The sequence below is a fragment of the Aethalodelphis obliquidens genome, unplaced genomic scaffold (assembly GCF_003676395.1).
Source record: "Aethalodelphis obliquidens isolate GAN/ISIS:26980383/991018 unplaced genomic scaffold, ASM367639v1 scaffold3, whole genome shotgun sequence".
Classification (NCBI taxonomy): Eukaryota; Metazoa; Chordata; class Mammalia; order Artiodactyla; family Delphinidae; genus Aethalodelphis; species Aethalodelphis obliquidens.
Genome location: NW_020837947.1, coordinates 36,238,864 through 36,527,221, shown reverse-complemented (window position 1 = coordinate 36,527,221; position 288,358 = coordinate 36,238,864). Strand labels below are relative to the sequence as shown.

Here is a 288,358-nt window from a genome sequence, read left to right as displayed (position 1 = left end):
ATATTTATTCAAAAAGCACTTTCCTCTTACTTGGTAATTTTGAAATCCCACTATTATTAACTTTATTAAATCATAGTTATTAAACTGACATGGCACTTTACTAATTTAAAATCATTGGGCATCTCTGTGCCTCTGTTGGTAAGTAGACAAAAACACACCCATATTGCAGATAGGAAAACTAAGCCAAAGAGAAAACGCTGTAACATCTGAAAAGAAAATAACATTCCTGAGTTGTTTTCAGATGACCAAAAGCAAATCACTACAATGAGGTAAAGATTAAACAAGTACAAATTTTATTTTATTTTGTCACCTACCCAGTCATGTACCTCTGTTTAGGATGCTATGAACTGGCCAGAAAGAAAGCAATGTTTTCCCTAGCAGTTATCAACATTTGCAACATAGCATTCATCAGTGGATTGCCCTCTCAGCCCAGTCATTCTGATGCTAAAGCATGTCCTAGCCTCTTTCCTTCTACTCCCCTAGATCAAAGAGACTAGGGCGGTGCCTTCTTCCCATTGGTGTCCAAAAGATTTCTTTTATCTCACAGGACCCAAGCAATCACTGACATTCTAGATCTTCTATAAAAGGTCCTCTCTTTATTATCATTCAAGACCTTACGAAGGAAAGGGTAAATGCACTCAGTCAAATTTCACTTAGAAATTTTACCAGCATCTTCCATGCTTAAATCAATTGTCTTTTAAAAAAAAAAAACAACAACAACAACAGCCTAAAGAGTTTATTCAGTAAATATGGCTTCCATGAGCCAGACACTGCTCTGGGGGCTACTGTAGTAAATAGTAAATCTCATGCAGCTTAAATTATAGTGATAGGATCAACAACAGAAAGCAGAGTCACAATATGGCAGGTGGAGATAGTTTTCAATAAAGCACAATAAAGCTGAATGAGTAAAAAGAAATTAACCTCTAAAATCCCAGCAAGTCCCTAATCTGCCTTGCACCAATTACAGTTACATTTCCCTTTTCCCAAGTGTTTCCTGGTCCTTGGTGCTTGTACGTGCCACATATAACTTACATACTACATTTCCTAATGAAGCCAAGCACCAACTCCCTCCTCTCATTCTTTTTGTTCCATTAAAGGCTGCAACATCCTCCTAGACAACAAATTTGAGCTAGGAGCCAAACATCTAGATGCCATCACAATTACTTGGAGAAGTACCTGCTAGCTGTTTCATGACTCCTATTGCTTAGGAAAGTTTTACAATATTCAGTAGCCTCTTTAGAGCCTAAATGAATGTAATTATATAAAAGAAACAGAAAACAGACCAAAGTGGTATTGAGGGTATTCTAAAAATGTAAGCTAACCCCAGTAATTCAATTTTAAGAAAGAAAAACATAATTTTGTCTACTATGCTCTCCACCCACATGGCACCCCAAAGAGTTCCAAATTATGGGTGAAACACCATTCTGTAAAAGATACAGAGAACCATGTCTACCTACACTGACCACCACACTCTTAACTCTAGTGGTCAGTTGGATCCAGCTTATTAATATTCCTCTCCTTCAGGTCTTTAGGAAGACATCCAAACAATTACTGAGAATGAGTACATGTGGAAACTGACCTTACATAAATTCTTTGGCTGTGAACACAGACAGGTATATAAAATACACTACAGAAAATATATCCTTTGATTCTGATTTAAATTTGAATGCCCCCTCACAAGTGAGATGGTAAAAATGCATCCTGGTTACATTCAGATCCTCTTCTTTTCTCATCTTGGTTCTGAGTCATCTGCTGTTGCATCCTTTTCCATGACCCCAGATGACCTGAATGATCAGAACAATCGCAATCCTTCTGTCAAAGCTTTAGCACTATCCTCTCCAGTTGGGTAGTTGTAAATCAGCTCTACCATCCCACACATCAGATAGATGGCTAATAAGAGCAAGACCCAGACAACTCAACCTCCATTCGCAACAGTACTCAGACACATCTCATTTCCCTTCTGGCCTTTTCTCATGTCTCCAGAAGGTCTACACTGCTCCTGACTCAAGCTTTGTTTCCCAGTTTTGGTCCCAATTCTATCCTTTGGACTTGAAGATTCATCTTGGTTTCTTCCAGTTATCCCTTGGCTCACTGCACAGTCTCTGACTTATAAATTACCATCTGTTTTTTTCTGCCATCCATCTCACACCTCTGGAATCAAGCTAAGGAAATATTTCAAAACATCAATAAAAACACTAATAAGCCTGAGATTGACTTGGATCTCGGTTTCAGTGGAGGAGACCTTACTGTTTACATCTGCCCACTCTCTTCTCCAGCACCAGGGTGGGGCCATCTTACTAACAGGGAACCTCAGAACAAGGAAACTTTAATGCTTGAATGCCTCTCAGAAAACTAGTCCTTAAGTCTTAATGTTGATAAGAGTGAACCCAGGGCTTCCCTGGTGGCGCAGTGGTTGAGAGACCGCCTGCCGATGCAGGGGACACAGGTTCGTGCCCCAGTCCGGAAGGATCCCACGTGCCGCGGAGTGGCTGGGCCTGTGGGCCATGGCCACTGAGCCTGCGCGTCCGGAGCCTATGCTCTGCAACGGGAGAGGCCACAGCAGTGAGAGGCCCACGTACCAAAAACAAGAGTGAACCCAAATGAACAGGAATTTAGGCACTATCTGCAATGAATCCCCAATCGTAGAAAATAATTTCTCAAAATACAAACTTTAAATATAGTTGCCATTCAATTATTGTACAGCTCTTCTGGTACCATTTATATTAGCTAATGTGCAAACGTGGGCAATTCAGAAAACAAAAGAGGTTTGCTCTCTTTTAATTCATCTTCTATAAAATATTTGATATAGTTCTACAGTTGTTCCAAATTAAAACACTTTCTTTCTCCTAAACTGCATGGTTTAGAAGAATTATAAAGAAAATCCTGAATTTTTAAGGGCTTTTAATTTTCTTCTTCCACACCGCATGTCTCACCCAGGGCTCTACATTCCTTATTTTATCCTCACACTAATAGTATTAAGTATTATAATTCTTATGTAAGAGAAGTTAAGTGATTTGTCTAAGGTCACACAGCTGGCAAGTGGTCAAAGCAGTATTTGAACCCTGATCCTTCTAACATCAGGATCTCTGTCCTTTTCATTACACTGTAGTCCTCCTTATCTGTAGTTTCACTTTCCATGGTTTCAATTACCTGCCGTCAACTGCAGTCTGAAAAGATTAAACGGAATAAACAATTCATAAGTTTTAAATCGTGAGCCATTCTGAGTAGTGGTGATGAAATCTCACACCATCCTGCTCTGTCCCTCCAGTAACATAAATCATCCCTTTGTCCAGCATATTCATGCTGTGTATGCTACCCATCCGTTAGTATAGGGGAAAAAATAGTATTGTGTATATATAGGGTTCAGTACTATTCATGGTTCAAGCATCCACTAAGGGTCTTGGACTGTATCCCCGCAGATAAGGGGGACTGCTGTACTATTCCACTTCTGACCAGAAGAGAAATTCTGCCTCAATAAAAGGGTTTTCATGATAAAAAGAGATATTAAATCATAAGAAGACATGGAGGCACCTTGAAAGCATATTAATAAGTGAAAGAAGCCAATCAGAGAAGGCTAGATACTATAGGAGTCCAACTCTATGACATTCTGGAAAAGGCAAAACTATGGAGACAGTAAAAAGATCAGTGGTTGCTAGAGATTAGGGGAGAGGGAGGGATAAAAAGGCAGAACACAGGACTTTTAGGGCAGTGAAACTATTCTATATGATACTAACATCGTGGATACATGTCATTACATCACTTCACCAGAAGTGAACCATAATACAAACTCTGGACTTTAGGTGGTAACAATATGTCAGTACGGGTTTACCAGCCATAACAAATGCACCACTCTGGTTGGGATGTTGACAGTAGGGGAGGTTGTGCACGTGCTGGGTGGGGTGGGGGAGGAGGGGGTATATAGCAACTCTTGGTATTTTCTTCTCAATTTTGCTGTGAACCTAAAACTGCTCTAAAAAATAAAATCTATTTTAAAAAAATGAAAAGATTTCCCCACTAAACAGACATCATGGACTTTATGTTACTTGCTCCAATTTCTACCTGTAACACTTAGGATATTAAAAAGAACAAAAACTAGTCAAAGCTAAGCCAATAGAAAAAGATATTAGAAAAAGTAAAGATATCCTCTAGCACCCTAATTCAGTTTCTAGTTTCCTCTCTTTCTTCTTCCAGTCATCTATCTTGTCAGCTTTTTGTTGTTTTGCCTCTTTTTGCCCCACCACATGACCTCCACATCCAGGAATGGGAAAGAAAAAACAAAACCAAAACATTTTCACAGCACTCTTAGTATTTACTGTCCCAGTTACTACCCCTTCCAAAATGTAGTGGTATAAAACAACCATTATTATGCTCATGGATCTGTGGGTTAAAAATCCAGACAGGGCACAGTGAGGATAGCTTGTTTCTGATCCCGGATGTCAGGGCCCTCAGCTGGGAGACTCCAAGATTGGGTTGACTCAACAGCTTGGGGCTGGAATCATTTGGAGGCAATTTTTCTCACATGTCTGGGTGTTGATGGTGACTATCAGCTGGGACCTTAGCTAGCCTGTCAGCCAAAATCATATCCGAGGGTCCTCCATTGATCTCTCCAGGTGCGCTAGTTTGGGATTCCTAGTTTGGGCATGATGGCTGTGTTCCAAAAGAGAGCATCCCTAAAGAGCAAAGTGCATGACATTTTTTTGATCTAGCCTTGGAAGTCACAAAATGTCACTTCTACCATACTCTATTGGTCAAAGTGGCCACAAAGTTCTACCCAGGTTCAAGAGGAAGGGACAAAGACCCAAACCTCAGGATGGGGTGAGTGTCAAGGTCACACTGTAGGCAGATATGGAATAGGAGATATTGTTGCAGCTATTTTGGATAATATAATCTACCACGGTAACTCTTGTTACATCTCATTGTACCTTAAATACCTAGGTATGTATTGCATTTGAATGTTTGGTTAGAGTTTGCTGCACATCTTTATTTCTGATTGTCTATTTGAGATTATGAACCACATAGTGGCAGAGACAGCCATTTTGAGCTAATTTACATGACCTCCACCATTGCACCTTGTACTTGACAATCATAGGATATAACACTATTACTAGTGCCGCAATTGCTGATAGGTACATGCACTTGAGCGATCATTATTTTTTACATTTGTAATGTGTTGCAGAAAATCTCCATGCTAACCAAAAAGACGTATAGCATCTTAATTGTGCAAGTGAATTTTATTGCTCCAATTAGGTCTTGGTTGCTTCAAAGGAGTATATAAATTTCTTCTCCCAAGTGAATAGATTCTTGTAAAGCAATAATTGAATCTCACAGTTGAGGGGGGAAAAAAATCACTGCCTTGAAGGAACTATCTTTTTTCCTCCACAATTAGCTAGTTCTGGTTTAATAGATTATTAAAAGGTTTATATTAGTAATCTGTGTGAGACCTTGATCATGAACGTTTATCTCTTCTGAAAAGTTAACTAATTAAGGCGATTGTCCCTTTCAGTTGATTTCATAGGTGGCTTTGACTCTTATGGCTATCAGGGGCCTCAGAAGACATCTCATTTACAGCTACAGCCTATGTACATGTAAGTACTTTAATTTGGAGGTATTCTTCTGGGATACTAAAAGATGATTAAGAAAATGTTATTGTGGCACAAAATAGATGGCATGCAGCTTTCCTTCAGTCATTTACTTTCAGTATTTTCTCCTCTATTAATATTGTTCTGACTGAGATAATTCTAATAAATTTTTTTAAATTATGAATAAAATTTAACTTATCAGGAAAGCTATCTCTAAAGTTACTTTTAAAAGTAGTCTTACATAAGTATCAACTACATGGCTAAAAATCCAATATAATATACAACTTCTTTGAATTACCCAAAATTTGTATATTTTGAAAATGATATAACATTGTAGGTAGTTATATGTAACTATATATAAGCCATATATCCTGGTTTTCCCAGTATAGTCTTAGTTTACATGGGTTGTCCTGATATAAGTATTACCAGCACACCCTATTAGTCTTAAAAGTGTTCTCATTTGGATGATAAATGATAGGTTATCACCTTAATTATGTGTAGTGTTAGAAAATAATAATACTCTTTCATTTTTCTGGTGTGAAAAGTGAAAATGAAACCAGAATATTAACACTGAAACTTATCAGACCCTTAACTCTAGCACTCAAGAGAGCAGACATACAATCAGAGCCTGATTTTTATATCTGTGTTTAGGCAAATTCCCTTGGATAACAACTGATAACAAATTCTATATATCAGCATCAAGTGATATGCTGAATTGCAAGCGAAGATCAAAATAGAAAGTAAGATTCCAATTCATTTCGAAATGTGAGCTTCTCTCTTTGAAGATATGTGTTTGTCGTCGTTGTCCTCCACCATTGAATCATTTTACCTTTTAATATTGTTAGTGTGTAGGATAATAAATACGTTTTTTGGATTATTTCTCCTCCAGAGAGATTAAAGTAATCCTTATACATCCCCTTTTAAGCTTTTCTTTACAAAGGGAATGATCTATGCATCATGCCTGCATTTTGTGTGTGTGTCTCTTGTAGTTTCCCAAAAGCATTTGGTAACACCACTCATAAAAAAACTTTATCGAATTCAGAAATCAGCCAATACTGTATGTCATTCAAAGCATCCCTTCTGTAAACAGGACATCACACATCCCCTCTTTTACATTCCCAAAACCACTGCCCTAATTCAGGCAATCATTAACTGAAGTTTTCCAGGCTCTTTCTTATTTTAGAACTCCTATCCCACCTTCCATGTGACTGCCAAATTAATCTTCTTAAAGTACCACTCTGATTATGTTAGGCCCCTGCCCAAAACCTATCAATGACTCCTTATTGCCTACTGAACAAAGTTGAAACTCCTTATCAGACTTTGCAAATCTACTCTGATCTGGCCCCAGTGTTCTATTGAAATATTATCTCTCCTCTTCAACCTTTAATAGTCTCAACCATATGCAGACAATGCTGGGAGCCCCCAGGAAAATGTAATGATAAATAAGAGCTGGCCTCTGCTTCCTGAAGCTTATCATCTATTGAGGGCACACATAGTCTGATATCTCCCCTTATCCTTTTTCTTTCTTTTTTTTTTTTTTTTACAGTCAAACTAAAACTCTTACCATCTGCAAATATGACATGTATTTTTCCAATTGTCCATGCTGTTCTCTTGACACCAAATGTTGTTTGTTTTCCCCCAAATTCCACTCTTTCAAATCCCACTCTCCTTCAAATTGTATCTTAAAATATACTTCCTTTATGAAACATTTCTTAACCTTTTTCCTTTGATATCTTTTTGTTTTGCCCCATACTATAGTTGTCTCTCTATTTATACCATAACATTCCTATCCTCCCAGAAAGATTTGATAGCTTAAGCAAAAAATAAAATGATAAATCCTTTACATTCTTTACCATTCTTCTCAATATTGTAACATAGCCTTGTGTAAAGTGTTCTATTAAAAAATAAAGTCAAAGCAGTAAGGAGCAGTGGTAAGGAGTAGTGGTTAAGACGAGCTACTGAAGCCAGACTGCATGAGATAAAATTCTTTATGACCTTGGACCTATAACTTTATTTGAATAACTTTATTCTCACCAAGCCTAAGTTTCCTCACCTGCAAAATAGAGACAATAGCATATGCACTTCATATAGTTGTTCTGAATTTCCATAAAACAATGTTTGTAGAGCATGTACAACATAGGACATGTCACATACTACATGTTTAATAAACATAATTTATTAGATGTAGTAATAATGCTTATGTTAACCAATATTACTCACGAAAAGATTTTATCAACTCAGAAATCACCATACACTGTATTTCATTCCCAAAAGGTTTCCTCTGTAAACAATATATCACATATGTCAGCCCAAGTAACATGTAACAATATGTTTGTGCTCAAGAGTAGACCAGAACATCTACAAGTCCTGCAATTTCTTGCTTCTGACAATATCACACAACATTCTTATCATATAATATTACATTGTGTTGGTCAATATGAATGATCAATAAATATGATCAAAATATAATAAATTAGATGTAACCACTCTGTAAGGATCAGCTCTGATAATAACACGAGAATGCCGATTATATATAATCAAGACTATAGTATCAAACCAGGCATTCATAATTCCAATGTTGTCTTTAAATAGAGGACTCTTCAAATTTAATGTCTGGAACAAAATTCCTTGAAGACAAAACTTCTCGTGATTTTATTAAGTACTTTAAATGCTGAACCAAAAGTAATAAAAATATTATTTTCCTCCTCACTGCCTAAGAATAGTAAAATTATATAAGAGCTTTCAAGTCTCACTGCTCATGAAATAAGTTAAATGTTTAATAAATCACCAGTCAAAATACTACTACCATACCTTCTACAAAGAATCCTCTAGCAGACCTCAAGTACTAGAACACTAAGATTTTATTTTACAGGTGAGGAAACTAGATGAAAGAAAAGAAACACAAAGGTCACACAACTTGTTCCTTACACAGCCCCAATTATCAACTGGTTTTCCTGACTGCTTAGTTTTTTCCAAATTCTTATGTGGACTGTTGAGTTTGCTCTGACATTTCATTCCCTGATTTTAAATTTACTTATCTTTACTTCCTCACACTAACTTTGCTGCCATAGTTCCATACATGCCTGCACCCTTCCCTTTTCCTGCGTTTCCTTTATTCCCTTTTGATTTCACATTATATGTGGTGTTGAATGAAGCACTTTTTCAACTGTGTAGCCCTCAAATACAATCACTGGAGAGTCACTGCCTATTAAAATCCCATGAAAAACCAAAAATGATTTAAGCATAAACTTCATCCCCTGCTGGGAGGCAGAGACCTGAGCATCTCCTGTATCTTTGTCCTGTGGGGTAGACCTTCTCCTGTCAACCTGCCATAAGTAAGTCTCATAAAATAAGAGTAATTTAACATCATGGGCCAGTTCAAGCACCCCAATGATATTATATAGCAACTGGAAATAAAAGCCATTCCTTAGAAGGAAAACAGATGCTTAAAAGCAATGCGCAGTTTTAGCTGTGGGGTTTCCATTATACCCAGCAAATCTTCTGTGGCTCAGAGCCTGGACAAGGCTTTGAAAACACTGTCCTAACTGACCTCCATTCACAGTTTGTTTCAGTTCCTGTAGTCAATGAATAGACAGTCCTCTTTTTTTAAAGTTAACTTGGGTGAATGTTCTTGGCCTGTAATTCTTCAGATTATCTATAATCCATCTAAAAGGGAAAAGTTTTCATTAATTTTTCTCTTACAGTTTGGAGAATTCTTTGAAACAAATAATGGCTATGAAGTTGCTGCGCAAAAACATTCCCACGCCCACAGGTTGATTTTCTAACAAAGTAACTGCTTTGACTACCACTGACCTAAGTGCCGAAGCAGGTTGAGATCTGTTTGGGCTCCCTGCAGTATAAATGCGAAAATACTCCATGCTATATCAGACCACATTTGAAAACATTGCATTCTTTTTGGCGGCCTAATTGTACAGCAATACATATTCATTTGCCCCCAGAAAATGGATTTTAAATTACCATAAATGGCCTCTCTATCCAAAAGGTTGCACTGCGGAAAAAGTTGAGGAGAGGAAAATTGTCTATTTAAAGCACAATTTGGGCTTTGGATCTCTTTTATTTTTTTTTTATTTTTTTTTTTTTTGGTTTACTCTTGTGCTTGGAGAGGTGAGAAAAGGTGCTGGGCTCTCACCCTTGATTAAAAACATCTTTTTTCTCTCTCTCTCAGGTCGAAATAATACAAATGGCTTCAGTATATCAGCTCCTGGACCGTTCAAAGAACTTGTTTCGCAGTGGCCTCCTGCATTTTTTGAAGAGCAAGAAGCAACTAAGTTTAAATATATATACATACTAACAAAACATAAAGCCTCCATGTACACTGGGACCACACACACACACACACACACGGGCACACACACACACACACGGGCACACATGGGCACACAACCAATTCTACTTGGCCTCCTCTTTCTAACTGAAACAGACAGATATGCAGGATACGCCCATCGTGGATTTCCTGAAAGCAGGCTGCTTTCTCCCAGGCCTTTGGAAAGTTCATAAGGAGACGTGCTGGTGCCCTCTGCTGGCCGTCACTAACTGCTCTGCAGCCCAGCCAGTCAGCTTCTGCCAGCTGCGAAGTCATCCAGGGCACATTAGCTAGAGAGCCCTGTCTTCTGCACTCCGTATGTCTTGATAGCACCACAGCTATGTAGGCAATGTAATTGCAAAAAACAAACAAACGAAACACGGCATGATGACCCTGTAACTGAAGTCTGAAATGGCAGGTTGTTTGCCCTAAAGGCTGTACCGTACATACTTGCCTTAACCCACCTAAGTTGTGCGCCTGAGAATCTCAGTGCAGACACCCCCAAGTCACTTCCTTTAGGCTAACACACTGCTATTAATTCCGAATGAGTTCAACTCTATGTGTGTCATGTCAAGAAACAAGACTGCATAGCTCAGCAACTGCAGTGTGTCTGTGTACAAAAACTGCCAGCTGTCAGCAAAGTGCTTTTACCATTGAGCCTCCATGGTGGCCAGAAAAAGACAAGTAATAATAACAAAGTAATAATCATCATCTTTATAATTCCTCAATAAGGTCTTCTGAGGGGGTTGGGTGGGACAAAGAGAAACGTATCAATCTACTAAACTCATTAATCTACTGGAAGCAGAGAACAGAAATGGCTTAACTCACTGATTTTATTTATTGCACTCTAGGTGCTTTTATAAGTATCTACCAATGTCTTTTACTAACACAGAAACAGCTGTGGATTTCTATCAACAGAGGCCAACTGAATATGTATTAGCTATGTTTACTCTTTTATATCTAATTCAAATGGAAGCCCCTACGTAGGTGAACTTTTTTTCCTAACTTCAGCGTACGAGATTATTTTTTGGGTGGGTGGGGGGAGCAATAGTTACCTTGGTGAAATATTTGAGATCTCTTTGTGGTATTTGGGGGATCTGTTGTGTGTTAGGGTGTATTTTAATCCTCCTGTATTATTGTGGCAGAAAAACTGTGCTGTTGACGTAGTTGGCAACAAGATGCCTTTGGAAACTTAATAGTAGGTCAATGTGTTTAAGGAATATTCTGAATTCCTAGGAAATTTTGTTCTATATATTCAAACATTATTTGGTTTTCATTAGTGAAAAACATAATTAGCTCAGGCTTGTCAGGAACTCAGATGAGTCATTTTTTTTGGATCCACCTGAGACACTAAAATCAATTTTTTTCTTTTTTAGAACTAATACACCACCCTTAAATGCAGTGAAATTCAGACTTGAAAAATTATAAATTGGCATGGAGCAACTTTTTCTCCTTGTTTCTAAGAAGTTTCAGTTATTGGGTTAACCTACTTTGAACGTTAGCCCATCCAAATCTACATAAACCAGTCCCATTACTGTGTCTGCATGGATGTCTGTGATCTACACATATACGCATTTGAAAACAAAGGAACAACGGTTACAATTAGAATATAAACTACAGAAAAAAGTTCAAGCACTTGTGCTTGAATTTTCTCAGTGGTTTGTATATGTTTGTCCATATATACATGCATAAAATTATACAATCACAAACATGTCAGTGAAACCTCATACGATGATTTTATAGTGACATGCATGTTTAATGTATGAGAAAAACACTTACCAATGTATCATCCTTTGATTCTTAAAATATAAATACTATACATGCCAGAAATTATTCTAATGTGAGAATTAATGTGACTATTAAAAATGAGGTTTCACTGTACATTCATGCTGTGATGAGATTCCACCTTATAAGACATGTATATGGATAGAAATTTAAATGCACAGAGACTAAACCCTCATATTCCTGCTTTAAGTTGCAGCCAAGTTACCATCTAATCACTACTATCATCACCACCAAAATTTTTAAAAACAGTTGTTGACTACTAAAAAGGAATCAGTGGACAAGGAGCACAGTAGTGTGATTCTATCTGGAAAAACATCTAAGTTGTACAGCTGTATCCTCCTCAAAATCCGGTGAAGAATGCTATTTTTCTAGGCTGAGCTTTTGTTATAAACCTAATATTCAGAAGGCAAGAGTTACAATCCTGTGTCTTTTTTTTTTTTTTTGGCATTTGTTAATTCTGAATGTATTTTTAACAGAGTGATTTTTTTGACTTACTAGTGTAATTTGCATTTTAAAAATAAATGGAAAAACAATCAAGTTTCTGAGCCATCCCTGAAAGCCCTTGTTCCTTCTCAAAGTGTATTTAATTATGTCATTGACAGGGACACCCTATTCCATTGACGTGGAGGCAATGCTGATATTCTATACCATACAGGGATGTGTCAGCAGTAAAAAGGAATTGCCAGGCCTTGGCACCATTTTAGCTCAGTCATAGGTAACACATACTTTCATTATCTCTAAGGGTTCTTTTACAAGACTGCCTGGAATAGACCTGCTGTCATTTGGAGAACTTTTTTCCCTCCTCTATCTGGAATTTAGAGTTAGCATCCGGCTAATAGCTGGATTATATGGCATTATATTTAAAAACTTTGATTAACATAAGTAGGGTTTTTCATTTTTTGTATGTCAAATTAACATAAAATAATTTAAAATACTCATTTATTGCCCCTTTGATGATATAGACTTTTTTTTTTTTGCAGTACGCAGGCCTCTCACTGTTGTGGCCTCTCCCGTTGCGGAGCACAGGCTCCGGACGCACAGGCTCAGCGGCCATGGCTCACGGGCCCAGCCGCTTCCGCGGCATGTGGGATCTTCCTGGACCGGGGCACGAACCCATGTCCCCTGCATCAGTAGGCGGACTCTCAACCGCTGCGCCACCAGAGAAGCCCAACATAGACTTTTGATGACAATTATAGTGAGCATTTTGAAACAGGATAGGCAAGTTGAAAAGACTAACCCCCGGCACTTGTGATAGTATAGCCACAATATCAGCTGAGGTTTACCATATGTACTCAAGGGATAGAGGGCTTGGTCTGCTCCAGGCTGCTGGGGTTATGTCCTTCCTCTCACAGCACACAGATGCACACCAGCCCCCAGAAGCCGAAATGCCAAAATTGACTGAAAATAAGGGAGGCTTTGAGGAAGCATTACAAGACGCTGAATATCAACTTGTAGTATTTCACTTCTAGGCCACATGGTGAGAGCCTTGTAAATGATCAAGCTTGTTTTCACTTATGTTCCCTGTGTGAAAAGTATGCTGATGCGGGTTCACTGAAGGAGCGAAGAATGACTGTCAGGATGTTGCTTCCCACTGTGAGGGCAAGTGCACACAAGACCTCAGTTGCATAAAAAGAGACAAAAGTTAATAGGTCAAACCTAAGAAAAGATCATATATTTACACGTGATCTAAAGAAAAGATTCCTTAGCCTGCAGTTCTCCACTAAATAAGATGTGCATTTGGTAAATAACAGGTGGTACCAAGATCTTCATCTGGTAGCTACTAAAAAACATAATCTCTGAAACAATAAAGCAAATATCCAACATTCCACTGTACTATATAACAAGTGGACAATTTGAACTCAGAAATAAATATTTTAAATAGATCACATTGTAGAACAAACTTGAGATATAAACTCATTCATTATAGAAACAGTAAACTAAGGCCAACAGAGGTTAAGAGATTACACAAGATTGCCATTTATCCTGAAAATGCAAATACCTCACCATTCTACAACAAATTCTACTATGTGTACTCTGGTTAGAATAGAATACACTACACCCCAGACAACTGGGATTTGTCAAGTGGCTCTGCACTGTGTAAATCACAATGAACGCTGATAAGGAAGACTCTAAGACAGTGTAAGACCAGAAAATGCTTCTGAATTATTGTGTATTAAGTTTATTAAGTTCTGTATAGTTTCAATGTTAAATATGCATTTTTATGTTTGTCTACTGGGGAAAATGCACAACCTAAAAGTTGAGAATTATGTTTTATCTGGCAGACAAAACTGAGGACTTGAGCCCGGAAGACAGCCTCTCAGATAGCTCTGAGGGACTGCTCCAAAGAGGTAATGGAGGAGCTGGGATATACAAAACATCAAAAGATTACTATTAATTAAAGAAAACCAGACCTCTCAAGTTAATGAATTTAGCACTTTTCTGTGTATGGGAAGATGCAAGAGTCTGGGCTTTCTGAAATCCTTCCTTCATCATGAGGTGATGTGCACCTCAGCTCTCTGGGGCCAGTGTCCTGCTTCTCTCCATCCTGAATCCCCTCAGTGTGCACAGTCAGGGGCGGCTGCAGTGCCTGCTGGCTTGATGGCTGCAACATCCTTTGTTTACTGAAGTGGCAGGCAACACTTTGCACCCACATGTTAGAGTTCTCTTAAATATCAATAACATGTACCCATATGTTAACATGTATATATGATATGTTCTTATATATTAGTCAACCAAGTATGTTCAGCTTCAGGGTTAGAAGTCCTTCTACTTCTTTCATAATACATTTATGAATAGCTAATGTTAGAGAGATTAAGATTACTCAAGCTGTTCCATCTTGAATATTTCCTATGATTTTCAAGAAAAATCATCCTTCAGAGATTTTATCAGTCTTAGGTAAAATTATGGCAATCAACGCTTATACTCAGGAAACTTTGATATCAAAATCCTTACATTATAAAAAATCAAGCCCAAATTATTCTCCTCACATGTGAATCTTTGCTTAGGATCCATGCTCAATCCTCTTTTCATTGTATTGCATCTACCTTCCACCCACTCCCAAGAAAGGAAAGAACAAAATCTGTGAATGGTATATTATGTCCAATTTAAAACATGCTAGTGTCTTAAAACAATCATTTTTAATAGGTATGAGAGCAAAATCTCCACGACATGTATATACTCTATTCCTTTTAACTCAACAAAAGCTCGAACTAGAGAATACACTCAAGGGTCTCATTAACCACTGAAATCTGCACAAGGATCACAAGCTATGGCTGCCAGTGACCACAAAGAAAATGAAGGTGAGTTCCTCCTAAAAGGGATAATGATAGATACTTCTATATTCCCCAGAATTATAAAGAAGATCATTTTTCAAAAATTCTTAAACATTATAGAGTTTAGAAGCAAATGAGCTTAAAATTTTGATGGGTATTAAAAGCTGATTTCTGTAAGATAAATTCAAAGAGGAAAAATCCTTGTATAAGCCACATGTTGATGTTCCGACATTTTAAACCATTATTAAAATAAATGTAAGCTGTTTCTATAATGAGAGCACAGAACTGTGGTACCCTAATAATAAAACAGGTGTATTTTTTAACCTCTCACTCTACCCTCATATGAATTTAAGTGGTAACAGCAATGGAATAAAACAACTCCCAGAAAAGATTGCAAATTGATGCTGTCATCCCAAGGATGATGGATTGATTCAATTAATCAGTAAGTCCTTTCTAAGAGTCCTTCAGGGAGTTATTTACCAGAGGCATACCCTGTTTGTTCCCCTTCCATGCGCCTGTCATTTTTCTTCATTATTCTTCTAGTTTTACTCATTATATCCTTTGGGGATATGTTGATCTCCACGTGCAGAGAGGTTTTTGCACACAGCTGTCTAGACATAAATCTTTCCAGCCTCACAGTGGAAGCCACCAGAACACCTGAACTTCTTGTCACTGTTATGTCAGGCTGACCAAGACTCTTAGGATGAAGTCAAACAAATGGGCACTGAGTTATGACTGGTAAGTCAATGGGGAAGTATCAAATTGAGCGAAAACTATGAAAAATCCTCCATCAGTAAGGATATAACAACCCTGTGCTCCACGCACCATGGAACTAGCCTTCCCATCTCCAAAAGCAGGTAGGTAGGCAAAAACCAAAGGGCTGAGAGGCTGAGGCCGAGGCTTATAATTCATGGAAAAACAGAGCATATTCAGTGAATGTGTTGTTTTGAGTGCTAAAAGGCAAATATTCTTAAACATGAAACATTGCTATTTCTAATGGGCAAAAGCATCTGTCAGTTCAAGTTGTAAAGAATAAGAACTCAAGGAGAAGATGTCTGGAGGGGAGCATCAGTGCTAAATCTTGCTATCAGGGTGGACTACACAGTTTGTGGGGCCCAGAGCAAAATGAAAATGCAGGGCCCCTTTTTCAAGGAGTAAGAAGAAAGTGCTGCTAAAAAAGATTTTCCCTTAAAATATTTTATTACTTACAAAACATGATCAGGGTAATAGTAACATAAATAACCATATAAAATATAAATTATAAAACATAATATTTTGGTGTTCTAATTATAAATACAGTAGCCTATTAAGTGGGATATTTTGATTGATCGTAAGATTTGACTCACTTTTCTACAATTAAGTCATCAAAATCTATGCTTTGGGGCTTCCCTGATAGCGCAGTGGTTGAGAGTCCGCCTGCCGATGCAGGGGACACGGGTTCGTGCCCCGATCGGGGAAGATCCCACATGCCACGGAGCGGCTGGGCCCGTGAGCCGTGGTCGCTGAGCCTGCGCGTCCGGAGCCTGTGCTCCGCAACGGGAAAGGCCACAACAGTGAGAGGCCCGCGTACCGCAAAAAAAAAAAAAAAATTATATGCTTTTAGCCAATTCATTTGCAATCAATATAAATATGACATCAATCATCTCGGCAAATGCATCAATGGTTTTTTATAATTTTTAATTTTGAGAAGAATCTTTCTGCTGATACACCTATTACTGGAGCTGTGAAGAATATTTTATAAAAAAGTGACAATATTGGGTGTATTTCTGATAAATTATTTTTTTTTTTTTTTTTTTTTTTTTGCGGTACGCGGGCCTCTCACTGTTGTGGCCTCTCCCGTTGCGGAGCACAGGCTTCGGACGCGCAGGCTCAGCGGCCATAGCTCACGGGCCCAGCCGCTCCGCGGCATGTGGGATCTTCCCGGACCGGGGCTCGAACCCGTGTCCCCTGCATCGGCAGGCAGACTCTCAACCACTGCGCCACCAGGGAAGCCCTGATAAATTATTTTGAAATATAAATTTTAGTCATTTGAACTAATGGTTCACAGAACAATTTTTCTAAAAAGATTTAGCTCTTCATAAAAATCAGTTTCGTGTAATCTGAATTTTAAAAATTATAGTGGCATTTTAATATTTCCTCTGATATTTCCTATAACTTGAAGTTGTTTAAGAAGCTGAAAATGGCTTCATTTCTACATCATTGAAAACACCTACTTATGTGTTCTGCTGCTGTTATCTTCAATAACAAGAAAAATAATTTTAAAATTGTCTTCCTAGTTAGTAATTTGTTCATTTGAAGTTCACAGGAAAAGGGCTCTTTTCTGTCTGCTGCTAGCTACAGACTAATTTCTATGTGTAAGTGGATATTTGTTTACAATGTTGCAGCAGTTTTCATAACCAGAGACTCTAAACTCTTTGAATAATTCTAACAACTCTGATATGCTTTGTTGCAATATCCATGTGTATGCTTTTATCTTCTAATAATTTATTGACAAAGTTTACTGCCTGAGCACTAGCAGTTCCTGTTCCAGCACTAAATCATAGTTAATATTTGTGCAGGAGCTGCAGGGACCGGTTCTCTTCGTGAATTAACGGGCAAGCCGGCCTCCCACAGTTCCCAGGGCTGCCTGGGCCCTCTGCTTTCCCCAGGGGTACAGCAGTCACTTCCTCTGCTGCTTTCACTGTCACCGCTGCCAATCTGGTCCCAGGTCCTTTCCCGGTCACCCAGTCAGCCCAGTGGCTCCTTGGATTGCCCTGGGGCTGGCCAGAACAATTGCTCTGCATGCTGTGCCCAGGGGACTGAGTCAGAGCCATCAGGCACTGCTGCTAGATCACAAACACTGGCAGGGCTGTCCCCCCAGGGTATCTCCTCTGCTCACCACATGCTCAAAAATAGTATATTAAGAATTTCCTGAAGAGGACAGTAGAGCATTAAACCAAGCATCAGACTCCTCTGAGCATGGGGGTCATATGTGATACACACCCCATGCCCAAAAAGCTAGCCCTGCTTGCTAGATAAGCCAAGAGTAAAAATTCCTCTGCCTCTACCCACACTTCAAAGTTATCCCCATTTTGTTACTGGAATAGACATAATTAGGATATATTTCATTTATTATTAAAAATATTCCTGGGATTATTTTTTGAGTAAAAAATAATTATGGTTCAAAAAAGAATTTAAAAAATAGATTGGATACGTTGGCTACCAAGGCTGGTGAGTATTTTCAGAACTTCCAATGAATTGGATCAAATACTGGTTATATGTACGATTAGTCAGGTTTTTATTACACTTTTATTAAAGAAAGATTTTGTATGGATAACTGAAATCTATTGCAGTGCATGGGCACTAACATTTCACGGCTGTAATTCAATCTAGTAACAATTTTAAGAATAAATTTCAAGAATAACAACAAGGGTTGTTTCTCAATACCTCCCACTAAAATTCTAAAATAAGAATTATTGAGGTTAGTGAGAGTATATATCCAATCCTTTTTTTTTTTTTTTTCCTGGCATCAAAGCAGACAAGAAAGCCTAGGTTTACAAGAATAGGAAGGAGCAAGGCTACAACTGAGTTCACGTGGTTCCCAGCATCAAGGAACAGAAGCCAGCTGACTGGGTGGACCTGGGACTACATCTTTTCTCCACCAGTTACGAGTTATGTTGCTTTGAAAAAGACCCAACCGACAACACATTTCCTAAGATGGGGATGATGTGTCCTGTAGGAGAGAATAGGACAAGTATGGATGCATGTCACCATGCAACACTGGAACTGGGATCAGGGTCATTTCCTCTTGGTGACATGAATGCTGACAAGAGAACTGTTGCGACTGATAAGGGGTGTTGAATCCCTGCCAGGTTAAGGAAAAAGGTGACTGGGTTCAATTAAGTTTGTTTCACCACATGCTGAGTCTTAGAAGAGTGACATTTAAACTTGCACGAAAACCCAAGTTCTGCAGCTCATAACTTGCTGACGGCCTGGTATCCACATAGCACTTCGATGACAGGAGGCAGCATGTCCTGTGCTTCGTAAGTTATGGAAACATGGTCCTAAGGGGCTTCTACTTGTCAGCTATGCCAATAATAACCTCTTGCTACTTCTCGGCTCTCTCGTTCCACGAATATTCAGTCTGATCTAATTATTAAAGGGATCTAATAGAGAACAGACTTGTGGATGCCAAGGGAGGTGGGGAAGGGATGGTTTGGGAGTTTGGGACCATCAGGTGCAAACTATTAAATAGAAAATAGATAAACAACAAGGTCCCACTGTATAGCACAGGGAACCGCACTCAGTATCCTGTGATAAACCATAATGGAAGAGAATATGAAGAATATATATCCTACAGGACTAGGAGCTGTAACGGAACATTCTGCTTTAATTAAATGCTTTTGAGTTGTTCTAAACCACTTAGATTTACAAACTACCTTAGACATCTCTCAACTCTGCCTGTTTAAGGACAGGAAGCCTTTCCTGTTACAATTCAAACTGTTTTAATGTTTGGTAGAAAAGGCTAGTAGTTTTGTGAGATTTGTTGAATGTGTATTTCTGTGTATTAGTTGTGAACAAACTCACCAATTGTGTTCAGAACATTTTTTAAAGAAGTTTGATTATCTCCTATTTGAGGCATTAAGTGTCAGGTGTTTAGTGTTAGGGTTCGGTCTACATGAAAGATGATAGGAGTTTCCAAAGGTGAAGATCCTACAAACAGAATGTAAATGGTTAGAGTTAGGAATTTGGAATTTTAACTATGCAATGGTTGTAGGTTTCTTTATTTCATTTGTCCTCGGGACTGGGAAATCCAGTGAGTTCAATGAATTAAATGGTTTTTGTTTCATTGCCAGCTTTGATGTTAAAGCAAAGCACCTTGAAACTATTTCACTTGCATAGTTTTACTTTAATTAATGTGTTGATGATTTTAGCAAACACATTTTAAACTTTATGTGTATATATAAAGACACTTATTATATTGTCTGTAGTTTAAATAAAAATATTTCAGTATAAATAGTGTGAGGTGTTTGAATACCTTTAGTCTATATCCTAGGGGCCTTTAGTTAACTTTGAAGTAACTTAAATGAGATTCTATATCTAGAGAAGACTACCAAGCACCTTAAATACCTTCCTCTACTTCTAAGGAACATCAGAAATAATTTCTCTTTGGCACAATGAGCAATGGCCAAGCCATGTGGCTGCCTTGAAAACTGCACAGATGCCACCACCCTTGGGCAGACAGGGTCTAGGGACCGAGCAGCCCATTAACCCAGCACCTTCCCCTGTACCCTATACTGTGAGCAACTTGTGGGGCTGGGTTCTCCCTCCTCAGCCGCCCTGGCTTCACAGATATACCTGTGAAGAGATGAAAGGTTTGACCAGTTCTGTCTGGTGGGTATCAGTGCATTTGCCCCAGAGTGAAAATTTTCACCCTATTTTAGGAATGCTTGGGGACAAAGTGTAGGGAACTCTCTGAACTTAGAGTATGTGACTGCTTGGTGCTTGATTGCTAATGAACGTTTGTATGTTCATCAGAATGGGCTCTAAGCCTCATCTTGGTTGTGATACACTCTGGTTATAGGGTTGTGGAGAGGGGATACACCTCCCACCTGCCTCTACTGCCCAATAGACTGATTATCAACCACAAAAACAACAAATAGCTGACAGCTGTGGAATTGTCAAATTGCACTAAGTCATTTGGCAATAGCATTTTTAAAGTCCTACCCACTCTTCGCCCCCCATACACACACACTTGGGTGACTTGGCTTTACCCATTTGCAAAGGAGACATTTTCTGCAAATGCTTCTTTATGCCCTGTTCTTGGGGTGACTTAATGCCTGTGTCCACAGCATGAACAAACAGGGTCAGATTAGGGTATCTCCGTTCTGTAAACACATATTCCACGCATGTGTTGAGCACCTCTTACGTCCTGGGAAAAAATATCATGATTGTGAACACTGGTAAATACAATAAACACAGGTCTCTGTGTTCGTGGAACTTGAGTTTTAGTGGGAGGAGGTAGATAGTAAGCAATGATGTAGTTCTTACTTGTCAGGTGGAGACAATGCTGCAGAAATCAACATGCCAAGTAGATTGGTGGGAGGGGGGAGGGGAGCGCAATTTAAAATCAGGTGAAAAGGTAGAATTAAGCAAAGGCTGAAGGAGGTAAAGGACTGAGTCCTGTACCTGTTTAGGGGAGACTCGTTTAATTGGGAGATCTATTTGTGCAAAGGCCCTCAGGTTGGACTGTGCCTGGTTTGTTCCAGAAACAACCCTGCAGCCAGGGTTGTTTAAATGGTTAGAGTTAGGAATTTGGAATTTTAACTATGCAATGGTTGTAGGTTTCTTTATTTCATTTGTCCTGGGGACTGGGAAATCCAGTGAGTTCAATGAATTAAATGGTTTTTGTTTCATTGCCAGCTTTGATGTTAAAGCAAAACACCTTGAAACTATTTCACTCGCATAGTTTTACTTTAATTAATGTGTTGATGGTTGTAGGTTTATTTCATTTTTCCTCAGGACTGGGAAATCCAGTGAGTTCAATGAATTAAATGGTTTTTGTTTCATTGCCAGCTTTGATGTTAAAGCAAAGCACACTGAAACTATTTCACTTGCAGAGTTTCTCAACAATGGTGAAGGGATTCGGGAATGAGGCAAGGGAGGTAACTGCCAGGGCACCTGGCCCCCTGAAAGCTTTGTCAGGACTTTGGCTTTTCCTGTACGGAAAAGCCCTAAATGGTTTGGAAGAACAAACTGACTTATATTCTTAAAGTATGTACATACTGTAAGAGTGGTTTTCAACACGTGTGCAGACCCTGGATCAGCAGAATCAGCTGAACCTGGGAGTTTATTAGGAGCGCACATTCACAGCCCCCACCCCAGACCTAGTGAATCAGTAATAGCAGCAAACTGTGTTTCCTTTGTTTCTTTTTTTTAAATAGTTGATTTACAATGTTGTGTCAGTTTCAGGTGTACAGCAAGGTGATTCACTACATATATATATATATATATATATATATATATATATATATATTCTTTTTCAGATTCTTCTTCCATACAGGTCACCAAAGAACACTGAGTAGAGTTCCCTGTGCTATACAGTAAGTCCCTGCCAACCATCCACTCCACACATTGTAGTGTGCATTGCTAATCCCAAACTCTCAATTCATCCGTCCCCCTCAACTTTCCCCTTCGGCAAACACAAGTTTGTTTTCTGAGTCTGTTTCTGTTTTGTAAATAAGTTCATTTGTATCATTTTTTTAGAGTCCACATATAAGTGATATCATATGATATTTGTCTGTCTTTGATTTACTTCACTTAGTATGATAATCTCTAGGTCCATCCATGTTGCTGCAAATGACATTATTTCATTCATTCTTATGGCTGAATAATATTCCATTGTATTTATGTACCACATCTTTATCCACTCATCTGTCGATGGACATTTAGGTTGCTTCCATGTCTTGGCTATTGTAAATAGTGTTGCGATGAACCTTGGGGTCATGTATCTTTTCAAATTATGGTTTTCCCTGGATATATGCCTAGGAATGGAAATGCTGGATCATATGGTAACTCTATTTTTAGTTTTTTAAGGAATCTCCATACTGTTTTCCATAGTGGCTGTACCAATTTATTCCCACTGACAGTATAGGAGGGTTCCCTTTTATCCACACCCTCTCCAGCATCTATGGTTAATAGACATTTTTGGTGATGGCCATTCTAACCTGTATGAGGTGAGACCTCATTGTAGTTTTGATTTGCATTTCTCTAATACTTAGAGATGCTGAGCATCTTTTCACATGCTTTTTGGCCATCTGTATATCTTCTTTGAAGAAATGTCTACTTAGGTCTTCCAAACATTTTTTGATTGGGTTGTTTTTTGATATTGAGCTGCATGAGCTGTTTGTATATTTTGGAAATTAATCCCTTGTCGGTCGCATCATTTGCTAATATTTTCTCCCATCCTGTGGGCTGTCTTTTTGAGTTGTTTATGGTTTCCTTTGCCATGCAAACGCTTTTACGTTTAATTAGGTCCCATTTGTTTCTTTTTGTTTTTATTTTCATTACTCTAGGAGACAAGTCACAAAAGATATTGCTGCTATTTATATCAAAGAGTGTTCTTCCTATGTTTTCCTCTAAGAGTTTTTTATACTATCTGGTCTTGCACTTAGGTCTTTAATCCATTTTGAGCTTATTTTTGTGTATGGTGTTAGAGAATGTTCTAATTTCACCCTTTTATATACAGCTGTCCAGTTTTCCCAACACCACTTATTGAAGGGACTGTCTTTTCTCCATTGTATATTCTTGCCTCCTTTGTTGTAGATTAATTGGCCATAGGTGCATGGGTTTATTTCTGGGCCTTCTACCCTGTTCCATTAATCTATATTTCTGTTTTTGTGCCAGTATCATACTGTTTTGATTACGGTAGCTTTATAGTATAGTCTGAAGTCAGGAAACCTGATTCCTGCAGCTCCATTTTTCTTTCTCAAGATTGCTTTGGCTATTCAAGGTCTTTTGTGTTTCCATACTTAAGGTTTTTTGTTCTAGATCTGCAAACATTGCCATTGGTAATCCAATAGGGATTGCACTGAATCCCAAGAATGCCTTGGGTATTATAGACACTTTGACATTATTGATTCTTTCAATCTAAGAACATGGTGTATCTTTCCATTTGTTTGTGTCACCTTTGATTTCTTTCATCAGTGTCTTACAGTTTTCAGAGTACAGGTCTTTTACCTCCTTAGGCAGGTTTGTTCTTTTTGATGTGATGGTAAATGGGATTGTTTCCTTAATTTCTCTTTCTGATCTTTTGTTGTTAGTGTTGAGAAATGCAACAGATTTCTGTGTATTAACTGTGTATCCCGCAACTTTACCAAATTCATTGATGAACTCTAGTAGTTTTCTGGTAGTATCTTTAGAATTTTCTATGTATAGTATCATGTCATCTGCAAACAGTAACAGTTTTACTTCTTTTCCAATTTGGATTCCTTTTCTTTTTCTCTTCTGATTGCTGTGGCTAGGACTTCCAAAACTATGTTGAATAAAAGTGGTGAGAGTGGACATCCTTGTCTTGTTCCTGATCTTAAAGGCTTTCAGCTTTTCACCATTGAGAACAATGTTGGCTGTGGGTTTGTCATATACGGTCTTTATTATGTTGAGGTATGTTCCCTCTATGCCCACTTTCTGGAGAGTTTTTATCATAAATGGGAGTTGAGTTTTGTCAAAAGTTCTTTCTGCATCTATTGAGATGATCATACGGTTTTTATTCTTCAATATGTTAATGTGGTGTATCACACTGATTGATTTGCGGATACTGAAAAACTTGCATCCCTTGTAAATATCCCACTTGATCATGGTACATGATCCTTTTAATGTATTGTTGGATTTGGCTTGCCATTATTTTGTTGCAAATTTTTGTGTCTATGTTCATCGGTGATACTGGCCTGTAATTTTCTTTTATTGTGATATCTTTGGCTGGTTTTGGTATCAGGGTGTTGGTGGCCTCATAGAATGAGTTTGGGAGTGTTCCTCCCTCTGCTATATTTTGGAAGAGTTTGACAAGGATAGGTGTTAGTTCTCTAAATGTTGGATAGAATTTGCCTGTGAAGTCATGTGGTCCTGGACTTTTGTTTGTTGGGGGTTTTTTAAATCACAGTCTCAATTTCAGTAATTGTGACTGGTCTATTCATATTTTCTCTTTCTTCCTGGTCCAGTCTTGGGAGATTGTACCTTTCTAAGAATTTGTCCATTTCTTGCAGGTTGTCCATTTTATTGGCACACAGTTGCTTGTAGTAGTCTCTTATGATCCTTTGTATTTCTGTGATGTCTGTTGTAACCTCTCCTTTTCATTTCTAATTTTATTGATTTGAGCCCTCTCCCTTTTTTTCTTTGATGAGTCTGGCTACAGGTTTATCAATTTTGTTTATCTTTTCAAAGAACCAGCTTTAAGTTTAATTGATCTTTGCTATTGTTTTCTTCATCTCTATTTCATTTATTTCTGCTCTGATCTTTATGACTTCTTTCCTTCTACTAACTTTGGGTTTTGTTTGTTCTTCTTTCTCTAGTTGCTTTAGGTGTAAGGTTAAGTTGTTTATTTGAGATTTTTCATGTTTCCTAAGGTAAGATTGTATTGCTATAAACTTCCCTCTTAGAACTGCTTTTGCTGCGTCCCATGGGTTTTGGATCATAGTGTTTTCGTTTTCAGTTGTCTCTAGGTATTTTTTGATCTCCTCTTTGATTTCTTCAGTGATCCATTGGTTGTTTAGTAGCATATTGTTTAGCCTCCACGTGCTTATGTTTTTTACAGTTTTTTTCTTGTAGTTGATTTCTAATCTCATAATGTTATTATTGGAAAAGATGCTTGATGTGATTTCAATTTTCTTAAATTTACCAAGGCTTGCTTTGTGGCCCAGCATGTGATCTATCCTGGAGAATGTTCCACATGCACTTGAAAAGAATGTATATTCTGCTGCTTTTGGATGGAATACTCTATAAATACCAATTAAGTTCATCCAATCTAATGTGTCATTTAAGGCCTCTGTTTCCTTATTGATTTTCTTTCTGGATGATCTGTCCGTTGATGTAAGTGGGGTGTTAAAGTTACTGGGTTACTGTCGATTTCTCTTTTTATGGCTGTTAGCATTTGCCTTATATACTGAGGTGCTCCTATGTTGGGTGCATATGTATTTACAATTGTTATATCTTCTTCTTGGATTGATCCCTTGATCATTATGTAGTGTCCGTCTTTGTCTCCTGTAAGAGTCTTTATTTTAAAGTCCATTTTGTCTGATATGAGTATTGCTACTCTAACTTTCTTTTGATTTCATTTGCATGGAATACCTTTTTTCACTTTCAGTCTGTATGTGTCCCTAGATCTGAACTGGGTCTGTTGTAGACAGCATATATATGGGTCTTGTTTTTGTATCCATTCAGACAGTATGTGTCTTTTGGTTGAAGTGTTTAATCCGTTTACATTTAAGGTAATTATAGATATGTATGTTCTTATTGCCATTTTGTGAACTGTTTTGGATTTGTTTTTGTAGGTCTTTTTCCTTCCCTTCTTCTTTTGCTCTCTTCTCTTGTGATTTGAGAACTATCTTTAGTGTTGTGTTTGTATTCCTTTTTCTTTTTTGTGTGTGTATCTACTGTAGATTTTTAGTTTGCAGTTACCATGAGGTTTTTATATAGCAATCTACATATATATATATATATATATATATATATATACACAAGATTGTTTTAAGTTTCTGGTCTCTTAATTTCAAATGCATTTCCAATCTCCTGCATTTGTACTCTCTTAGTCTCATAATTGCTTATTTTGATATCATATTTGTTTGTGGATGATTTCCTGCCTTTACTGTATGTAGCTTTCCCATTCATAATTTTCTTGTTTCTAGTTGTGGCCTTTCCTTTTCACCTAGAGGAGTTTCTTTAGCATTTGTTGTAAATGCTGAATTTGGTGTGCTGAATTCTCTTAGCTTTTGCTTGTCTGTAAAGCTTTTGATTTTTCCATCAAATCTGAATGAGAGTCTTGCTGGGTAGAGTATTCCTGGTTGTAGGTTTTCCCTTTCATCACTTTAAATATATCATGCCACTCCCTTCTGGCCTGCAGAATCTCTGCTGAAAAATCAGCTGATAAGTTTATGGGGATTCCCTTCTATGTTATTTGTTGCTTTTCCCTTATCACTTTTAATATTTTCTCTTTGTCTTTAATTTTTGTCAATTTGACTAATATGTGTCTAGCATGTTCCTCCTTGGGTTTATCCTGTATGGGACTCTGCACTTCCTGGACTTGGGTGACTGTTTCCTTTCCCATGTTAGGGAAGACTTCAGATATTATCTCTTCAAATATTTTCTTCAAATATCCAATAAATTTAAAATAAGATGGATTTCTTGCTAAAATGATTTTAGAAATGGAAAATATTCCTAATTATAATGAATCATGAATCAAGACACAGTGTCAAACGAGTAAATTGAGATAATATATTTTATGTAATTGATCGAGAGATATTATATTTTCTTCCTTCTATGTGTTTCTTCTCTATGTGGGCATATATCTGAAGCATTAGAATAGCAAAGTTACCTCTCTTACTCTTTTTTCTATTATAAACAGTCTGCAATGTAAGATAATATTAAGGATATGATAAGTGCCACACAATATTCTGTACTGCCACAGCATCCAAGTGACAAATCCAAATTTCAAACATAGAGTCTGTCCACAGAGCCCACATTTCTAATTTCTAACAAAGTCTCCAGAGAGCAGATGTAAGTAGCTTGCTATGTTTTTCTGTAACATCAAAGAAGATCTGTCTCTCTGATTATAGCTGATTCTTATTCATTCACTCACAGAATTTGTAGTTCTGACCCTATTCAGGGAATTCACTTCTTTCCACCCACCCCTCCTCCCCAGACACATTTCACTGAGACAAGAAAAAAAATGGGATTTCTTAATAATGACAGCCATCAGGCAGAGGGTGGACTTCAGCAGAAAACCCTGGAATTAGCCTTCCCTAAGGGTCTCCATGGCTTAAAAGTAGACTTATCATGACCACAGGACCTCTCTCATCAACATTCTTTCACTGTCTGTATAGGGAGGAAAAACAAAGCACAGTGAGAAAAAAAAAAGCACAGTGAATCTTGGTAAATGTGGTCAATTCTGAAGGAAAACAAGACACTTGTAATATATTATGTTTATAAATTCCCTTCTCCATAAGTCCCACTTGGATTGTGCTTGACATTTGAAATTGAAACTAACAGAGAAGTGCTGAGCTAGAGAAAATGGGATGTAGATGGACAGTGAACCAGGACTTGTTAAGTATTTGTTGCCAGTGTTAATCATTCTTACAGGCAGGATTTACTACGACTACAAAAAGTCACATCTTCCTAAAGGATTATTTACATAGGAAGGCTAGGAAAAAACTGAAACAGTTCCCTACAGTTTTCTACCATCCATGCCAAGCATAATGGTATTCCCTCATTCTTATTCTCATCAAATAGCTATTGGCAACTTATCCTTCTGAAACAGTGTTAACAATTAAAAGCCAAGCAAGTTCCTTAAAAAACTTACCTATTGATTTATCTTTTCTTATATTTTGTTTATAAAAGTCAACAGCATTTTATGTGTATTATCAATTGTTAGTGAATGATCACAAATTTTCTTCAGTCTTGCTTTGGTTGACAATTTCTGTTTGTATTAAAGGAGATGGAAACACATACAACAACTGATATGACCCTCAAATTTTAATTCTAGATATAAATCACTGTATTAGTTTCCTATTGCTGCTATAACAAATTACCACAACTTAGTGATTTAAAACAACATAAACTTATTAAGCTATTAAGATATGATTCTGGGGCTTCCCTGGTGGCGCAGTGGTTGAGAGTCCGCCTGCCGATGCAGGGGACACAGGTTCGCGCCCCGGTCCAGGAAGATCCCACATGCCGCGGAGGGGCTAGGCCCGTGAGCCATGGCCGCTGAGCCTGTGCATCCGGGGCCTGTGCTCCGCAACAGGAGAGGCCACAGCAGTGAGAGGCCCACGTACCGCAAAAAAAAAAAAAAAAAAGATATGATTCTGGAGATCAGAAGTCCAAAATGGGTTTCACTGGGCTCAAATCAAGGTGTCAGCAGGATTTTGTTCCTTCTGGAGGTCCAAGAGAAGAATCTGTTTCTTTGCCTTTTCCAGCTTCTGGAGACTTCCTGCTTTCCTTGGTTATAGGTCCTTTCTTCTGTCTTCAAAGTCAGAAGTATAGCATCCTCAAATCTCTCTGACTCTGTGACCTCTGATGTCATCTTCACCTCTTCCCCACTGACACTGACCCTCCTGCCTCCCTCTTACAAAGATCCCTGTGATTATGATATTCCAGAATAATTTTCCCATCTCAAAGTCCTTAATCATATCTGCAAAAGGGACTACAAAAATCCCTTTGTTATGTAAGGTAACACGTACATAGGTTTCAGGGGTTAAAGCATGGCCATCTTTGGAGGGTCATTATTATACCAACCATAATCGCCAAGTCTACCTAGGTACTACCCCCCACACACTGGTATAAGAGCCAGCATTCCTAACTGCTGATATATAATATCACGTAGGATATTAAAAATCTTTGAATCACAGAATTACTTAAATCAGCATTGAATCCTCTGCTTTCTAGCAATAAGAATTAGAATCCTGGAATTCTAAGGGGGACAGAATCTTAAACTAGTCATCTCTTTCTCTGAACACAGAAGATTGCTGTGTCTTAGGTTGAAAGGGCCCAAGTGGAAGTCTCAGTGAGACTCTCAGGCTACTATTTCCACTGCATCATACTGTTGCTAATAATTTGGAAAATCCAATCATTTTTTTAATCCAATCATTTTTAATAAATCACTCCTAAAGACTGTGACTAAAAAGAAAAGAAAAAGAAAGTGTCTAGAATAGATTGGCTGCTATCTATCTCCTTGTGAAATTTTTACAGGAGTTTTCTATATTATATAATTCATCCACTTGGATTCACATCAATTTAGGAAAATATGGAATATGACACTAAAAATTTTTCACAGAGGCATAACAAAAATTAACTATTAGGTGTTCATTAAATAAAAATAACACACACACATATTAAAAATACTCAGAAATTTATGACAAATAAAATCATCCTCCCCATACATTCACCCTCTATTCTCTCCCCATGGCTAATCTCTATTCATCATTCCATGTGTGTCCTTCCAGAAAAGAACACCCGCACATAGAATAGTGTATGTATATAATGCTCTTTGAGTGACCTTTAAAAATGTACAGAAATGAAACTTTGCACATACTGCACTTTGCTTTTGTTCACTTACTACGTTCTCTATGCCTATCTACCTCATTCTTTTTAACAGATGCAGAGTTTATTCCATTAGATGGAGTACCATCTAACCACTTCCCTATTGGTCAACATCAGATGAATTCAGGGTGTTTTTCGTTGTTGTTGTTTAGTAACAAAGAGCTTTTAGAATTTTATTATTTTTATTTATTTCAGAATAGGCAATATATTCACTAGATTCAAAATCAAAAAGCTCTCTCTCACACCCGATTTCTAACGTCATACTGCCGTTTTGAAGGCAGCCATAGTTATACACGCTGTGTGGGCACCTTGCTTTTACACACTTAACAAAATTCCTTGAAGATCTTTCCATAGCAGCACTCATAGTCTTCAGTGGAATCTATTCCATATGCCTTCAACTATTATTAGCTCTGGGAAGAACTGATGCCTTAAAGAAGGACATTTTGGTGGGAAGTTTTGGTTTTGTTTATTTCCAAAATATGAGAAATGTACATTTGTCTATAATTCAGATCTTATTAAGACACCCAAGATTTATTAATAAAAATCTATTCTGAAGTGACCTGCCTCCTATGTCACCCATTCAAGGGCCTAACAACACTCGCTACAGAGAAACTCTTCCTTGTGTCTATTCTTAGTGCACTTTCCAGCAATTTAAGCATATTGACAATTACTTTGTCCTTAATGAAGACAGAATAGCTTCTTATTGCTCCCAAAATGGTGATAAATGTCTTTAAAAAATCTCTGCCAGATGGATTTTCATTTGCTTCTTAATATTTCAAAATAGCCCCAATCTTTGATATAACAAACCAGAAAGAGAAACATTTGTACCCAGAAATGAAGCAAAGAAAATCGTATGTGGGTACTTTCCAGGATGGGGCACACAGAAGACGAAGACTGTTCCTGACAGACGTGGCATATGTATAAGGTGTGGTCAGCAAGGGAGGCAAAAGCTGCCCTGTCTTCATCACAAAGAAGGGATTTATAACCGAGGGCCCCCTGAGAGTATCTATGTATGCAAACGGCAATAAAGATTCCCGAAAGGATTTAGAGTGTCTTTTTCTCTAACTTTGGAAAATGCTTATAAGTGCAAATCTTATAAAGACAAGCTTTGAAATATATCACCATTCTTTTGTAAATTTCTCATTGCATAAAGAATTGCCCACTTTTCCTAAATGATTTTTGTTAGAATATTCTCATAGTATCCACCAGACATTTCACTTATCAACGTTCATCCATGTGCAGTTGTACAGACCTCGAATTTCCCAACTGGAATCACCAACGAATTTGAACCTATCCTCTTTCACAGCTGTATAAATCAACTCATATGTACTGAGGATTTACGATGTACCATAAATCTAATGGAATACAAAGGAATATTAAGACTGAGATATCTGCCTTAGTGAACATAAAGAATTAATAATGCATGGTAAATATGCAGCGAGTGCTACAGATATGCGTGCTGATCAGAACCATTTATGGCTAAAAATAGTCTAAATTTCAGTGGTTTATGTCTTTCGCATGTTTCTGAGATTTCACTACGCAAATAAGAGTGAATGGTCTTAGTGAGGAAAAACAAAATACCCCTGATGATGATAGGCACTTATATTATGAAAAAACTTACAAACTGTTCATAATCTGGTATCATTAAGCAGTAGAAAGAACAATGCTGTCAAATGCAGAAAATGTAAAATTCATTTTGCTCCTATTTTTTTCTTCTATCCCCTCTTGTATCTTTCCTCTAAGCCTACGGGGGGGTGTGGTGGGGGAGGAAGGGGAAGGAAGGGGGCACAGTCCAAAATAACTTGCAGCTAATTATGCAAATGACTTTATCTTTTCGTATTGTATTGTCTTTTCAAAATAGTTGAAGAATCAGAAACCCCTATCCTGGTGTTAGTTGGATCATGCCAGAGGGCTTGACCCAAGCATGTATTAACTAGTCCTAGAGGATTTAGACCAAAGGGGGCTCAAAAGTAAAATGTTCTCTATTTCAAGTATTAGGAAAAATACATTCATTTTCATGTTAGACACACTTGAAAGGTGAGACTCTGAGAAGCTAAACTGTGTGTTCTTCTTCAGGTAATAAAAGCAGTAACTTCGGGGCTTCCCTGGTGGCGCAGTGGTTGAGAGTCCGCCTGCCGATGCAGGGGACACGGGTTCATGCCTCGGTCCGGGAAGATCCCACATGCCACGGGGCGGCTGGGCCCGTGAGCCATGGCTGCTGAGCCTGCGCGTCCGCTCGCAACAGTGAGAGGCCCGCATACCGCAAAAAAAAAAAAAAAGCAGTAACTTCAATTTTGGTGCTACTGTGATTAGACCTGGGTGAGAACTACTGGATTTACAATTATGACTGGATCTTGAATAAAGTGCATTCTTCACAGTTAAGTGCAATTTTATTCTCAGTTCAATTATTTCAGACACATCACCTCTGACAGTTACTGAGATTCTTCCTAAGTACCTCAGGTCCAAGTCCACTCTCCCAGAGCCATCAGAGTCCAGATGCTAACTATCTGATGCTTATTTACCCAATCTCAAATCCCATTCCTCCGTACTCTCCTAACCTCCCCAGCGTGAGCTTTGGAAGCCGCAGGTCTATCATAAGTAATCTCTCCTACATGCTTATACACTATTTAAACCTGCTCCTCACGCACTCTCTTGCTCTATCTAAATCACGATTCTCAATTGCTCGTGTCATAAGCATCACCTGGAGTACTACAGAAGCTGCAGCAGCCTCTTCTCCCACCACCTTTTGCCTCTGGATTTCTCAGGGGGCAGCAACCTCTTGATCAGGAGCTCAACCGACTACCATGGTCTCCACGTCAGGCCAGCAGTTCGCAGGTGGCAGCACCAAGGCACCAGAGGTGGCGTCAGAGGACATGGCCCAGATAGCAGAGCCGCAGCTGCAGCACCATGCCAGCACCTGTAAGTGGGTCCCAGCGGGAGCACAGGTCGTGCTTGCCGTTTGTGACTGCCAGCCCCAAGGTCGTGCTGCACTTTGTGCCCCAGAGTAAACTGCACAGGGAGGGCTTCCGGAGCCTGAAGGATGGTGAGGCAATGGAGTTCACCTCTGAGAAGTCCTCTTAGGGACTGGAATCTCTGTGTCACCAGCCCTGGTGGGTGCTCGGTATTGGGAGTGTGAGGTGGCCAAAAGAGAAATACATGCAGAAGGAAGATGAAAGTGAGACAGATGAGACAACTGTGGAGGTCTAGACCATCAGGGCAAGGAATGCAAGGAGCCACCCCAGGCCCAGACATGCCACATCTGCCACGTGGCAGCCTCCGGTACACTGAAAGTCCCCAGCTCACAAGGAAGGCCAGCATACTTTGGGGAGGAAGAGGAGATCCAGGGCCCTGCCCTGCTTTAGAGGCTAAGGACTGAGCCTCAGTGTGGGGGCCATCCTTTTGCCATCAGGAAGTTTCCAGGAGCGGGCATCAATCTGCAGAGTGGCACAGTGGGGACAGGGTGGGTAGGGGCAGCTGGCACTACCATGTATCTCTGACTGGGTCCACACCATCGCCCCCTCTTCCCACTTGGGTCAGGGTAGTGGTGAGACAAAGGAACTCCAACCATACTCTGTTCAAATGCACAGGAGGGCTTTGGAGGAAATCCCTCTAGAGCCTGTATGCTTTATCCAAGTCTCCACCCCCCGAATTCCAGCTTTTGAAAGTGGCCTGAGTAGAGAAGTTGTTTTCCTTTTAAAGAAGGGTATGTAACAATAATATTTGCCATGCCAGAGTGCAAAGATTAGGCATGAGACCACCTCGTGCCTAACCTTGAAGGGTTCAACCCACAAGCCACTATATTCCATAGGAGGGAATCTCTCAGGGGTAAGGCTGGATTTTTCCACATCTTGTCTCCTCATAACCACTCTTGAGATAGGGTGCCAGGAACTGTCCCAGGAAATGGGTTGTGATGACAGGCAAAAGGGGTGCTTGGGGAGACAGCTGCAGACTTGCTGCTCAGCTGCCCACTCCCTCCCATATGGTATTCTAAGCCAAGACGCTTATGTTTATTTGCTCCCTTCAATAACTGCACCTTGGGTCCCGCTGTCTCAGGATGCCAACTGAACTAGTTGTGTGCAAATGGTATATCTTGAGTTAACTTTTTTCTTAATATAAATATTCTGGTTTTGTGTTTTCATCTAAGGCCCTTATTCCTGCACAGTGGTCTCAGGGTCTGCACAGCAGAGACACCTTTTGTTCTCTCACCTTTTGTTCTCTCACCACGGAGAATGACGATTTGGAGTGCACAACCTATTGAACTACCTCATTTTTGCCAATTAGAGCTGGCTTTTCTGCTATAGTATCCTCTGGCAACCTCTCTACCGTCAATGTTTCATGGGAGACTAGGTTTTAACTGGGTTGCCCCATGACTTGATCTCCTTCTCCTGGAAGACTGGAAATTGGTATGAACAGGAAAAGGCGAGGCAGAGCGGTTAGGAGAGGCTGAGCCAGGTTAGGTGGGCCAGGTGAAAGGCACCGAGCAAAAGCCAAGAATGGATGTGGGTCGCCTATGGGATAAAGGTCTCCCGTTCCAGAGCTCTAATCTCTGGACATGGCACTCACTCTGCATACCAGATCCATCCTTCACTGGATTGGGCCAGGCCTACCATGCACAACAGGGAGTGTGTGTGTGTGTGTGTGTGTGCGTGTGCGTGTGTGTGTGTGTGTGTGTGTGTGTTTTAATGTGAGCTGAGAAGGACAGGTTTTAAGAACGATACCTTTGTATACATCCTGTGCTGCCCAGGAATGGATATATGAAGCAAGGACTAAAATCCTTAACCTTTAAAAATTCTGAGCTTTTCCTCCTTGGCTTCCAGAAAGACCACAGCAATGACTTCTTCGTGGTGCAAGGAGCCCATGTCCTGCCGTGTTGCAGCAGTGATTAATAGTGTTGTGGAAGCTCGAGGAGAAAAGGGGATTTCCCTTACATGCTGTAAGATCACCACAGACGTACCTCACTGTGTTGAGATCAGCGAACGCAATGGAGAGCACTGGGTGCTGTGTGTCTGATCCTGGATTCTTGCCTCCCCCAAATGCACCCCTCCCCCACCAGTTACTGTATTTGTCTGGGCCCTGTAGGACTTTACAAGTTACTGATTTGGTGACTGCTAATTGGCCTACTCTGTGGAAATACAATGTGTTGGTCTTTCTCCATGTTCTTTTGGGGATTTTTGTTTACAAACTTCTATGGAGTAGTTCCTACTACCCAATGGGGTGTACGTGCTCCAAGAGAACACTAACCTCTCAAACACTCTGAAAAAGTGATAGCTCCAAAACTCAAATTTTAGTAGTTCTCTTATTCCCAAGTCATTTTTTAAAAGAAAAGATTTGCATTCTCCTATCCAGTCATCTGGCTAACTACGAATAAGATTTATATCAGAGGTCAGCAGAATTTTCTTATTAAAGGACCAGGGGACTTTGAGCTTCAAGATGGCAGAGGAGTAAGATGTGGAGATCACCTTCCTCCCCACAAATACATCAAAAATACATCTACATGAGGAACAACTCCTACAGAACACCTACTGAATGCTGGCAGAAGACCTCAGACTTCCCAAAAGGCAAGAAACTCCCCACGTACCTGGCTAGGGCAAAAGAAAAAAGAAAAAACAGAGACAAAAGAATAGGGACAGGACCTACACCTCTGGGAGGGAGCTGTAAAGGAGGAAAGGTTTTCACACACTAGGAAGCACCTTCACGGGCAGAGACTGCGGGTGGCGGAGGGGGGGAGCTTCGGGGCCACAGAGGAGAGCGCAGCAACAGGGGTGCAGAGGGCAAAGCAGAGAGATTCCCGCACAGAGGATTGGTGCCGACCTGCACTCACCAGCCCGAGAGGCTTGTCTGCTCACCTGCCGGGGCGGGTGGGGGCTAGGAGCTGAGGCTCAGGCTTCAGAGGTCGGATCCCAGGGAGAGGACTGGGGTTGGCGGCGTGAACACAGCCTGAAGGGGGCTAGTGCACCACCCCTAGCCAGGAGGAAGTCCAGGAGAAAGTCTGGACCTGCCTAAGAGGCAAGAGACCATTGTTTCCGGGTGCACGAGGAGAGGGGATTCGGAGCACTGCCTAAATGAGCTCCAGAGATAGGCACGAGCTGCAGCTATCAGCACCAATACCAGAGACTGACATGAAATGCTAAGGCTGCTACTGCAGCCACCAAGAAGCCTATGTGCGAGCCCAGGTCACTATCCACCCTCGCGGGAGCCTGTGCAGCCCTCCAATGCCAGAGTCCTGTGATCCAGGGACAACTTCCCCGGGAGAACGCGTGGCGCGCCTCAGGCTGGTGCAACGTCACGCCGGCCTCTGCCGCCACAGGCTCACCCCGAATCCATACCCCTCCCTCCCCCCGGCCTGAGTGAGCCAGAGCCCCCAAATCAGCTGCTCCTTTAACCCTGTCCTGTCTGAGTGAAGATCAGACGGCCTCAGGCGACCTACATGCAGAGGCAGGTCCAAATCCAAAGCTGAACCCCAGGAACTGTGAGAACAAAGAAGAAAAAGGGAAATCTCTCCCAGCAGCCTCAGGAGCAGCGGATTAAATCTCTACAATCAAATTGATGTACCCTGCAGCTGTGGCATACCTGAAGAGACACAAATCATCCCAAAATTGAGGCAGTGGACTTTGGGAGCAACTGTAGACTTGGGGTTTGCTTTCTGCATCTAATTTGCTTCTCGTTTTATCTTTATCTTAGTTTAGTATTTAGAGTTTATTATCATTGGTAGATTTGTTTATTGATTTGCTTGCTCTCTTCCTTTTTTTTTATATATATATTCTTCTTTTTGTGAGTGTGTATATGTATACTTCTTTGTGTAATTTTGTCTGTACAGCTTTCCTTTTACCATTTGCCCTAGGGTTCTGTCTGTCCGGTTTGTTTGGTTTTTTTAGTATAGTTTTTAGCACTTGTTATCATTGGTGGATTTGTTTTCTGGTTTGGTTTCTCTTCTTTCTTTCTTTTTTTTATTACTTTTTAATTTTTTTATTTTTAATAATATATTTTTTATTTTAATAACTTTTATTTTATTTTGTTTTGTTTTATTTTATTTTTCTTTCCTTCTTTCTTTTTCTCCCTTTTCTTCTGAGCCGTGTGGCTGACAGGGTCTTGGTGCTCTGGCTGGGTGTCAGGCCTGAGCCTCTGAGGTGGGATATCTGAGTTCAGGACATTGGTCCACCAGAGACCTCCCAGCCCCATGTAATATCAAACATCAAAAGCTCTCTCAGAGATCTCCGCTCAACGCAAAGACCCAGCTCCACTCAATGAGCAGCAAGCTCCAGTGCTGGAAACCCCATGCCAAACAACTAGCAAGACAGGAACACAACCCCACCCATTAGCAGAGAGGCTGCCTAAAATAATACGTTTACAGACACCCCAAAACACACCACCAGACGTGGCCCTGCCCACCAGAAACATAACATCCAGCCTCATCCACCAGAACACAGGCACCAGTCCCCTCCACCAGAAAGCCTACACAACCCACTGAACCAACCACTGGGGGCAGACACCAAAAACAAAGGGAACTACGAACCTGCAGCCTGCAAAAAGGAGACCCCAAACACAGTAAGTTAAGCAAAAGAGAGACAGAGAAATACACAGATGAAGGAAGCAAGGTAAAAACCCACCAGAAGAAACAAATGAAGAGGAAATAGGCAGTCTACCTGAAAAAGAATTCAGAGTAATTATAGTAAAGATGATCCAAAATCTTGGAAATAGAATGGAGAAAATACAATAAACATTTAACAAGGACCTAGAAGAACTAAAGAGCAAACAAACAATGATGAACAACACAATAAATGAAATTTAAAATTCTCTAGAAGGAATCAATAGCAGAAAAACTGAGGCAGAAAAACGGATGAGTGACCTGGAAGATAAAATAGTGGAAATAACTACCACAGAGCAGAATAAAGAAAAAAGAATGAAAAGAATTGAGGACAGTCTCAGAAACCTCTGGGACAACATAAAATGCACCAACATTCAAATTATAGAAAAAGAAGAAGAAAAAATGAAAGGGACTGAGAAAATATTTGAAGAGATTATAGTTGAAAACTTCCAAACATGGGAAAGGAAATAGTCAGTCAAGTTCAGGAAGCACAGAGAGTCCCATACAGGTTAAATCCAAGGAGAAACATGTCAAGACACATATTAATCAAATGATCAAAAATTAAATATAAAGAAAAATATTAAAAGCAGCAAGGGAAAAGCAACAAATAACATACAAGGGAATCTCCATAAGATTAACAGATGATCTATCAGCAGAAACTCTGCAAGCCAGAAGGGACTGGCAGGACATATTTAAAGTGATGAAAGAGAAAAACCTACAACCAAGATTACTCTACCCAGCAAGGATCTCATTCAGATTCGACAGAGAAATTAAAACCTTTAATGACAAGCAAAAGCCAAGAGAATTCACCACCACCAAACCAGCTTTACAACAAATGCTAAAGGAACTTCTCTAGGCAGGAAACAAAGGGAAGGAAAACACCTGAAATAACAAATCTGAAACAATTAAGAAAATGATAATACGAACACACATATCGATAACTACCTTAAATGTAAATGGATTAAATGCTCCAACTAAAAGACACAGACTGGCTAAATGGATACAAAAAGAAGACCTATATATATACTGTCTACAAGAGACCTACTTCAGACCTAGGGACACATACAGACTGAAAGTGAGGGGATGGAAAAAGATATTCCATGCAAATGGAAATCAAAAGAAAGCTGCAGTAGCATTTCTCATATCTCACAAAACAGACTTTAAAATAAAGACTATTACAAGAGACAAAGAAGGACGCTACATAATGATCAAGGGACCGACCCAAGAAGATGATATAACAATTGTAAATATTTATGTACCCAACACAGCAGCACCTCAATACATAAGGCAAATGCTAACGGCCATAAAGGGGAAATCGACAGTAACACAATCTTAGTAGGGGACTTTAACACCCCACTTTCAACAATGGACAGATCATCCAAAATATAAATGAATAAGGAAACACAAGCTTTAAATGATACATTAAACAAGATGGACTTAGTTGATATTTATAGGACATTCCATCCAAAAACAACAGAATACACTTTCTTCTCAAGTGCTCATGGAACATTCTCCAGGATAGATCATATCTTGCGTCACAAATCAAGCCTTGGTAAATTTAAGAAAATTGAAATCGTACCAAGTATCTTTTCTGACCACAACGCTCTAAGACTAGATATCAATTACAGGGAAAAAAATCTGTGAAAAATACAAACATATGGAGGCTAAACAATACACTACTAAATACCCAAAAGATCACTGAAGAAATCAAAGAAGAAATCAAAAAATACCTAGAAACAAATGACAATGAAAACATGATGACCTAAAACCTATGGGATGCAGCAAAAGCAGTTCTAAGAGGGAAGTTTATAGCAATACAATCCTACCACAAGAAACAAGAAACATCTAAAATAAACAACCTAACTTTACATCTAAAGCAGTTAGAGAAAGAAAAACAAAAAACCCCTGAAGTTAGCAGAAGGAAAGAAATCATAAAGATCAGATCAGAAATAAATGAAATACAGATGAAGAAAACAATAGCAAATATGAATAAAACTAAAAGTTGGTTCTTTGAGAAGATAAAGAAAATTGATAAACCTGTAGCCAGACTCATCAAGAAAAAAAGGGAGACTCAAATCAATAGAATTAGAAATGAAAAAGAAGTAACAACTGAGACTGCAGAAATACAAAGGATCATGAGAGATTACTACAAGCAACTATATGCCAATAAAATGGACAACCTGGAAGAAATGGACAAATTCTTAGAAAAGCACAACCTCCCGAAACTGAACCAGGAAGAAACAGAAAATATAAACAGACAAATCACTAGCACTGAAATTGAAACTGTGATTAAAAATCTTCCAACAAACAAAATCCCAGGACCAGATGGATTCAGAGATGAATTCTATCAAACATTTAGAGAAGAGCTAACACCTATCCTTCTCAAACTCTTCCAAAATATTGCAGAGGGAGGAACACTCCCAAATTCATTCTACAAGGCCACCATTACCCTGATACCGAAACCAGACAAAGATGTCACAAAAAACAAAACTACAGACCAATATCACTGATGAATATAGATGCAAAAATCCTCAACAAAATACTAGCAAACAGAATCCAACAGCACATTAAAAGGATCATATACCATGATCAAGTGGGGTTTATCCCAGGAATTCAAGGATTCTTCAATATATGCAAATCAATCAACGTGATAAACCATATTAACAAACTGAAGGAGAAAAAACATATGATCATCTCAGTAGATGCAGAAAAAGCTTTTGACAAAATTCAATACCAATTTTTGATAAAAACTCTCCAGAAAGTAGGCATAGAGGGAACTTACCTCAACATAATAAAGGCCATATATGACAAACCCACAGCCAACATTGTTCTCAATGGTGAAAAACTGAAACCATTTCCACTAAGATCAGGAACAAGACAAGGTTACCCACACTCACCACATATTATTCAACATAGTTTTGGAAGTTTTAGTCATAGCCATCAGAGAAAAAAAAGAAATAAAAGGAATCCAAATCAGAAAAGAAGAAGTAAAACTGTCACTGTTCGCAGATGACATGATAGAGAACCCCAAAGATGCTACCAGAAAACTACTAGAGCTAAGCAATGAATTTGCTAAAGCAGCAGGATATAAAATTAATGCACAGAAATCTCTTGCAGTCCTACACACTAATGATGAAAAATCTGAAAGAGAAATTAAGGAAACACTCCCATTTACCACTGCAACAAAAAGAATAAAATACCTAGGAATAAACCTACCTAAGGAGACAAAAGACCTGTGTGCAGAAAACTATAAGACACTGATGAAAGAAATTAAAGATGATACAAACAGATGGAGAGATATACCATGTTCTTGGATTGGAAGAATCAACATTGTGAAAATGAGTATAGTACCTAAAGCAATCTACAGATTCAATGCAATCCCTATCAAATGACCAATGGCACTTTTCATAGAACTAGAACAAAAAATTTCACAATCTGTATGGAAACACAAAAGACCCCGAATAGCCAAAGCAATCTTGAGAAAGAAAAACTGAGCTGGAGGAATCAGGCTCACAGACTTCAGACTATGCTACAAAGCTACAGTAATCAAGACAGTATGGTACTGGCACAAAAACAGAAATATAGATCAATGGAACAGGATAGAAAGCCCAGAAATAAACCCACACACATATGGTCACCTTATCTTTGATAAGGGGGGCAAGAATATACAATGGAGAAAAGACAGCCTCTTCAAGAAGTGGTGCTGAGAAAACTGGACAACTACGTGTGAAAGAATGAAATTAGAACACTCCCTAACACCATACACAAAAATGAACTCAAAATGGATTAAAGACCCAAATGTAAGGCCAGGCACTATAAAATTCTTAGAGGAAAACTTAGGCAGAACACTCTATGACATATATCATGGCAAGATCCTTTTTGACCCACCTCCTAGAGAAATGGAAATAAAAACAAAAATAAACAAATGGGGCCTAATGAAACTTCAAAGCTTTTGCACAGCAAAGGAAACCATTAACAAGACCAAAAGACAACCCTCAGAATGGAAGAAAATATTTGCAAACGAATCAACCAACAAAGGATTAATCTCCAAAATATATAAACAGCTCATGCAGCTCAATATCAAAAAAACAAACAACCCAATCCAAAAATGGCAGAAGACCTAAATAGACATTTCTCCAATGAAGATATATAGATTTCCAACAAACACATGAAAGGATGCTCAACATCACTAATCATTAGAGAAATGCCAATCAAAACTACAATGAGGTATCACCTCACACCAGTCAGAATGGCCATCATCAAAAAATCTACAAACAATAAATGCTGGAGAGGGTGTGGAGTAAAGGGAACCCTCTTGCACTGTTGGTGGGAATGTAAATTGATACAGCCACTATGGAGAACATTATGAAGTTTCCTTTAAAAACTAAAAATAGAACTACTATACGACCCAGCAATCCCACTACTGGGCATATACCTTGAGAAAACCATAATTCAAAAAGAGTCATGTACCACAATGTTCATTGCAGTTCTATTTACAATAGCCAGCACATGGAAGCAACCTAAGTGTCCATCAACAGATGAATGGATAAAGAAGATGTGGCACATTTATACAATGGAATATTACTCAGCCATAAAAATAAACAAAATTGAGTTATTTGTAGTGAGGTGGATGGACCCAGAGTCTTCATACAGAGTGAAGTAAGTCAGAATTAGGAAAACAAATACCATATGCTAACATATATATATGGACTGTAAAAAAAAAAAAAGAAAGAAAGAAAAATGGTTCTGAAGAACCTAAGGGCAGGACAAGAATAAAAACGTAGCCATAGAGAATGGACCTGAGGACACGGGGAAGAGGAAGGCTAAGCTGGGTCACAGTGATAGAGTGGCATGGACATATATACACTGCCAAATGTAAAACAGATAGCTAGTGGGAAGCAGCCACATAGCACAGGGAGATCAGCTCGGTGCTTTGTGTCCACCTAGAGGGGTGGGATAGGGAGGGTGGGAGGGAGATGCAAGAGGGAGGAAATATGGGGATATATGTTTATGTATAGCTGGTTCACTTTGTTATACAGCAGAAACTAACATACCATTGTAAAGCAACTATAACTCCAATAAAGATGTTAAAAAATAAATAAAGCACCAGATGGTAAAGATTTTAGGCTTTGCTCACTATAACAGTCTCTGTCGAAACTACTCAACTTTGCTTTTGTGGCTTGAAAACAACCACAGACATGATAAAAATGAATAAGCTGTGTTTCAATAAAACTTTACTTACAAAAACAGGCAGCTGGCTGGATTTAGCCCATGGCTATAGTTTGATGCCTTCTGATGTAGACTAAATATATGCTGGAAGAGGAATCTATGGTACTGTAATGTTGCCTATATCGAGATAGGACCATGATTTCTTGTAAATGTAGAATACGCTCCTTTATTTTCTCCAAGAGTCTGGTTGATGCATATTGTATTTTAAATATAAGCATATACCTAAGACCAAAATATTCAGAGTTCAATAAACAGGCAGAGAAGAACATATGCTGTGACCCTCAGATCAAACAATTTTCATGCCCTCATTAATTTATTTTACACATATTTGTGGGTTGCCTATAATATATAAATTACTGTGCTAGGTACTACATGGGATGCAAATATGGGTAAGATTGAGACTCTTTCATCAGGAAGTTAAGACCCCAATAGGGGAAAATAACACATTCATAAATATATATAATACAAGATATACAAAGAAATGGGTCACAAAAGAAATAGAAATACATTTTTCTAGATGAGGGAGAAATTACTCTTGACTGACTTGAAGTGCAGAGTTTTGGGAAAGAGATCAGAGCCCTTTTCATGAAGGAAATATGATATATGTACCAGGTCTTGTAGACCTAGGCAAGTAGAAATTAGAAAGGCAATACTGAGAGAAAGGGCATAAAAAAACAAAGAAAACAACATAAACAAAAGTCCAATAGTGAAAAAAAGAAGCATAGACTGTATGGAATAAAAATGAATAATTTGTGCAATTTGAAGCTTATACAGTTTTTTGAGCCCAATTTAAGAAAAAGAATACAAAATTACATACAAAAATGAATATGTATTTGTCATGAGAAAAGAAGTCACAACAAATGAGAAACTTTTAAAAGCAGCAAATACCACAAATATCACAAGATCCAGACACTATGGAACACTTGAATTATGTTACTATCTAACACACCTCTCTCCAGGGACTGGCTATACTCTTCTATCCTGTCTCCTTAGGACAAGGAAGATAACTCAGGCTTTCCTCTAGCACAGCTGATCATAATGTGTTTACTAGCAATAGTATATAAAAGTTTCTTTCAACTTCACAAAATATCTATTAATAATGGGTAAAATTTTAGGACTACTGTAAAATTGAGGAAACCCTTTAAATTGTGTGACATTGCGGGTGATTTCAAAGCATTCTGTGCACTAATTGTAAATATTCCTTGAAATGACAACAAATCAATCCTGAATCACTGATGTCCTCATGTAGTGGCGTATCATTAGTTTTATGTTATCTTTGTTGGAGGAAGTATCACGGGTCAAGAATTTAAATCTTTTATCAATGTGTTCATACGTCACACCTCATCATTAATCAGATTATCAAACAGTTCATGAACCTATTCATTATGTCCATTTGCAAAGTATTTCTTCCTCTTAGTGAATTTAGAGGAGAGGAACCTTATATGATGAGAAAGCCTGCATAAGGCAATATCTGTGGGCCACCAAAATAACACTTTGAATAATTTTAATTACAAATTCTGTATTTCTACAGTTTGGTGATTTTATTACCTATTTCAATAATCAATTACACTAGCAGCACTTAAGTTGTTTTAAATGTTTAAAAAATATAAACAAAGAATGCACCAACTAACGAGGTCATAAAATTAATATAACCTCTTGATGAATAACAAAATTTATCATGATATATTTTTAGCGCCATCTAGTGTTTAAAAGACTTCATAGAGTAAATAAATATGCAAACAATTTAGTTTTAAAATTTTTTTCAACATATATTCTTTGATTCTACATCCCAGTCATACCATCTAAGGTTTTGCATTAAATACTGACAATAAAATAATTGATTGTAAGGTTATGTGGGCTTCTAGAAATTAAATTATTATGAAATAAAAGGAATTAAGTCATCCCTTCACTATTTTACAGGAGATGTCAGTCAGGACCTCAGCTACCATAAAACAAAGGGACTAGTTCTCATTGAAATGCCCAATCAGATAAATATTTTCATAGAGTCTTCGGTCTATGAGGATATGTTTGATTCAAACCAAGTTGAATTTAAACTGTTATGTGATATCTTTTTATATAAAAATTCATTTTATGACTCACTTTATAGCTCTATTAAAAGCTTTCTAAAGTTTTACTTAGCTGTCCGCCGCTGTCCCAGCTGACTCCGTGCCGCTCGTTGCGATGGAGGTCGCCACCGAGTTTGTGGTCCAGAGTCCAACATGGTCTACAGTCCAAGGCCAGCGAGGTGCAGTAAGTACCGGATGACGTGCATCAGCCGCGAAGCCGCCATCCTCAAGAGGCACGCCAGGTCCACGGGCTTCACCTTCCGGACCGCCCGGCAGGTGCCCGGGCTCGCGGTCGTGCTTGTGGGCTGGGGCGCGAACAAAGGCTCCAGACTGCTGCAGTGCTGGCCCACCGACTGCGCCTGTCCTGGCCCACGCGCACCTGCCAGAAGGAGACCAACTACAAAGTCTCGCTGACGCAGGCGGCCCCGTTAACCTGGGCCTGGTCAAAGAAAGCCAGGACGTATTCGTGCCCTTCAGCTCGCTGCTGCCCATGGTGGCGCCCGACGACCTCGCATTCGACGTCTGGGCCATAATCGTCTCTGAACCTGACGGAAGCGATGCAGTGCACACAGGAGCCACAGGAAAAACCGTGGCCGCACCTGGAGGCTCTGCTTCTGCGGCCCTCCGTCTACCTCCCAGAGTTCCTCGCGGCTAAATAACCGGAGCGCGCGGGCCGACTACGTCATCCTGGGCACGCGCGCCTAGCAGCTGGAGCTGATTTGTACCGACTACTGCAGCTTCCAGTCCGGCGCCGGGCTGGCTGAAGTCATCGTGCGGAAGACAGCGAATACGGAGCACTTTTCCGAAGTGATCCCGGGCCTCAATGACACCGCTGAAAACCTGCTGAGCACCATCCAGCTGGGCCTGGAAGTGTCGCCCTCCATGCTGTTTGTGGTGGCCAGCATCTTGAAGGGCTGCTCCTTACTCGGTGGGTCCCCACTGACCATGCTGGTGCCTGGTGCCCTCGAGTTCAAGTGGCAGTGCAGCCTCTTTGTGGGTGGAGACGACTTAAGGTCGGGCCAGACCAAGGTCAAGTCCGTGCTCGTGGGTTTGCTTATCTGCTCTGGCCACGAGACCACGTCCATCGTGAGGTACAACCACTTGGGCAACAATGACCGGCAGAACCTGTCGACCCCGCCACAGTTCTGCTCCAAGGAGATGTCCAAGAGCAGCGTGGTGGACGACACGGTGCACAGCAACCCAGCGCTCTACTAGCCGTTTGTGGAGCCCGGTCACTGTGTCATCATCAAGTATGTGCCATACGTGGGCGACAGCAAGCGTGCCCTGGATGAGCAATCAGAGCTGATGCTGGGCGGTACCAACACGCTGGTGCTGCTCAACACGTGCGAGGACTCGCTCCTGGCCGGGCCCATCATGCTGGACCTGGCGCTGCTGACAGAACTGTGCCAGCGTGTGAGCTTCTGCACCGACGTCGACCCACAGCCGCAGAGCTTCCACCCCGTGCTGTTGCTGCTCAACTTGGCATCCTCTTCCAGGTGCCGCTTGCGCCGCCAGGCAGCCAGGTGGTCAACGTGTCTTTCTGCCCCCGCAGCTGCACGGAGAATATCCTCACAGCCTGCGTGGGACTCTGGCCGCAGAACCACAAGCTTCTGGAGCGCAAGATGGTGTGCCCTGGCCTCAAGGGAGTTGGGCTTGTGGCTGTCACCTGTGCCTTGCAAGAAAGGACCAGTGCCCACCGCCCCCAGTGGCTATACTGGTGACGCCAATGGGCACTTGTAGGCCGAGTCACCCCAGATGCCCACCACCTAAAGGCCATGGCCATACAGCTCCACCATAACTCCTGTCCCCATTGCTCCTCAGAACCCAACCTTTCCAGACCCCCAAAGATAATAAAGCTAGTGCCACTATCAAAAAAAAAAAGTTTTATACAGCAAATCAGTAGATTTACAATCACCATCACCAAAACCAAGCTAAGTTCTTTAATCAAAACAACACAGCTTTCTTGGTTTTACTATTTTTATCCTATAACAAACAATACTGGGTTAACAAAACAGAAGTTTATTTAAACTATGTTATTGTTATGTGTGAAACATAAAACTAAAAAAAACAAAATTTTGCGGTCACCGTGAGAAACAAGGGATAGGCAACAGATTCGTTCTTTCTCCTCTTTTACTATTAATTCACTGACCATCTAAAACAGCTGAATTTACATGCTATTAAATTCATATTGCTCTTAGAACCAAAGGATTAGACTGAGAAAGTCAAAACAAGTTACAAATTATTAAAAGTGATACATACTACAAATGCCACAAGATCCAGAAAATATCATCATAATTTTACCCTAGGCTAATTTTTTTAAAAATTCAGAGTAGCAAGCTGCACTCCCTTAGGCTCATAAAGGCATTTGTAAGGAGGCAGCAATGCCACCCAGCGACAACTCTCACTGGACAGCAGTTGGTGCTTTTAAGCGGAAGTGAATACTTCCTCTTTAGTCATAGGAGACTCAGACACAGAGTCACCCACGTCTCGGTTTGCCTGTATCTGCAGAGGCAGCCACCCCCAGAATGCACAGTCTAGTCCAAGCCTGCACAGGCCAGGAACCACTATACCAGGTATTATAGGACTAAATCTTTACGGTCCCCCAGGAAGTTATGGAAATGGAGGTTATTTCAAGAAGTTATCAATCAACAGTGTGACATACTGAAGACCAGTCAATCAGAAGGGAGGAGAGAGAACAGGAGGTGAAAGGCAAGTGAGTAGTGCCTGGCTGGAAATTCCCTTGGTTAAAGTTGAATTTTGGAGAGCAGCAGTAGCAGTAGTTGCATATGGGTGTATGTGAGAATCTGTGTGTATTAAGTGACAAGCAACACAGATAAGCCGCTTTGGCTAGTAGCCCAATAGAGTACATTTTGCTGTGAATTCATCTCTGATCCAAAAGCATATATCTTTTCTCTCATGTGGGAGGCTCTCAACTAACTTGCTATACCTTCTGTGTACTCAAAAAATATAATCTGAATGATTTCTCCCTTTAAAAATTCCTAGTGCAAATGAGAACATTTTTTTGTAGGTATAGAGGAAGAAATTTTTACCTCATTAGTTTCTGCCTAATCCAGGTGCTATTAAATTCCATCTGCTGATTAGAGTTGCAATGTGAAAAGAGCTCCACCAAAATATTTCTTGAATTATTCATCCTTAACCCTAATATGTTTTCTGGTTTAAGTGAATGGTTGAATCTGTTCTGGCACGTCTAACAATCAATTAGAGCACTAGTCGTCAAACTGACTGTAGAGACAAAAACAAGAAAAAGAGATCATAAATTTGACTTGCTGTTGTGTTTTGCCCATAATTTATCATTTTTTTCCTTTAAATATCCCATTTAAAATTGCTTCAAATGAGATGCAATGCATTATATAACCAAAAGTTTTATCGTTAAAACATTTTAAAACTACACGTTATTTTTAAAATTTTTTCCAAAAATATATTTATTGGAAAGTCACATATTAAGTGTATATTTTATTTGTAAAAATTATTTTTATTTAACTCATCTATTCTATCTTCTTTTCCACGTAGAATTGCAAGTAGTCTCACGCAGAAGAAAACAAGTTATTTTAAAGAATCATCTAAGAAGTCCCAGCCATAACTACCTTCATTAATTCTTCCCAATATTTCACAATTGTCTTTGTACAGAAATTCTTCCTAATAAGTACATATTCTATTCTTGGATATATATGATATATACTCAAGGTCATACAGGTGCTAATTATCACTACTATGGCAATCACATTATAATATTTAAATGTGTCAAATTAACATGTTGTACACTTTAAATTTACACAGTGTTATATGTCAAATATATTTCAGTTTGAAAAAAATACCCAAGATCATTTTCTGAGGTCCTATATTTAAAGAAATTCAATATTTGTTCATCATTCCCTTTCATACACATGAAAATAAGCTTTAAGATGCCTCATGAAGCTTTCCTCTGTAAGGTAAATAATTGTTTCTTTTTTCTAGGTCTTCATTTTAAGCTGAGACAAAGTATTTTATTTACTTAAATATTCATTCATTTGTTCATTTAATATTGGACTCCTTTCTTGATTCCAAAAAAGCTTGAGGCATTTTACAGATTTAAAAGACAATTTTCAGGATAAAGCACAAAGGAAGGCAAAGGCAAGTAAATATTTAAGTATTAAATAAATGAGTGTCATTACAAAAGGAAGAACAAATGCCTTCGGATATAAGACAGTGAATCTTATTGTACAATTCACCATAAGCTGGTTTCACTTTTTAAAGTTCTAAGATTCCTACAATGGTGAAAATCATTAACTGATGTACCAGAGCTTAAAGATAACCGTACCACACAGATTCTCAATGTTCTGTTGCCCACACTACCTCAGGGACTCTTGGGGAATGGGCTGTCATTAGGTAGTGCCTCAACACAACATATCCAGTACTGCCTGGATAGCAGAGGGATGGGGTCAACAGCATCCTTTTGCTTAAGAGATCAAGAAGCATCATGGGGGAAAAAAAAAATCACTCGAGAAACAGAGAGACAAGGCACACATGCTGGGACCAAGCACGGTGAGTCACGTCAGAGAGGCAGGAAGCATGTTCTCTCCCCTTTGGTGAGGCAACACATGATATGATAGGAGAGGGCATTTTATGGACCAGGTGAGCTATAGGAGCACAGTAGCCTGGGAAGTGAATCAAACCAGCTCATTCCAGGTGGTGAATGTGGCAGGGTGGATGGAAACCGCAATGCTATAAGATGACCTGGAAGAGAGGAGGTTTCTTGTAGGCTTCACCTTCAATCTCTATCCCAAATCTGATTGTTCTCAGTATCTCTGCCTCCATCGGCCTGATCTAAGCACTGTTTTCTCTTTCTGGATCTCTGCAATAACCTCCTTCCTAGCTTCCTTGCTCCCACTCTTAACCCCTCCTGCTTGTTTTCACACAGCAGCCTGACAGATCCATTTAAAATATATTTAGGATCATGTCATTCTTCTACCTGAAATTGTTGATAGCTTCCTATTGTATTTAAAATAAAGTCAACCTTCCTTACCATGACTAAGTGGCCCTCCATGAGCTGCTCCCTGGATACATCAGCAACCTCATCTACCACTTTCTCTCCAGTCAAACTGGCTACCTTGTTCTTTCTCAGATATATCAGGAGCACACCTAACTTGGGCTTTTACAACTGCCTCTCCCTTTGCTTCAAACATTCTTCCCACTGGTACTTGCATGCGGGCACTCCATTTCAATCAAGTCATCAGACATTTGGAGTATGTGCTTGGCTGAGGAACCAATAGGATGAAGCTCTTGTCTATGGAGTCATGACTGAACACTTCCAAGTCAGAATCCTGCTCAGGTGGATCAATATAGCAGCTCAGTTGGTCAAAGATAGCCTTTCCCCCACCATCCCCACCAGCAGGCTGCTATTAAATATCATTTTATTAAAGGTATCTTCCCTTTAAAGTCTAAAATGACTGCCACCTGTCACTCTCTAGTACCATATATGCCTTGTCTTTTCTCCTCATAGCACTTACAGTTATTTATACAGTCAGCTTTCCTTATCTATAGGCTCTGCATCCAAGGATTCAACCAATGTGGATCAAAAATATTCCGAAAAGGGCTTCCCTGGAGGCGCAATCGTTGAGAGTCTGCCTGCTGATGCAGGGGACATGGGTTCGTGTCCCAGTCTGGGAAGATCCCACATGCCACGGAGCGGCTGGGCCCGTGAGCCATGGCAGCTGAGCCTGTGTGTCCAGAGCCTGTGCTCTGCAACGGGAGAAAAAAAAATATTCTGAAAAGATTATAGAACATTCCAAAAAGCAAAACTTGAATTTGTAGCATGGTGACAACTGTTTACATAGCATTTACATTGTATTGGGTATTATAAATAATCTAGAGATGATTTAAAGTATATGGAAGGATGTGCATAAGTTATATACAAATACTATACCATCTTATGTAAGGGACTTGAGCACCTGAGGATATTAGTATCTCAGGGGGGTCCTGGAACAAATCCCCTGCAGATACCAAGCGATGACTATAGTTATCTCTCTGTGAGTTGACCGCCTATGGGTTGAACTTATATCACTGGAATATAAATTCCATGTGGACAGGAACTCTGATTTCTTCCCAACAGTATCACTTGTACTTCGAACAGTAATTGGTACTTATGGTGCTCAATATTTACTTATTGGTTAAAGGAAGGACTAAATGAGAAACTTTTGATATGCCAGAGTAATTTAAGGAAGGTTGGAGTTTTCAGCTTATAAGTGGAGACTGAACCATGGGAAAATCTATTTGATATAGTCTGATGAATACTTTGAGTTCCTAGCCCTGTGAACTGACATTTGAATTTGAGTGTTTAAAATCATCTCAAAGCAAAACTCTACACTTGATCTTCCATCAGAACTGGTGTTTCCTGTCTCATTAAATAGTACCACTCCTCTCTCCAGGTGTGAAAGTCCTCTGTGGTCCTCTTTCCTTCTGTTAGAATGCTCTTCCTCTTCGTCCTATCTCACACCCACTCCTTAGCTCAGTTAATTTCTACTCATTCTTCAGATCTGTGATACGTTAGCCTTCACCAAAAATGGTCTTAACAATACTTCCTGTCCCCTGTGAGCTTTTCCAGAATCTTGCCTTTCTCCATAAAGAGGAAGAGTCTATTTCCCCTTCCCTTGAACCTGGGCTGGCTTTTGTGGCTGCCTTGAGAACAGAATGTAGTAGAAACAACGCCATCATATAGCTTCTGTCTAGCTCTCTCTTTCTCAGGAAGCTTGGAACTAGAACCCAGCCATTATGTGTGGGGAAGTCCAGGCTTTATGGAGAGACCACGTGTGGGTGCTCTGGTCAAAAGTCCCAAAAGAAGTCCCAAGCTACAGCCAGCTGGGTGACTGAGCACTTAGAAGGCTCTGATTCCCAGCCTTAGAATCCACCTCCCACCCTCCCCCACCCCCGACCCCCCCACTAACACACACACTGGGCCTTTGGATATTCCATTTAAGCTTCCAGACACCATGGAGCAGAAACAAAAAAATATATCTGCTATGTCCTGACCAAATTCATCATCCCCAGAACTTATGAGCAAGATAAATGGTTGTTTCACGCCACCAAATTGGGCCAATTTTTTACCTAACAGTGGATAACTGAAAGAGATCTCACTCAAAGTTCCTTCGAGCTACCTCAAAGGAAGCCTCCTCTAGCTGGGGCAGAACCTTCTTGTGAACTCTATATACCTCTCTCTCAAAGGAAAATTTTATGTTTATTTTTGTGATTATTTTAGATTCTTAAGTATGGTGAGTCTATCTTTTGCCCACTAGTTTCCATCTTTTGATTTGATTCCTTAAATCAAATATAATCACAAAGCAAGATGTTGAGTTTTTTTATTATTTAAATGTGAGTGACAATCCCAGGTGACCTATTGCCCAAGATCTATGACTTTCTTTGGGTGAAAGTCTACCAAACATTTACCATTTCTCTATCTTAGTTATCATATTTGCAATATACTTTTATCTCACTGAGTGACTCTATGTAAAATTTTAATGCTACTAAACATATTAGTATACAGTTTTATTAACTAATATCTGGTTATTAATATTTTAATACCTTCAACTACCTGATAAAGATTAAACTGTTTAATGTTCTCTTATTTCTTATGCATATCCAAAATTTTGTTTTTATAATTGCTCTGATTATGTTAGAAAATACAAGGTCTGATTATAACTGTTCCAGGCATTATGAAAATTCATTTTAGGGTTTCCTAATAACCTCTTTTAAGATATGATAGTAAGAACATGGACCTTGGAGACAGAAATTCCTAGATTTAAATCCTGTTTGAGCCATTCAACATCTGTGTGATCTTGGGAAAGAAACTTACTTTTTCTAAGGCATATTATCTTCATAAGGTATAAATCTAGAAGTTAATAATGTCCACCCAGTTCATAAGGTAGTTATGAAAAAATACCCAGTAAAAAGTAGTTGCTGAACAAGTGATAAGTAACACCTTATCTTGAGTCACATATACAGATATGCTTTTAAATTTCATTGTGTCACCAAAAAATTTATAAAAGAATTGTACAGATTTACCATCTGCAACTACAAATGATAATAATTAGTATTAAGACAACGAAAGTCAAATTGTTTTTGTGCAAAAATCCTTCCCAAAAAATAGATTATTTAGCCATACATTTTGAAAGATACATGCTTAAACTTAAATATGCTAATGGGAGCTATCCTTCAAGTTCATCTTCTGATGGATCCTAATGTTAATGTCATTTCTGCAAACACTTTTCTGCTCATTTGCTTTCTGGAAGAATTCAAGGACTTGGAAGTAGGTCATTAACTGGGGAGTTGTTCCAAGGAAGTAGGAAAAAAAAAAAAGAAAAGAAAAAAATGGCTATAGAGACTTTGTTATCACTGATACTCTGAGACGGGTAGAAAATGCCTCCCTGGAATTACTACTCAGAGAACTGGAATCTGGAGCATTCATCTACTGGTTCCCATCATCACCTTTTGGATGAGAGCTGTCCCTGGGGGCACTCTAACTCCCCCTGCACTTCTGAGCTACCCTTACCCAAGGGCCAAGTAGGATGCCATGGCATTAGAGAAGACCCTGAAAGTGCAAACGTATACAGTATACTCTTAAGATGGAACAGCTGCCAGCACAAGTTGAACATGAGCTCATACAAAACTACCCACCTGGGCAATGGCTGAGATTGGAGGTAGACCAAGGAGACAAGGCGGGGGCCAATAAAGGCGTCTGCTGTAATACTCCTTGCACCTCTCAGATCTGCTCATACCTCACACTGAGCCCCACTCTGTCACAGATTTCTTGAGAGGTAGCTGAGAAATACTAACTGGTAATCAGGCTGTAATTAGTATTCATCATCTCCTTATTCTCTAGTCTGTTCTAGATTTCCCTCACTTCTGCCTCATCTTCAGCTGGCCTAGGGTGCTTATCTGGTGGGATGACCCAGACCTTCACCACTGAGGAGTCTATGCCCTTGGTTCTTTGTTCTTTGCCAGGCATTGGTTTTTGCAATTGTCCATCAAGTTATTACCATGCCTGACAGTACCAAGAAACACTCCAGTGAATCCGAGTTCTAGACATAATTTTCCCTGTTTCCATATGTAACAACAATTCCATTGCCTCTTGAAAGAGGACAGATCAATTTTCCCTGCCAATTGTAGTACTCCTTTCTATGCCTCCTGGTCCCTTAGCATGAGAACCCCTAAGTGACCAGGCGGCAGTTTACAGTTTCAGGATCAATGGGTCATTTACTGTATCTTTTGTAGGGAACCCTCCTCACACTCCATCCCCCAGGAACCAGGATCTCCAGCCTATCAGAGCCCACAGGAATGAGAAACATGAAGTCTGCAAATGATTCACTGGAAGTGGTGGGAGAACATCACTTGGCAAGTCAAGAATCCTGAAAAACAAAAAACAAAAAACATTTCTTAGCTTATCTTGACCTGCAAGAGTCCTAGAATTCTTATTTTGAATTAAAAAGGACTGTTCAGTAACAAAAAGATAAATCATCATATAATTCCACTTATATGTGGTACCTCAAATTCTTAGAGACAAAAAGTAGAATGGTGGTTGCCAGAATGGGGGAAGGGGGACAATGGGGAGTTACTATTTAATGGGTGCAGCATTTCAGTTTTGGAAGATGAAAAGGGTTCTAGAGATGGATGATGATAATGGTTGCACAAGAATATCAATGTACTTAATACCACTGAACTGTACAATTGAAAATGGTTAAGAGGCAAATTTTATGTTATGTATATATATATATATATATATATATATATATATTTTTTTTTTTTTTTGTTTTTTTTTTTTGTGGTACGCGTGCCTCTCACTGTTGTGGCCTCTCCCATTGCGAAGCACAGGCTCCGGACGTGCAGGCTCAGCGGCCATGGCTCACGGGCCTAGCCGCTCCGCGGCATGTGGGATCTTCCAGGACCGGGGCATGAACCCGTGTCCCCTGCATTGGCAGGCGGACTCTCAACCACTGCGCCACCAGGGAAGCCCTATGTTATGTATATTTTACAACAATTTTTTTAAATGGGGGAGGAAAAAGAACTGTATACTAGTCTTCTCCAATTACCTTTGTGGAGAAGGTAGGGATTAGAAAGCATTAATGTGAATCTCATCTTCACCACTTCTTAATAAATGACCTTTGGAGTGCTGTAACTATTTGAGACTTTGCTTCTTTTAATATGTAATGTGGAAATAATAATGATATCTACCTCACAGTGCTCCTGTGAGAAGGTTTTGTAAGAGAGAATTTTTAAAATAAATTCTAAAACTCCCCACAACCACGAAGTATTTTTAATATCATAATTAATGATGATGATAAAAAGTTCAGTTCCAGGAAATTCTTGACTTTATTCTAAGCTGTACATTCTCACATTATACATTGATATCTTCTGATCACCTTCCATATGTCAAGTGTAAACTTTCATTACCCCAAAGTGATCACTTTCAGCCTGGGAGTCTACTTTCCTCTATGACCAGCTTAGACTTTATGGTGCAAAATTATGCTTGCTATTTTGCAAATATCCTCTATTCCCAAGATGTTCATCTGGAAAAAACTCTACTCATTTAAACCTGAGATGCTGAATATGCTGAAGAGAGCACCCAACCAAGACAGACTGGTTTCTAGGGAGGCCCTAACGTAGAGACCTCCACTAAGGTCGTACAGGATGTGGTTTAACTTTCCAGATCCATTTCACTTCCCACTTAAACACATCACAACCTTCTATCATCAACTGTTTTTATCTAAGGGATGCATTTGGCTTGGGAGGATGTCATCTATTATATGATGCTATAGTGGAGCTGGGCACTTCACATGTTGAATATCAACCCATTAAGAGGAGGAAATCTTGATGGTAAGACAGACATTGGGCACTAATGACTCTGACCTTGATGAGGATGTTCATAGATTTCTATCCTTCTTACAAACTCATGATTGCTACTTTCTCAATCACCTCCACTATGTTTTACAAAAATAAACAAGTACTACATTAGAAATAAGCCTATTCCTAAGACACTTTCACCTTTTTCTTTCTTTGTTTTAATTCATGAAATTTGCTTTAACCTAAGAACAGGGTACGGGGGTGGGGAGGGTTATGTAAAGAAACAGTGAAATGTTTCTTCCCCCATGCCCTAAATAATCTTGGTCATACTTCCGGCCACTACAGCATATCTATCACTTTGAACCTGCTGGGGGAAGAGGAGATGAGGATGAACAAGACAAGGGGAGAGAGAGAGCAGCATTCTTTTTCTCTTACTCCTTCTGATTGCAAGTACAGTATGTAATAACAACAAATTGCCAATAATGGAGGAAGAGAGCAATGTTAATTGGAAGATGGGGGCAGTGCGGAAAGAGGAAGAAAAGGAAAGACATGCATTGCTCATTCCTTAGTGCCTGTATTAGTTTTCTATTGATGCCATAACAAATTACCATAAATCTAGCTGCTTAAAACAACACAGATTGATTATCTTAGAGTTCTGGGAGTCAGATAGCTTCTCTGGGTCCCACAGTGCTGAAATCAAAGCATTAGCAGGGCTGTATTCCTTTCTGGAAGCTCTGGAAAGAAGTCTGTTTCCAAGCTCACTTGGTTGTTATTGGAATTCAGCTCCACACAGTTGTAGGACTGGAGTAACTGTCTCCATGGTAGCTGTTGTCCAGGGGCAGCTTCTGGAGGCTGCCACATTCCTTGGCTCATAAATGTTGGACTGAATTTTTCTTACATTTCAGGTATCTCTGACTTCTTCTGTCACAGCCCTCTAACTGATGTAACTGATATTTCTACCTTTCTCTTCTGCTTCTCAGGGTCCATCCAGGTAACCCAAGACAATTTATTTTAGGGTCAGCTGATTAGTAACCTTAATTACATTTGTAGAGTCTCTCCTAGATTGCTCTATAGAGCAATGTCTAGTTTAGTCTTTGGTTGAATAACCAGGGAATGGGAGTCTTAAGGGGCAGCTTCAGGAATCTGCCTGCTTGTTAAAAGCCGTGCTGAATGCTTGACATATATTATAGTATTTAATTATACTAAAATAATATAACCAGGGAGTAGGTATTGTTATCACTAACAACAACTGCAACAACAAAAATCCTCATTTTCTTTGTTTCCAGATTAGCCAACAATAACTATCAGGCTTCTTTAATGTATCTATAACAGGATTTTTTTTTTTATGAAAAATAAACTCTTTAAAGGAAGTATCTGTTGCATAAGAAAGGTATGAGTATAACTGATGTTATTTTGGATCCTTTTAAAGAAAATCTCAACTTGTCTTCTCTCTATGCTTATTTCCACAGTGTGGCCCAAAATCCTCATGCTCAATCAGTGCTCATGGCATCTCCATGGCAACACACCAGGGTACCTCCAGTATAAGGCCGTCTTCACTTAACAGCAGCATAAACAACTCACCTGATTATGGGCTATTAAGAGGCTAGACACAAGGATATGTGAGTAGAAAAAGAAAGGGAGGCTTCTTTTAACGTACTTTGTAATACATTTTGGCAATCCCTAATAAGCCAAGATGAGAAAGAAGATGCTGATAAAATGGTAAATAATTCTTCCAGGTGGACTTTGCAAAAATTCGAGAGCTTCTCAGCTTGCTGACTTTGTAGAAGTGCTTTTGCAAAATCCAGGATGGTTTTTCTCGGTACAAAGTGTAGATTTTGAAACATTTCTCTCTCCTTCTCCCTCATTATGCACCAAATATTCCTTTTCTCCCCACATAAAACACAAAAGTGTTTCTCACACAAATGTGAGAACGTTTATGATAACACTTGTATTATGTATATGTTATTTTAAGCAGAGAGAGAGAGAGAGAAAAAAATATAGTATATAATTGGGAATTTTATGTCAAGAACAGAGCCCAGAAAGGGAGCAGCTTTTTAAAATCGTCATTCATAATATTTCTTTAAGTCCTGAGAGACACCCCACCAACTGCCAGGTAAAATAGCATTCACCTCTGCATTGAGACTTTGCAGGCAGACCCCTCATGGAAGGGTGTCTAGGCTGTCAACCTATGTTGAAATTTCTGTCTATATTCTCATTTTTTAAATATCTGGGAGAAAGAAAAGAAAACAAAATACTCCTGGGAGAAGAAATGTGTTAAGTCACATTAAAGTTAATGAGTTGTATCAAGCATAATATTTTACTATCTGGCTGTTCAGTTCCCCCACCCTCAACTACCTTTAAGCAAAAGGGGGTAAAACCACTTCCCTTTAGGTACACACCTCCGATACAGCCCCGAAGCTGACTTTTTGTACGTTTTTCCCCCAAGGGCGTTCTTGCTGTGCTTCACATTTTGGCTTCAACTTACTCCCTACCCTCCACCCCTCACCCTATATTCATACAGCATGTTTCACCCGTGGACAGCTTTCCTGAGGATAAATTTCAAGGATCTGGTTTACTTGACATTTGACCCCAGCATTGATAGTTTTAATTCAAATGATCCTCTCTTCTCTAATAATGACACAATTTTACCAGGAACTCATTAGCAAAATTATTACTCAACAAGGTTAACACTTTGATCTGATAGAGCACTAGAGAAAGGGCAGAATATTAAATAAAGATAATACAGTCTTTCAATACCACAAGAAGCTTCTGATATGACCTAGTTAAGCACTGTATGGGGATGGCTTTACAAAGCAACTGGAGGAAGCAGTTTAAAAAGGCTGTTAGCATCCATGAGTGGTCCTATCAGCAAGATCTGTTTTTCCTTTTGAAGATGAAATTATATTTTATGTGGAAAGTTTAATGGCAGTTAGGACTTATCCTATAAAGCCTACAAGATAAGCAGTAAATCATATGCCTCAATAGGCAAGAGAGAGTCAAAAAGGCTATGAAGAAATTCGGAAGATGTTGTGACAGACACAACCTTGGCACAGTAAGAAGAGTATGGGTTTTAGGGTCAGGCAGAGTTTTCTCCCAGTCCTTACGTGGCAACTTACAAACTGACCACCTTGGCCAAGTTGCTTAACTTCTCTGGGTCTTGGTTTCTACAAGTACAGAACAGAGATAATTAGAAGGACATATAGTACGTTGTCCAAATTGGGATATTTTTAAGAGTGAAAGGAGGCGCTAGTAATAGTTATCTCAGGACAACAAGAGTAAACCAGGACTATCTAGCAAGCCAGGATATGTGGTTATCTTATCAGGATAATTAAAAATCAATGCCTCACACCACGGGGTTGTTGAGACAATTAATAAAAACAAAATACATAAAACACTTACAGGTAGTCAGCACTAGGTAAAAATTAGCCTCTTTCTATCCTGTCTCTTTCCTTCCCTTTCCTCTGGGGGATAAGAAAAACACAATTTGTGTGTGTGTGTTAAAATGAAGAATTAGAAGAATGCAATTTGTTCTTACTTGCTCTTACTTGTTAGTTTGTGTTATTACTATGTAATGAAGAGATTATCTGACATCTGACACTATTTATAGCTCAATCTAACTGCCCACTAAAATATTGTAAATTAGAGTATGTTTAAATTATTTTAACAATATATACACCACAATCCACAAATTGAATCGTGCTCATTAAATGCGTAATTGAATAAATAAATCACTAACTCTTCTCTGCCATAGGTCACTCTTTTTCTGCTTCTCTACCTTTTATTATGTATTAGTGAAGAGAGGACAGGATTTGGAGTCAACAAAGCATCATATGCCTGGCTCTACCAGTTATGTGATACTGAGAAAGTCACTTAAGCTCTTTGAACCTCAATTTCCTTTTTTGTCAAATCAGCAACCACTGATCTCCCAGATTTCCCAGATGGCTGGGAAATACCTAGTACTTCATTTGACATATAGCAACTACTGAATTACCTCCATTTTCTTCCTTCTTTCTTCTTCCCTTATGGTGTTCCCATTTGACCCCTGAGATTCAAAGCATCTTGACTCCCAAAAGGAAGCTTCTTAGAAGTTCCTGGTGCATACAGATGGGTTCCTGATCATCACACACTGTACTTCAGGTAAACTGGTCAGTCGTCAACTATCAAATGTGGTGATTTACAGTCACGTTTCAGAAATTTAATTATAAAAATACAGAAATAGAAATGTTGACACAAATCTTGGAATCCATTGAGAAAATTCAGAATCTTTTATACTTATCAGTAACCAGGAGAGGGCGGACTAAGATTGGAATATAAACTCCGGCCTTCACAAAGCTAAAACTATCAAATTTTCAATATAAGCAAACGCTAAACCCAAAATACCTAAATTATATAATAAATCCAGAAAAAGTTAAAAAAAAATCTGGATCTCAATCCAAATATTTAAATATGGAATAATTTATGTTTTTCAAATGCAATGCAAACTCTAATTTTATTAACATGAAATTCTTTCTTTCTATGCATGTTTATAAAACAGCATGTCCACTCATATACTTGAATATACAAGTATTTAAAAGGTTTACCAATGTATTATTATATGTCATTTTTTGATGTTAAACTATGTTTGAGAATTGTGGAGGGTGGAGTCATTTTCCCCTCTGTTACATCCTCCTGCTGGTTTAACTTCTCCTAGCTGCTAAGGTTTAAGGGCACATTCCTAAGACTTTACAAATGCCCAAGTTTCTAGATTCTCATCAGAATTAGTCTTTTACCCATTTGTGGTCAAGCCAGACTGGCCCTTGTTTTTCCTAGTAGCTATATCTGTCTATCTATCTATCATCTACCTATCTATCCATCTATCTATCTATCCATCTAACTATGCTCTTATCAGTCAGACCTTGTAACCTATATATTGGTAGTTTATCAGAGATCAACCAGAAACTACGAAAACAATCATTGTTTCATGACTTATTTCCAGCATAGTTACATACACAACAGCAGGAATAAAAGATTACATCATGACCGGCTTCAAGCAGTTAACTTAGTGGAAGCAACAAAATGAGGAAAAGTTAATCTCCATTCAATCAATATTATAGCTTAATCATATTTCCTACAAGAAAGTAAAAATAGGGACTTGAGGGGATTTGAATGTGATTCTGCCACTAAGTATCTGTGTGGCTCTTGAAACAGGATTTCTCTTATCTCAATTCTGAAATGAAAAGAATATTACTGTCCTATGGGACTCTTGTGCACATAAAGTGAAATAATATATGTGAAATATGAAATAATATATGAGACAAAATACGTGAAATTTCTTTACACAGTCCTGTAACACAGCAGCTCAATATAAATGGCTTTCTTATTTTCTAATTTTATAAGAACCTCATCATTAAAGTTTGCATTTTCGTAACAACCACATACAGAAAACTCTATTAATCAGATTTCCATATCAAAGCTGTCTCGTAAGTAGAATTGATAGTTGCCTATATCATGACAGCACTGAGGCAATGACAAATTCTATTAAAACCTAACACTATTTTGAGCAGTTTATCAGGAATTGTGCATCTCAAGCTGGAGTTAATTCAATCAGCAGAATTTTTTGAGATAAAGTCCTCCTACTGCCACCCATGAAGGCATGAAAAGGCTACTTTAATTGACTCAAAACCGCACAACTAGTGATCAACAGAGCAGATGTGTTTGACCACAAAAGCCGGAATTCTTTAACCATTGCCCTTTACTGCTCAAGTATATTATGAAACAGAAAGTTTGCTTAAACATTATTGGCAGTAGAGTTCCAGCTCTCAGTACATTTTAACAAATTGGTAAACAAATTGATTTTATATACATGCCACCTCTGTTAATTTCACTATGGTAAGCATCACGATTTCCAACTCTATTATTTCAGACAGAGGTTTCTATATTATCATTACAATGTCCTAGAAAATAGAAGATCTAGTAAATAAGTAAACTAATAGTAAATTTGTAAACTTATTGACACTGACACAATATATTCATGTATAAATAAGTGAGGGCATCCCCTTCATTCATTACTGGTTAAAATTCAGTAGAATTATTTGCAAAAATAGCCCATTTTGTTTGAATAATACTGAAAAGGAAAATATGTTGAGCAGTGAATGCTTCCCTGCCATCAACCATTATTAACTCTAGTAATGTGCTCTGCTCTATCAAGAATAAGTTAGTAGCTACCCAAAAGCAACTAACTTATTTCACTTATTCTCTAAAAATAATTTCTCTTTAATGAGCTACTTGTCAGGATAAAATACTCACTTGTTGCAGTGTGATCAAGAGCTTTTACGTGACCGAACCATCATGCCACACCTTATCATATGATCCTGTAGGAGTTTGGGCAAAAACAAATGCTTTGAATTCTTAATATTGGTCTTCATCTATTCCACACTAAGCTCAAATTAGCTGGCAATCAATCCTTCTGACATGTAGATCAAAATTTCTGCTTTTCCACTTTTGGAAAATTTCTACCACATTTATGGGCTTTAGTGTCTTCCTCTGTAAAACAAGGTCCTTCCAGCATGTTGCTTGCTCCTGAGGCCCTGGCTCTTACCCATAACTGAAAGCTGGGCATCCGACTTAAATATTCTGCAGGTAGTTCCAATTTCCACTGTCTTCCAAGATAGAGATCTCAGACGCGTCTTCAATACTAACCCCCTCTCTCACTTCCCACGTACCTTTTATAATCGAATCCTGCAGAGTCTGTTTTTTGAGCCTACTTTCTTTATGTTCCTTAATTTCAGCCTTCATCATCTCAGAACTGTTCTTTTCTATTTTCCTCAGATCTCTCTTCTGGTTCATTAAATTCCTCTTCAGTTATGTCTAACCTTCTATTTAGCTTATTCACAGAGTTATTTTACTAAATATACTTTTATGTCTGTACTGGCCATTTGGTTTTATTTTTCAATCCTCCTGAATTTTTTCCAGAATATCATTCGGTCTGTTTTCTTTTTAAGTCTTTATTGAATTTGTTACAATATTGCTTCTGTTTTTTTATGTTTTGGTTTTTTGGCCGCGAGGTGTGTGGGATCTTAACTCCCCAACCAGGGATCAAACCTGCACCCCCTACATTGGAAGGTGAAGTCTTAACCACTGGACCACCAGGGAAGCCCCCTTGTCATTCTGTTCTTTTCTTTTTTCTTATATATTTATTTATTTTGTTTATTTATTTTTGGTGCTTTGGGTCTTCATTGCTGCACACCGGCTTTTCTCTAGTTGCAGCGAGCAGGGGCTACTCTTCGTAGCAGTGCATGGGCTTCTCATTGCAGTGGCTCCTCTTGTTGCAGAGCACGGGCTCTAGGTGCACGGGCTTTAGTAGTTGCAGCACACGGGCTCAGTAGTTGTGGCTCACAGGCCCTAGAGTGCAGGCTTAGTAGTTGTGGCACAAGGGCTTAGTTGCTCTGTGGCATGCGGAATCTTCCCTGACCAGGGCTCGAACCCGTGTCCCCTGCATTGGCAGGCGGATTCTTAACCACTGCACCACCAGGGAAGCCCTATCATTCTGTTCTTGATTCATAGTTTTTTCTTCCCTTCCAAGATTTCCTAGAAAATTTTGAACAAGCTAATTTTAAACTTTTTTTAAACTTTTTTTAAACTTTTTTTTCCAGGTTGTTCTGTCTCAAATTGTTAGATGTGAATCTTACATTTATTACATCTGCTGACCTTTTCATTTTCTCATGTGATTGGAATTTTCTGACTGTAAGCTTCTCTTCAACAGTGCTGTTTTCATGAACCAAGAGTCTCAACGGGCCTACTTTGTGGAAACATTTCTATGGAATCACAACTCTCTTTTCTCTGCCAAGGCCCTTGTGGCTTCACCATTTCAGGACTGGTTTTTGGAGATCGTTATACATATACATTCACATGCAGTTGTAAGAAATAATACTGAGAGATCTCATGCACCGTTTACTCAGTTTCTCTTAAAGGTAACAACTTGCAGAATGATAATAGAGTATCACAACCAAAATATTGACATTGATACAATTCACCAAGTTTATTGAGATTTCCCCTAGTTGCTGTACTCAGCTATGTGCTTGGTATATTATTTACATATACATGCATATATAAAATATGTACTTAGTTTTACGGTTTCATCATTTATATTTATATTGGTTTTGAGTTACATTTTATATGTTTGAGGTGTAGGTAGAGGTTCATTTCTGTGCTTATTGATGTTCAAATGCTCCAGCACCATTTTTTGAAAAGGCTATCCTTTCTCCCGTGAATTGTTTTTCACCTTTGTCAAAAATCAGTTGAGCATATTTGAGTGAGTCGGTTTCTGGTTTCTCTATTTTGTCATATAGATCTGTGTCTGTCCCTCTGCCAACCATACTGTCTTGATTACTATGGTGAGCCTTATCATTAGGTTGAGTCATTCCTCTCATGTCATTCTTCTTTGTAATCACTGCTTTAGCTATTCTAAGTCCTATATCTTCCCACATAATTTTAAACATAAACTGGTCTATGTCTAATGAATAATACTATTAGGATTTTGATTGAAATTCTATTGAATCAATACATCAATCTGAGGAGAATTTATATCTTTACCATGTTGAGCTTTTCAATCCAACTAGGATATGTCCACTTATTTAGGTCTTCTTTGATTTCTTTCATCAGCATTTAAAGATTTTCAACATACAGAGACTGTACCTGTTTTAAGTATATATCTAAGTATTTAATTTTCTTTTGAATGTTTATAAATGTTATTATGTCTTTAATTTATGCTTCTACATCTTCATTGTTAGGATATAGAAATACCATTAATTTTTCTGTGTTATTCCTATATTGTACAACCTTACTGAACTTGCTTATTAGTTACAGGAGGGGTTTTGGTGTGTGGGGTTTCCTTGGCATTTTCTACATAGACAATAATTTTATCTTCAAATAGGGACAGTTTTATTTCTTCATTTCTAACCCGTATGTATTTTATTTCTTTTTCTTGCATTATTGCTCTCAGTACTATATTGTACTTTCAGTACTATCTTGAATTCAGAGTGGTGAGAGCAGACATCCCTGCCTTATTTCCTATCTTGCTCAGTTTTTCAAACCACGTATAAAATTAGGTGTGGATTGTTTTTTTATTTGTTCTTTAACAAGTTAGGTAATTTCCATCTATTCCTAATGAGTTAAGTTTTTGTTTGTTTGTTTGCTTTTACTTATCATGAATGGGTGTTAGACTTTGTCAAATGCTTTTTCTGTGTCAAGTGATGTGATCATATGAGTTTTCTTCTCTAACATGTTAATATGGTAGGTTACATGGATTGATTTTCAAATGTTAAACTAGCCTTGCACACCTGGAACAAATCCCACTCGGTCACAGTTTATTATTTTTTAATACATTGTTAGATTTCATTTGCTAATATTTTACTGAAGTTTTTGCATCTAGGTTCAAAAGAGAAATTGTAGCTTTTTTTTTTGTACTATATTTGACTGGTTTTGGTATCAGAGTAATATTAGCCTCATAAAATGAATTATAAAGTTTTCCCCTCTTCTACTTTCTGAGAGAGATTATGTAAAATTGGCGTTAATTCTTCTTTAGACATTTGGTAGAATTCACCAGTGAAACCATCTGGGCCTAGAGATCTTTTTTAAAGAGCTTTTTAATTATGAATTTCACTTCTTTACTGGTTATATGACTGTTCAGATTAACTATCTCTTTATGGCTGAGTTGTACTACTTTGAGTTTTTCAAAGAATGAGTCAGTTTCTTCCAAACTGTCAAATTTATGAGCATAATATTGTCTGTATTATTCTCTTATTATCCTTTTAAAGGGCTGCTGCATAAGGAGTGATGTCATCTAACTCATTCTTGATATTGTTGATCACTATTTTTCACTTTCTATTTTTATCAGTCTTACTAGAGTTTTATCAGTTTTATTGGTTTTTTTTTGAACAACAAGCTTTTTGGTTCATTAATTTTCTCTATTGTTTTCCTGTTTTCAATTTTATTGATTTCTGATCCGTATTATTTCTTATGCTGCTTTGGATTTATTTTGCTCTTTTTCTAGTTTCTTGATGTAGAAACTTAAATTACTAATTTTAAAACTCTCTTCATTTCTCACATAAGCATTTAATGCTATAAATTTCTTTTCGGAACAGCTTTAACAACATCTCATATAGCATTTTGATATGCTGCATTTTCATTTTCATTCTGTTCTTTTTTGTTTTTGTTTCTGTCTAAACTTGCTCTTTGGCCCATGAATTTTTAGAAGTGTGTTCTTTAATTCACATGTGTTTGAAGATATTCCTATTGTCTTTCTATTGTTGTTCTCTAGTTTGATTTTATTATGATCAGAAAATATACTCTATATGATTTCAATTTGTCGTCTTATATGGTCTATCTTGGCTACTCTTCCATGGAAGCTTTCAAAATCTAAATATTCTGCAACATCCCTGGTCAGGCAGTGGTTAAGAATCCACCTGCCAATGCAGGGGACATGGGTTTTGAGCCCTGGTCCAGGAAGATCCCACATGCCATGGAGTAACTAAGCCCATGCGCTGCAACTACTGAGCCCACATGCCACAACTACTGAAGCCCACGCACCTAGAGCCCGTGCTCCGCAACAAGAGAAGCCACTGCAATGAGAAGCCTGCACACCACAACAAAGAATAGCCCCTGCTCACCACAACTAGAGAAAGCCCATGAACAGCAACAAAGGCCCAACACAGCCAAAAATAAATAAATAAATAAATATTTTAAAAATAATAAATAAATATATATTCTGCTGTTGTTGAGTTAAATGCTCTATATATGTCATTTAGAGCTTCTGGTTGATTGTATTGTTCAGATCATCTATATCCTAGATAACTATAATTTTGGATTCGTCTACTTTCCTTTTCAGCTCTATTTATTTTTGCTTCATGATTTTTTTCTTCATGTATGTTGTTTGGTATGTATACAGTTAGGTTTGTTATGTCTTCCTGGTGAATTAGTCCTTTTATCATTATGTAATGTCACTCCTATTCTCTAGCAATTTTTATTGTTCTGAAGTCTACTTTATCAGATATGAAAAGAGCCACTCCTTTTTAAACAATGAATATTGGCATGGTATATCTTTTTCTATCTTTTTATTTTCAGCCTACCCGTGGAGTTGAATTTGAAGTGTGTTTCCTATATAGCACATAGTTGGGTTGTTCATGAACACTTTTTATGTTCATTTCATCAGTGTAAAATCTCCATAACTTGTAGGCAATATTCATTAGGACCCCACATTGCTTTGCATACCTATTTGTTTTGCACATGACACTTTTTCCATCTATGGAACTGAATACGTAGAATAAAAATGTCCTTCTCACATCTCCCAGGCCAAGAGATAGATTTTCTGGCCCCATTTTCATAGCTTGATCGGCTCTTCAATGTTTCTAGCTTTACACCGATAGCTTAATTTCAGCTCTCTGTGTGCTTATGCCCAGAAACTTGCCCTTTCCGCCTCTTGCTGGTCCCAGTCCCCAGCAATAGGACTAGATCTGGTTTACATACTACTATGTGTTTTTGTGCATTTGCCCCCAATCACTGATAGTTCAAGCTCACCTATGTTTCAAGAAATATTGTCATTTTATTCAGATTTCTCTGTGTTTTGAACCAGACAAATTTCTTTCTGCATTATGCAGTCCACTAAAATGATTGTCTAAGTCTGAGACCTGATCCTCACTTGTCTCCCATCTGCGTTTTGCCTCCATGCTATCCACTTTCTATTTTATATGGTTATTTAACCAACACTTATTTATAACACTTATTATGTGCCAGGCACTATTCTAATCAGAGGTTAACTCACTTAAACTTCACAATAACTTTGTGAAGTATGTATTTTTAGTATCCCCATTTTACAGCTGGGAAAACTGAGGCACAGAGTTGAATTACTTGCCCTAAAGTCATAGGGCAAGCTCTAGGCTCCATCCTTTTAACCACTATTCTCTCATACACATTACCTCTTGAGTTAATTTTCCAAAACATAGATCTAATTACAGAAAATTAAATTTAATTCCTTGGCTTACCATACAAATTCCTTCACATTTGTCTTCAATAAACTTTACCCGCTTCTTCATCCACCTCTCTCCCACCTCCACTTTGGCTGAACCGTCACTGAAGGTTCTGGTCACTATGAACTTCTATTTCATGAATAACCACTGCCTAAAATGACCCTCTTAATTTTCTTTGACTGGTACATTTATACCCATTCTTCAAGTCTGAAATCAAAATTCCATTCTCTAGGAAGTCTTCATGGAGTATCCTTGGATGAAGTTAATCACCATGTTCTTAAGCACTTCATTCATTTATTGTTATCACCCAGTTGCATTATGATCTGTTTATTTACGTGCTGGGACTGTTGCTACTTGAGAGTAAAGTCAATGTATTATTCCTTTATAGTGTCTCTGTCATAATCCCATACAATACTAATAATCGGCAACTTTGAGCAGAGTACTTACAACGTGAAGAAATTTTCAGGGTTTTTATATGGGCTCTTTTGAATATTACTAACTCTTCAGAAGGTAAATATTATCCCTATTTTCTACATGAGAAAGCTGAGGGTCAGAAAAAGACACACAACAATTAAGCTGGAGAGACAAAATAAATATACAGATGGGGAAAAAGTTATTAATGTCCATGCAAAAGAGTTCAGTGATAAGGAACTTCTGGGAATTCTCTAAGCATCCGTACTTAGCAAAAAGTAATGAAAAATCTATTTATAATCTGGAAATATTATTGAAACTGTCTTTTACAATATGCTTTTGAAATTTAATAATTCAGTTCAACAATAATACTAATAGAACACCAAGTAGGTATAAGGAATTAGAGCAGAAGGAAACTCCAAATAAAAATTATGATGCAAACCACAAAGTTCCTGTTTTCTGAATCTTGGGATGAGCATACAAGAATATTTACTGGGGAATAATGGTATATCTCTGACATTACAAGGACTGAGGACCTGAAGCTAGCTGTTTTACCAGAATCAGTAGCTGTTATGAAAGTGGCTTGAGGGCAGAGGCCTTATCTTAACCCCTCTGCACATGCAATATACATTGACATTAATAAAGGTGAGGAAAAAAGAAATCGCTGGAAGAGTTTGCCCAGTGTTCTTTTTTCTTCCCAGAATAACATCAAAAGCTCCTCTTGAAAGTCTGCAATTTATTCATTCATTCATGCTTTCCTTTGATAAATATTATATAGTCCCTACTTCATGCCAGACACTGTTCTATATGCCAGAGACACAGGGAAAATGAGGCAAACAGCATCCTTGCTTATGCGACAGGCCCATGTCCTCTTCTTTAGAGGTAAAACCTCCTGTAGTGGAAGTTCATCACAATCGCATTAGAACTTTAATTTCTCCTACTTGTGCCTTTGCTTAATGAAAATCCTTAATGATCAAAGAATTCAACTAAGTTCCGAAAAAATCAAATAACATTTAAGTTGAGAATCAAGATAGTCAATAGAGCAAGGACTTTTTTTAAAAACTGTGGCTTTTAAAACTGTGAACTCTGATATAATGTTAAGTTGTCATGCTCACACTTTCTGAAGTGACAAAAACAGCAAGTTTGGGGAAACAGCTATAGAAAGAGAAAATCTGATTAGGAGAGTGAGAAGTCTGCCTTCTTTACAAAGAAAGGGAATTTGAGAATGAGTGCCATTTGAATACCCAATAAGGATCATAGACAAATACATATAATATAAAAGGTGTGGTTTTGTCTCTGAATTACAATAATAATGTTTCCTTCCAAATAAAATGTACTTAGAGCAATTGATTTACCTAGCTAATTCTTCATTCCCAGGTGGTAACAAATGGTCTCCATCCCTCCCAGGATAGAATATGTTATACGTAGAACACAAATGGTTGAAAGTTACTGGAGAATAGATGTGCCGCCAGAGTACCATTTATAGAACTGACTCACCATGTGTCCTTAGACATGCTGGGGAGTTTCCCTATTTATAACATGGGGTTCATAGAACTTGCCAGTAAGAATGTGTGAACCGTCAAGTGAAATTTAGTGCATGGCGCCCAGTGCTCAGAGTTACCATATTATTACCCAAATTGGAACTGGCTTTGTGACAGATTTCAAATACCAGAATCCTGCACAACAACTGCAACAAGTCTGTACATTCCTAGCAAACCTGACAGCACATTCAAAATCTTGGTGCATCTGGTTTTCCCTCAGGCAGCAGCTGCAGCTGCTCAAGTCGCTGTGGAATCTGAAGTGACAGCCCCCTCCTGGCTGGCAGTGTTGCTGTCATTCAGGAGAGAGATCACAGAGCCTAGATCCTTTCTGCCTTTGATGCACAGTTCACAGACGTCAGCAGGAGACCTGATGGCATGTCAGGCAAGAGATTAGAAACCTGCAAAGCTGGAATGCCTTCTCCTGCACATGGACATTCAACCATCCCTGTTGAGACTGGGCAGACCTAGAAATGATGGGAAAATGTGTCTGAAACCTCCGCCTTCTTAGTTTTTCAACAAGAGGCAAGCAAACCCAAAAATATGAACTTTGGTGCTGACATCTATGGTTAAAAAAAAAAAGTGAGACCGTATTTTAAATGGCTCCAGGGGTGGAGCAGGCGAAGTTTAAGAAAACATGAGCAGACTACATTTTTTTTTTTCCTCCTTTTTCTGCAACGTTTTTTCTACAACAGGATTTCCTGGTCACATTATGAGGAACTATGTAAATATGCCTCCTTTGACTTAGTGGTAAGAATCATTTCCTGTCAGGTTCTTTCAAGGAAGAAAAAAGACCAGACCCCCTAAACAGCCAAAAATAGAAAGGTACAAACTATCATACAAAATTGAATCAGGAAAATTTGTTGAGAGAGACAAGCATTATTCTATAATTTGTTCTTAACTTGGTTGCTTTTGCTTTGTTGCATTTTGTTTTGTATTGTTCTTTTGGTCAAACACACTACTTACATTATAATACACTGGTATTTCCATCTTATAAGCATTGCTCAAAATAAATTTCACTTCTTAAAAGGTTTAGGCTTTATATCATGCCCAGGGTGATTTATTGTTAAAAACACTTTCTCTCTCTCCATTCTTATTCCCACCTTTTGTTTGGTTCATTGTGAAAGTAGGAAATCTTCAGCTGACACAGATGTGGGCATTTAGTTTAAGACAGAGAAATATTCCAAAATGTTTTTCCACACAAAAACAGAAAAAATAAATAAACGCATGGAACCAGATGGATCATTTTTCTTCTTATCTAGATGATTCTCTCTCTCCTTCTCTCTCTCTCTCTATCTTGAACTTACAACATGTAATACTTCCATGTTAGCGCCATTCAAATCCTTTAAGCAGTAGCCTGAAGGTCTCAGCCATTTCTGCCACTTGAGGTGTTCTTGGTATTTCCCTCGCTCAAAAATTCCTTACAATTTTTCAGTTGTTCACTGCTTTGTTAGGCAAATGTCTCTCTCTCCCTCTCTCTCTCTCTCTCTCTCTCTCTCTCTCTCTCTCTCTCTCTCTCTCCATCTCTCTCAATATATCTAGGGAGTCCTACTGTTAAATGAAACACTCTTTGGGAAAACTAGTGGTTACTAGTGGTTACCAGTGGGGAGAGCAGTGAAGGGAGGGGTAAGATCAGGACAGGAGATTAAGAGGCACAAACTACAATGTAGAAAATAAATAAGGTACAAGGATATATTGTACAACATAGGGAATACAACCAATATTTTATAATAACTTTAAATGGAGTATATTCATAAAAATATTGAATCACTATGTTGTATACCTGAAATTAATATAATGTTGTAAATCGACTATACCTTAATAAAAAAGAAATATACTTTTCTCAACAGTTTTTATGTGGAAGCTACTAGTAAGGTGTAGCTTCAACCACATGTAAGCTTCCCTTATTACTCCAAAGTCTGCTGCTATCAATAGGAGTCCATACTCTCCCTCTCCTTCTGTGACAAAACAGCTTCTTTAAGATGAGAGAGACACAAAATCTACACTAGGAATAAGGCATAAGGTTTGACCCAGAATATAATTTTCTGACTTGGGAACAGTCAGAAAACCACCTTTGAAAACTTTTCCTTTTATTCTTTTCTGGCCAAGGGTGAACTTTTAAAGCATTACATAGTCCTAGGGCGATTAGATTCAATTCAGCAAAAGTTGAATGTGCGTTGAAAAAGAAAACCAGACAGGTGAAACCTGGTTATAATTGGAAGGGAAATAGGTTGCAAAGCCTTGCATGCAGCCTTAGGAATGTGGAAAGAACTAGTAGTAGGGCCACAGTAGATGGAACTGATAATCCCAGACAAATAATCATCTTCTTACCTCAGTTACTTCATTATCAATGCATGAAGTGAAAGTAAGAGCAGAGTCGCCTTTACATGACACACATCAGAGCTTAAATGAGGTAGTGTGCTCAAGAAGTGTGCTCTGGAAACAAGACCATGTTCTACAAATTTTAGTTGTTCTTACTAACTGTAAACATATGCCTCTGCCTTTTAAACACTGGCTTACAGAATCATATCCCCTTTGCTGTCACCCATTAATCAGTGTGCGCATCCTTTCTGCAATGAGAAGTCCTGATTCCAGAATTTTCTATGTGGTCCTTCATGCCCTAGGGTCAAGGCATTTCCTTGCCCTCATATTCAAGCACTATAAGAAAGGCTTTCAGTGATGAAGTTACAGGTGTAAGTCAATTCATTTTCTATTCTAATCTCAAAGTTTTTTCTACCTGTAGTTCTCTCTGTTATTCCTTTACCTTAAGATGTTCCTACTGGCTTTTAGAACTGTTCCTCTTCTAGACTGTTCACCCTTTTTGACTATTTCTTATGCATTCCTTTGGGCATAGCTTTTCCTTCCTTTCACTGAGCTGAGTGCCCTCCAAACAAGGACTGCTGGTTATTTTCTTCCTTCCTTGAGAAAGCCCATCTGTTTCAGGTCTGTAGCCATCGCTTTTTTGTGTGAATGATTTACCCGCTGACCCATGACCCCATCAAGTCCCACATTTCTTCCTGTTTTCTGATGGTAACACCCTCTGCCTACCCTCTCAATTGAAAAGAATAAACACTCAAGTCTCCATTTCCTCCCAAGTTTTATCCAGTCTCACAAACAGGACCCTTCTCAATTGCACTAACTCTGTAGAATCATCTCTTCATTCTCTTCTGTCTCCTAGAAGCTTTTTTTTCCCCCCTATCACACTTAACCAGTTGCCAGATTCTGCTGTTATTTCCTCTGTATTATCTTGGAAATTTGCTGCTTCCTCTAAATGCAGCAGATACCTGAATCAGATTTTCTTGTCCTTGACTACATTGGCTCTCATTTTCCTACGTGCCACAAGTTCTCATTTTCAAAGTCTTGAATTGTTTTTGATTATCAGTTAGTATCACCTTTTCACCCATTTATTTGTTCACATTTTCCTCCAGGCTTTCTTTTCATTCTGTACTCAGTTCTATTTCATTTGTGCTTGGTTTGGAGACCTTCCTCCAAAACATTCTGCAAATGTTATCTGTCTTCTTCACACTCCTTTCCTTTACAACCCAGTTGAAAGACTTTTCAGTACTTCATAACTCACTTGATTTGTAGTCTGCAGATAGCATCAGTGTCCACACTTCCAGGGCTACGATTAGCCCAGATCAGCATCGTCCAAAAAAACTTTCTATGATGATGGATATGTTCTATACCTGCATTCTTCAATATGGTAGCCATTAAACACATGTAAGACTACTGGACACCAGAAATATGGCTAGTGCATCTGAGGACCTGAATTTTAAATTTTACTTGTTTTTAATTTAAATAGCATGTGTGGCTAGTGGCTACTCTACTGGACAACACAGCCTAATTCTAGGCCCTCAGCTATCAAATGATACTATGAGTGTTCAATCCATTAAACACAATAAGCTTCCTCAAGGACCTGGGAAAATACATGAGACTTGAAAATATTATTACAAAATAAACCTCAAATTCAAAATTAATAAATTTTGAAAAATATTAAATATAAAAATATTAAATATTGCAAAACATATTGTGTCGGTTTTAAAAAATCATTTAAGGACTCAAGAAAATTGCATTGTGTTTCCACAATAATTTGTTTATTTTTTCCTCTTCACAAGAATTCCAAGTATACATAATAATCACCAAGAAATCAAACCATAGCCAGTTGCAAATTAAATGAGTTTCTCATGGCCAAATTCTATGAAAAACAAAACTATAAAAACCTAAAATTTTTACAGCAAAAATTAATATTTAATATGTACTTTTAAAATATGTTTGATATGATATGAGATAGGGCCTCTACAAGTGTGTCTAGTCCACGTTGAAAAGTAACCTACTGACCTGCCTAAGTACAAGTAGTTTCCGAACCATTCACCCAGTCTCTCTACCCCTTTATCCAGGCCCATCCTCAACATTTATAGGACAAAGCAGAGCATAAATGGATTCTCTTGCCACATGCCTACCTTCCTCCCCATTCCACTTCATCCTGCACCAAGAAAGACCTCATGCTCTTATGGACAGCTCAGTCCAGCCCCCTTGTTTCCAGAAATTGTCCTAGGAATGTCCACACCTGTGGCTCATTCTTCCCCTTAGAATACAAACACCATTAGGAGGCGCTGAGAATGAGGAATTTGGAGATTGTGATTTAGGGTGACCATGAACCTTGGTCCTGTGGATTCTTTGTTTGGTGGGCAGAGGTATGGCAAAAGGGCCTTTATTTTCAAGTGGAGACCTTTAAAGCATGGGGCCTGGATAGTACTGCTCTTACTTTTCCATACTCCCATCATAGACTTTAATACTATCTGAAATATTATTTTATTTGTTTTTTTTAATATACTTTAAAAAAATATTGCTACCACGGGACTAACAGCAGATTTTGCCTGTTATAATACCTAGAATAATAGGAATCCCGATAATAAAATAGCTTCTGGCTTATAGTAGATACTAAATAAATATTTGTTGAAAAATAAATAATGTTTTTCACAACAATTTCCTGTAAAAGGACAGCATTTATATTGGAAAAAACACGGTTTTGAAATTGTATAAACTTAAATTGAATTCCCTCTCATCCAATTATTAGCCATGACCTTGGTTGGTGGGGATAAAACTAAAATCTAGTTCAATGATAATTCTTTCATTTCCTTCAAATTTCTTTCTTTTTAAATTTTCCTGCCTTAGAATGTTCTCTGTGTCAAACTGTGGTTTGCCACCTGTTAGTGGGTTGCCAAACCAATTTAACATTGCAGTTCCCAAAGCGTGATCTGTGGAACCCTGACAGAAGAGAGGTCCCAAGATATTTTCAGGGATTCACAAGGCCAAAACTACTTTACTGATGAAATGGATGGTGATATTAACAAATGCAATTCTTTGATATTATATAATGAAATGTCTAAACCATCTGGAAAATCTTCGTAACTCGGTGAACCAATATTTTCCAAATGACCAATGCATGACATTCCAAAATCATGCACTGGTAAAAGATCTATTTAAATTACAAGACAAGCCAATGGATTTAAATGAAAATGTACTAAAAGTTCATTGACACAGTTTCAGATTTCAAGATGCAAATAACGTTTTAGAAACTACCACTCGTTGAATTTTGTGTAACAAAGCATATCCACGATTACCTTCAAAAGGCCATTAAAATGCTCCTCCCTCTTCTATGCATCTGTATAACGCCAGATTTTCTTCATATATAGTCAACCTTGAACAACAAAAGTTTGAACTTTGAGGATCCACTTATACACAGATATTTTTCGATAATAAAGACTACAATACTACACGGTCCATGGATGGTTGAATCTATGGACGCAGAGGAACTGCGCATAAGGAGTGTAAGTTAAATTCAGATTAACCTCTGCGTTGTTCGAGGGTCACCTGTACTTCGATTTAAACAATACATCTCAACCAGCTGAACACAGAAGCAGATATGAAAATCTAGCTGTCTTATACATTAAAGAGATTTTCAAAAATGTAACACAATGTGTCTTTTCACTAATTTTTGCGTGTTTCCTTAAGAATATTTTTCATTAAAAATGTTATGTTAACCTATAATAGGTTTATTATTGTCATTTTTACATCAATTAAATATTTTTTAGTTATCTATTTTAATTTACAATGTGGCAAATCAAAAGATATAGCCATATAAACGAAAGCTTTTTAGGGTCTTGTTAATGTTTAAGAGTGTAAAATGTTCCTGAGACCAAATGTTTGAGAACCACTGATTTAATGGATTGTGACCAGCATTTTTTTTAATGAAATAGAATATAAAAGAACACTATATTTTTATATTACTAAAATTATATTTTAAATTAAAGTTTTACATCACATGGATAAATATAGTTTCTTGAAACCTCCATTTCAGTTATGCAGATATATGTACATGCATACTGGGTCACAGGATAAAATTTATTTTTTTTACTGTTGTTATCAAAATGTTTCGGGGAAAAAATGTACTAGGTTATCTGCTTCTTAAGAGCAGGGACTGTGCTTTTTTATCTTTCTAGGCCAAGATACTTAGCACAATGTTTGACACATATACTGACTCAATAAATATAAAAGGGATCCTCTCTTTCTCTCAATTTCCACATCTTATGTATCAGCAAATCCTGTTGGCTCTGCCTTGAAACCCTACCTAGTATCTGACCACTTACCAGTAAATCCATGCCACTCTCATTTCTACCCTGTATTATTGTAATGGCCTCCTGTTCATCTTTTTTTTTTTCCACACACACACACACACACACACACACACTGTATTTTATTTTTACAAAAGATAAATAAACTGACACCAAGCATTGTAAATGGATGGCCACAACAAAAGTAACAATGATTGCAATTACCAAACACAAAACACACTCATACTATGTCATAATATTGACATTCAGTCCAGTAATCCTCCACTGTAACAGCTCCTTTACTTTGCAGTGAAAATTGATTTGTATATTTTTTGCCTCTGAGTCCTTGTGGGATTTTTTTTTTTTATTCAAACAGAAAGTCACAAAAATTATAATCAACCTCATCAGTTCACTCAGTCCCATGTAATTAATTTTTTTTTCATCTTGATCTTTTGTTAGCACTTTTATGAATTCATAAGTTTTCCATTAGAGTTCTGAAAATGCTTATTCATTCAGTTCAGCAGTATAGTCAGTTACCAGAAACCCGTACTTGTCAGAGTCTTTTCCATGAATTCCTTGAAGATGAAATCCTTTTATAGGAACATTTTTGCAAAAGCATCAGAGTACACCCAGAACTGTCTGTAAATGACAAAAGACTTAAAAATGACCACGGTTAAAGATTTGATGAAAGTTCATAATAATGCAATTGACAAGGAAATTTAGTTATTTCTGAGATATACATTTTTTATCCTTTTTTTTTTTTGCGGTACACGGGCCTCTCACTGTTGTGGCCTCTCCCGTTGCGGAGCACAGGCTCCGGACGCACAGGCTCAGTGGCCATAGCTCACGGGTCCAGCCGCTCCGCGGCATGTGGGATCTTCCTGGATCGGGGCACGATCCTGCGTCCCCTGCATCGGCAGGCGGACTCTCAATCACTGCGCCACAAGGGAAGCCCTGAGATATACATTTTAAAGTAATAACTAGAATTATGACTTATAACATTATACTAGAACATGTAAGATTTTTAGAAATTTCACGTAATGTCTGAAACATTTATATTAACATATTTCCATACAAATAACCCAAAGAAAGTTTAGTATTAGTTGTTTTCTTTTGTTTGTTTGTTTATACTGCAGGTTCTTATTAGTCATCAATTTTATACACATCAGTGTATACATGTCAATCCCAATCACCCAATTCAGCACACCACCATCCCCACCCCACCGCGGTTTTCCCCCCTTGGTGTCCATACATTTGTTCTCTACATCTGTGTCTCAACTTCTGCCCTGCAAACCGGTTCATCTGTACCATTTTTCTAGGTTCCACCTCTTGTTCATCTTGATTCAACTTTGTTGCCAATAGTCTATTTTTCATACAGACGTTACAGTGATCCTGTTACCTATCTCCAACATCAACTCCTATTATTCTCTCCCTTTGCTCTTTCCCCTCCAGCTACCCTGGCCTCCTCCTTATTCTTAGAACATGCCGGCCTCTCACTAGGACCTAGATTCCATCAACATAAATTCTCCATTTGCATCAAAGACAATCAGTTAGCACCCCCTCCTTTTGCCACTCGCTTCCCTACATTACATTTTCCATATCTTTGGATGAGTTCTTCCACTATTCCCTTGAATTGCCTACATTGCCAATTGCACTCATCTTCTTAGTGCTGTGTAAATGATAATACACATGTATGTCACTGAATTACCTTAACTAAATGCTAATGAGAGCTTGGCAGAAAGCTGTTGAGAAATTAGCAGCCCTTGCATCTGGCTATCGCCCATAAATCAGATGTCAACATAAACCAAAGGGAAGCTTAACTGAGGTAATGTGAAACTCAATAATAATTCAAATAACATTTTCTGGAATAAAAAACAAAATTCTTCAGATGGACCAGTTCTAAACTAGACAATAGGAAAGTTAGAAAACAGAAATATAAATAGACATGTTAAGGAAATAATTTCAGTAAATTAATCCATGTCTTAATTAAGAGAGAGCTATGAGTTTATCAATGAAGTGACAAGACATGTGACAAGGGTCACAGAGGTGCCGACTCTACACCGTTTCCTTAACCTCAACCAAATTCTTAAAGTTCTTATTTTTAAAATGACGTAAGAGTTTAGATGTTAAATTGTTTGACCAACTAGGCTTTTAGAAATTTTTAATTTCATTATGCTTCTATGTTTTCTGAACATACACAGGGCTGTCTGTCAAATGTAGGTAGTAATTATTTTTTCTAGAAGTAATATATGACCATACACTTCATTTCTGTAGTAATTGTAATCCCTTTCTTGGAAAAATCACAGAGAACAGTAGACTTAGCAGCTATTTCCCAGATAGCAGCAAATAAAATTTTTTTCTATACATGACTAACTCTTGGTCCTACTCCAGCTCCAAAATGATTGTAAACCACATCCGATTTCTGCAACATTTCTTTCACAAAGTAATTGTACTCTGTGAATATTCTTACAGGCTTTGAGGGACAGAAAGCAAAGCTGGAAGAAACTTTTATCTTATTTATGATAAAGGAAAAGACCCAAAACAGAAAGTGAGGGGCAAAAGGAAAAAATCAATATTCCGACAAATATAAATTAATGTAAAAAAGTGTATTAATTAAGATGGCTACAGATAAAAGGAAAGCAAGTTCACAATAGAAAGAAAACCAGTTGGCAGCTTTTTCAGATCAGTCCACACAGGAGTCTGATACTCACTGATGTCACCTTAAGCCTGAGACCTAGTCCTACATACTTTGCAAGTTCATTGTTTCAACTCACTCTGGGATGTCCCTAAGCTGCTTTTTTCCCCAACTCCAGTGCCTGGGGTGACCCATGTTCTTAATCAACACAGGATACAGGATTGTGGTCAGGATAAAATCTACTCTGGTAGAACAGACATATTGAGCCCACGGTTAAAGACTGTCCAGCATTGTGGCATTATTGCCTTAACTAATTTTTTAATGAAAGAACTTAAAATGATAGTACATAAAAGATGAATGGGAAATACACACTAGAAAACATAATCAAGGCTATACCAATATTAATGAGCAATGAACAGGTAGTTCATTATTTCTCTATTCATTCCATTACTCATCCAACAACCATCTATCATACGCCTACAACTACTTGTTAAGAGAAGCATAGATGGGACAATGTTTTTTCCCTTAAAGACTTTACAGTCTACTACCTGGTTGTACCTGCAAACCTCAAGTTACCATAGCTAATAAATTTAATAAGTTTCTAATAAGCATAAATCATTTTGAATAAGTTTACTGTTTAATGCTTCTTAAGTCTTTCAAATAAAGTAATGAATATCTAAGAATAATATGTCTTAGCACAATTTCCCAGACATTTAAGGCAGCAAATTGGTGAACAGAATTCATATATAAGGGGAAAACCCCCAAGGTTATAGCACAATAATTTTACAGTTTGGGGTTTGTGATATCATAGCCATTCTATGAATCTGGGTTGCTCATTTTTAGACTAAAAGAATCAGAAACAACAAGAATAGACCATTCCACAGAGCCATCTGAAAGTACCCGATCATCTAAACGCACCATCTCATTTAATCTCACAGGAGCTCTATGATGGATGCCATGCAATTATGCTCAATTTGCAGCAGAGGGAAGTGAGCAGTTAGTTGAGTGCCCTTGAGTATTGTGACAGGGGATCAAAGGCCTTAACAGCCTCTAACATGCAAAATGTACTGCCCGGAGGCTTCTTTGAGCCCTTCCCTAATCCTGTTTTCCTAATGGCTGTTTTGTTTACTGAATTTGTCAGTACTTTGTTTTCCTGGCTAATATGATTTGCACCACAAGAAGTACACAGCCTGGAAACCTGTTTTCTGTTAGAACAGTAATGCCAGTGGACCCACAGCGTCAGAGAGCATCTATGTTATCTCCCCAAGTCACGAAATTCCCCCAGGTGTCAGCATCCTTGTCTGTAAAACTCAGGAGTTAGATTAGATTATTTTTGAGCTCAAGGGTTCTGTTGTTGATTTTCCATTCTGGGAAAAATTATAGACGTCACAGATGTTTCCAGAGTGTAATTGATTAAATCTCACTAGATCATTTTTGTTCAAGAATAAGGTCCAGAAAGATGCTAGTAAACAAAAAAATAAGAAAAAATTTCTCTTTATTTCTCATCATCTAAAAATACTGTCTACTTTTAAACAGCTAGAAAAAGAAAGAATATAAGGCTGAACAGCAAAAATTTAAATTTTGTGGTAAAATACACATAACATTTAAATTCTGACCGTTTTTAAGTATACAGGTCTGTGACATTCAGTACATTCACACAGTCGTGCAATCACCATCACCACCTATCTTCTTCCCCAGCTGAAGCTCTTTAAACATTAACTCATCATTCCTCTTTTCCCCAGCCCCTGGCAACCATCATTCTTCTTTCTGTTTCTATGAATGACTACTCTAGGAAGCTTATATGAGTGAAATGATACATTATGTCTTTTAGTTATTGACTATATCACTTATAACATTTTCAAGGTTCATCCATGTTGTAGGACGAGTCAGAATCTCCTTCCATTTTAAGACTGAATAATATTCTACTGTATGCATATACCACATTTTTTTTATCCATTCATTTATCGATGAACACTTGGGTTGCTTCTAATTTTGGGCTACTGTGAATAATACTGCTATGAGTATGAGTGGATTCATAATTACCAAAACTTGGAAGCAATCAAGATGTCTTTTGGTAGGTGAGTGGATAGATAAACTGTGGTATATCCAGACAATGGGATATTATTCAGCCCTAAAAAGAAATAAATCTGAGGAAGCTAATCGGAAAAGCCTACATAGTTGGAGTCATATGACACTATATGACACTCTGGAAGAGGCAAACCTATGGAGTGAAAAGAACAGTGGTTGCTAGGGACTGGGGGGAAGGAAGAATGAAAAGGTAAAACACAGAGAATTTTCAGGAGAGTGAAAATACTCTACATGATATTATAAAGATGGATACATGTTATTATACTTTTGTCCAAACCCATACAATATACAATAACAAGGGTGAACCCTAATGTAAACTACGGACTTTGGGTAATTATGATGTACCAATGTAGGTTCATCAGTTATAAAAAATGTACCTCTCTGGTGAGAAATGTTAATAATGGGGGCGGCTATGCATATGTGGGAGTATATGTAGGTATATGGGAAATCTCTGTACTTTCTACACAATTTTGCTGTGAACGTAAAACTACTCTACAAAATAAAGTCTATTATTTTTTTAAAAAAATAAAGGCCTGCTTTAAGTTTCTGTTTAAGATGACAAAAAAGTTCTGGAAATAGACAGTGATGATGGTTATATGACATTATGAGTGTACTTAATACCACTGTATTATACACTTAAAAATGGTTAAAATGCCAAAATTGATGTTATGTATATTTAGCATTGTTTTTTAAGTCCTGATATTGTCTCGGATATAATAATATTTTGCCAAATGGAAACTTTCTACACATGTTGTACAGAATAAAAAATTATTGCATGTAATTGAGGACCTGTGGGAAATATAAAAGATATGATAGTGGACTTAGTAGACTTGGTAACTGCTGCTTATATGACTGACTTTATGCTCCTGGGCAGGTAAACTGATGTTTCTTTGTTTCATTCAAAGAAACAAAAAGGCTGCCAGGAAATTCTGGTAAGTTTACTAGAAGATTTTAATTTAAATGATATGTTTAAAAGCAATTAAAGAGGAAGATGATTATCTAATTCCTCAGGGTAAATCCCAGCGGATAAATACCCAGACTAGATAGATGAAACAATTTTTGACATGAAAATAAAGATATAGAAATTTGTGCTTAGTTAAGATTTTTTTTTCTCCAAGAATCCAGAGGAGTAGAAGAGAGAACTCAATCCTGAGGACCAACCAGAAAGGACCCCAAAGGCTTTCTCTTAACTGTCAGTGGATCCTCCCTCCCTTGAGGCTTCTCTCAAAGATGAGTCATGGGTCCGGGCTTCAGCTCCCCCTTCCTTAGTAGTCCTCGAACAAACATTCTACATCTGCAATTTCACGAGGAGCTAGAGGATTATTTTGGTGTTTTAAAATGATAACAGCCTGCCTGAGAGAAATGAGGCTGTGAGCTTCTCATTCTACCCATAGTGGGCCTTCAGTATTTGCTAGTTCAGGGGCCAGGCAGTGGAGGAGGGGAAATATTACAAAGCGTCAAAAAAGGAGATGTGGAGCATGATGGTTATATTCACTAATCTGATTAAGTGATGATTTCAAGGATATATACATATGTCAGTTGTCATCAAATTGTTCTACTTAAGCATGTGAGGTTTAACGTATGCCAATAATTCTTCAATAAACCTCTAAAAATAAACTTAAATAAAATAAATACATTTAAACAAAATATTTTTTTAAAGAAGTTGCTCCTTCATATTACTTTCCACTGAAGTAAAGGTTAGCTCTGGGCTTGACTAGATTAGGAGCATGCTAACCAGGTATCGGTTAAGACCCACTTAATGTGCTGAAGAGAAGAAAATGGATAGAACAGTGTCTTCGAGGAGCTTTCAGCATAAAAAGAACTTGATGTACTCAATCATTGCAAAGCATCTCAATATGTATTAAACTTGTGGTGTTTTCATTCACTCGGTAATCACGGATTAAGCACATTCTGTGAACCATGACCTGTTCTAGGATTTGGAAAGGTATAAATAAGTAACATGGTTTGTGCCACTGTGGAACCCTGGAAGTGAAGTACAACCAGACAAGAGAAAGTGAGCACATCTGTGTAAAACATTCAGCATTACTGAGCCCTTTCCATATTTCAGTCTCTCCCCCAGTCATTTGGCTTCTGTTAACTCATTGAATCCTTATCAAACTTCTTTGAAACAGGAATTAACATCCTCATTTTAAAGTGGAGGACTCTTAAGGCAAAAGGTTAAGTAATCCACCCATCTAATTACATAATTTTCAGTAGAAGTATTTCTGTCTAATAAATTAAATCATTTTTTTGTTGTTGCTTAAAATAAATAGCATCCACATGATGGAAAAACGGTATAATGTATAGGAAAAGGTCCCTGTGGACATACTGCAAATATGATTTCCTCTGGGCAGTCAGTGTAAAAGAGAAAAAGAAATTATCCATTTTTATCCTGTATTTGTTAGATATAGTTTGAATATTTTTATTACAACTGCCATGCATTGTTTTGTATCAAAAATGTTTTGCTTAGGGCTTCCCTGGTGGTGCAGTGGTTCAGAGTCCGCCTGCCGATGAAGGGGACATGGGTTCGTGCCCTGGTCCGGGAGGATCCCACAGGCCGCGGAGCGGCTGGGCCCGTGCGCCATGGCCGCTGAGCCTGCGCGTCCGGAGCCTGTGCTCCGCAACGGGAGAGGCCACAACAGTGAGAGGCCCACGTACCGCAAAAAAAAAAAAAAAAAAAAAATGTTTTGCTTAAAATCAAAAAACAAGTAATTCTCCAAGGTCACGCAGCAAGAATAATTCAAACTCTGAGTTCTCTTACTGCAAATGTTATACCTTTAGGCATCATATTGCTTTGTGTCCCAGCTCCAGTATAAAATATGTAGATGACAAGTCTTTGCTCCCTCTACCCCCTTTTAAGTAATTCATCAGAAAAAGTTCTTGAGCCCCTGTTTGACCATAATGAAATCCTGTTCACTGAAAGAAATGTAAAAGTGCCCAGTGATATTAAAACACGCTCAAATGCTCGTCCCGAGCTTTCTGAGACTGGCGCTAGCAGTCCCTCAGGAGCCCTGGGTTGCATAGGAAGATCTTGCCTCGTGCCAAGACACAGTGGGGAAATTATGCTCTGAGAGTACACAAGCAGAAGGTCTGCATCTCTTTGGTTGTTTGTTTGCTTTTGGATTTATTTTCTTGATAGGTGGAAGCAGTTTATCTATATAATTCTCTGAGATTTATTTACCACCATTTCAGTAATAAAAGAGACCTAGAAGAAAAGGAAACAGATGTGGCAAGTCTTTACATTTGCAGAATTATTTTTCTCTGCACAAAAACAGAAGGCTATTTCTGCAGCCTCCTCCATCTAAGCTGGGTTAGGATTATCTTCCCTTATAAAACAAAATACCGGAAAAAATTAAACAATTGGCATATAATTAAAGAGAACAATAACTACATAAATATTAAATTTGGGAAGTCCTGTCATTGGTTCCAACCATAAAGTCATTCTCTTTCTATTTATTTTCATTGCACACACATAAGAAAGGCTTTTTAACAGAAAAAGTCAAACTAGAGGTTTCAGGAAATTAAGATATGACTTTGAAATAGCAACAAAAATAGTTTTTAAATGGTAAACTTGGTAATGCATTAATAAGCTTAGAATTAGAATGGTGTAATCTAACTTCCCTTGAGGGTCCTTGCTCCGCTTAAGTAAAAGCCAGCATCACTGGATCCATTTTCTTTTTCCCTTGAGTTTGCCTTCCCTAATTAAGGGAGATAGTAATGGCACTTAGATTTCATCTAATCTGACTTTAGGTAATTATGGTTCATTGTAGCAATTACAAGTTACATTTATAAGGAACAATAAAGGGGAAAAAACCTTTCAAATTCAGTTTATTAGGCTTTGGAAACCTGCAACAGAACAAGCAGTCAAGATATATTTACTGGACGATCAAATATTCAGTGAGAATGTTGAATTAAGTCTAAGTAATTCATGCCAAAGGCTCTCTTTATACTGTAACTCTAAACCCATTTTCTCCACAATCCTCCCCTAATTTAGCCCAGAATAATACTGCCATTCTAATGCTTCCTCAACATTGTATATAGTCCATAATGTTAATTTGAATTGTCCATAAAATACGACTCTTAAATATTTCATGGGATTTTGTTTTTCCTGTGTAGATAGTCCTTCATTTATATGTAAATTCTAGGAAGGCAGAAATCATCTTCTCTATCTCTCTTGTTTCTTTTTTGCAGTTCCTATGCAAAGTCTTCTCTTGTCCGAGTATCTCACTTAAATTCCTTCACTAGGAAGGCCCCTCAATCGTCTCAAGATCCAACTGGAATCCTAATTCATTTCAGAAGTTTTTCCTGACTAAAACTAGACCCTTCCTCCTACTGAACCCCTGAAACATCTCTCACATCTTCCACTTTTTTGGCTCCTAAAGCATATTGTGCCATATTATTAAGAATCGTTAGTTCCTTAAAAAGAAAAAAAAAAATTGGCCCATCTGCCTATCATGTATTATCAAATTTTGCCCATGCATTCAAAGAGTATTTATTAGCTTCGCTTAAAAAAAATGACCACACGGGCTTCCCTGGTGGCGCAGTGGTTGAGGGTCCGCCTGCCGATGCAGGGGACGTGGGTTCGTGACCCGGTCTGGGAGGACCCCACATGCCGCGGAGCGGCTGGGCCCGTGAGCCATGGCCGCTGAGCCTGCGTGTCCGGAGTCTGTGCTCCGCAGCGGGAGAGGCCACAACAGTGAGAGGCCCGCATACTGCAAAAAAAAAAAAAAAAAAAAAAAAAAAAGACCACACAGAACAATAGCTCTTGTAAGTTCATTTGTCTAAACATTGTCACTTTTGAAACAATTAATTTATGCACATCTTCAAATCCTCTATGTATAGATGGAAGATTGATTGCATATGGATGATTTTTTGCTAAGTTGTCTCTAAGTCCTGATATTTTAAATAAAATTTTGAGTTCATGCTTGTAAACTCTAAGTGAAGCATACATTAATAGAAATTCCTTTGAACGTTTCTCCTATTATTTTTCAAATGCTATTTATAACTGATACGGTAAACTTAAAAATTTGTTTCACTAAATATATTCTTCAGTATGTTTAAGTCATTGTGCTATCATGAGAAAGTATAATTTAGTAAGTTCTGCCTCTGTTATATGTTCTTTTGCCAAGATATTCTGTTTGTCTGTTTTTAAAGTTATGTAACCTTTAAGGAACAGTGTATTAGGCCCCATCTGTTTGGGAAAAAAATATGGTTATGATCTTGGAACTTGAAAATAAGATAAATTATTATCTTCTGTACCCTCGTATGCCAAGAACTCACCAAAATCTTCTCTTGGTATAAAGTCTTTCACCACTTTTCAAAGATGTTAAATTAATACTTAAAATATAGTCTCATTATGGCGAGCTGGTTATAGAGCTAAACTATACATTCCCAAATAACAAAACAAAATAGTAGACTTGTAATTATGCTGATCTTTAAATCTTTGCAACATGTCTCCCGTTTGGGAGAAATCACTTAAAAACCAAATTAATCTCTTTGATAAATCTACATAGTACTTTCCTGGATAAGGCTCAATATTGATTGGAATGAAACCAAAGTCTATTCTGTAGGAAGGAGTGTCATCACAAGGTCCTGATCGCCTTTAGAAATACAATGCTGAGCTCCAGACAGTCCCCATGTTGGCCAAGTTCATAGCCCTATTAAGGGAATCTACCTGGCTAGCAGCCCTTACTGTTAAAGCAGCCCCTGGCCAATCATGTTTTTGCTATGTTTGGCCACCCTCCAGACACACCTTCCAATGTTCTATGTTTACTCTCAATCACATATGTTTTTTTACATGTTTAGGGACCTGCAGACACAATCCCAGAGACTCAACAAATGAAACATAGCCTTCATATATATTGGATTTTCAACTCACCTAGGCTCTAAAACAAGTTGAGTGCAAAGGATTTTACAAATGGATCAGGTAGAACTGTTTTCGTTCCAGTTCTAAGTACAGTCTTCTATTCTCTTCCTGTCTGAGAGGGAAAATAGCAATAAACAAAGTTAGCTTGTTCTTTTCACTTAGGTCTTTTTTATTCTATGAAACTAGTGCTTTGAACACTAAGTATTTGGGTTTGAAAATAACTTGATCATTCTGGTTCAAGATGGCAATTTGGAAAGAACCTGAACTTGCCTCCTTCCACAGAAACCCTGAATCAACAGCTATCTATGGAACAATTTCCTCTAGAAAAAAACCTTAAAACTGGCAGAGCGACCCCTTCGCATTGGGCAAACAAAAGGGAAATCACAACAAAGCAGCTGCTGCCGGGACCACCTCTACTTTGCCTGGCTCTGGTGGCCAGGGGGGCTTATGCTCATGGGTCCTACAGGGCTGTATCCAGTGAAGAAAGTGTTCTTAAACAGCTACCTCCCCTAGTGCACTAGAGGCAACCAATCCAGGAGCTCAGTCTTTCTGTGGAAGAAGCCTATTAGCTTATTATCATAACTGCAGCCTGAGGGGCAGGATTCTAATTAAACACATATCTAAGGACTGACTGTAAACCTTCTCTGAGACCTGGGAGGATGGGCACTATCTTTACACTCTCCCTCTGTCATATCCAGAGCACTAGCATCTCTCTTTCACCTCCCTTCATCTCATCATGTAGGCGTTTTATCATCTCACATCATCACAAGAAGAAAGGTGAGTACGTACAATAAGATATTTTGAGAGAGAGAAAGAGAAAACCACATCCACATAACTTTTATTACAATATACTGTTATAATTGTTCTATTTTATTTTTGCTCATTATCATTAATTCTTACTGTGCCTAATTTATAAATTAAACTTTATCATTGGGATGTATTAAGGGAAAAACACAGTATATACAAGGTTCAATACTCTCTGCAGTTCCAGGCATCCACCGGGGGTCTTAGAATGTATCCCCTGTGCATAAGGGAGGACTCTTGTACTCTACCAAGCAAAGGTATCATTCAGAACTGAAGGAGAGATTAAAAGTTTTCCAGACAAGTGAAAGCTAAAGGAGTTGAGCACCACTAAGCCAACCTCGCAAGAAATGTTAAAGGGATTTTTTTTTAAGCTGAAAAGAAAGGATGTTAATTAGTAACAAGAAAGCATATGAAAGTCTAAGTCTCACTGGTAAAGGTAAATATATAGTAAATTTAGTAGATTAATCACTTAAAGCTAGTGTGAAGGTTAAAAGACAAAAGTAGTAAAAATAGCTGAAACTACAATAATTAGCTAAGAGATACACAAGATAAAAAGATGTAAAATAGGACAGCATTTTAAAGCATGGTAGAGAGAGTAAAAATGCAGAGTTTTAGAATGTGTTCAAACTTAAGTTGTTATCAACTTAAAATAGACTGTTACAAATATAAGTTGTTATATGTAACCCTCATAGTAACCACAAAGCAAAAACCTAGATACACAAAAGATAATGAAAAATAAATCTAAGCATACCACTGAAGAAAATCATCAAACCACAAAGGAAGAGAGCAAGAGAAGAAGAAAGGAACAGAGAAACTACAGAACAGTCAGAAATCAATTAACAAAATGGCAATGTGTACACACCTTGCTATTTCTTTAAATGTAAATTACTTCAAATGTAAATGGACTAAATTCTCCAGTCAAAATCCATAGAGTGGCTGAATGGAAAAACAAGCAAGACCTATCTATATGCTGCTTACAAGAGACTTTAGATGTAAGGACACAGGCAGACTGGAAGTGAAGGGGTGGAAAAAAATATTCCATGCAAATGAAAACCCAAAGAAAGCTGGAGTAGCTATACTTACGTCAGACAGAATAGACTTTAAAACAAAGACTGTAATAACAGACAAATAAGGGCATTACATAATGATAAAGGGGTCAGTCCAACAAGAGGATATATCTTGTAAATATTTATGCACCCAACATAGGAACACCTACAAAGCAAATATTAGTAGACTTAAAGGAAGAAATAGGCAGCCATACAATAATAGTAGGGGACTTTAATACCTGACTTATGTCAATGGATAGATCATCCAGACAGAAAATCAATAAGAAGATATCAGTCTTAAATGACATGTTAGACCAGATGGAAAAATAGCTTGATTTGTAATATTAAAGGGGCAGAAGCCAAATTAAGTGTGAGGGGTTACCAAACAGAGCTCCTAAAGAGCAACGTGGACATCTTATCCCATTAAATTCCATCAATACAGTGATTGTGGCGATGGTTGGGAACTGCAGTTGTGATATGACTCCAATAGGACTCAACTGATAAGCAAATTATGTTAAAGGACGCAAAGGAATGACTTTAGTAAATGGTGCATTCTTTTAAACCTTTTCATTGTTTGTGAAATTTGTCCAGAAGCAGCGAAATTATAACCAAAAATACATGGCAATTTTGTTCACCCTTCTGTTAATTATCTTTCAACCTAAAATCCTTCAGCTTCAGGATTATAAGCAATTATTTCAAGAGAACTGAAGCTATTTCTCCAATCATTATCATTTTACTTAGAGCAGAGCTAGTAGTGTTGAGATTCATTCCTTATGGGCCCGACTCTAGTCCTACATGGAGGGTCATTAAATTGAAGGGTGTGGTTAGTCACCCGTCCCTTTTCTCATCCTCATTGCTCCCCATGAATCAAGGCCCCCGGGAGGAGTCATTAGTCATCCTATCCTCTCACATGCATCTTGCTGGACATTGGTGCACACTCCACTCTGGAAGACACTCCAGCTTCTGTAAAACCCCATCTTATCTAATTTAGGACACATCTATATAATGCACCTACATATGCATTTAAATCCACTGGCTTATATAATTCCATTTAAAAGCAACAGAACAATAGCCTGGAGATGGAAACAACCTAAATGTCCATCATCAGATGAATGGATAAAGAAGAGGTGGCACATATATACAATGGAATATTACTCAGCCATAAAAAGAAATGAAATTGAGCTATTTGTAATGAGGTGGATAGACCCAGAGTCTGTCATACAGAGTGAAGTAAGTCAGAAAGAGAAAGACCAATACCGTATGCTAACACATATATATGGAATTTAAGAAAAAAAAATATGTCATGAAGAACCTAGGGGTAAGACAGGAATAAAGACACAGACCTACTAGAGCATGGACTTGAGGATATGGGGAGGGGGAAGGGTGAGCTGTGACAAAGCGAGAGAGAGGCAGGGACATATATACACTACCAAACGTAAGGTGGATAGCTGGTGGGAAGCAGCCGCATAGCACAGGGAGATCAGCTAGGTGCTTTGTGACCGCCTGGAGAGGTGGGATAGGGAGGGTGGGAGGGAGGGAGACGTAAGAGGGAAGAGATATGGGAACATACGTGTATGTATAACTGATTCACTTTGTTATAAAGCAGAAACTAACACACCATTGTAAAGCAATTATACTCCAATAAAGGTGTAAAAAAAGCAACAGAATTGAGACCTTTTAAACAAGGTGTGCCTGCAGTAAATGCTGTAGCAGTAAAATAAATGGGTCACACACATGACTGCCAGCATTCTACAATGTAGAGCAGTGAAGGAGGGCATTCCTGGCAGTGCTGAGGTATAGCACAGCTCACAACGGGGTTCCTTTTGAAAATGTGTGGGCTGCTTCTTGCTCTGCACTCTAAATACCCTGCAGAAGGTCAGGATTTAAGTTGCCAGCCTTCCATTTCAGGGTAATTTGAAACATGCTTCTTATAGTTCTCCCCTCCCCCAATATGATGAAATTTAGCCCACAGAGCATATTTCCACGAGAAAGAGACATCTGCAGTTCTGCCATTACACAGGCGTCACCTCAGCATTCCTTTCTACCTACCAAAAACTTTTTGAAAAAGGGATTCATTTAACTCCTTTTTAATGTGACCCAATATGTTTTCACAAACGGGAGGTTTTCTCAAATGTGGCATATTCATAACAGTCTGCGTGGGTTTGTGTGGCATGGGTAAGTCGAACAGGGAACCTCACCATTTTGACAGTCTGATTTAACTGGACCGTTTTAAAGCACTGCGAGCAGTAAAAGCAAATACAGACAAGCCAACCAAGGAATTTTTAAGCGGGTCCAGTTGAACCGCATGTTTATTCACACAGACACCCTCAATCACCTGAAAAACTCTGAATTTAATTATATGCCATGCTTTTAGGGATTTCATTAGAGATTTTAAAGACAAAAATTACTCTGTGCCTTACTAAAAGAAATATTTGTGGTTAGCATAGATGTGCCTGCATGGTTTAGCTCTATCACTCCCACTCTTAATCACTACATCATCTATCCAAAAATCCCTGAGAGCATGTCTGGGCCACAACAAGATACAGTTGTTTGATTAATTCCATAGGAAGCCCGGTTCACCGAAGTTAATTTGAGCCAGTCTACACTATTGATTTTCTATTTAAGCATCAAAAGGCAAGTGAGCCAATTGTGTTTCATGTAGAATAATTAGCTTATAATCTGTGCATTTACACAGAAGGCTGACTTGGAGGGACTAGCTTTGATCAGACTTATTCAACCAAAATGGATTCAACTTCCATCCTAGTCTTATAATTTGGTGACTTTGGTAGCTGATACTGCAGTCCTGTGTTGCCAGGACTTAGTCTTCTGAAGATGTATCCCAGAATACGTGAGATTCCCAAAGGGATAATCGAGAAAACGTGCTCACTCCAGAAACCAGTTAGCAATTCCCAACTGCTCCAGAGATAAGAGAAATTCTCTAACACTTTGCAGCCAGCTCTTAAGCCTTCACGGTTCATGTAAAGGGAGGAATTGGTTACTAAGTAATCAAAGGGTCTCTTTACTGTCAATAGAACTGGATAGAAGTTCTAGCAGGTAGAAGGACATTTATAACCAAGATGCATTATGATGAGGAAACACAGATCTATTGTTCTCCCAACTCCACAAAAACACCAAAAAAAGAAACTTTGTTCAGAAAAATTAAGTACAGGTAAAAAGAGGGAAGAATCTATTTGATAAAAAGAAAGAAAAGAAAAATCCACTCCAGGAATCTTTAATGTATGAAGAGAGTCTCTTTCTCATATTTTAGATACTAGCCTCAATGAGGCAGGAACCCCGGGCATGAGGAGATCTTAAAACATAGTCCACTTCTAAGAATCTATAATTCTATATTCAGACATGGTAGTATAATTGACTTGATAGTAGCAGGAACTATTTTTTGCATCAAGTTAGCAAATATTTTAAGAGCTTACTATGTTTTCAGCTTTGCTTATCATAGACCTTGTAATATTTTTTTCCCCTGGTCTGTGCAAAATTTCTTTGTGATTCTATTCCCTGAGAGTCACGCTACCTACATTCTGCTTTAATTCTTTCACTTTGTATATACAAGAATGATTATGTCACTTATCTGCCTGAAACTCCATTTCTCATATTGTTTTCAGCTCAGGATCTAAAGCCAAAAAGACCAAAGTTTGAATCCTGTACCAAATATTTAATACTTACGTGACTTAAGGCAAATTATTTAATGTCTACAAGCTTTGACTTCCCCACCTGAAAATGATGATGATAACAGTATTTTTCTAGTATCGTTATTTTGAAGATAAAATGAGAAAATGAATGTAAAGCACTTATAATGCAGGGATTACAGTAAATGCAAAAGAAATCTTACTCTTCTTTCATAAGTGGAAACATATATATTCTCATAAGTGTTCGTTTCTGCCTTTATGAAGGTTATATTCTCATGGGAGAGACAGGCAATAGATAACTTAATTCCAGGTAGTGATAAGTGCTGGGTAGAAAATAAAATAGGATAAAGATATCAAAGTTGTGTGGGAGGATGTTTTAGATAGTAGGAAAGTCTGCTCTGCAAGGGTGACATCTGTCGAGAGATCTAAATGGCATGCAAGAGTCAGCCATGCTGTTATCTAGGGGCACAGCAAGAAAGGCAGCAGGAAGCAAAGAAAATAGGCCCTGAGGAGGAAATGACTTTGGGAAAAAGAGACAAGGTGTCCACAGTGGAGGAGGGGGAGAGAAAGGTCATCTTAGAGGAGGCAGGTTGACCTCGTTGGCCATGGCGAGGACTTTTTGTTTATTTGGCTTCAAAAAGCCAATGAACGAACATTCTTGAGCAAAAGCAAGACTTGATTTGATTTGTTTTTTAAAATCACTCTAGTGGCTTCCTTAAACTAGTCAATTACAAAGGATAACTGAATGTTTTTCTGTTTTCTTTAGATCTTTCCTGTGCCTTTATGAGCCTTTTCCTGAGCACCTATTTTCTTTCTCAAAAGACTCCTGTTTCTATCTCAAAATAACTTCAAGAGAAAATAAACTCATATTTCAGATGGGGAAATAGTCTTGGCTTCGGTATGTCTTGGGAAGAAGTGGCATTTTTTTGCCATCGAATATGCTACATTAACATTTTTAAATGAAACCGATCGTTTTAGTTATCCTAATAAAGTTTTTTATGTGTTTTCTCTACATTATTACTAATATTTACAAGTTTGCTCAAATACTCATATGAATATATTAATTAGGATGTTATTGGAAGCTAATTACTATAATCCTACATGTAAAAAAACATGTTCTCTAATCAAAATGCTGCAAATTTATAACTCTTATAACTGTTTTTTAACATTATTGGTTAAAGAATTTGTTTTTTAATGTATACTTGTAAGGCCAACTGGCCCGAGGCAGGGGAACACAATCAGATTCGCAGGTTGCATCAGACCAAAATTCTCCGGACCACCCAGTTCCAGAAACTGCCCTGGAGACATTCCGGACCACCCAGTTCCAGGAACTGACCTGGGGACTTTGAACCCAGCCCAGCCTTCCCACCTTTCGAGGGGCGGGACTAACGGTCCCCCAGGATACCCGAAAAGACCACCAAATAAGGAATACCCTGCACCCTCCCAGATTCACCACACCCAACCCTCGCCCGGGGTGCGACTTCTCTGGCCCCTTTCACTCGGACCAGTGAACCTCGCCCGGGAGCGCTCCCTAATAAAGCTCACTTGAAACTTTCCTCTGTTTTGCGGTGCCGTTTGTTAAGATCCGACCTTACAATACTGTTTTATTATCTGCTCTAGTTAGCATCAGATCAGGGACCAAGAAATCAATTCAACCATTCAACCATACGAGCTGTGTGACAGCAAGTGAATCTCTTACCCACTTACTACCTGGGTTTTCTCATCTTCAAAATGAGGATGCTAGATAGAAGATGATAGGTTTTTTTCTATGAATGTTATATCTAGACAAGTTGTAAACATTCAACTTAGCATATACAGCATGTCGTTTATTATTTAATCTTCTCATTTAGTCTGATTTTCCAATGTATCCCTTAACTTAAAGGGTTTTTTAACTTTTTATATAGGGGCTTCTTTCTTAGGTAACATTTGACTAGCTCCATGTAGAGTGAAAATGAATTTTAAAATTAAAATTATTTGTTTATTGATCTTTATTACATTCCACACAAATTAATATTTCTTGATTTTTCTATATGACAATATGTTGCTTTTAAATTCTCAGTGGAAAATTATATCTTGAACAAGCTCCTGGGAAATGATGTAATGGTATCTTATTACCATTAAATCAACAAATTTCGCCTGAACCTAAAATTTTCTGTATATTCCAACCTAATGTTCCTTATACCAAACTGCAAAGTAGCTTGTATTTTTAAAAGTTAAAACTTATTTTAACTCCTCATATTATAAGCACATATTGAACACCTAAACAGTGTCTTGAAATCTTGTGCTTGGAAAATTCTTACTGCTGAATTTCTTCTTCTGGAAATCTGGCCTTAATTTGCATTGAATTTCAATGACTTCCTTAAGCAAACACCTGGAGGTCCTCCAGTCTAATGGAAATGTGGGTCCACAGACACAATTCTGCAAAAACAGTGAGCTCGTTGGCAGTTTTAGAAAGGTTGTAGGTTGACTATCATCCAGACCTCAAGCTGTTCACAGTTTTTTTTTTCCAGTCAGTGCAAGCAAGATACACTATGGCCCTTGCTTGAGTGAAAGGATTAGAGTCCAGACACTGCTGGTATTTGTATAGTGGAACAGTTTCATTGTCAAGATGGGTCATACTCATGACTCAGGATGCTCCTAAACACTGTGGTTTTGGATGTCCGCCAAGTCTCTCAGCCCCAAAATGGTACTCCCTCCAGAGCCACTCGAATGGTCTAGATTTTAGACTCTGTCAAGAATGGGAGAAAAAACCTTAGCCCAAACACTGCTATGTTTCTCTGCCTCTATTCTAGGAGCCTAGATTTCAAGGATTTCTTGATTTCCCTTCTACATCTATTATAAACCAGCTACAAGAGTTGGAGTTAGTCCAAAGAAAAGTAATCATTGGTAGTGGATTTAGAAAAAAGAATTAAAAAGGCTACTGCTCAACGGCAACAAAAAAGAGGAAATGAAGCAAAGTTCACTACATGCCTGGAAAATATTAAATGATGCAGAACAATAGGAAATTTAGATGGCGTATAAAAGCATAAATCAGGAGAAAAGGAAATGGACTCATAGCAGACAAGATTTTAGAAGCGTATTTCTCAACCATACACACTGTGTTCCATGGAGTTACTGGAACTTCACAGTGCTTTATAGAGTGCTGTGAAATTTTTTATAGTGTGGAAAATCACTTCTGTTAGAAATGAAACTACATATATTACCGTGTGAACATTTAGATGAGTAAGTTTGACAAGATGATATAAAGCTGGCTCTAAGGAAGAAAGCATATTATAATATCCAACTGGTTTTAAGGAAAAATCATATATTTACAAGGATATCCATGAAATTTGCTTTGTGAGTATATGACAGAGCTTAGAGCAGTAAAGAATTTTTCTCAAAGGCATATTTCAGTAAGCTCTCAAAGACGTAATGTAGTTCTATAGATGCTTTTCTAAACTCTGTGGGATCTTGTTACACGCAGGTTGCTTTATTGTAAATTTTGCAGATTTGTTTCGAGAATTTTAATTGTTCCAAATTTTGAACATTTTGTATTCAAAAGGGTGTCTCAAATACAAAAAAGTTTCTGAAGCAACGACCAAGAAGAGTTATTTTAATTTGAGGTGAAGGAGATAAGCATCACTCTAGGCCCTGTTTCTGATACATTCCCCAGCAGAACTGACCACCAAGACCCTCCCAGAATTGTTTACATGTGCTGGAGAAAAAAAAATTTTTTTTTGAGAAAATATTATCTAAAAATTATTTCTAACATTGAGATTAATATAACTGTAATTACCTGGCCAGTTTTAAAGATATCACTGGATTATTTTAAATGAAATATAAAAGATACATTGACAATATGTCCTGGGTATTAAACTCTTCATAAGAAATAGGAGTGAGTCCATAAATTACAATTTTTTCCTTATTATTCAAATATAATTTTATTTTTGGATTTGTATTACATGAGGAATTAATTTCAAATTTATTGAAGCTTAGCTACTACCTTATTTGAAGATTTGTACCATAATTAACAGAAAAGCTTTGGAGAATAAAGTGAAATTCTTTAGGAAACAAATAGATTATATGAAGTCAGGCAACAAAGGAAATTTTATTTCATCTACTCATGTAAGTATAAAGGCTTTTTTTTTTTCCCTAAATATCAAAAATTCTTTATTTTGAAAAACAATGAAATCAATTTGACATAATTTATATATTGAAACTGTGGTACGCACACACAATAAAATTAATTAAAAAAATTTTTGCACTTAAAAAATATTTTCAAGTGTAGTTGATTTATAATGTGGGGTTTCTTTTTTTTAACATCTTTATTGGAGTATAATTGCTTTACAATGGTGTGTTAGTTTCTGCTTTATAACAAAGTGAATCAGTTATACATACACATATGTTCCCATATCTCTTCCCTCTTGCGTCTCCCTCCCTCCCACACTCCCTATCCCACCCCTCCAGACGATCACAAAGCACCGAGCTCATCTCCCTGTGCTATGCGGCTGCTTCCCACTAGCTGTCTACCTTACGTTTGGTAGTGTATATATGCCCATGCCACTCTCTCGCTTTGTCACAGCTTACCCTTCCCCCTCCCCATATCCTCATGTCCATTTTCTAGTAGGTCTGTGTCTTTATTCCTGTCTTACTCCTAGGTTCTTCATGACATTTTTTTTTCTTAAATTCCATATGTATGTGTTAGCATACGGTATTTGTTTTTCTCTTTCTGACTTACTTCACTCTGTATGACAGACTCTAGGTCTATCCACCTCATTACAAATAGCTTAATTTCATTTCTTTTTATGACTGAGTAATATTCCATTGTATATATGTGCCACATCTTCTTTATTCATTCATCCGATGATGGACACTTAGATTGTTTCCATCTCCGGGCTATTGTAAATAGAGCTGCAATGAACATTCTGGTACATGACTCTTTTTGAATTATGGTTTTCCCAGGGTATATGCCCAGTAGTGGGATTGCTGGGTCATATGGTAGTTCTATTTGTAGTTTTTTAAGGAACCTCCATACTGTTCTCCACAATGGCTGTATCAGTTTACATTCCCACCAACAGTGCAAGAGGGTTCCCTTTACTCCACACCCTCTCCAGCATTTATTGTTTCTAGATCTTTTGATGATGGCCATTCTGACTGGTGTGAGATGATATCTCATTGTAGTTTTGATTTGCATTTCTCTGATGATTAATGATGTTGAGCATTCTTTCATGTGTTTGTTGGCAGTCTGTATATCTTCTTTAGAGAAATGTCTATTTAGGTCTTCTGCCCATTTTTGGATTGGGTTGTTTGTTTTTTTGTTATTGAGCTGCATGAGCTGCTTATAAATTTTGGAGATTAATCCTTTGTCAGTTGCTTCATTTGCAAATATTTTCTCCCATTCTGAGGGTTGTCTTTTTGTCTTGTTTATGGTTTCCTTTGCTGTGTAAAAGCTTTGAAGTTTCATTAGGTCCCATTTGTTTATTTTTGTTTTTATTTCCATTTCTCTAGGAGGTGGGTCAAAAAGGATATTGCTGTGATTTATGTCATAGAGTGTTCTGCCTATGTTTTTCTCTAAGAGTTAGATAGTTTCTGGCCTTACATTTAGGTCCTTAATCCATTTTGACCTATTTTTGTGTATGGTGTTAGGGAGTGATCTAATATCATACTTTTACATGTACCTGTCCAGTTTGCCCAGCACCACTTATTGAAGAGGCTGTCCTTTCTCCACTGTACATTCCTGCCTCCTTTATCAAAGATAAGGTGACCATATGTGCATGGGTTTATCTCTGGGCTTTCTATCCTGTTCCATTGATCTTTCTGTTTTTGTGCCAGTACCATACTGTCTTGATTATAGTAGCCTTTGTAGTATAGTCTGAAGTCAGGGAGCCTGATTCCTCAAGCTCTGTTTTTCGTTCTCAAGATTGCTTTGGCTATTTGGGGTCTTTTGTGTTTCCATACAAATTGTGAAATTTTTTGTTCTAGTTCTGTGAAAAATGCCAGTGGTAGTTTGATAGGGATTGCATTGAATCTATAGATTGCTTTGGGTAGTAGTAGAGTCATTTTCACAATATTGATTCTTCCAATCCAAGAACATGGTATATCTCTCCATCTATTTGTATCATATTTATTTTCTTTCATCAGTGTCTTATAATTTTCTGCATACAGGTCTTTTGTCTCCTTAGGTAGGTTTATTCCTAGATATTTTATTCTTTTTGTTGCAATGGTAAATGGGAGTGTTTCCTGATTTCACTTTCAGATTTTTCATCATTAGTGTATAGGAATGCCAGAGATTTCTGTGCATTAATTTTCTATCCTGCTACTTTACCAAATTCATTGATGAGCTCTAGTAGCTTTCTGGAAGCCTCTTTAGGATCCTCTATGTATAGTATCATGTCATCTGCAAACAGTGACAGCTTTACTTCTTCTTTTCTGATTTGGATTCCTTTTATTTCCTTTTCTTCTCTGATTGCTGTGGCTAAAACTTCCCAAACTATGTTGAATAAGAGTTGTGAGAGTGGGCAACCTTGTCTTGTTCCTGATCTTAGTGGAAATGCTTTCAGCTTTTCACCATTGAGGACGACGTTGGCTGTGGGTTTGTCATACGTGGCCTTTATTATGTTGAGGAAAGTTCCCTCTATGCCTACTTTCTGCAGGGTTTTTATCATAAATGGGTGTTGAATTTTGTCATAAGCTTTCTCTGCATCTATTGAGATGATCATATGGTTTTTCTCCTTCAATTTGTTAATATGGTGTATCACGTTGATTGATTTGCCTATATTGAAAAATCCTTGCATTCCCGGAATAAACCCCACTTAATCATGGTGTGTGATCCATTTAATGTGCTGTTGGATTCTGTTTGCTAGTATTTTGTTGAGGATTTTTGCATCTATGTTCATCAGTGATATAGGCCTGTAGTTTTCGTTCTTTGGGAAATCGTTGTCTGGTTTTGGAATCAGAGTGATGGTGGCCTCATAGAATGAGTTTGGGAGCGTTCTTCCCTCTGCTATATTTTGGAAGAGTTTGAGAAGGATAGGTGTTAGCTCTTCTCTAAATGTTTGATAGAATTCGCCTGTGAAGCCATCTGGTCCTGGGCTTTTGTTTGTTGGAAGATTTTTGATCACAGTTTCAATTTCAGTGCTCATGATTGGTCTGTTCATATTTTCTATTTCTTCCTGATTCAGTCTTGGCAGGTTGTGCATTTCTAAGAATTTGTCCATTTCTTCCAGGTTGTCCATTTTATTGGCATAGAGTTGCTTGCAGTAATCTCTCATGATCTTTTGTATTTCTGCAGTGTCAGTTGTTACTTCTCCTTTTTCATTTCTAATTCTATTGATTTGAGTCTTCTCCCTTTTCTTCTTGATGAGTCTGGCTAATGGTTTATCAATTTTGTTTATCTTCTCAAAGAACAAGTTTTTAGTTTTATTCATCTTTGCTATCATTTCCTTCATTTCTTTTTCATTTATTTCTGATCTGATTTTTATGATTTCTTTCCTTCTGCTAACTTTGGGGTTTTTTTGTTCTTCTTTCTCTAATTGCTTTAGGTGCAAGGTTAGGTTGTTTATTCAAGATGTTTCCTGTTTCTTAAGGTAGGATTGTATTGCTATAAACTTCCCTCTTAGAACTGCTTTTGCTGCATCCCATAGGTTTTGGGTCGTCGTGTCTCCATTGTCATTTGTTTCTAGGTATTTTTTAATTTCCTCTTTGATTTCTTCAGTGATCACTTAGGTATTAAGTAGTGTATTGTTTAGCCTCCATGTGTTTGTATTTTTTACAGATCTTTTCCTGTAATTGATATCTAGTCTCACAGCGTTATGGTCGGAAAACATACTTGATACAATTTCAATTTTCTTAAATTTACCAAGGCTTGATTTGTGACCCAAGATATGATCTATCCTGAAGAATGTTCCATGAGCACTTGAAAAAAATGTGTATTCTGTTGTTTTTGGATAGAATGTCCTATAAATATCAACTAAGTCCATCTTGTTTAATGTATCATTTAAAGCTTGTGTTTCCTTATTTATTTTCAGTTTGGATGCTCTGTCCATTGGTGAAAGTGGGGTGTTAAAGTCCCCTACTATGAATGTGTTACTGTCGATTTCCCCTTTTATGGCTGTTAGTATTTGCCTTATGTATTGAGGTGCTCCTATGTTGGGTGCATAAATATTTACAATTGTTATATCTTCTTCTTGAATCGATATCTTGATCATTATGGAGTGTCCTTCTTTGTCTCCTCTAATAGTCTCTATTTTTAAGTCTTTTTTGTCTGATATGAGAATTGCTACTCCAGCTTTCTTTTGGTTTCCATTTGCATGGAATATCTTTTTCCATCCCCTTACTTTCAGTCTGTATGTGTCTCTAGGTCTGAAGTGGGTCTCTTGTAGACAGCAAATATATGGGTCTTCTTTTTGTATCCATTCAGCCACTCTGTGTCTTTTGGTGGGAGCATTTAGTCCATTTACATCTAAGGTAATTATTGATATGTATGTTCCTATTCCCATTTTCTTAATTGTTTTGGGTTCATTATTGTAGGTCTTTTCCTTCTCTTGTGTTTCTTGCCTAGAGAAGTTCCTTTAGCAGTTGCTGTAAAGCTGATTTGGTGGTGCTGAACTCTCTCAGCTTTTGCTTGTCTGTAAAGGTTTTAATTTCTCCATCAAATCTGAATGAGATCCTTGCTGGGTAGAGTAATCTTGGTTGCAGGTTTTTCTCCTTCAACACTTTCAATATGTCCTGCCAGTCCCTTCTGGCTTGCAGAGTTTCTGCTGAGAGATCAGCTGTTAACCTTATGGGGATTCCCTTGTGTGTTAATTGTTGTCTTTCCCTTGCTGCTTTTAATATGTTTTCTTTGTATTTAATTTTTGACAATTTGATTAATATGTGTCTTGGCGTATTTCTCCCTGGATTTATCCTGTATGGGACTTTCTGTGCTTCCTGGACTTGATTAACTATTTCCTTTCCCATATTAGGGAAGTTTTCAACTATAATCTCTTCAAATATTTTCTCAGTCCCTTTCTTTTTCTCTTCTTCTTCTAGAACCCCTATAATTAGAATGTTGGTGCATTTAATGTTGTGTCAGAGGTCTCTGAGACTGTCCTCAGTTCTTTTCATTCTTTTTTCTTTATTCTGCTCTGCAGTAGTTATTTCCACTATTTTATCTTCCAGGTCACTTATCCATTCTTCTGCCTCAGTTATTCTGCTATTGATCCCATCTAGAGTATTTTTAATTTCATTTATTGTGTTGTTCATTGTTGTTTTTTTCATCTTTAGTTCTTCTAGGTCCTTGTTAAATGTTGCTTGCATTTTGTCTATTCTATTTCCAAGATTTTGGATCATCTTTACTATCATTATTCTGAATTCTTTTTCAGGTAGACTGCCTATTTCCTCTTCATTTGTTAGGTCTGGTGGGTTTTTATCTTGCTCCTTCATCTGTGTGTTTTTCTGTCTTCTCATTTTGTTTATCTTACTGTGTTTGGGGTCTCCTTTTTGCAGGCTGCAGGTTCGTAGTTCCCGTTGTTTTCGGTGTCTGTCCCAGTGGCTAAGGTTGGTTCAGTGGGTTGTGTAGGCTTCCTGGTGGAGGGGACTAGTGCCTGTGTTCTGGTGGGTGAGGCTGGATCTTGTCTTTCTGGTGGGCAGGTCCACGTCTGGTGGTGTGTTTTGGGGTGTCTGTGGACTTATTATGATTTTAGGCAGCCTCTCTGCTAATGGGTGGGGTTGTGTTCCTGTCTTGCTAGTTGTTTGGCATAGGGTGTCCAGCACTGTAGCTTGCTGGTCGTTGAGTGAAGCTGGGTGCTGGTGTTGAGATGGAGATCTCTGGGAGATTTTTGCCATTTGATATTATGTGGAGCTGGGAGATCTCTTGTGGACCAGTGTCCTGAACTTGGCTCTCCCACCTCAGAGGCACAGCACTGACTCCTGGCTTCAGCACCAAGAGCCTTTCATCCACACGGCTCAGAATAAAAGGGAGAAAAAGTAGAAAGAAAGAATTAGTAGAAGTAGAAAGAAAGAAAGAAAGAAAGGAAGAAAGGAGGGAGGGAGGAAGGAAGGAAGGAGGGAAGGAAGTAAATAAATAAAGAAAGAAGATAAAGTGAAATAAAATAAAGTAAGATAAAATATAATAAAGTTATTAAAAAATAATAATTATTAAGAGGAAAAAAAATTTTTTTTAAAACAGAAAAAAAAAGGACGGATAGAACCCTAGGACAAATGGTGGAAGCAAAGCTATACAGACAAAATCTCACACAGAAGCATACACATACACACTCACAAAAAGAGGAAAAGGAGAAAAAAAATCATAAATCTTTCTCTCAAAGTCCACCTCCTTAACTTGGGATGATTCGTTGCCTATTCATGTATTCCACAGATGCAGGGTACAGCAAGTTGATTGTGGAGCTTTAATCGCTGCTTCTGAGGCTGCTGCCAGAGATTTCCTTTTCTCTTCTTTGTTCTCACAGCTCCCAGAGGCTCAGCTTTGGATTTGGCCCCGCCTCTGCGTGTAGGTCGCCGGAGGGCGTCTGTTCTTCGCTCAGACAGTACGGCGTTAAAGGAGCAGCTGATTCGGGGGCTCTGGCTCACTAAGGCCGGGGGGGAGGGAGGGGCACGGAGTGCGGGGCGGGCCTGCGGCGCCAGAGGCCGGCGTGACGTTGCACCAGCCTGAGGCGCGCCGTGCGTTCTCCCAGGGGAGTTGTCCCTGGATCCCGGGACCCTGGCAGTGGCGGGCTGCACAGGCTCCCCGGAAGCGGGGTGTGGATAGTGACCTGTGCTCGCAGACAGGCTTCTTGGTGGCGGCAGCAGCAGCCTTAGTGTCTCATGCCTGTCTCTGGGGTCCGCGCTTTTAGCTGCGGCTCACGCCCGTCTCTGGAGCTCCTTTAAGCAGCGCTCTTAATCCCCTCTCCTCGTGCACCAGGAAACAAAGAGGCAAGAAAAAGTCTCTTGCCTCTTTGGCAGGTCCAGACTCTTCCCCGGACTCCCTTCCGGCTAGCCGTGGCGCACTAACCCCCTGCAGGCTGTGTTCACGCCGCCAACCCCAGTCCTCTCCCGGCGCTCCGACCGAAGCCCGAGCCTCAGCTCCCAGCCCCGCCCGCCCCGGCGGGTGAGCAGACAAGCCTCTCGGGCTGGTGAGTGCTGGTTGGCCCTTATCCTCTGTGAGGGAATCTTTCCGCTTTGCCCTCCGCACCCCTGTTGCTGCGCTCTCCTCTGTGGCCCTGAAGCTTTCCCCCTCCGCCACCCGCAGTCTCCGCCCGCGAAGGGGCTTCCTAGTGTGTGGAAACATTTCCTCCTTCACAGCTCCCTCCCACTGGTGCTGGCCTGTCCCTATCCTTTTGTCTCTGTTTATTCTTTTTTCTTTTGCCCTACCCAGGTACGTGGGGGGTTTCTTGCCTTTTGGGAGGTCTGAGGTCTTCTGCCAGCGTTCAGTAGGTGTTCTGTAGGAGTTGTTCCACGTGTAGATGTATTTCTGGTGTATCTGTGGGGAGGAAGGTGATCTCCGCGTCTTACTCTTCCGCCATCTTCCCGGAAGCCTTAAAGGCTTTAAAAAAAAAAAATCTAATTCTCAAATTTTTGCCTGAAAGAAAAGAGAAATGCAATTACATGGAAAATCTGAGCCATTTCATGTATCCATATAGATTGATCATATTTAATTGCTTAATTTGATTATCTCCTAGAATATTTTAAAATTATTAATATTGTGAAACTCATTCTTAATGGACCTTGTAATATCACCACTCTATTTTCTTACCAATGTTCAATGCTTAATAAGGTTTCAAGTAATAAAAAAAGAAAAGAGGGAAATGATAAGCTGTTCTGTTGAGAATTATACATAATCTAATTAGGTAATACAGTGACTTAGTCTTAATTTATTCCAACATTCACTGGTATATTAGAATGAACAGCTGGTTAATTTAATGATTTCTGCTATAATTCATTTGTTTCTTGGTTATAGTTTTCATCTGCCTCTTGTTTGTCATGTAATACTATGAAAATATTTCTTAATTTCATTATAGCATAAAAAATATATTGCCCAGTGTTTATGAAACAAAAAATTCCTCTTAGTATGCCTCCTCTTCTCATGTGATTGCAACTCTCAGTAAATTAGATTATCATTTTAGATTTCTCCAAAAGCTTTTACAAAGAACATAAAACTAAGCAAAGTCTATTCATTCTGATTTTACAATTCTAGTTCTAAAACTATGCTCTCATTTTATTGGACTATTTTAGAGTTGACAGAAAGTCAAGACAATGCATCTGTAGAAATGTCTTCCATTTCTTTGCCCTCATTGCCTGCGATGGTTCCTCTCTTTCATTTACTTTTCTCAGGTTCCTGTTGAAATTCTGGCACTCTTAGTATTTCTAAATTCTTGAAGAATAAAGTTCTGCCTGCTGGAAAGCTTTCACAGAGTAAGTATAACACATTAAACATGATTATTTGGGAAGATGCTATGAGGTATATGGAGACAGAAGAGGCCAGCTTAACTGGATTTGCAGTGAAAATACTGTGCTATAATCCTACTGGTTCAAGTTAGTAATTGAAGGCTTTGAAAACTGTAACTTGCTACACAATGTGTATGAGACCTTTAGAGATATTTCCTATGAATACTGACCTATAGGCTGATATCTGATTTGTTGCACCAATAAAATCATGGGTGCCTATAAGAAATAATTTTTGAATAAAATAAAATGTGATTAGCTATCATTACATTGCTGATCTACAATGCAAATTAGTATATTTATAGTAGAAAACAGTTTAATATCTTTAAAATACATGTCAATAAATCGAAAAATAACCAAAGATTATGATAGGAGAACTACAGATAGTGAATAAAGATATGCTAAGACTTTCAATGTTACTAGTAATCAAAGAATTACAAGCTATTTAGGAAAGGGAGGAGGGGTTTCGTTAATTAAAAAGGGAGGCAGGTCTTTCTCTCACAGTTAGTTTGTGGGCTTAGACAGAAGAAACAAGTGTCTCTCTATACTATGTCACATCAGTTGTGGAATCTTTTTTCCGCTTATCCTTATAGGAACCAAAATCAGTTCTTGTCTCAATTCTCCCTTTTCTTTTGACTATGAAGTTTTGGTCTTAAACAATAAATAAACTTACAAATAAACTTGGGAAATTTTATTAGGCATTTATCTTATCCTTTTGTTTTTGAGGATTCTTTTTAGTGTGCTATGTGTTTTATTTATCTGGGAGAAAAGAGAAGAAATATGAAATTTCTCAATGAAAATAATTGAGTAATTAAGAAATTATTAAGTGATCTAGAAATGTGGAAACCAAAAAAAGAAAGATTATTCAGTGAGCTCTCTATCTACATAGGAAAGCTAGCAGGCTGATCTTTCCACTTACTTATTTTATTATTTATTTTGGCATATTCCAGCTTTCTTCCCCAAGGAATCACCAAATGTTAGATTTCAGTGAGACCTTAGAGGTCACATTGTCCAACCCCTCTTCACTCAAATGTGAGAACTGAAGAAGTGAAAGCTTAATGACTGTCTAATTCATCTAACCAGCTCATGACAGACTTGGCACTAGAACCCCAACTTGATTGGACTGATAAATTAATTGCTTCAAAGAGAGGTACAAAGTTTTTTCACACTCATTCCAAGGGTCTAATATTCCCGGAAAGCTTTGCTCTCCTCCTAGTCACTTTCTCAAGGGCATCCCAACATATGTTGGGTAGCTCTTCAGTAGACACATCCCACTCCCCTTCTTAAGGTGATGGTGGAGCTATGTTATCTACTATATCTTACCTCCTTTTCTATCTACATTAAGTATCAATCCCACTTGTCATTTTATTTTTTTTTATTGAAGTATACTTGATTTACAATGTTGTGTTAATTTCAGGTTAGTTTCAGGTGCACAGCAAAGTTATTTTATATATATATATTATTTTTCATATTCTTTTCCCTTAAAGCTTATTAAAAAATACTGAATATAGTTCCCTGTGCTATACAGTAGGCCCTTGTTGGTTATGTATTTATAACAGATCTACTAGGATCATATGGTAGCTCTATTTTTAGTTTTTTAAGGAACCTCCATACTATTCTCCATAGTGGCTGCACCAATTTACATTCCCACCAACAGTGTAGTAGGGTTTCTTCTCCTCCATATTCTCTCCAGCATTCCTTATTTGCAGATTTTTTGATGATGGCCATTCTGATTCACATTTCTCTAATATAATTCACATTTCCCTAATAATTAGTCATGTTGAGCATCTTTTCATGTGCCTATTGGCCATCTGTATGTCTTCTTTGGAGAAATGTCTATTTAGATCTTCTGCCCATTTTTTGATTGGTTTATTTTTTTTTAATATTGAGCTATATGAGCTGTTTGTATGTTTTGGAGATTAATTCTTTGTCTGTTGCATCATTTGCAAATATTTTCTCCCATTCTGTAGGTTGTCCTCACTTGGCATTTTAAAATGACTTCAGGAGTGGTCTAGAGGCAAAAGGAAAGGCAGTAAAAAGTATGAGGCTATCAGGAAAGGAAATGAATAAAGCACAGATAAATGGAGAACATCCAGATACAATTACAGTTGGAACCAATAAATCTAAGGAAATAGAAATATATTTGTGTGGATGTTCCTTCTGGAAAACCAGGTCAGACAACTTAGTCCATTAAATCACAATAATTTATTCAATATTTTGCTTGCTAAGGAAGTAAAGAAGGAATTTTTAATGCCAAAAATATGGCTAAACACTCTCCCTGTTCCAGACTCTTTGTAATCATGATTTGATCCCACAGCTTTAGTGAAACTATTTCTTCTGGCCAATTCACTATTAATTACTCTGTAAAATCCTAGCCTCCTTTATATCCTACTTCCCCCTTCCCAACAGCTCTCTTATACCAAGTGAGTTTGCTCCTATTCTGCTTCTTACCTCTCCTACTTTACCTCCACAGAGTTCCTGACTAGGCCTCTTTGCTCTTTTCTCTCCGCACCCAACTGTCCATGAGAGTTTTTCCCCATAGCTTCATCCCTATGTGATCATCCCAATCTGAATGCCCTGTTCCTCAGAGCAGAGTAGCTCCATATTTCCAGCTGTCTAGAGGGCATCTCCCCTTGCATGGACCACCATCAAACAGTCAACACACATTCACTACTGAGAGGACAATACAGGCGTATGTCAGAGATATTGCCGACTCAGTTCCAGACCACCACAATAAAGCAAGTAGAGCAATTAAGAGAATCTACTAATTTTTTGGCTTCTTAGTACATATAAAAGTTATGTTTACACTATACTGTAGTCTAGAGTGTGCAATGGCTTTATGTCTAAAAAAATTAATGTATGTGCCTAAATTTAAAAAATACTTTATTGCTATAAATGCTAACCATCATCTGAGTCTTCAGCAAGTTGTAATCTTTTTGCTGTGAAAGCGAATATTAATACAACCCAAGAATAACTTCAAATCAAGCTAGAGAGGACAGGAAAAATAAGGGGACTCTTTGCTTAGCCAAAAACACAATTATTCCAACTCATGAAACTTTTCTTTCCTTAAAACTAACAATAGGATGCTATTGATAAATACTAAAATGCAATGTAATACAGTTAAACAATTTCCAGGAAATATGTATTTGGAGAAAAAAATGTATCTAAAGTCAGTAGCAGCACCCTGGTGAATGTTGGTTTGATTCCACTGAAAATGCTCCTGTGACTGCTCAGGCATTGGAGATGTGCTGTGGGCCTACGCCATCTGTTTAGTAGATCATTCATTGTCTTCTGATTCAAGGCTAATAGTAAGATAGTTTAGTAATAGCTGGAAAATTCCTTTTTCCTGGAAAGTGGTCAAAGGAGCTGCACAGATGCAAATATTAAAACATTTATATTTAAAAAATACAGAATATCTTTCATGTCTAAATTCCTGTAGCTAGCCAAATACAGCAAGAAGACATTTGTTACTGGACAATGCCTATCAGGGGCTCTGTGCTTTCTCTTCTTATGGGAGCCTGTCTGGACACACTTCTCCCAGAGCCCATCTTCTCAAGTTTTCTTAAATTTCTGGATTAAGTCTAAATTTCTATACAAAGCAATTAGGCCTAGTGTCTTAGTCCATTCAGGCTACCATAACAGAATATCATAGATTATAAACAATGGGAATTTATTTCTCACATTTCCAGAGACTGAGAAGTCCAAGATCAAGGCACCTGCAGATTCTGTGTCTGGTGAGAGCCTGTTTCCTGGTTTATACATGGCTGTCTTCTCACTATAACCTCAGGTGGTAGAAAGGGCAAGACAGCTCTCTAGGGTCTCTTTCATAATCCCATTCATGAGGGCCCCACCTCCAAATACTATCACACTGGGAGAATAGATTTCAGCATGTGAATTTTGAAGAGACACAAACATGCCGTCTATAGCATCTTGTTTGCACTTTCCTCTCCCTTTTATAAAACATTCATTCTGTTTTTACCTGTAAATTACTGAGGAGTTTGTTAATAATTTTAGAAAAATACCATTAGAATTAACTTTAAGATTCTGTAGATTAATATGGAATTTAATTTTCCCTCAAGTAGATGCCTGGTATATAAAGAGACTTTCCAAAGTGCCTTTAAGTAAACTCAAGAATCTTAAATAAGATGAACTCTTGGTCATTCCCACAATATAATTCCTGGTTATGATTTTTTTTCTAACATTTTATTATGAAACTTTTCTAATTTGAAAGAATATAACAGTACCCACCACCTAGATTCTACCGTTGACATTTTATTATGCTTGTTTTATCACATACCTGTTTATCTAGCCACCTTTCTATCCATTTGTTAATTGCTCTTATGTTTCTGATGCAATTCAAAGTAAATTACTGACATTTATACATTTCCCTCAAATACTTAAGCTTGCCTATTTAGAGTTCAAAATTTATTTACAGTCACTTCTTTATTTCTGAGCTTTGACCAATGTATATATTGGTATAATCCAACCCTTTACCAAGACATTACCACCCCCTTAGAAAATTTCCTCATGCTTCTTCCCAAGCAATCTCTTCCTCTATCCCAAAAGGCAACTAGTGTTCAGATTTGTTTTCTACTATGTATTAGATTTGCCTGTTGTAGAACTTCATGTAAATGAAATAATACAGTAGGTACTTTTTTGTGTAAAGTGTCTCTCACTTAGCATATTAAAAAATATATCTATGTTAATGTGTGTATCAATAGTTCATTCTTTATGTTTTTTTAAATTTATATAAATATGCCATAGATTTTAAAATACAATCCTTTTTATTTCAAGTTTTTGACTATTATGAATGGAGCTCTTATGATCACTTTTGTGCTAGTCCTTATCTAGACATTTGTTTCTGTTTCTCATGGGTAAATATCTAAGATTGGAAGTACTGGGTCATAAAATAGGAAAATGTTTAGCTTTATAGTAAACTGACATAACTTTTTATGAAGTAGTTACACCTTTGTACATTACCAGCAAGTATGTATGAGAATTGCACTCATGCAACTTCCTCACCAACATTTACTATTATTAGTCTTTATAATTCTAGCCACTCTCATGGTTATGTAGAGGTATCTCCGTGAAGTTTTAATCTGCATTTCCCTGACAACCAATGATGCACACACTTTTTCCTGTGCTTATTGGTCATTCATATATCTCTTTTGTGAAATTTTCTCTTCAAATTCTTTGCCCACTTTTTATTGGATTGTTTGACCTTCTTATTATCAAGTCATAGGAGTTATTTTTACAACTTGGATACCAGTCTATTATTATCAGATACATGTTTTTAAAATATTTTCTCCCAGACTTCAATTTGATGGCTCATGTGTGTCTTTCAATGAGAAGTCTTAAGTTTGATAAATTGATAGTTAGCAATTCATTTTTTATAGTTATTGTTTTTTCATAATCTAAGAAATCTTTGCCTATGTTCAAGTCACAAAAATATTCTCCTATGATTTCCTTAAAAGTCCAATGATTAAGGCTTTTGTACTCAGGTCTAAGAGCCATTTCCAATTAATTGTCGTGTATGACGTGAGATTAGGGGTCAAATTTCATTTTTTCCAAATGTATATCTAGTTATTCCAGCACAATTTATTGAAAATACCGTCTTTTCTTCAGTATATTGCTTTGGGGATTTTGTAAAAAATCAAGTGACTGTATAAATCATGGGCTTATTTCTGAGGTGTTCGTTCTGTTCATTTACTCTGTTGGTTTATCCTTATGCCGATACCACACCATCTTGATTTATGAAGTGTCATGAAGTTATGTGAGTCATGAAGTCAGGCAATATGTGTCCTCCAATTTTGTTTTTCTTTTCCAAGATTGCTTTAGATATTCATATCCTTTGCATTTACATATAAATTTTTAAATAAATTTGTTAATTTTTAGTCAAAACAAAGACTTTGGGTTTATGATTGGAATTGTATTGTCTATAGATCTATTGAGGAGAATTAACTTCTTAATAATACTGAGTCTTCCAATTCATGAACATGTTTTATCTCTCCATTTATTCAGCTTTTCTTTAATTTCCCTCAGCAATATTCTGTAATTTTCAATGTAGAGGTCTTTGACATTTTTTGTTAAATTCACTGCCAAGTATTTTATGTTGACACTATTTAAAATGATTTTTAATTTCATTTTCTAATTGTTTGCTGCTAATACATAAAAATACAACATTTTATATAGTAACCTTGTATCTTATGACATTGCTACATATGCTCATTACCTCTAAAAACTTTTTTTTAGATTCTGTAGAATTTTCTTTGTAAAAATTTTGTCATCTGTGAATAAAGGCAAACTAATTTTTTTTTTCCCCCTAATATCCCTCATTTTCTTATTGAACTAACTGGGATTTCCTATCTAATGATGAATAGAAATAGTAAAGGTGGACACTTTTACCTTATAATATAGGACACTTTAAAACCAAAAATGAAAAAGGGCTCAAAACAAAAGATATTTCTCAGAAAGCAATGTTATATTTTTGCTTTAAATATTCATATGTAGTTTAACAAAGTTAAAAAGAAAGAATATTTTGGGGCTTCCCTGGTGGCGCAGTGGTTGAGAGTCCGCCTGCCGACGCAGGGGACACGGGTTCGTGCCCCGGTCTGGGAAGATCCCACATGCCGCGGAGCGGCTGGGCCCGTGAGCCATGGCCACTGAGCCTGTGCGTCCGGAGCCTGTGCTCCGCAACGGGAGAGGCCACAACAGTGAGAGGCCCGTATACCGCAAAAAAAAAAAAGAAAGAATATTTTGTACTTAATTTACATAATACTTCGCATTTTTGCTGCTCTTAATTTCTTCACTAGTATAGAGATTTTGTTCTAGTATCATTTCCCTTCAGCCTGAGGAACTTTCAGTCTGAGGAACTTTCTTTAGCACTACTCATAGTACAGGAAGTAACTAGTAACTATTTGCTAGTAACTTTTTCTCTTTTTTCTTTTCTCTGAAATGTCTTTATTTCACCTTTTTTTTTTTTTTTTTGCGGTACAGGGGCCTCTCACTGTTGTGGCCTCTCCCGTTGCGGAGCAGAGGCTCCGGACGTGAAGGCTCAGCGGCCATGGCTCACGGGCCCAGCCACTCTGCGGCATGTGGGATCTTCCCAGACCGGGGCACGAACCCATGTCCCCTGCATCGGCAGGCGGACTCTCAAACACTGCGCCACCAGGGAAGCCCTCACCTTTATTCTTGAAGGATCTTTTCACTGGTTATACAATCCTAGGTTGACAGTTTTGTTTTATTGTTGTTATTGTTGTTTTAACACTTCAAAGGTTAAAGGTACTGTTGTTCCAGTACCTTTTGGCCTCCTTAGTTTCAGATAAGTCAGTGATCATTTGAAGCCATGTTTTTCTGTATGTAACATGTCATTTTTCTCTGGTTGCTTGAAATTTTTTCTCTTATGTTTGGCTTTCAGCAATTTGACTATAATGAGCCAGGGTTCTTATTTACCCTGCTTGAGGACTGCTGAAATAGTTGATTACTAAATTGGGGAAATTTTTGGATACTATTTCCTTAAGTAATTTTCTCTTAAGAGAGAGGTTTCACCAAACCTCTCTTCTCCTTCTGAGACTTAAGTTACTTGCAGATTAGGTATTTTGGTATTGTCTCATAGGTACCTGAGGCTCTTGCTATTTAAAAACTTTTTTTCAGATTAAAAAATTTTATCTATCTTCAAGTTTTACTGACTGTTTCCTCTGTCATCTCCATTCTGTTATTCTGCCAATACAGTGAATTTTTAAATTTCAGATATTGTATTTTTCAGGTAGAATTTTCATTTGGTTCTTTTTTATTTTTGAATTTTATTTTATTGATTTTTTTACATAGCAGGTTCTTATTAGTCACCCATTTTATACACCTTAATGTATACATGTCAATCCAATTCTCCCAATTCATCCCCCCCACCCCCACCCCCTGCTGCTTTCCCCCCTTGGTGTCCATACGTTTGTTCTCTACATCTGTGTCTCAATTTCTGCCCTGCAGACTGGTTCATCTCTACCATTTTTCTAGGTTCCACATATATGCATTAATATATGATATTTGTTTTTCTCTTTCTGACTTACTTCACTCTGACAGTCTCTAGATCCATCCACATCTCTACAAATGACCCAATTTCATTCTTTTTTATGGCTGAGTAATACTCCATTGTATATATGTACCACATCTTCTTTATCCATTCATCTGTTGATGGACATTTAGGTTGCTTCCATGACCTGTATTGTAAATAGAGCAGCAATGAACATTGGGGTGCATATGTCTTTTTGAATTATGGTTTTCTCTGTGTATATGCCCAGTAGTGAGATTGCTGGGTCACATGGAAATTCTATTTTTAGTGTTTTAAGGAACCTCCATACTGTTCTCCATAGTGGCTGTATCAACTTATGTTCCCACCAGCAGTGCAAGAGGGTTCCCTTTTCTCCACACCCTCTCCAGCATTTGTTGTTTGGAGATTTTTTGTTGATGGCCATGCTGACTGGTGTGAGGTGATACCTCACTGTAGTTTTGATTTGCATTTCTCTAATAATTAGTGATGCTGAGCAGCTTTTCATGTACTTCTTGGTCATCTGTATGTCTTCTTGGGAGAAATGTCTATTTAGGTCTTCTGCCCATTTTGGGATTGGGTTATTTGTTTTTTTAATATTGAGCTGCATGAGCTGTTTATATATTTTGGAGATTAATCCTTTGTCCATTGATTCATTTGCAAATATTTTCTCCCATTCTGAGGGTAGTCTTGTTGTCTTGTTTGTAGTTTCCTTTGCTTTGCAAAAGCTTTGAAGTTTCATTAGTTCCCATTTGTTTATTTTTGTTTTTATTTCCATTACTCTAGGAGGTGGTTCAAAACAGATCTTGCTGTGATTTATGTCAGAGTGCTCTTCTATGTTTTCCTCGAAAAGTTTTATAGTGTCCGCTCTTACATTTAGGTCTCGAATCCATTTTGAGTTTATTTTTGTGTATGGTGTTACGGAGTGTTCTAATTTCGTTCTTTTACATGTAGCTGTCCAGTTTACCCAGCACCACTTATTGAAGAGACTGTCTTTTCTCCATTGTATATCCTTGCCTCCTTTGTCCTAGATTAGTTGACCATAGGTGCGTGGGTTTGTCTCTGGGCTTTCTACCTTGTTCCATTGATCTATGTTTCTGGTTTTGTGCCAGTACCATACTGTTTTGCTTACTGTAGCTTTGTAGTATAGTCTGAAGTCAGGGAGTCTGATTCCTCCAGCTCCGTTTTTTTCCCTCAAGACTGCTTTGGCTATTCGGGGTATTTTGTGTCTCCATACAAATTTTAAGATTTTTTGTTCTAGTTCCGTAAAAAATGCCATTGGTAATTTGATAGGGATTACATTGAATCTGTAGATTGCTTTGGGTAGTATAATCATTTTCACAATATTGATTCTTCCATTCCAGGAACATGGTATATCTCTCCATCTGTTTGTATCATCTTTAATTTCTTTCATCAGTGTCTTATAGTTGTCTGCACACAGGTCTTTTGTCTCCCTAGTTAGGTTTATTCCTAGCTATTTTATTCTTTTTCTTGCAGTGATAAATGGGAGTGGTTCCTTAATTTCACTTTCAGATATTTCATCATTAGTGTGTAGGAATACAAGAGATTTCTGTGCATTAATTTTGTATCTGGAACTTTATGAAATTCATTGATTAGCTCTAGTAGTTTTCTGGTGGCATATTTAGGATTCTCTATGTATACTATCATGTCACCTGCAAACAGTAAAAGTTATACTTCTTCTTTTCCAATTTGTATTCCTTTTACTTCTTTTCCTTCTCTGATTGCTGTGGCTAAAACTTCCAAAACTATGTTGAATAATAATGGTGAGAGTGGACATCCTTGTCTTGTTCCTGATCTTAGAGGAAATGCTTTCAGTTTCTCACCATTGAGAATGATGTTTGCTGTGAGTTTGTCATATATAGCCTTTATTATGTTGAGGTAGGTTCCCTCTATGCCCAATTTCTGAGGAGTTTTTTACATAAATGGGTGTTGAATTTTGTCAAAAGCTTTTTCTGCATCTATTGAGATGATCATATGGTTTTTATTCTTCAGTGTTGTTAATATGGTTTATCACATTGATTGATTTACATATACTGAAGAATCCTTGCATCCCTGGGATAAATCCCACTTGATCATGGTGTATGATCTTTTTAAGGTGTTGTTGGATTCTGTTTGCTAGTATTTTGTTGAGGATTTTTGCATCTATATTTATCAGTGATATTGGTCTGTAATTTTCTATTTTTGTAGTATCTTTGTCTGGTTTTGGTATCAGGGTGATGGTGGTCTCATAGAATGAGTTTGGGAGTATTCCTTCCTCTGCAATTTTTTGGAAGAGTTTGAGAAGGATAGGTGTTAGCTCTTCTCTAAATGTTTGATAGAATTCACCTGTGAAGCCATCTGGTCCTGGACTTTTGTTTGTTGGAAGATTTTTAATCACAGTTTCAATTACATTACTTGTGATTGATCTGTTCATATTTTCTATTTCTTCCCGGTTCAGTCTTGGAAGGTTATACCTTTCTAAGAATTTGTCCATTTCTTCCAGGTTGTCCATTTTATTGGCATAGAGTTGCTTGTAGTAGTCTCTTAGGATGCTTTGTATTTCTGTGGTGTCTGTTGTAACTTCTCCTTTTTCATTTCTAATTTTATTGATTTGAGTCCTCTCCCTCTTTTTCTTGATGAATCTGGCTAATGGTTTATCAATTTTGTTTATCTTCTCAAAGAACCAGCTTTTAATTTTATTGATCTTTGCTATTGTTTTCTTTGTTTCTATTTCATTTATTTCTGCTCTGATCTTTATGATTTCTTTCCTTCTGCTAACTTTGGGTCTTGTTTGTTCTTCTTTCTCTAGTTCCTTTAGGTGTAAGGTTAGATTATTTATTTGAGATTTCTCTTGTTTCCTGAGGTAGGCTTCTATAGCTATAAACTTCACTCTTAGAACTGCCTTTGCTGCATCCCATAGGTTTTGGATCATCGTGTTTTCACTGTCATTTGTCTCTAGGTATTTTTTGATTTCCTCTTTGGTTTCTTCAGTGATCTCTTGGCCATTTACTAACGTATTGTTAACCGTCATGTGTTTGTGTTTTTTACGTTTTTCTCCCTGTAATTCATTTCTAATCTCATAGCATTGTGGTCAAAAAAGATGCTTGATATGATTTCAATTTTCTTAAATTTACTGTGGCTTGATTTGTGACCCAAGATGTGATCTATCCTGGAGAATGTTCCATGCACACTTGAGAATAAAGTGTAATCTGCTGTTTTCGGATGCAATGTCCTATAAATATCAATTAAACCTATCTGGTCTATTGTGTCATTTAAAGCTTCTGTTTCCTCATTTATTTTCATTTTGGATGATCTGTTCATTGATGTAAGTGTGGTGTAAAAGTCCCCCACTATCATTGTGTTACTGTCGATTTCCTCTTTTTTACCTGTTAGCAGTTGCCTTATGTATTGAGGTGCTCCTATGTTGGGTGCATATATATTTATAATTGTTATATCTTCTTCTTGGATTGATCCCTTGATCATTATGTAGTGTCCTTCCTTGTCTCTTGGAACAGTCTTTATTTTAAAGTCTATTTTATCTGATATGAGTATTGCTACTCCAGATTTCTTTTGATTTCCGTTTGCATGGAATATCTTTTTTCCTCCCCTCACTTTCAGTCTGTATGTTTCCCTAGGTCTGAAGTGGGTCTCTTGTAGACAGCATATATATGGTTCTTATTTTTGTATCCATTCAGCTAGCCTGTCTTTTGGTTGGAGCATTTAATCCATTCATGTTTAGGTTAATTGTCGATATGTATGTTCCTATGACCATTTTCTTAATTGCTTTGGGTTTGTTTTTGTAGGTCCTTTTTTTCCCTTCTGTTTCCCACTTAGAGTAGTTCCTTTAGCATTTGCTGTAGAGCTGGTTTGGTGGTGCTGCATTCTCTTAGCTTTTTCTTGTCTGTAAAGTTTTTGATTTCTCCATCAAATCTGAATGAGATCCTTGCCGGGTAGAGTAATCTTGGTTGTCAGTTCTTCCCTTCCATCACTTTAAGTATTTCATGCCACTCCCTTTTTGCTTGTAGAGTTTCTGCTGAAAAATCAGCTGTTAACCTTATGGGAGTTCCCTTGTTGTTATTTGTCATTTTTCCCTTGCTGCTTTCAATAACTTTTTAATTTTGCCAATTTGATTACTATGTGTCTTGGTGTGTTTCTCCTTGGGTTTATCCTGTATGGGACTCTCTGCGCTTCCTGGACTTAGGTTACTATTTCCTTTCCCATGTTAGGGAACTTTTCGACTATAATCCCTTCAAATATTTTCTTGGGTCCTTTCTCTCTCTCTTCTCCTTCTGGGACCCCTATAATGCAAATGTTGTTGTGTTTAATGTTGTCCCAGAGGTCTCTTAGGCTGTCTTTATTTCTTTTCATTCTTTTTTCTTTATTCTGTTCCTCAGCAGTGAAGTCCACCGTTCTGTCTTCCCAGTCAGTTATCCATTCTTCTGCCTCAGTTATTCTGCTATTGATTCCTTCTAGTGTAGTTTACACTTCAGTTATTGTATTGTTCATCTCTGTTTGTTTGTTCTTTAATTCTTCTAGATCTTTGTTAAACATTTCTTGCATCTTCTTGATCTTTGCCTCCATTCTTTTTCCGAGGTCCTGAATCATCTTCACTATCATTATTCTGAATTCTTTTTCTGGAAGGTTGCCTATCTCCACTTCATTTAGTTGTTTCTCTGGGGTTTTATCTTCTTCCTTCATCTGGTACATAGCCCTCTGCCTTTTCATCTTGTCTGTCTTTCTGTGAATGTGGTTTTTGTTCCACAGGCTGCAGGATTGTAGTTCTTCTTGGTTCTCTGTCTGCCCTCTGGTGGATGAGGCTGTCTAAGAGGCTTGTGCAAATTTCCTGATGGGAGGGACTAGTGTTGTGTAGAGTTGGCTGTTGATTTGGTGGGCAGAGCTCAGTAAACCTGTAATCCACTTGTCTGCTGATGGGTGGGACTGGGTTCCCTCCCTGTTGGTTGTTTGGCCTGAGGCGACCCAACACTGAAGCCTAACTGGGCTCTTTGATGGGGCTGATGGCAGAGTCTGGGAGGGCTCATGCCAAGGAGTACTTCTCAGAACTTCTGCTGCCAGTGACCGTGTCCTTACAGTGAGACACAGCCACCCCCTGCCTCTGCAGGAGACCCTCCAACACTAGCAAGTAGGTCTGGTTCAGTTTCCTATGGGGTAACTTCTCTGTCCCCTGGGTCCTGATGCGCACACCACTTTGTGCATTCCCTCCAAGAGTGGAGTCTCTGTTTTCCCCATTCCTGTCGAAGTCCTGCAGTCAAATCCCACTAGGCTTTAAAGTCTGATTCTCTAGGAATTTCTCCTCCCATTGCTGGACCCCCAGATTGGGAAGCCTGACGTGGGGCTCAGAACCTTCACTCCTGTGGTTGGACTTCTGTGGTATAAGTGTTCTCTGGTTTGTGAGTCACCCAACTGGCAGTTATGGAATTTGATTTAATTGTGATTGCGCCCCTCCTACCGTCTCATTGTGGCTTCTCCTTTGTCGTTGGATGTTGGGTATCATTTTTGGTGATTTCCAGTGTCTTCTTGTCAATGATTGTTCAGCAGTTGGCTGTGATTCTGGTGTTCTTGCAAGAGGGAGTGAGAGCACGTCCTTCTACTCCGCCATCTTGAACCAATCTCCATTTGGTTCTATTTTGTAGTTTCTATACATTTGCTGAGAGTTTAAAATTCATTATGAGAAGATTTTCCTTTACCTCATTGAGCATAATTATAATATCTGCTTTAAATGTCCTTGTCTGCTAATTCCAACGTCTGGGTTATTTTGTGTTTGCTCTCTGTTGATGTTCTGTCTTATGCAAATGGGTCATATTTTCCTTGTTGTTCATGTCAAATAATTTTGGATTGTATGCTGGACATTGGGAATGATATGTTGTAGGATTATCAGTTCTCTATATTTCTCCAAATTGTTGATATTTAATGATATTTGGATTTAGCTATTTATTAACTGCTTATTCGTTTTGTTTGAACATGCAATTAACTTGGCTGGATTTAAACTACAAATGTTGTCTCTTTGTAGCAGCTTTCATCTCATTGTAACTATTTTATCCTTAGCTGGACTGCTTACAGTGTGCCCCATTCATGTGTGTTTCAGAGTCAGCCAGAGATTCTGGCAGAACTAATACATAGAGTCTGTGGCTTAGCCTACTGCCTCTCTCTTTATGAGATTCCCCCCTTACTTTCTGGCAGCTGATGTTGTCCAAACTCTCCTCCAGTCATTCAAACCTTGAGTTTCATTCAAACTTCTGAGTTTTCTAACATGTTTCCTGCCACCCTGTGCAGCACAGACCATGGTCTGTCCTATGGATAAAGCTATAGAAACAGGAGTCTCATCCTGAGCCAATTCCTTCTTTCAAGGTTGACTCTCCTCCAGAATCTGCCTGCTTTTGCTCACTGTCCAGAGCTTTCAGTAATTGTTTTTGTTTTTGTTTTTTGGTCTGTGTGCTGTTGTTTGTTTTATTTTTGGTTTTGATTCAGAGTTTATATCGGCTATATGAGGGAGAGTCAGTCCCCTAAGAACTTACATGACTATAGAAGCAGAACTTGATTGTCAGTTTTTGAAATTTTAAAATCATATAGAACTATTAAGTCTCTAGGAGAAAAAGTCCAATAATAGTGTCTAAAATGTCAAAGAAAGTAGGTATTTCAAAAAGTTTTATTTCCTATGAACTCAATCTCAGTTTATTTTCAGAGCCTTCAGGAGATACAATTGATATACAATTGAGATACAATTGATACAATGATACAATTCCCTTGCAACATTTTATTGTTTTAACTAATGGTATATTTTGGACTTGGAAGGATGTAATTCTCTACAGTTTAGCCAGTGGAGGCATTTCAGACTTACAGGCCTTAGAGATGGAACAGATTCAAGTATCCAGATAAACCCTCTAATTTTGCAGATTAGAAATTGAAGACCAAATGATTACGTGATTTAAACATTAACACAAATGGGCATTAGACAAAGTTTCCTGATGTTGCATGTCCAATAAGAGCTATTTGTATCATACCCTAGGGATTATACTTCTGTGGTATGTCACTACATATTCTTAACTCTATCTACTCTATTCCTCTGTTGGATGTCTTTAGGGCTGTGTTATTTCCTGAGCTGCTAAGAATCAGAGAGGATTCCTGAGTAGTTGTTATACATAGGATAATAGTGGATAAATTAAGAATTAAGTTAGATGATGTTAAAAAAAGAAAAACACATCCTAAATTTCTTGGTACAAAATAAGTGTCAGTAAGTACTCATTCTTCATCTTTCTATTTCTCATCTTTCTTATTAATTGCCCATGCCCTCATGATACATTTGAATTCAGGGAGAGCAAGGGAAAGTAGTGCTCTTATTATTTTTTGGAATTTTTATTTTATTCCTGTTCTAAAATAATGCAACTCTCCCATATGCCCATCCTTTCTTCTCTCCTTGTCTTGTTTATCCCTACTATTTCATTGCCTTCACCGTACTACAGATTCAAAGAGACAGATAAGTAAAGAGGATGAGGTCAGCAGGGTCTCAGGCTGTGGTTAGTGAGAAGGGAGTACTTGTTCTCACTCCTTTCTAAGCAAAATAAATTGAGAGAGAGAGAGAGAGAAAGAAAGGGAGTTTATTGAAAATACTGTGTTTAATGCAGATGGTATATTGAATCATTCTGCAGTTTTCTTTCTTTGCTTAGCAATGTTTTTGAGATCTAGCATGTTGCTAAGTGTAGATGCAGTTCATCCTTTGTAATTGTTATGTAGATTGCCATGATGTGACTCTGCCACATTTTATTTACCCATTTCTCATGTGATAGGAAGACTTTTCTGTTTTTGTTGTTATAGGATACTTCGCAGGAGCGTCGTGTGTGTGTGTGTGTGTGTGTGTGTGTGTGTGTGTGTGTGTGTGTGTGAAAATTTACTGAGGGTTGATGCCTACAAGTTGAATTGCAGAATCGTAGGTTATTTATATTTTTGTTTTTAACAGATACTTCCAAATTTCCTTCCCGTACTATTTACTCAATATTTTTCTTGAGGTTGTCTTAGGTCTAATATAGTTATCTACTTCAATTTCATCCTGAGTAGCGATTACTGTGAAACCATGGGTTTGATGTGCTAAGTATGCATTTTCTAATACATATTAAAAGGGATAGCTATCAAAACAAAATAAATTTGCCTGTGTTCAACCAAAAATAAATAAATAAATAAAATTTAAAAAGAAAGGGAGAGACAGAGCACACTAGTTTCTTGGCATTGTTCAAAATAGATTTAAAATCAAAGGCTTCTAGCTTTTAACCTATATGCAGCTTTGTCTCTGTTTAGTCATCTCTTAATGAATGTTATAATGCTGATCCAGAGATAGGGAAACTTTACCTGTAAAGTGACTGTAAATATTGTAGACTTTGTGGCAACATTCTGCTTCATGGCCCCTTTTATTTTTTTCTATAGCTCCTTAAAAATATTAAAACCATTCTTAGCTTGAAAGCTGTACAAGTGGCGGACGGTAGTTTGCTGGTTTATGTGTATTAGACATTCCTATTGTACAAAGTTGAAGAATCGGATGAGATAATGCATGTGAAAATATGTTGTGAATCATGCTATAGATAAGTGATATTATTAATGATAATAATTACCCCTTGTCATTTTGAGGGCAACACAAAGGTCTGAGGGAACTGGACAGAGGTAAGGTTAAGTTTTGATGAAGGGAATGATAAAGGAATGTTTTGAGTCTTGCCAGATGAATTTGGCAGGCAACATTATTTTCCAGGTACTACCACTTACACCATGAGCAAGGCAAGGTACACCAACACACACATTGTTCACTTCACAATATTTTTCCAAATCTAACCTTAGCAAGAATAATCTGGCTGCTTTGGAATTAGAGAAAAATGGCATAAAATCAACAGTCATAATCCTCCGTAGCCAGGATGGTGATATACTTTGACTTCTTCATAATCTGATTTTAACATAACTGTTCAGTAAACAATTGAAGTAAACTTGAATTTCCAAGTTCCTAGTTTTAACTTTTATTTGTCTTTCAAATGAATATTATACATTAAAAAGTGAATGATTATATACTCTGAGTCTTCACTGCTGCATTTTAGTGAACATAAAAAGTAGGAATTCTATCTAGACTTTAAAATACTTTATTAATCATAATATTTTCTAGTGGGAAAAAAAGAAGGTCTTTTCCCTGACTTAAGTCTTGTTTTTTTTTTTAATGTTGAGCCTTCTTTTAATTTATTTATTTTTTATTTTTGGCTGTGTTGGGTCTTCATTTCTGTGCAAGGGCTTTCTCTAGTTGTGGCAAGCGGGGGCCACTAGTCATCGAGGTGCGCGGGCCTCTCACTGTCACAGCCTCTCTTGTTGTGGAGCGCAGACTCCAGATGCGCAGGCTCAGTAGTTGTGGCTCACGGGCCCAGTTGCTCCGCGGCATGTGGGATCTTCCCAGACCATGGCTCAAACCCGTGTCCCCTGCATTAGTAAGCAGACTCTCAACCACTGCGCCACCAGGGACGCCCTTAAGTCTTGTTTGATTCAAGTTCATTGACAGTTATTTATCACTAGTAAATTTAAAATTACCCTAATTTTATTACTTCATAGTCCCTATGAATTTAAAAGGATTCTTAAAATAATAGCATAAATAGTCTCTAGAGCCCAGAGTCTGAGAGGTTTTGCAGATTCGTGACTCACTGAGACAATGAGAGGTCAACAGATCGCGTCTCCATCTGCCTGCAGAATTTCATCCACTGACGCCATTTTGAGAAGTGCTGGCTTGAGGCCATTTTGCAAGGTGCTGGCTCAATGCTGGATAGTCTCTTAGGTGTGGGAACACCTGTCCCATAAAGCATTGTTGAGTTGTAATTTCACAATATCTCTTAGTCATGCCTAAATCTGGAAGCAAGTAATTAAGTAACAAATGTCATGCATCACAGAGCAAGCTGGATAATCATGTTAAACATATTGACGAATTCTCTAACTTGACTATTTGATGTAAAGAAGGGAGCATTGAGTCAGCTGGTGAGGCATAGGCATAGTAAGACTGTTACATGAAGTTAAAGGAAAGGGGAAAAAAAGCACTAGAACTTTCCGCCACAACCCACAGACAGAATCATATCAATAGAATCTGATAATAGAATAACAGCATACAAATCGGAAGCACAATCTTAAAAATGTATTTATGAGTCACAACTTACTCACATTTCTCGTAAGAATTACTGATTTCAATGACTAACGTTAGAACTTTTAAAATGACATTGAAAATAAAAGAAACTTTTTTTTAATGTAAAATGAAAAAATAACTAAACTGGGTTACCACACATTCCCGTCTTTGAAAGGCATTAAAATTAACTTGTGTGAAATCAGGTCTACCTAAGAGGAAAAAACACCCTTTGGAGCCATATTCAGTTCCTTTTGGTCATCCTTTTCACCACGTTACATCTATACCATATCCCACAGATTCTGCCTCTAATGGTGACTGCCATTAATGAATGTTTGTTGTGCCAGGTACAGTTCTATCCACTGGGGCAGAATAGGAGACAAACGGAAGATATCCCTTTTCTCACGGAGCTTAAATTCTAAGGAGGGAGAGATAATTAACAAATAAAGAAATAAATACTACCTCACTTGGTGATCACAGTAAGGAAAAATAAATAAAGGGTTGGAGACGACTGGGGTTGAGGTATATGAAGGTGACTGTATTTTACCAAAGTCCGTTATTGAAGGTCTCTATTGGAAGAGGAACATTTTGAGCAGAGACCAGAAGGAAGTGAGAGGGGGTCATGCCTGTGCCAGGGAGCAAAAGCATTCCTGGCAGAGGGAATATGGATCAAGGCTCTGGGCTAAGAGTATGGCTGGGACATTTGAGGAAAAGCAAAGGGCCAGTGAGAGTCTGTGTGATGAATGAGGGGGAGATGAGGGTCATGGGTAGGAAAAGGTGAAACCATATGAAAGGCCTTAAGGAAGACTTCGGATTTTACTCTGGGATGCAGGAAGCCTTTGGTGCCCCTTCCCACTTCAGACCCCATCGGGACCCAACATGGCAACATACCAATAAGCTACTACGTCATGTCTTGTCCCCTGGCTCTCCTTCCTCTATTGCATATTGACTTTGCTACAGTATCTATTTTTTTTAAACCCAGAACTTAAACTATTAAATATATCCCACTGTCTAAAGCAAAACAAAATTCTTGGTCCAGTCATTGTCAGAGAACTCGAATCTATACAATCAGAATCCCTGAAGAAAACAGACTGTACAAACCAACTGGGTAACATAGTAGAGCTTAGTCCTGGGACCAATTACAAAGGTGTGGATAGGGTTTAGGACTTGCATAAGAGATAGCACAGTACCTCGGTATTAGCAACTGCGGGGAGCCTTATCTCCTGTTATAAGTTGAATTGTGTCCTTCAAACAGATATGTGAAGTACTAACTCCCTGTACTTCATTCAGAATGTCATCTTCTTATAACAGAGGCAAAGATTTCAGTGATGCTTCTACAAGCCAAGGAATGCCAAAGATTGCTGGCAAACGCAAAAAGCTAGAAGAGGCGAAGAAGGATTCTCCCTTACAGATTTCAGAGGGAGCGTGGCCCTGCTGACAGCTTTAGTTCAGACTTCTAGTCTCCAGATATGAGACAATAAATTATTGTTATTTTAAGACTTCCTGTTTGCAGTATTTTGTTATAGCAGCCCTGGGAAACTAACACACCTCCTCTTGATCTGAAGGAAGAAATTCTCAGAACCCAGAGATGATGGCACCTATGGCCTTTGATAGAGGGGCACAGACAGCATGCAGCATGCAGGGAACTGGCAGATGGAGAGCTAGAAAAATAAACACACCAACTCTCTGGTCACCTGCCAGTGCCTTCCCCTGGCTGAGCAGCTTTGGAAGGCAGAGGGTGGTTGAGGACATTGATGTGTGCCCCTATGCCTCAACCTCCAGAGGCAGAGAGGGTAGACAACAGCAGAGAGTGGATCTAAGAGGACAAATAGAACTATCCAGTACAAATCCCTAAATAATTTTGTGCCAGCTTATCTTTCTTGCCTCGCCTCCTGTCCTTTCTCCATGCATCACATATGATCAGACACCCAGGACCACAAGCTGCCACCCAAGGCACCATATGTGATCTGCCATCATGTTTGCTCATCTAGTCCTCCTACTGAAATGTTTACTATCCTCACTAACTTCTCCATCTGTAAGAATCTAATTTATCTTCCAGGCTCTTCATAAAACTTTCTATGATCCACCAAGGCAGAAATCCCCCCTGCATTGCAACTCCCATAATCCTGAATTTACGGTTCTATACCATCCAGGCATGGATTGAGTTACATTCACCATTTATACACCTTATACATTTCACAACTGTGTACACAAAATAGGGATTAATGTCTATTGGTTAAATTGAAAATGATAATTTTAGTATTGAAATGAACCTTAGAGTCATCCAGTTCAATCTGCCCGTTTTACAGAAATAAAAACTGAGGCCCGGAAATAGACAATGGCAAAATACGACTACAATACAGATATTAAATTACCCAGTCTTGTGCTTTTTCTATTATATAATTACGGAATAAAGCATTATTCTCATAAGGCTTATAATAACAACTCCAAAGTCTTATAAATATAAGAAAAAATAAAATATAAATGAGTTAGGAATTTGTGAATAAAAAGCTTTTTAAGATACATGCTGAGAAATTTTTTAAAAGTATTTGAGAAAATATTTTGTGCTTTATTGATTCCACAGTGTTTGAGAAACAGCTTGTGGTATTTAACATCCTCCAAAAGCAGCTGGGTTCTCCCATTCCAACTTGGTAGCAAGTGTGTTAAGGGATAAATAGATAAAATTATTTGCCATAATTTAAAAATAAATGTAACTGAATGGCTTAAACTGTCAGCTTAGAACATTTCAGAATCATTTAATATTTTCCTAGATTTTGTCAAGTGAAATGTCAAAATGAATTTCAAGCACCTCATAAATTAAAAGGGTCACTTAATTATCTATATTTTCTGAGACAATCAACTTTCTTGTGTGCCAAGAACAAGGTCATGAATTTTCTTTTATTCTGTTTTTATATTAAACTTGTCTTATTCTTGCCTTAGTGGATACCGTACCTTCTCAATGACATCTTTCTGCTTGGGGAAATGGAAACTCACAAAAGTTAGTCGATTTCCATTTTTGCAGTGGTGTATTTCAGGAAGTTCCCATGACCACCCTCAGATTGAATAATTCTCTAGAAGGACTTTCAGAACTCAGCAAAAATGTCTACTCACAGCTATGGTTTATTACAATGAAAGGACACAGATTCAAATCAGTAACAGGCAAAGGTACGGGCAGGGTCCAGGAGAGGCTGGTCATGGGGCCACCAGTTGTCTCCTTCCAGTGGAGTTGTGTGGACAGTGCTTATTTCTCCCAGCAATGATGTGTGACAACATGCATGGAATTTTGCCAACCACAGAAGCTCATCAAACCTTGCTATCCAGGCTTTTTATGGGAAGTCAGTGATGTAGACATGGCAGACCATGCAAGTGGCTCAGCTTAATTCCCAGCCCCTCCAGAGGTCAAGCTGATACCACGTGACCCAAGGACACCCTCCGCCACCCCATACATGACATTGTTAGCAAAGACTCTGTGGCATGGTTTATGTGAGGTCTAAGGTCCTCACATAAACAGAGAGACTCATTCCTGTAGTCAGGGCCTATACTTACCTTCCAGGAGCTGGCAGCAAAGACCAAAACTTTTCTTAGGCAAGGTTAATCCTTTATGACATAGGTGTCTCATACATTTAAAATATAAATCTCTAAGAGGTTAGCATCTTGATCCTGTTGTTTCTGCTCTATACCTGTGGTTTCCACCCTGAGGTTCCAAACTTTCTCAGATTGTGGCACCCTCGTGTCTCAGTTATTTTTCATGGTGCCCTTTAATTTAGGCAAAAAGAAATTCCTAATAGTAATTAGGTTCAAACAACTCGACAGCAGTAGTTTACATGGTGTCCAACAGGTAATGCCATGATTCCCTGAAGAATTCTAAATATCCTAAGAGTTTTAATAAATTAGAAACTAGGAGTTTACTGCTGTGCCTCAAGGCCCCTTGGCACACAATTTGAGAACCATAGTTTTATATAACAATTAAGTCACTATAGAAGATCATTTTTTCATGGTTTCTTTCCTTTAAAAATGTTTTGTTGAGAACTAAATATGTGTAGAATGCTAGGAACTGGGCTTCCACATATAGCTAAGATATGCTCTGGCTCTGGACAGCTTAGTGTTTCATAGATGTTATGAAGTTAAAAATGAAGGAAAATTTGGGGAACAAATTAGTAAATTGAATTTTCCAAAGTTTGACACAGAATCTAATAGACTTTCAGGAAATGGTTGTTGGACTGAATTGTAACACAAATGGGAGGAATTGCTTACCTTAACTATCACGAGTGTACATGCAAATAACGTCTATTAACACCAAATCTATTTCCCTGTTCATTAGGATGAAACTGTTTCACTCTTTAAAAAAAAAATCTTGTTTTTCTCTTTTGTCCATTATAAAAGCAACATAATATTTTAGAAATTTTAGGAAATGAAAAAAAAATCATAACCACATCACCCTTATACAATAACTCCTATTACTTTTGTCCTTATTTTATCATATACATCCCAACACAGCTGTAATCATATATATTAGATTTTTCTTGTCTTTTTTCATTTAACATAGTTTTGTAAGCACTTTGCCATTGTTCTAAATAAATTTTCTCTAAATTGCCTCTTACTTCTTCCCTAATTTGGAAGAGATTTGCTTTTCCTTTTGCTAAGAAAATCTCTACTCTTTTCAGAATTAAAGTGTCATTTTGTAAAAGTGCATCTTCAGTTCTGTTACATTGATGTTTGATTACCCTTTAGTTTGGACAAAATGATTTCCTTTACTGTGAATTACTCAGCCAGGAGGTACTGGGTACTGAGAGTTGTATAAGAAGAGATTTATCTTGCTCTTGCTTACCGAACCAACGAGGCATTCCAGTCTCAGGGCCAGGGAGGAGCCAGGCTGTAAATTTTTCTGACTCCTGCTATAAACAAAGCCTGTCAGGAGGAGGCTGTGACTTGACACCCCTTTCAGAAAGGGAAGCGGGGAAACAGAGAGAACAGAATGCATCTCTCTCTTTGTGTCACTCTGTACCTTGGGAAGAGGAGACCAGGGATTTCTAGATGCAGAGCCAGGGTTGACATCTTTCTGGTAAACCAAAGCCACCATAGTAGAAACTCTAAGTTGCCTTTAAACTCCAAGGTGACTTTTTCTGTGAGGAGGGAATGGGCTTTTCTCAGGTCAAGAAGAGTCGATCTTGCACTATTAGTGGATCTCTTCTTGACTTAATTCAAAGAGCTTCCACAGTGAGGGCTGAAAGATGGGGTTTCCTTGGCACCGTATTCATTTGGGAATGAGTCTGGGGCACTCAAATAAGTGCACCTGTATTTAGGTGCACCTGTATTTAGGAAATGAGGAATTGGTATCATAGACTTAGAAGTATTACCTATGACTGAGGTTACCTTCGAGTATTTTTAGAGCATTACTGTCACTAGAAGAGGTAATGAGGAAATTTTTTAAAAAGATGAGGAAGGAAAGCTGTTAGAACCATAACCTCAGGAATAGAGAACCATAACATGCGATGCTAAATTATATATATCCAAAGGGAATTGACAGTTAATATTTGATTTTTCCCTTTTTATCTAAAAGAATGTGCTCATTAATTTAAAAGTAACATGTTATTTACAGCATTTTTAATTTTTTAAAATCTCCTTAGAAGGATTAGGGATGTAGACTCTCTCATACCCTCACTGTTAATGGGGTTATAAACTGGTGCTAAGTTTCTCTGATATGTGTGCCAAAACCTCAAAATTACATCTACTCTTTTGAGCAGCTATTTAATTTTTAGGACTTTATGCTATGGTATATTAGGAATGTACACAAAGGTTATAATACATATTCATATATATTAAATGTATGTTTTCTTAAAATCATAAATAATCTACTTTTTTTAAATAAAATGGAATTAGTTAAATAAATGGTGATGCATCTAAATAGTAAAGTTCTATATTGTCACAAATCATGATGATATACAGATATCTTAATAGTGTGAAAAATGGTCAGGATATATTACTAATTTTAAAAATGTAGGAAAAGGAGCATATATCATTTGATATTTTTTTTATACACACAGATATAAACAGTAGAATGAAGTTTATCAATATGTTAAAGTAGTTTAAGTGGTTATTTTGGGTAGTGGATAATAAAGTTCCTCCCTTCCTTTCTTCCTTCCCTCCTTCCGTCTCTCCTTCTCTGCTTCCTTTTTTTTTTCCCCCTTCCTCCCTTCCATTTGTCTTCATTTTCCTTCCTCATCTTCCTTTTTATTCTTGGTTTCCTCTGTTTTCAAAGCATTTGGGCTTTAATTTTATAATTTGAAGGAATATACTGTTTCATTTTATTTTTAACCTTATCTCATTTGGATTTTCCTTAGGAAATTTGGGTGGAAAAATAAGCAAAACAATTGTGTTGTACTAATGCCCCTTTTCCTTAATGATTCCAGGTTCTCTCCCTCCATGGGTGAAGAGGAGAGAAAATAGGAGAATGAGGACCAACATTTCACTGTGTCTTTCAGAAGCAGAGCTAGAAATTCATTCCACTGTTTTCATTCCTCTTCAGGAAATGAATTAAAAAAAATATATATATATATATATATACACACACACATATATATTTGATAGTTGAAGGACTGATAGGAAAACAAGTCAGGTATTTGCTGTATAATTATTTCATGGTATTTAAACATTATGTATTTTTTCTCCACAACAGTTATGAAGAAATCCGCTTTACCTTTAGTATGTAAAATTAAAATTATTCACAGCTTTTCTGAGTTTTCATAACACTTTTTAATAAATTAATAAATCTAGGCTCTTTAATTATCGAATTGAAGTCTGAATAAAAATTTTCCAGGGAAGCAAAAACAAGTCACGCTTAAACGCCAGGATAGGAAAGTTGGTAATAGAAAAAATAACGTTCAGTAATGACCAAAAGTAATTGACTATGACAATTCTCAAACTTGACATTGTCTTCAGTATTCGAGTCTTGGTTTTAGGGAATGTGCACAGCCCATTGCAAATTACAAAACATTGAAAGTTGAAACTGGTAGTGACAGAATATTGGTGATAGCGTTTATACTGTACTAACAACTGTATACAGCCTGACATGGAGCAGATGGTCTGAGTTTTGAGAATATTAAGCTTGTGTCGGATAAGTGAAAGTTTTGCTACAGTAACTATATTTTCAACCAATTTTTTTTTTAATGAATCCTATCAGTACAACTATCATAGGTGCTTCATGTGTTTCATTTTAGGGGAAATTGACAGTAGGATCACCATATTAACTTTGCATTTTAATTCCATGTTACTGGTGTCCCATGGGTCCCAGATTGAACACCAGCGGTGCTGGGCCCAGGATCGAGGCAAGTCTGAGTCTGTCTGGAGGCTGGAGATATGGCATGCCATGGTTCTATTTTCACAAACACCAGATGAATCCCATGGGGAGGAAGTCATGGTAAGGAGAAGGGCTGCAGAGCTATAGGGCAGCCTTCAAAAATCCCACCAGTGACTTGATTCAGTGTCGAGGAAAGCCACTTTCAGTGAACCAAATCTGAGGGATAAGGAACAAAATGGTGGGCACTGCAAGAACAAGTTCTTGGAACACCTACGGCAAATATGTGTGGAGGAGGGAGTCCCCAAACTATGGGAAGACCTTGAGGGGTTTGATTCCTAGAGACACTGTGGAGATATACTTTTTTGTATCCATTATGGTTACTCTGGTCTTACTCTCACTGTTGTCACCCAGAAAACACGGATTACTTTTATATCCCTTTAGAAAGAATAGAAAAGTAGTTAACAGATGGTATACAGAAAAAGACACAGGGCTTACCTGGTGGCGCAGTGGTTGAGAGTCCACCTGCCGATGCAGGGGACACGGGTTCGTGCCCCGGTCTGGGAAGATCCCATGTGCCATGGAGCGGCTGGGCCCGTGAGCCATGGCCGCTGAGCCTGTGCGTCCAGAGCCTGTGCTCCACAACGGGAGAAAACACAAGGGGGAGAGGTCCGCGTACAGCAAAAAAAAAAAAAAAAAAAAGACACAAACATGTAGGCCTCTTGTCCCTGCCTTTAAAACAATAAACACTAGGATCATTTGGGGAAAAAATAACCGTTACTAGGAAATCAATTAGCCAAGGTGAAAAAAAAAAAATCCCTAAATAGCATTTAATCTTCCAAGTAAGAATTCTTCATTCTTGGGTCAGACTGATCAATGAGGTGGGCATTTAGACTAATTGATTAGATTCATCCATTTGTGGTGCCGCTGAACATCAGACATACATGATGGACATGTTCTTTGGTGTTACCCTCCTGTCTTCGTACTGCATAGTCATCTTTCTGGCATTTGTTATCTGATTTGGAAAATATTTTAGAACAACCCAATATCAACTTCAAGATAAAAATTTCTACACACTTCACAGCTCCTTCCTATTACATGAATGTGTAAATTGAATTCCCTCTCGATGAAAAAAACAAAGGTTGGCTTCCCAAAAATGTTTTCATTGGCTTTAGGGAACTAACATGCACCAGTCTGGGTGACTAATACTTCCTGTAAAATAAAGATAGATCAACACATAATTAAGCTCTGGCTCAACTATAATTGTTGTCTTGGAAACGGTTTTGGGGATAAATATGGTTGTGCTAATGAAACTTTTCATTATTTCCAACGATCCGGTTTATTAATTAGGCCAGACCATCTTACTACCTTAATGCTACCCATTTTGGAATATTCAAAGGGTTAAAACAAAAAAAAAGTTCCTATGAGGACATCGAAAAGGAGGAAAGGGGGATAAATATTAAATTCATTATTTACCAGCTCTCATAAGGATTCTAGTTAAAGGAGTAGGTTAAACGTGCTTTTTGGCACTTTTGTGGGTTTCAACATCCTTCCTACCTCATTAAGCAGAGAGCAGAGAGTTGTATACACAGCATTTTGAACTAATAATTCCTAGCGTTAATTCTCTGAACTCCCTCTTTGGAGGATTTAAAATTGGACGAACGCAAGAGAAACAAGCGAAACCAAAATCCTAACTAGCCAGGGTTTTCTAGTTCTAGCTTTCAGTAAAGAGGAGTTTTGTAGGAAGTTCTGCTCAAAGCGTAGCCCGAAGGGCAGCCTGCCGGCTCTGGAGGGTTTAGTGGAGGCCGAGCGTGAACCCTGGGGGCGAGAGCGCATCCTGGTCTGAGATCACACCCACTCGGGGTGTGCGTGAGTGAGTGCGCGGTGACCGCGCGCGTGTGTACGTGTGGGGAGGTGTGTGCCAAAGGGGTGGGGTGAGGGGCGGTGAGGAGGGCGCTAGGTGAAGCGCGAGGAGCGGGAGCGGGAGGTCGCGCGCTCCGGCCTCTCCCCCAGGGGCCGCGGCGGCTGGCTCGCGCTCCGGCTGCCCCTCCTGGTGCGCGCCGCAGCGGCGCCACAGGCCCCTCGACCCTTTGACCACCGCCCTCCGGCCGCCCGGCCCCCAGCGAGGACCGGCGATGGCGCGGGACTGACGGCCTCCTCCCTCCGGACCCTTCTGTCCCTCCAGGGGCTCCCGGGGGCCGCGGCGCCGCCCCGACCTGCATGTGGGGCGGGCGCGCCGGCGGCCAGAGCGAGCGGCCCTCGGCGCCCCCGAGGCGGTGCCCGGCCGCGCGGGAGAACCAGGAGGACGAGGAGGAGGAGGAGGAGCAGCGGGCCGGGCCGGGCTCCCCGAGCGCCGCCGCCCGGGAGCACGGGCTCTCCTGAGGGAGCTCGGGGCGTCCCAGCCCCGGAGGAGGGACCCGGAAGCAGAAGCGGAGCCGCGAGTCGAGCCGAGCCGCTGCCCCCGCTGCCCGCCGGCGCCGGGTGGGGGTCCCGGCGGCTGGATGGGCGGCGGCGGCTTCGGCCGCGGGCGGCTATGGGCGAGGAGCAGAGCACGGTGAGCGGCAGCGGCGGGCCCCTGGAGGCGCGGACCCCCCCTGGCGGCGCCACGGGCCACCCCGAGCCCCCGAGGCCGCCGGGGGACAGCACCGGGGCGCCCGGGCCGCGCGCCTCCTCCGCCGAGCCGAGCGGCGACAGCTGCGGAAGCGACTCGGGCTGCGCGGACACGAGCGTCCCGGAGCCCGCGAGAAGCCGGGGGGCCCCAAGCTGGAAGAAGAACCAGGCACCGGCGCAACCCGCAGGACTGGCCTACACCGGGCCCCTCAACCCCCAGGCTTTGCAACAGCAGCTGGCAAAGGAGGAGGAGGAAGCGAGGGACCGAAGCGAGAGAGGGGATGAACAGCAGGAGGCGCCCCCCGGCGAGCAGCCGGAGCCCCGGACCCGCGTCGGGGCCCCAGACGGACTGGTCCTGGACGTGCTGGGCCAGCGGCGCCCGCCCCCCGCCAAGAGACAAGTCTTCTGCTCCGTGTTCTGCGTGGAGAACGACCTGCCCGAGGTCCCCTCGGCGGAGCGGCTCTCGCTGCCCGCGTCGCCACCCCGGGCTCCGCCGGTGACCAACCCTCCCAGCACCCCCTCCTCCTTCCCCAGCCCCCGGCTGTCGCTCCCAGCGGACACCCTGTCCCCCGACGGCGGCAGCATCGAGCTGGAGTTCTACCTGGCGCCCGAGCCGTTCTCCGTGCCCAGCCTGCTGGGAGCTCCACCCTACTCTGGCCTGGGTGGGGTCGGGGATCCCTATGCGCCCCTCATGGTGCTGATGTGCCGGGTGTGCCTGGAAGACAAGCCCATCAAGCCCTTGCCCTGCTGCAAGAAGGCCGTGTGCGAGGAGTGCCTCAAAGTCTACCTGAGCTCCCAGGTAACCTCAGCCCCTCTGTCCCTCCCCTGTCCCCCATTCAGCATTCCAAATCAGTGGCCAGGAAGTCCAGCTCGCCAGCTCCCTGCTCACAGGAAGAGGTGATGAACACCCTTATGGAGGACCTCTGTCAGTTTCTTACATCTCGGTTGTTGGTTTAAGTGTGTTTGTCTTCGCTGGTTAACTTGACTGGAATTTAACTCTGCTTGAGCTTCGAGCTTTGATTGGCAACCATAGAAGGAACAGGGTACAAGTGACTTGCCTTCTGCTATTTCTTTTATTAGATTGCAGGCAAGGAGCTTGCTCAAAGAGGAGGGCAATGAGAGTGCCTCAGAGGCCTGGTATCCCAGAAACTAACAAATAGTGGGCAGAAAATAAATATGTATTGAGTTGGTGGAGAGAAGAGTTGCAATGAATGATACCGAATTTGAAATTTTGCTCCATTTAGATAATCCAGAAAAAGTGTTGCTAATTTATTTATTCCTCGGCCCTGGTCCGCTTTTCAGTTTCCTTTTTCTCAGTTAAGTTGAAGTACTTTTTCTCACTGAAGTTTTATGCCAGCAGAGTGCTTTATTTCTCTGAGAGGGAACAAAACAGAAAGAGCGAAACAAAGCAAAGCAAGGCTAAGAGGCTTAACAAAACAAGTGCTGGTGAAACTTTCCTCCTCAGCTCCTTATTTGAAAACTTGTTTTTCTTCTTGGAAAGTTTAAGAGTGCAGTAGACCGGCTTTCCTTCCCTGGTGGTGAATGCGTCCTTCCCACAGTTTTCAGTCTGTTATGTTTCTGCCAGTGTTTTGCACAATCCGGAATGCCCTTTGATCCCATGTCTGATTGTCCGACGCCTATTCATCTTTCAAAACTCTGGCTGTTCAGGTGCCAACTTTTCCGTGAAGCCTTACCTCACCCTCCAGGCCACTGCTTGTATACTTTCAAAATACTTCTGCATGTCTTGCATGCGCTGAGGTTGTTCCATATGTGTCTGTTTGTCCGGCTAGACTGTATGGACAGGGTTTTATAGCCCCTGTGTCTGGTAGTTTCATGTTGGTATCCTTTCCCATAATAGTGTTGAATAACATTGGCTGAAGTGAACTGAAGAGGATTTCACATGGTGCAGTTGCTCTGTGTATTGTGGCTAATCCATGCTTGTGTCTAGACTGAAAGTGTGTAACGTGCCCAACGGCAAACGCAAAGGGGAATTTAGACAGAATGGAATGTTACACAAACAGTGACTTGGCCAAGATGGCTGAGATTATCCAAACGCCTGTGAGAGACTATGATGTCTCTTTCATGCGTTATCGGCAGACAGATGCTTGAAAAAGGAGGAAAGCCTGCTGCCCATCGTGTCAGTTTCTATGACAGCACTGTCAAACAGCCCAACAGATACCGGTGCCATCCATGTGCAAAGCCCTGTGGTGGGATTCAGACATTCCCAAGGTATGGGCCCTGCTCCAAGGAAGTCCCCTTGTGTGTATACAAGGTGTGTACACAAGAACAATACAAGGTAGCATATAATAAGATGTAAGCGGAGTAACAATATCATGTAGCACTTCCTCTTAAGGGCTGGATACAGATGCAGTGGGTTTAGAAGTTCAAGGGAGGTGGTCATTATAGGTTGGGGTACTCTGCAGTTTGATTCCTTTAAGGTGGGCCCTTTCCCCAAAGCAAAATTTTTTTTGCCACCATAAGTTAGTTTTAGGAAGTCAGTGTTTTGATCTCCAGTGGAGAAAGAGAAGGAATGGTGGGGAGTGGAGGGTGGCAAGATGAGTGAAGAATCATTGCCATGCACAACTGGGAAAAGCTCCTCTGAAGTAACGTAGTATCTGAAGGTTGTCGGCAGTATTTAGGATTGTATGTATGTTCCTGACCTTCTTCTGAAGTATTTGGCAGAATTTCAATAAAGAAAAAATGCACTTTATTTGAAATAATAAACAACAACAAAAAGATGAATCATGCAGGCCAGACATGCTTCCATTTCAGGGCTTTGTGTGTGTTGTTCCTTGAGCCTGGACTATCCCCCTGGAGTCCCCCCCACCCCCCATTCCCTTGCTTACTCCTTCCCCTTCTCCCTCTCAGGTCTGTATGCAGATGTCACCTGTGTGACCTTCACTGACCACCTGTTTGGTGGTCACCCAAAGTTGAGCCTCACCCCCCACTCTAGATCTCCTTTCCAGCTATTTATTTTCTCCCGAGTGATAAAATTCTCTGCCTTGTACTTATGCAGTTGATTTCCATGAAGACAGGAGTTTTCACATGATTTGTTCCCTGCTGTGGCTTTAGCACCTAGAATGTTGTCTGACACATACAGATGCTCAACTAATTAGTTATTGAGTTTATGAAGAGCTGAGCGACAAAGAGAGGATGAAACTGCCCCCAGAAACCACGGCTAGAAGGAGGTGATCTGCTTGAGCACTGAATTCTACTCTGAGATTCTCGATGTTTAAGACAAAAGACAAAGACTTAAAGTAGACAAAAATAATAGGTTTGCTAAGTTTGTTATTAAACTTAGAATTAAAGAGTTTTTAAACAAACTTTCAGCTTATACAAAAATGGCATTTCTTTCACTTGGATAAAACTAGGCCTGTGGTTATAATTCTGATCTGTGTTAATGATTAGGTCCCTTCTACTTAGAGTCTGTGTTTCCACATCACTTAACCTCTCTGTGTCTTAATTTCCTCATCAATGAAATGGGATTGCAGACCATGATCTGTAATGACACACCAATTCTAAAGCAAAACAAAATCAAACTGCAGGCCTAGTTTGACAACAAATCAACTGTTTTGTTGCATTACTGAACTAGGTCAAAGGGCATGGAGAGTGCCCTCTTTCTCATTTTATAAGGCATTTTGGTTTTGACAGAAGTAAATCTGTCAAGCTTGAACGTGCAAGACTCTTTTAAGACCTTTTAAAGTAAAATGATATATTTGAAATAAAAAGTTATTAGTGACTTTTTTCATCATCTTTTGGATCTGTGCCAAATAGTTAGTGTATTATTTAACATCATTTAAGAAAACAAAGCAGAGTCCCTGTTAAGCATTTTATGCAAACATTAAAAATGCATACTAAATGTGAGTTGGAATATTGCCTGGTTAAATTAATATTCTTCTAAAAGAAGATGCTGAGTTCTTTCAAAGAAGGTACAAAGTTGGAAGACAGGAATGCAGGTTTTTAGATCATAAATCTTATTTCCATTAGTGCCCTGGACTGAATATGTGGCAAAGGCTGATAGATATAGGTGTCTTCATTATTTCATTGCAGACATAGCAGGGTGGTGACTTAAATACCTCCAGATTGTGTTTTAAAAATAATAGTTTTAGTTTTTCAAAACATAATTCTTCTGCAGTTATCACTGTGACTGGGGCTGTTGGAGAATCCTTCTTAGTGGAATGACTTTACTGGCCGATAGGTACCATCCAGTTTCCAGTTGCCATGGTGGAGGACTGAACTGATACATTATAATCTTTGGCACTTACATAGGGGAGTTACTTAAAGGCTGTAGAGTACCATGACGGAGGTAGTGGGAGTTTAACTGGTTTGTGTTGCCTGGGTACATAAATCTTTGGTACATAAATTTTAGAAGTACGTTTCCTAGTAAGCTGTGTGTGCACGTATGACCATGGCTTAGAGCGCACAGTCCCAGGGATGTCTGCAGTCTCCTGCAGGTCGCAGGGCCATTCTGAGTACTGACCTCAGCTGGTTTGGCCTTTACCACGTTTTCTAGGAGGAAAGATTGTTGCTTTCCTTGTTTCATAGAATGATATTGCGCTCATTTCAAAAAATCCTCCACAGGTATCTTTCTTTTATGATTTTGCTTTGAGACAGTAAAATCTGTTAAGATGTGAAATATTAATATTTAGTCCTTTACGTAAAGAGAGAAGAGAATTGGGCATCCTAAGGGCTTTCTAAAGGTAAGGGCTGTTGCAGCTTTCATCACTCTGCTTCAAAGTGCTCGCGATTGGCAGATGCATGACTTGGAATGTATACACCTGTCAAATGAGTATTAATAGAGACAAGCAACACATTTCTTCTGCAGTTTGTGAACAAAACAGCTGCTAGATGGTAATGTCCTAGAATGACTGTCTACCATAGTCACCCTCGAATCAGTGACCTAGGGATGAAAGCTTCTGTATCCTATTATTAAACTCTGAGTCATCCAGACTTTTATGGGTAAAAGTGTAACCTACTTTTTCCCTTTAAACCTTAAAACAACTTGGGTAGTTTTAGAATCTGTCCTGTTCAATATGGAGTTTGCATGCAGCCGTCTTCACACAGGTGATTTACAGATCCTATCATGCCAGGTGTGATTTTGGTAGTCTTAAAAATGTGAAGAATAAAAGAGACTGAACTCTGTTAAATCACTCTGAGAATTTGAAAAGTGAGAATTCAGGGATATGTAAGCTTTTTTTTGTGTGTACAGAATGAGTGTGTGTGTGTGTGTGTGTGTGTGTGTGTGTGTGTGCGCGTATTGGGGGGCTGTGGTAACATTTGCTTTTATACCTTCCTGACTCATGCACTTACTCATTTTCCTCTTCTGACTCTTTAATGATATCTCTTTTAATAATTTCTTCATTTCTCTTTAATAATTTCTTTTTTCTCTTACTTTTCAAAATTTGATTTTAAGTAGCACTTGATTTCTGCAGAGGAATCAATCCCCTATCAAGGGCTCATCTCTGGGCCAGCAGGACCTGGTCCAGGCACTGCCTGGGTGTCTTCCTTCCCGTCGCTTCCAGCATCTGGAGATGACGATGCCACGTGGAGAAACCCTGCATTGTGCTCCATTGCCTACAAGATCTCAAATAACATGACTAGTACTACTTACCTCATGCGTCAACTGAAACCTTTACAGTGGTGATTTTTTCTTTTTTCTCCTAGAGTAGATAGAGCTCAGCGTTTACACTTGAAGGCTCTTCCTTACTCCTCATGTGAGAGACGGCAAAAGGAGAACGTTAGGACTTCAGCTCCCAGCTTTTCATTAAGAGTTTGTGATGGGGTTGTAGACAGATACTTGAGTCATAATTTCCTATAATTAACTTTTTCATTTGTTAATGTACCATTTACGCATTTAACAAACATTTATTGAGTACCTGCGTGGCAAGGACCATGAGATAATCTATAAATGTATTAAATGCCCCCCAGGAGCCATCTTAGAGACTAGTTGGCAGTGTTTCTTCCAAGCTTTGTCTTCCAAGCATAAGTAAGCTTTCCTTTAAGTTCTCAGACAGCTGTGGGTCTCCCCTCTTCTGCTTCCTTTCTGGGAGGATTTTCTTAAGCCGATTCTGGAATACCAGTTAACCTTTTAGTAAGCATATTACTATTCCTCCTATTATGTTTATTTCAAAGTAATAAATCCACTCATTACTTTTTTCTTAATAAACATATTTCTCAGAGTTCTTTGTAATTGTGATAAATAGAATATTAGTTAATACTTTGCTTCTTTCAAAATATTTATTACCTTTGCTTAAAAGAAAACATAATTTTGCTGTTTGTTTTGGATCATTCATGACAATGTGGCAAATCTTTAAAGTTATGATACTTTCAAAGAATTAGTTTTTTTTGTTTAAATTCAGTGTCAGAAGGGTTTTATGTGATAAACGAAATGAACCTTCCCAAATCAAGTTCTGTCTTAAAACAAAAATTCAGTGTCTGCAGGACAATAAATTCCTAGAATAATATTCTCTTTCAACGTTATCAGTACTATTTGCCCTATCAATTTTGGGTAATTACACTTGAGTTTCCACAAATAATAACAACCATTAATTGAACATCTATATTCCAAGCATTTTTACACGTTTCATTATTTAATTTTAATTCCCTTACATATTAAATACTTATTACATATGAAACGCTGTTGGAGGTGTTGGGGATACAGAGAACAGTAACAGATAAAGCCCCTTACTTCATGGAGTTTATATACTAGGCTGGGGAGAGGTTGATAATAAAATAAGTAAATTATTTAGTATATTAGGAGATAATAAGGGCTATAGAGAAAGAAAAACAAGGGACGGGTGATAAGAAATATTGGGGAGGAGGTTCTTCTTTATATATTTATAGTGTTTTTAGGAGTTGTCAGGGAGGGTTTATTTTACAAGGTGACTTTTGAGCAGAGATCTTTCTGACGGCCGTGAGAGAGCAAACCGTGAGGATATCTAAGGGAACAGCAAGTATAAAGTTCCAGAGACAGGAGCATACTTGGGGGGGTTCCAGGAATGGCAAAAAGATCCATGCGGCTGAAGCATAGGGAATGAGGTGGTGAGCGATAAGAAGAAACCAGCAGGAAGAGTGGGAAAAGCTGATCGGAAAGGGCTTTAAGGCCATAGAGAATTTGCGTTTCCTCTGAATGAGATCGGAAGCTGTAAGATGATTTTAAGCTAATCAGATATGACTTTACCTTTATGAGAAAGTACTCTGGCTCTCTGTGGACAATATACTATGGGAGTCAAGAATGGAAGTAAAAAGACCAGTTAGAAGACGATGGCAGTAAGCCAGAGGGGAGGTGTGACAGTTCAGACTAGGGTGATAGAGGTGAATATGGTTTGCACTGGTGGAATTTTGAATATATTGTGACAATAGAGCTGACAGAATGTGCTGATGATTGGGTGTGGGATGAGAGAAAAAAGAGTCCAGGATAACTCAGGTTTTGAGCCCAAGCAATTAGAAGAATGGGTTTGTCATTCTTTGGGTTTGTCTCTTTAAGGAGAATCAGGAGTTCATGCTAAGTTTGAAAAGGTATTTAGACATTCATAATAGGATGTTGAATAGGCAGTTGGTGTGTGGCATTCAGCAGAGCGATCTTAACAGAAGATGTAAATTTGAATATTTTTGACATATAGGTGATATTTAAAGCCATGAGACCAGATGAAGTCACCTGGGGCATGATAGTTGATAGGGAAGGATTGAGGACTGAGTCTGGGCCTACCAGTGTTTGCTGATATATAAAGTCTGGGATGTATGAAAGAACCAGCAAAAAGTCTGAAAGGGAGAGGGCCAGATAGGCAAGAAGAAAACCAAGGCAGAGTAGTTACCCAAAGGCCAAACAAAGGTGATGTTTTAAAAAGGAAAGAATAATCATTTTTGTCTAATGCTTCCGATAGTTTCAGCAGGATAAAGATTAAAATTGACCACTGGATTTCCCAACAAGGAGATTATTTGTAAGTGTGAACAGTGCTGTTTTCATTGGCACTGGTGGGGTTGGCTTTCTGATTAGAATGGGTTCAAGAAAACAGGAACAGCTCAATTTCTGTACTGTAGGTAGCAGAATGTTTTGTGAGGAAATTCAAGGTTAAAGAGATTAAATAACTCGCCCTAAATCACACAGCTAGGAAATGACAAAGGTGGGATTTCAATTCAGGTCCATTTGGCTCTAAAACCCAAGGTCTTTTTACAGTCTTTGCATTTATTATCTTATTTATAGGTTAAATATATATTTATTTCATTTTTCTTTTAAGTTTATATCCATATTGTACAGAATCACAAGTCTTCCAGTCCAAGAAGAAACTTAATTACATGTTTTGAGGAAGTGGAAGTCTCTTGCCCAAATTTAGATCCAGAGGAAGATTTCTACCAAAGTCAGCCTCATCGTCGTGTACGAAAATCAAGAGGAGTGTAGAGGAGCTATGATTTGACTTACTGTTAAGTTTTAATGGCAGAAAACGGGACGTTTTCTTCCTGATTCTCTTGGCCATTCCTTTTGTTTCCGTTTGAGCTTTTTCTTATGTTACCATCTCTTAATGTTGGTGTCTACATGGTCCTGTATTAAACCCTCTCTCTCCTCTCCTCACACTGTGTACTAGTAGTGGGGTCATGTCGTCCACTCCCATGGTTTTAGGTAACACCTATATGCTCTTGACTTCCAAATCTTTGTCTCTAGCCTGGATGACTCTTCTCACCTGCAGTACCAGGTAGCTGTTTGTCTCCTCGACATTGCCACCTGCATGTACTACCCACAGCCACCTTAAACCTCTCGGGATGAAATCTCCCTTTCCTCCTCTTCCTTCCCACACCCCTAAAGTTTTGCCCTTCCTTTGGGCTTCCGTGTTTCCATCAGTTATACCCAGGCCAGAAACTCGGGCATCGTCCCTGAATTCTTCCTCTCCCTCACCCCCCAGATCTAACTAATCACCTAGTTCTTTCAGTTCTACCTCCTGAAATTATTTTTATATTTTCTCAACTCTACTTTTCTTCATTTCTACTGGCATTTGCTGAGGCCTCCACCATTTCTCTCCTGGATTCCAGCCACAGCTTCCCGCTTGGTCCTAGTGCTCCAATCTTGACCATTTCCAGTCTGTCCTTCACACTACAGTCAGCATTGTCTTACAAAATGCACGACTGGTCTTAGCGTTCCCCTTCTTTGCCTTTCAGTCTGCTGTTGCTTGTAGAATAGAATCTAAACATGATTCACATGTGCCTGAGTGATCTAACTCCTGTTTACCACTCTTAACTTTGTTTCTCATCAAGTGCCCCCCTAAGCCTTTAGCCATATTAAACTTCTTTTTGTTCCTTGAGCACTCTATGACTCTCTTAATTATGATCCTTTAGTTTGGTGACATTAGGTTCTGTCTTGGGGGGGGGGTCTACTTTTTTTCCCACACTCCCCCAACTCTGTTTGCCTCTTTCACACTGATTCATTCTTCTAGTCTTAGCTTAGACATTTCTTCCTTTGAGAATTCTTCTTGACCCCCTATATCTGGATTAAGCATCCTTTCTATATTCTGTGACAACGCTTTGACTCACTATAAGATTCTTCTCATTTCACTATATTTAAATCACCTGTTTCCTGCTCTATGCTCCCATTAGACTGTAAAGCTTGATGCATGCAGAAACCTTATTCATTGTTTTTGATTGATTTCTTAGCTCTTGGCATATTGTACACATGAAATGAGTATTTGTGTAGTGGACTTACGTAGTTAGTCTATAAATAATTAATAAATCAGATGCTAGTTGTCAGTATACAGAGTATGAGAATAGATAGCCAAGGTGGTATTTAAAATGAAAATCTCAACATTTCATTATCTTGCTTAAACACCTACAAGACCTTCCCATTGCTGTACAAAAAGATTCCAGTTCATAACACTGATGATGAGGTTTGGCCTCTGCTCTCTTCAGTCTCTTTGTCCCTCCAGCTCTATATCAGACGTGTATCAGGCGTGTAGCCTTCTCTCTGTTAATTTTCCTCTTCTTTCAGATGTCAGCCATCCTTGAGTCTCCAGACTGAATCATTCCTGCCGTTTATGCTTTTAGAGTCCTTTTTACTCTGCAGTCATTGTATCTTTATCCCCTTTTGTAATTATATGTTTGTGTGATTATTTGATGTTTGATTATCTCCCCTTCCCCACTATTATTTGAGCTGCTTTTATAACTAGCATTTAGCATGAAGCCCAGAATGGAATAGGTGCTCAATAAGTATTTGTTAAAAGACTGAGTGAATGATTGACAGTAAATTATAGTAAGTTTAGGTTAGTAGGAAAAATAAGGTAGGATTTTGAACCTGAATTTTTGATATTTTATTTCACAATAGATTTAAATTTTTAATGCAACAGAATGCTATGGCCTGAGTCTTTATCCTGGCATCCCACCTATCACTGAAATGCTTCTTTAATTATAAAACCTATTCTGGTTACTATGTCTTCTGCTTAACAAATTCCTCCGGAACCTGGGAACTTAAGACAACCATTTTTTTTTTTTTTTTTTTTTTTTTTTTTTTTGATCATGGCATGTGGGTCAGGAATTTGGGAAGGGCTCAGCTGGTCAGTTCACACTTGGGGCTTCTCATGCAGTTGTAGTCAGATGTCAGCTTGCTCACTTGGCTGTCAGCTGATGCTGGCTGGCCTTTGTCAGGATACTCAGCTGCAGCTGTGTACAGAAGTGCCTACATGTGGCCTTGACAGCAAGATAGTCTCAGGGAAGTGGGCTTCTTACATGGAGGCTGGCTTCCTCTGGGGCAAGAGTCTCAAGTAAGCCAAGTGGAAGCTGCGTGATCTTTTCTGTCTTAACTTTGGAAGTCACTCAACATCACCTGGGCAAAGCAGTCATAGGCTGCCTAGATTCAAGGGGAAGAGACTTAGACCTCAACTTTTTTTGTGAACATGTAAAAGAATTTGGGGCCATATTTTTAATCCACCACACTACTTCAGACAAAAATCAGGAATGTTGTGAATTTAGGTAGTAAAGGTTTTGAGCCTGAATTTTAATTTGTTTTTTAAAAAAAATTTCATGTCTTTTCAGTCATTTAATTATATATTTCCTATTCATATCACTATATTGATTTTCTACTTTGGTGTTGTGGGGTTTTTTTATGCTTTATCCTTGAATAATTTAACAATAAAGCTTCATTTAGTTTTAAGTAAAGCTTACATAAAAGTTGTTCCCTTTTAAAATTAAATATTTTAGATAATTCCATTGTAACTGAAATATCTTGAGATCAGGGTCAGCTTCTAATTATTAACACCACTTAAAATTATTCTACATAATGTAATTTCCATTATATCAAAACTTTAGCTTCATTAGAGGTTAAAATATTATTTGAAAAGATTGAATACCTTGCTGAATAAAGAGAGTTGATGTAACAGATAGTTTTTGTAGTCCAGGGATATTCTATACAGAAATTATATTATATTTAATGATACCTAAGAATTAACCACCCTAGTTAACCTTTGTTAAATTGACCCACTGTTGGTTTTTTATTGTTTATGATATTCCAGTTTGGCTGATTTTATCATTTGATTAGCGTCCTCTCAAATAGGTAAGCCTTGCGTTTCCAGAACCAAACGTGTTGTGCTCAGAAATCTCTTCCTTGTTGAGGATATGTGCACCCTGAAACAAAGGAGGTGTATTGCTTTTATGATGGGCCTTTTTCTTTTCCCCCAGCTGAGGTAACTAAATTCTGTGCTTATGCATTCATGTGAATGACTGATCCCATTTTAAATCTTTCTAAGCTGTTTGCCTCAATGATATTCTCTACTGTAAGATTCAGAGGCTAATTATAGGCTACCTAGCAAATTACTTCCCTTTTTGTGGTGTTGATTCTTGCCTTATTTCCTCACTTGATTATTGGACATATTCAGTGTTCCTGAATCTCCAAGATGTAAGAGGCAAGTTAGATCACCGCAGCTTTTTCCTCTGGTTGCTTAACAATTTAAAACAGCAGGTAAAATAAAACAATTGATCATAGTGTTTCACTAGTGTTTTGTTTCCTTTGATAATGCCATTTTTCCTAATGTTTACAGTTTAGTTTATTATTAGTTTAAGTCTAAGTAGAGCTGTTGGGTCAAATCAGAAATGACTTGGATATGGCTAGATCTTAGTGTACCATGTTTGTATGAGCATATGACCTCGGTAGGGAAAGTGAGTTTCTTTCATTAGTTCCATAGAGAGTGGGGGGGGGGTTATTCTTCTGCTAGAGATGCCCTTGGTGGGAAATGATAGGTACAATCCCAAGAGTTCTAATTTAATCCTGCTTTTAACTAGTCTTACTATTAACTTTAGTGTTTTTTTTTTCTTATATTACCATTTTTCCTCCTCAAGATTGTTTGTGAAAGAAACATTTTGAAAATAATAGGCTCCTAAAAATAAAAGAAATACTCTGTGTGTTCAGTGTGCTGGTGCTTTATGTTAAAACTCTGTGTGTGTGTGTGTGTGTGAGTGTGAGTGAACGTCTCGAGTTTATTTGTGTGTTACAAGAAGATTATTTGCTGATCTTGATTTGTAAAAATCTAAGTATAGTCATTCAGGTAAATTCATGTATTTCAGGTTTAGTTTGAATCAACCTAAAATAGATGTCCCTTGAGCTTACCTTTTTTCTGTTGTTAGTTTTTAATATGTCACTTTGTGAGTCACTGAGGGCTTCACCCTTAGGATAAAGGGAGAGTTTAGAGGAATGCTTGAAAAGAAAATATTTGAAACAATAGTAATTCTTTTCCCAAGAGTTTGCTTCCTTTTTTTTTTTTTTTTTTTTTTTAGGTTTTAGGATTTCTGAAAAATAGTTTGTCCAGATATACTTTTCTCTTTAAAAATCACTACAAACTTACAAAATTTGGAAATAGAATTTTCAATCTTGCTTGAAAATTACGCAAATGAATTGCTTCAGAGAGTTTTGACCCACTTGTTTAAAAAATAGCACTTTATGATCAGCTGCAAGAATAGTTGATTGACATTAGGGAAGATGTACATCTACTAGCTGAATTTCATCAACAATCTTTGAATACTTTGTAGATGAGATGTAAAAATAAGTATAATGATTTAGTAAGCCCAGGCAACAGGGTTTTTTTGTTTTGTTTTGTTTTGTTTTGTTTTGCCTCTCTGTGTCTATGTGTGGTGCTTTTTCAAGCAATATATCAAAATAAATTGAACATAGACCTTAGAGACCCAGTGTCACTAAATGCTGAACAAAGATTTTTAAAAATAAGAAAGCTGGTTCTAATACATTGCTTTCACAATTATTCATTCTATTAGTGATGATAAGATGTTTTGTATCATTAATACAATAAGATTCAGATGTTAAAAAAATCACTGCAACTTTTGGATTCTTTTGGCTTGTTATAGTCTAGATGGATTGGACAAAACCTTGTTGGTTTGCTCAGGGTGCTAATGAGGTCAAGGTAAAGCAGGAGGTCTCATCACAGGCTGGTTAAGGACGCTGATCTGGGACCATAACCCTACCCTTAACCCTGCACAGTCACATATAAAGTGTATGCTTCTGCTCATAAGACTGTAGCTGAGACAAGATGGAAGGATTACTATTAATCATCTCATCACCACTTCTGGAAAAACACACGACCAAAAAAGTTCTACTAGATATTTAGTGAGTTGCAGAGACCTTTATGTAGAGAAATCTTTTCAAGTGGACAAGACGTTCCTTTCTTTCACTGTAGTCACACTGTAGAAGATCTGTTCTCTAGTACTCAGTAGGTTTAAGGGAATCAAAGGGGAGGGGGAACTAGAGCATTCTTATTCTCTTAAAAACATTTACAGAGCACAAAATATTTGTTTAGAGCTATGCTGATCACTATGACAAGAGACAGTGTAGTCTATGATCCATCCTCAGCGAGTTTAGAAATTCAATAGGTGAAAAGTAAGCTGTCCAGCAAATATTAGGGAAAGTTTATAATTACATTGTGTGATGCTGATTGTTGACTTAAGTGGCTCTGGGAAGAGAAAGCTGTGTTTATCGGAGTAGAGAAAGCTGGAACTTGGCTAGTATCTAAAAAGTGGTTGTTGATGTACAGGGGGAGTAGGAGAAGGGAGTTAGGGGTGGGGCGTGTCTACAAGTGAGGTGGGGTGAGCAAGCACACATACACACTCAAAATTACATTTGTGGGGCTTCCCTGGTGGTGCAGTGGTTGAGAGTCCGTCTGCTGATGCAGGGGACACGGGTTCGTGCCCTGGTCCGGGAAGATCCCACATGCCGCGGAGCGGCTAAGCCCGTGAGCCATGGCCACTGAGCCTGCACATCTGGAGCCTGTGCTCCGCAACCGGAGAGGCCACAACAGTGAGAGGCCCGCGTACCGCAAAAAGAAAAAAAAAAAATTACATTTGTGGAAATAGAGAGGGAGGGCGTGCAAGTCACCATGGCTAGAGAGAGGGGCTGGGAAGGACAGTATGCAAATACAGGTAAAGAGGTGAGAGCTGAATGGTGAGCAGGAGTCTGTGGAACAGAGGCCTCAGTACAGAGAAGAGCACCACAGGCAGCTGGACAGAGCATCACTCTGCAAAGCTAGACCCACGGGTGTGCTGTGTCTCACGAACAGGGAACGGAGGGAGCCTGGTCGGAGATGGCTTATCGAGGGAGATGTGGGTCAGATCATGTACAGCTGTGATGCCCCTCTGTGGAATTGGTACTTTATTCCAACTGTAATAATAAGCCATTGGAAAATTTAGTAGAGCTGTCAAATGATAATTAATGCTCTGAAAAGAGCCTGGCTTCAGTGTGGAGAATAAACTGTGTTTGAGGGGTGAGGTGGCAGGAAGAGAAGCAGGGAAAAGGGTTAGGAGGCGTCTGCAGCAGTCCAGGGCAGAGATGACAGTGGTCTGCGCTAGTGTGGAAATGGTTCTGTCTCCTGTCCTATCACTTATTGGGCTTTTGGTTTTAAAAGGTGCAGGGAGTGCTTTGCCTTTGGTCTAGCAGAATGTCCTGCCAGTCCTTGCAGCCTTTAATGTTCAGAGGTCCACATTGTATAACTCTGGACCAGCTGCCGTCTTTATCTTTCAAGCAGTGTATGATCAACCTCTGTTCAGCTTGATTCCCTCTTGCATTTTGTCTGTCTGCAATGGGTTTGTTTGTTTGGTTTTAATTGTTTGGTTCCAGAGACACCATGTAGAAACTCACTGACCGAAAAATATGAAAACATCTTTTGAATAGGTGTCCATAGTTGTTATTTTACTGATTGTCAGAATCAATTTATCAAAGAAGTTGAGCTATTTTCTGCTACCTACTTTTTTTCAATTTGCCGTTCTTAGTCTTTCCTCATTTTATGCTCAACAGTTTGCTTATGTCATTACTTAAAACAAATAGGAACTCCCACCCTCCCCTTCTCACAGATGGCGAAGGTCTCACTGGTCCACCAGTAAGTTCTGAGAGGAAGTTAGGATTATTTCATAACTCTATTCATTTCTTGTCCTTATGGTTTTGCATTGTTTTGAATGATTGTCCTTTGCTTCCTCAATTAATTTTTATTTTATTACACTCTCTTACTCCTAATTGTTTTTGTAACAGTATTCTCTTTGGGTGTCAGTTCCACTTCCTCTACCTTTAATGGGAAAGGCCCTGGGGTCATGGCTTAACTGTACAGTGGCTGTTTTATTTTGACTGTGGTTGTCCTTTTCTTTGTTTTTAGTAAGGGTACACTGATAAAGTAATTACTTAAACAAAGATTTGCTTTGTTGATTTTATGCTGAGTAACTGAGTTCCCCCTCTCTCCTATATGAGCCATCATTTGTTTATTTCAGAGTCCTGAAGTGTTTCCTCTAATTACATTCTATTATTCATCATAGAACCAGTAATATTTCAGTTGGAGGTAATAACATATCGATTTTTTAAAGTATTTATGAGAAAACCTCAAGTATTTATCTTTAAAATAAATTTGTTCCATGTGTGGGTTGTGTAAATTTTAGAAGAATATAAACCTTATGCATTTGTATCATGACAGGTTTTTCAGTTGTCTTGCCATGTAACACCGCTGGACAAAAGTGATTTAAAGACCAGTAGTGTTTACTAAATTTAAAATATTTTCAAATTAGGTAGTGTGAGCAATCACAGATACCGGGTAGCATCTAGGAGTACTTTGTTTATAAAACAATTTGAGAAAAATTTAAGTAGTTAGAAAAGTTGGACTTTATAGTTTATGTTTAGAACATCCATTACGTTTGTAATACTTCATTTAAATTGTTTGCAAAGAATTTAGCTCGTTTTTTTCCCTCTGTATTAATCTTCTTGTCAAGAACAACTCATTTCAAAGTCAGTTCATTATTTTTCCTCTATAAATGTGAATGGGATTTAATTTTGTATCCCAACACTTTAACATATTTTCTTGGAAGTACCTATTTTATTTTATTTATTTTTTTAAACAATTAATTTATGTTTTTAAAATTTTTATTTATTTATTTTTGGCTGCATTGGGTCTTCGTTGCTGCGGCAGGCTTTCTCTAGTTGTGAAGAATGGGGGCTACTCTTTGTTGTGGTGCGCGGGTTTCTCACTGCGGTGGCTTCTCTTGTTGTGGAGCACAGGCTCTAGGCGTGCGGGCTTGAGTAGTTGTGGCGCACGAGCTTAGTTGCTCTGCGGCATGTGGGATCTTCACGGGCCAGAGATCGAACCTGTGTCCCCTGCATTGGCAGGTGGGTTCTTAACCACTGCACCGCCAGGGAGGTCCCAGAAGTATCGATTTTATTAAAAAATAAAAGCTAGTTCATGAGGTGATATAAGGTATTTTTTCTATGTTTATCTCACTTTATAGATACTTTGATATTTTCTATAGCAAAAAATGTGGTTGATATTTCAAAAATTCCGTAGTCAAAACCCTATCCCCAACCACCAAAATATACATATATATATATATTCCTTCATTGCGTTTTGTATAAATAACACATTTCACATAATAATTTATAACCATTGCCATCTTGTAGACTATTTATCATTAATAATCTATTTATATATGATGCTATGGTAGATTCTACCTGAAAACAAAAAATTGTTTTACCTACATACCTACTCTCTCAAGACTTTAAAAATTTCTATATGGTATGCAAACACTTGTTTACCAGGTCACCTTGGGTATACCATTGATAAATTTGTAAAGAGAAAGTGTCAAAAGTTGATGACTTTATAGTATGTGAAAGTTATTTACTCAGTTTCTGGTGAGAAGAATGAAAATGGGTTTGTATTACTCAAATGTTTTCTTTGAATAAGATTGAAGAACTGTAAAGGGAAGTCATTCATCCTTCCTTGGCTTGCAGGTTTGTTGTCTGGTGAGAAAAGGGAAGAAACAGATATAACTGTAAGAGTGGAAGGGCCACTTTAGAGAGTACTTCGTTTTAAAGGAAAAGAAAAGCTTTCTATGTATTTTCTGTTCAACATCACTTCAGCATCCCTTTTTCCAAATAGGGGTTCTTAACTTGGTAGTCATAATAGTTCATGGATTGTCTTCAGAAGGGTTATAAATGCCCTGAGATCCTATGCAAAATCCATTATCTCTTGTTATTAGGTTAATAACATTTACTGGTTTTTAGACCATTACCCAAAAAAGGTTTTAGAGCTACTAACTTTGAAAGATTTTCACGTCTTGGGAGCTAAAGACAAATTCTGGTGTTCGTATTTATGATAACCAAGATATGGGCTAGATATGAATATGTGGAATATTCAGTCTATTTAGTGTACAGAGGAAGGCACAATAAGTAGAAGATTGAGGTAGTGGATGGAATATGAGCAGGACAAGTGTAAATTTAGAGCCTGACTGGTGGTTTAATGGATTTATGTCCTAACCTCTCACTACTGGAAAGAACCTTAGAGGTCATCTAATTCGAGGTAGATATCTATGTATCAAAGCTACCTTCTTTTCAGTCATACACTTATGTGAACAGAGATGACCAGTAAAAAATACTAACCCTCACTTTTGTGTGTGTGTGTGTGAACATAATAGTGACCTTTCACCCCTAGTAAACCGATTAATTAATTAATTAATCTCCTGCAGTGCTTTGTGGACCTATTTCAAATGTAGTGCTTCTTACTGGACCAGTAAAAAGGAAGTCTAGAGTTAGAATATTTGAGTTTCAATTTTTGCTATATTATAAGACTATGACTATTGGAAAAGTCAATTAATGGGATGATGTATGTGAAACCTTTACACATTGTAAAATGTTTATATTATGAAGCTCATATGAGCTTGATAAATAAAGGCAGACTGGGAGAATACAAATATAAGAGTAAGAAAAAGGAGATTGTAGTCCCATTTACATCATTTACATTAATTTTTAAAATCCTAACTAAATGCTAGCAAATAAAATCCAGCAAATGCATTTTTAAAAACCACAATTACATCATGATCAATTATCTCAGGAATGCAGAATGCTTTATTTAACATTGAGAGATCTATTTCATATTATTTATCACATTAATAGATTGAAGGAGAGAAACCATACAATAATTTCAATAGGTGAGGAAAATACATTCATTAAAATTAAAAGTAAGAAGTTTCCATCTAAGTGAAAAATCTCTGAGGGAGGAAAATGATACTATAAATTAGGGTTAAAGTCAATTCACATCCTGCAAATATCATTTTCTAAAATATACAAGTCATACGGCTTCCCTGGTGGCGCAGTGGTTGAGAGTCTGCCTGCCGATGCAGGGGACACGGGTTCGTGCCTGGGTCCGGGAAGATCCCACATGCCATGAAGCGGCTAGGCCTGTGAGGCATGGCCGCTGAGCCTGCGCGTCCAGAGCCTGTGCTCCGCAACGGGAGAGGCCACAACAGTGAGAGGCCCGCGTACCGCAAAAAAATAAAAATAAAAAATAAATAAAATAAAATAAAATATACAAGTCATAAAGAATTATTATCCGTTATACAGAAGAACTCTTAGAAATCAATAAGAAAAAGACTAGTTACTCTTGGAAAATGCAAAGTTTAATGACATAAATGGCCAGTAAATGTATACAAAAAAGTTCATACTCATTATTAAGACGCATTACAATTTATACTAATGAGGAAAACACAAATTAGCAACAACAAAACAAGATAACAATTTGGTCTTAAAAATTGCAAGATCAGAAAGTCTGATGCAAACCAAGTGCTGGTTAGTATATGGGGCAAAGGGACGTTTAGACACTGCTTGTTCCCCAAAAAACTCTTGCACATATGTGAGAGGTATGTACAAGGTATGTATTGCAACATTATTTATAATAGTTGAAAAATTGGAAGCAAATTTCTATCATTAGGAAATGGATGAGTGAATTCTAGTATATTCATAAGTACACTATTCAACTGCACTTAAACTTGATCAACTAAATCTCTCTATATGTATTAACATAAATATAGATACTGAAAATGCAATATTAAGTAAAAACCAACCAAATTTCAGAATTCAAGCAGTTTCAATGCAATGAAATTTTAAAAAACATATAAAGTCATGATATGTTGTTCAAAGATATGTTTTTAGTGTAGTATTAAAAAATAAACATAAGCCAGATTTATAAGAGTGCATAATTCTGCAGCAGGAGAGAAGAATGGTAAGTACTTTTTATCTGTAATGTTCTATCTTTTTGTATAAAAAATAGGAAGCAGAATGATAAAATGTTAGCATTTGTTAATAATGGGTGTTGTGAAAACATGTATGTTACATTAATCTACTTTTTAAAATTTGGTTGATATTTTTTATTTTTTAAGTTCATTTTAAACACTCAGGAGTATGAATACTATAATTGCCAAGATTTCGTCTAGCTCTAGTATTCTGTAATCATTGTCCTCTTATGGCATCCCTGGTGACAGGTAATATAGGTTTATTTTGTAAGTAAACTAGCACTTTTCTTTTATTGTGATAATTTGTTTTTTAACATCTTTATTAGAGTATAATTGCTTTACATTGTTGTGTTAGTTACTGCTGTATAACAAAGTGAATCAACTATACACATACATATATCCCCTCCCTCTTGCATCTACCTCTCACCCTCCCTATCCCACCCCTCTAGGTGGTCACAAAGCAGCCTGCTGATCTCCCTGTGCAATGAAGCTGCTTCCCACTAGCTATCTATTTTACATTTGGTAGTGTATATATGTCAGTGCTACTCTCTCACTTCGTCCCAACTTACCCTTCCCCCTCCCCATGTCCTCAAGTGCGTTCTCTGCGTCTGCGTCTTTATTCCTGTCCTGCCCCTAGGTTCATCAGAAGCATTTTTTTCTTTATAGTCCATATATGTGTGTTAGCATAAGGTATTTGTTTTTCTCTTTCTGACTTACTTCACTCTGTATGACAGTCTCTAGGTCCATCCACCTCACTACAAATAACTCAATTTTGTTTCTCTTTATGGCTGAGTAATATTCCATTGTATATATATATGCCACATCTTCTTTATCCATTCATCTGTCGATGGACATGGAGGTTGCTTCCATGTCCTGGCTATTGTAAATAGTGCTGCAATGAACATTGTGGTACATGACTCTTTTTGAATTATGGTTTTCTCAGGGTATATGCCCAGTACAGGGATTGCTGGGTCATATGGTAGTTCTGTTTTTAGTTTTTTAAGGAACCTCCATAATGTTCTCCATAGTGGCTGTATCAAATTACATTCCCACCAACAGTGCAAGAGGTTTCCCTTTTCTCCACACCCTCCCCAGCATTTATTGTTTGTAGATTTTTTGTTGATGGCCATTCTGATGATGTGAGGTGATACCTCATTGTAGTTTGAATTGGCATTTCTCTAATGATTAGTGATGTTGAGCATCCTTTCATGTGTTTGTTGGCCATCTGTATATCTTCTTTGGAGAAATGTCTATTTAGGTCTTCTGCCCATTTTTGGATTGGGTTGTTTTTTTTTTTGATATGGAGCTGCATGGGCTGCTTGTATATTTTGGAGATTAATCCTTTGGCAGTTGCTTCGTTTGCAAATATCTTCTCCCATTCTGAGAGGTGTCTTTGCATCTTGTTTATGGTTTCCTTTGCTGTGCAAAAGCTCTTAAGTTTCATTAGGTCCTATTTGTTTATTTTTGTTTTTATTTCCATTTCTCTAGGACGTGTGTCAAAAAGGATCTTGCTGTGATTTATGTCAAAGAGTGTTCTTCCTATGTTTTCTTTTAAGAGTTTTATAGTGTCTGGACTTAATTTACGTCTTTAATCTATTTTTAGTTTATTTTTGTGTATGGTGTTAGGGAGTGTTCTAATTTCATTTTTTTACATGTAGCTGTCCAGTTTTCCCAGCACCACTTATTAAACAGGCTGTCTATTCTCCATTGTACATTCTTGCCTCCTTTATCAAAGATGAGGTGACCATATGTGCGTGGGTTTATCTCTGGGCTTTCTGTCCTGTCCCATTGATCTATATTTCTGTTTTTGTGCCAGTACCATTTTGATTACTGTAGCTTTGTAGTATAGTCTGAAGTCAGGGAGCCTGATTCCTCCAGCTCCATTTTTCTTTCTCAAGGTTGCTTTGGCTACTCGGGGTCTTTTGTGTTTCCATACAAATGGTGAAATTTGTTGTTCTAGTTCTGTGAAAAATGCCATTGGTAGTTTGATAGGCAGTGCACTGAAGCTGTAGTTTGCTTTGGGTAGTATAGTCATTTTTGCAATGTTGATTCTTCCAAATGAAGAGCATGGTATATTGCTCCATCTGTTTGTATTATCTTTAATTTCTTTCATTAGTGTCTTATAGTTATCTGCGTACAGGTCTTTTGTCTCCTTAGGTAGGTTTATTCCTAGGTATTTTATTCTGTTTGTTGCAATGGTAAATGGGAGTGTTTCCTTAATTTCTCTTTCAGATTTTTCATCATTAGGGTATAGGAATGCAAGAGATTTCTGTGCATTAATTTTGTATCCTGCAACTTTGCCAGATTCATTGATTAGCTCTAGTAGTTTCTGATAGCATCTTTAGGATTCTCTATGTGTAGTATTATGTCATCTGCAAACAGTGACAGCATTACTTTTCCTTTTCCAATTTGGATTCCTGTTATTTCTTTTTCTTCTCTGATGGCTGTGGCTAAAACTTCCAAAACTATGTTGAATAATAGTGGTGAGAGTGGGCATCCTTGTCTTGTACCTGATTTTAGAGGGAATGGCTTCAGTATTTCACTATTGAGAATGATGTTCGCTGTCGGTTTGTCATACGCAGCCTTGATTATGTTGAGGTAAGTTCCCTCTATGCCTATTTTCTGGAGAGTTTTTATCATAAATGGGTGTTGAATTTTGTCAAAAGCTTTTTCTGCATCTACTGAGATGATCATATGGTTTTTATCCTTCAGTTTGTTAATATGGTATATCACATTGATTGATTTGCAAATATTGAAGAATCCTTGCATTCCTGGGATAAACCCCACTTGATCATCATGTATGATCCTTTTAATGTGCTTTTGGATTCTGTTTGCTAGTATTTTATTGAGGATTTTTGCATCTGTATTCATCAGTGACATTGGCCTATAGTTTCCTTTTTTTGTGACATCTTTGTCTGGTTTTGGTATCAGGGTTATGGTGGTCTTGTAGAATGAGTTTGGGAGTGTTCCTCCCTCTGCTATATTTTGGAAGATTCTGAGAAGGATAGGTGTTAGCTCTTCTCTAAATGTTTGATAGAATTCACCTGTGAATCCATCTGGTCCTGGGCTTTTGTTTGTTGGAAGATTTTTGATCACAGTTTCAATTTCAGTGCTTGTGGTTGGTTTGTTTATATTTTCTATTTCTTCCTGGTTCAGTCTCAGAGGGTTGTGCTTTTCTAAGAATTTGTCCATTTCTTCCAGGTTGTCCATTTTATTGGCATATCGTTGCTTGTAGTAATCTCTCATGATCCTTTGTATTTCTGCAGGGTCAGTTGTTACTTCTGCTTTTTCATTTCTAATTCTGTTGATTTGAGTCTTCTCCCTTTTTTTCTTGATGAGTCTGACTAGTGGTTTATCAATTTTGTTTATCTTCTCAAAGAACCAGCTTTTATTTTTATTGATCTTTATTATCATTTCCTTCATTTCTTTTTCACTTATTTCTGATCTGATCTTTATGATTTCTTTCCTTTTGCTAACTTGCGGGTTTTTATTGTTTTTCTTTCTCTAATTGCTTTAAGTGCAAGGTTAGGTTGTTTATTTGAGATTTTCCTTGTTCCTTGAGATAGGATTGTATTGCTATAAACTTCCCTCTTAGAACTGCTTTTGCTGCATCCCAGAGGTATTGGGTCATCGTGTTTTCATTGTCATTTGTTTCTAGGTGTTTTTTGATTTCCTCTTTGATTTCTTCAGTGATCTCTTGGTTATTTAGTAGCATATTGTTTAGCCTCCATGTGTTTGTATTTTTTACAGTTTTTTTCCTGTAATTGATGTCTACTCTCATAGCGTTGTGGTCAGAAAGATACTTGATACTATTTCAATTTTTTAAATTTACCAAGGCTTAATTTGTGACCCAGGATATGATCTATTCTGGAGAATGTTCCATGAGCACTTGAGAAGAAAGTATATTCTGTTGTTTTTGGATGGAATGTCCTATAAAAATCAATTAAGTCCATCTAGTTTAACATAGCATTTAAAGCTTGTGCTTCCTTATTTATTTTCATTTTGGATGATCTGTCCATTCGTAAAAGTAGGGTGTTAATGTCCCCTACTATGATTGTGTTACTGTCTTTTCTCCTTTTATGGCTGTTAGCATTTGCCTTACGTATTGAGGTGCTCCTGTATTGGGTGCATAAATATTTACAATTGTTATATCTTCTTCTTGGATTGATCCCTAGATCATAATGTAGTGTCCTTCTTTGTCTCTTATAATAGACTTTATTTTAAAGTCTATTTTGTCTGATATGAGAATTGCTACTCCAGCTTTCTTTTGATATCCATGTGCATGGAATATCTTTTTCCATCCCCTCACTTTCAGTCTGTATGTGTCCCTAGGTCTGAAGTGGGTCTCTTGTGGACAGCATATATGCAGGTCTTGTTTTCATAGCCGTTCAGCCCGTCTCTGTCTTTTGGCTGGAGCATTTAATCCATTTACTAGCATTGATGCATAGCATGTTAGCATTGAGATGGAAATCTTGGGAGCGCTCTCACCGATTGATATTATGTGAGGCCGGGAGGTCTCTGGCAGTCAAATGTCCTGAACTCAGCTCTCTCTCCTCAGAGGCTCAGGCCTGACACCAGGCTGGAGCACCAAGACCCTGTCGGCCACACGGCTGCTAGTATTGGAGGGTATCCTGCAGAGGTGGTGGGTGGCTGTGGCTCACTGCAGGGACCAAACTAGCACTTTTTTAGTAGATAGCACACATCTACAAAGTACAGTGTAGGGTATCATCATAGAGATAATTGGGTTTAAACTCACCCTCTTGGGTCTCTTGCCCTACCACTGTCGACTGTGCATTTGCAAAAGCTCTGGAGACCTCTCTGATAGAAGTTATGGATGGTAGTCCATAATTATTCACCATGTTTTTAATGAAAACTGTATCTTCCACTCTTCTCTGCTTTCAGTTCTTTCATTTTTTAAAATGAATTCTAGATAGGTTACAAAAGTAGAAATAATCATCTCCATTAAAGGAGCATAATTCTCAATTTCTCGTCTAAGTGGAAGTACACATCTGTCTTCACTGCCAAGTTGACATTATTCTTGATCTTAAACTATCTCTTTTTATAAAGCTGAAGATCACTACTTCTATAAATGCCTTACCTTCTTTTTTGACCCTGTTTCTGGGTATTGCCATGTTGGCATATTTTTTTCACATTTAGAAAGATACAGTTTTGTGGTTAGCAGAAAAGGGGGACAGCCATCAGACCACAAACTTTCTTTGATATTATTTTCAACTACTGATCTCACATATCCTTCGAATTTTACAAAGATACTGTATGCATGGCTTCCACCATTGATTTCTTCCCCCAGTTGTCTTTGACCTTTGCTGTAATCTGTTTTGATTATTGTAAGTCCTACCTTCATGCTAGGTCATTGTACCTAATCATTTCTAATAGATTTTTTTAAAGGCTGAATTAAGTCTCTCCAGTGGTATAAGAACTCCCCTTTTTTGCTTTCTCAAAACGAGTTTCCAACATCTGTATCTTCTTTCTTCCATATCATTAGTTGACAAATATTTTCAGTAAAGGGCTACATAGTAAATATTTTAGGTTTTGCAGGCCAAGAGACAAATTCAAGAATATTATGTAAGAACTTCCAAGAATATAAAACAAATTTCCACATTTTTATTGACAAACTTAAAAATAAAAATAATAGAGGATTTTTTATATGTAATACAGATCTACTAATAAGAATAGAATTTTTGGGGCTTCCCTGGTGGCGCAGTGGTTGAGAGTCTGCTTGCCGATGCACGTGCCCCGGTCCAGGAAGATCCCACATGCCGTGAAGCGGCTGGGCCCGTGAGCCATGGCCGCTGAGCCTGCGTGTCCGGAGCCTGTGCTCCGCAATGGGAGAGGCCACAATGGTGAGAGGCCTGTGTACCGCAAAAAAAAAAAAAAAAAAGAATAGAATTTTTCTTTTGGGATAACAGTTTGCTTAATTGGGGTTCAAAGTTAGTGTCCCCTATCATCAGTATTAATTGCAAATAAGTCTTCTGTCAATGTTGATCTGTCTTGAGATTTTACATATTTCATCTTTAAAATGTCTTTTCACACAGATAGGCATTGTCAAACACTGGTATCAAGCTACTGGCCTGTATATATATTCTTATTTATCTTTGGAAGCCCTTTATAGGATTTAGTAGATTTTTCTCTTTATTTGCATTTGGAATGTCATTACGTTGCAAATTGATTACTTCCAATCAAAGGTTGGGTGGAAGCTCCTTGATGCACAATTAAATGGATTTTTAAAAACATTTTTATTGAAATGTACTTCACATATCATACAGTTCACCTATTTAAAGTGTATAATTAAATGTTATTTAGTATATTCACAGGGTTGTAAAACCATTACTACTATCTAATTTTAGAACATTTTAGTTCTCTCTTAAAGAAATTCCACACCTATTAGCAGTCACTCCCTGCCCCCTCGACATCCCTCCCTGTTCTAAGAAACCATTAATCTACTTTCTGCCTGTATAGATTTGCTTATTCTGGATATTTCATGTAAATAGAATCATACAATATGTGGTCCTTTGTGACTGACTGAAATGAATTTTGAAATATGAAATTTCTGTTGCATTGCAATCAGGGTTCAAAAAAAATGCTGACTGAATTGTAGTTTGAGCTCAGAAAGAATATCAGCTTCAAATTTGTGTGGGAATGGATATTTTACTTCTAGTTTTAATTTTTAACAGTACAAGAAATTTATAGAGCAGCTTGACATTACTTGTGATTCAAATGGTAGTTGTCAAAATGATTTTACTATAGTATAACTCTTGAATACAAGTGCTGTCTTGTCTGTGATTTTAGGTTGAATTCATTAATAAACATAAGGTTTTCAGCAAAATCTAATTTCCAAAGGTGGTTAAAGGTGGTTCTTGTCATTCAGAAAAATTTCAAACTGATCTGAGCTAAAAAAATTGCAATTAAATTTTACCACTAATAGCCCATCACACTACTGTGTACTGTGTGGTAAGGTAAGTCAGTATATTCAACTTCTATTCCTGACAAAATGCACAGAGCTAATCATAATTCACTGCATGAAAGCAAATTAATTCCACTGTTAACAGTACTCGTTCAATAACATGATAGATTTGAATATTTTTCATAAAGTACCTGTTAATGAATAAAACAGTGAGTAATCCTAACCTTTAAACACATTAAATTTTCACTAGCTTTGTGAATTTGACAAACTAAACCTTTTTCTATTCTACGTATATTTTTACCACAAATCCATTGTAATATATCTTAACAGATTCCACTTCAGGTTATACTGAATTTACGTTTTCTCAATGTCTTTAAAAATATTCTTGCCTGTAGTTTATTTCATGCAGACTATTCATACGAGGCTAATATTCCTATCACTTCAAATAGCATTGACTCCTCAAAAAAATAACAACAATTAATTAGTATCTGTACATCTATTGACATGTAAAGAGCTAAGGAAAATGACTTGAAATCATTTGCCTTGTTTTTAAATTAATTGACTGTTGATGTTGCTTCCAATTTCATCAACTCTTTGGAGCAGTGTTCTTACCAAAAGGCTTAGTCTTAAATAAGCTTATTCTCTCTAGAAACATATCTTTGGCAACTGCAGTATAATATAATTTAATTAATATGCAATTGGTAAACAGCTTTCTTGGCTTGTCTAACAAATATGCCATTTGCAAAATTAAGTTTTGTTGCAGCCTCATTTTACTTTTTACGTTTGTGAAGAAATTCTGCTGTAATGGGATATTCTGTTTTAAATCTTCTAATTTGACTGACTATTGCTTTCCTGTGAGTTGGGAGTATTGTGATAAGTGCATAGGCTGGTAATGTTGACATATACTGTATTCTTTTAGCATAGCTATCATGTTACCACATAACAAAATGCTTTGCCATCTAATTCAATAGCAAAATAATCCACACTGCACTGTGCCTTCAAAGCATGACATTCCAAGTTCATTTTATCTCTTTATGCATTCGTAATAAGAAAATAAAGTGCACGGTATGGCGATATATATGACACTTGAAATACTGTTAAGTTATAACAGTAACTATCATTGTGATTCATCGAGCTCTGTGCAACAGTGGGAATCAATGAAAATGTCACATATAATCCCTTATCACAACAACTCAACTCAGCCATAATGAGCAAAAGCAGTCAGACACAATGCGTAAATGATGAGCATGGCTGTGTTCCAATAAAGCTTTATTTGTAGACAATGAAATTTGAATTTGAAGTGATTTTCTTATTTCATGAAATATTATTCTTCTTTGGATTTTTCTTTTCAAACATTTAGAAATGTAGAAATCACTCAGCTCATGGGCTGTAAAAATAGTCAATGGGCCAGATTTGGCCCAGATTTGGCCCACATCACTGATTTTTCCCTTTCCTGGATCTTTCTCATCAGCATACAAACTCTCTGCTTTTGCTCTTTTCTTTAAAAACAACAACAACAACAAAATAAATACAAAAACCCTCATATGGCCCTATTTTCCATTGTAGTTAGCATTCCTTTCCTCCACTCTCCTTACTGTCCAGTTCTTTGCAAAAGTTGTCTATATTCCCCATTTCTTATTTCCTTTCTTTTCATTGTCTCTTGAACACACTTCAGTCAAGCTTTCCCCCTACCTCTTCATTATAACTGCTCTTATAAAGGTCACCATTGGCCTTGATATTGCTTAATCTAACGGTAATTTTTTCACTCTCACATTACTTAATTTCTTAACAGTATTTGACATAATCGATCACTCCCTTTTGAAACACTTTCTTCACTTTACTTCAAGGACACCATGGTCTCTTGATTTTTTTCCTTTCTACTCTGGATATTTCTTGTATGATTCTTTCTTAATTCTTCCTTTTTTGAGTTACTTCTTAACTTTTGTTTTAACTCTCAACGGCCTTGGTCCTCTTCTCTTCTCTGTTTATGCTCACTGCTCTTGTCATCTTATTCAATTTCTAGCAAATATTCTCTACATCCTTGGATTCTCTAATTTATATCACCTGCTCTGGCTGTTCCATTGAAATCCAGACTGGTTTATCCTTCTGCGTAATACTTCTCTACTTGGATGTGTAATAGGCATGTCAAATACTCCACTCTTTATATTTCCCTCTAAATGTGTTCCACCCATAGTTTTTCCCATCTCAGTTGATGGCCATTCCATTCTTCCAGTTGTTTAGACAAAAACTTTGGAAACAACTTTGACTCTTCTCTTTCTAGCATACTACATTCTTAATTTTCATGCACTATTGTTAGTTCTACCTTTAAAATATATCCAGAATCCAGCCATTTCTCACCATTTCTCCTGCTACTGCTGTGAACCAAGCCACTATCATTTCTGACCAGGAATCCAGCAATAAAAGCCTAACTATTCCTCCTGCTTCTGCCCTGGAGCCTTTGTGGAATGATCTCAAGAATGAAGCCAGAGAGATCGTTTTAAAAACTGTGATCTGACACATTACTCTTTTATAGTGGCTCCTCAGAATAAAAGTTAAAAGACTTATAGTGGCCTGAAGCCCCTGCATGACCCATGACCCTCTCCTCCCTGCTGTTTCCTCTCTGATCCATCTCCCATTACTCCTGCCATGGCTCACTCAGATCCAGCTTCCGGAGACTCTTTACTGTTTCTCATTCACATCAGGCCCTTACTCATATTGTGACCTTTTCAGTAGCTTCTTACTCTCTCTGGGTGCATTCTTCCTCCTGATATTTACATGTTTAACTCCTGTCTGCTTCCAGGCTGTGCTCCAATGTCAGCTTCTCCTGGTGGCCTCCTCTCTGCAAGCACCTCATGAAATGCTACCAGCTCTCATCACTGCACCACCATTCTTCATCCTTTCTTTTCTCCTCTATTTCCCATAGCCTTATTATCTTCTAATAATGTTACATTTTATTTATTGTATTTATTTTATTGTCTTTCTCTCCCTGCAAGGTTGTAAGCCATGAGAACAAGGATTTTGTTCCATTTGTTCATTAATGAAGCCTGAGTGCTTGACACATAGTAGGAACTCAACAGATATTTGTTTTAAATACAGTCCTGAATATGATTTTGTAAATCATTTTTCTGGATCTAGTTTGTAAGAAGTTAGAGCTGGAAGGGATTTTATACTATTGGTACTTTCTAGATTTGTACTAATAGCTACATGGCACTATTTAAATATAAATTGAAAATTAAATAAAATTGAAGATTCAGTTCCTCAGTCTCAATAGCAACATTTCAAGTGCTCGTGTGACCAGTGGCTACTGTGTTTGACAGCCCAGGGATAGAACATTTCCATCATCACAGAAAGTTCACTGAAAGCTCTATTGGATAGCACAGCTCAGAGTCAGGTGGGTTCCTCCAAGGCCACACAGGTTGCCAGAATTGAGATGGAACTCAGGGGACTCGAATGATTTATGAAAACTATAAAACAACGCTTTCAAGGCCCAGGGCATCTTGTTAACATTGCAGATTCTGATTCAGTAGGTCTGGGATGGGGCTCAAGTTCTGCATTTCTACCAAACTCCAAGGGAACGCCAGTGCTGCTGGTGTGGGACATCACATATTCAGTAGTAAGGCTAGAGAGTACCCTCTACATGTGAAGAAATACTTCCTTTTAATATTATTTTAGTAGAACACTTATTATTATCACAAAGGTGTACTTTTGTAATTAGGATGTTTCCTAAATAAAACGAGCTGGTATCTTAAATACTGGTCTCACAGACAGCTACATATATTAAAATGTGTTCCCTGTTCTCAGATGAAAGCTTCATAAATAATACATAGTCAAGCAGGAACAAGCAAGAAACTGAGAAGCTGTAGAATATTCATTTTAAGAATGTACTTGCCATAGGATGCTTTGTGCTGCTTTATATTTCTAATGGTGTGTAGATGTAAAGTAATGGCCAGTTTGCTGATTCCTAGAGCAAAATAATGAAAGTTTAGAATAGTAGGAGGAGAGAAGAATTTTCTTGTTGAAATTGGCATGGTTTTTGTTTTTGTTCAGAATTTGTATTTGGTTTTAGGAAGTTGGAAATTAACTTTTGAATGATAAAACACTGGGGATTTCTATTCCAAGTCTTTGTAAATTATTCAGCAGGATATCATTCTTTGTTATAATATAATTTGTTGTCAAATTCTAACTTTAACGCAATTGGAAGTTTATTAATCTTATCCTTACTTGCTAAATGACCAGCCATCGCTTACCTAAAACAATTTGTTTCCTTGATGATGTCATAATTAGAGATCAGAAAAAGACACTGCTGTGAAGCCTCTTAAATTCTCCAATTTAACAGAATATTTGTCCATTTTACAGAATATTTGTCCATTTGTCATAATTAGAGATCAGAAAAAGACACTGCTGTGAAGCCTCTTAAATTCTCCAATTTAACAGAACATTTGTCCATTTTACAGGCTGAGAAACCAATGTCATTGACTCTGCCTACACTAGGATTATTCACAAATTTATAGAATATCATGGAATAATAAATATTATATAACAGTGAACTTCAAAATGAAAAGTGTACATGCTATCATATGAACTTTCTTTGGCTCTGTACTGCTAGTTATTCCTAAAGCTGACTTAACATCAGAAATGTATGAGGCACCTACTAAAAATAGATTCCTGAGTCCAGCCCCTAAGAAATTCTGATTCAGTAATTCTGGGATGGTCCCAGGAATCTGAATTTTTAACAAGAGGCTTGGGTTTTCTGGTTAAATGAATTAATATAAATAGAATGCTTAGAACAATAACCGGCAGGTAGTAAGCACTAATACATATTAGCTCTTCTTCTCTCCCACCTTTCTATTGTTATAATTAAAACTATTATCCTTAGCCCATCTTGATCACCGTTTGCTTAGCTCTCCTTTTTTTTTGATGAAAAGGCTAAGGAAATATGAGAGAATAAGATTATTCCCTAATTGCACAAATATTCACTGAGTGCTTTCTAGATACTACACGTACTATTCCAGGTCCTGGGGACGCAAAGCAAACATACCATGTTTTTAAGTCAAGGAATTACAGACTAGACAGATGGGCATACAAGTAAAAGCCCTTGTCTTGCGGTGTAGTAGTTGCTACATTAGAGGTGGGTGCAGGTGCTGGGACAGCACACAGGAGGGATAGGTAGGCTGTTTGTTAGGAAGGGTTTTATTAAGAACCCAGTGAGGCTTCAGGTGAGATCTGAGGGTAAGAAGGAATTAGCCAGATGTGGAAGGGGCTACTGAAGAGTGCCCAGGCCTGAGAGAACCACGACTGCAAAAACATAGCTCTTCCATTGAATCGAAGTGACTTTAGTAGAAGCAGAAGACACAATTGATCCGTGAAGAGGACTCAGCCACAAAGCTCTGCATCTGTAATCAAGGGCAGGGAATTTGGGCCTTTATTCTGCAGGCAGTGAGGAGTCATTGAAGCAACAATGTTTTACATTTTAGAAAATGAATTGCTCTCCTTGAGTGTAAAGGTTGGAGAAGGGGAGGGGATCATCATGGAAGGAGGAGGAAAAAGTGAGGCTAGAAGAAATGGTAATTTTTAAGTGTTAGCCTAGAGAAAAAAGTATGTAAGGGATATGTGTGTGTTATAAATATGTGTATGCATCTTTTTATTATGGAAAAATTCAAACATAAAATAATGGACAGAGTAGTGTAATCCCCTCATGCCCATCACGGAACTACCAATAGTCAGTGACCTGTGACCAATTTTGTTCCATCTTTATTCTCACTAATTTCCCTTCTCTTTATTATTTTGAAGCAAATTCCTGACATAATTTCATCTTCAAATACCTCAGTATGTATCTCTATAAAGACTTTCTTTTAAACATAACCAGAATATATTATTGCACCTAAACAATTAACAATAATTTCTTAATATCACCATATATCTAGTCAGTGTTAAAATTTTCAATTGCCTCTTAAGTGCCATAGTTCACAAGCTTGTAAGTGAAATAACCAAGATTACCCAGACTTCTGACTCCAAACCTCCCTCAGTTGCAATTGCTGCTTCCAATTTGGAGAAAGAAGATAGTTACTAGCATGACTTTAAGTAGGTAACAAAAATTTCTACAACCAACTTTTGAATGTATTTTGAAACGAATGTATCCTGAGCTGCCCTGTGTTTCCTTCAGTGCTCACAGTGCTACAGTAGGCAGTTGTGTGGCATTATATTTCTAAGTATGCTTTCATCTTCTTAGGAGTAAGAATTATACTTGAAAATTTACATCTTCTACTTGACTCTGAATTTTATAGCTCTGTGGCTGACTATTGACAGCCTCAGGGATTTGGAGCTCACTGTCTGAGAGAGCACTGAGATAGTCAAGGATATAGTACAAGAATTTCTGATGGTATAGGTGTATAAAATATCATTTGTAAATCCCGGCTGCTAGTATTATGCAAAACCGTGATGCTAGGTACTCAAATATTACCTATGGAAAACTTATATATCCATTAAGAAAGAATTGAAACAAGATTACTGCTAATTCTTGATGGTATTTAGAACCCTGAATAGGGAGATGTTTGGGACTTGTTATTTATACCTTTATCTTCTTGACACAATTTTTTAAGTTAATATTGTTTTATTGCCTCGTGATACCCATCCAAAACATTCCTGTGCTCTTTCCTTGAGAGATAATTAATATCTCAGATTTTATTGAATCATTTATTAATATATTTTCACCACAAATATATGTATCCCTAAACAGTATTGATTATTTTTGCCTAATTTCACCTTTATATAAATGAAAACATATGTTGTATATTCTTTTTTTTTTAAAGGGAGGTTGCAATTTTTAATTAATTTATTTTTTTATTATTTATTTATGGCTGTGTTGGGTCTTCGTTTCTGTGTGAGGGCTTTCTCCAGTTGCGGCAAGCAGGGGCCACTCTTCATCGCGGTACGTGGGCCTCTCACTATCGCGGCCTCTCTTGTTGCGGAGCACAGGCTCCAGACACGCAGGCTCACTAGTTGTGGCTCACGGCCCCAGTTGCTCCACGGCATGTGGGATCCTCCCAGACCAGGGCTCGAACCTGTGTCTCCTGCATTGGCAGGCAGACTCTCAACCACTGCGCTGCCAGGGAAGCCCCTGTTGTATATTCTTTTATGCCATGCTTTTTAAATTCAAAGTTAAATTCCTGAGATTCATCCATATTGAAGTGCATGACAGCAATTTGCTCATTCTCATTGCTGTTTTGTAGTTCATTGTATGAATAAACCCCAATTTACTCAGACATTATACTATTGATAAACATTTGCATTGTTTCTGATGTTGTTGGTTACTGTTTCTATTACAACACACAGGTACTGGAATTTCTCCAGGGTTTATATCCAGGAAGGTATGATGCTTCATAAGAATGTGCATCTTTAGCTTGGCTTGGTGTTGCCAAATTGTTTTCCAAAGTCATTGTGCCAGTTTATACTTGCTCTCACAACTGATGAAAGTCCTTGTTGCTCCATAACCTCAAGAGCACTTTGTAGTACTTTAAGTGTTTGACCAATCTGGTGGGTATGAAAAAAAATCTCGTAATTTAATGTGTGCATGAGGTTGAACATTTTTTTTTTTTTTTCACATTATGGTTCATTCATGTTTTCTTTGAAGTGCCTTTTCAGGTCTAGCACATTTTTTCTCTTTGTCTCTTGGGTTACTTGTCTCTTCCTTATTGATTCATGGGAGTTGTAGTTTTATACTCACAGTACTAATCCTTTGTTAGTTATGAGTGTTGCCAATATCTTTCCCCAGTTCATGGTTTTCCTTTTGTTATTTTTATGATGTTCTTTTTATGAAGAGTTTTAAATCTCTTTAATCCATTGCAATCTGAGTTCTGCCCCCACCATTCTACTGATACAGCTGTCTTGAAAGTAAGATCTGTAATCAGGGGTAGACCTAGGTTTTTGGACTCTGAAGCTTATGCCATGTGGATGTAGTCTTTAAGACAAAGAACCATAAATTGTGGATATAAAATTAGGTGCAAAAGAAAATGGTTAGAAAAATCAAAACAAATTACAAATTTAGAAAGCTGAAAAACACTACAAAGTCACAGAATTTTAAAATATAATATGGTATTAACTGCTTCATACATCTGTAATATGTTTTTAGTATTGATAGTTGGGATGTGTGAAACATGTCCCTCATACAAACTTGCCTGTAGCACTCCTACAAATTTGTGTCCTATAGACAAAGGCATGCTGATAAATTCTATGTCATATTTCTATTAAAAAAAAGTATGATGTGTCTTTAATTGTTAAACTGATTGAAGAGAACTTCCGTTTTGACCTAAGCATAGCAAATAAAATCCCTCTTTAAATGCTTTGTGTTTGATGATGAGAAGGAGTTTTCTACAGATAAATGTCTGCCTCCCTACATTTCAAACCTGTTTTCTCTTGCATGGCATGCATATTTCCCACCCTGAGCTCTGTAGGACATGACGCTGTGTGATACAATCCTTGTACCTTATGTCATGATCCAGGTGAGTCATTTCAGGAGGAAGTAAGACATTCCTGGAAGTTGTTCCTACCCTGGGGCCCTACCAATTGGTTAACTGTACTCAAAAGTGATGGTAAATCTCATCGACATATCCCCCCAAACTCTCACTTCTTATATCACCAACTCAAATTCTCAGATCTGAAAAATGTTCACTCATAGCTGCAATAACAATAGCTGACCCAGTGACGGGGAGAGGTCAGAGTGGAAGGAGAAAGTGGTGTTAACCAGTTGCAGTTGAAATATCTTATTTCTGCAAAAACGTGACCGTTTGAGTACATTCCTAGGACCTTGAAGGGAGCCAGTGCACATGAGAAACCCTGACATCGTTTTCAAGGTAATGCTCTGCCTTCTATCTGTTCACCCTCTACAGCCCTGAACACTGCTGTCCCTGCTGTCTTTCCATTCTCTCTACCTTTAGCTTTATTGCTGTCTCGCCCTTGATGGCGTCTCTGGACCCTGTCTTCTCAGTTAGTGTATTTCTCCATGATCTGCCTTCACACTTGTTTTCCACCCTGTACGTACTCCTTTGACCTCATGGTTCCCATCCCTTCAGCTGCCCTTATGCAGGAGTGACTCCAGAATTTCTGTGTTTAACCCTGATCTCTCCTGCAGGCTCCAGAGTCCCTTTTCTGATTGTGAGCTGGGGGCATCTCCTAAGAGACATTGCTTCTGACATACCTCAAATTAAATATGTCCAAAAAGGAAGTTTTTATGTTTTCTCCAGAACATTCACCACTTCATCTTCCTATGTTCCTTTCTCAGTTACTGTCATCTCTATCCTCCTAGTTGCTTAGCCTCAAATCTTGGTCATCTCTGACTATTACCTCAGTTTTTCGCACGTCACTTTCCCCTTTGCACCTTTGTTATCCCACTCTGTGGATGACACCTTATGTATCACTTACATCTGCCTTTTCTTCCTCAGTCTGAAACAGGGGAAAGGAGCTGAGGAAAAGAACTGCCATGGGGTATAGACAAGGGGGAGTGAAGACTCATTTGACTGGAGGTTTCCTAAATGCTCATGTAAATCCATAAGCTTACCTAAATCTTCAGTTTGCCCAACATCTCAAAATTCTAAATTCTCTAAATACCATTTTCCATACATATTATGTTTATATTGGTCATAGCCCTTATCAAATTTATAGTAATTATTTGTCAACATAAGATTATAAGCGCCTATGAGATTATAAACTTGTAGTTGACAAGGAATCTATATTCTCATTTTGGTGAAGAACAATGCCTTGCATATAGTAGGCACTAAATAAGTAGATGTTGAATTGAGTCCTTCAAAAGTGCTTTTTGCTGCCACTTTTTGTTTTCAAGTGTAAACATGTCTTCTTACACCTTTACCTATGGTCTAGAACCTGCAGTTGGTGTATAGCAGAATTTGACATCAAACACACCTTCCTGTTTCAGGGTGACTTGGATCCTCTGATGAATGAACAAGGAAAAACACAGCGCATAGGACGATGAGGGCAAGCAGGGCCTGCTGGCTCCTATTAGCTCTGGTTCTGAGTCTCCTAGTCGAGTCCTGAGAGTGGTTGGTCTTGGGATATTTTATTTTAAATTTCCTCTTGTAGAAACGCCATTCCATTTTTAGCCTGCTCGTGATATCAGTGGCTAACCGCAGGTGCACAGGGAAGTTGGTGCTTGGAGCTGGCAGGGATTCATTGCTTCCTCAGCTGACAGGCCCAGCAGAGCTCTTCTTCGGTTTCACTGGATGCTTTCTGCCTTGTGAATACCTATAAGTGTATCTCTTCTTTCATCTCTCCCACTTCTCTTAGAAAAATAGCAAATACAAACTTTTTTTTTCCTCCCAAGGTTTAAAATTGTAGTTCATACTCACTGATATGTTTGTGGTATTATGGAAAAAGCACTGTACTTAGCCAAAGCCGAAAGTATAACTGCAGGCAGGACAGGTAAGCCAACTGTGCCGCATTTGCCTAATCTTGAAAATGTTGAGATAAGCCCTGCAGGGCTGCTCTGAGGATCAGATGAAATGATAAAGACTGCTTAGGAAAGTATGCAGCAGTATTTCTTAAAATTGAGAAATACTCAGACCACCTTTAAAGGAGAAAATTGTCACAGACTCCCTGCTGTTGACTTAACATTATAATATACATAAACACGCAGTTATACTTTCCACATGCTTTATACGTATTCCCCTCATGCAGTTCTACAGCTATAAAACAGAAACAAATTTTGACATAGGTCCCAACACAGTTACAGAACCAGTAACTTAACTACAAATTTACAAGATCAGTTTAATGCAATGAATATTTTTTTTCCCTGAAACTAAATCAGTGTAGATGAATGTTATCCTTGTTAGTCTGCCATTGGTCATGTGATGACTCAATTCTCTCAAGCCTTTCTCCATTCAGACTACTGAGAAACCCTGGTTATATAATGAGGTTTCATCATTTAATATTTACTTTCTACATTAACATCTCTGTTCCTTTCCCTTTAGCCCTTGGCAATTGGTAGTACAAAACCTTGCCATGTTGTACCATTATCTTGATCTTAAAGCAGTGTTTTAATTTATTTAAGAATCTAGAAGCTAGACATATTCTATTAAATGGTGTAAGACATGGATAATCACTCAAAAAGGAATTTTGTCTTTAAAACCAGATTTTAAAAAAACTCCCTGAGTATAGTGATGATCACTGTGTACTGGATTCCAGTTTCAGAAACACTAACACATAATGTTATATGAGGTGTTATATATAACACATATGTATAAATGCAAGGGGTGGGTATTAGAGGTATCAGACAACAGTTACAATTTGTTCGCTGTCATTTTATATGAATGTAAATGCTGTAAAGAAAACGTTTTCTTATTTTTTGAAAAACACAACTATTGATTCTTTTACCCTTAAATATTATTCTGTCTTGATTTCCTAAGAAAATTTTGATCCTCATGTTAATCAAATATTCTAGGAAAACCTGGTGCATTTCAGATTTGTATTCATTAGAGAAATAGACACTCTAGAATATATTTTATCTAAATATATTGACTGAAGTATGGGAGTATCTGCATGTTTTAAAGGGAATGGAAATAATTTTGTGACCCAATACATTTTGAGGAAGTTTTTCATATTCTAGTTTGAATCGGGCTTTGTAGTCCAGCAACATGCTCCACTAATGGGAAGAGAGAGTCCTGAACGGATTACTATGTAAAAAGATTTTCTAAAGATAGGGTAAACTTAAACGGTAACATGCTTTTGCTAAGCATTTTTTGTTCTTCCTTTTACTTTTAATGTTATAAGGCGTTTCATATGTATAAAAATATGATGTATGAGAACTATACTTCAGTTACACATAATTTAAAAATTCCAAAAAGACCTTGGAATATAGAGTCTCAAATTTTCAATCATCAACTCAGAGATTACCTTTTACTTATTGATTTGGCATTTTGCAGAATATTAATTTTTAAATTGTCCTTTGATTTCCTTATTAATTAATATGCACCTACTGCTTATTTATGAGATTTTTCTCATGAGGAAAATAAAAGAAGGCAAAAGTATTCTGAAGATTAGAGTTCTGTTAGGGAATGTTGAGTCTAGTATTGATGTGAAATTTTAAATAAATTTTCTAGTATTCTCACTGTGTTTTTTTCTTGTTATTGGTCTTCCTGTGTGTTTATTCTTCTACTATACTCCATTCTTGCTACCATTTATTTTTAGAGGCTATGCCTTTGAGGTCAGCAATAAATAGAACTGTGCTTTTAAGCTTGTTGGACTTAATTTAAGAACTATAGAATGAAGGATCTAGTGACAGCTGAGGTACACAGAATCCCATATTAATGTTACCACCTGTTAGTATCTTATGATAAAGATGTACTAATACATTTTCAACTAGTAATTAAATATGACAATAAAAATAAATTGAAATAAGTTAGTTTCTTCCTAATTATAAATACACTTTTTTAGTGTTAAAATGTGCAGTTAAAAATTGAATCACAGTCATTAAATTTAGGGATTATTTACTTACTAGTCCAGAATTCACAAACTTGTCTTGGTTTTCTCCTTTAATTTTACAATTTTGAATGAAGCATAGGATTTCTTCCTTGTGTGATAGGAATACATTGTAACGGAATCCTCCATGCATCACTGCATGGATTCCTTATTATTTGTGCTGAGAGAGGGAAACGAAGTGATTATCTTTTAATCCTCAGTGGTGTGATTCAAAGCAACGATAAGTGAAAAAATGCACAGCAGCTGAAGAACAAATGTTACTGCCATCAATTATCTCTGACAGATGAGGGAGTATCTGAAGCCGACCTCTAGAATTCCCATGTTTCCAGCTAGGCAGGGCATACTAAAATGATTTGTGCAGGTATATTTTAAGTGCTTTTGTATTCTAAATATGAAATAGGATCTTTAATGACAAGTTTTTATAAACTCCAAACTTCTAAGACAAGTTTTTATAAACTCCAAACTTCTAAGGGTTTCTAAATATGAAATAGGATCTTTAATGACAAGTTTTTATAAACTCCAAACTTCTAAGGGTTGAATTATTTTGGTATTGTCAGAGAGTAAAATACTGAAAAGAATAACAATCCTTACAGTGGCCTACTTTGATTATCCCAATTGGAATGTCTTTGTCTAGTTGTTAGCTTCTAAATGAAGTGTCCTTCTGTCTGGTCTGTCACTATTGAGTGTGAGGAAGCTTGCTTGGCTGCTGAGGAATTTAGCTGCCACTTTCCAGGCACTGCAACAATGTGCTCATTTGTGGATTAAGTAATCGATGACCTTAAGTCTTCTAATCCTCCTCTTCACTGGAGGTGATGAGGTTTCTAACTGGCCCAGGTCGCTTTGAATTACTGTCCTACTTTTGCCTCCATCTCAATATTTAAATGCTCTCCTGGCCACTCCTCACCTCCCTATGGGACTTAGAAGAATTGCTTGCTTCTCTGTGCTTTGTTTTGGTTGCATTTCCTCATTTACTTCCAATCTGGATCCCTTCCCTGACTTTCATCCCGAAAGTTATTATTTCTTTTGACCCTGTTATTGACTCCTACCTACTGCTGCCCCCTATTTTCCTTTGTTGCTTTCTGTTGTCATTTTAACCCTGGCCCTACGCTTTCCTGTTGGCAGTCTCCCTCCTCCTCTCTACTTTCTGCCAGTGTCCATGTGACTTTTGTGTTGGCTTATGAGGCTTCATATCCCTCATTATAGTAGAATCTTCCCTATTATGTTATTTTGTAACTGAGTACTTTGATGTATATTGTAGAATCTATTTTGTTCTATTATATGTAGAGGAGTTTTGAGGACTCTGTTGGTCAGAAGAGGCTACTCGTTATATTGTTATAGTTCTGGAGTCATGGTATAAGGCAGATATGTCAGATGAATAAGAGCAACCAGCATGCCATGGAGTCTGGGAACCTTACTGTAGGATAAGGAGAAAGTGAAAAAAATTGGTCGTATATTGGAAAGATTGATTTAGTAACAGCGGTGGCCAAAGACTGAGTGGCCTGCCTTACTAGTGAGCTTCCTATCATTTTATACACACACACACATATGCACATGTGGTTAGACAGGTAAAGGTGGCTAAGCATCAGATATGTGGGTATAGGAGGTGATGTTTAAAGTCTTGACTTGCAGTGTTGAGATCATATGATTTAGCAATTAGCATTGGTGTTTAGTCTAGAATGAATTGAGTGGAATGAAACAGATTTCTCATTTTTCATCATTTCCTCTTATTTTAATATTTTTTCTGTATTTGTTACCAAAATGTGGCATACAGAGCTGTGATTGGCAATCCAGGATTTATTCTTTTAAAATCAAACTAAAATACATCGTTACATATGATAGGTTTATTCAAGGTGGGGTCAGTAAGAAGCAGAGTGGAGAGCCTACATGTCTCTACAGCAACTGCTAAGAAGAGGGAGTAAGCATCGTAGTGGCGAACAGGACTGGCTCCGGAGTAAGGCAGATATGGGGTAAACTCCCAGCACTGCTGCTTGTGGACTTGTGACCTTGGAAAAGGTATTTAACTTCCCCAAGTCCCCTGGTCCTCATGTTATAATGGAGATACAGTAGCTAGTACATAATGAACACTCGAGGATTGGTAGACAGCAACATCATCATCATCGTTATGAAAGGTAATTGTAGTAAAGGAAAAGCTAAATAAATGTTTATTGAGTGTTTGTGAGTAGCTGTTGTCAGATCTCACACTGTGCCGCTTCACTTATGCTGTCCTTTTTAGTCCTGAAATCTCCTTGTGAGGTAAATGGTTTGGGAGGAAGAAATTGAGGTTCAGTCAGAGAAGTTAGGGAAGGCCTGTGATGGGAACTTAGAACTAACTGATCCCAACATCTATGTTTAGTTTCATTGTCCAGCAGCCAAATGACATCAAGCTCTGCAAAACTCTGCACGTGAAATGCATGTTTTAAAATTGCTTCTGATCTTTTTTCTTTAATGGTGAGTTAAAATTTTTTTCTTTAGAATTCAGCAATCAAATAAGGTTACCTTTCTCAGAGGTAGTTTTAGAAAAAATCCAGTAGGAAAGTTTTAGAGAAATGTATAAATAAGATCTAAAACCAATTATTAAAAGAAACAAGATATACCAGTCATAGTGTTTCTCTTTTGACTTACGGTCTACATCCTATCTTAACCCTGTTACTAAGGTCCAGTTGTGTGCCTAAGAGTGGGAGGCTGCTGGTGTAGGAATGGCTGTCATCACACTGCAATTCTAGCCTGCGTCCTAGCCTTTTCCTCTGCCTTCACCCTCAAACCACACCCACCAGCATCCAGATAGGATAGTTTTCCTGTGGCTGGTGAATCACAGGCAAGAGGTGTGGGGGTGGAAGTTGAGGGGAGATAAGCAGTGCAGTCAAGGCCCTAGCCCTGGGGAGAATAAATGCCTGGCAGAGTCAAGATAATGAGAATGATTTTCTTGCCTGGCTAGGAAATTGTCCCCAAAGGCAGGTACAGAAGTGTTCTGAGCCATGATAGCATCGGTAGAAAAAGAATAAAGCTCTTAGTGAGGTTCTGTGAGGGTCTGAATCTTTTTTATGATCCTCTGTTGTGTTGATTACAAGCCTTTTGTGTAAAGGGAAAGGTAAAATTATAAATGCAAACTATATACACAAAGGACAAGAGCCACACTCATTTTGAAATGTTAATTCTGACTTGTTCCTGTGAAAGTTAGTCTCTTTTTATTTTTTAAAATAAGCTTTTATTAAGACAGTTGTAGATTTACAGAATTATTACCAAGATAGTACGGTTTCCGTATAACCCATACCCAGTACCCCCTATTATTAACATCTTACATTAGTATGGTGCATTTGTCACATGAACCGATATTGATACATTGTTATTTACCAAAGTACATACCTTATTCAGATTTCCTCAGTTTTTCCCTAATGTCCTTTTTCTCTTCCAGGATCCCATCCAGGTTACCACCTTATATTTAGTCATCATGTCTCGGCTCCTCTTGGCTGTGACAGTTTTTCAGACTTTCCCTGTTTGTTTTTTTAAATAAAATTTTGTTATGATTATGTGTACAGTATTATATTTCGACTTCTGTATATACTACAGTGATCTCACTACTCTATAGTCACATGTATATTCAGGTTTTTTTCAGTAGTTGACAAAAGCAAGAAAAATGAAAGGTATTTTCTAAGGGCTTGTATGTAGGATTTATAGCCACAAAGGAAAGGATTGATTTTGTAAACTCAGCCTCAAACCTGGTGCCTCAGGTCATTCAGGGAAGTATCTGAAGCTTTTTGACATTGAAATATCAGCATATTGAGACATCAAAGGATAAAAAATTCCATGCAAGAATGTTGACTCTGCAATTTAAAGACAGATAGATCTTGCATAACATAAGGGTATAAGGTGAAACTTCTTAAAGATGATGAGAAAGCAGAAAGACTTTCTGTTTTGCAGGCAACAGAATGAGAAACTTGATCTTTGCAGGAAAATCTTTCTTGATAAAAGCAGATATCTGGATAGGATTTTCAGTCATCAAGCGGTCATTGCCTAAGCTTCCAATAACAGATCTTCAAAGCTTCCTTTGAAAATCTTTTGAAAGAATTTTTTTCTTAAATCCAAATCTTTGCAATCTTGAAGAGACATTTAATCTTTAAGAATTTTTAGGATGTAATGCTAGAAATTCATGTATCATGTTATATTCTAAAAATACGAATTTATGCTATTCTCCTTGAACTGTATGCAGTAGAAAGCTTTCAAGTATAGATTGCTAATTAATTAAATATGGTTTTCTCTAGAGCATAAGGCATTGGAGCATAATTAGGAGTTATGGGAAATTGTTATTTATGTAGCAAATTCAGGCTTGATTTATATCACACTTTCTAGGAGTAATATTTAAACTGCAGGTAAAGAAGATTTATACTCTGTCCTACAGCCTTGAAAAATCAGTAAGAAAACGTGTCCATTTCTAAGGACTCAATAATGGTCTATTGATTCAACAGATATTTTCTGAGGCACCCTGCCAGGTCCAGGAAAGAGCTGTCAAAGTCTGCATCATCTCTGGCAGTTCCTGCAAAGGACCAGAGGTCTGAGCACACTTCCCAGAGAGCTCCTGCTTCTTTATAGAGGCCATTTTCCCATAACAGTGTCATTTAAAGTGTGAATGAAGAATGGGGCATAGAAGTAGAGTACCCCTTTTGTTGGAGATGTTAAGTCGTATTTAATGAAGAGAAAAGAGGCCTGAACTTTTTTCTCTAGATTCCAAAATTTACATTATAACTGTGATGTTGGGAGTTGAGAAATTTTAGAGGACTTATCTAATACAGGTGATTAGTAATACTCAACTCCTAACTATAGGGCTATAGAAGAGATTAAAGTATATAACCTCACTTCCCTAGCACAGTCACTAGTACGATGTTGTATTGCTATATATATTTCTATATATGTTATATACTCATAATTATTGCATAGAAATTACTATCCTTTCTTTCACTTAGATTTCTTTTTTATGGATTTACCAATTTGCTCCACAGACTTTGTAATTAATTTTAAAGAAAGCATGCTATTCCACTAAATGGATTTATAACAACTTTGTAGTCTTATCAGTGTATGTTACAATTATTTTGTTCGATAAATACAATTATTGAATATATACATATATTTAATATATGTATATTCAACATATATATAAAATTAAATTCTAGATAATTTTCTGAGATCTATCATCTAATTCTTTAATTTTGTCTTCAACTCTGTTGAGCCTAGAAATCTGTTGGTTGAGTTATTTCAGTGATTGTGCTTTTCATCTAGAATTTCTATCTACTTCATTTTGACCTCTTTTACTTTTTTTTTCCTGCAGCAACCTTATCCTTGCCTAATAGTTTCTACTCTTCCCTTACTCAATTTGAAGGTTTTAAACCTACTTACCTTAAAGTCTTTTTTCATGTATTCAGCTGTGTCCATTGCTTGGGCTGCAGAAATCTCATTTGTGGTGACTGTTGTTTCGTGCATGTATGTTTCCTTGTTCTTAACCTTGCACTTTCTTATGGTTACATGCACCCTTACTGGGACTGTGTTCCACAAACATCCCCTGTGCTCCAGGTTAGAGAGCCATACTTACAAAGAAGCTAAGCATTACCTAATCCCAGACCAGTCATCATATCCAGCTTTTGCTCGGGGTCCACGAATCACAGAGTGCTATGAGTCTGGACATCCCCGTCCGGAGCACAGTTTAAGCCTTGGTTTCCAACTTTTTAGAATGATTCTCTTTCTACCATCCATCAAGGCTGATGGCTTCCCCTCTTGCCTTTGGTGGGGTATTGTTTAGTCCTGCAAATGGAGCAGCCCTCTGTGGCATTGTGCATTTAGCTCAGATCGAGATCTCCTTGGGATTGGATCCTTTCCCCTCCCTCCATTGCCCTCAGCTATAGCCTGTATCTGGCCCCTTCCTTGGAGACCCCTCTTTCTCTGGATCCTGGTGACTTCCCTCTCTTGGTTTCAAGCTTAATTAGATAGCAAAAGTATTTCATTTCATTCAGTATTTTTTATGTGTTTGTGTATGATAAATTTTTCATATCAACTGAGTTCATCATATTGAACGGGAGTCACTAAATTATTTGCAAAAATGGTTTCTAATTTACTATGCCGTTAGCAATACATGAGACTATTAGTTTCTTCATACTGATATTAACATTCACTGTTATCAATTAAAATGTTTTTACTTGATTTAATGGTTGAAAATGATACCTTATTATATGTACTTTTATACCACATTGCATGTAATTTTATATAATTAGTTCACAGAGAATAAAAAAGTAGGTAGAGTGGGCTTCCCTGAGCAGAGATGTCCAAAATGTACATATAAGAGTATATGTTCTTTGACCTTGAACCATTTTTTTTCTCTATTTGTATTCATGGGTCTGTTGCCAGAACTTGGGTAAAGGCATAGGATGAAAATCAAGGCTCTTGCGTAACTAGTTTTTTTTCTCTTCTCATCCACCTTCACAAGCCAGTCCAAGAAAGGGATAAAGGTAGGTTATGTAGACAAAGGGCACATTTAATTGTGCTGCAGGAGCCCTTGTGATTTCTTCAAAACATCTCCTGTCAAGCCCTCTCACAGACATGGACAGTAAATTTTTTTCACTTTCTTAGAAGCAGAGGTGATTGTCTTTCAAATGATGCCATGTCTTTCTAGAAAGAATAAGGAGGCAAGAGACAGAGAGAGAGGGAGGTAGAGAAAGAGAGAGAGAGAGAATGAATATGAATATATGCCACGGAGAGCTATATCCATGTAATAATGCATCATGATGCCACAGGACTTCGGTTCATGGCAGCTGACTATTCTCCTGGCATAATAATTTGATATTGACTGTCTTTCTCTCTCTTTTCTTACTCTCTCTTTTATTTCTCCTCTCTCTCTCTCCCTCCTTCCTTCCTTTCTTCCATCCCTCCCTTCCTCCCTTCTTCCCTCCTTCCCTTTTTTTCTATCATTTCTATTGTGTTATTCCCCTGAAAGATATAGACAAATATAAAAGCCTTTGTCTTCCTAACTAGTAGACATAAACTGCTACAAGCTGCAGTCTCTCCATGCATACTCATTGGGAGAAATTTCTGAAAAAACTGTTTATATCCTTGCAATTTTATTTCCAGTTGATCTTACCCTTGTTATAGAATCTTTAAAAATGATCAGATTTCTCTATTGCTCCAGTTATTTTAGACTAGTTTCAGTAAATAGCTTTTTTGGTTCATGCTTGTCTTCCTCCACCTCTGTTTGCTGATGCAAAAACAGCTTAGCAATTTTTTTTTTTTTTACGCAATCTAAGGGTCAGACAGGTTTTCAGACTGATAGGTGTGGCTTTCACAGAGAAAAGAAGAAAGGACAGCAGTTGCCCTCCGGGTGTACTGTCTTCTTTGCATCTCATACATTTCACATAATTGAAATGAAAAGCATTTTCTTAAATTATTATTCTTGAGTGTTTGCTCTAAATGAATGAGGATGGTGTTTAAGTAACAGGCACAAAGCTACTAGTATGACTAGAAATTATTTTCTCTTAAGATAGGAACTGCCAGAACATAATGATTTACCAAGTTTTTGTTTATATTATTCTTGGTTTATTAGTAATTGTATATGTTTAACTTTAGTTTCAGTTGAGCTTCCTTGTTGGAGTGTGCTAATGAAGTCTAATGTATGAACCGATTTGATATTTAATATTTAATTAAATGTCTACATCACTATAACTGCCCTCTAAGTAAGCAGTTCACAAAGTAGCTCAAGGGAGAATCGCATTTTGCAGGTTTGAATGCCTGTACCAATTTCTATTCTTCTGGCACAAACCATTTCACATTGAATCTCTAGGAAATGTTCAAAAATGCTTCAATTGAGGTTTTTTTTTTTTAACTCAATAAAAAGTTTGCTGTGTAAAAAATAGTGTACCTTTTAGAATTTAAGGAAAACAGCAACTGCTTTTGTTTAAATATATACTGGCTCTTTACCCCAACTATTTAATATCTTAGGCAAAATTTACAGAAAGAGTGCATTTTGCTTCTTTGCTCCTGGCCACCCCATGACATCCCAGTTAAGCCAGAGACTCTGGGGTCCAAGTGCCTTTAGTAGTCTCCCTAGCCTGCTATGTTTGGGGGCAGCAGAAAAGAGATCTGAGAAATGATCTAAGATCTGCCAGCTTCCACGTCTGCCCCTCCCTGGTCTGCCATGGAACCTAAAGTTTTGCTGTTAGATTCATGATTTCAATTAAGATGTGTCTCCAAAAAGACAGGGGGTGAAATTCAGTAAAAACCTGGCAAGGTTAACACACTAAGCTACTGGCATCTCAGACACATTAGCACAGGCTCTTTAGACTTAAATCACTCTGGAAAGCAATAACTTTGAAGGTATACTTATGGTGGTGATAAAAGGGAACCAAGAATTCAAGAAATGACAAGGGGAAGATAAAAGGGAAGGAGGCAGAACACATAAGACAAACTTTTCTTCTTTTAAAGTTTGCCTAGGTTTTGCTCCACAAAAACTTTAATCTTCAGGGACAGTAGACTACTGCTAAAGACTAAAAGCAAATCCTGAGTGTTAAATGGGCTGTCACCTTCAATGATACAGGTAATAATAATAGCCACTGTTTATTGAGTATCTACTGTGTCTGTCAGATGCCATTGTCTATGATTTTCAGTTTCTTGATCTGATTATCTTAGCCTTGTTAACAGTTTTCTTCATGTAATTACTCAAAAATCACTTGGTTAGGTAATGTCTTAAAGCATCTGCCAACATTCATTAGTGTGGATGCGTCTTCCATTGAATTAGATCCAAAAGTTTTACATGAGAGAACAAGGAAATGTTAGGTTATGAAAAAGTCACTTTTAATTTAAAAATGAGCGTTTAATCGGAACGAATATTATTTCTTTCATGGTATTTTCCACTTAGTTCTCTATTTGTCCTTGCGTTTTGTTTTTTCTTTACTCCTCCTCCTCTGTATCTCCTTCCTCAACCCTGGTGTTTAAAGAAATTCTTCCTGGTAGGGTGTTAACTGCCAGCCCTAGCTTTTGCTACTGAGTTCTTGTCTTTTTCCTTTGTCTTCATATGCATTTTAGTGGGAGCTGAAAGGGTCACATCAGGAGGTGCTGGCCAGAGGTCAATTTTAAATCAAGCCACTTTCTCCTTTTAAAAGGACACTTATTGAACAAATAGATATTGAATTTGATTAAAGGCCTTGATTAAACAAAAGAGGTAATCAAAGGTAGTTTGGCATCTAGTTCTTTAAAGCATCCTTAAAAAGAAGCAATAAGAAACTTCCAAAGAATAGAAAGGAATTAGGCATTCTAGATGTTTCTAAATATTTAAAATATATTTAAATATATATAATACTAAAATAGAAAGCATTATAAAGACCTATCCTGGTAAACAGAACAGATTGAGGACTTTTAAGTTTGAATAGCTCACCTGACAGAATTTGGGAAATTTTTGTAACTTAACATTCACTGATAAATATAAGGTATCTATAATGAATATAACATTTTAAATGTACTCCATCATCTCTGCAGTGTGTTTTCATATATTAATTGTATTAACACTGCATATATCCATTTTGCCTAGTGGTTCACAATTGTATACACTGCTTTTGGGCTTCCATTTAAAATATATTTTGATAATTACTGTAATTTAACATGAGCTTTATTGATAAAGGTAGATTTATAACTCAAGTATTTTATATTCTTAGAAAGCATTAGTTTTGTGTTTTACAGAAATTTTTTCTATTTGAAATTTTCCAAGAATTTGTCCCATGTTTTCCTTTGGTACTCCTTAGCAAAACTATGGTAGCAGACAGCCTGTGAGATTTCAAGTTATATTTGACTTTTGTAATGTGCTTGTGTCATTAATATTTGAATAAATTAGAAATAATGATTTAGTTTAATTTGATTTTTGGCTTTATTGACTAATCACTGATCATTGAATTTCTCATTCAATGTTCATTATATTTTGATGACTGTATTCCATGTCCTTTTTAAATGCCTATTTCATACCTCAAGTTGAAAGTATCTTTTCAGAGCTTTGAGTAAAATATCTTTGAGCAACACATTCATTTGTCATGGTGGTTTTTCAGATATAGAATATTAAATGTTTGTTTCCTGAAAGTTACCATTTCTTAAAAATTATTCTTCAAAGCCAATTGGGGAAAAAAAGAAAAATATTTGAAATAACTGATATTTAATTTTGATGTTTTCACTGATTCAGCATTATTATATTACTGAGCACCTACTATATATAGCATAGACTGGTCATGGTTCTAGGGATATAGCAGTTTTTGGAGCTTACATTCTCATAGAAAGCAACAGATAATAAATAAATATACGTAGCAGGACAGTGGTGATAATGGTTATTGCCAGAAGAACAGAACCAAGGTAAGAGGAAAGGTAGATAGGTAGATGTAGGTAATGTGTGTGTGTGTGTGTGTGTGTGCGCGCGCGCGCACGTGTGAGCTCATGTGCTGTTTTTGGAAGGCTTTGTGCGTGATGGGATGGTTCAGAAGAGCCCTGAGTGAAGCAGGCGAATGAGGCATGTGAACACCCAGAGGAGGCGACCTCACTCTTCCCCAGGGAGAAGGGTGAGCAGGCACAAAAGTGCTGAGGCCAGAGTATATTTGTGCTAAAAAAAAAAAGAAAAAGTCTAAAAGCTTTGGCTATGTTTAATGCCAATTTATTCATTGCACAGTTCTTATTCATCTACCATATCTAATTCATATTAAATAATATAGTAAAAGAGAAGTATATGGATTCTGAAAGAAAGGACATAACAAGAATACTCCATGTATACTCACTGTATTTTAATAATTCCGTGTGTCATCTCACTGAGTGGCAACTGGAAGAGAGCACAGTATTTTTCACCTAGCAGGTCAAGGTTCAAATCACTACTTGGCTGTTATTTACCTACTGGATAATGTTTATAAGATAAATGACACAAAACAGCACCAAGAAGTAAAAGCAGTTATTATTTGTTGCTGTAAGATAGAAAATTCATTTGTGAAATGTTAGGATAAATCCTAGAAATATAATGCCCTCCAAGCTACATATGCAAGTTATACTAAGTCAGCCAACCCTTTTTACTCATCATCTTGTTATTTTCTAAATAGGAACTGTCTCTGGACCAAATTCAAGGCTAATGTGTTACACAACTCCAGAGAGTGCTATTTAGGTAGACAGCCCCAGGTAGTACATTTATAACATATTCCCTGGCTTTGGGCAAAATGGATTGCCCTGACTAAACTAGGTGATCCCCGAATAGATTGGAATCTCTTCTGTGCTTTTAACAAAATACCGCTGTAGAGTAGATAGGAAAAGATTTTGAATAATGATGATAATCACTAACACTTAGTTGAGTTTATACTGCATTCCAGGCTGTACTCGAAATGCCTTGCATGGATTAGCTCACAAAATCCTTGGAAAAACTCTGTGACGTATGTACAGATGAGGAAACTAAGGAACAGATAGAAAAATAAAATTATAATTGCTATAAAGCTCTACTTTTCACTAGTTAATATTAGGATTAAATTATTTGATATAGCTATTAATTGAACAGTATCCTTTCTGATGATGGAAACAGGATATGAATTCTTCTCTACACAGATTCCATCATCCAACTATAGGTAGAATAATTAGTCTTGAAAGATAACTCAATCTTTCAGTCAATTATTGTCAGAAACAGTTCAAAAATCAAACACACCAAAACTAAGCTTTTCATGTTGGTTAGATGCTTGGCATTCTGATGGACAGTAACAAAGACTTCATTCCTCCAATGAATCTTTCATTTACCTAGGGTACAATTTTCTGAAGAATCCATTTTTGTAATGAAGGGAAATTACTTTTTAATTAAAAACTAATACTATTTCAGATTAAGGTCATCTGTTGACGTATGTTATAGTATAGTATTGATGGGAACTTAGTCATTTGCTTGATTGAACTTTTGAGCAAATCCAGAGCTGCTTCCTGATGAATCATATAATCATAACCCTGCTCATGATATTGTTTAGGCCACCTGTGTCCTGAGATGGACTGGCCCTGCAACTATATATGTTTATTAGTAGTGTGTTTTTATTCTCACAGAAAGCCATCAAAATTACCATTTAAATCCTAGTGTCCAAATTTACAGACTTTCACCTAACACTTAATGGCCACATAGCAGTTTTCTTGATATCAATGTGTATGCTAGCTAGTTATTAGAAGGTCAGCAAAATATGTTGATATTCCAGAAAAGGAAACAAAGGGACACATTAAGTGTCCTGTCTGAAGTCACATCTTCAGAAAGATACAAACCTGGACTGCATTACTTTATGTCCTTGTAAAATATCTCTTCATACAATTAGTGTTGATTTTTAAAATAGCCATATACTAGATGTATGAGATGTTTTAGAAAATTCATACTTATTTTTAAATTTTTAATTTTTATTTTTTTTTTATACAGCAGGTCCTTATCAGTCATCAATTTTATACATATCAGTGTATACATGTCAATCCCAATCTCCCAATTCATCACACTACCATCCCCACCCCTGGCTGCTTTCCCCCCTTGGTGTCCATACATTTGTTCTCTACATCTGTGTCTCAATTTCTGCCCTGCAAACCTGTTGATCTGTACCATTTTTCTAGGTTCCACATATATGTGTTAATATACGATATTTGTTTTTCTTTTTCTGACTTACTTCACTCCGACAGTCTCTAGATCCATCCACATCTCTACAAATGACCTGATTTTGTTCCTTTTTATGCCTGAGAAATATTCCATTGTATACATGTACCACATCTTCTTTATCCATTCGTCTGTTGATGGGCATCTAGGTTGCTTCCATGACCTGGCTATTGTAAATAGTGCTGCATTGAACATTGGGGTGCATGTGTCTTTTTGAATTATGGTTTTCTGGGTATATGCCCAGTAGTGGGATTGCTGGATCATATGGTAATTCTATTTTTAGTTTTTTAAGGAACCTCCATACTGTTCTCCATAGTGGCTGTATCAGTTTACATTCCCACCAACAGTACAAGAGGGTTCCCTTTTCTCCACACCCTCTCCAGCATCTGTTGTTTGTAGATTTTCTGATCATGCCCATTCTAACTGGTGTGACGTGATACCTCATTGTAGTTTTCATTTGCATTTCTCTAATAATTAGTGATGTTGAGCAGCTTTTCATGTGCTTCTTGGCCATCTGTATGTCTTCTTGGGAGAAATGTCTATTTAGGTCTTCTGCCCATTTTTGGACTGGTTTGTTTGTTTTTTAATATTGAGCTGCATAAGCTGTTTATATATTTGGAGATTTATCCTTTGTCCATTGATTCATTTGCAAGTATATTCTCCCATTCTGAGGGTTGCCTTTTCGTCTTGTTTGTGGTTTCCTTTGCTGTGCAAAAGCTTTGAAGTTTCATTAGGTCCCATTTGTTTATTTTTGTTTTTATTTCCATTACCCTAGAAGGTAGATCAAAAAAGGTCTTGCTGTGATTTATGTCAAAGAGTGTTCTTCCTGTGTTTTCCCCTAAGAGGTTTATGGTGTCCGGTCTTACATTTAGATCTCGAATCCATTTTGAGTTTATTTTTGTGTATGGTGTTAGGGAGTGTTCTAATTTCATTCTTTTACATGTAGCTGTCCAGTTTTCCCAGCACCACTTATTGAAGAGACTGTCTTTTCTCCATTGTATATCCTTGCCTCCTTTGTCCTAGATTAGTTGACCATAGGTGCGTGGGTTTGTCTCTGGGCTTTCTACCTTGTTCCATTGATCTATGTTTCTGGTTTTGTGCCAGTACCATACTGTTTTGCTTACTGTAGCTTTGTAGTATAGTCTGAAGTCAGGGAGTCTGATTCCTCCAGCTCCTTTTTTTTCCCTCAAGACTGCTTTCGCTCTTTGGGGTCTTTTGTGTCTCCATACAGATTTTAAGATTTTTTGTTCTAATTCTGTAAAAAATGCCATTGGTAATTTGATAGGGATTGCATTGAATCTGTAGATTGCTTTGGGTAGTATAGTCATTTTCACAATATTGATTCTTCCAATCCAAGAACATGGTATATCTCTCCATCTGTTTGTATCATCTTTAATTTCTTTCATCAGTGCTTATAGTTGTCTGCACACAGGTCTTTTGTCTCCCTCGGTAGGTTTATTCCTAGCTATTTTATTCTTCTTCTTGCAGTGGTAACTGGGAGTGTTCCCTTAATTTCTCTTTCAGATTTTTCATCATTAGTATATAGGAATGCAAGAGATTTCTGTGCATTAATTTTGTATCCTGCAACTTTACCAAATTCATTGATTAGCTCTAGTAGTTTTCTGGTGGCATCTTTAGGATTCTTTATGTATCGTATCATGTCATCTGCAAACAGTGACAGTTTTACTACTTCTTTTCCAATTTGTATTCCTTTTATTTCTTTTTCTTCTCTGATTGCTGTGGCTAGGACTTCCAAAACTATGTTGAATAATAGTGGTGAGAGTGGACATCCTTGTCTTGTTCCTGATCTTAGAGGAAATGCTTTCAGTTTTTCACCATTGAGAATGATGTTTGCTGTGGGTTGTTCATATATGGCCTTTATTATGTTGAGGTAGGTTCCCTCTATGCCCACTTTCTGGAGAGTTTTTATCATAAATCGGTGTTGAATTTTGTCAAAAGCTTTTTCTGCATCTATTGAGATGATCATATGGTTTTTATTCTTCAGTGTTGTTAATATGGTTTATCACATTGATTGATTTACATATACTGAAGAAAAATCCCACTGGTATAAATCCCACTTTATCATGGTGTATGATCCTTTTAATGTGTTGTTGGATTCTGTTTGCTAGTATTTTGTTGAGGATTTTTGCATCTATATTCATCAGTGATATTGGTCTGTAATTTTCTTTTTTCATAGTATCTTTGTCTAGTTTTGGTATCAGTGTGTTGGTGGCCTCATAGAATGAGTTTGGGAGTGTTCCTTTCTCTGAAATTTTTTGGAAGAGTTTGAGAAGGATGGGTGTTAGCTGTTCTGTAAATGTTTGATAGAATTCACCTTTGAAGCCATGTGGTCCTGGACTTTTGTTGGAAGATTTTTAATCACAGTTTCAATTTCATTACTTGTGATTGGTCTGTTCATATTTTCTATTTCTTCCTGGTTCAGTCTTGGAAGGTTATACCTGTCTAAGAATTTGGCCATTTCTTCCAGATTGTCCATTTTATTAGCATAGAGTTACTTGTAGTAGTCTCTTAGGATGCTTTGTATTTCTGTGGTGTCTGTTGTAACTTCTCCTTTTTCATTTCTAATTTTATTGATTTGAGTCCTCTCCCTCTTTTTCTTGATGAATCTGGCTAATGGTTTATCAATTTTGTTTATCTTCTCAAAGAACCAGCTTTTAGTTTTATTGATCTTTGTTATTGTTTACTTTGTTTCTATTTCATTTATTTCTGCTCTGATCTTTATGATTTCTTTCCTTCTGCTAACTTTGGGTTTTGTTTATTCTTCTTTCTCTAGTTCCTTTAGGTGTAAGGTTAGATTATTTATTTGATATTTTTCTTGTTTTTTGAGGTAGGCTTGTATAGCTATAAACTTCCCTCTTAGAACTGCCTTTGCTGCATCCCATAGGTTTTGGATTGTCGTGTTTCCATTGTCATTTGTCTCGAGGTAATTTTTGATTTCCTCTATGATTTCTTCAGTGATCTCTTGGTTATTTAGTAATGTATTGTTTAGCCTCCGTGTGTTTGTGTTTTTTACGTATTTTTCCCTGTAATTCATTTCTAATCTCATAGCGTTGTGGTCAGAAAAGATGCTTGATGTGATTTCAATTTTCTTAAATATACTGTGGCTTGATTTGTGACCCAAGGTGTGATGTATCCTGGAGAATGTTCCATGCGCACTTGAGAAGAAAGTGTAATCTGCTGTTTTTGGATGGAATGTCCTATAAATATCAATTAAATCTATCTGGTGTATTTTGTCATTTAAAGCTTCTGTTTCCTCATTTATTTTCATTTTGGATGATCTGTCAATTGGTATAAGTGAGATGTTAAAGTCCCCCACTATTGTGTTACTGTCAATTTCCTCTTTTATAGCTGTTAGCAGTTGCCTTATGTATTGAGGTGCTCCTATGTTGGGTGCATATATATTTATAATTGTTATATCTTCTTCTTGGATTGATCCCTTGATCATTATGTAGTGTACTTTCTTGTCTCTTGTAACATTCTTTATTTTAAAATCTATTTTATCTGATATGAGTATTGCTACTCCAGCTCTCTTTTGACTTCCATTTGCATGGAATATCTTTTCCATCCCCTCACTTTCAGTCTATATGTGGCCCTAAGTCTGAAGTGGATCTCTTGTAGACAGCATATAGATGGGTCTTGTTTTTGTATCCATTCAGCAAGCCTGTATCTTTTGGTTGGAGCATTTAATCCATTCACCTTTAAGGTGATTATCGATATATATGTTCCTATGACCATTTTCTTAATTGTTTTGGGTTTGTTTTTGTAGGTCCTTTTCTTCTCTTGTGTTTCCACTTAGAGAATTTCCTTTAGCATTTGTTGTAGAGCTGGTTTGGTGGTGCTGAATTCTCTTAGCTTTTGCTTGTCTGTAAAGCTTTTGATTTCTCCATCGAATCTGAATGAGATCCTTGCTGGGTAGAGTAATCTTGGCTGTAGGTTCTTCCCTTTCATCAGTTTAAGTATATCATGCCACTCCCTTCTGGCTTGTAAAGTTTCTGCTGAGAAATCAGCTGTTAACTTTATGGGAGTTCCCTTGTATGTTATTTGTCATTTTTCCCTTGCTGCTTTAATAATTTTTCTTTGTCTTTAATTATTGCCAGTTTGATTACTATGTGTCTCGGCGTGTTTCTTCTTGGGTTATCCTGTATGGGACTCTCTGCGCTTTCTGGACTTGGGTGGCTATTTCCTTTCCCATGTTAGGGAAGTTTTCGACTATAATTTCTTCAAATATTTTCCCAGGTCCTTTCTCTCTCTCTTCTTCTTCTGGGACCCCTATAATACGAATGTTGTTGTGTTTAATGTTGTCCCAGAGGTCTCTTAGGCTGTCTTCGTTTCTTTTCATTCTTTTTTCTTTATTCTGTTCCTCAGCAGTGAAGTCCACCATTCTGTCTTCCAGGTCACTTATCCGTTCTTCTGCCTCAGTTATTTTCCTATTGATTCCTTCTAGTGTAGCTTTCATTTCAGTTATTGTATTGTTCATCTCTGTTTGTTTGTTTTTTAATTCTTCTAGGTCTTTGTTAAACATTTCTTGCATTTTCTCGACCTTTGCCTCCATTCTTTTTCCGAGGTCCTGGATCATCTTCACTATCATTATTCTGAATTCTTTTTCTGGAAGGTTGCCTATGTCCACTTCATTTAGTTGTTTTTCCTGGGCTGTATCTTGTTCCTTCATCTGGTACATAGCCCTCTGCCTTTTCATCTTGTCTCTCTTTCTGTGAATGTGGTTTTTGTTCCACAGGCTGCAGGATTTTAGTTCTTCTTGGTTCTCCTGTCTGCCTTCTGGTGGATGAGGCTGTCTAAGAGGCTTGTGCATGTTTCCTGATGGGAGGGACTGGTGGTGGGTAGAGCTGACTGTTGCTTTGGTGGGCAGAGCTGAGTAAAACTATAATCCCCTTGACTGCTGATGGGTGGGGCTGGGTTCCCTCCGTGTTGGTTGTTTGGCCTGAGGCGACCCAACACTGGAGCCTATCTGGGCTCTTTGGTGGAGCTAATGGCGGACTCTGGGAGGGCTCACGCCAAGGAGGACTTTCCAGAACTTCTGCTGCCAGTGTCCTCATCCTTATGGTGAGCCACAGCCACCGCCCGCCTCTGCAGGGGACCCTCCAACACTAGCAGGTCGGTCTGGTTCAGTCTCCCCTGGTGTCACTGCTCCTTCCCTGGGTCCTGATGGGCACACTACTTTGTGTGTGCCCTCCAAGAGTGGAGTCTCTGTTTTCCCCAGTTCTGTTGAAGTTCTGAAATCAAATCCCACTAGCCTTCAAAGTCTAATTCTCTAGGAATTCCTCCTCCAGTTGCTGGACCCCCAGCTTGGGAAGGCTGACGTGGGGCTCAGAACCATCACTCCAGTGGGTGGACTTCTGTGGTATAAGTGTTCTCCAGTCTGTGAGTCACCCACCCAGCAGTTATGGGATTTGATTTTGCTGTGATTGCGCCCCTCGTACCATCTCATTGTGGCTTCCTCTTTGTCTTTGGATGTGGGGTGTCTTTTTTGGTGAGTTCCAGGTCTTCCTGTCGATGATTGTCCAGCAGCCAGTTGTGATTCTGGTGTTCTTGCAAGAGGGAATGAGAGTACGTCCTTCTACTCCGCCATCTTGATCCCAGGACCTCAAAATTCATACTTTTAAAGTCAGGAATTTTATGATTTTTTGTAAGAAAACAGTCAGAAATGCACACACACACCAATACTTATCACTAGGATATTCATCACTATATTATATAATAGAGAAAGCGTGGAAAACTCTAAATGCTGAATCGTAGATGTTGGTTAAATAATGGGACACCCATATATGCAGACACTTTAAAATATTTTAGGAAATATGATATAATAAGTATAAAAGCAAGTCATAATAGTGTATATAGTATGATCTGTATTTTATTTAAAATATATATGCATATAATCATATAGAGTTATAAATATGAATACTATAAAATTATAGATACTACTATATATCATTTTTTTGTATTTTCCGTATTTTCACATTATCTTAAAAAAAATAGTAATGTAAAAAAAGCCATAGTTCCTCCAAGACCCAAGAATTTTAATTCTGAAGATACTCATTCACAGATATATTAACATGTACAGGCATTTTCACTGCTATACTATTTCTAAGAACTAACTTTGGAAACAACCTTGAGTCTGCTAAAAACATATTGGATTAATAAAATATGACATATCGTATGATAAAACATTATATATAGCATTTCAGCCAAAAAATTAAATCTTTATCTACCAACATAAGTAGGTCTCAAAAAATGCTGAGTGGAAAAAGGCACAATATAGAACAATACATGTTGACTATATAGGCAAATAAAACACTTTTACCTAATAGTGTAAACAGGACTAGAAGGAGGCCTGCCAATCTAATGACTGTTGATGCTACTGGGAGAAGAAATAAGAAAATGGGGCTAGTTAAAGGTGACTTCAGTATTTGTACTATTTTTTTTCTTTAAATAAATAAATAGCTAACTAAATAAATCATATACACACACATAAATGAAAGTCTAAGCAAATACAATATCTTAATAATTATTATTACTAGATGACAGGAATATGTTTCATTCATTATTCTTTGACTTTTCTAGATTTTAAAAATTTTACAGTGAAGGAAAGCAAAGAAAAAAATTGTAAGGTTTCGGGGAATGGGGTGTCAAGAAAGGGATTTTTTGTTTGTTTCTTTGTTTAAGATGGGAAATATTAAAACTGTGTTTTCAAACTGGCATGACTCATTAATAGGTTGTAGGTCAGTTTAGTGGGTCATTAGTGCCTCATTTTCATGGAGTCTGTGCAGAAAGGAGTTAACATAGCAGGCTTGAGCCCACCATCCTTAGAAAGTCCGACTTGCAAGTTGGACCCTTGGCTGACATATGGGAACTTGAGTGGGAAACATTTTCCTACACTGAAGTAAAACCTTGCCCAAATGGTAAGGTTGGGTCACTGTCCCTAAACTGTTTGTGCACAGAGTACAATTTATCCTGAAAGCCTGCCTGTCTTCTGGGAGTCTGGAATTTAGGTTTGTGCTAGGCAGAGGCAGCTAACATGAGCAGTCCCCAGTAAAACCTTGGGCCCTGAATCTCTAATGGACTGTGAGACTTCACATGCATTGTCTGTTGCTGGCAGAATTACTTGCCCTCTGTGTGACTCCACTGCGAGAGCACTTTTGGAAACTTGCACCTGTTTTCCTCTGGACTTCACTCCATGTGCCTTTTCCCTTTGTTTATTTTCCCTTTTACTGAAATAAGTCTTAGCTGTGAATACAACTAAAGAGAAAAAAAGACATGGCCACGTGAAAACATCTTTCAAAAAATATCTTTGGTGACTCTGCCTTTCATGGTATTCAGTGTTTTATATGAAGAGTCATACAGGTTTTCTTAGAATTTCATGTAGAAAAAAATGTTTCAGTGAGTTGGTATGCTTTTCTTTACTGAACACTAACAGACGTTCACCCCACTGCTTTTCACATTTGTCTTTGCACTGGGAAACACGGAGTTAAATTTCGGGATTAATTGGAGTTGTCCTGAGCAAGATTAGACAGGGATTCTTCTTTTTTTTTTTTTTTTTTTGCGGTACTCGGGCCTCTCCCTGTTTTGGCCTCTCCCGTTGCGGAGCGCAGGCTCAGCGGCCATGGCTCACGGGCCCAGCCGCTCTGCGGCGTGTGGGATCTTCCCAGACCGGGCACGAACCTGTGTTCCTGCATCGGCAGGCGGACTCTCAATCACTGAGCCACCAGGGAAGCCCATAGACAGGGGTTCTTTTGCCTTTATTTTGCAGCTTTATTTTATTTGTATGTCTTACCATAAGCTATAAGTTAGGTATAGAAAACATGTACATGGAGGCATAAAAGGATAAAAATAACCTACATGGAGTAAAAAGATTTCTGGGTAAGTAATGTTGCTTTAGGGAGTGTACACATTTCCCTCTACTTGATACTACGATCATGTGTTTTGTAGACCTTTAAGCTCAAGTGTATATAATCCTATGATTGAAATAGGGATTAAATTCTTTCCTTAGTTATGTGTATATGAATGTCATTGACTTTTTGGGAAGTTATTAGTAAATTTTAGCTGAGTGTATATTTTTACAGTGTGGGCATCAGTCACATTAATCTTTCTATTCAAATTGTATTCAGTGGTTATTTTGGCACAAGCAAAGCATTATAAATAGATTAACACATTCAGTGGTAAAAGGTTAAGATAAAACATGTAGAATTACAAAGCCAGTGATACAGAGAAGCATTTATTCACTTTACAAAAGAGGTTACCACTTATTTCTTTTAATCAAATTTTCTGATGCATTTAAACATATGTTTACACGCAATCTTCTAATAGTACACAGTAGAATTAGAGTTTTTATAAGTGTAACCACTAGTCATTTCTAATGCTGGCTATTCAAAAGTTTATGATAGAGTAACTTGTAAGTATTAAAGAAAAGCTTTATATTCTTTATAGAAGCATGGTAAATTGGCTCCTTTCTTTGGCATTAGCATCAGTTAATGAAGAACAGAACCGAAAAATGCTACTGCATTATATCTGTTTTTGTACAGCGTTTTTAATAATTTCTTACTCAAGCCTTCCATTTTACACTTGAGGAAAGTTACAATTATCTTTATTTTCATAAGATCAAGTGACTTGCTGGAAATGCAGGGGTCACTGGTATTGTGTTAAAAATTAGAATTATTTACCCTTTTTTTCCAAAACTTGGTCTAATTCATACCTCATTTTGATACAACAGAATGAGCTCATTGTATTATTTCAAGGACAAATCTCCTTGAGTAGAAGAATTTTCATTGAAAACATAACATCTTGTTTGTTTTAGTTGAAGGCTTTCCAAACACATTAGCATTCACAAAACTTGGATTTCAACTCAGAAAGACAATGAGAACTAGGGAGAAGACAACAGTGGACCAGAAATCCAGACCCATTTTCAGAAGGACAAAATGGATGGAGGGATAACTGACTTAGAGCTAGTTGAAACTTGGATGACTAAAAAAAGGAAAGAGGTTAGTCTGCACCAGTGAATCTCAGAAAGTCTTTGGAACGGGAAGTCTCAGAATATTTTTAAGATGGTGGTGTATTGTGGGGCTGAAGGTAGCAGGATTAGTTGAAAATCTGAATGAAGAGTAGGAACTCCACCCCCCTCACCTTTCTGAACTTTACACAGCAAGGTGATTGCCCCTCCTCCAGAGTAATAAGATTTCTAGCAGGGATGCTGCAGGCCCAGTGTGATGAGATAGAGGCTCTGCACTGACAGTAGGGATCTGGGCAAGTCCACACAAAAGGCAACAAATCCCCCACACCCGGTTTGGCCACATGCTCTGGCACTGGCTGTTGGACATACGCTTCCAGGCATAAAGCCAGAGGATTCTTCCCTGGAGAATGTGTATAGCTCCAGGGAAAATACCTAAGCTTACTGGTACTTGGTGATTTCCCAGCAAAAAGGCCAGCTTGCCACCTGATTTTAGCAGTGCAGTCAGCCAGTGAGGCTGGCTCACAGATGTTCCCATCAGCTTCTTGCTCTCTCACTCTGAAATGTGGATTGCATGACTCCTCCATGGAGATGTTCTTCAGCGAAACAGGAGAAATGAAGCAAGATAGTGGTTAACATGAACTCCAGGAAGCTATGGGCTCCAACAGAAGGCAAAAGTATTAGGCTTAGCAACAGTCCATACTGGAGCAGGACAGAGGGCTCCAGAAAGTATGCTCTGAGAAAGAAGAAATGGAATTTGATAAACTAGTTCATCTGATTATGTGCAAAATAAACTTCAAGAGAAGTTTGTAATTCAGTTGCAGAGTTTTAAGAAATATTAGTAATAGGGATATAAAAAGCTAAAAAATAAATAAAAATTATAAGCCCTAGAAATGTTAAAGAGTTATGTGAGAGGGCTTCCCTGGTGGCGCAGTGGTTGAGAGTCCGCCTGCCGATGCAGGGGACACGGGTTCGTGCCCTGGTCCGGGAAGATCCCACATGCCGCGGAGCGGCTGGGCCCGTGAGCCATGGCTGCTGAGCCTGCGCGTCCGGAGCCTGTGCTCCGCAACGGGAGAGGCCACAACAGTGAGAGGCCCACGTACTACCAAAAAAAAAAAAGAGTTATGTGAGAAATGAAATGACATTGAATATAATATTAGGCTCACTAGTAAATAGTAAATATCACTTACGTAGTCACAATATTTTAAAATGAGTTTTTAATTAACAAAAACGTGTGTTACAACTACAGAGAGGATGGAAATAAGTAAAATGATGAGAAAAGTAGGAGAGTTCTAAATTCTAATCTTCGAATATTAGGAGCATAAGCATATTCTCTAGAAACAAAAAGGTAACAGAAGAAAGTTATGTTAAAAACTGTTTCCCTCTCAGAATAGGGGTTAGAGTTGGGTTTCTGTTGTTATTACCTACCTTGTAAGAATCATTTGACTTTTTAAAATAACAGGCAAGTATGATATTGATAAAAATAGAGTGAACAATCACATATAGGTGACTTACCTAACTCTAATTTTTCAGTTGCATAGACAGTATTGTATTGCTCTATGACCCTGGGAAAGCTACTTAACTTTTGAGAAGCCTTAGTTTCCTCATTTGCAAAATGGAGATGTGACGATGATTATAACAATAAAAATAACCTCATATGAATGTTATAAAGAGAGAACAGAATGACGCATACAAAGCATTTGGTGTAGTGCTTGGTACGTATTGTCCATGTTGGGTATTATTAATACTACTTTAATACAGATGTATTTGCCTCTCTAATCCATTAAGTTTTTGATAAGCTATGGGAAAGCAGATTACATCTGAATAGCACTTAACTGAATAGTTACTTAATTAACCTTTAAAACCAGAAATGATCATGTCTGGATATTTAATCAATTTCTAGCCAAAGGTCGTATCACTAATAAAGTTTTTACTTCTAAGGCCAGTTAGTGTTATTTATGAGAACTCTTTAAGTTTGCTGTTTTAAAGTGAAGAATTAGCTTGTGTATTCTATTTTAAAATAGAAAAAATAAAAAGCTTTTAGCGTATATCGACTTCTATTGCTAAATGTTTAAAAATTCTAAGGTGGACTTTCATGATTTCCGCTGTCTTTTGTATAATGGTAACTATTCCTTCTTGTCATGTACGTGACAGATTGTGAATGCTCATTTGATGGTGAAGAATGAGTGCAAATAATGACTACAGCTTGCTTTAGCTAATTTTGAAAATGTTATTCTTACTGTATTATATCTTTGGCAATGCAAAGCTCTGGATGTTTATAGCTTTTTTAATCCTGTGCATGAATAAACAGGTTATTAAAACCTGTCTCTGAAGATGTACTGAAGAAAACCTCCAGAGCATTTAGTACTAGCGCATGTATTTTCTGGACTATTTTGTCACTAATATTCTGCCTTGTATTCTTTAGTTAACTTTTTACTTGGGAATGCTGTATCTCTTCAACTAGACTGAAAACACTTTAGAGCAAAATACAAAAAAAATGTGAATATATGAATATATCTGCCTATTTTTGCAAAAAGAAGCATAGGAGGGATACACAAGACAGTGAAATGGTTACCTATAGAGGTGGTGGGAATGGGGTGGAAGCTAGAGTAGGCATACTCTGAGTATGCCTTTCAATGTAGTTTTGACTTTTGAACCATGTTAATGTTCTACTTATCAAAAATAAAATTCAATCAAAAAGAACTTTAAAAAAATTTTTTTAAAGAAGTAAGCCTGAAGATAGAGTATGAACAGAAGCAAAGGGTATAACTATTTATCAAATTGCATAGACACAGAAGAATGAGTTCAGGCAACTTTAAACACAGTACTCTGAGTGTATGCTTAGTAGGATATATTATGAGCAGAAAGAGAATTTCAGACAAATCTTTATCTTTCTGTAGTGGTTTATTGTTGTTAATTTGTTGATACGGTAATTAGGAAATTCTTATTTATGTACTGGAAGATAAAGCAAATAAATAAATATGTTGATATCAGTTTTCTAACCATGGCAGAAGAGAGTTATAAGTACGGAATGAGGGAAAGTGAGAAAGAACCCTTGTAGCATTGGGTTATAAGTGGAAGCATCAGTATGAAATGCTGATTTAAAATAAAGGAAAAAAAATTAATAATATATGTATTTAAAATACATTAAATTTATAATATATACATGTATAAAATTATATATATATTTAATAAGTCTGATGACTGAAAGGGCCTAGAGACAATGATGCTCAGTGGTTTTTGATACTCAGTGGTAAAACTACTGAGTAAAGTGTTTTGGGGGAATAAAATATAGTCCCATAGTCAAGTATCAATCAGATTATTGATTAATTACGAGGGAAAAGTACTTTTAAAATAGAGAGAGCTGGCACAGGCATCACCATAACCAAGTGATCAAAACTGTCACCGCCAACAATGGAGAAAACTGAAAGTACAAGCTTCTTGATCTGACACCATGGGAAGCACACACCACCCAAAATGTTTAAGTCAGATTCGTTTATGGGGAAATAGCAAACAATTCCAGATTGTGAGACATTCTACAAAACAACTCGCCTGATTCTTAAAATGTTAGTAACAAATTATTTTATTTAAAAAACTAAAAGATTAAAACAGATGAAAGAGAAATGACAACAAAATGTACTATATGATCCTTGACTGGATCCTGAGTGATTTTTAAAAATCAGCTATGAAGAACATTTTGGGGACAATTAGGGAAATATGAATATAGAATGTGTATTGGGTAGGAATATTTTACCTGTGCTGTTTCCTGATCAGATGATTATATCATGATTAAGTAAAATAATGCCCCTATTCTCTTAAGTGGTTAAGCAAAAAGAAGAAAAAAGTAAGAGGCGTGTGTGTGTGTGTGTGTGTGTGTGTGTGTGTGTGAGAGAGAGAGAGAGAGAGAGAGAGAGAGAGAGAGAGAGGCAGAGACTTGAAATGTTTCATTAATTGAAAGCTGGAAGGAAATAATTTGAGGAACAGATTATGCCATGCATTCTTTTTTTAAAAAGTGCTCTAGTAAATTCTTTGCCAGAACAGATTTAGTGAAAATTTTAATATTGCAAAAGAAATGATGTGGATTGGAGGCAATTAGCATGTTTCCTAAAATGCGGGAGAGATGTTAGTTAAATGTTTTGAAAATATTCGATCAAATAATACCGAGAAATTTAAATGAAAATCTCTCTAAGTTGGTAATTCAGGTGGGCAATCCTCTCGTTCCCTTTGAGAATTGCCTGTCACCATCTGTTTATTGGGAAAATGAATAATCCTTAGCTAAAATAATGTATATTAAAATAATAGTATATTTCCATTTTGCACATGACATTGAATCACTGTTTGCCTCCTAGCTCAGTCAGCTTTGTGAAGAACCACACAGCAAACCTGGGCAAGCACCATACGTGCTGTGAAGGCGCTCCACCTGCCTCAGAAGCCAAGGGCTGTTCTGTCTTTACATTGCTTTTCACCGCAGCACTGCTGTGCTTTCCTGTGCCGACTTCCCACCATCAGCGGGGCTTTAGACAGAGCTGTTTATCGTAATGGTAAACAACTACCAGTGCAATTAAGAGACACCCTCTGGCTTGGGGTCAGACATCTGCCAAGGCTTTGATTATTCTATTTCAATTTACTTCAACAAACAAATACAAAGTGCTTACTGTATGCAGGGCAGGGTCCTGGTGCTCCCTAGGATATAAAGATAAATCACATGTGGTATGTGCCTAAGAGAAGTATATAATCCAGGGAAAGAGGGCTTGAGACAGTTACATCAATATCCGTTATTAAAAGGTAGGGGATGAGAAGTGATTTAAGAGGCAACAAACAATATCCTATGAGCATTTGGTATTCAGAGGTCCCTTGTCTTTAGTACTATTGTTCAGGTCTTTCTCAAAATGGAGCATTGGAGCCCAGTCATCCAGATGGTTTGGGACATTTACAGAACCATGATTCATAGATGTGAGATCTAGTTGTATTTTTTTTTAATTGCCCTGCTTTCTGATGTTAATTATTGCAGCTAGGCTGCCAAGCAAACATCTGTTCAGGGTTGGATTCTGGATGCAGGCTTGTTGCTTTGGCTCATCTTGCTGGAAACTATTCTTTCTTCACATGGAGTATTATATAATCTTCATGAATACTGAATAGTATGTATAGGTCATCAAACTGTTTCAAGTCAGCACATAGCTAGAAGATTCACAGGAAAGGAGAAAACAACAAATAAATATACTGACGTATATACGAAAGCTTACAATTAGTAAAAAAAGATGTTTAAACCACACATATAAAAAGAAAAATATTGCCATTTTTGCTTATCACATTAAAGGCAAAAGTATCGGAGGTTTTCTTTGGTTGTTTTACTTTGCATGCTTGTTTTTTTAATGATGGTACTAATCAGAGCAAGTTGTGGTGAAATGGTTACTATCATGGACTGTAAATAAATACGGATTTTGGAGAGCAGTTTGGCAGTATGTGTCAGGAGTCTTAATAATAATCATGTTCTTTGACCCAATAATTCCAATTCTGGGAATCTATCCTAAGGAAATAATCTGAAATACAGAAGAAGCTTCATGCATGAAGTTATTCATCACCACATTATTTATAATAGCATAAAATTGGAAGGAGTCTCCACAGGTTAACTGTGGGTCCTCTACTTTCTGAAATATTATACAACATTCTGAAATGATGATTATAAGTGGTAATAACATGGAAAATGCTCATGTTGTGATATATGGAAAGGCAGGATGCCAAATTGAATTTAGTGTGCATGTAGAATAAATACAGTATATTCTAGAAGGATATATATGAAGGTGTTAATATTGTTCACATTTGGATGATAAGACAAAACCTAATTTTTCCCCTTTTTCTGTTTTCCACATTTCCTTTATAAAATCATTTATGCACAAACACAGGAGACCCCAAGACTATTATCAAACACTTCCCTACACTCCAGGGCCCCAGTATGATTGATATCTGATTTCCAGTTAGTTCTAGCAAGTGAGAAATAGGTCTACCAGACCTATTTCGTTTAGGGAGAAAAAATATGTTTCTGTTCTTCCTCAAAATGATGATATTATTCAACAGTTAACAAAACTTACATGGTTCCATTGTATATAGTAAGGATCTAGTGAAATTTTGGTCAGCCAGTAACACTGCTGGCAGCTAGCGCATTCAAACAAAAGCAAAAAAAAAAAAAATCAGTGCCCCTTAATCGGAGCAGCCTAGGGACACTTTAGAGGAGTTGGACTAGGAAGGATGGGCTGACCATTAGAGAGGCCCAGAAGTGTTTCCTTTCCTACCTCCCAGCCTTTTTTCTTTCCATTAACATGTTGGGTGCAGTAGTTGAGCCTGTGTCCAGTCAAGGATGTGTCTCTTCCCCTTAAGGAAGGCTGGGCTTCCAGCCCATGTGAGTTCTCTGCCCTGGTAGTTATAACTGATCTTTTTATCTTCTTAGAGCTATTGATCAAGGCTAATTTGACTGTCACCCCCCTCCCTCCCAGAACCCCTTAGAATGATCCAGAACAGCACATTAATTATTCTTCCTACAAGCCTACAGTATACACTAGACAAAACAAATAAAATCACATTTCCTCCCGTATAATTAGTGCTTCCCCTGGGCTAGTGGCCCCGTGCTCCCCTTTATCATCTCTATCTGTGCTCCCTGCTTGACCCTTAGCCTTCTGTGGCTAGAGATCCATTACCTGAAAACTACCTGGAAAACCAACACTAGTTATGTTAACCTCTTTTGGAATTTCAGCAAATATTCATTAAGCACCTACCCTGTGCCAGGTAGTGAGTCAGGTATATGAAATGCAAGAATAAACAAGGCAGAGTTTCTGCCCTCAAAAAAATTTATAGGATAATGGAAAATACAAGCAATCAGTCTGTAATAGGATAAATAAAATGACAGGAATGAGCACAGGCTGCTACAGATTTGACGTCTAAGCTAAGACCTGCAGAATTTAGGCAAGACGCATGTGCATGAATCATGTCCCAGGTAGAAGGAACAGCAGGTTCTAGAGGCAAACTAGTGTATGACTGGGGCATAGCTTGCAATGGGGCAGTGGCAATAGGGAATCCAGAAAAGCCATCAAATCATTAATTGGATCTTTATTTCATATACAAAGGGGTTTTCACTTAATCCTGAAGCACAAAGTTATCATCATTGAAATTTTAATTAGTGGAGTATCATGACCAGATTTGTGTTTTAGAAAGAGTACTCCAGAGCCTGGGCTAACTTCATGGCAGTGGAGATCAAAAGATATAAATGGTTCTTTGAAGTATGAATAAAATGGAATTTTGTTGATTGATTGGTTGAGGGAGAGACAGGCAAAGAAAAGTCAGGAGGGAGAATACCTTGTTTTCTGGTTTCTGTGCCACTCACAGGAATAAGCAACATGAAGGACAGTGAGCTGTCAGGGAGAGATGGGGAGGTGATGAGTTTGGTTTTAGGCTGAGTTTGAGGTATGTGACTGAAGACATCAAGTAAGTAATTGCATGTAGATATCAGAAGCTCAGTAGAGAGATTTGGGCTGGAGGTTTACGTGGGGAAGCCTTCTGCATATGTGTGGACTTGAAACCATAGGGGTGAAGGAATAACTCTCAGAGAACAATCTGTAATAAACAGAGCCTTGGAAACCCCGGAAGTTTTAAGAGATAGACATAGGAAGAATTCACAAAAGGGACAGAAGGAAGTACTGAGAACCAAGAGAATGTGATGTCCTAGGGGTCAAGAAAGGAGCAGAGGTCAGCAGGGTCAGTGCTGCAGAGGAGGCAAGTAAGATAAGGATTCATGAGGGCAGTTAGGAAGGAGAAGGTCATTGGTAATTTTGTAGAGAGTGACTTAAAGTGGAGGGGTGAGACAGATTGTAGTGGGTTTTTAAATGTGGACACAGAGACAAGAACATTAAATAATCTTTCAGTTAGCTTGGCTGAAAAATGGAGGGAAACTAAGATGTAGAGACTAAGGCATATAGGGGTCCTAATGAGTTTTTATTTCATTTTGCTTTTTTGATGGGAGAAACTTGAGCACATCTTGATTCACATGCTTGAATCACATGCTTGATTGTCTGAAGTTACCAGAGAGAGTTGAGATTCCTGACAAGGCAGGTAGAAATATGCATCTTGGGAAGCTTGGAAGGTCTTGCTTTCTACCAAAGAGGAAGGAAGGGTGGAGGAGAATGTATGGGGAACAGAAAGTTGAAGGGGTTCTCAGCTGAACACATTATATTTTACCGTGTCACGTGGGAGTGAGGTTGTTGATTGCGTGTGTATCAGTCACCTGAAAGGAAAGGTTGGGGTGAGGACTTGAGGAGGAGGTGGAAATTAGAACTGTTTCATAGGTAAAGAAGGAGTGACCTAGAGGGACCCAGAAAAAGGCTGCTGCTCAATGATGACAGCCCAGATGCGCTTGGGACCATCTGCTTGTCTACAGACTGCTTATGCTCATCCAAGTATCATGTTTCGAAAGGCATGTACTGCTTTTCATTAGGCATTTAAGAATTCTGGGTGGCCTCTAGCGACATGGCATTATTATTCCAGGTGACTAATTTTGCCAAGTCTGGAGAGGCGTCTGCAGGGGCTTGCTTAGTGACAGTGTGTCCAGGCTCTGGCAGTGACTGGGTTTGGATTAAAGCTTCAATAAGTATTAGCTGCTGCTGTCATCATCACCATCATTCAGTTCACTGTGACAATACCAGAAGTTTCAGGAAGGTTTACAATTTAAGCCTTTACTATAGAGCACGAACATGTCATCAGAGCTCCACTTTTCTGTGATAGAAAGAATGACAAAAGGCACTGGGCATTCCTGTTTTGAGAGGACAAAACTAAAACAAATATTAAAAACCTTTCTCACACAAAAAAAGAATCAAAGTTAGATGTTTATCAGTTGAGTCTTTTTAGTAGGCAGGTTTCCGTATGCAATCCCTAAACTCTCTAAGAATCGCATTGCTTTCCTGGATGACCCTTGATTTCATGGAAGAACAGGTGGGTATGTAAATGATTTAACTGCCCAAATCTGTCTCCCTTACTAGATGAAAAAAATTAAAACAAATACAAAAGAACCACAATGTACTCATAGTACAGTAGCATTTTTTTCACATGCAAAGAGTAACAGTAGAGTAATAGTAATAGTAAAAGATAATTTCAGGATCCCAGGTTAGGATCCCCTGATATACATATATATATATATATATATACACTCTGAGTAGTTCTAAGAGGATTTAACTTCTGGAATATAATGGCAAAATTTATTGTAATTCAATAAAAATGAGGTAAGAACATATAATAAAACTGGAAATAGTACTAATACAAAACAGTATTAGTATATATATAAAGTATTTTTATATAGTATTCATAAGTGCTTTATAAAAAACTTCTAAATTATTTTTCTCCCTTTACAATTTTTCCTTTTTTTTTTTTTTTTTGCGGTATGTGGGCCTCTCATTGTTGTGGCCTCTCCCGTTGTGGAGCACAGGCTCCGGACACGCAGGCTCAGCGGCCATGGCTCACGGGCCCAGCCACTCCGCGGGGCATGAACCCGCGTCCCCTGTATCGGCAGGCAGACTCTCAACCACTGCGCCACCAGGGAAGCCCAAGTATAAGGGTTTTTAAAAACAACTTGAATTTCATTTTTACTTATGATTATTTTCTCTGTTAGAATATGGTGATGTGTTCTACTCTTTCCGTATAGCTCACAGTCTTTTGTTGTGGTCTCTGTTTTACCATCTTCCTCTATACTTTATCTTAGCTAATTTTCTTAAGTGATTTGTTATTTCAATGAAAACAATCTCATTTGAGCAGTCTCCGTTCTAATGCAAGAGCAGTATTTACCTCGTTGGCCAGCAGCAAAGTCAAGAGGTTTTCATCATTGTACTGTAGTCTCCTAAAGAAAAGAAGCTCAGTTGAAGCAGGATGGGGTTTTCTCAAGTGTATGTGCAGTAAATCAAGACATTTAACACTGTGGGTATACCAGGTATTCCAACCCTTTTTCACTCTAACCACAAAACTTTTCATTCACCAGGCTAGCCTTTTTGGATACCTCTCTAGCTCAATCATATTTTTAAAAGAGATTTCTATACTCCTAGGCAAAGATTTCTCCCTACTTTGGAGGTATTAAAATTCAAACATCAAAAGAGAAGACACTTTTTATTAAAAAAAACACATTTTTTTTCTCTTTTCATATTCATGTACATTTTAACTTTATTCCTGGGAGACAGAAAGGAAAATTTGGTCACTCTACACTAAACAGTGTTTTGTATCTGGAAATAATGAATAGAAGCCAAGAATGGAATTATATTTTTCTTTCTCGAATCTAAAAACTCCAGGTAATGAACAGACTATTCCTAGAATTGGGTGCATGGTGCACAAAGATACTTTGTTTTTGGCATGAAAGGGCTCTGTTGAAATTGCTCTTTTTAAGTTAAAAAATGATGTTAACTTGGGTTAAAGTCTAGGAAAGCACTGATGCTTGCCAGTATTGAAAGACCAAAACCTGTAGGGGAAAAAAAACCCCACCAAATATTGAAATGGCTGTGAATAAAAATACAGAACATGTATTTTTAAAGTTTGTCAAACTTGGACTACCTCCAGGTTTACAAGTAGTATCGTAAGGAGTGATTTTGTTGTTCTATTTGTTAAACAAGTTTCAAGAAGAAAGGTTTCTGGATATTATTTTTTTTAAAAAAAGCAAAAAACAAACTATTTTGACATGAGCTCCGTGAAAGGAATGTTGCTTTTTGTGAAGTAGCTGTGATGATGGCAGGACTGTGTGGAATGAGATTCCCACAGGGTTTAGTTGACTTACGAAATGTCTGCTTTCTCCACTGCACCCTGCAGAGGGTTAGGACAGAGCCCAGAATCCATCAGTGCAATGGTAGAGGCTATAAACTTAGACCACCAAGTGTGTTCAAAAACAAACTTAAATAATGTTCATAATTTAGTTTTGATAAGTAAAATCCTAGACCCATAATTCTCAGTATTCTCTCTTGTTTTCAAGACCAGTGCAAAGTTTTGGTTTACTGATGTTGCTATCCATTCTGTATCTGTCACCTATTAAGAGTCAGAAAACACTGATGCAAAAAAAAATTACTGAATGATAAAAATTGTAACAAAAATACTAGAACATTGGGCTTCCCTGGTGGTGCAGTGGTTAAGAATCTGCCTGCCAATGCAAGGAACACAGGTTTGAGCCTTGGACCTGGAAGATCCCACATGCCACGGAGCAACTAAGCCCGTGTGCCACAACTACTGAACCTGTGCTCTAGAGCCCGCAAGCCACAACTACTGAGCCCACATGCCACAACTACTGAAGACTGCGCGCCTAGAGCCCGTGCTCCGCAACAAAAGAAGCCACGACAATGAGAAGCCCGCGCACCGCAACAAAGAGTAGCCCCCGCTCACTGCAACTAGAGAAAGCCCGTGCACAGCAACGAAGACCCAACACGCCCCCCCAAAAATAAATAAATTTATTTTAAAAAACCAATACTAGAACATTAAATAAGAAAAAAATAATTCCACAACCTGAAAAATCGTTTTAGTAATTCTTTCTTCTTCCCTCTCAGTTTATATGTTTTTCATATATGCTTTTACATATTTATAATATACAAATGCAATGTTTATTATGTTTTCTGACCTAACATTATCAGATATGTATTTCATATTATTTTTCATTTTTTTTCTATTTAAGAAATAAGACATAGTCAAATCTACTCATTGCGATCCTTTTCATTCTTCATAGTTTAACTAAAATACCTTCTTTTCCATGAGCAGTCAAACCCAGTTCTCCTTTGTGCTTCTCCGCCTGAACCGTGGTTATTTATGCCCAAGTCTCTCTCCCCTAATAAACTGAAAATTGCTTGAAGGTAGTTTATTCATTTTTAAATTCCCCCCAGTAGCTAGTAGAGTGTCTTGTCCATGGTAGACACTGAATAAATATTTGAGTATTTAATTAATCCATAGAATCATTTCCAGCAAAGTGATTTAAAATGAAGTTGAGGTGAGAAGAAATGAGCAGAGCCATAAGAGGAAAATGACAATAAAAAGAGGAAGTGGTAGTATTAATTTCTGATGAGGTTGAGGTAGAATTTAAATGTAAAAACACCAGATAGAGAGAAGACTATTTATGAAGATATGTCACAAGCCTGTATGCACCAAGAAACACTGCAGTCAAACATATAAACCAAAAATATAAAAACTAGAAGTGCAAAGATAATTTGAAAAAAATTATAGTAAGCAATTTCAATATTCCTCTTTCAGAATCAGATTGAGTAGATAAATTAATGAGCCCATAGAGAAGTTGACTTAAATCATCAAAGCTGTGATTTAATAGAAATCTATACAGAATCTTACTTCTCTTGATTAAATATTTTTAATATCCAAAAAACATTTTTAAAAGATTATGTAATTGGCTAGAAAAGAACCTTAATACATCAAAATTAATAGTTTTTACAGTCTACCTACTCTATTCATAATCAAGTAAATTTTAGAAAAAAAGTTACCAAAGAAAGTTTTAACTGCATAGAAATTAAGAAACACTTAAATAGGAAGTAAAAACAGACTATAAACTGCCTAGAAAATAATGAAGAGAGAACATTTCATACCAAAATTTTTGGAACGTAGCAAAAACTGTATTTATTACTAAAGAGAAAGCAGAAAACAAAGTGATCGTAAGAAACTAGAAAAAGAATAACAAAATGAGACAAAAGCAGGGAGAGCATAATACTAAATGTAAAAATCAAAAGAAAGGGAAACTAAAAGAAAAAAGCAATATGAAGGATAAGCAAGCCCAAAGCTAATTATTTTAAGAAACAAAAGATTAATTGCTTGGGGAGCCTGATTTAGGGACCAAAGTAAAAGTAATGAAAATGAGAAAGAGACAAGATAAGGAAAGAAATAAAAACCACGGAGAGAAAGATAATATTCTTTTTCATCAAGAATATTCTCAGTGAGAGAATATTCAATTGCAACAAAGGTGAAAATCTAGGAAATAGATGGCCTTCCTAGAAGAAGACATACTCTCATGTCTTCTATTATACTTGGCCCATTCACATTTTCTACTTCTTCTTGGGTTCATTTTGGTAACTTATAATTCCTGAGGACTTTTTTCTTTTCCTTTTCCTTTCTTTCAGTTTACTGTGGTTGAGGATAATCCTGTTTCCCCAGTAGCCAGACCACACCTGCATGATGGCTTTGGTTTCTGGGTATCACACTTTTACAAACCAGCAACATAGGAAGAAGGAAAATCTTCAAACAATAGGTGAGGAATAGTTAAAGAAGTGGGATGTTTTCCTGAGAAAAAAGACTGAAGGGACATGACAGCTATCTTCAAGCATTTAACAATCCCTTACCAAGAACAGTGGGTAAACATGCTACAAGACCCAAGAGAGAATTAAAATTACCTTGGTGTGTACAGGGGAAAAAACTGGAGGAGCTACTACATTACCCATGTCTGGGCTGACATGTTTTGCAATAATTTCCCTTGAATCCAGTACCTTAAATATACCCACACTTGAGTCAGTGGCTCTAACTGGGCACTAATACTCGTAAATCCTCAAAATCACCTGTATCTGCAAAATTTTGCTTTCTTATGTCACTTTTCAGACTTGTTAAACGAATTTAATATGATTTGTGGAAGGGCAAAATACTTTTCCATAACTAAACCACCGATGGCTTTTGCTTTTGTTTGCTTTTGGCATTTTTAGGATATTTAAGCATAGTTTGAAAGCCAAGGGAAAGACACCAATGAAGAGGGGGAGAGAGAAGTTATAAAAGGTCTCTTGTGAGCTTTGTAATATATTTTTTTAAAGCTTCCAAACTTGTTTCTAGTCTCTGAAATTTTCACTTGCCCCTTTTAACTGAAATTAAACCTCTGAGTAAAACAAAATTTAAGGTTTCCCTCTCCCACTAGAGTAATACTGATTATTAATCTGTGGTACTGGATTGACTAAAATATTTCCAAAGCTATTTTATGTCTATTAATGTGAACTATATATGTACATTTCCATAATTATGCATCTGTATTTCCATTCTTGGTTAAATTTATTTTTAAAATGGGGACACCTTTGATGTAAATGTATATGATTTGTTTTTCTTTTGTATCTCAGCATTCAGTTCTACAGTATATTCATGTAATTTGTACTTTTAGTTATCTTCCTTTACATATACGCTTTTGGAGGAAGAACACTGAATTATGAATGAGAGTACTGAATTATGAATTACGGATGATTACAGAATTTAAAATGTTCTCCTTGTATAAGAAATAAGCATAAAAGAGTTTCTAATTTCTGAAATTAATTTTGTGAAATACTGCTTTCTGAATATCAACAAAGGTAAATATTAGCAAACTTTTATTGAGTATCCCTATCAGGTACTGTTCCAGGTATTTTATGTAAGTCAACTCGTACAATCCTCTAAACAACCAAATTCGATTGGTAAATTCCGATTTTTACAGATACAGATGCTGGGCAAGAGAAAGATTTAGCAACTAGTAGTAAGGAGCAGAGCCAATTTGAGTCTGGAATCTACTCATTTTAACTATTAACCTCTACAACTTTTTAAGCTAGAGCTAAAGCTTTAGAGCTTACATACACTTTTTGTAAGTTAGAGCATATATTATAATTATACAATTTTAGCGCCAGTAGGGAATCCTAAAGGTGAATCAGTCCATCTCTAAGAGATTTGGTTGTGTGTGTCCCTGGAACTCAAGGACATGCAGCCACATAAATACTAATAACACCAGAATCCTATATCTGATTTCCATTCCAGGGTTCTTTTCATAAATTACCTATGTAGTATCTTTATTTTCTGATTGTAATAAATTGGAATATCTGATTTAAATGAGTGTAATGATGAAAAAGAGTGGACAACATTTAAACAAAGTAAGCTCAAATTTTTTTCTTTTAGAAATATTTCCCTCTCTAGTGTATCCAAATATCTAGCCTGTTCTGAAATTTCTACCTTTCAAAAGGTAAAATTGATTATAGTTAAATGAATATGTACGCATTCTGTTTATCTGAGCACACATTATGCATTTCTCTCAGTCTAAATACTTACTCAGTGATTTGCATTGAAAAAGCCCTCCTTATTAATATTCTTTGAGGATGGATTATAATTTGGGTGTTATCTTCTTAAAGAATCAAGATAAGCTATAGAATCCTAAAAAATTGTTTGCTTAAACCTAATAATATATCTCAGTGTGCTTTTCAAGGAGAAGAATTGGATTAAGTTTATAATTCTTTCCACATATTAAGAAACAGTTTTTACTGCTTGAGTTCCCAAATCTGAATGTGCAATTCACCTATTGGATAAAATTTTTCTTAAGTGGATAAGGGAGCATGAAAGTTTGGGTAGTGAGGAAAGAAGAAAGAAGTTTAAGTAACATAAAGGAGAACTGTCTATAGAAAAATACATTTGGCATGATTGAATAGAAAATTAATACTGTACTAATTGTATAGTTATTGTTTTAACTATTTAAACATTATTTTGCTGAATCTTTGAGAGTTATGAGAGCTCAATTAATTCCTTCAAAATTCCATGTCATTTTGGTTTTAATGTTCATTTCCCTGACAACTCATGAAGTTAAACGTATTTTCATATGTTTATTGGTCACTTGAACATCCTCTTGACCATTTATCTGTTGGGTTGGTTGTCTGCCTTTTTTTACTGATTTGGAAGGGCTCTTTATGTATTCTGGATAAGCAAAACCTTATTCTTTACATATTGCAAGTATCTTTTCCAATTCTTATTTGCATTTTCATTCTCTTAACAGTATCTATTGATGAACAGAAGTTTTAAATTTTACTTAGTCAAATTTATCACTTTTTTTAAATGGTGAGTTTTTTTAGTGTCATGTGTAAGCAATCTTTCCCTTCCCTAAGGACATGAAGATATTCTTCTTGACCATCTTTAGAAATTTTATTGTTTCACCTTTTATAATTATAGCTACAGTCTACCTGGTTTGGGGTAGGAATCAAACATATTTTTTTAATAGATATTTAAGTGACCCAGCACACTTTATTGAAGAATAACATTGTCCCCACTGCTCTATAATTTCGAAACATCGAGTGTTCGTATGTAAGTGGTTCTGTTCTGTACTCTTTTTCTGTTCTATTTTTCTGATATTTATCCTTATCTATCCTTGTGCCAGCATCACACTATTGTAATTAATATAGTTTTAGAATCATCTTCTAATTTTGAATTAGAAGATGATTCCCCTCGAAAAAGAGAGAGAGAGCGCAAGAGGGAGAGTGAGAAAGAGAGAGAGAAAATTGCTGGGAATTTTATTAAGATGGCTTGGCATCTGTAGGTCAATATGGACCATATTTACATCTTTAATGAATCTTCCAGTTCAAGAACTTGATATATTTCTCCATTAATTTGCTTCTTTCCATTTTCCCAAAAATATTTCAGATATTTCTATACAGGGGTATTGAACATTGTTTGTTGCATTTATTCATATTTGATGTTTTTAATGTTATAAGTGATACTATTTCTTAAATATTATTTTGAAATTGCTTGTTACTAGTGTATGGAAGTAAGTTTGATTTTTGTGTATTGACCTATTCAGCAAATTTTCTAAATTCACTTGTTTATCCTAATAGTTTATCTGTAGATTATGTTGGATTTTCTGCATATACAATTATGCAATCTGCAAAAAATGGGGGATTTTATATCTTCATTTCTAATTATTTTATTTTCATTTTTCTTTTTCTCTTCTTGCATTGGCTAGCTCTAGTCAATATTTAGTAATGGTGGCAGTGCGTACTCACCCAATTTCCAGTCTTAAGAAAAAAGCTTTCAATATTTCACCATTGAGTGTTAGGTTTACTGTAGATTTTCTTATATATACTCGTTATTAGATTAAGGAATTTTCATCCTAGTTTGCTAAGATTTTAACATGCTTGAATGTTGAATTTATCAGATAACCTTTCCTCTTTCTATTGAGATAATCATATGATGTTTCTCCTTTATTTTATTAATGTGTGAGTTATAGCAATTGATTTTTGAATGTTAAACCAATCTTGCATTTTTGGAATAAGCCCACTTTGATTATGATATATTATCTTCTTCATGTATTGTCTAGATTGGTTTGTTAATGTTTTGTTTAGGATTTTTGCATTTGTGTTTACGAAGAGATTAGTCGGTAGTTTTCCTTTCTTGAAATGTCCTTATCAGGTTTTGGTATCATGATTATGCTGGCCTCATAAAACAACCTGAATAGTGATCCCCCCCTTTTTTTCCCCCCCTTTTTATCACTATTCACTAAGACTAGTTTTGTAATATCAGTGTTATTTCATCCTTAAATTCTCAGTAGAATTTACCAGCAAGGGACCTGGGGCTGAAGTGTTCTATGTGGGAATGTCTTTTTCCTCTGTTGCTTTTAAGATACTTCCTTTGTATTTGGTACTTGGCACTTTTACTTGATGTGCCTAAGTGGATTTTCCTTACATTTTTCTTGCTTGGGGTTGAGAGAACTTCTGGGATATTTGACTTGATGGTTTTCATTAGTTTTTTAAAAAAATCAAAGGCATCCAGCACAATGCTCTGTAATACCTGCTGAGTAAACAAAGAAGCATATTTATCAGTAAAGCAGCCTTATGGAGAAATGTAGAACCTAAAAATGACTGTGCCTCTCTGCCACAAAGTAATTAATGCACAGAAAGTGCTTCTAACAGTGCCTGGCATGGAGGAGGTGCTGCATACATTTCATGACTATTGTTATTGCTTTTGTTGTGGTATTCTCTTCTCCTCTGCCATACTAATATGTTCCTTTTTAATGATAGAGGAAATCTGAAATCCCTTGGTATTAAGTGAACAAAAGGCCAAGGCACACTGTAAACTATCATGATCAACACTTAAAACCAAGATCAAATTCATAAACCATGCACTTGATAAACTGAGCTTCGAATCCAAGGTTTATATTTTCTCTCTTTTTTTGTTTTTTGAAAGAGTTCATTAATTAATCTGTCACTTTTCCAGTGGTTTCTCTCACCTGTGGCTGTGGCATTAAATTACTTTTGAGTTCTCCCAAGTGACAAATTAGCCATCTAGCTTGAGGTAGTGGATAATTATCTAGTGGATAATTGTGTCTCTTACTAACACCGTTGGAGATTGTTTTAGAATTAAGTAATTTTGTCTTACAAGAATGGACATGTTTTTGTTCAGAATTAGAGAGCATATTTTTCAGTGATATAAATAGTAGTATTAGCATTAACCGCAACAGAAATTTAGGCCTTTGTTTTAAGGATGTTAAGTACATAAAATCCTATAAATAGAAGTTAGATGATGTTATTGAAACTGTTAAATTGAAATTAAAGAATTATTGTCATTTTAGGAAATATTTGGTATCGTGATTATGTTTTTTAAAGATCTTATTTTCTTTAGACCCATACTGAAATACTTATGAATTGATGAAATATGTACCTTGTTGAATAAATAAATGAATGCACTTTGCTTAATCATGATTATTGGTTTTTAGTGATCTTTTGAGGAAGTTATTCGGAAATTGAGGAAATTATTCGGAAAAGATAGACATGTAGAGGCCAAGAGATTGCATAGGTCATGAGTAGCATTTTATTATGAAAAAGGGGATATTGTTAGTATGAAGAAGTATGAGTAATTCAAAGGATTGTATGAGTAATTGTTCCAAACTGCCAAATATTAGCTTACCAGCAATAATTCAAATTGTATAAGCCGTAGGTGGGCCAGGAAATTTGAATTCTCAACAAACACTTCAAGAGACTCATGCAGTTGTCCTGGAAGTAGATTCAGGCCTTATGCTGTAAAAGGAGGGAAGACAGAAATAAACTAGGAGGTTGGGATTAACATATACACACTACTATATACAAAATAATCAGCAAGGACCTACTGTATAGCACAGGGAACTCCACTGAATACTCTGTAATAACCTATATGGGAAAAGAATCTGAAAAAGAATAGATATATGTATCTGTATGACTAAATCACTTTGCTGTACACCTAAAACTAACACAATATTGTAAATCAACTATATTCCAATATAAAATAAAAATTAAAAACAAAGAAAGAAAAACATAAAAGCTAAAAAAAAGGGAAGACTTGGGACTTCTCTGGTGGTCCAGTGGCTAAAACTCCGCACTCCTAATACAGGGGGCGTGGGTTTGATCCCTGGTCAGGGAACTAAATTCCACATGCTGCAGCTAAGAGTTCACATGCTGCAAGTAAAGATCCCTCAGGCCACAACGAACATCCCGAGTACTGCCACCAAGACCTGAAGCAGCCAAATAAATAAATAAAAATTTTTTAAAAAGCTGTAAAAAAATCTGATGAAGAGAATAGATCAAGCTGCATGATCCTTAAAAAAAATAACAGGGAAGAATACAAAAAAAAGGAGGGAAGACAGAAAAGATGGAGACAGACATAGATTGGGAGAGTTTGTAGTGGGAAGATAAAGGAATGTGATCATATTGCTTCTGTCTGTTTAATAAAATACGAGATCATTTGGCTCAGTGTAGTGGTGTAGGGATTTTGGAGCTTTCAGAGAGAAGAGAAGGTATGGAATACGCAAAATGCAGAGGGTGTGAAGCATAAGGAAATTGTGTGTGCTATGGAAATAGAATAGACTTACAGGCAGATTTGAGAGACACTGAAGAAGAAAAGGCACTTGGTTGGACGTTAGATGGTAGGTGTCCCAGTGTGGTGTGGTATTGAACAACCACTGCAGGAAGAGTGACCAGATTACTCTCTCCCTTGAGCTGCCTTGGATGGTTCTGGTCCCTATACCACGGTCCATTTCTATACGACCCGACTCTCTGGGTGTTTGTGAAATTACTGCTTCCATTGTTATTATTTATATACTTAAAATAAATAAACTTAGAGGCCAGGGAGGCCAGGTTAAAACATCGACCTGGGAGTAAAACATTCCAGCTCTTACTCCCCAAAGTATGCAGCTCTTCAATAAGCGAGAGTCCCTTGAGATGATCCAAGTGGACTCCTTTTCTATGGAGTGAAAAGAAATTGTCTTTCACATGCTGAAAACGGAAGTTTTCTCTTTTCTTAGGTGTCTACTTCAGACTCCTAACATGGCTGCATGCTCTGCCCTCCTGCTCTGAGCCCAGTTCATCTGTAGAGCCTCTGCTTTCAGCCGTAACTGAAAATAATTTATTACAAAACATAATTTGGGTTATAATAACTCTGTAACAAGTATAAAAATAAAATCTGATTGTAACTATGAGCAGACTCATCAAAAAAAGTAGAAAAAATTGCTTTGGGCTAATATTTGAAAGACCTCTCTGGACTATGTTTTGTACAATTGTAGCATAAGATGATAGAGCAACTTACATTTCAGCAGGTCAGTACTAATAAAATGGTTTACCCAAAGCCAGATTTTTTCATTTCATTATCCGTCTGGTTCATGTTTTTTACTAGTATTAAATATATTGTTCCCAGGCATCCTTCAGCCTGTAGCTTCTTCACTTCTTTCCTCAAGTCTGTGCCAGATACACAGCAAAGTTAAAAGAAAAGTTACTATGAATTTAGGGGTTTTGTTAATTGCTCACTGCAGAGATTTTCTTTCCCTGGATCACGTGGCTTTTCCTCATTCCTCCCTCCATTTTCATAGCGCGCTTTTCTCATTAAGGTCAATGTGTTTTGCCTTCTCAGAATGTCAGGTTCACCCAAGTGAAAAAGAAATGGTTTAGTGTTTGCCTTTTGGAGCTTTCACTACCTCCCTCTGCTACCCTAAGATGAGCAAAAAGAGATTATGATGCTATGAATATAAAGAGTTCTTGCTCACTACTTATGGAAAGCAATTCCATGTCCTCCTTCTTTCAAAGTAGCTTATTTTCTTCATCTTTTAAAATTTAATTGTGGCCACACTTTGTACTTGAATCTTATACTGTAATTTTTAATGCTAACCATTTGTAGAATCCCCTACCAAATAAATGGTAAATGCAGCATTCCAGTATATTCCTTCTCCTCTCTCCTAATCTAACTCTGCAGTTCTTTGAAGAAATTCATTTTATAAATTACCTCAGTAGTAGCCAGATCTCATAGGGATTTTTTTAAAGCATTAGGATTGGTTTAGTTTTCTTACTTGTTCCTATGATTCTGATGACATGGGAACAGTTATATGTTCTTTGCCTGGAAGAGCCAGGGAAAATAGAGGGTTTTTCTAGCAATGTTTTTTGTTTTGTTTTGTTTTGTTTTGCGGTACGCGGGCCTCTCACCGTTGTGGCCTCTCCCGTTGCGGAGCACAGGCTCCGGACGCGCAGGCCCAGCGGCCATGGCTCACGGGCCCAGCCGCTCCGCAGCATGTGGGATCTTCCCGGACCGGGGCACGAACCCGTGTCCCCTGCATCGGCAGGCGGACTCCCAACCACTGCGCCACCAGGGAAGCCCTAGCAATGATTTTTAAACTACTAGATGTAGTATATATACGTACTTTCAAAATCCTCTTTTTTTGTCTTTTTAAAGTAGTTAAATGTGCCCTAGGTTTACTGCTGAGTAAGGTTGTAGTAAGGAAACTTTGCAGTAAGGTTGAAAAAACTGAAACACATTTTCATCCTAGCTGTTCCTTTACTTGGCTCATTGTCTGAATGCTATCTCATCCTGCAGTTTCCAGAGGATGGAATGAGAATTTGCTTCCTAGGTGAGCCTGTGGCTTAGGCCCATTTAAGTTCTCATATTTGATTATCATTATATTTAATGATAGAGAATGCTTAAACACGCTATCAGTCATTTTGGAAACATTATATAGTATTATTTATTTGGTACTGCCTGATATAGGTACCAAAGTGATTATCATTTATTATGTTAGGAATCATGAAAAATGACAGATAATCCTTTACAGTAATCATGAAATAAGCAGTACGGTATGAAAAAAGAAAAAGAAAAAAGAAGAGAACCTTAATAACTGGCACTTTTTTCTCTCCCATTTGCTCTTTCACACAGGTACAACTTGGCCAAGTGGAAATCAAATGCCCTATCACAGAATGTTTTGAATTCTTGGAAGAAACAACGGTTATCTATAACTTAACGCATGAAGACTCCATCAAATACAAGTACTTCTTGGAACTTGGCCGTATTGATTCCAGCACCAAGCCATGTCCTCAGTGCAAGCACTTTACAACCTTCAAGAAAAAAGGACATATTCCTACCCCTTCCAGATCAGAAAGCAAATACAAAGTAAGCATGTTCACCAGAGTTGTGGGTTAGATGGCACATGGTGGGAACAGCCAAATTAGGCCAACTTGTGGTAGGCATTAAGTGGGCTTCCTTCCCTTATCGAGTCCAAGGTGAGTATACAATGGCAATGATTCTGAAAATGTATGGTTTGGGGATGCTATGATTATCATTGTTAGAGCACTATTGAGGATTTAATTAAACTTCTTTGGCTTTAACCTGTGTAAAATTCACTAATTGAAAGACTAATCTTTAAAGTAATTATCATTGCTATTACTAAATATTAAATAAATACTAAGTCTTTTAAAAAAATTTAGTACAAGCTTAAATTTTTCAGTGAACCCAATGTGAGTCCTCCTCCGATTCTGTCTATAATAAGTGAAAATAGTATAATATGCTGTTTATTCATTTATTCAGCAAATACAAAATGCCAGTATATGCTAGGCAGTGTGCTAAGTTTTGGGGATACAGTGGCAAATGTGACACAGTCCTTGCTCATAAAAATGTCTAATGAAGGTGAGAGAGACATATGTTCTAAAATGACAGTTCAATATGAGTAGTCAAAAAACAAAAACGTGAAACCCAATACACTCGTGCTTTGAGAACACTGACCGAGGAGGGGGGCTAGCGTGTCAGGAAAGGCTTCATGGAGAAGATGCAGTTCTCCAGGCAGATAAACAGTGGAGAGCATTTCAGAGCAAGGGATGAGTAAGCGTCAGGCCTGGAGGCTGAGGCAGGCGTGTTGGAAATGAGTGCTTGATAGAGCTAGGGAGAGAGAGTAGCGGGGAGGCAGCTGGTCAGGTATTTAAGAGCAGATCATGTTGAGTCTTTTACACTGTGCTCAGGCTTGAGTTTAATTCTGTGGGCATTGCAGGAAGATCATTCTGGCAGCATATAGAGGATGTCAGAGGAGGGCAAGACTGAAGGCATGGCAACCATGGCAACAACTGTGGGAGCAAATCCTTGATTCACAGCCCTAACTGTACATTAGAATCACCTGGCAAGCTTTTAGACACACCAGTGCCTGGTCTCCAGCCCACAGACCTCTCACCCCAGAACTGTCTTGCAAATATTTGAACCTCACCAGGTGACTCTAATATGTAGCAGAATTGGGAACCTTTGCAGTAAATGAAGCAGAAATCAATACAAACTAGATGTTGTTGATCATGAAGCAATTAAAATCATTGGTAATAGGTGAGGCATGAAAAATCTCAACCTAAAGTGAAACTATTAAGCAGCTCTCAAGAAAAATAAAGCTACTGCAGAACTTGGGGATGATTATTGTTGTTACTCTTATTTACTCTTACAGAAAAGATAATCTATAACAGAAGAGGTAAATTATCCATCCCCCTGTTCTATATTCTACATAGTTCTACACAATTCCTGGAGCAATGATTTTTACTGTTTAGTTTATATGTTTAGTTTAATGTTTATGTAGCATTTTCATCATTAAACTCCAAGTTCTCACATTAGTATTAACTACCTGATTCACATGCCCATACCTGTCTGGATATTATGAGTAAAGGGAGCGCAGGCATGGATACTCCAGCAAAGCCACTGTGATATTCATGATTACAGTATAGCACCCTAAACTGAGACTAATATCATCATTCTTTGGGGCTAAGCAATGGATATTTTTTAGGTTTGCTGTATTTTTTAAAATTCAGTTTTCCTAATAACAGAACCCACTTCCAAATCGGTATAGTTTGTCATAACTTTAAGAGCAGTGAATTCAAGTACTTGAATAAAATAAATTGAGTTATAAGGCAACAGAAATAGAAAAAAAGTTTACTGCTAATGTCTAACATGTCTGAGCAATTTAAACTCTCTTCATAATATTGCTTAGAGCCTAAATTGTGTTTTGTATCTGTTAATAAAACTCTTGTAATGTATATTTCCATATTATTCTTTGTGAGTCGAGTTATAATGTCCTGATCCAGGATGTCCTTCTTTGAGCACTTATTATGGTTTCTGCTGTCAATTCAGAAGCACTTAACATACAAGGTTAAAATTGCTTGAAAATATTATAGCTATTTTATAGCAGGAAATACCTTTGAGTATATCACATATGAAATTTGAGATATAAAATATCATGTTTGGGTACTTCATTTGAATAGGTTTTTGTAAATTTTTTGTACACTGCTGGTGGAAAAGGGATAAACAGAACATATCAACAAGCAGTAACAAGACCTTTTAGGTGCCAGTTTAACCTTCCAGGATAAACTGATCTCCCTCACTCAACATCTTCTGGCAAAAATTTAGTAAATAGAGCTTTCCATTATGTTCTGAACGCAATAAAACTCTTACTATATGAAATAGTACAAACATATTCCTGAATTGAGAAATTTACATTGAGACAACCTTGCCTTTGGTCAAATCCAGTCTTTTTCATTCATAATATTTGCCTTCTCATCCCTGCAACTCATGAAGCCAAAAAGTTTTACGACTCCATTTCTACACGATTGACTTCAGTTTCCATTTAGAAATCTAATTTCTAACCTAAACAGTTCCTATAATTTATTAATGCAGCTCAAAATGAATGTTAATACAGAGAACAAGTTAGCATCAAGAAAACAAAAATGTTGAAGTTATGGTTGTAATGGTTCTCAGGTGATGCCTAGAGACAGACACATCACCAGCACCTGAAGGTTTTCTCCATGGCAATTATCAGCTAAGATTTTATGGTGTATTCGTGTGGTTATTTGCTTAAAGTCTCTCCCACTGGTCTCTAGGAGACCAGGTCCAGACTTGCTTACTGCTGATAACCTGTGTCAAGCACTTTGGTAGAGTATTCTCTCAAAATATATGTCTTGAGGGAATGAATAAATGGGCCAGTGCATAATAAATGTGGGTGGAATATGCTGAGAGCACAGGAGAAGAAAAGACAGGAGAGATTGGGAAGGCTTCAGTAAAGGGCAAACACATTAAACTAAGCCTTGAAATGTTGAATTTGCTATGCTAGAAAAGGTGGGTCAGAGCACAGGCTTCAAACCAAATTTAAATTCTCAGCCTGCCGTATGCTAGCTCTGTAACTCTGAGTACAGTTTCTGCATCTTTTACTGGTGGTAGTAATAATACCTGTCATAAGAGTGTAATAAGGATTAAACAAGTTCACACATATAAAGTGCTTAGCACCATGTCTGATATATCCTAAGTGCTCAACACATGCTAGAAATTATTATGCTTATTATCACTATCAGGCAAAGGCAGCAGAATGAACAACCCTGGGTTATTAGGGAAGGGACTGAGGAGTCAAAAAGAATAGAGGTGGAATAAAAGATGGGGTGACTGATGGATGGTCAGTGTAAAGGGGGGTAAAACAGACTGTGTCTTGAGAAAGAGGAGCAGGTTTGGGGAGTAGAAAACTAATTCATTTGAAATGTGGGATAAAGTTAATTTTGAAGACCCTTTGGGGCATCAAAGAGATATCCAGGAAGCATGGATCTAACGCTAGGAGTGATCTGATGGAAAGCATTAATATTTGAGGAGGGGAGGAGGTCCCTGAATTCACAGAAATTAGAAATATATGTTTTGGGAGGTGGGAAAAGTTACAGTTTCTCACGGGAGAGAGGAGAGGATTGCAGATACTTAAATGTACTTATTTTACTCCTAGGAGTTTTACTGAGGTAGGGGCAGTTCTGGGTTTCCTTCTTATTTCCAAGTGTAGACCAAGAAACGATCCCCCTTTTCATATTGATTTGGAGTAAGTTGAAGGGCATGCATAAATCAACACAGGGAACGTGTTGGAGATAATCCTCTTTATGGTTTCCTTGAGGCAAAACTAATAATAATCCCCACTCCTCTCCCACAAATATTAAGCAGAACCTTGATAATTCACAAAACAGTGCTTTGACTCATCATAAGGTGAAAAAAGCCAATAAAATGTCCTGAGGAAACTCCCTCTATGTTCTTACCTTGTATATTATGCATTACTTTTTCTCTCTTGTAATCATAAATTTTCTGGGTTGAAATCACAGTTTATATTATAAAACTGCACAAATACATTATTTCCTCATGCGGAAAAGAACTTTTCTAAGGTCTTTAAGAGTATAATCAAGTCGGTGGGTTTGTTGTTCCTAATTGGTGTACTTTAAAATATGCTTAAGTGAAAGGCTGGAATTCTAGTAATACCCAGCTTACCCTCTTCCTTTGTCAGTTATTCAAACCTCGATGACCTGTCCTAAACTCCAGAAAGATACCTCTTTGGACTGCTTCTCCCAACTCCCTTACCATCTCAGTCTCTATTTGGGTTCAACCAAGGGTTGGCATTGGCAGGGAGGATGGAAAGGAGAATAGTTGATGCATTACTTCCTTACTCCCTTCCTAATTCAGTGCCAAAGCTCTGGCAGTAGCTATGTCCCTCCATGACTGTGGCTTCCCCCTAGATAGTCCCCCACCCCATGTTTCTAATTCTCACTGGGCTCCAGAAAATTCTTTCTTCCCTTGTCTCTTTGGCCCTAGGGATGGCAATGGTTTCCCACTATTTCTGCTTCTGGGGGCCTGCCTGTCCTTTGTTTATTCAAATCCCAGCTGTACCTCTTCAGTTGTACTTCCAATGAGCAATTTTCATTTATATAGAAATAGATAAAAAATAAATGAATAAAATGTGCTTAAGCTTCCTTCTTGTAAACATGATGTGAGGAATTTTTTCCATCTATAAAAATGTTTAAAGCTTTCACATGAAAGTGTAGTTAGCATGCTGCTCTGCTCTTCTGTTTTCCCTCGACACCATCACTTTAGGTTGACAGTGTTTACAAATTGGGAGTCAGATCGTGCATCAGCCTGGCAAGATCAGTTTAGCTTACGACACACACTGAATTCTCTTGGCAGTAATGCATCATTGATGTCAGGAGCCGATAGAAAACAAGTGTAGTTTCTTAAATGATTGTTGCTAGCATAGATTTGTGAGGGAGATAAAGATAAAAGTCCTCTAGCCCAGTTTAAAGAAGCCATCTTGTGGGGGAGGGATAAATTAGGAGGTTGGGATTAACATATCCACACTACTGTATATACAATAGATAATCAACAAGGACCTACTGTATAGCACAGGGAGCTCTACTCAATATTCTGTAATAACCTAAGTGGGAAAAGAATCTGAAAAAGAATAGATATATGCATATGTATGACTAAATCACTTTGCTGTACACCTGAAACTAACACAACATTGTAAATCAACTATACTCCAATATAAAGTAAAAATTAAAAAAAAATAAAGAAGCCATCTTAAACAAAGGGTGTGTTATATATGTTTCCACTAAACAAATGTATAGCACTCAGCTATGATGCAAGCCTACTAAGTTTTATTAGGATGCGTTTCTCCCTCTAGTTACTAAAGAGATGCTTTGCTAAAGTTGTTCTTTGTTTCCTGTCTTGATGCATAAGTTAGCCATAATATTTTATAGAGTTTTTACTTGTACTTGGAACTTCTAGCAACAAAAGCCAAATATTGGAATTCATTTGAAATTTTAGCCTTCATCTGACCTTAAAAAAGAAAAAACTACAATAATTGTAATAATAGAGGCTCATGGCTACCATAAATTGACCAGCCATGGGATTGAGAACTGTCTGTTTTTTTCACTTCATCACATCATCCCTTGTATCTTCAGCACAGGAGACAAGTGAAGAATCATTTCTCTTTGACGACCTGCTGAATAGTGGGTAAAAGTAAGCCAAGCCTTGCACCCATTATAAAATGATCTGGAAGATGTTAGGACTGTGCATTTCTCACCTACTTTACTCTGTATTTCTACTTTTCCATATTTGCCATCTCAGAACTGTAAGGGAACCCCATGCATTAGTCTAAATGCCTACCAGGTGACCATTCAGACACTGAACACTTCCATCGTTAGGAAACTTGCTACTTATAGAATCATTCCCTTCCATTTTGAAAGATTCATTGGTACCTTCAGGCTGAGATCTCTTTCTTCTGCTTCACCTATTGGCTACAGAGAATACTCCCATTTTCTCATGTACACTCTGTACTTAGCCCTCTTGCTTCTTTCCGTGGGTATCTCTGTGAGATGTTAGCCTTTTGTGTTGTGTTCAGAATAGCGTGTCCTTTTGAAAACCGGATGATGCCATCCTGCTCTGGCTGGTGAATTTGGGTTATGCAAATCAGAGCAGAATCTTCCAGTACACTTTATATTCATCTATGAAGAGGTGGAAGAAATAGACTCAGATATTCCTCTGGGCCTTGCTCTCTAGGTTTAGAGGAAGAGTCTATAAATGCTTAAAGATGATTCCTGGCAATACAAGCAAGATGGGTTGGTATGGAACAGTGATTCTCAAATTAGGGAGAGAGGAGGGACCCTTTTCAAAGAACAAAACCCCCATTCCCAAGTTCCAATATACTGCCCTAGGAAAGCATGCCTCTCCGTTGAAAATAAAAGCTGGTATTGAAGTGAATGTATTGTGCAATAAATAGTGTGTTGCACATGTAAAAGGAGCCTGGGAACCATAAGAGGGATGTCGGTAAGGTTATTTATATGAATAAACGCTCTATCTCCATTTAGGTTATCTTGTCATGAGTTACTATGCATTCTTGTCCTTATTTGGTCCCCAACCTTTAGGAAAGTTTCCCTTTCATTTTCCAGTTTAGTTTAAGCTATGCTGTGAGAAATTAAGGGAAGGCTCACTTGACCACGTTTGGACTATGTTTAGGGAGCAGTGCCTCATGAAGCCCATGTGTTATTGGCACTACATTCAGGGAGAGGTTCCCAAGTAGGAGGTAAAATCTTAGGGAATAAAATCAAGGCAAGAAGTCAAGTCATCTTTCCCACTTGGGGAACCTTCCGCCACTGCCACGCTTGCTCTAGCATTTGATCTTATAAGGGAGCAGATCGTGCTTCCTTGAAAGTATTTGAAGTCACGCATAAGAGACTTCTTTTCTCCTGTCTGTAACACCCAGCACTTCCTCACAATATTCTTCTCTTCAAGAAAACCTCCTTAAGTTGTTACAAAACTTTTTATAACTACAAGATGTCGTGATTATTTACATGTATATTGATCAGTTTCTTTAGGACATACTAGTCAGACAGCCATAAGTTCTGTATGGTTCGTATAAGAAGTTTCTGGACCACAGTGTGTTTTGAAAGACACATCAGGAGTATAGGAACCTTAATGTAAGACTAATTGGACCCTGTTTTGGGCACGTCTACAAGGCTCAGGGTTGACCCAGCTGAGGTGACACCTCTGCTGGGGCCCCACTGGAGCACTTACTATTTCCCCAATGCACCGTGTGCTCTCAGGCCTCGATGGTGGCTCAGGCTGGACTCTGCCTGAAGTGTTATCCTGTCACTTGTCCCAGTGACATCCCACTTATCTTCCAAGGCCGTATTCTCTCTGACTTCTACTCTTTAGCCTTCCCTGAGGCACATTTCTCATGGCACGCTCTTGTCCAAGCGTCTCCTCTAGCAGTTGTTACATGGTCTTATAGCTCTTGTGGTTTATTATATCTGTCTGCCTTCAGTAATTTTTTTGAGGACAGTATTTTCATTCTTTTCGATGTGCCTAAAATCAGTACACTCAGTATCTGTTACTTGAAGGTGCTCAATAAGTATCTGTTGAATGGTCAAATGATTTGATGAATGTTTCATTCTTATTTGTCTTAATCTGAATTTCTAATAAAGCAGATTCTTCTTGGAAAATCGAGTTAATTCATACTCGATTTTGTCGAGTATGTTGTCTAATATTTTGAGTTTGATAAGTAATGATTTTGTGATTTATTTAAAATAATTATGAATATAGGAGTGTATAGTATTTAGGCAAGAAAAGACTTATTTGGGGTGCTCTTTGGTTTTGAATTCTGTTTTTGTTATGTGGGTTATTTCTTTATTGGCATGATGAACTGTCAAGAGAAAATACCATTTGCTTCGGGCAAGTGGGTTGGTTTAATTTGTCATCTGAGTGTCACTGTAGCCCAGAATTCTAGAAAAACTAAGGGAATTCAAAAGTAAAAAAAATGTAATATGAGTTTCTTTTATTGTTCATGGATTATAGAACAAGTTAGTCAAGATTCCTAACTCTGATAACTTTATTTTTGAAACACTGGTAGCCTTGCCTCTTGTAGAAGAGTTTGCACATTAATCATGATGTTCAGTAAAATGTTATGTGGGTAAAATATTTAGTAAACATCATTTGGTAATCTAAGAAGCAATGATACCATCTCAGCCACTGGTCATAAATTAGACATGTTGGGTTTTCTTGGAATTTATGTAATGTTAGCCAATATGCAGTACTTGCTCTGTGCAAAATAATTCATTTTACAAAGAACTTACTGAGTGCCTACCACGTGCCACAAGTTCTGTGTTACTTAACTCAGGAAACAGAGTGAATGAGAAGCAGCCTTTGCCCTCAGTGAACCTGTAGGCTGTTAGGGAGATTAGATAGCTACGTGTAATGTAGCTGTAATGTAAGTTCTGCAAGATACTGAATCTGGTTGGGAGAAATAGTGAAGACATCTTGGAGCAAGTAGAATTTCATCTGGTTAAGATTTCAATAGACAGATTGTGTTCATTGGACCTTCTCCAATTACAAGAAGCAGAGCTTTGCTGTCTTTCAAACCCCCTCACTTAACGCGTTTTACTATAAGGTTGTACGGGAAGTAGTAGAAAGGGCAAGAAAGCAGTCTCAGCTGCCACCCAGGCAGCTCCTCGTGGAGAACCTCCTCGTGGAGAACCAGACACTAGCTCTGAGGACATGAGAGCCCCTCTGTTGTGTTACTAGAAGTGAAAATGACTGCTGTTCCCTTCTCCAGTGACCTGCACTGTGTTCACTTAGCTTTTCTCTGTCTTTGCCTCTGCAGCCAAGGTAGAGTGCACGTGTATCCCTTTTTCATTCCTCAAGAGAGAAAATCTGTCTTGGCTAATCTCTGTTCAACAAGGAACATGCTCTGCCCAAAGCTCCTGCCGGCCACCTCGTAGGCTTCTTGCCCACAAGTAGATCCCTGCTTTTAGCCTGGGGACTCATCCCTGGTGTAATCAGTTTTGGCCAGTGCTGTGGGGTCACATGATACAGAGCAATGCTCTCAGACTTTAACAGGGGGACGAAAATGCAGGCTCTGGTTCAGTAGGTCGGGGGTGTGACATGAATTCTTTGTCTCCAGCAAGCTCCCAGGTGTTGCCGATGCTGCCGCTTCCCCAACTACACTTTGAGTAGCCAGCATAGAGTGTGGTGACCGCTGTGTGAATATAATGACTCAGGAGGCAGGCACTCTGTGTGGGAGGGCTGTGGCTGTGAGACGGCATTTCGTGTGGAGGAAGATGCAGTGTTCATGTCTACAATTTTGAATATGGTTACGGTTGGAATGAATAAGGCATCTTCAAACCAAAAAGTCAGTATTTAAACAATTCAGGTGCAGTCTTTGAATAACAAGATGGTTGGGATTGGTGATTAGTCCTTGTCTTATTTTAATCCAAAGCAAGGCAGTAGTTATTTTAATGTTTTCAGTGAGACAGTAAGCAGGCGAGTCTGAATTTAAATTATTTATCTTCACTTGAGAGCTTGCGGCAAAACTCCTTTCATAGTTTGCAACCAAGTCTGTGTTGTCTGTGAGGATCGGCAGTGAAACTTAGTTGTTTATTATGTGAAGTTGGGAGCCAGAGTCCCTGGGAAGGACACCGAGTATTAGATTCCTTATCATTCTTAGGAGAACCTACATTTCTAATTGTCTTCATTAGAGATCCATAGATACGATAGTGCAGCACTTGGTCACAGAGCTCCTTGAACCATTATAATGTCTGACATCCTTTGAGTTAATCCCAGTTTCAAAGCCCCCATTACAGTCATTCTTCTACTATTCATTTCATAAGTATAATCTAAGACTGACTGATTAAAAACCAGAGGTTTGGTTTTTTTTAATTTAACAATGCTAGAGTTCAGTAATTTAGAATTATGTATAATGTCTAATAGAAGAGAACTGAATTAAATATTCCAGGCCTTCTGACGTGGTGGCAGAAGCAGGAGGAAAAGTGAGTCTTTTCGACTTCCCCGTTTCATTCATTACATTCAAAAATTACATTCACGTAGGCCTCCATGTAATATTCACATGTATTCTTCATTGTTTTAAGTGATCTTTTTACATTGTTTTATTATCTGGAGTTTACCCGCTTCGACTCATTCTTCTTACTTTAAAAATAACTTATTTTAACTTTAATGATCAGAAAAGGCAAAAATGGCTATTTTAAATGACTAAATAGTATCATCCTTTAAAAAAAAAAATAAGGGGTCTCCTAATTTATGGGAGTAAAATCTTGAAAGGGATTTTCAAAATTCACCTTATGTTGATAGTCGTATAGAATTCTGATTTACTGAATAGATTAACCACATGACCTTACACTTTGGTTTTCAGTCATCAAAGCAAGAATGCTGTTTAGTATGAGGAATTGTTTTGGCCAATGAAAACAATGCTGGCCTTGAAGTCAGAGAACTTTACTTGCTATGTTTCTTTGGGCAAGTTATTTAATATCTGTGAGCATTAGTTTCCTCATCTGTAAACTTATGATGTTCATATCGACTTTACAGCATTATTTCATTGATAAAGATAAATTATGCATGTTATGCAGCAGTATAAACATTATCATATAACAGCATTTTAATAAATAAACATGAAGATTTTTAGAATTTTATGACAAAATACTATTTTGTTTTGATATAAAGTAAAGGAGAAAGTATTTTTGTTACTCATATTTGCATAGGAATAACATTATCTATCCTTGACATAGATGAATACTGCCGTGCTTTGAGGTATAAACATAAGAGCTGATTGTAATTGCCACTCAGTTAATCTATAGATTGGAACCACCATTGTCAAAAAAGTGGTTTTCCAAAAAAGAAAGTAGTGATATTGTATACAGTTTAACCAAAAGAAATTCTAACTAATCTTCAAAGTGTAGTCAATAAATTCAGTCATGCTCAGTGAAGTAATTTGCAGGAGCACAGAGAATAGTCAGTTGTTTATAGTGAGACATTTTATTAATTCACTTTAATCAAACAGAACGGGGAAAGTCAAGTTATGCTCATATGTTTGTAGAGAGTGAGGACCAGAGATATGGTGAGAGAATGGGATGCTGCACTGTTATTCAAAATACAGGAAGTCAGATAAAGTGTCTTTCATGTCAAGTGGAAGACAGATATTTTCAAAACATACACATGCATTTTCACATACACCTCCACATAGTGAACATACGAAGACATCTTTTGATGGTTTCCTAGGTACAGGCCACAGGACCACCATACGTATATATTTCTAATAAGATCCTTTATATTATTTTTATAATTAACCTCCCTTAGATTAATAGCAAACCATGGATATCCATTATCATAGCAAATGCTGGTATAGTAGTTTATTTGCCAGTGCATTTTTCATTTGATGAAGCATCTGTGGAGCTTTGATTTTATAAAAGTGAATGAAGCCATTGGTAAGAAGAGCGATGGAAATGCCTGGAAAATTGGTTCAAGGGACAGGCGAGTTCAAGGGCAGAAGCCTGAGTGTGGAGCTGGGGCATTGTGAGCCTTCAGATTTTACTCTGTGCTTCAATCTAGGGGGTTTTCTTAAGGCCAAATTGATTTCCAGAATATCCGAAGGGTTTAATTCTAGTGTGGTCTACAAACAGTCAGATCACCCATGCCAAAGCAATTCTTTCCTCCTTTAGTAACAGAGCAGTCATATCTTATTCTAGTTTCAGTTTTGTATAGGGGGAGGTATTTTAAATTTGGACCAATTATAGCCTTTTAGCTAATTGCCCTAAGCATCACCATTCTTATCTTTTTAGACAATTTAATATATCTACTAGTACTTAATATTACTTTTCCTTATGCAGATCCAGTGCCCCACTTGCCAATTCGTCTGGTGTTTTAAGTGCCACTCTCCTTGGCATGAAGGTGTTAACTGCAAGGAGTACAAAAAAGGAGACAAATTATTGCGTCACTGGGCCAGCGAAATTGAGCATGGGCAGAGGAACGCCCAGAAGTGTCCGAAGTGCAAGGTGAGACAAACTTCGGGAGGGAAGGAAACAAACACGTGCATCTGTCTATCACTGAACAATACTATTTACAATATTGAAGTGAAGTCTCTGTATAACTTTCTTAATGCAGAGGTGGAGAAAAAGAATATTTGCTGTTTCATTTTAGAAGAGTAATTACATTACATAACTAAAATGAAGATTTTTATATATAAACAATGTATATTCTTACATTACATTTCAGAATTTAAGGAGGCTACGTATAAATATGGATCTTAAACTTCAAAATTCTAATTTTCCATTTAAAAATGGAGATGTGTGTACAGGAAAAAGCTCATATAAAAATGATATAAAGTATTATTTCTAGTTTGCCAACATGTACTATAATCACTTCTCAATTAGGTAGGCTCTGAATCCTTATAATCCTTTGGGATTTTTCCCCTCTGCCATTGCTTATCACTTTAGGATTACACTAAACTGGTCATTTCCCTTTTTGTAAATCTGGTGACGTAGAAGCTAAGAGCTAAAATCAGGACTTTATGAATCCCATTTTACTTTCATGCAAGTAATCGAGAGTTAGCAGGCATTTGAGCAGAGACCTAGATGTTGAAAGTCAACCATGCAGACAGCCAGGGAACGATCTCCTATAGACAAATCAGCATGTAAATCCAGCCAGAAAACTTCGGATTTGACTCTTACAGGATACGGGTCTGTTGAAGTTTGAAGTTTTTGGTTTTTTTTAAAGCTCACTTTAGAAAATTATATGTATGTAAATGCATATGTACACTCCACCATGTGTGGTTTCCATTTTGTGCCAAATTTATTTTTGATAATCATGTCTAAACCGGGCCTAATTTTCTTTCAAGAATAATTTTGCAATTCCTTCCAGGATGCTTAGCACCAAGATAAATGAAATTTGAATTATCAGGAAAATTTTTTAAATTAATCATGTGAATGAAGCTTAAAGTAGTAGAAGTATATTCTGAAGCCTATAAATGAGAATAAATATAACGCACAGATTCACTACACCAAATTCACATACTAGTTTATATGTATAGTAAGTAAGGCATTGCCTGAAATAACATGTTATGTTCTTAGCAATTGGAACATGTTATGTTCTTAGCAATTGGAAGAAATTTTTGAAATAGTTTGGATGGCCTGGCTCTCTTAAAAGTGACGTCTACAGATGTTTGAGTTAAAGCTTTCTTTGTTTTCCATGTAGAAGGCAAATTCATTTACAATTATCCCTTTGATTTTTTTTTTTAAACATCTTTATTGGAGTATAATTGCTTTACAGTGGTGTTTTAGTAAGGCTGCTTCAGATCACTGCATCAATTGCTCTGTAGATTTTTATTTTTTACCCATTGAAGAACAATGGGAAGATGAGGCCTTTCCCCCTTTCTGTTGCCTTTCCAGTTTACTCAGAGGTACTGCTCAGTTTCAAACTAAATAAAGGCCAGTAGGAATTCAGGAGCGCTGTTTAAGTCATTCTGCTTGACACTTTGTTCTTAAGTATACTTTATGTCCCTCTGGAAAGCTGTGAAACAATTACCAGTTGGCCTGGCTCTAAGAATGAGCGCTAAATGAGGACTACTGCAGCATTATATGTTAGGGATTTTCTGAATGAGTTGAGGTAATACATAAAAACATACGTTTGTTACTGTAATCCCTCAATCTAACATTAAATGAACTCGATGTATTGAAAGAAAAAGCACCCAGCTGTAAGGAATTTACTGAATGCACTAACAGCTCCCACAGTTTTTACAAATATAGATAAACAGCTAAGAGGATGCATACATGCTGGTTCTCTTTTGAAATAATAGCTAAAAGGTTGGGGTTTGAAAATGAACTACCTTTTAAATAGCTGAAGGGGAAGGAGCCAAAGAACCCTGGAATGAGTTTACATGACTACCTTGTAGTGGAGAATCTACTTGCTGGTGAGATCCAGGTTCCATAAAATTTATGTCAGCTTAAGTCGTATTTTATGACTCGTTTTGAATACAGATAGTTTCAGGGCTTTTATAAGCATATGACTTTAAAGTTTTGCACTTTCTTAATTGTGATTTTTTTGTCATTGTTGTTGGACCGTAAGATTATATTTTTGCCCATGAAGCCTCTTTAATACTAGAAATCCACAAGGAGATGTTATTCAGTGTATTAGTATTTTATATTCCAAGGCTTTATTTTTATAAATAATCTTTTAAAATTTATAAATATGAAAAAGGAAGATGCTAGGAATTTATGAAAAAAATTTCACACAGTGCTTCCAGGTGAACAAAAGAATTATCATATATTTTCATATGAATATGTTTTCAATAATGATCAAATATGTTTAAAATTTTGTTGTGACCAAAGTATATTTATGTACCCTGCACAGGTATATTTGCTTAGATTGATTCATAATTTTAATAATTATTTTTATTTTTATTTTTTATTTTTTTGTGGTACGCGGGCCTCTCACTGTTGTGGCCTCTCCCGTTGCGGAGCACAGGCTCCGGACGTGCAGGCTCAGCAGCCATGGCTCACTGGCCCAGCTGCTCCGCGCCATGTGGGATCTTCCCGGACCGGGGCACGAACCCGTGTCCCCTGCATCGGCAGGCGGACCCTCAACCGCTACGCCACCAGGGAAGCCCTATTTTGATTTTTAAATGTTTGTTTTGTTCATAAAGGTCATATAACATATGATAGAAATTTGGAAAAGAGAGGGAAAGAATTCACCAGAATCCTGCCACTCCAATATACTCACTGTTAACATATTAGTGTCTCCTCGGTCTCTCCCCTATTTAAGTAGCTTTAAAAAAAATAGAATCGTAGTATGGGGATAATTTGATATGCTTTGTTTTTCCATTTAACATGTCAAACCTTTCTTATGTTACTAAATAGTTTTCGTAACATTTATTAACTAAGTAATATTTGCTTAAATATCCTTCTGCTATTAGTTACCAAAGCTGGCTTTGTTGGTGTTCGGGGTTTTTTAAAAAATATCTATATATTATAAATAGTGTATTGATATTCATCTTGAATATGTATTTTTCCATATTTTGGACCCTTAAAAGCATATATTCCTGAAGACAGAATTACTAGGTTAAAGGATATCAGTGTTTTCAGTATTTGGTACATAGTGCCAATTTGCTTTCTAAAAAGACTGAAACAATTCATAATTCCACCAGAAAAATCTGAGAACCTATTTCTGTATGATCATTTCTTATTAGCAGTTCAAGTATTTTTAAATGCATATTTAATACTTTAAAAATATTTTGTTCTTTTATTTTGAATTGTCTTGTTTGCTTTTAGATTGAGTACGAATTCATGTATTTTTGAGTTTGAAATGCCCCTTTTTGAATTAACTGTTCATATCCTTTGCCCACTTGTTTAGGTCAGGTTGGGGATATTTTTTATTATCAAACTATATGAGCTCTCTGTTTTCTATTTGAAAATATTAATTCCTTTTCTGACATATTTTTTCGTATCTTTTATTACTTTCTTTTATATCAGTGATAATTTGTTTTAAACTTAATTGGTTTATGTGTGTGCATTTTTTTAATTTTTAAAAATTTGTGTTTGACCAAATATATCATTCTTTTTATTTTTGGAAAGAAAGAACACATAAACACACACATATATATGATATGTGAATATATTTATATTTGTATATCTTTTATAAATATTTTACTACTAAGCCTAAAAAGTTATCTATCATCCAGAAGCTTGATAAATGGTCTATTTTCTTTCTTTCTTTTTAGTATTTAATTTCTAAATATTTTAACTCTTTGATCTACCCATTACTTATTTTGATGTTTATTATGCATTGGATACATACACTAATTTTTTCCAAATTAATAACATCTAATCTAAATGTGTCCCCTTACCCATTGATTTGTAATTTTTCTCTAAACATATGTTAAATTAATATATATAAGAGCTCTTTTCTGAGCTCCCTAATCTTGTAGCTGCTAATTTTTTTAAAAAACTTCTGTGCTTGTACTGGTGAGTGTTAAATGATTATGCTTTTGTAAAATTTTCCCATCCATACAAGGTTTGATAATCAATTCATTATTTCAATTAGTATTCCGAATAAACCAACTTTTCTTTCATTAGCTTATAATTATTATTTATCCTGTAATGAGTTTTTATCTTTATCTCAAGTGGAAAGATCAGTTTAATAGATGGTATAATATTATGAAGAGATTTGACTTATGCTGAGAAATCAAAATTATTATTTATAATTGAATTTTGGCAGATAATCAGAATGAGTATTAAAACATTTTTTCTCCCATATACAATCAAGATACTTATTCATAAGTGTGTTTTTTTAATACTAGTGTAAAAATATACAAGCATTTATGGAAGTCATTTATTTATAGGACATTTTTATGAAAAATTAATAGTAGCATAGTAAGATCAACTTTTCTTAGCCATTTTTTTTGAGTCTCATTGCTTCCTTAATTCATAGTATTCTTCAGTCACTTGTGAGACACCAATTTTTATCTTAAAAATGTGTCTTCTATTTTGTATAAATTCTTAACCTACCAGAAATATATGCTAATTTTAAAATGTCTCTCTGGAAAATAGTTACCACAAGACTAAATCTAGTTCATGATAATTTTAAATTAAATTTAAAGCAAATAGCAGATTTAAATTTTGTTGGAGGTATTAGAATATTTGTTCAGTTTTATGCAAAAATTCATTTGAGACTTGTGTCTTATAGCACAGATTAGATACTAAACTCTGAGTTAATAAGAAAAAAAATTGTCAAAGAAACTAAAAATTAACAAACATGAGATTATACAATACAAAACAAATAAGTAAGCAGTTGTAAGCAGTTTCATTTGTATACTTTAGATTTAAATTGTTCATAAAAACTTTTGGAAACAATATTAAGGGCAAATTTTTTTTAATATATATTATCATTTGAAAGCCTGAAATACTTAAACTATTCCAAAGTATACATTGATAGTTCTTTAAATGGTACAGTAATACCCCACTAACTAAATTAAAATCAAAAAACAAAGAAATTATTTTATCATTTCCTTTTTTCCAGAAAATGGCGACCACCTATAATTTTATTGTTCAACGCATACTTTATAAAAAGTCATTTTTTTTTATTTGGCAGCACTGTGCGGCTTGCAGGATCTCAGTTCCCCAATCAGGGACTGAACCTTGGCCACAGCAGTGAAAGCCCATAATCCTAACCAGTAGGCCACCAGGGAACTCCCCGAAAGTCTTTTTATTATTTATTTTAGTTTATTAATAAATGTGTGTTAGGTCATAGCAAACCCCAGCTGGATGATTCTAAAGGCCTGAACAATTTTAGATTTTAGAAGAATGAGAAATCTCTAATATTATTGTCTAATATTATAATAAGCATCATTAAAGATAAAAACAATCATGAACCTTCAGGAATGTGAATGAGAACTCTGTAAGAATGGTTAATGATCCAATCTTCTGATTGTTCCTCAAAAGGTTTAATACTAGTCAATTAGTGTTAGTTAACCAGGTTTTATCTTTTAGCTATATCATGTTTTTCTATTTAAAATGTTTTTTAAAATGGGGTTTTAACATTCAAAACTCGACAAAGGCCAGATTTCTGCCCTCTGAGTATATTTTTTTAACATACGTACTTTCAAAAGAGAGCTGGACACACCTTCAGGCCCTTTTACCCAATAATTTGAGGCGAGCCAGTTTAAAGCCAGCAGGAAGTTAAAGTTAAGAAACAATTTTATAAAAAAGGCAGTATATAAAGAAAATTTTATCTCTTCAAAAATATTTCTGAAAGAAATATTGTAATATGTTAACATTATTAAATATCAGTGGTAAATCCATGCATGTCTGTTACACTATCATCTTTAAATCTTAAATGTTGGAAATACTTCATGAGTAAAAATAAGTAAAACCTAACAAGAGAACAGAAGGACTCTAACATCACAGCTTTCTGGAGCTGCTTACACATCTCTGTTTGCCTCTGCAATCTCTAAGGATTTGACTATTACATTTTCTTTTTCCTTCCTCAGGTAAAAGTTCAATGTTTCTAAGAATACTGGGCTTACTAAAGCAAAGTTGGTGTTAATATTTCTCAAAATGGTTAGCTTTTCATAATTTGGAAAATTAAAGGGGAATTCCTCAAACATCCCTACCCCAAACTACTTTCTTCCTTAATGTCAGATAAGAGAAATACTTATGTAAACATTTATATAATGTGGTACAAATATAGTCATAGCCAACTAGATGACATGCAGCTGACCACTTTAATTTTTCTTTTATATAAGTAATAACATATCTCTAGTTAGAACATTTTACAAAACATTGAATAGGGATAATTAATTAGGAAGTTATACATTTTCATAGACTAATATATAAGTAATGTGATTTATGAATTAAGGGTAATTAAGTCATTTATTTTATTCCAAGGTCAACATATATCCTATTTTTAGGAGACAGGACAGTCACTTTTTTTTTTTTTTTTAAGAAATGCCAAGATATGAGCAGGGAGTGCTGAGTTCTAATATGCCAGATTTATTTTATTCATAAAAATGCCTTTGTACAACGCTCTGTCTTTCTTTGTAGTGTTAGCACAGTAATAATAATGGCAATACTATCTACATGTACTGATATTTACTACATATTACTCTCCATTGCAGTTTTACACGCATATTATCTCATCAGATCCTCAGATGTGATACTAAGATGCTAAGTTCCAATGTGCCCTCCAAATCTTAACTATTAAATGCCTTTTGATAAAACTTTAAGGTGTTTCACAGTAATAATAAAATGATAGGTTCAATAGTATGTGAGTTACATTTGTTGTCTCATTTAAATCTCAAAGGAAAGTTGTGAGAAAGGGGTAATTACCACCACTTAAAGATACAGAAACAGTTTCAGAGAGGTTAAGTAACTGAACCAAAAGTCAGGCAGGGGAAAGTACATTATATTCATAATTTATTGAGAATTTGGAATTAAAGGAATTTGCTCGTCAAAATATTTCCTTTCAGATATTTTATTCTCTTAAATCCTGTAATAGGATGCTTTTGGCAAAAATGTATTGATTCAGAGAAAAGATTAATTTGCTCCTGTTCACATCAAATTAGCACAAACCCTGTCTGTGGGCTCTTATATCTGAGCTATAGCTATAGAGCCTATGGTTACTGAGGAAAGAACTTAGGGTATTAATGTTGGATTTTATAGATAATCCTGCAATTCTCTAGCACTTCACACATCGCTGCAAAAGTATGTTCAGCAGCTGGTGACTGCTTTTAAATAGTGCCCGTTGCAGAAAATAAAATAGCTTCTCCTTGACCACTAATTACCCACTTTAACTCTCCAGATTGCTTGAAATCACTAAATTTGAAGCAGCGGTTATCACTGCTACTGTTTTCTTGAAGTGCCAAAACCTAGACCTTAGTTGTGAGAAGAGCCTGATTGTTTGGTGACAAATGTTTTATAGGATATAAACTGTATTTCATCCAATGCCCCATTTTTATGACTAATAACTTCAATATTTGTTTACTGTCTGAGATTAAATGTATAATGTGAGTACATATAACATTTCATTAAAAATCAATATATTGTCCTCGTAATATAGAATAAAAATAAGTGCAAATATAATGAAATAATATGTATTTCAACATGTAAATGTTCAGGTACCATGACATTAAAAGACAAAAAGTAGCAGATTTTTGAACCCATTTAAAATGCATAAATTTGGATTTAAGAAACCATGAAGTGAAGCCTAAATATTATCAATAGCTATCGTTTTTATCTGACATTTTAAAATGAGGACAAAATTAGTGTATATGTATATATATATGTGTGTATATATATGTATGCTTATATATGTATGCATATGTACATATGAATGTATACAATTTTATTGCTAGAAAATTCAAGATACATTAAAATCATACAGGGGCTTCCCTGGTGGCGCAGTGGTTGGGAGTCCGCCTGCCAATGCAGGGGACACGGGTTCGTGACCCCGTCCGGGAGGATCCCGCGTGCCGCGGAGCGGCTGGGCCCAGTGAGCCATGGCCGCTGAGCCTGCGCGTCCGGAGCCTGTGCTCCGCAACGGGAGAGGCCACAACAGTGAGAGGCCCGCGTACCGCAAAAAAAAAAAAAAAAAATCATACATACCTCTTTGGGGCTTATATATAAAATGAAGTTAGATTCTGAATACAATCACTCTTTCTCAGTTTACACCGTAGTTATACAGTAACTAAAAAATTATCTAGTAAAACCATACAAACATTATTTTGCGTTTATATATAAAATGAAATTAGGTAACATGTTCAGATATTTATAAACAGATTTTCACCAAATGAATGTCTAGTGTGTCAGAAAATTGTATGGGTGGAACCTAAATCTCTTCTGTGTGGGGTGTCCCAAACATTGAAGAACAGCCCGAAATGCCAGTATCAGCCACCTTTGTGACAACTGAACATTCCCCTACCAAAGAAATTCTGAAGCATCTCCAGGGGCCTGAGAGACCCTGTGGAGAGCCCCTGTTAGAGATGAGGGCTTCTGAGAGGAATGAAGGCCAATGAGCTGTGTAGACAGGGAATAATTGAGTAAAAATCTGCCCATTTTCCATTTGGATACCTATGGGGCCAGTTTTGCTAAAGGATCTAAAGCTTTCTAAGATGGTTCATTTATTTTTCTTTTCATTTGATTTCACGCTTTAAGAATTGCTTTTTCTTTCTGCAGCAAACTCAACTTAGAATTCCAAACAGGATACAAGTTTTGCTGGTAGCAGCAATCAGTAGGCAGATCAACAAAGTTTGGAGAACTATGAGAAAAGGTCTATATCCAAATTCCTAAGCAATGTCTTCATTTGCCTTAGTGAGCTTCTCCAGCACAGTGCACTCTCCTGTCCCCAAGATGGGCTTTCTCATAGTTTCTCCATCTCAGTAAATGGCAACTGCAACCTTCTAGCTGCTCAAGTCAAGAATTTGACCTCTTTCTCTCACACCCACACATACTGTCAGTCATTAACTTTTGTAGATTGTACCATCGAAACGTATGTGGAATTTGACAACATCTCAGCACCCTTGCTGTCACTAATCTGGTACAGGACATCATCATCTTTCTCCCTCTAAGATTTTTGCAATAGCCTCCTGACTGGATTCTTACTCTTCACAATGTTCCTAACCCAGCAGCGCAGCAGCCAGAACGAGACTGCTAAACCTAAGGCAGATTACGTACCCCTCCGCTCAAAATCCTCCATGGCTCCCATCTCACACAAAGCAAAAGCTAGTCCCTACAGTGACCATGTGCCCCATCACACTCTGCTCACGCCCGCACCCCATTATTCCTCCGACCTCATCTCCTACTTCCTTCACCCTCCTCCAGCCACACTGCCCTCCTGGCTGTGCTTTAAAAACATGAGGCATGGGCTTCCCTGGTGGCGCAGTGGTTGAGAGTCCGCCTGCCGATGCAGGGAACATGGGTTCGTGCCCCGGTCCGGGAAGATCCCGCATGCCGCAGAGAGGCTGGGCCCGTGAGCCATGGCCGCTGAGCCTGCATGTCTGGAGCCTGTGCTCCGCAATGGCAGAGGCCACAACAGTGAGAGGCCCATGTACCGCAAAAAAAAAAAAAAAAAACCATGAGGCATGTTTCCTTCTCAGGGTGTCCATGCCTGCTCTACCCTTTGAAATATTCTTTCCCCAGATATCTACACACCCAGCTCTCTCCCTTCATGTCTTTGAGCAAACTTCAGCTTCTCAGTAATCACTTTCCCCTACCTCAATAGGTAATATGCTCCTTATAGGCTTTATTTTTTTCCATAGCTCCATATTGCTTATCACTATTTAAAATAGTGGATATATTTTGCATCATGAGAGCGGGGATATTAATCTGTTTTGATCCTTGAGGTACCTTGTGCCTTTAGAGCAGTTCTGGGCACTGTTTAGCACTAAACAGAAAATGGTTGAATGAATGAATGTCATTTTTCTTTCCTCCTTATATGTACTTTTAGTGAGAATCCATTGTGTGCTCTGTACAGCATGGTCCTTTTTCTCTTGAAACCCACAGAAGGGGAGATGCAGTGGTTACACGGAAGACGATAAAACACTGTTGCACTTCAGCAGGGCTTTGCGTAGAGTATTATAAGAGAGTTCATGGTAAAGGGGACATCTCCGTTCATCTCGGGGAAAGCAGGGAGAGCTAAGTTGTTGAGGATTGTTGGGTGGATTTGGCATGATGAAAGGTATCCAGGAGTGGGAGTATTACACTTAAAGGACAGGGCACAGAGCCAGGAAATGAGTGCTGTGTACCAGAGCCACAAGCACTTTGTGGTTCCCTTAGGGTAGGGTTCACAGAAGGAAGTGGTGAAAGGTGGGGCTGTAGAAACAAACAGAAGCCTGGGCTTTGCATGCAATGTTAAGAAACTTGGATTACATCCTCCAGACTGAAAAGTTATAAACAAGGGAATGGTGGTAACCAATTTATATTTTAGGTTGGTTGCTGTTGATTATATGAAGGTGGTTGTAGACATCTAGAAGGAAATGGTGATTGTATGAGCTAAGGTAATGGTCAAAGGCTGGAGAAGAGAAGTATTCGATAAATATCTTGTGGCTAAAACTGTCTGATTTTGTTCAGTGGCTGGAGGTGAGAAGTGAGAAGAGGATAACAACAGGGTATTTAGCTTGAGTATCTAAATAGATGGTGATACCATAAACTGTGATAAAATCATGGAGATGGAGTTTTCTTGTTGTTGGGCTAGGGAGCCTTGGAATGGTTATGAGTTTGGTTTTGCTTATTTGACTTTGAAATGGCTGTAAGGCATACAGGTGCATATGACCCCCAATCAGTTGCTACATGACTCTGCAGCTCAGGAGCCAGGTCTGCAGTGGAAATTAGGAAATGAGATCCAGTGGAGGGAAGTTGAAGCCATTTGAGTATGGAAGAGATCACCCAAAGAGTATGTGCAAAGTGGTGATTCATGGATGGGATTAAGAGGTAAGTGAAGAAACGAAATTGAGTTATTTGTAGTGAGGTGGACAGACCTAGAGTCTGTCATACAGAGTGAAGTAAGTCAGAGAGAGAAAAACAAATACCGTATGCTAACACATATATATGGAATAAAAAAAAATGCTTCTGAAGAACCTAGGGGCAGGACAAGAATAAGGACGCAGACGTAGAGAATGGACTTGAGGACACGGGGAGGGGGAAGGGTAAGTGGGATGAAGTGAGAGAGTGGCGTGGACATATATACACTACCAAATGTAAAATAGGTAGCTAGTGGGAAGCAGCCGCATAGCACAGGGAGATCAGCTCGGTGCTTTCTGACCACCTAGAGGGGTGGGATAGGGAGGGTGAGAGGGAGGGAGATGCAAGGGGGAGGGGATATGGGAATATATGTATATGTATAACTGATTCACTTTGTTATAAAGCAGAAACTAACCATTGTAAAGCAATTATACTCTAATAAAGATGTTAAAAAAAAAAAAGATAAGTGAAGAAATAGGAACCTAAGAGAGGTAAGAGGAGCCCCTGGAAAAAAGGTGTCACTGAAGCAAGAGTATATCGAAGGTCAGAGGGAAGTAGTGGTCAACTGATTAAATGACACTGAGAGATACAATAAGATAAGAATTAAAAACACGTTCATTGGATTTGGCAATTAGAGGGTCATGGATAATACTCATTTGTTCTTTTAATATTTATTGAGAACATGCTATGTGACAGGATCAGTGCAACTCCCTTTAATAAAATAACAAACAAGATGTACATGATCTGGGCCCTTTCAGATCTTATCAACTGGGAGAGGGTTTGAGCAGAGACATATAATTAAAGAGTTTGAAAATAGAGAGTGAGAAATACTCACTCAAGCAAGTACAGCTTGCTTCTCATTTCATGGATACAGTGCCTTGAATATGCTGTGCTGGGAATGGTCTCCCTACCTCCAAGTCTTCTTAACGGGTGAACTTAACTTACTCTTCATTTCTCAGATCAATTGACACTTCCTTAGAGGAGCCTCTTCTGACCCTTAGACCAGATCAAGCTTCTTAAGTATTCTCTTCATACCTTATCCTTTTCCTTCATAGCTTATGAGTGTCTATTTATTTGCAGAATTGATTATGTCTATCTACAGCTTAGACTAAAATCTCCGTAATGGCAGAAGCCATGTCAGATTTTATCGATGGACAAATAAATATTTATTGAGTGAATGAATGAATGTTTCCCGGAGCAAGACAGTTGATCTGGATGTTGCAGTAACATGGGGTTGTCGGTATATAGCTCAGCAGTAGAACATTTGACTGCAGTAACATGGGGTTGCTGTCAACTGAGGAAGAATTGAGAGGTGAGTAAGAAAAGCAGTGAAAATATTCTTTTAAGAAGCTTGGTTAAAATGGAAGGTGGGAGTAATCATAGGCTAGAAGGTCATGTGGAATTAAAGGAAGGATTTATTAGGATGGGGAGACACCTGAGCTATTAGCTGGCTAAGTCGTGCAGTCACAGAGGGGAAAGGGGAAAGATGAACGGGAAGGAGGGGAAAACTGACATCTGGAGATTTCTGAGCACATGGGGTGTGGGGCTAAGGGAAGTACGGTAAAGAAGAAGGAAGAAAATGAGGGGCTAATTTGTAGTACACTCTACCGTGAGGAATGAGAATCTGACAGTATTCTACACTTCTTCAAAGAATTTGTCATCATAAATCAATCATGAGACTGAAATATGTACGAAATTTCCTATAACTATGAAAACCAGGACATTGGAGGACAATTAGAGTATTGGCTTTAAAAAGCTAACATAGCAGGAGACACCAAATGATTTTGAAATCATCTTATATATTTTTTGCAATATAGTTTACCATAATAGAGGCCACTATGTTTGACATGAAGATGAGGATTCATTCTGCTTATCTATCCCTTCCCTTTCTTCTCCTTCTAATTTTTGATAATTATTATTTTAGCTCTTCTTTTGATTATCTTTTACCTTTAAATAATACACTCTAATCTTGGTTCAATAGTCTAACAATTTTAGGTGATATATGAGGATCTAGCCCTCCTACAACTCTTTCTACTTCTCTATTTCCCATTTTCTGTAAGCTGTAACTTTGTTTTCATATTGTCAAATTTAATAACATTCACATTCTATTCTAATATAATATTTAATACTTCTGTTATTTCTAAAGGATAATTCTAAAATGGGAAAACCAATTGGGTATTTACATAATCAAGAACATATAATTATGGAGCAAAGATTACACTTCCTTTTCCATGAGATCACAACTTCTAGGAAAAATGCCTTTTGCATCTTTGCTCACTGTCAATTACTTAATCATGCTGTAGTTTGTTACGCCTCATATTTGGAACTTACATGCCTTTCATTTTGTTTTGTTTTTCCTGAAAGTCCTTACTGTTTTTCTTTCTTCCTTATTGGGAATAGAAATACCACTTTATTTCTCATGTTATTTAATATTTAGCTCCTCAGGAATTTTATTGCTTGGTGTATATTCCATTGTTATTTTTTTGAAGATGTTCTTGAAACCAGCTGACTTCCTGTTCTAAATTGGACTGATTGCTTTTCAGCTCTTTTGCTGAGATTTCTTAACAACTTTTTTGGTATGTGGTAACACTGTCTTTTCTTGACTTGTGCATTCACTTAATGAAGTGGTTCCTTAAGTCATGGCACCAGAAAAGGAACAGAGGAGTCTTAGCATCTCTGGAATTGTTTCATTTTTACCCCCGTATATTAATTATTTTGTAATTGGACAACAATTCTAGGTTCATATTTTTAATGAGGTCTTTGAGGGCTTTGTGTAGATGTTTGCTTTTTAAAAATCCCTGTGTTGAAGAGCCTAGGGGCAAGACAGGAATAAAGACAAAGACATAGAGAATCAGACTTGAGGACATGGGGAGGGGGAAGGGTAAGCTGGGACGAAGTGAGAGAGTGGCATGGACATATATACACTACCAAACGTAAAATAGATAGCTAGTGGGAAGCAGCTGCATAGCACAGGGAGATCAGCTCGGTGCTTTGTGATCACCTAGAGGTGTGGGATAGCGAGGGTGAGAGGGAGATGCAAGAGGGAGGGATATGGAGATATATGTATACGTATAGATGATTCACTTTGTTATACAGCAGAAACTAACACACATTGTAAAGTAATTATACTGCAATAAAGGTGTTAAAAAAAATCCCTGTGTTATGGAAAATTTGTATAGTGAGATAAGTAAGGAACTGAGAGTTACTCATGGGATTTTTTAAAACTTTCCTCATAATTATTGCTTCTAATTAATTCCCCCCATATCAAAGCCATTGAGGCGAATACATATATTAAAATAATTTTATACATAAATTATTTGTTGGGAACAATAATACATAACAGTTAATTTACTTATCATTTCCTGCTTAAAGAATAAAATAAGCCTTCAATTCTTGGTGAAAGTGGAGATAAATACTTGTGGGCAGATGTGTACTGATTTAGTTATAAAATAGGTTGGATATGTAGCAGTTCATTTATTGTTATTCTTCCACGTTATAATTAAGTAGAATCTGTATGAAAATAGAAAGCTGAATTCTAGTTTTATTTTTTTTGTTTTATTTTCTTTTTTACATCTTTATTGGAGTATAATTGCTTTACAATGGTGTGTTAGTTTCTGCTTTATAACGAAGTGAATCAGTTACATATATACATATGTTCCCATATCTCTTCCCTCTTGTGTCTCCCTCCCTCCCACCCTCCCTATCCCACACCTCTAGGTGGTCACAAAGCACCGAGCTGATCTCCCTGTGCTATGCAGCTGCTTCCCACTAGCTATCTATTTTACGTTTGGTAGTGTATATACGTCCATGCCACTCTCTCGCTTTCTCACAGCTTACCCTTCCCCCTCCCCATATCCTCAAGTCCATTCTCTAGTAGGTCTGTGTCTTTATTCCTGTCTTACCCCTAGGTTCTTCATGACATTTTTTTTTCCTTAAATTCCATATATATGTGTTAGCATATGGTATTTCTCTTTCACTTTCTGACTTACTTCACTCTGCATGACAGACTCTAGGTCCATCTACCTCATTACAAATAGCTCAATTTCGTTTCTTTTTATGGCTGAGTAATATTCCATTGTATATATGTGCCACATCTTCTTTATCCATTCATCTGATGCTGGACACTTAGGTTGTTTCCATCTCCGTGCTATTGAAAATAGAGCTGCAATGAACATTTTGGTATATGACTCTTTTTAAATTATGTTTTTCTCAGGGTATATGCCCAGTAGTGGGATTGCTGGGTCATATGGTAGTTCTATATGTACTTTTTAAGGAACCTCCATACTGTTCTCCATAGTGCCTGTACCAATTCACATTTCTACCAGCAGTGCAAGAGGGTTCTTTTTCTCCACACCCTCTCCAGCATTTTTGTTTCTAGATTTTTTGATGATGGCAATTCTGATTGGTGTGAGATGATATCTCATCGTAGTTTTGATTTGCATTTCTCTAATGATTAATGATGTTGAGCATTCTTTCATGTGTTTGTTGGCAGTCCGTATATCTTTTTTGGAGAACTGTCTATTTAGGTCTTCTGCCCATTTTTGGATTGGGTTGTTTGTTTTTTTGTTATTGAGCTGCATGAGCTGCTTATGAATTTTGGAGATTAATCCTTTGTCAGTTGCTTCATTTGCAAATATTTTCTCCCATTCTGAGGGTTGCTTTTGGTCTTGTTTATGGTTTCCTTTGCTGTGCAAAAGCTTTGAAGTTTCATTAGGTCCCATTTGTTTATTTTTGTTTTTATTTCCATTTCTCTAGGACGTGTGTCAAAAAGGATCTTGCTGTGACATATGTCATAGAGTATTCTGCCTATGTTTCCCTCTAAGAGGTTGATAGTTTCTGGCCTTACATTTAGGTCTTTAATCCATTTTGAGATTATTTTTGTGTATAGTGTTACGGAGTGATCTAATCTCATAATTTTACATGTACCTGTCCAGCTTTCCCAGCACCACTTATTGAAGAGGCTGTCCTTTCTCCACTGTACATTCCTGCCTCCTTTATCAAAGATAAGGTGACCATATGTGTGTGGGTTTATTTCTGGGCTTTCTATCCTGTTCCATTGATCTATCTTTCTGTTTTTGTGCCAGTACCATACTGTCTTGATTACTGTAGCTTTGTAGTATAGTCTGAAGTCAGGGAACCTGATTCCTCCAGCTCCGTTTTTCGTTCTCAAGATTGCTTTGGCTATTCGGGGTCTTTTGTGTTTCCATACAAATTGTGAAATTTTTTGTTCTAGTTCTGTGAAAAATGCCAGTGGTAGTTTGATAGGGATTGCATTGAATCTGTAGATTGCTTTGGGTAGTAGAGTCATTTTCACAACGTTGATTCTTCCAATCCAAGAACATGGTATAACTCTCCATCTATTTGTATCATCTTTAATTTCTTTCATCAGTGTCTTACAGTTTTCTGCATACAGGTCTTTTGTCTCCTTAGGTAGGTTTATTCCTAGATATTTTATTCTTTTTGTTGCAGTGGTAAATGGGAGTGTTTTCTTGATTTCACTTTCAGATTTTTCATCATTAGTGTATAGGAATGCCAGAGATTTCTGTGCATTAATTTTCTATCCTGCTACTTTACCAAATTCATTGATTAGCTCTAGTAGTTTTCTGGAAGCCTCTTTAGAGTCCTCTATGTATAGTATCATGTCATCTGCAAACAGTGACAGCTTTACTTCTTCTTTTCCGATTTGGATTCCTTTTATTTCCTTTTCTTCTCTGATTGCTGTGGCTAAAACTTCCAAAACTATGTTGAATAAGAGTGGTGAGAGTGGGCAACCTTGTCTTGTTCCTGATCTTAGTGGAAATGCTTTCAGTTTTTCACCATTGAGGACTATATTGGCTGTGGGTTTGTCATATATGGCCTTTATTATGTTGAGGAAAGTTCCCTCTTTGCCTACTTTCTGCAGGGTTTTTATCATAAATGGGTGTTGAATTTTGTCGAAAGCTTTCTCTGCATCTATTGAGATGATCATATGGTTTTTCTCCTTCAATTTGTTAATATGGTGTATCACGTTGATTGATTTGCCTATATTGAAGAATCCTTGCATTCCTGGAATAATCCCCACTTGATCATGGTGTATGATCCTTTTAATGTGCTGTTGGATTCTGTTTGCTAGTATTTTGTTGAGGATTTTTGCATCTATGTTCATCAGTGATATTGGCCTGCAGTTTTCTTTCTTTGTGACATCTTTTTCTGGTTTTGGTATCAGGGTGATGGTGGCCTCATAGAATGAGTTTGGGAGCGTTCCTCCCTCTGCTGTATTTTGGAAGAGTTTGAGAAGGATAGGTGTTAGCTCTTCTCTAATTCGCCTGTGAAGCCATCTGGTCCTGGGCTTTTGTTTGTTGGAAGATTTTTAATCACAGTTTCAATTTCAGTGCTTGTGATTGGTCTGTTCATATTTTCTATTTCTTCCTGATTCAGTCTTGGCAGGTTGTGCATTTCTAAGAATTTGTCTATTTCTTCCAGGTTGTCCATATTATTGGCATAGAGTTGCTTGTAGTAATCTCTCATGATCTTTTGTATTTCTGCAGTGTCAGTTGTTACTTCTCCTTTTTCATTTCTAATTCTATTGATTTGAGTCTTCTCCCTTTTCTTCTTGATGAGTCTGGCTAATGGTTTATCAATTTTGTTTATCTTCTCAAAGAACCAGCTTTTAGTTTTATTGATCTTTGCTATTGTTTCCTTCATTTCTTTTTCATTTATTTCTGATCTGATTTTTATGATTTCTTTCCTTCTGCTAACTTTGGGGGTTTTTTGTTCTTCTTTCTCTAATTGCTTTAGGTGCAAGGTTAGGTTGTTTATTCAAGATGTTTCCTGTTTCTTAAGGTAGGATTGTATTGCTATAAACTTCCCTCTTAGAACTGTTTTTGCCACATCCCATAGGTTTTGGGTCGTCGTGTCTCCATTGTCATTTGTTTCTAGGTATTTTTTGATTTCCTCGTTGATTTCTTCAGTGATCACTTCATTATTAAGTAGTGTATTGTTTAGCCTCCATGTGTTTGTATTTTTTACAGATCTTTTCCTGTAATTGATATCTAGTCTCATAGCATTGTGGTCGGAAAAGATACCTGATACAACTTCAATTTTCTTAAATTTACCAAGGCTTGATTTGTGACCAAAGATATGATCTATCCTGGAGAATGTTCCATGAGCACTTGAGAAAAATGTGTATTCTGTTGTTTTTGCATGGAATGTCCTATAAATATCAATTAAGTCCATCTTGTTTAATGTATCATTTAAAGCTTGTGTTTCCTTATTTATTTTCCTTTTGGATGATCTGTCCATTGCTGAAACTGGGGTGTTAAAGTCCCCTACTATAAATGTGTTACTGTTGATTTCCCCTTTTATGGCTGTTAGTATTTGCCTTATGTATTGAGGTGCTCCTATGTTGGGTGCATAAATATTTACAATTGTTATATCTTCTTCTTGGATTGGTCCCTTGATCATTATGTAGTGTCCTTCTTTGTCCCTTCTAATAGTCTTTATTTTAAAATCTATTTTGTCTGATATGAGAATTGCTACTCCAGCTTTCTTTTGGTTTCCATTTGCATGGAATATCTTTTTCCATCCCCTTACTTTCAGTCTGTATGTGTCTCTAGGTCTGCAGGTGGTCTCTTGTAGACAGCATATATATGGGTCTTGTTTTTGTATCCATTCAGCCAATCTGTGTCTTTTGGTGGGAGCATTTAGTCCATTTACATTTAAGGTAATTATCGATATGTATGTTCCTATTCCCATTTTCTTAATTGTTTGGGGTTCATTATTGTAGGTCTTTCCTTCTCGTGTTTCTTGCCTAGAGAAGTTCCTTTAGCAGTTGCTGTAAAGCTGGTTTGGTGGTGCTGAACTCTCTCAGCTTTTGCTTGTCTGTAAAGGTTTTAATTTCCCCATCAAATCTGAATGAGATCCTTGCTGGGTAGAGTAATCTTGGTTGCATGTTTTTCTCCTTCATCACTTTAAATATGTCCTGCCAGTCCCTTCTGGCTTGCAGAGTTTCTGCTGAAAGATCAGCTGTTAACCTTATGGGGATTCCCTTGCGTGTTATTTGTTGTTTTTCCCTTGCTGCTTTTAATATGCTTTCTTTGTATTTAATTTTTGACAGTTTGATTAATATGTGTCTTGGCGTATTTCTCCTTGGATTTATCCTGTATGGGATTCTGTGTGCTTCCTGGACTTGATTAACTATTTCTGTTCCCATATTAGAGAAGTTTTCAACTATAATCTCTTCAAATATTTTCTCAGTCCCTTTCTTTTTCTCTTCTTCTTCTGGAACCCCTATAATTCGAATGTTGGTGCGTTTAATGTTGCCCCAGGGGTCTCTGAGACTGTCCTCAGTTCTCTTCATTCTTTTCTTTATTCTGCTCTGCAGTAGTTATTTTATCTTCCAGGTCACTTATCCGTTCTGCTGCCTTAGTCATTCTGCTATTGATCCCATCTAGTGTATTTTTAATTTCATTTATTGTGTTGTTCATTGTTGCTTGTTTCATCCTTAGTTCTTCTAGGTCCTTGTTAAATGTTTCTTGCATTTTGTCTATTCTATTTCCAAGATTTTGGATCATCTTTTCTATCATTATTCTGAATTCTCTTTCAGGTAGACTGCCTATTTCCTCTTCATTTGTTAGGTCTGATGGGTTTTTATCTTGCTCCTTCATTTGCTGTGTGTTTTTCTGTCTTCTCATTTTGCTTACCTTACTGTGTTTGGGGTTTCCTTTTTGTAGGCTGCAGGTTCGTAGTTCCTGTTTTTGGTGTCTGTTCCCAGTGGCTAAGGTTGGTTCAGTGGGTTGTGTAGGCTTCCTGGTGGAGGGGACTAGTGCCTGTGTTCTTGTGGATGAGGCTGGATCTTGTCTTTCTGGTGGGCAGGTCCACATCTTGTGGTGTGTTTTGGGGTGTCTGTGGACTTATTATGATTTTAGGCAGCCTCTCTGCTAATGGGTTCCTGTCTTGCTAGTTGTTTGGCATAGGATGTCCAGCACTGTAGCTTGCTGGTCGTTGAGTGAAGCTGGGTGCTGGTGTTGATATGGAGATCTCTGGGAGATTTTCGCCGTTTGATATTATGTGGAGCTTGGAGGTCTCTTGTGGACCAGTGTCCTGAAGTTGGCTCCCCCACCTCAGAGGCACAGCACTGACTCCTGGCTGCAGCACCAAGAGGCTTTCATCCACACGGTCAGAATAAAAGGGAGAAAAAGTAGAAAGAAAGAAAGAAGGAAAGAAAGAGAGAGAGAGAGAGAGAAAGGAGGGAGGGAGGGAGGAGGGAAGGAAGGAAGGAAAGAAAGAAAGAAAAGAAAGAAAGAAAGATAGAAAGGAGATAAAATAAATAAAGTAAGAAAATAAAATAAAGTTATTATATAAAAAATAATTATTAAGAAAAAAATTTTTTAATAAAAGAAGAAAAAGGAAAAAAAATGGACGGATAGAACCCTAGGACAAATGGTGGAAGCAAAGCTATACAGACAAAATCTCACACAGAAGCATACACATACACACTCACAAAAAGAGGAAAAGGTGAAAAAATCATAAATCTTGCTGTCAAAGTCCACCTCCTTAATTTGGGATGATTCGTTGTCTATTCATGTATTCCACAGATGCAGGGTACATCAAGTTGATTGTGGAGCTTTAATCCTCTGCTCCTGAGGCTGCTGGGAGAGATTTCCCTTTCTTCTCTTTATTCTCAGAGCTCCCAGGGGCTCAGCTTTGGATTTGGCCCCGCCTCTGCGTGTAGGTCGCCGGAAGGCGTCTGTTCTTCGCTCAGACAGGATGGGGTTAAAGGAGCCGCTGATTCGGGGGCTCTAGCTCACTCAGGCCGGGGGGAGGGAGAGGCACAGAGCGCGGGGCGAGCCTGCGGTGGCAGAGGCCGACTGACGTTGCACCAGCCTGAGGCGTGCCGTGCGTTCTCCCAGGGGAGTTGTCCCTGGATCCCGGGACCCTGGCAGTGGCGAGCTGCACAGGCTCCCCGGAAGCGGGGTGTGGAGAGTGACCTGTGCTCGCACACAGGCTTCTTGGTGGCGGCAGCAGCAGCCTTAGTGTCTCATGCCTGTCTGTGGGGTCTGCGCTGTTAGCCGCGGCTCACGCCCATCTCTGGAGCTCCTTTAAGCAGCGCTCTTAATCCCCTCTTGTCACGCACCAGGAAACAAAGAGGCAAGAAAACGTCTCTTGCCTCTTTGGCAGCCAGACTTTTCCCCGGACTCCCTCCCGGCCAGCCATGCTGCACTAACCCCCTCTGTAGGCTGTGTTCACGCCGCCAACCCCAGTCCTCTCCCTGCGCTCTGACCGAAGCCGGAGCCTCAGCTCCCAGCCCCGCCCGCCCCGGCGGGTGAGCAGAAGAGCCTCTCGGGCTGGTGAGTGCTGCTCGGCACTGATCCTCTGTGCGGGAATCTCCCTTCTTTGCCCTCCGCACCTCTGTTGCTGCGCTCTCCTCCACGGTTCCGAAGCTTCCCCCCTCCGCCACCCGCAGTCTCCGCCTGCCAAGGGGCTTCCTAGTGTGTGGAAACCTTTCCTCCTTCACAGCTCCCTCCCACTGGTGCAGGTCCCGTCCCTATTCTTTTGTCTCTGTTTATTCTTTTTTCTTTTGCCCTACCTAGGTACGTGGGGGGTTTCTTGCCTTTTGGGAGGTCTGAGGTGTTCTGCCAGCATTCAGTAGGTGTTCTGTAGGAGTTGTTCCACATGTAGATGTATTTCTGGTGTATCTGTGGGGAGGAAGGTGATCTTCGCGTCTTACTCTTCCGCCATCTTCCCCCTAAATGGTCTAGTTCTATTTTTTAAGATAATTTGTGGGCATTTTATTAAACTAAATGTAAACAACTTGAAGAGGGCAGATACATATATTGATTACTCTCTTATTACAGGTGTTGATATGTATTATAAAGAATATCATAGGCCCAAAAATGATCCGTGCTGTCATTTCTGTCTACTACTATGTGGACTTAATATCATCTCATATTAAAGAGATATCTGGCATATCCTGAACATTTTATCTCATGGCTTGTAAATGTAGAGCTATGTAAGCGACATTTGGTGCTTAAATATTCAACTCCTTACATATCAGCCATCCCTATTTGGTGTAGATGGAGAGAAGAAACCCTGTTAGTGATAACAAATCAAATGATGTTTGTGGCTTATGGGTAGTCAGTTTAATGGGTTAGAGATATCTCATTTGTCTTACTCTGTCTCCATCCCTTAAGTAAGAACAGAATTTTGTTGTTGTTGTTGTGGCACGCAGGCCTCTCACTGTTGTGGCCTCTCCCGTTGCGGAGCACAGGCTCCGGACGCGCAGGCTCAGCAGCCATGGCTCACGGGCCCAGCTGCTCCGCGGCATGTGGGATCTTCCCGGACCGGGGCACGAACCCATGTCCCCTGCATCGGCAGGCGGACTCTCAACCACTGTGCCACCAGGGAAGCCCAAGAACAGAATTTTGATGCTGAATTACAGCCACTTGGGTGATTGGTATGTTTTTTTAGCAGAGCTAATCTGATGAATGTTTTGAAGCTATAATTAAAAAAACTTCTAAAGCTTCACTGAGAAATAAAATGGACTTTACATAAATGTAATTTAAACCTACTTTTTAAGGCTCTATGTTTTAAAAACAAAAATGGCATTGTCAAAGTGTGACCTTTAAAGATATATTCAGGGAAGTCGTTTATCATATGAAATTTATTAGCCTCTGGGTGTTAGGAGTTCAAAATTACAACTTGCTTCTTAGCAAATGTGAAAAGTAATGTCTTCTGTTACAAGTTAACTTGCATTATGTCAGTTCATTTCTCTTTTAGCATGAAGTTATAAAATATTCATACATAATCAATATATATTTGCAATAGTATTAAAGGAAGCACTGTGTACTTGATAGTTGGAAATTATGAAACCATTTTCATGATTAAATCATCGCCATTATGTGAGTAAAATATTCAAATTAATCTATAGAACTATATAATCCTGCAACTTACAAGGTTCCTGTAGAGTATTGTCAGAACTTAGAATTTATCACTTCTTGTGCAGAAATACTTTTGGACTAACAGTATTTTAGTTGCCTGCCGTGTTTCAAATATTATTTTAGAAATGAGGAAAGACTGTTAAAAGAGGCTAAAAATTGCAGTCTTCACTATTTAAATGAAATAATAAGTATACCATGTAAAGATTTTAGAACACAATGAAACAATATTACAAGCAGATATAAAAATGACAGTAAAAATGATATGTGAAATTTTGAGGCAAATGAACTGTCAGTGACAGGTTTAACTTATTAGAGCAAGTTTCTTGTCAGAAAAATTTTTGACATTATTTTAAAGGAAGAATGTGAACTGGCCCAGAGAGCGGCTAAAACAAGCAGAAAGACTCGAACATGTCTCGTACAGAAGGGCAGACATGACTACTCTGTCAGTTAGCAAAGAATACAATTGACCCTCTGGTTTTATCTTAAAGTTTATAATAAGAGGCTGCTTAGCATAATAAAGAAACAGACAAGAATCAAAATACTTTCTCCATTCATTCAAGCAGATTACTTTTCTGAGCTCTGGTTATGAATAAGCATGCCAGTCTCATGGTGTGGTCATGAGGCTTAAAGGCGCTAAGCTAGGTACAGTGCTTGGCATTTAGTAGGCTCTAAACAAATATTAGTCCTTTTCCCTTTACAGGTCACATACAACACTATGCTATGTGGCCAGGAAATCTGTTAAGCTTTAATTACCTCCATATTAAGAGCAATTACAGTATACAGTCAAAAAGTTGAGCATATGATTGAGTAGCCTTTATTTTGGGTGCTCAGCTGCTGTCTCTGAACACGTTTTCTCCTAGTGCTCAGGTAGTTTAAAGGATGAGAAATAGTTCAAAGTTTCAGTAGGGCCTTAGCCTACCTCATTCCTTAATGCCATCTGCTGTGCTAAATGGATGTGGTCATAGGAATTGTTCTTCAGAATCATTCATAGAAACAAGTGCAGTGGGGAGACTAAGGGAGAAATTACCAGGAAGCTAAAGAACTCAAGCTGCAGAGACCTTCACCTGCTCAGATCTCCTTAGGCCTTGTATCTAATTTGCATTTGTAATTTACATGCTTCTCCTTTAAGAGGGCCCCCCAATTAGATAACCTTCAGGCCCAACAAAACCTGGGTCGACTCTCACTGGACTGTCAGGTAAAAGAATTCAACGTAATTGAAAAAGATGAGGTGGCCAATAGCAGAAAAAACAAATTTTGCTTCTACTGACCAAGTATTGATTGGTAGTTACCCTTGACCACAGATGCTTATATGCCCTTAACCACAAGCTAGCCCTCAACTATCCAGGAAGGTACTCTAGTCTAGCATCAGCCTAAGAATCACCCAATTGAAGAAGTGAGAAAGGAGATCACCTGGCAATCAGGGAGTGTCAGTTGCATTGCCCTGGTATTTAGTTTCTCACATTTTTAGGTAGGTGAAGGGGAAGGGATAGATGGAACCAATATTATACTGATCTGACTCAATATGTGCCCCCAAAATGTTTTAGTCACTGTATGTATATTATCACATTTTTATTCTCATGTAAGTAATATCATCTAAATTGTAGCTTGGGAGATAAGAAGTAACCTCCGTACTTACCTGTAACTTGACAGCAACAACAGAGGGAGGTGCTTAGTTGCACAGGTAGCATTGTATACACAGTCCTGTACAAGCATTTGCAAATGAAATTAGAGCTGGAAACTAAAATGGTACTGCAAATACACTTACACCTGCTATCATTTCCTTCCACAACAGGATTTCTTTTCCTTGACATTTATTTACAAAAATTTTACATAATCTTTTCTTTTAAGGAATCCTCTTCATCTCTTCTTATTCCCCAAGCCACCTCGTTCTTGCTGATCATAGCATCAACAAAACATACCTTCACAGCATTTTTTTAATTTGAATTTTATTAATTTTTTTATACAGCAGGTTCTTATTAGTTATCTATTTTATACATATTAGTGTATATATGTCCATCCCAATCTCCCAATTCATGCGACCACCACCACCAACCACCCCCCCCCGGCTTTCCCCCCTTGGTGTCCATACGTTTGTTCTCTACATCTGTGTCTCTATTTCTGCCTTGCAAACCGGTTCACCTGTACCATTCTTTATAGATTCCACATATATGCATTAATATATGATATTTGTTTTTCTCTTTCTGACTTACTTCACTCTGTATGACAGTCTCTAGGTCCATCCATGTCTCTACAAATGACCCAATTTTTTTCCTTTTTTATGGCTGAGTAATATTCCATTTTGTATATGTACCACAAGTTCTTTATCCATTTGTCTGTCAGTGGGCATTTAGGTTGCTTCCATGACCTGGCTGTTGTAAATAGTGCTGCAATGAACATTGGGGTGCATGTGTCTTTTTGAATTATGGTTTTCTCTGGGTATATGCCCAGGAGTGGGATTGCTGGGTTGTATGGTAGTTCTATTTTTAGTTTTTTAAGGAACCTCCATACTGTTCTCCATAGTGGCTGTATCAATTTACATTCCCACCAACAGTGCAGGAGGGTTCCCTTTTCTCCACACCCTCTCCAGCATTTGTTGTTTGTAGATTTTCTGATGGTGCCCATTCTAACCGGTGTGAGGTGAGACCTCCTTGTAGTTTTGATTTGCATTTCTCACCTTCACAGCATTTTAAATTGCCTCCTAATCATTGAGTTCGATGCATGTCTGGAAAGATAAGTGAGTTTTCTTTGGGATGTGTTTGTTTATATCTGTATTATTCAAAATAAGTCAACAGCTTGAGCACCTGAAATGTTATTGAGCTTTACACATGTTTAAAATGTTTGATACAAAGGTGGCCTGGGAGAGCATGATAATAAGCAAACTTACAGCCTCAGGAATGCTTTGTAAGGCTTTTATTTTGGTGAAACTAGTAACTGTTATTCCATACATTTGCCAGATTCTACTTTATAAAAAATTTAGTAACCTTTTTTTTCCTTCCCTCTTTCGCTGGTACAGATCCACATCCAGAGAACGGAAGGGTGTGACCATATGACTTGTTCACAATGTAACACTAATTTTTGTTATCGATGTGGGGAGAGATACCGCCAGCTCCGTTTCTTTGGAGACCACACATCAAACCTCAGTATATTTGGATGCAAATACCGCTACCTCCCAGAGAGACCTCATCTAAGGAGACTAGTGCGAGGGTCAGTCTGTGGTGAGTGTCTGACGTGACTTATACAATCTTCCCCAGGAAGGAAGCAGTGATGATGATAGAACTTAGGAATGTAATAGAATAGCCATGACGCATCTCAGCACCTGCCAGGTATTCTAGTAGAGCCTTTAGCTCAAAATAGGAGGAAGAATGTTTTCTCTCCCTTTGAGTTTAAAATAAAAAACTTGTTTGTTAGCAGGGCACTGCTTACATGAGCAAGCAGATTTTGTTCAAAAAACAAATAATTTATTACACTGCAGAAATATGAAGTCATTAGTCTTCTGTAAGCCACTTACCTATTGTAAGCCACTTGATGAAAGGGGACAATGTCACATTTCTTTTGTAGTGACAGTACCTAGCAGTGGGTCTTAGGCATATCCTCTATTCATCCATGGAAGACAAACAGTGCAATTTTAAAAATCCCTATGTTTCAGAGTCTTGTAATGGAGTTCCATTGTACCTATATAGTTGATAAGCCATTGTATATATTTGTATGTATTTTCTCTTGTATTAGTAGTTAATATTAATAGCTAACAGTTAATTAAATGAGCATCAAATGCCCTCATTGCATACAAACCCAAGTTTAAATATCCAAGTGCAATGCTTTTATGGATTGAATTTTTTACCCCTTTCTTCGTCCTCAACAACACACAGTCTCATATACAAATATGCAAAGATAAACACGGATTCCTGCTCTGGCCTAGTGTCACCACCTCTGAGTGATGCAGTGTTCTTCTGGCCTAGTAGTTCTTCCAATGGCTCCCTACTCCTCTGGAATATACCTACTGTGAGATTTCTTTCTTTTTCATCATGCAGAACTCCATTATTTCTTTCTCTGGCAGTCTTTCTCATGTATACACAATACTTTTTAACATTGTCTACGTTTCTTGCTTTCTACTTACTTGTGCCTGGTTACTTTGTGAGCCTATCTTTATATCACTCTTTAGCCCTCCATCACTTCATTACTATTGTAAACCGCTGTCCTCGCTAGAATCATGTCAGGCTAATCAGAACAAAGCTGATGGTAATAATATACTTCTGTCAGGTAAACAATAGAACATATATTTTAAATTTCATTTTATCATGGGGAAACCAGTACCATCATTTTCTAAAATCTTATATGATATCTATAAAAACACCCTTACTGAGCTTTAATTAAACATAATTTCCCACAACCAACAGCATTCAATATAGTCAAGATTGGTTTTAATGATTTTCAGTGCTTTTCTGTTTAGTTGCTTATAACGGTATATATTATATTTATATAACCAATATATACTTACTAGTTAAACAGACTTTAGAGGGATAGCTAGGGAATCTAACCACTATTTATAACAATATTACCATGAGAAAACTAACTGCAAAATTAAGTTTTGAGCTGTAACCTATTTGTAAGTCAGTCTGTACATACAGAAAGCAACCTAAAAACCAAAATCCTTACATTTCCTGCACTGTTAGTCCTTTCCTTTCCTACTTCAATGCCATTTTGTGGCAAAGTGTTTCCTTTCATTTTTGTTTTAAATAATCTTTGATTTGACCATGCTTTTTTTTTTTCCTTTTCGTTTTTCTGTTTAGTCATTCTTAAATAAGGAAAGTCATTTCCTGCCCTATTTGTTCAATAATATTTTGGGTGCATTCTCTTTGAGTCCTTTCACCATTTGCCTAGATGCCACTAGAATTCTCTTTCCAGGTCATAAAATAGAGTCAAGATATTTAACAGACTGTAGAATGGACAGCCCATAAACATTGTCAGCAGGGAAGTGTTTTCTTTGTACAGTCTTCTCTGTTTTTATTTTTAATTTTATGGTCAGCTTTCTATAAATGGTTTTCTTTTGGGCCCATTTTCTTTTCTGTGTATGTGTGTGTACTCGTGTGTGTCAGGATGAACCTGACAAAGGAGGGAGCAGCTGGCCCTATGATAAGCTCTCCCTCCTACACATATTTTTGCACCTCCAGCACAGCCGCCTCGAACTGCTGTTGGACCATCACTCCAAGTATAGCAGGGAAATGTGGACTTTTTTCCTGTGGACAAACAAGGAAAAAATACAATAATTCATGTTACCCATTACATTTTACAAAATCAGACAGAATGATTTTATAAGCAATGTTTTTAAATAAAAAGAGCAATTTAATTTCAAACATCTCATCCCTACAAAAGGTAGGAAAAGGTGTTACTCTGTAAGTCCCAAGGTTACCTTCTCCCTGCCATGGAAGAGAGTAGATGGATGACAGCAAAGCCCTCCTGCCCTCCATCCTTGCATGATGGAACCCAGTTTGCTCCTCAGTTTGGGACCACAGCCTGCAGATGTCCTTGGACAGAGACAGAGAAAGGGCCTGCCCTCCTCTCACAGCTGGAGGTTGGAAAACAAGGATGGTCATGTGACCATCTGCCCAGCCATAGATCAGAGGTTCTGCCTCTAGAGAATAAGGGAGAACAGCGATTTGAGGGTAATTAGCAGCCTCTGACATGCAGGTATCTCCCTGGTAGGGAGTAGGTAGGTTATTCAGTGAATGGTGTTGGGAATAAAAGTGACAGAAAGAATGCTTTGTTCTCATATACTTCCATACAAATATTGAAAATATTACATTAAAACATATAATAGGGGCTTCCCTGGTGGCGCAGTGGTTGAGAGTCCGCCTGCCGATGCAGGGGACACGGGTTCATGCCCCGGTCCGGGAAGATCCCACATGCCGCGGAGCGACTGGGCCCGTGAGCCATGGCCGCTGAGCCTGCGCGTCCGGAGCCTGTGCCCCGCAACGGGAGAGTCCACAACAGTGAGAGGCCCGAGTACCGCAAAAAAAAAAAAAAAAAAAACATATAATAATAAAGAACATACAGGTCCTTAACTGATTTCTAGTTGGCAAATAATTTATATGAACAAAAGCAATGGAGGCCCCCCCCCAAAATAAATATCACATTTTTCAAAAAGAAAAGAAAAAAAAAAAAGAAAAGAAGTCTGGAACCAGAATTGAAGAAATACAGATAGCCAATAAACATGTTTTAAAAGATTCAGTGTTATTAGTAGTCAGAGAAATGTAAAAAATGAAATTTTTTTCTGGATATTGATTAGCAAATATTTTGTCGAGTTAATACTCTATGCTGGACATCCATACTCTATTGAACGAACTGGAAATTTTGTGCAATTCTTTTACAAAGAAATTTGATAATAATGTGAAGGATATTTTAAAACATGATAAAACATCTAGGTTGACAACGGTTTATTTGCAAGTATAATTTTAAATAGCAGAAAAGGGAACAAAAAATAAATACTAAAATATTTAAATAAGCTAGAATATATGGATATAATAGAATACTATTTCAGCTATTGAGAATGGTATTTTAAAAGAATTATTATTGAGCTAGGAATTAGAGAATCTGTGCTTAAATGTCCTCAAGACAGTTTCAAAGGTAGACTTAACGTGTACTGAACATTGATTGCATGATTGTAATAAGTTTATTACTTCCAAAAGAGAAAGAGCACATATCTGGTTATTTGAGTTCTGTGATATTTGAAAATAAAAAAAAAATAGTGCTGTTACTTTGCAGTCATGTTTCATCACTATTATGAAAATATATTGATAATTACTTAAAAAGGAAACATGAATGAGCTCACTGAGCTACGTGTGTAGGAAAAAAACCAGATTCTTTTACAATATGCAAATCAATATAGTATAAACTCAAGTGTAGCTTTAAGAATGTACAAAATGTAATTGTTCAATGTGATTTAGTATTACTTGATTGATTCTGTCATTGGTGAAAAATGTAAGTAAACCCCATGGTTAGACATTGTGTCAATTGAATGGCAGTTTTTTCAAAATTAGATATTAAAAACTGTATTTTTTAATCTATGTTTTTTCTGTGGTTCCAAAGCTCCTTTCTTAAGAATAAAGAAGTTAATATTTTTCTGACAAATTTCCAACAGATGGCTGCATTATGTTTCTGTTTTTTAATGTAATTGGTTATTCCAAATTACTGTCCTTATTTATAGAATGGTGTTGCTAATTTATTTTCAACAGCTAAGGGAGTCTACTGCAAAGTCCCTCCATTCCTTCCTCTTCTCTTGTTGTGTTTGGGTTGTACAGCTATTGCTGTCACATGTCTTAAGATCAAGATTACTATGTAATGACAAGATATTAACTACTAGCCTCTATTTTTGTGCTAGTGCCTTTTAACGCTAGTAGGATTCCAGTTGTGAATTCTGTGCTATAACTAGAGTTTATTGTAATCACTGCTCAGTTATTCATTTAGAAAAAAAAGTGCTGGTTGATGCCATTTGGCATCCTTATAAGTGCTTCCTTTCTAAGTTTGTTAAAATGATTCATTTGAAAAACCTTCAATATATTGTATGTTTATTGGGAATTTTTTCTAACAATGGTATTGAAACATCCCATTTGTAATTCAGTGTATTAGGTGTTCATATAGTTAGTTTATTTTGGACCCAGGAAATAAATAAATCACATTTTCAGATGTGGACTTGGGCACAGCCCTCTGTAGCACCTACTAGCTCTCCATTTTGTGAGCTAATTAGATTTCCTCCTGCCGGCTCAGAATGTCACTCCTTTCTTAATCTTTCAGAATTTAAAAAATTTAAAATGGAAGAGATCTAAAGGAAAAACACAAAGATGAATGGTCCTGGTGGAATAAAGTGAACCAGTAGCTTTGGTATTTTCTTGCTTGTAAAGGATGATTTATGTGATGTATGACACGTGTGCCCAGGACTTGAGTGAAGTTACTGAACTTACATATGTGTATTTGTTCTACACCTGATATATTTCCTTAGAGAAATATTGCCTTAATTTTAAGGACTCCTTAAACAATAACATACATTGTGATATTAAAAAGCATTGCTGAAATTGTTTTTAGTTTTAGTTTAAGACTCTCTAAATGGTTTGCCTTTTGTTTTCCAGCTGGAAAATTATTCATTGCACCTCTAATTCTGGTCTTGGGATTAGCACTAGGGGCCATAGCAGTTGTAATCGGTAAGAAATACTTAATGTATCTGAGATGAGAATTCTCTGAGTGCCACAGAGAGAATATGAGTGTAAATGTAATAGTGAGTCAGTATTAAGTGTAGATGGTACCTGTTCCATGCTTGCTAGAAATAAGCAATCAGCACATGATTTATAGATTCAGAGGAGCGTGTTTCGTACAGGGTGTATTTGTGTGACACTTTCTCAGTCCATGAACACTTTGATTCATGTTTCTTATAAAGCATTATTAGTCCCCTTTTAATACAAAAGTTAATGTAACTAGTATCTTAGCAAAAGATTCCAGTAGACGAGAACCCAGATTTTCCAATTCTGAGTTCAGGTTGGAACATTGAAGAAAAGAGGCTCTGTTACACCTTTGGGTCTTCGGTTAGTTCTAGTAAAAGGGTTCCCTGGGTCAAAAAGATGCTTTTGATGTGGATAGGAACACGTACCCAGCATATACTTGAGCACTAACAAATAGAAAATGTATCAGTGATAAATATAGTTTTATTCATACAAGTATATTAAAATACGTACTTTCGAGCAATGGTTCTCAGACTCTGGAGTGCTTTATAAGAACCTTGAGGGTTGGTTAAAAAACAGGTTCCTGGTTCCTACTCACAGTTTCTGATTCAGTGTAGGGACCTAGTTCTAAAAAGTTAGGTGATGCTGATGCAGGTGGTCCAAGGATCCCACTTTGAGAACCATTGCTGTAGAGGATTTAAAATTAAACACTAGAGCTAAAGGCTGCTTTGATGATTGTTCCACATAGTAGATGGGATTTCTCTTGTTTCCTAAGTAAATTGATTTTTATATGTAAAGTTCTGTTTAGCAAGTAATTTGCATGTGCAGGAGAGATAGAATTATAAGGTAACTAACATTTAAGTTCTTACGGTGAATGAGGCTTTATGAAGTAAATACTATTATTATCTGCATTTTACAGTTGAGGAAATTAAGGCTTTACTAGGACCTCACAAGTGGTAGAACTGGGAATCAAAGCTGACATTTGCTCCACTGCCCATTTTCTTAAGTAACATGCTATATGGCCTGAAACTGAAGCATGAATATCAGTGTGCAAGTGATATGACTAGGGATAATAAAGAAGATTTAAGTTTTGATATTTTGATAAAAAACATTCATATCCAAACTGGTGTCACAGACTTCATTAAAAGGGGGAGAAGGAGCTGAAGAAAAATAATAAAGAATGAAATCTTGAAGAACTAAGTACATTTCATAGCATAGGTATCTTCCCTCTTTTCATTTTCATGTATTACTAAATAATGATTATTTATAAATAGCTTGCAAAATAAAAATTTGAAAATAGAAAATTTTCAAATCTATGATACTAAAAGCCTGTCCTCTTAATTAGCTTTAATCTTTTTTTTTTTTTTTTAATCCCCAGGTTTATTTGTATTTCCTATCTATTGCCTTTGTAAAAAACAGAGAAAACGATCACGGACAGGAATGCACTGGTAAATGCAGATGATTTCATCTGACTACGCTGGTCCGGGTAGGAGCTACACAGAATTATACACCTGTCTGAGGGTCACTTCTTGAAAACTGCCAAGAGGACCCTTTTGCCATCTCTTCTCCTGTGTTCTGTGCAGGCCACAATGCCTCTAGCTCCGGTGCATTCCCGACATGGTATCCTGTCCTTTCCTTATACAGATTGCTGCTTTTACAAAATGGTCACTTTCATAGACTATAAACATCTATATCATAACTCTGATCTTCTTAATGGTTCTTGGAAGAAAGTATTTTAATTAGAACCAGTTATCCTCACAACTGTCTGAGCATGCATCTCCTGAGCATTGCTTGGACCGTCTTTGTACCTGAATCTCCCTCCATGCCCTCTTCTGAGACTTGGTGTGAATAACTGAAGGTCCCACCTGTACCAACAAGCAAGGCCACTTTTCAGAAGATGAAGGCTCACCATATGCACCAATTTTCATCCGTGACCCAAGCAGTATAATTCCTTCATCCTTCAGATGCTATAATTGTTAAAAATCTCAATGCCCAAAAGGGAACTAATGAAACTAAACGAATGAGAAGAATCATAGTTACTGAAGTGTATATGTGTAGGGGTGTGAATGTGTGTGTATATACATATCTGTATTAAAACTAGGTCCAATACCTTGTACTTGTCAAGTTCCATGCCTACACTATTTTTCCACATTTTCATAGACATATTTAAAAATGATTGTTCCTTTGTGGGCATAATTTGGTAATGTACTGAATTAAAGTCAACGTACACAACAGGCTATTTTGATGTTGACCATTTCTATTTCTTTCTCTCTCTCTCTCTCTCTCTCTCTCTCTCTCTCTCTCTCTCTCACACACACACACACACACACACACACACACACACAGAAATTTGTGCAGTGTCACCTCAAGGATTATCAAACTTTATAAACTGATAAAACTAATAGGCTGCTTCTAGGAAATTCTCAAGACCTGAACGTTCTGTCTTCTTTTTCAGATTTCTTATATGTTGGCATACTTGCTTCACTCTATAATTAATTTAAATAAGTGTGCTGTAGAGAGAACTGCTGAGGCCTTTAAACATATCCCTATTCTGCTAATTTTTTAACCAACTTGTGATTACAATAATTATGCTTTAGGTTAAGCATATGATATTGTTTAAAACCCCACCCTCTCACCTCTCCTTTCCCTCTCTCTCTCTCTTTTACTCCTCAAGTTTTTCATAAACACAAATACTGTTTTTGAAGGATTTTTCTTATGTTTATTGCTCAAATGCATAATAATGTGTTGGTATTTTCTTATGGAGGGGTGATTTAAAACAAAACTTTTTGTATTCCTGGGTTTATCTAAAATATAAACTGCTTTTGGAGAAGGAAACAAAAAAAAATGAAAAAAATATTTTCAGGATGTTTTACCAAGCTGAGAAATCTTTAAAAATAAGGAAAGGACAAGTAACTAAACTGTGTTTTTTTTTTGTTTTCATCACGAATGTTCATCAGCAGAAGGGAATTAAAGACCTCTAAGAAGCTTAAAGTTTCCACTTGTCTCCAGATCCTTAACATTAGCTATTGGCGTAGATGTAGCATTTATTCTTCAACAACCTTTTCTGAATTGAAATAGATTATGTGATAAAACATGCATTAACATGGATAGTTTGTCTTGCTGGGCTCCAGAGTATAAGAACATTTATCATTCTTATTTGATCTGGAAAGTCTGTAATAGTGAAGTTTGCTTTCATGGATAACAAGCCAGCACTTCCATCCTTTTCTGAGTAACGCTCAGAAAAGCTATACTTTGGACTAGTCTATTTCCAGTTAGAGGAGGGTGTGCCATTTATGGCCTGGAATAGCATATTTCTAAAGCATAACATGATACAAGAAGAATCTAGTTTCACAAATTCCTCTTTCCATTCATCCAACCATCTATCCATCCAACAAATATTTATTGAGTGCCTATTCTACTTGCTCTAGTATTAAAACTGAGAGAATGGGAATTTCTAGCCCTAAATCCGTGTAATTCTGTTATAAAAGTGCTTAATTTATGTAAATTGCCCTTTCCTAGACTTGGGTGTTAGTTTGACAATGTGTGAATATGATTAATTCTAAATCTAGTGGATGTGTTTATGTATGTGTATGTATATATACTTAGACATATACATAGCTGTATATGAATACATATATACCATCTAGCTAAATAATATACTCTCTGGTCCTGGATAATCTATTTTCTTAGGTTATTGTATCTGTTGTCTTTGGCCTACTCAGGGATTTTTATTCCTTTCTTTGAATAATTTATCTTTTGGAGATATTTTTATATTATTTGGAAATGTTCCAATTTTCCACTTACAGAGCGGCGTTTGTTATCAGTGAAGGCTCTTTCATCAGCACTCACGATAGTGTGCACAGTGCTCACAGGATTTTCATTTTTCTATTGCATAGATTTAAAAAAATTAACATGTGCATTTTTCGCTTTCAAAGTTGGTATATATCAGGCCTTTCCCTGCTAGTGACTTAAAATAGTTATTTGTGAATTTTTTTGCTAAGTATCGTTAAGATCTTAAAAAGGGAGAAGAAAAATAAAAGATCATTTATATGTTAGTGCTAACTTGAAGTAAAACAATCGCACCTTTTGGGGTAAATTCTAAAAACGACTTTAACAAAAGCAGCATGCGTGTAAGATGAATATCTTTTTATCCAAGGCTTGTCATTTTTTGATATGTTTTCATTGTAAATTTAATATATGCTCCTTTTAAAAAAATCAAACTATATTGAATTATAAAATACAACTTCCTCTGCTTTTCCCCACCCCTTATTTTCTAGGGGTAACCACTGTTAATAATTTGGTATGTGTCTTTCCAGATACTATCTATAAATATACAAATAAGTATGCGTGTGTGTGTGTGTATCTGTGTGTGTATTCATTTTGTATAAATAGAATAATAATATGCTTACTGTCCTGTGACTATTTTTCATTTTACTATGAATTGGTAGACATCTTTCCATAAGAGTTTAAATAGATGTACCTCATTCTTTTGTCAATTACTACATATTCCATTGTGGGGCTATACTTTATTTAATCAGTCTCCTATTGAATGAACATCAAGTTTGTTTTCACTTCTCTATTACAAAGCATTAGTGAAGATGCTTTACATATATTTTTGTCACTGTGTGAACATTTTCATAAGTTTTTAAATTCGGTTTTTATATTAGTAATAAAATTTTAATGCACTTTCAATGAATGAGATCATAGAGATAATATACTTAAGGCCCTTTTCTTGGAGAAAGACTTGTGTAAAAGTGCATCATTTTTAAAGAAAAGCATCTTTTGCAGGATAATTCCCCCCCCATGCTTGATTAGCCAAATAAATATCTTGCCAACACTTACAAAAGAAAATTCACCTTATTCCAATAAAAATAAAATGCAATGAGATGTCTATAAGATAATGTGAGAAAGATGCATTGACATTTGGATTGCCTAGTTTTAAAACTTGAGGGATTTACATGAAATAGCCAAAGTGATCATGTTTGTCACGTTTTTTAAAACACTCTGCATGTTCATGCATGTTGCTCCACAGAGGAACTTAATTGTGCCGTTGTGAAAAGTAGGAAGCAACATGTTGGTAATTATGAATGACCACATTCTCCACAGAAAAATAATTTTGACTGTATGTGAGGTTTGGTGGTTTGTTGGGTTGCTCATAAACTTGGAATAACATGAAACCTTTATTTTACAATGAATCCCAGCATTTCCCTAAGAACTTCTGTATGTGAAGTTAAGAAAAGAGGGGTCAAACCTTTTGGCACAAACAACATTCTGTTGCCACCAACCTTGATTTTCTGATAAGTGCTATTGTATCCTAAAGGTAGAACAGACTGGAAAACAATCAAAGATAAATTAAACACTGGTCGGGTTACAACCTGGTACCTTTAATTGTACTTTCCTTGCTGTGATATCAGGGTTCAGTGGTGCCTGTCAGGAAATTCCCTGTCTTGTGTCACCCACCACCTCTTGAGTCCCAAGGCCACAGGTAGTCTTTATCTTTCAATCCTATCACCCAAATACATGGCCCGTGGATCCCCTAAAGGACCTTCAAAATACTCTTCCAGTCCCCAAACAATGCAACCTCATTTTTCTACACTCCTTTGAGATTCTAACCAGCTCCTCTACACTAGAAAAGAGGAGGAGAGAAAGGAGTGGGTTAAAAACTCACTCAGGCACGTGCAAAGCACTAGCATTCCTTCCAGACCTTTGTCAGATTGAGTACACGTGCCGCCAGATGGATCTGCTTTCTCCCCTGTTAAACAATGCAGTTGTTTTTAACACTAGACTTTTATGAGCTCTGTTAAATTCATAATTATAAAAAGTTAGTGGCCTGAATAATATCCATTGGTAACTTCATTAAGTACCAAAATAAAAATTCATGGCAAATGCCATTTTATATGTGAATTTTATATGCAGGCTGCATATATGCCTTAATGTGAGTCTTCCCATTGGATCATATGCTTAACCTTTCATATTTGTGGCTGAAATCTATCCCAACTATTGAAAGTAATCTTTCCTGTGGTCAACTTTATTGTTTTGTGTTAATGCTTAGTATAAATATAGCCTTAAGATCCAATAATGCACTTTAAAATACTTGTGCCATTTAAGCAATTTGACAAAGTTGAGGAAACTAATTGCAGTATTTTGATGGAGACGGTAGAATAACAGTATTAGCAAATATACGTCACCTCTTTAAATTTGGCGGGGGGTGGGGGAGGGAGGGGGTGGGTGGAATCAAGCTGAAAATTTAAAACAAGTAAAACATACCTGGAAAAGATGTAGCCAAGTTTCTGAAATTATAGTAATCCTAGAAATTGGTATTAGGAGCTCAAACGTAGCAAGTAATTAATGCATGTTACCTAATAACCTAGTTGGAATGTTTGTTTAAAATATTAAGTTAGTTTCTACTGAAAGTTTTAGCAGCATTTTTATTTTTCATGAAATCTATAAAAGAAATTCCACTGATTAGTAACATAGTAAATCAAAACTACCATCAACAGCCAGTTTGAGCATATTTTGTTTTTCAAATCATTGTGTTTTAATTATGACATTTTCCTCCTCTGGAAAATAAGTTGCAAGTCCCATTTTAATATGAATATCTATAATTATTACTTTAATAAAACTGAAATAATTTTATAGAGGCATTAAACTATGGTCTGAACAAAATCAGAGTTCCAAATTTGGGGAGTATTCAAGATTGTGAAATGCTACCTTTTCAATGCAAACCTTTATAAGAGAAAGGCATTCCTTCGTAACTCTGGTTTAGAGGATGGAACTAATACTCATTTCATAGCCAACTGTTGAGTGGGGCTTTTATTGTACATCACTGTTCTGAGGCTGGACTGTAGTCATTTTATCGAAATCCAACAAGCAGAGAGTCACAGAAGTGTGAGACTTGTAATTGTCTATTTGGGGCATTAGCTGAAGTCTTCATATATCACATACCTTACATTTTCTCATACATAGTGCCAATTTTAGCAGCATGTAATTATGCATATTATAAACTATATTCTTTTTTGACTAAAGAAGTGACTATTTTGAGAATAACAATATGGACTTAAAAGGCAATAAATTTAAAAGAAAACATAAAAAATTACTACTGCCTTTTTTTTTTTTGGCCACTTCCTTTTAGCTTATAAAAGAAATTTCATTAGGTATATTTACTTACTGCATTACTTAGATTACACAGACTTATTAGCATAGAAAAATTTTTTTTGTTTTTCAGGTCTATCCCACATTTTTGTCACTCTGTTCCATCATATTAAATGACTTTCTTCCCTGCTTGTGAAGTGATACTCACATACTTCAACATCAAGTTTCTGTTTTCTTTTTAGATTTCCTGGTTATCTTGCTTTTTCCCTCTGCAGTCCCCTTCCCATCTTGACGAAGTGTGGGATAAATTCTCTCACCATTAACTTTTTTGACTCAAATGAAATTCAAACTGAAAGGACTCCAGAATCTGGCCCTGGTAGTAAACGTAATATACCTTGGCTTCTTTTATCTGTAAGTTAAAACATCTCAGGAATACTTGGAACACGTCCCTCTTCCTGATAGGAGTTGGAGAACACTGCCCAGCCCTCTGACAAGAAGTAAAATGAATGAGACGTTATTTGAATCAGAGAGCATAGAAATACTGTGAAACCAAGCTTCAGAAATTGTTTCATGATTATTATAAGGTCAATATTGTGTTTGCCTATTAGTTGGACAGAAAGCACTTGTGGACATTGATCCAGTCTGACCCCAGATCATCCTTGATTCATCCAAAATGACCAGATGTGTGGTTTGGGGGTCTTTGTTTCAACAAAAAGTAGCACAGCTTGGACTTAGGGCTGGATTTATAATATATTGTCGCATTTGTACTTGACTGTGGATTCTTAGTTCTGGGAATGTTATTAGACTTTCTGATAATCTAAAGTGGATGGTATTACATGTAACTAATAGCAGCCCTATTCTAGAGAAACCATGCATCATTTGCCAATGTTCAACTTTTTCATTGATATGATTTAGATATAAACCACACTCAAGATATATTTAGCATAGGTTTATTACATGATATGGAAAAATTCAAGGGATAGTCAAACTTGGGTGTTAAAAATCCCCTCAAACTGCTGAGATGATGTTACTTCAGATTTTTCCTTGTAGCTGGCAGACCACATCGGTCATCAGTTCCCTGTAAAGTTAGGTGTTCACCTCATGCCCCAGCTGGAGAAATCATGTCAATAATCCAGTCAAGTTCTTAAAAATAATATTTTTTCATTAATATATTACTTCCTCTATGTCCAAATATAACTTTATTGTTTCCCTAGAGTAAATACTGTCTAAATATTTGATAGAAATATCTGAATATTTTTCAGTTTAAACAAAATTAGCATGCTTTATGTTCCTTTATAAAGAAAATTCTAGATAAAGTATGACTTTATCAACTATTACAAACCCTTTCTCTAAGACCTATTTTTTTAACATCTTTATTGCAGTATAATTGCTTTACAATGGTGTGTTAGTTTCTGCTTTGTAACAAAGTGAATCAGCTATACATATACATATATCACCATACCTCCTCCCTCTTGCGTCTCCCTCCCACCCTCCCTATCCCACCCCTCTAGGTGGTCACAAAGCCCCTAGCTGATCTCCCTGTGCTATGCCCCTGCTTCCTACTAGGTATCTATTTTACATTTGGTAGTGTATATATGTCCATGCCACTTTCTCACTTTGTCCCAGCTTACCCTTCCCCCTCCCCATGTCCTCATGTCCATTCTCTACGTCTGCATAAGACCTATTTTTTTAATTCCACGTGGCAACAGCTTAATTTTGTTATTTGATCATTTTCATCATAATTTAAATTCTGTAGATGGTCTTGAAAAAGGTGAACCAACCTTATATTTTGTATGAAACCTAGAACACTAATTGGTATATATATATGATATATATATGTTGCTTATGAAAGAAATTATTAATTTAATAAGTAGTAAATTCCGAGAGAACAGAAATAGTTCTGTGTAGAAGGAACACAAAAACAGTGGCATAAAAATGTTGTTATGTTAACACATTTTAACATAACATAACAACACATTATTTATTAAGAAGCCACAACAGTTGTTTTGTTTCTATTGTAAACAAAATTGGTTATAAGATATATTCATGAAACAAATTTATTTATATGTATATATATGTTGCAAAATTGTGGGCCTATTAAATTACTGTATTCACATTCTCCTTTTACTCAAAGAATGTAAAATGCTAAAAAGAAAAACATTTGGGTGTTTACGCTGCCATTACTGTATATTTAGAAATTGCAGTTCTAAAGAATAATTGTTACCTCCTGTTTGAATTACCAGAATATATCCCATTTTATCAATAATTACATACTCACAAACAATGGCAAATGAGAAGAATTTCTTAATTTTAAGATGAATGACTTTCACTAGTAGTTTGTACTAGATCTTGTCCAGAGTTTCATTACATTACACGTTTTTCATTTTCTGTAAAACTTGTAGCCATTTTCCAAATAATGTCATACTACTTTTCATATTTATATATGAGCCTGGTTGAAAAGAGATTTTCTTTACATTTTCAATGAAATTGAAAGTATTTATATAATTTTACTTTTTAACTTTGTCTACATTTCATTAGTCATACTGTTAACTTTGGTATTCATAAAACTATGTGGAGGAAACCATTGTGAATATATTTTAAGAAAGAGGCATGTAGAAATAAAATAAGAAAATAGAAAATATTAATACTCTTTTGTAGAAATTCCTAAAAGAAAACTGGAAAGGAAACAAATTCTTTTGTGATGAAAATGTTGAAAAATCAGGAGTATTTAAGACCTTAATTTCTTACGTTTTTAGAGCAATCTGCTTCTTATCTCCAAATGATTATTTCATGCTGTTGGTTCCATGAATTGTGCTTTTAGCAGAATATATAATTTCCCCCCACCATTTTAGTGTTTATACATTAATCACTTATAAGAAAAGAAGAAATTAGTGAATAAAAGTCAGGGAAACTGGGTTTATTACCATTTTCCAATAGCACTAATGTATAGTTCCTTTAACCTTCCATACGGTGCTTTGTGTGATGAGAATATAAAACATTTATATATGTTCTTAGTGCCTTATTTTTTTCACTTGACTTTATTTCTTATCTAAAGAGCCATATATTTTTTGTGAGTGTTCTTTTGTCCTATTTAAAGTGCTGATGAGACAGTGTATCTCTAGGAATATATATATATATAGGCTGCATTTGCTACTTTCATTCACTGTATTATCTCTAGAACAACAGGTTAGCCAATATATTTTTCTTAAATTCATTGCTCATTTTTAAGCTAAAGTATTTTAAAAAGGATCGTAAACACCATAAATTGAAGCCATTATAATTGAAATGTATTTTTAAACCACCAAAAAGAATGCTGATTATTAAAGTTTAAAACAGGAGTTGAAATGGTTATCAGTCTTTATCTATAGCTCCAATTAGGGCAAAATTACTTTACAAAAAGCATTAAAAATAAAAGAAATTATATGGTACTTCAGGAGTTCAACCAGTTCACTACCAGTTGTCTTTGGTAATATTTCGTCTGTAATCTACTTCCACACAGATGCTGAAGAATGATGGTGTTTGCTAGTTACATAGAGTTATTAACTCACAGTGGGCTTTGTCGACATCGAGACATTTTGTACAGTATATTATCTTGCTCTTCTTGGTCTTTGCCTTTTGTGTTATACAAAAAGCTTGTTTTGTTGTCTTCTTTATGTACTATAGTATGCAATTCAACGTTTCCTGATGAATGTATAGTGAATAATTAAAATAAATCATGTGCTTAGAAAAGACAAAGACACAGGTTGTATATGCAAATATGTGTAAATATTTGACAAAGAAAAAAAGAGGAAAAGAATCTTCCTGCCAACAGATATGTCCTGCTGGACAGGACATGGAAATTAACAGATTTTTTTTTTTTTTTTTTAAGCAATGAGATTTAAAAATCTATTACCTCAAGAATTTTCAGTGGATATATATCAGTGTAATGATCCTTCTTCGTAAATACAATCTCACTTGCTGCTGGCGGTAAAAGCAACCCAAGTGTCAGATCACACAAATTTTAGGGGCTACCCTAAAATTTAGGGGCTAGTCTTTCAAAAGATTGATACTTTGTGAAATTTTGGAGTCCAATTTTGGACTTTCAGTAACATCCCTATGGCTTTTTGTTGTGGTTGGGCTTCTTTTTTTTTTGTTTGTTTGTTTTTGGTTGATTGTTTTAGAATGGAACGGTAATCTTAATGGTGAGATCAGATCTCATGGAGGGGTGTAATGACATTCACTCTACTTGGATGCAAACTATAATGGGAATCAACTACTTTGATTGTCACTGTATGAACTGTTGTATGGATTCCTGTGGAGTGCTGTTTACTCGCATGATGTGTGCAAGACATCGTGCAGCGTCATCTAGCAATGCCTAATAAAAGTTTTTAAAAGAGAAGACTCTTGGGGTTTTTTTCCACTAGATTTGGAATTTAAAGAAATTAAAAGATAAAATTTGGCAGTGCCAAAGTTACATGTACATAAGTAAATTTGGAAAGTTATCGAAGTCATTTCTGCGCTAGATTCTAAGAATGGAGAAGCAGGAATGCCTAGAAATTCATGAGTGTGTGTTTTGGAAGGTGGATTGTGTTGCGTTGCTGTGGCATGTTTTGAGGAAAGCGCACAGAACAGTGACGATCATTCTGCATGGGGTGCGATAAAGAAGCAAATACTGTGAAATTAGGAATTTGTCTTAGGGTGGTGACTGCTCTTTAGACAGAGGAGGCTGGACTGGAGTGGGGATAGTAGAAACCAGTAAACCATTAGAGCTAAATATATATGCCTTCTCTTTAACCTAGCAATTCTTTCCCTAGATCTGTAATCAGGGAAACAAGGGCATTTGTTGACCAAAGGACATGTATAAGGATTCCCATCAAGAGTAAAGTGGATAAGTATACTGGGGTCGATTTATACCATGGAAAACTACAGAGCAACAACAATGAAAAAATAATTCTTAAAAATCTACAGAGCAGTGCACAAAAATATGGTTGGATCTCACAGACCTGTTGAGCAAATGAAGCCAGACCCAAAAGGGGATATATTTATATGATGATAAAATTAATCGATGGTGACAGAAGCCACAACACTAGTTACTTTAGGGGTGCGGGTTATTGACTAGGAAGGGATGATGAAAAAATATTGTATCACTTCATATGGGTGTTAGACAAGGTACTATTAGGAATTTAATAAAAAGAACTAGATTATTAGAAATGAAACTTACAATAGGCCAGGTTTTAATCCTCAGATCGCAATTGAGGTAGGTTTGCAAAGAGGTTAAGACCACAGCTGGGTGGCTAGGCTGCTGTATTCAAACCCCAACTCTGCCTCTTGCAGGGTGTGTAACCTTGGCCAAGTCACTTAACCTCTCTGTGGCTCAGTTTTCTCTTCTGTACTGGGGAGGGCAGCACATGCCTCCAAGTGAGCTGTGAGGGTTAACTGAGTTTTAAAAACACGTAAAGCACTTAAAATAGTGCCTTGCTCTTAACAAGCTTTCAATAAACGTTAGCGCTTATTATTGTTAGTGACCGTTTCATTATGGACACATTGGCCCATACAATATGATTCATTGATATCACTCACAAGTACTGGAATATGCTAGCTTGGTATCATTCCTAGACATCGTGTTTTGCCAAAAGGCAAATTATTTTAATGGATAATGCTTGACATGAACCTGTTATGTGTTCATACAGGATCTCTGTCCATCCAGTATGTTCACATGTATTCTTATATAATCCTTACAGCCACCCTGTGGTGTTATATTATCCCCATTTTATAAGTTTTACAAATGAAACAAAACTAAAAATACCAAAAGTTCAGTGATCTGTTTGAAGTCATGCAGCAACGCCTTCATTCAAACTCCAGGCTGCTGCCTGCAAGTAGGTAGTTCCTTCCCCTGGGAAAATTCTGATATCTTTGGGGAAGAAAGAAGGAAAGGAAGAAAGGAAAGAAGGGAGGGAGAGAGAAGAGAAGGAAAGAGAAGAGAAATGAGAGGGCAGGAAGGAAGGGAAGGACGAAAGGGGAAGGGAAGGGAAGGGAGAGGGAAATACCATTTCACAGTTTCAACATCCTTCTCCCCAGTCCGCAACAAAAACAAATTGGGGTTGCCTTTGTCCAAAGCAGAGTGGGCGTCTCCGGCCAGGAGCTTACACTCAGAGACCTGCTCCGCGCATCCTCTCCCAGCGCAGGCCGGGACCAGGTACACCCGGTCCAGTGGGAGGAGCCCCAAGGACCACTACAGTCCTGGGATCCAGGGGTTGCAAAAGCCTTCCTTCGGGGGAGGCGGAGCCAGTGCCCACGAGCATCTTGGTCCCCAGCAAGCCCCGCACGAGGCCGCCGGCTGCCCTGAGCGAGGCAGTCGGACTGGCTGCGGGCGGTGACCACCTTGCCTCCGGGCGTCTGGCGGGGACACGGGTGGGGCGCTTGCGGCCCGGACGCTGCTCGCCGCCTCCCTCCCCCGCCCCCCTCAGCTGTTGCGCGCTCCTCTGGACAAGGGTTCTGGGAGAAGCGAGTCTCCCTCCGCGAGCACAAGGGGAGGGACAGCGAGGCTGCGACGTCTGTGCGCCAGCAACACATCCCATGCCTGCATGTTTAAAGGAAGAAAGTTGTTTTGTTTGTTTTTTAATTGAGGAGGTGAATTTTTAAATTAAATTAAACTAATTTTATGGGGAGGCTAGAAGACAGTTGCCTGCAGTGTTCTGATCGCAGCTTCCATTTGCCGCATCACTTCTCATAAACCTGGCTGATAAAGTTTCTACATCTCATTAAAAACGTTACCCAAAAGAAAAGGAACAGAAGGAGAACGGGATGAAAGGGAGAAGGGAAAGGAAAGAGGAAAGAAAGGGACATTTAAGAAGCTAGAATAGGAAAAAGGAGCCGAAGAAGTGAAGTCAAGACAGTTGCAAACCCCATCTGATTTCAGTCCCAAAGGCAATTTTCTTTCCTCTACATTAGCGTGTCCTGGTTCCCCCCAAACATTAGAATTACCACTGTTACATTATTTGTTAGCATTGACTGAGTCTAAATAACTTGCCCCGTCATACAGCCTGTCAGGGACAGAGCTGAGATTTGAGCCACAGCAGTGGATTGCTTCTCCATCTCCTCTTATTAACCAGGGAATCCGAGGCAAGTTACCCAAGCAGTCTTTCAACATCTGCAATTTTTTACAAAGGAACATTGGGAAATAGGGAATAATCACGCATAGAGAGTTGAGGCTCCCATCAAATGAGACAGCATGTCTGCGAGCACACAGAATATTGCCAATTATTTTCTCTTTGATTTAATCGTTTGTTGCAAATCTATTTGATATTTTTTATTCAGTTAATTAGTTTTTTGGTAAACGTGTATTGAGCTCCTATGTTAAGAAATATAGCGTATATGCATTTAGGAGAAGGCCAGGCCCCAACACTGGTCTAGTGGAGACAGTGCTAGGCACAGGTTCAAGGTGTACAGCATAATGGTTTGGTTTTTTTTGTTTTTTTTTTTTTTTTTTTGCGGTACGCGGGCCTTTCACTGTTGTGGCCTCTCCCGCTGCGGAGCACAGGCTCCGGACGCGCAGGCTCAGCGGCCATGGCTCACGGGCCCAGCCGCTCCGCGGCATGTGGGAATCTTCCCGGACTGGGGCACGAACCCGTGTCCCCTGCATCGGCAGGCGGACTCCCAACCACTGCGCCACCAGGGAAGCCCCCATAATGTTTTGATTTACATATCAGTACATCAGGAAATGATTCTCACAATAAGTTTATTGAACACCCATCATCTCATATAGATACAAAATTTTTAAAAATAGAAAAAACGATTTTTCTTTGTGATGAGAACTTTAAGATTTAGTTTTTAACAACTTTCATATATAACATGCAGCAGTGTTAATTATATTTATCATATTGTACATGACATCCCTAGTTCTTATTTATCTTATAACTGGAAGTCTGTACCTTTTGACTGACTTCATCCAATCCCCCCTCCCCCCCACCCCTGGCCTCTGGTTGACCACAAATCTGATCTCTTTTTCTATGAGTTTGTTTGTTTGTTTTTGAAGGATAATTGGCCTAGAACACTATGTTAGTTCCTGTTACTCAACACAGTAATTCCATACTTCTATACATTTCAAAGTGATCACCATAGTAAGTCTAGTTACCATATGTTAACAAAGATATTCCACAGTTATTGACTATATATGCCACACTGTGCATTTCGTACCTGTGACTCATTTATTTTGCAACTAGAAGTTCGCAAAGAGGTATAAACTTCCAGTTGACTTGCATTCTTAACCAAGAAACTTAGATCACATGAATAAGGTGGTCTGGGGTAATGAAAAGAGCATGACTTGAGTCCAAAGGCCTGGTTTCTACTGCCTGCTCATGGGTGCCTCGCCTTGGAGGAGGTGTTCCATCTTTCTGTAGCCAAGTTCCCTTCCTTGAATGTGGGGGGACCAGATCGCTAACACACACATTATATGAACGGTAATATGTAATAAAGTTAAACTACGGCAGTTAAAAACCTCTTTCACAATTGTGTAAAGTTAAGTTTGCTTTAACAACTGCACAATGGGAATAAACATACTGTGGATACTGTTCATGCAGGAGGTTCAAAGTAGTGTTCAATGAATGGAATCTCCCTTCTCCCTTCCCTCAAGCAAATCACACTTGACCCAGAGAATGTCCTTAACAATTGCTGGGTTGTAATAGTGACCCCAAATTAGTAAGCTTCTTACCCTGGTCATTAATTCAACCTTGAATTAACGTATTGGCTTGCCAAGTTAGACACCATTGCATACTGTAAGATGCTTTAACACTTGTTTCTCTTAGCCGATCAACTATTTAAATTGGGTACAGGAAGTGCCTGCATGAGGACAGCCCGAGAAATCATCCAGGCATTCCATGAGGGAGGTTGGATGATTCCCCCCCCACACACACACACCCCTGCAAGCAGCAGCACAGAGGCCCTTTCAACATCCAGAAATAGATCTCCTATTGAGCCTCTGTTTATCTCCTCTGACCATAAAAAGCAGCTGGCCCTGCAGGAAAGACTGGCAGCTGCAATTAACTCCAGGAGGCCATAAGCCCAGTCCCAAGCAGCATGAATAAAGGCTGCTCAAAGAACTTTTGGAGTCATGTTGCTAGCTGATTGCTAGAACCATTTGGTCCTCTGAGGAGGAAATCTGTGAGCTAAACACCACACACATCACTGCAACATTTCCTGTAACCACCAGAGGCACTCAGAATCATTCCATTATTCTTGGAGTTGCTTCAGAATGACGAGCAAGTATCTACAACATGACTAAATGCTGATGGTGTTTTGTTAAATGAAAAGCATAAAAAACAGGATTGCATGATCCCACAGTTTTTATCTTCCATGACTTTGTATTCAAACTTTGCTCAGTATTAGACTAAGAGTAATTGTGAAGAGAAAGCTGAATCATTTTTTAAAGTCTGGAGGGAGTAAGAGGTTTGTATTGGAACACTTTACACATCATTGCTAAACAGTTACCAGGTCATTAGGAAACAGCGTCAAACATCTCTCATCTTTGCTAAGAGCCCTTAAGAACATTATTCTTGTTGCATATTTTCTCTACAAATGAATTAATAAAGGCCTGGAAAATTGCAATAATCTAATTCATTAGGCATGGGTTCAGGAGCAGAACCAGGAAGTATCAAGTACAGCACAATAACCATCTGAAACTTATTTCAACTATGTTAACTTGGTATTATTACTATTAAATAAGCCAAGAAAGACTCCAAGTCTTTATCCCCCAAACGTCTTTGGGGCTTAACAAATGTGTTTAAAACTACAGGTAGCCATTTTTTGTTATAAAAGTCTAGCTCTTTGCTTTTATTTCATCTAAAATTTGTTTTATAAAACAAAAATAAATTTTTCTAGGGAGCATTTGTTCTGCTATGGTGGTATAAACCCCCTATAGCTGACCCTTTCCTGTGAGTACAACAAAAACAAAAAACATGTACCAGAAAAGGTTAAAATAAACAAGAACAGGCAGATTGTGGTCGAAAATCAAACGTGGAGAAGCAACCCCCATGGTGGGATGGTCTCTGTTGTTTACCTTTAATGTTTTGCTCCAAAGGCGTGATTGTAGAGGACACAGCTGCTAAAGTTCCAGTAGAACCCTCTGCTACCTTTACCTGCCTTCAGAACCACAGAAAGAAGACAGGGCAGGAGGGGAGTTGTGGAGGGGAGAGAGTGGAGAAGGAGAAATGAATGAAAAGAGGAAAGCTCAGCAGAGAAATAGAAACTATTTTAAAAAGAATCAAATGAGGGCTTCCCTGGTGGTGCAGTGGTTGAGAGTCTGCCTGCCGATGCAGATAGCACGGGTTCGTGCCCTGGTCCGGGAAGATCCCACATGCCACAGAGCGGCTGGGCCCGTGAGCCATGGCCGCTGAGCCTGTGCGTCCGGAGCCTGTGCTCCGCAACGGGAGAGGCCACAACAGTGAGAGGCCCGCGTACCGCAAAAAAAAAGAATCAAATGAAATTTTTTAAACTTGAAAAATGCAATATCTGGAAAAATTCCCTGGAAGAGTTCAAAAGTATAATGGAGATAGCAGAGTAAAGAGTCAGTAAACTTGAAGCTAGATCAGTAAAAATTATTCTATCTGCAGAACAGAAAGGAAAGGATTGAAGAAAAATGAATAAAATCTTAAGAATCTGTGGGACAATATCAGAAGTTCTCATGCATGTGCACTTGGACTCCTAGACAGAGAGAAGAAAGAGATTGGAGGATAGATTACAATTGGACACAAGAAAACTTTTTGGAAAATGTTCATTAACTTGATTGTGGTAATGATTTATACACATGTGGGAACTCATTCAATTGTACATTTTAAATTTAAATATAAAAGTTTAATGTCAATTGTACATCAATGAAATGGTTTTTAAAATTTTTAATTACATACACACACCAAAATAAAAAGGAAGAAAAGAAAATGAAATGTTCTTACACTCAAATAAGATTTTTGGTTTTCTTTTAAAAGTCTTTTTTGTATTTTCTAAATTCTCATTATATACACGTCTTTCTTTTGTGTTCAAGTTCTATGTTTTAAAATTGGGAAAAATTAAAATTATTTGTTTCTAAATAAGTAACTTAGGTAAAATATAGTATTACTCATCTGGTTATGTATTTGGGTACTTTCTATTAAAGATTTAAAGAAAATTTAAGTTTTATATATGTCTTATCTTTTGGATATGTTGTGTGTTTAGAGTGTTTCTTCTTTCATTTTATTTGAATGAGAATGCCTCCTATTAAGTTTTGATTTGTGGTTATTTGAAAGAGAAGGAAAATACAGAAATGTATAAATCAAAAATAGCTGTCTTACCATACTTAAATGTTTTAAACCTAAGCTAAAAATAGTATAACCCAATTTATAATACAGGATGTGTAGGGGTTAAAATTACCTTCTGAGTTCATTATTAATTTTTTTACTTACTGATGTGAAAATCAGCATAGTCACCCTGTTTTGCTATTATATTATGACAATGTTTCATAACCATTTTAAACCCTGCATAAGAATTTTGTGCATTCTTAAACATATTACTTCTGGTATATGACTATAAGAACTCATATTTTGTGAATGTGGGCAGGAGAAATAGTTTACTGAGTAAATGTATATTTCTTTGTCTTTGATAGTTTGCTGACATATAAACCTTAAATAGAAGAAGCCCAAGGCAATTTTGTAAACCATTGTATTGCAAGTATTTTCTCCTTTTTATAAGGCCATTTGGGTTTTATCACATAACTGTCTTTTTTTTAGTTAGAAGTTACAGTCTAAGCCAGATGATCTTAATTTGAAGTTAAACTAAGGAGAAAGCAAATTAAGTGTTTTGTAGACAAAAATTTTTGTAGACAAAAAAACACCTACTCGGTGTTGCTGGTGGTGATTACATTTCATCAGTTCACTCTCATCATACAGCCTTAGCAATAAGCCTAGAGTCTCAGGCTGTGCCCTCCAAAAAGCAGAGCCCAAGATCTTGCTTGAAGGTAATAATTTAATTTGGGTTGTGAACCCAAGAAACAGTGAACCCAAGTGAACAGCTGGGAGAATGAAACAGGAAAGGACTGTAGGCTTATCTAAGGATGCATTATCAAGGCACAGTTGTCTCTGTGGGAACTGTACCTCAATCAATCCTCGAGGTCCCTGAGAATAGCCATGTAATCTGTTTCTCAGAATTGCCCACCCCAAAGACAGAAGAGGACAAGTTTATCCACCTGCTCTGATGCCCATTAGTTGAGGGTTGCTCCGTGGAACAATAACTCCTTCATACTTCCATGTACATGAATTTCAAGGGCTCAGAAGTCTGCACAGGGCATCCAGTGAAGTAGAGGCAGAGAGCTCCCAAGATGGAAATCTGAGGAAGGGGCTGCCAGGTTACCTTTGCCAGCAACTGATTGCCTCTGTGCGGCCAAAGTAAAAGCCCGGGCTGAGGAGACGTGAGAGCATAAGCGGTAGCAATGCAACATTGTAGGGATAAATATACCAACAAAGAAGAGAAATAAGACAGTTTGTTAGGCTAATCACGTTAGCCTCTGATACTCACACACATGTGCGCACGCACGCATGTCTTGACACTGGCTTCCATCAGATTTCAAGAATCAATTATGTTCCTCTCTTCCAGACTCTACGTTCAGTAACGGCAAGTTAGTAGTTTCAAATCAGCAAAGATGTGTGTTTACACTACAGAAATTGGCAGTCTCTACACACCAGAGCACTTTTGTTTGTTTGTTTGGTGGGAGTGGGGCAGAGAGCTGGTTTGCCAGCACATGACTACTACGTATATGTATCCATATATATGTGTGCGTGCCTATACAGAGACACACACGACAAAGGTTTAACTTATTTGTAAATTGTATTTTGGTGAAATAATAAAAATCAATTAAATTTAAAAATAGTACTATCTTGATAGAAACTATCATAGGAGCCTTTCTGTGAAGGACTAAACTTGAAAGCATGAGCAAAATGTTAATGCCACCACCTACCAACCCACAGATTAAATGCGGAAGAAAGAAAAGACCTCTAGCTGAGATAGTAGCCATATGACAATCTGTTATGACCTGACCAGCATATGCATGAAATTTATCAGACATTCAAGAACAGGGCCACGTAACACGAGTAGTCCTCCAATCCTTTCAAAGTCCCTTAAAAAACAAGTGTGTTTTAAAATTCAAACACAGCCATTTGGGGCCTAAATTCAAACTATTGAACTCATCATATTGCTTATAACTTCTTGTGGTTTGAAAGATCTTACTTATAACTTAGGATCCACAAGCTTCAACCAATTTAGAGGACAATCTGGTGACCAAAGATAACAAAGCTTGTCACAGAGAAGTATTTGTTCAGAGGGCCAAAACATACACAAGGGGAAAACTTCTGCAAAAGCCAATGCTTCAGTTCTGTGATTATCTTTGCTGTCAGGAACCAGGGCTATTCTATTTACATTTATCCCAGGTGATTTATTACTAAAGTAAATATTCTAATGTAGGACTACTACTGCACTTTAAAAAAAATAAATTTATTTATTTATTTATGTATTTTTGGCTGCATTGGGTCTTCGTTGCTGCGCACGGGCTTTCTCTAGTTGCAGTGAGCGGAGGTTACCCTTCATTGCAGTGCGCAGGCTTCTCATTGCGGTGGCTTCTCTTGTTGCAGAGCATGGGCTCTAGGGCACACGGGCTTCAGTAGTTGTGGCACACGGGCTCAGTAGTTGTGGCTCATGGGCTCAGTAGTTGTGGCTTGTGGGCTCTAAAATGCAGGCTCAGTAGCTGTGGTGCATGGGCTTAGTTGCTCAGCGGCATGGGGGATCTTCGCGGACCAGGGCTCGAACCTGTGTCCCCTGCATTGGCAGGTGGATTCTTAACCAGGCAAGTCCTTACGATTGCATTTGAAATTTCACAATTTAAATTTCTTTCATGATGCTTCCACTTTAGTATAAACTTTAAAATAGAAGATTCTTGTGGGGAACACTCTGGTGAGTGTTCAGCATTTCAGCTGCTGGTGAAATGCTGTCAGCAGCATAAATATTTGTTGAACCAAGACATGGTTATTAAAGCCATAATCATTATAGTGATTACCCTGGAATCTCTCTTCGGGTCTCTATCTCTTTTTTAATAGATAACTCTCTTGGTACTGGTACAAAGGTGTATAACCCTTGCATTTCTAAAATGATCCAGAGTCACGTAGCCAACAATGGCTTTAGATTAGGATTTATTCTTACCTTGATACGTGTCACTTTATTAAATCATGAAATGCATTTAGTATACAATGGTGAATTTACTTAAGTTGCTCGTTCCCTTGTTTCTTTATTTTTGCTGATAAATATACGTAAGAATATTGTAATAAACATCCAACACTTGTATCAACATTGTTATACCTTGTGTGATGATTGCTTTTAACACTTTAACCTAATACCACACTGTTATGGGAGTGATGTAATGAATATGCTAAACGTTATGTATTTAATGCACATGAAGAGAAAGATGTGCTGTGAAATGCTTGAGAAGCTGTTTGACTTCATGAAATCAGAAGCTTTAGTTTCAGACAGACGTGTCTCACCAAAAACTGCCTTACCGTGTAATTTTGGGCAAATTAATTAATCACTCTAAGCCTCAGTTTCTTCATCTATAAACAAGGAATGCAATATAACCTAACTCACAGGGTTCTTGAAAATTATAACTAAGATGACCTATATCAAAACCTCTGCACAGTGCATGGAACAATGTTACATTCAAAAGACCAAATCGAAACAAAACATTGTTACTATCAGAAATAACCTCACCTAGAAAACGGAGATAATAATAGCTCATTTCAAGGGATATCGTGAGGAATAAATCAGTTTATATATGTAAATTGCCTAGCAAAATGCTTAAAACAAAATAGATAATCAAGAAATGATAGCTATTATCATCATTGGATTTGTTGCCGCTGAAATAAGGTCTTGTACATGCTTATGTTTTAAAGTGCTTATGATTTGGAGCCCTCTGGTGGTCCTATTGGGCACTGCAATTTTGAATCAGTTAGTAGTGTTAAGCTAACTTAGATCAGTATTTCCTCAAACTATCATTTACATACTATTTTGTCAATCCAAAAGAGCTGTTACTTACTTAATATTTTTATTTAACTTGACTTATTTCTTAAGGGAAAATCAATATATTTCCAAAACCAGTTTTGTATCATTATGATAAATTTTGTATCATTATGATAAATGTTAAACCAGTATGTTTTTAACATTTGTTAGATACATAACTGTTAATATAGAAAACTGTACTTTGGGTACCAACCAGAATTATACCTCATACAGCACTTGAGAAACATTATTTTATATCAATAGATTTCATTATATGAAGGGTTAGGAGAGTTTTCAAAAGAGGAAGCAATTTTTTAAAATTGAATCAAAGAATTATGAGACATTAGTTTGATGGACAAGAGGACAAAGGATTTTCCCAACAGAGATTAAAGTACATGTAAATGCAGAGGGCTGTGGAAGCACTTGCCTCATGGTGGAAACTGCAAGCGGTTACAAATAGCCGGACCCCGGAGTACAAGTGAGTAATTGGCCGGTACAGGGAGAGAGGTGGACGTGGGCACATCAGGGAAGGCCTCCTGGGTTGTGGGGAAGACTGTGGACTCCTTTCCTGTAGAGTCATCGTTTTCCCAAGAATTGAGTTCCATGAGATTTTAGGAAATACTTCTCACCACCCCTCAAAAGTGTTTATGTGTATGTATGTGGTGTCGAGTTTGTGAAAAGCTGAGTTAAATCAAATTACATGGTATTTTGTTATTGCAGAGGTTGTCACAGCACTGTAAAACTCTAAGAGGACATTATAATATGCAGATTTCCTAACATGTTTGATCTTGGAGTAGTTTATTTTTTTAAATGTTGTCTTACTTGTGAGACAACGCAAGTAAGAAATGTCCTTGGGTTATGGAGAGTTCTTTTTTTTTTATAAAGACAGTGATAACATGATTAGAAGAATCATTAGTAACAGTATGGTGGCGGACTTGAAAGAAAAAAAAAACTAGAGGCTGCCAAATGAGTTAGATTATGGCTGAATCACCCATAGTACATGTAGAAAATGTAACATAATCACTGCATATGTCATGAATTTTAAACTATAATAGCTAAAAATAATTTTAGGGCAGTATAAATTTGAAAGCAGTAATTTATGCCTTAAAAAAAAGAGACATTAAATAAAGTAATGGAGCTTATTGGAAGGAATGACAAAACCTAAGAGACAGAAAGAACTGACAGAAGGAGAGAATTCTTAGAAAAATGGAGGAATATCCCACGCCAAGAAATTAGTACAATGGCAGGCAAATCTGAGTAACAGAAAATAATCGTGAGGATAGAATAAAAGGTATGATAAATGCTCAACAGTAACAAATTATAGAAAAAATTACTTCCTTTTTATTTGAATAATTATATTGTGTACTTCAAAAGTTTCTTGCAGCTTTTATTGAAAATGACAGATGTAGGTGGAACACTTTAGCTTATGAAATAGAAATCAGTTGTGACTCTTATCATTATGAGTTATCAAACCCAGACTGTGAACATATGTATGTTAGTACAGGGTAGTACTTTGGCAAAAGTGAGCTGGAGATAAAGAGAGGTGGAATTTTTTTTTAAATCTCATAAGTAGAAAACAAAACTTCTTGAATATTTAAGAGAAGTAGAAAGGGAGGAAAATCTTTTTTCCAGAGGATATTGAATTATTCAAGCAGTTTGATGGATCCTGTTTGCTGTCAAATTGATTTTATTAACTAGCATTTAAAGCAGCTGCTCTACTCATTTGACAGTTATGGGGAATAATTACACATTTTCCTTACTGAACTGGTTTGAAATGTCACATTGCTTGAGAGTTCCTTCAGCTTGTCAGATTGTGTTAATTTTCTTCATTTTTCTAGTGAATGTTTTAAACTGTTGACCCAGCTCATAAATAGAGCAGCCCTTTTCTTCCTCTTCTGAAAAAGACAGGTGATTGGGTAACAGATATCGCTGGATATGCAGAAAGTGAAGCATCCTGGTATAGAGGTAAGTCAATGTTTTTAAGGGAAAGTCAACATAATTTTTTTCTTTTTTCAAATTCTTCCATTGATATTATGCAACATTTATTTCAGGAGAATTTAATCGATTAAATTTTTTTTTAACTTATATTTTCACTGAATATTCCCTAATCTTATTACAGAATGAATTGTGGTTGTAATTTTTTTAACTGTTCCCAGGAATGGAGGGAAAGAAAATTAGAAACTGGAGGCAGTCTGGCATCTGTGTTAAGAACACAGGTTGAGGAATTTAATCTGGGTTCATAGTTCAGCTCCACAGTTGTTAGCTGTCTGATCTAAGCCAGTTAACCCAAGACTCAGCTTCTTTGTCTGTAAGGTGAATGAAAATACCTCTCTTCAAAGAGACTTTATGTGTGTGCAAGAGATTATTTTATCATTGTGGCACAGTCTAAAATTAAATTGTTAATATTAACTTAAATCAATATTATTACTTTGGGTTTCATTTTTCAAAATGAAAATTAGAACATGACCTCTAATAGTATGAACAATTTGGCATCTCAGATTCTCCTTGGGTTCCACTGATTTATCCAACCTTATCTACAACTTATTCCCAGAACTAACCCACCATTCCTGTGTGGCTGGTCTTACTGACCAGCCTTCCTAACTTCTATTTTCTAGAGATTCCAACCGGATGGTCACCTAGAGGTGGCACTCTATCTTCACTTTTCCCAGTCAACACTTCTCAAGCACAGGTCCCTAATTCTCTTTTAAGGTATCCATATATATGATCATAAATTAGTATATTAACCATTTGTCAGAACACGTTTACTTTTTAACAGCTGCCATCAAGTTATCTAGAAAACTGCCTAGTAGGAGAATGTCAATTATCAAGAGTCAGGAGTAATTTTTGGCAAAAGGCTGTATTGACAGCTCCAAGTGGTTGCCTGTCCACTCTGCCCATACATAAGATCATCATAGATCAACAGGATAATACTTACATGTGAAGTCTATTGCTCCTTCGAAGATTAGAAAGTAAGGAAAACTAGGAATGAGAAAACCTTGCATTAGTAAATTTACATTTGGCAAATGAAAACCTCAAATCTCTAATTCTCATAATATGATAGACCAGAGATCCTGATACCACCCCACTAGATAAAAACGTAAATATTCTTAAATTATTGAAAACTTTAAATACACTTTTTAAATGAAGAGAAGAGGCTAAAAAATAGTAAGGGAGATATGAGGACAGGGGTGAATTATGAGCAGATATCTGGGGAAGTAAGATACCTTGGAGGCATATGCAGATTCTTATTTCCATTCAGAAAGAAATAAGAAAAAAGGTCTTGTAAGTACAAAAAAATGGGGAGTCAAATGCAAGAATAGTCTTCATAAAGTTTAGACTCAACAAAAAATACAAGGAACCTAGGAATGAATGTAACAAAAGAAGTTCAAGGTGTTTATTGTATTAAGAATACGATAAAACTTAATTGAAAGATATTAAAGGAGACATAAATGAACGGAATTAGTTACTCTGATCATGGATGGGAGATTCAAATTTTTAAAAATTTTTCTATAGGTTCTATGATACTTTGATCAAAATTCTAGTAGCAGTTTTTGTAGAATTTGTCTTGCTAATTCTGAAATGTCTGTGAAAGAATAAAGAGCTATGTGTAGCCAAGACACATTTGAAGAAGTACAAGCTAGAAGATATTCCTGAGCAGATTACAATTTAGTATCAAATATCATTAATTAAGATTCTGTAATATCGGCCTAGGGATAGACAAATTGATCAGTGGAATGGAATAGATATTCCAGAAATTAAACCACATATGTATGGGAATGACATATATGACAGAGTTGGCATTGCAAATTTGTTGGGAAAAAAAAAAAAAGATGTACTAATAATTGACCTGGAACGGTATGGAGGAAAATGCACTTGGATTCTTTCTTCACACTATAAGCAAAATTTAATTCACTTAAATTGAAAGAATATTTTATTTAAATGTGAAAGACAAAATATTAAGACCTTTAGAAGAAAATATAGGGAGAATATATTTATGATTCCAGAGCAATAAATGCTCTCTCTTACTAAACAGAAAAGCACAAAAAGTAAGTGGAAATAGAACAGTTCACCATATTAAAATTAGAATGCCAATCAATTAAAAAATATAGAAAACAAGTGAGAAGAGAAGCTACAAAGTGGGAGAAAATGTTTGCAATATGTGTAACTGACAAAAGACTAGTATGTAGAATGTGTATAGAGCTCCCAAATGTTAACCATATAATGCAAAACAACCCAATAGAGAAGTGGGCAAAAGAAAAGAACATGTATATTACAAAAGAGGAAACAGAATGGTAAATAATCATATGAAAATATACTTAATCTTGTCATTCTAGGAAATGCATATGAAGACTGCAATGAAATACAATTTTACACACACTAGATTGGCAACACTTAAGAAACATTCTATTTAAGTAAAAAGTTCATAAAGAAAAACATATATTGATGAAGTTTGTGCAGATAATTATAAAGATTAATATTGATCACATTAGCCCATTTCATTGTATAACCTAAAAATTTACAAAGGATTTTTACATGTTGGCAAGGGTACAGAGCAAGAAGAATTTTTATATACTAAGAGAGTATGAGACAAAATAGAAACAATTTTAAAAATAATTTATAATTATATCATAAAATTGAATATTTGATACCATTCAAGCCAGCAATTCCACTCTTAGATATACACTTTAACAAAAATGTTGCACAATTACACCTGAATATATTCACAACAATGTGCATAATAGCCCTGGTTTATGATAGCAAAAAAAGGAAACGACTCAAAAAATTTGAGGGGAAGATGGATACATAAATTATATTATGTATTTAGTCCGACAAAAATGTGTTCCTTTCCTTAACATAATTTTTAAAATTTAAATGTTTATTTTATTCAATGGAAAAGTAATATGTGTTCATTAAAGCACAACTGGAAAAACTCAGAAATCAAATCATTCTTAGTCCCATAACTCAAACAACTATTATTAACATGTCGTATTTCCTTTAAACATGGTTGAAATGTATTTTTCTATATAATTTATACCTTGATTTTTTTAGTGAACCTTATAACATATTCTTTTTCATAGTACCATATATTTTTTGTTTTATCATCCACTCTTTGGAATCATAACTTTAAAGGACGTTTAATGTTTTCTAAGTAAAGAAATCAACTTATTTAATAATTCACTCAGATCTTTTGGGTTTTTGCAAATTTATGATAATCATTTTCCACAAATACATTTTTGTGAATATTTTTTTCTGTGTGTATATATATATATATAGGTATATATATATAACACATATATATAACACATATATATACACAATTGTGCAGTATCTTTAAATTCCATATTATTCTAAACTTGAGCATTTTTTTTAATTGTATTTATGCTTTACCCCTTATAGTCACCATTTGTTTTCCATTCCATTCTGCATTTCTGACCTTACATCTAGATTCATTTTCTTTTTTCCTGAATAACATCCTTTCCTATTTCCTGAAGATTCGACAATCTCACAAGTCAGTACAAGCCAGCTACAGTACTCCACTGGTTTCATTACTGTATTTTCTAAAGTCAAACCATCCTGGATTGCTCGGTTTAACCTTGATTGGTAAAGTGATAAGCACACACACACACACACACACACACACACACACATTTAATATACTGTTGTATTTTATTTGCCTTCATTTTATTTAGAAATTTTGCATTGATAGTAATAATTTTTCATAATTTTCTCTCCTAGGACTGCCTTTGTTGGCTTTGGGTATCAAGGTTACAGCTGTACAAGGTCTTTTAGAGTCTAGAGATTTCATCCATTTTCCTATTGTTGGTGTTGTAAGTTATTTTCCATATTACTAATTTTGATTATTTTTGATGGATAGAAGTTTTACTTTTTGAAGCCAAATATGTTCGTTTTTCCCTTTCTATCATATCTAAACTTTGAAAGTACTTCTCAAACTGCAAAACTTAATAAATACTCAGTTATATTTTCTTTTAACTTTTCTATGGCTTAGAAATATTTGATATTTTAATTTCTGTGGAATTACTTTTGATGTATAAGGTGAAAATTATACACCTTATACACCTGTATAAGGTGATGTATAAATTGAAAATTGCCAGACTTCCTAATCAGAACCTTAAAAGAACTATTAAAAACTCTTGGATTTTTTTCCATTTTAAAAGTAAACTTCAAAAAATGTTTTGTTTAGTCTTGGTAAAACCATTTCACAGATTTTCATAATAGATTTTTTTTTAAGTTTTGAAATTAACTGAGAACAACTGTATATATGAACAAAAAAAGAAAATTTACAGATTTTTCTTACATAAACTATGTGTTTGATTGAAATTAGTGAATGTAAAATGCAGTTAATTCCAAAGTTAATTATAAGTTAATACTATATGAGATATATTTGACTTGCTAATTTTTCCTGTACAATTTGCTTCATCAGCTTATTATAGGAAAGTTCCCTGGAGAAACAGATTTCTCCTCACTCATGAGGAAGTCTTACTACCAAAAAACAAAAACTTCTGAGAGAGAGCTCATGAAAATGTTTTCCTCTGAACAATTCATATATGCTCATTTTTATTCAAAAGTTTAAATATTATCATTAGAATATTCGATCAATTGAAGTTTATAGTGCTTTAAGAATTTTTCAACTCCAAAATGATTCTTTTTAATAATTACTAATTTGGGGTTTATTTTTCTTCTTCCACAAATATGTTGGCACTATACAGTGTATATTATATATACACTAGGCAATATACAGCATTTCAAATCAAATTTAAATGGCTTTATTCCATTTTATAGTTTGCAAAATGAAAAGTTAATACTATTCACTCATTCACAACCCTAGCAGAGCTGATTTTCTGATTGAGTCTTAAACTGAGACAAGCCTACCTACCAGCCCAGGTCCTTGAATTTGACATAAGCTGATGTAACAGTTTACGTTGACATGTTCTTATTGACTTATTGCAATTTTAATGATCAATTTGTATTGTCTATCACATTTGTTTAAGACCCAGTTTAGATTAGTGTCAAAGTCACTTTGAAGTTTTAGAAAATAGCTATTGTGGTCACTAAACAATCCTTTGCCATTTGCGGCATTGTCTGTGGTCTATCCTGTGGCGGTGGATGAGAGACGTGGGCTGTCATTAAGATATCACCCAGATTTCTGTTAACAAAATGAACGAGCCTCCTGGCTCCTGTAAGACCTTATCAATAATCTCTGTGACGTTCTACTTAACCTTTCTCTAATTTTTCAATGTCACTTGTAAACAACAAAGCCAGAAGTGTACATTGTGTTTGAAAAAGCGGGGCCGATACTTGCTTTTCGACTTTTGCTTTACGAGAATGGTGTGGTCATATCCATTTATCTAGAGGTCAAACCCTGGCTAAGGCGGCCACTGGAAACACAGCCACTAACCACAAGAGCTATCTAATCAGCAACAAGCCATCTTGGAGCCTTTTGTAAAGAAATTGCACCTTTGAACCAACCTGAGGGCCCATATAAGTAATGTCTTCCCCATCCTCCTTGTTACCCGTCTCCCAGGAAAAGAGATTGGGCTAAGAACACTGTCACTGTAAGGTCAAGTGTGTAGTTGGGCAGAACTTATATGAACACGTTCAACCTCAAAAAAGAGAACGAGGGCTTCCCTGGTGGCGCAGTGGTTGAGAGTCTGCCTGCCGATGCAGGGGACATGGGTTCGTGCCCCGGTCTGGGAAGATCCCACATGCTGCGGAGCGGCTAGGCCCGTGAGCCGTTGCTGCTGAGCCTGCGCGTCCGGAGCCTGTTCTCCGCAATGGGAGAGGCCACAACAGTAAGAGGCCCCCATACTGCAAAAAAAAAAAAAAGAGAGAATGAACTTCTAGCACTTTCCTCA

At 37.5% G+C, this 288,358-nt stretch overlaps 2 protein-coding genes and 2 pseudogenes across 4 annotated transcripts in view; all 4 read left to right on the top strand.

Annotated features, from left to right (window-relative positions):
• The window catches only part of NKAIN2 (sodium/potassium transporting ATPase interacting 2), a 979,230-nt gene extending 966,913 nt beyond the window's left edge, over window positions 1-12,317 (top strand). For both annotated transcript variants that reach the window (XM_027087241.1, XM_027087234.1), the window contains 2 exons: window positions 5,504-5,585; window positions 9,766-12,317. In XM_027087241.1, the coding sequence (XP_026943042.1) occupies window positions 5,504-5,585; window positions 9,766-9,775 (92 nt within the window). In that variant the 3' untranslated portion in view covers window positions 9,776-12,317. The remainder of the gene's footprint in view (window positions 1-5,503; window positions 5,586-9,765) is intronic.
• A 20,234-nt stretch (window positions 12,318-32,551) lies between these two features.
• Window positions 32,552-33,109, top strand: LOC113605891 (protein lin-28 homolog A-like; annotated as a pseudogene).
• An 11,633-nt stretch (window positions 33,110-44,742) lies between these two features.
• LOC113605885 (inositol-3-phosphate synthase 1 pseudogene) lies at window positions 44,743-46,624 on the top strand (annotated as a pseudogene).
• Window positions 46,625-131,939: 85,315 nt separating this feature from the next.
• Window positions 131,940-262,759, top strand: RNF217 (ring finger protein 217). Of its 2 annotated transcripts, XM_027087216.1 has the most exons (6): window positions 131,941-133,392; window positions 215,058-215,291; window positions 227,108-227,272; window positions 253,157-253,358; window positions 258,264-258,335; window positions 259,729-262,759. In XM_027087216.1, the coding sequence occupies exons 1-6, from the start codon at window positions 132,517-132,519 to the stop codon at window positions 259,800-259,802; spliced, it is 1,623 nt and encodes a 540-aa protein (XP_026943017.1). In that variant the 5' UTR covers window positions 131,941-132,516; the 3' UTR covers window positions 259,803-262,759. The 2 variants fall into 2 exon arrangements, with proteins under 2 accessions (XP_026943027.1, XP_026943017.1); XM_027087226.1 differs by lacking the exon at window positions 258,264-258,335 and having other exon boundaries at window positions 131,940-133,392.
• The last annotated feature ends 25,599 nt before the right edge of the window (window positions 262,760-288,358 follow it).

Coding starts and splice junctions, on each gene's coding strand:
- RNF217 (XM_027087216.1), top strand. CDS start 132,517: ATGGGCGAGGAGCAGAGCACGGTGAGCGGCAGCGGCGGGCCCCTGGAG. Junction 215,292..227,107: donor GATCAGAAAGCAAATACAAA/GTAAGCATGTTC, acceptor TTCCTTATGCAG/ATCCAGTGCCCCACTTGCCA. Junction 258,336..259,728: donor GGCCATAGCAGTTGTAATCG/GTAAGAAATACT, acceptor TTTAATCCCCAG/GTTTATTTGTATTTCCTATC.